Raw genomic sequence first — 236,104 nt, 5'->3', positions numbered from 1 at the left:
AAATGCAAACGATGAGCTAGCATCTCCATTGTTCTGGTTTTGCTTTGTTTTGCTTTCTGATGGCTTAGTAAAAGTTTATTTTGCAACATGTGAGGGACGTTGACTCCTAGCCATTCAACATGAATGGAAGGATTATAGAGTACCAAAATAAATAAAGTTGGAATAAAGTCTGAGCCTTTTAAGATGTTTGGAATATCCTTTTTACAATCAGCTAGTTGTTTTTATTCCTAACATGGATTTGAACAGTCAATTTTGGAAGGTTGTCTAGCCTTTTTATTGTTTTTTAATGATGAACCAACCACACTTTCATTTTGAGCTTATTGCTGTTTCTAGGTCATCTGCATCTAGGTGTCTCTAGTTTATCAACCATTTCAGCTTTCCAATAGTTCAAGTAGTCATTGAATTCATCACCAAGAAGATAAAACAGCCTGCACTGATTCATCATAGTAAACCAATGGCAATGCTTTAGATGGTGAGCTTGTTACAGCCAGCATTAGTTCCAACCACTATGATCTCTGAATAAGTGTTGCTTTGTATCCTGCTCAGAGGGTAGACCAGTTCTTCCTTTGCTATGGCTGATTTACAGTGTCAGACTAATAGTTTATTTTGCATGCGATGCAGCAGCAGCTGGAGTCTGTGTCTGTCTTGTTGCCACATTGAGCACAGCTGCTCAGATTATTACTGTCTGTCTGGGAATCAATTAAGGTTGTATTTAGCCATATTCAAACACTTGTTCTCTCATTTGAGCCTCTTTAGTGCTAGGTTGGCATAATATCTTTGTTATAATATACAGAAACACACTTTTTCGTAGCACAATAAGTCAACTTTTTCTTTATTTAATTAGGCTCCTGTTGTGGAACCTAATTTGTTCTAACAGCTTTTGAGGCTTAAACAGTGAAATGTTGAGCAGCTTAAGTCAGACATGATGAGTAAGTAGGATACAGCGCTTATATTCCTCAGGCAACATTTTGTCTCACATTGTATTGTAAGAAAATGGGGGTAAAAGGAGACGGAAAACACAATAGGACGGTTTCCAGGTCAGTAGATTTGTACTACTGAACCATACCGTATATGTTTAGTTGTACATACTTTGCAGCAACCAAGAGTTTTTTGAGCTAAGCAGAGCTCAACAGCTCATTAGACTGCTGAGACTTAAATGTAAAGTATATAAGCTGGCCTACAGTGGAGAAAAAACACATTTTTGTTGACAGAGAAAGTATTTTCTGACTGTCCCTTTTAAATCTGCATGGGTACAGTGAGCCAACCGACAGAGGAACAGATGGCCATTTCAGAAAGGATTCCTCAGAGTTAATCTGAGTCTAAGGCTAATCACTCATTTAGTTAAGACACACTACTTATGTTGAAGTTGATGCATCTTTTAGTAAGGGATTTGCCAGATCTACAAACTTCTTTAGGGAGTTTATAGTAGCAGATCTACTTAAACCAGTTCGATTGGCAGGAGGTGACATTGCAGAAGAAAGCTGAGAAGTGAATTACCACGTCCTAATTTTTATGTCCTGCCAAACTTAAAAACTCAAAAAAAAAACTTGACTTTAATTTTAGGGAGCAGAAACCTCCTCATCTTTGCCTCTTCAGGAAGATGGTATTTTTTTTTATCAGTTGGTGCAAAAGAAGATACTAGGACAAAGAAGTTCATCAGACATAATGTCACAGACATCTTGGAAAACATTCAACAATGAAATCCAGTTTAATTACAGCAACACCATCCTAGTCATTAACACTGACTCCTTTGAGTTCACTCTCCCCAGCCATCATTTTGTCACAGTGGTAAAATCTTTATCTTCCCAGATCTATGGGTGCAGTCTCCCACCTGCTGATTCTCTTGTTACCACAGCAACAGTTGAGTTTCCGCCTGGTGAATGTAGAAGAACGATGACTCATGTGAGGTGGGCGGGTAGAAGAGGAGGACAGCATCTAATTTGGGACACACTACCGTCACAGGAGTTTCCAGTTCTTCTGTCTGGTGTTTTTCTATATCTGGAAATTAAATAAAACTCTTTTAAACCCAAACATAGTTTTTGAATGTGTCTGATATTCAAAAACTATGATCTTAAACAGCAGTCTGATCTTAAACAGCAGTCTGATGTATGACCTTTTTTGACAGTTTTTAAAGCGTTCATGTTGTCCCATCATAACACTTAGCTTTTTTTCCATTTAGGACATATTCTGTCGCAGAGAACATTACTGCTCATTTTCAGTGATCCTGATCACCTTTTTCTGTCTCTGCAATTTTATTTAATTGATCTCTGTTGCTCCAACAGTAAGGCTGAAGCTCATAGAACCATTGGTAATGTGTATTATTACCACGCCATATTCAAAGTCTTTTCCTATTGATCTAAATTATATGTTTTTAAAGTTTTCAGCATTATTTGTAATAGGAAAATATCCCATATTTTGTACTTGAATTAAAGCTTCAGTTGATAATTTTTGTAAACATGTATTTACTACATTTTTGTTTAAACTGTTACTATATAATGACAGTGTAACATGTGACAGATAAACTGTGAAAAAAACAAACTCCTTTGCTTCCACCCTTCCCACTCCTCATTGATAGGCTAAAGCTAGTTTCCAATACCACAGTCATAAAAGCTTAACCTAGTCAGTATGGGTTTGAGTTTCAGATTTCTAAGTAGACTACAGTTTAGAAGTAAGTTGCATACAGGATTGGGGTTTTTATTAGTTCTGAGATTTTTTTTTTCTCTGCATTTGTTGTTACAAGATGAGAAAAGTACAGATAATGCACCTCAGCTATGATGCTTTCTTTACCACTAATACCACTATTTAGTCATCATTGATGTAAAATGATATTGTTATTGAGATGATACAGTAACGATGCTGTTATAATTTGTGAACAGATAAAATTGTAACATCTAATTCACACTGAGTTAACCACAGCTCTGTGTGAAGGACGTTTGTGCTCCCAGAATCTTTTACAAAAGGTTGTGTCCCTTTAAATGCATGCCACGAAGCACGGACAAAAGAAATCCCCACTCATTCATTTGAGTCATTGTGTGTGTGTGTATGTGTGTTCGTGCATGTAATGCTCTCACAAAAGTCGTTGACTATATACCGGCATCTCGAACTTTGGAACATAGTTCCTTTTCGTCGTCTCTCTAAGTTTACCTCTATATCCATCTTTTCCTCTCACCAATCCTTTTCCTTCCTCTTTTTTTCAGGACACATTAAACAACAACTCATTCGGAAAGAAGTACAGCTGGCAGGAAAAGGTTTCAGGCTCGTCCTCCCCTCTTAAAACAGGTGAGCTTTCATTTTACTGGTTCTTTAGACAAGAACGTTAAACTTTGTACATATATTTTTTACAAAACTTGCTTCTGAGTAAGGTTGTTTTAGTTGAAGTTTCTTTCAACTGTGGTGAGGATTGTGTTATTTTAATTTGGTTTGTCTTGCTGTATTTGTATCTTTAGTAGCTTGGATTTGTGCTATGGTGAGTGGAGTTAGCTGAAGGAAAGCAGTTGCAAAGTGTTTAGTTTTTTTTAAACAAAACTTAAAACTCAGTGGAAGCCGTCATATTGCATTATTACAAAAATGTTCAAAGCCCGTCAGGGAGATGAAAAAGTCACTGCAGTTAAATGTGCTATTTTGAAACTCAAAGAGAGAAAAAAAAATCTCTCTTTTCCTGTGGATATAGTCAGAGCTTCTCATTTTAGTTAGTTTAACGGTATTAGCAGTGCAGCCTGTTGTCTGGGGCGCCAGCTGCTGGAAAGAGCTGCTGCCCAAACTGCTAAAAAATTTAATAAAATACCAGTACATTATAATATTGATGTGAAGCCTTCTTTGATGCACTTTGATCATTCTCATTATTCAAAGCACTTCCCACTAGCAGTAATCAAGCATGCAAAAAACTGAACCTCCTGGATGATGTGTCACTATCAGGTGTTCCAAAGTAAAGAGCTAAAGTGTTTAAATACATGTTGTTTTATAAATACATGTTGGCGAGTGGCTGAATGATCTTGTGCCTTTAGAACTTTTCCTTAAGTTAGATTTTTGCTTAGTGGTGTTAGTTTGTGGGTTTTGTTATTAGAAGATGAAGCAATTTGTTACTTTTTCTCTATTTTTATCATATTTCCCACTTGAAACAGCCCTGAGCTGATGCTTAAACTGCCTTATAAAATTGGACAGTATTTCTTCTGAGTACACCAAGGAGAGATCATATAACATTAAATATAGATTAATATGTGTTTTTAAATGCTCATGAATAAATAATTTTTTTTCTACTGATTATACCCATTATTATTTATTATTTTTAGGAAGATGTACTTCCCAAGTGCTAGAGAAAAGCATCCTCTTAGCATAGTGTGACCAACACCATGTATTGGTTTTTGCCAAACATAGCATTTTGCATTTAGGCCAAAAAGTGGAATTTTTGTTTTGTCTGACCAGATCACCTTTATGCTCTCTGTGTGGATGCATTTCTATTTTATTTTAAGAAAAGACCAGAAGGAGCTGTCTCATCGCAGTTCAATACTGTATGAACGATAGGATGATAACATAATGCTTTGATTTACTGGCGATGGATTATGACGTAACATGTGACATAACACAGCAGGCACCTTATCCTAGCTCTGAATTTGAGGAGTAAGAGGGATTTATCTATGTAATCCTAACATTACCTAACAATTTCCACTTGTCTCTCTTTCTGCTTTGGTTTTTCTTTTGTCTTTGTGGATTGGCTGCCATGTCCATTTGTCTTCGTGGCTCTGCGTTCTGTTGTTTCTCCTGTCTACATGTCTGCATCATGTGTACTGACCATTTGTGTGCCTGGCCTTTATATGTGCCTGTGTGGCTGTGTGTTTGTCTGTGTGGCTGTCTGCATGGCCTTGTTTGCATCCTTTCTTTTTGTAGGTGACCTCACACCTCCACGAGAGCACAGCTGTCTGAGCGACGAGGACAAGGTGCAGGGTGGGACTGCGCAGACCAAAGACAGAGGAACCTCCACCGACGCCCCCTGCAGACACAGCCACACCTCGGGGCGCTCGCATAACTCAAGCTCAGGGGCTGCAACTCGCTCCAAGCTGCAGGAGAAACCACCCCAACCACCACCGCCGCAGAACTACACACCCGCTCCTCTGTACCCAGCGGGTAAGACGGACAGCTCGAGCCACCGAGAAAAGATTCGCCACCAGGCAGATGTTCATCTGGAACCCACAGAGGAGATTTATCTGACTCCAGTGCAACGATCAGCGGACCCATTGGAACCCCCCGATGTTCAGGAGCGACCTTTTCTCTCGCAACAGACTGAGCAAGGGCGCATGTCCATAAGCTCTGATACAGAGGGACCGCCTCCTTATCAGCCCCTCCCAGACCGGACCAACCCCTCCATTTTTGAGGAGGATGAGCTCTACGTCCCTCCACCTTCCTATGCTTCCTGTGTAGAGTCTCTCATCACACCACCCAACATGGCTGTTTCAGCACAAGGCTCTGCTGCACTAGACCTCAGCCTGAAGGGGACAGGAGCAGGGGCCATGCTGAGGGCTGGCTCATCGGTAGAATATGTGGATGCCACTGATGACAGCTACTGTGGTGAGGATGAGGATGTAGACAGAATAATGATGGACAGGAAGATGAAAAAGACAGCAGGAAATGGAGACGGTGGTGGCAGTAAATCTGCCATACTAAGGACTACCATGAGCTCCGAAGCCAGTAGCCTAACATATGACTCGGTGAAATACACACTAGTGGTGGACGAACACGCTCAGCTGGAGCTTGTCAGTCTCAGACAGTGTTACCAAGGCTACAGCGATGACAGTGACTCAGCCACAGTCTATGATAACTGCGTCTCCTCTCCATATGAGTCGGCCATCGGGGAGGAGTACGAGGAAGATGAAGATGAGGAACACAACCAACAGACCGGAGCAGCAAAGAGGGAAGCCACAGCTTGCCTCTCTGAAGACTCAACACCAGAGGAAGATCTGCATTTCTCCAAGAAGTTCCTTAATGTCTTCATGAATGGTCGCTCTCGCTCTTCTAGTAAGTTCCTCCTGTCATTAAGCTACCTTTGTACAGTTTATAAGCTGAAAGATAGTAAACAATTTGACTTTATTTTAATTTACTTACAATATACATGAGAAAAAAAAACATGTGCATAACCTCCATTAGAGATCTCACCCCCTAATATAAAGCTGTTTCCCAAATAATAATTTGACCATTTTGCCTAGTTAAGCTGGAAATAAAATATTCTATACTTATAGCAATAGTTTTATTATAGTTCAATTTCTCTTCAAAATTAATAAAGTATTTTTGAATTGAATAATGCCTTATGTAAATACTTAGAATTCAGAGTGTTCTCATACAGAATAGGTTTTCATAATCTTCACTGTTTTTAAGTTTTTAGTTTCGTCTTAAAGCTTGGAATGGATCTCTAGAGAGGAATAAAGATCCATTTTTTCCGTCTGGATTATTTATCGCATAACACATCTTCAGAAATAATTTGTGCTGATCCACATTTAAGGGGATCCATTTAAATTGAATTCCCTTGAATGCACTATTGAACACTTACATAAAATCTGTTATGGCTTAAATTTAAGCCATATGAATATTCTGGCTAATTGGTAAATCTTAGCAACCAAAGCTTAAGACTTTCTAGTCAACATAACACCATAAAAGCAAACATCATCTGGCAATGATTTGCTTCTTTCTGAAACAATTTCTTCAATGAGTGCATGGAAAACCTCTATTTCTCAGTTGGGCTTTGTTGTTTGTAATGTTTCATTGTCATCTGTATTGTACTCTGGTGTTGGTCTACTGTCCTTTTTAGTATGAGCATTTTTGAAACCTTTTAGAACCACCGCAATTAATCTACCCAGTTCAGAATAAAGCAAGTAATCTCAAGGGAATGTAGGTAGAAATACACATACTCATCAGTTTCACATCCAATTAAAATGTGATTTATGGACTCTTAAAGATCCTTCTGTGCTTATAAGTAACCTGATTGTAGTTTAATTGGATTTTTTTTTTTGTTGCACAATAGGCCTATTAAAATCTGTAAAGTCTTATTTTTCTGTCAGTTTTCCTCATATTTCTGATTTCTTGTTTGTTATTGAAGGCGCTGAGTCCTTTGGCTTATATTCTTGTATCATAAATGGGGAAGAGAAAGATCAGACCCACAGAGCAGTATACAGGTAAGGCAAAAACACACAGTTCCCATCAAACATTGTTTTGTGATACCTATGTCTGTGCTAAAAGGATTTCTGTCTTATCCATATAATTTCACATTCATCATATTTAACGGAAGTAACTTTGAGCTCAAGTGTTACTACTGAAACAACCATCGGTTTTATAAAGAGTTGCATGGATGAGGGATGAACTAGTCTGTATTAAATTCTCCATAATTTTTGGATTTGACCTCATACTTAAATTGCTGCCGTTGACATGACATTCTTTACATACTGCAAAGACCAATGGCACTGAATAGAAAAAGCAAGTGCATTTCCTCATTTAATTCATTCATACTAGATATCTATTATTGTACATTCATTGTTATTGAAAAATATGTCATCAGAAAGGTTTTAGACACTAAATTTTATAATATGATGTTTGCGTACCCCAAAATTTTGACTCTTTTTTTTCACTGTTCCAAGACACCAGAAACAAATATTAATCTATTTAAAATATAATCAAAGGCAGTCTGTCATGTGCTTTTTAGTAATAGAAATTCACCTTTTACTGATGTCCTGAAATTGCCTATAAAATAATCTGCATATTGTTTCTTGTTACATATTTTTGATTAGGTTTTTTAGAGTAGTTGGACTGCAGTGCATTGCAGCCCTAACCATATATCACTAAAAACAACAGTAAAGGGTTTTTAATTGCTTTTTATCATCATTTATATGTGTATTGCAATACTTCCCTGAGAATATGGATATAAATGTTTTAATCCATGTCACCAGTTTTTAATTATGGCACAAATTAATAACCTGATGGGGATGACTTTAAAGCTTTATCACACTATTACACTGTCATTGAGGATTGCCAAAAATATTTGTAATAAATCATCAGTCATGGAAAATTCAAATAAGACTTGTGTCTGTATTTTTATCTCAGAATGGCAATTATGTCGCCCTTTTCTCTGCATAAAGTACGGAGAAAAAAGCTTCAATTTCACTCCAGTTAGCACTGAGTGCTTCCAGCTGCTTCTGAAAACCTCAGGCTGTTCCAGGCAGTGGGAAGCAGGGACCAAAACAACAGCAACACAACCAACAGAACAAGAGCATCTTTATCTAGTAAGACATCATATGATGCAGGGGGGCATTGTCCTTACATAGCCCACTGTGCAGTCAATAACCTGGGAACTGATGTGCTTCAAAATAGCTTTTCCTTTGATATGCACATGTATGAAGCCAATTTACAACCTTTTAGGCATAAAGTTTATGATAAATTTACATGCCTTTTCAATCCAGCTCTAGAATGTGTGAGAAATAATGCAAAGAGTAAATGTATTAAACATTCTACATAATTAAAAACTTAAAGTGCAGGCGTAATTGCTGAAATGTAATTTAATAACCTATTGATTTGTTGAAATTAGGTTATTGTAAGTTTGTCAAAGTTTCTAAGTCAATTCATATGTATTTGTTTTTAGACTCATGCTAACATAAATATTAGATATGTAGGAAAAGTACATGTGAAATTTGTCTTGTAGAGTTGCTCTCTTTTAGTGAAACATTGCTGCACTACCTTGCAAAAATAAGTGGTCATTAGCATTAAAGATGAAAAGCATTCCTTCCTTCCTATATTGCTGGTGGCATCTTTAACAACTTTACCCAGTGTGAAAAACTGGGTAACAATCATCTAAAATGAATACAGAAATATTTTTGAAGCAATGTCAAAAAGGAGCTTACTTTACTGTCTTCCTGTAGAATCAAGCTGTGCTGCAGTTGTAAAGATAACTTGTAAAAAAATAAGTGGAGAGTTGTCTTTAGCTGTATTTGGTTTATTTCAATCTTTTAAAACAGTGCTATGAAGGATGACATCTTTGCTTTGACTTTCACTAAAAATGTATTCCTACTTCCTACCTGATTTTTTGTTAGGTTTCTGTATCTGTCCAGGGAGCCAAGAGGCCTGGCACCTCCCAACTCGCTGCACTGTCGTTGCTCTTCCGTTACCAATTTAAATGTCGAATTTTAACAAATCTCAACAGGTTTGTGCCTCGACATGATGATGAGCTGGAGTTGGAGGTGGATGACCCGTTGCTGGTGGAGGTCCAGGGAGAGGATTACTGGTACGAGGGCTACAACATGCGAACTGGTGCACATGGAATCTTCCCCGCTTACTACGCCATAGAGGTGAACAAGGACACTGACTGCTACAAAGGTACTTTCACAGCTGTTATGTCCAGATGTTAAAATTATCTTGACGTTAGCGGAAAAGTGACTTACAAACTGTGCACAAAATTACTACAGTGGGAGTCAAATTTCATTTAAACTTTATTGTCAACAAGAAATAGCTAAGAACATTATCCAACAACCTGCCACAATAAAGTTACAGCTAGTTATTTTTCAGATTACTTACTTATTGTTTTTTTTTTCACTAACCTATCTTCATAATTCTTTAATATATTTCTTTATTTGTTAAATTTCCTTACCTTATGAACAACTTTGAAACAGATGCGATATTAAATTTCCTTGCCATGGCTTTATTCTTGCTTTTGCTGTCATCTCACAGTTTCTGAAACAACAGTAATTTTGAAAGAGCAGCAACCAAGGCCTACTTTTACTTTTATTGTCTACAAAGTTTTTGGTTTTCAATTTTGAAGTTAGAAAATCATTCAAAAAATCTTTAACTTACATGTTTGGATGAAGATGGTTCATGTTTAGCTGCATGAAAAAAAAGTTCTATCAGATTTGGTGGAAATGCATTTAGGAAGCTCCTTCCCTTGTAGTTAATGAAATTGATTTTGTTGTACAGTACAATCGGAAACACTAAAGTAAAGAATGAATCCAACTAATCCTGCTTTTTGTCAGAGTCATATAAAAATGCTGAAGTGTTTTATTGGAAATCAGTAAAGTTTTCAATTGCTTTTATTTTCCTCCGGCCTTTAATTTCTGTTCATACATTTTTACTATTTTGTTTTCTCTTTGCAGTTAAGAGCAGTGAGTGGATGGACAGATACCGCTTGAAGTTCCTTGGATCAGTCCAAGTGCCGTATCACAAAGGAAATGATGTTCTGTGTGCAGCCATGCAGAAGGTAGGAAGCCCCTTGCTCTCCATGACTGTGTTTACCTGTGAGTGTACAAATACACTATTACCAAAAAAAGGTTATTTTATTTTTGTTTATCAGGTGTATTAACCTAAAAACTTATGTTTGATGAATGTTTAATTAATATTATTAAGTAAATCATAATCATGTCCGTCAGATTGCCAACAACAGACGAATGACAGTCAAGTTCAATCCACCTTCCTTCTGTGTCCTGGAGATCAGCGTCAAAGGAATTAAGCTTGCAGTTCAAGAGGATTATTATGCTTGTGACAGAGTAAGACTCTTTTTGGTACTTTTTCCATGTAAAATATAAACATGCAATCTAGCATATGAAATTTGGCTGATTTTCCCTGCAAAAAGTAACTTCTCTCAAGGATTTTTGAAACCATTAAAACTCTGTAGAGGTCAGGATTTTATCAAAGCATGTCCAGAACCAAACTTTGTCATGTTATGTAGTTATATGCTGCCTATGAATTAGATATTCCTTTGATTTCAAAGTATCAGATGCAAGAAAACATGATTTTGTTATCATTATAAAATAAGTGTATAGTTGATTTAATTGTCCAACCAGAAATCCGGAACTCAAATCCATTCCAAGCACAGTTAGAAACAAGTACATGTAGTGTAATGTTTTACTTTTTATTGTCCGGTGGGGGGAGTGTGTTTTTTATTTTAATCAGAAATGTTATTCTCCCTCTTGTCAACAGAGCAATGAGTGCAGTCACTTCTTCCAATTAAAGAATGTTTCTTTTTGTGGCTACCATCCTAAAAACAGCAAGTAAGTTTTTCCCTTTTCTTACTGTCCGTAAGTGGTGGCTTTAAATTGCCACTAGGTGTCAATGTATGAAAACAAATAAAAAATGTTAAATTATTAAGGTGAGTGGACAAGCTGTACTCAAACATCAGACAAGCATACAGAGCTAAACCCTTAGCACACCTTGGCCAGTCTGATCACGTGGCCCTGCTACTGATCCCTGCTTACACCCCCCTGCGGAAACGTGTCCCCATCACAACCCGGACTGTTGTCCACCAAACACGTCTTTCAACCATGTTTCAGACAGAAACATGGTTGAATGACAATAATGAACTGATCATACTAATTGAATCTGCGCCTCCTAACTACAATTTCTGAAGGGAGAATAGATAACATAAAAAAGGAGGAGGCGTGGCTTCAATATTTAAGAATACCGTAAATAGTAGAAAAATCTCCTTGGGTCTCTTCACCTCTTTTGAGTGTCTTGGAATTGAGATTAAAGGCCTCAAACGAACTTTAACACTAACTTTATACAAAACTCCAACATATGTGGAAAATTTCTTTACTGAGTTGAATGAACTTCTATCTCTCATATGTATTGTTTATGATTGTTAAATGATTGTCAGTGATTCCAACATTCATGTTGACAACCCACAAAACAGAGGGGCTAGAAAGCTTTCTAATATCCTAGAGACTTTTGGTCTAACACAACATGTCAAACAAGCAACACCCACTCAAGGACACACCCTGACCTGGTTATCAGTAAGGTTGTGAATATTTCCAATGTCTCTGTAAATGATGGCGCCCTGTCGGATCACTTCGCTGTTATCTTTGAAAGTTCTTTATCTTTTAACCCACTTGGACAAACAGAAACCATCATAAAACATTCTCTCACTGAAAGCACAGCAGAAACATTTAATCAAACCTACTCTTCTTCCTCACCCTTAAGCTGTAATGACATAGATAAGTTGGTAAATGATTTTCAATCTATCCATTTCCATCCATCCATTTTCTGTACGCCCTTTGTCCCTAATGGGGTCAGGAGGGTTGCTGGTGCCTATCTCCAGCTGCGTTCCGGGCGAGAGGCATGGTTCACCCTCGACAGGTCGCCAGTCTGTTGCAGGGCAACACAGAGACATACGGGACAAACAAACATTCACACACACACTCACACCTAGGGAGAATTTAGAGAAACCAATTAAACTGACAGTCATGTTTTTTTTCAGTCTAAAGTTTCAGATATCATTGATTTTATTGCCCCAATTAAAATTAAGGTTGTATCTGGTAAGAAGAAATCTCCATGGAGAAATGCACAAACAGTTAGATCTGCAAGACAACTCTGCCGAAGGGCAGAACGAAAATGGCGTAAAACTCAACTTCACGTTCATTATGACATCTATAAAGAAAAAGTAGGTTACTATCATTTAACACTCAAACATGCAAGACAGGCTTTCTTTGCAGATGTCATAAACAAAAACATTAACAATGCTCGAGCTTTATTTGCAACAGTTCACAGACTCACAAACCCTCTTATCACGTTACCACCGAATTTCAGTCTGTTGCCGCCTGCAACCAGTTTTCCAGTTTCTTTTCAAAGAAAATTCAAAAAATCAGTGGATTAATCTGCACATCCTTTGACCCCATCCAATCACTGAGCAAATCCTTAGAACAGATAAATGTGTGGATGTGCCAAAACTTTCTCCAGCTGAACAAAAACAAAACTGTAGTTATTATTTTTGGACCTAAAGAGGAACGATCTAGAGTCAGTGCACAGCTTCAGTTATCACAACTAAAAACCAGCGATCAGGCCCAAAACCTGGGAGTAGTGATGGACTCTGACCTGAACATTCAGAGCCACATAAAGACAGTTACAAAGTCGGCCTTCTATCACCTGAAGAACATTTCCAGGATATAAGGACTAATGTCTCAGCCAGATCTAGAGAAACTCATCCATGTGTTTATCTTCAATCGTATTGATTATTGCAACAGCGTTTTCACAGGTCTGTCCAACAAATCAATCAAACAGCTGCAGCTGATCCAGAATGCGGCTGCTCATGTTCTCACTAAAACCAGGAAGATAGAGCACATAACATCAGTTTTAAAGTCTCTCCACTGGCTCCCTGTCGCTCAAAGAATAGACTTTAAAATACTATTGTTAGTTTATAAATCACTGAATGATTTAGCACCACAATACATTAAAGATTTGCTGCTGTTGTATCAACCTTCCAGACCACTCAGGTCTTCTGGTTCTGGTCTGCTCTGCATCCCCAGAACCAGAACCAAACGAGGAGAAGCCGTATTTAGCATCTATCTGGAACAAACTTCCAGAAAACTGTAAAACAGCTGAAACACTGGCTTCCTTTAAATCTTAACTAAAAACCCACTTGTTTAGAGTTGTATTTGAAACGTAATCAATTGCAAATTTAATGACGGAATCTGACTTGTTCTGTTTTGATTGTTGATTCTATGTTGCATTGTGTTTTTGTGTTTGATTTGATGTAAAGCACTTTGAAATGCCTTGCTGCTGAAATGTCCTATACAAATAAAATTTGATTGATTGATCTGGCCTGAGGATGCTTCCCACCAACTACAAGACTGCTTCCAGAGAACTGACTGGGAGGTTTTTGCACATCAGGACCTGGAGAACCACACCTCAGCAGTCTTGGACTACATCAGGTTCTGCACAGACAATGTCACCAGGAACAGACTCATGAGGATCTACTCGAATAGAAAACCCTCGATGACTTAGGAGGTCTGGGGCCTCTTGAAAGCCAGGAATGCTGCATTCAGGTCAGGGGACAAAGCACTCTACAGTTCTGCCAGAGCCAACCTGAGAAGAGGCATCTGCCAAGCCAAGGCATCATACAGAGGGAGAATAGAGAAGCAGCTCAGGAGCAACAACACCAGGCAGGTGTGGCAGGGTCTCTAGCATATTACCAGCTACAGACCCAGCAACCAGCCATGCACGAAGGGAACCACTTCCCTGGCAGAGGAGATGAATATCTTCTTTGCCCGCTACCACAGCCCCATCACAGCTGCCTGTCCACAGCAGCTCTGCTCTCACAGTAGAGGAGTGTGAGGTGAGGCAGGTGATGAGGAAGGTGAACCCAAGGAAGGCTGTGGGACCTGACGGTGTGTTGGGACGGGTGCTTAAAGACTGTGCAGACCAACTGGCGGGAATCTTCACAAAGATTTTTAACCAGTCCCTTTCTCAAGCCACTGTCCCTCCCTGCCTAAAGTCCTCTACCATTGTCCCTCTCCAATTTGCCTACAAAGCAAAGAGGTCCACAGAGGACGCTGTATCCACAGCACTTCATGCCGCTCTGACCCACTTAGAGAAGCAGGGGAGCTATGTCAGAATGCTCAGCATTTAACACTATACTCCCCCAACGTCTGGTGTCCAAGCTAGTAAACCTTGGGCTCCCATCAGCCACCTGCAGTTGGATCCTGGACTTCCTAACAGGTCGCTCCCAGAGGGTCAGACTGGGCCCCACACCTCCACTGCTCTGAGCCTGAACACAGAATCGCCACAGGGTTGCGTGCTCAGCCCACTTCTCTACACCCTCTACACTCATGTGTCTCCAACCACCTCAGCAACAAGATCATAAAGTTTGCAGATGACATGACTGTTGTTGGTCTCATCTCAGACGGGAAGGGGGAGCTGGAGTACAGGGATGAGTTGAAGCGGCTGTCAGAGTGGTGCAAAGTCAATAACCTGCTCCTCAACATCTCCAAACCAAAGGAGCTGGTGATCGACTTCAGGAAGAACAAACGGACATCCGGCCTCTCACCATCAGTGGGACCTGTGTGGAGAGGGTCCAAGTGTTCAGGTTTCTGGGCATGGAGTTGGAGGACAAGCTAACCTGGAGCACCAACAACAAAGAGCTGCTGAAGAAGGCACAGCAGAGACTGTATTTTCTGAGAATCCTCAAGAAGAACTGTCTCCACTCAGACCTGCTGCAGGCCTTCTATCACTGCTCCATAGAGAGTGTGCTCACGTACAGTCTGTGCGTCTGGTACGGCAGCAGCACAGCCTCGGACAAGAAGGCGCTCCTGAGGGTTGTCAGGGCAGCAGAGAGAACCATAGGCTGCCCTCTCCCCACCATGGAACAGATTTACACTTCCAGGCTCCGCAAGAAAGTTCTGGACATTTTAAATGACTCTTCACACCCTGGCCATGGTCTCTTCCAGCTGCTGCCATCAGGCAAGAGATACAGAGCAATAAAAACCAGGACAAATCACCTAAAAAACTGTTTCTACTCGATGGCAATCATGGCACTAAATTTAAAGGCATAAGAACTTCTGCTCTTGACACCACTCTGTTAAAAATGTAAATTCTGTATACTCTCCAGGCACTGCAACCATCTTCTGATGTCTATTTATTTCTCGTTTTGTGCTGTTTGTTTCTTCATCTTTTTATGTATGTATATTTATATTGTGTGCTGTGTATGTGTATGTAACCTGCACTTTAACTCGAGTCAAGCACAGTCTCAATCTCGTTGTAATCTGTTGATGGCAATGACAAAGAAATATTATCTTATCTTCTCTTATCTTATTTCTCATATCCTGTTTGATGTTATTTTTTTCATCCTACAGGTATTTTGGTTTTATAACTAAGCACCCAGCAGATCAGAGATTTGCCTGCCACGTATTTGTGTCTGAAAACTCCACCAAACCTCTTGCTGAGTCAATTGGGTAAGTTGCTGCACATCCGATTACTTTAGATCAGTTATTTAAAAACACTCTTTGATGCACAGTACATGCAAAAGCATCCATATCACTTGGACCTTTTCGCATTTTGTCATATTACAATATAATGTAGTGAATAGTCGAAATGGAATAAGCATTATGCATGATTTTCAAGTAATTTTAATAAAGTAAAATCTGAAAAGTGTTACTTTTAGTTGCATTTACTCTGATACCCAAACAAAATCCAGTGTAACCAGTAAACTTGAAAATGAATGTCTTTAGGACATTGAGGGGCTGCTTGATTGTGCAAGTTGGCCCCAGGTTCAAATCCTGGCTTTGTCTTTCTGCATAAAGTATACATGTTCATGGATAAAGTTGTAAAAGTTTAATAATAGCACAATGTCAGAGGCTTCAAAGCTCTCACATACCATCACTCAAGCCATAATCTGCAAATCAAAGAGTGCGGTACCACTATGATCTTACCAAGAAATGTGTGCAGCCATGCAGAAGGTAGGAAGTCCCTTGTTCACCATGATTTTAAGTGTTCAAATACACTAGTACCAAAAACAAGGTTATTTTATTTTTGTTAATCTGAAAATAAAAGAGTACAGAACCACTATAATTTTACCAAGAAATGACCTAAACTCACAGGCCAGGCAAAAAGAAACATCAGTGAAAATGATAACAACAGAACAACCAAGTCATGCACTCTACAGATCTGACTTCGTGGAAGTAGGCCAAGAAGGAAGGTATTATTCAAAGACCGTTTAATGTGTAACAATGCACATGGGACTGTTCACTAGTTAGATGAAACACAGCTCATTGGCTTATATGCAAAACACTGTGTAGCTTGAGGCAATCTGAATGTGCCTTAAATAACCTATCCCCACAGTCATTTAGTTTGACCAGTTTATGCTTTAAAACGTAAAAGGAGATGGACATGGCTAAATCCTGGTGAACAACCTGAATCCCAAATATGCAGCTAGAGTTACAACGGACTGATTCAAATTAATGGTGTCCAAAGTCCATTCAAAACTAGCAGCATCTTGCTTTAGATATTTCCAACACAAGGAAGCGAAATACATGGTGTGATAACATGCCTCTGAAGAACGAACTAACATGAGGAGGTAATACTTTTTTTTGCATCAGCTTAATTGGAGTACAAACGTAATAAAACCTGAAGGGCACTGACGCTTGAGAACTAGAATTTGATGTCCCTGATTTAGATAAAACCATATTCATGACTTAGAATGGCCCAGTTACAGTCCAATTGAGAATACATGAAGAGATTTCAAAACTGATGTTCACAGACAACACACACTCACAAAAGACTTAGAGATATAACATCATTTTGTGAATACAAAAAGTTTTAAAGTAAATATTTTTATTATGTTTCATGAGGTACTACTTAATGAATTTGGCCCCTTTAGCAACTCTACTAGAAGCAATGCATCACTTCACATGATGCTTTGGTAAAATATTAACCTGTCACATTCTCCATTTTCTGATTAAATATTTACCCATTTCCTTCCAATTCATAGCCATCCTGAATTTTTATTTTACTTAACCACTTATTGGTATATGCCATTTCTGCAAGGAAGTAATGGTTTATCTATCAGTGTTGGTGAATAAACTACATTAGAGTTTATGGTTTTAATGTGGCAAAATATTTAATGTTATGTTAAATATTGTTATGTTGTGGGTCAAATTGACCCGTTTTAAAGTTAAATTATTTTTTTTAATTGTTGGAAGTAGTTTTTCTTTTTTTTTTTTGCATGAAACTTTTTCTATTTGTCTTAATAGATACACTCTACATATAAATTGAAAATGTATTCATTTTACACATTTGTAAACCCCCTGCATCTACTTTTTACATAGATACTGTTCGGGTCAATTTGACCCAGCAGTCAAGTTGAAGTGCAAAAAAATTTTTTTAAAAATTTCCAATTCTGTTTCCTTGCAGCTATGAACCATATTTCACCCCTTCCCACCCCCACACACACACCCAACCACACCTCTACATGCACACGCGGACACACACAATAGTGAGAAAGCCCACTTTCTCATTATTCTCTTTACTTCACTAGGAAACTGTGAGAAAGCAGATGTTAATACAACTTTTGATGGGAATCTTTTCTGTTTCTGTGGGTAAAGTCCACCCTCACTGAGTGGCACTCAGCAGAATTGGAGGAAAACATAAATACTTTCTGCATGACTCATTTATCTCGATTTTAATCAGTAGGTCACTTTGACCCTGAACAGTATGTGTCTCAAGTTTAGTTATAAAGATCACCCATTGAAAAAAAAAGTGTAATATAAAAAGAAGAACATTATTGCTGTACCTCAGAAACGAACATAACAGGAGGGTTAAGGGTTATAAGTACTTTAGCAAAGCGCTGTATTGTTTTGTGTATTGCTTTTCTGTAGTTGGTGATGTTTTGAGTCTCTTGATGGATTGTTTCAAATTAAAGGCATTTGTTTCACATGTCAACAGAGATATTAACAAAAAGCAGACGAGGCTGAGTAAGCGAAGTGATTTGTTGACAAAACCTGTGTAACTCAGTATAAATACAATCCACACATTTCTGTCACTTGCAATTTAAATTTAATGGTAAAAAGAAGCATCTCTCTGGTTTTAAATTGCATGCAGATTGGGGTGAAGTTGGGTTAAAGTTTATTTATATAGCACATTTACAACAACCTCAGCAGACCAAAGTGCTTCACAACATCACAGGTAGATAAATGATAAAACAGAAAATAACACTTAGTTTGGTTTAAAAAAAAAAAAAGAAAAAGAAAAAAGACAATTTTAAAACTTTATATAGAACATGACAGAAAATGTCAAAACTAGAACAATAAATAAAAACCAAACAATACTTAATTTCAGCAGTCCATCATATCCTTGAAGATTAGAATTAATTCTAATTTAAATCGTATGCTCCGATTCAAACATTTCAGTGTGCAAATTCAAATAAAGGTAAGAAATGACGGCTCTTCCTTTCTCTTCTACAGGAAAGCATTCCAGTTGTACTACAAAGAGTTTGTGGAGTTCTCTTGTCCAACAGAAGACATTTACCTGGAGTAACCCCGCCTTTGACCACAGCCTTGTACAGTACACTGTATCATAACATAAATGTGCATGAAGGACAAATATTTAAAAGGGAATAAGAACAACAATGACTCTAACATCTGTAACAAACACACAATGACTATATAAAACCTCTTAGCTGTCATAACCATTGGATAACATGCAAGCAGTTTCAGAGTGACAATTAAGGGGTTAACATTTGTGCAGGAGCAGGAAATGGAAATGAGTCGGAGAGAAAAATTATGCAAAGGTGAGAGTCCAAAGGTGGAGTCCATAAATGCAAAGCACAATTGACGTACTTCTTCAGCAGCGGGAACAATACTTAGCCTGTAGCAGCAGCTCTGTCATGAGAGCACTAGATTACTTCACATTTCAAATGCACCTACAGCTACAAATAGTATCTTACTTCCAAAAATAACTTAAACAAGTTTGTTTGTCTTTAAAAAATGAGGAAGCTGTACAGCTACAACAGTAAGATAACAAACATCCTTCAGAGTGTTTATCTGAAATAAACACTCAAAAAACATTGCAGATACTTTTTTTTTATTTTTTTAATTAGGAAACCTTGTATAAGATTATATCCACAAACCACTGTAAAATAAGGTTAAGGTTTTGAAAGCTAGCTAAAAGATTCCATCTGAATTCTGGGTCATATTGATGTTTGACAGAAATGAACTTGGTTCACATTTTATCAAACACACTGAACAGGTCGGATGTAAGTCAATCTGCGGGAAAATGCCTGAAATTATGTTTCAGAGTGAAATGAGCAGGCAAGTAGATGCCTATTTGTTTTTCTTGAATCATTCTGGCTGCTGTTTACCTGATTAAACGGGCTAGGATGCTAAAAGTGTACAGGTTTCTGGCTCTATGTCTGTATTCAACTTTTGAGTGCAGAGAAGACGAAATATACCGGCTGACCTGCATCCAAAACCAAGAAAATGGTCTTACAGATTCTGTCGTCACACTTTGTAGTCTGCAGTGTATTCACCATCTTCTGTAGATGTAGCTGAGTTGTACTTAAAAAAATATTCCAATGATCTAAATCAATCTAAAAAACCAATAACACTGTGCAATTACTGTGTAGGGTAAAGAACATCATTGGTTGACAATGCAGGGCAAAACTAAGCAGCTGTAATTTATGTTCCATAAAGATTAAGTTAATGTTTCATTTTTGCTTTTCCTGAATATCAAACACACTGTGCTCTTTGTTAAATGTGACCCAATCTGTTGCTTGAAGTGTCAGCAAAGGAACAAATTCTAAGCTCTGTTTGTCTTCTTATCTTCACTAGTAGTGCCTCTTTTATATCAATTAATTTTAAACTTTCTCAGTAAACATATTTTGCCACCAAGTGTGTTTAGTTTACGGGTTTGACTGAGGATTAAGAAGTTGAAGTGTTTCACTGTAACTGGCTCTTTATGCCACCGTATTACATTAGCTGTACAATATCCTGGTTCTTGAAGTTAAGCCTGATAAAATAACTTTTTTGACAAAACAATTTTTTCACCTATTGGGTAAATCAAACGAGATTACTTAGGAGGATTAAAACATTCTGACATCTGTTTCAACACCATGCAGGTGTGAATGTAAAATATAGTGTAAAATATTTGTTCTCTAAATAACCATCTGCTATGTCAGTGTAAACATGTCTGAGGTGGGCTGGACAACAAGTAAAAAGATGCTAAATTATATAAAACTTACAATAAATGTATACAACCAAGTTTTGTTTTTTTGTTGACATTTAGTTATTATATTACATTTTACAGATTAGATGAAATTAGTAAATTCTGTTGTCATATTCAGAGTTTCCAAAATGCCCCATCTGTGTTTTGATTTGGACGGATATGGTTGAAAATAACAACTGAACAAGAAAAAAAATATGTTAAAGGCACTAAGTCATTTTTGAAAAGGGCTGGGGCTACCTGGTTCCGCTCAAAAGTATAAATTACCCAAATCATATTTCTTGTTGTCCATTTAAGAATAAACAACTGTATTTAAAACATGAAGGCAACTTGTCCAAGAACAAAACAAAAATAAGCATCTTGAAACCACAATAAGGTGTCCATTTCACCTTGTCTAGTGTTAAAAGGGAAGTTGAAGTCTAACCAGCATGAACACGCATGAATTGCTTTGTTAAAAGACACACCCTAAAGGCCAGCTTCTCTGAAAACAGGGAACTGCTGTTTCAACTGTAGAATAGGTTGAACAAGAAACGGACATCATGTGACTTCTAATTATCCTGAAGAGGAATGGTGGAAAAGATAATGGAGATTTTGAGGACAAGTGAGGGTGTGGCCGTCTATACAGGGACACAAAACAAAGAAAAAATATTTAAATGAAGTGAAGATAATAGCAGTCATTTATGTAAAAGCATTTGATATGTTTTTTTCCATAGCTTCACAAAAACACAAGATGTTATGGAAAGTAAAGAGCCTTGGCAAAATACAAAATATCAAAATATTTTTGTATATGTTTTTGCACAATTTTTTTAATTTATTTTTTTGTCGCCTATTATCTGACACAAGTAATCTTTATGGAGGTGTATTCCTTGGTGATCATTACAGAAAACCAGTGGATTACTACTTTTAGCTTATGGTGTCTTGCTTTTAGCATACAGTAGTCAAAGCAAAGGGACATAATGACTTTTTTTTCTTCCACATCTTGTCTAATGTCTAATTAGATAATTTTAAAAATGGGTTTTTGCGTTGTATATTTTACAAAAGGAAAAATGTATGTAAGCTAAAGATAAATACTTGAAGATTACTGGACTTTTCTGTTCATCTCAACGGTTACATTTCTGTCACTTTCAACATAAAAGTCTAACTGACTTCCTTTTGTCCAAACGTCTTTTTCAAGAGCCAGTCTAGATAACAGAGAGTATACTGCTGTGGAAATAACAAAAAAGATGTACAAAAATGCCATATATAAATAGTAATGTAATATTTGTAATTATGAAGAATATATTGTACTGTTTCAGTGTGTTGTAAGTGAAATTTTTCTTTTGTTTTGGATCTTTTTCAGCCGTGAACTATTCTTGATTTAAAACTGTTAAAGCAGATTTGTGTCCTGTCGTATTATGCAGTCATCATTCAGCCACATATCAACACATTTACACATTATGTAACTCGACGAACAGGCAGGACAGAAAATATGTTGACACAGACTTTTAAAATATTTTAATACAAAATTGGATTGTATTAAAATTGGCTACATTCACACTGCAGACTGAAGTGACCCAAATCAGATTTTTTTTTTTTTGCTTATATGCAACTTGTATCTGATATTTTCACGACTGTCCTAACAACACAGATCCCATTTTTGCTTTGATATGTGGTCCTAAATCCAATTCATATCTGATTGTTTCAAGTGTGATCAGAGTCTTACAGCCAGGTGGCATTTATCCAACCTTTACTTGACAAACATCACTATCCTGCAGACGCAGGAAGAAAAACAACCATGGTGGATGAAATGCACATTAAGTAATTAATGTGTTAGCTTCTGTCGGGAAAACAACTTTGAAATTGCAAGACGTGCTCCACCATTACTATCCATGTTTACTTCAGCAAACACTTCAGAACACTTGAGTCGCATATATTTGGAAATGTGAACTACGCCTTACATATTAATCAATGTGGGCTGTGGGGTAATGCAAAATAATAAAATCTGATTACACAAAAACATCAGAATTGATCAATATGCACACATCAAGTGTAAGATATAGAGACGAAGCATCGTCTCTATATCTTACACTTGATGGTGACTTGTCCAATTGTCACTGTTTTGGCCAATAACATTGTCTTCTACATTCCCATTAAGTTCTAAAAACACCAAGTTCCATGTGTGTGGCATCAATACATAGTTTTGTTTTGGGTTTTTTTCAGTCTATCACCTCCATTGAATTGCAGCATTAACATGGTAGAGGGGTTTGTGTACCTCAATGATACTGAACAGAGGTGGGTAGAGAATCCAGTAAGACTAGAGATGCTTCAACATATTTCTACTCAAGTAAAAGTAAAAAGTAGCTGTAGGCTAGGCTGCGGCTAAAAAAGCAGCATCAGAAGTCATTTCAAGAAGCCTGAGGTGTGAATTAAAAATAGGAGGCAGTGCTTTTTGTTTTGGTGTTTAAGTGATTTGAATAAAAACAGACAATTACAGCAGCATGACGAGAGACAAGATAACGTTCCAGGTGACACCACCAACAATTCAGGCAATCAAAACAGTAGGTTGAAAGATTTAGATCAGTTTGTGTGGAAGACGCCAGCATCAAGCCACAATCAGCGTAAACAGGTGAGGATGTTCAAACTGCGCTTTAAAGAAGCTGGCAGAGTTTGGGACAACGCAGGAAGTGGACCCGCAAAAGTTCTTGATGAATTGCGGGTTACACGTTCAAGAAATTACTCAAGTAAAATAGTATTTGGTTAAAAAAAAAGTCTGCTCAAGTACTGAGTAACTGATCAAATTATCAATCATTTAACATTTAAAAATTACATCATCAGATGAATCAAAATATTAAGTTTAGTCTAAATGTTGGTATTTTAAGTATCAAAATTACAATGATACATATAGCTAAATAACAAAAAATAAAAATCATTTTCTTTTAAGATTATGAAACTCCAATAAAAACTGCAAGTCTGGTGAAATTTTGGTTAAAACATTTTTTTTCATTCAAATACCTGTTTTGTTTTTCATTCAGTGGGTAGAGAATCCAGAAATTCTATTCAAGTAACAATAGTAATACTTTATAATAAAATTACTAAAGTAAAAGTAAAAAATGCAGTGTAGTAAAAGTACTCCTAAAAGTTTTTTTGTTTGTTTTTTTTAAAGTTACTCAAGTAATTGTAATTGAGTAAATATAACTAGTTACTTTCCAACTGTGATCCTGAGATTTGGCTCTTGGTCGGGTCTCCTACGGCAAAATGTCCTCAAGGGTGGAGTTACTTAAAATGTATTTAGTCATCCCAAAGAAATGGCAGACCACAGGAAACTCCCCTGGAATAGGGAGACATGGGGCAACCTAATCCAGGTTACACCTTTTGTGTCGGTGAGTTTAAAGTCTTAATTTGAAGAGGTTACTTGAGCCTTAAATTCAAGAGAAGAGATTTGTTTTCTCAGAAATCCGATGACTTTATAATTCTTTTATTTTAAGCTGCAGGCACAAATGGGCCAAGTCCGTCTAAGGTGTGCTGGTTCATGATAAGGGTAAGGCTGAGTCCACTGTTTTCTCAGAACTCCCTACTGTGCCTTTAACCTACAAAACTCTTCACATGATTTAAAAGAAATCTACAAAAACATCTATATTGGTAATCCTGGTTGACTTACGGTAGTTGAGCATAATTTAATGACTTCAACAATAAATCCCATATTTATACATAACATATACAATTAAAAACCATTATAAGTCTGAGTCTAGAAACTGCTAGAAACTTTTACTGCTGAATGAGTGTCACATTCATTAATACATAGGCTGTTTCGTAGTTGGTTTGGCTAATGATAGGGTTGGACAAAAGAAATATGCTGTAGATGTGTTGAAAGAAGGGCTGTAGGGAGTGGTTTGTGCACACAACAAACCAGATCAACTGGATCATTCTTAAAGAGGGAAAACTTGTCATTGTGCTGGAGATCACTGTCTTTTCTGCAGTGTGACATTACAAAATGTATCGTCACACTAATTCAACAAGATAAGATTGTCTTGTTTAATTACTAAGAGACTTTTTTTGTGTGTGACATTATTTTTCCCTGAAGTGCCCACTTTGTAAGTACCAGAGGCATATTAGGTGCATCAGAGACAGATTTTAAAATCTTTAATTTAAAACACACAATGCAATTATACACACACTAAAATTACAACGTTCTTAGCTAAAAGGTTTCATGAATTACAATAAATGACTTATTAAAATCTAAAATGCATGCTACTTTTGATCAACAGTGGATTATATCTAACACAACTGTCATTAATTTAAACAAGCAGCATGTCACTAGTTGAGTACACATCATAATTCATAATGATTTAAGTAACAAAACAATTAGAACAAACCTAATGCCTTAGGTTTCAACCGACTAGCCTCTTTCAAAACACAAGAATGTTTTTATCATGCACAGCTGATGTCATAAGCCAGTTTGCAATATTATTCTATTATATGTGCTGACTAATAAGGAAATATGAAAATTGTAAACATTTTTTTTTTCAGTTTTTAAGGGTTTTTTTTATGTTATTTTAATTTTTCAACTTTTTCAAATGTATTTTGATTACCTTTATGCCCATGTATTAGAAATTTCCTAATTCTTTCCCATTGCTGTTATATATAAGCATTCGTTTATTGCTTTGATCAGTACCATTAGCAGACAAGGACATAAAAACAACACTGACTGTTTTAGACTCCAAAAACACCAAATGTTATCAAGTATTTTTGGTCTTTTTTTCTAGTGCAGATTTCAAATTACACTTGAAATAAGATAAAAAATAACTTACATGTATCTTTTTAGCAAGATATAGGAACATGCTCTAAGTAAATAATTCATTAATATTGATGAAAAAGTAAGAGTTCTACTGGCAGATAAATTTACTTATAACAAGACAATTCCCCCATGTTATAAGTGAAATAATCTGTCGTGGACCTAGTACTTTATCATCAATATTAAGGAATTAACTGCTAAAAACAAGATTTTATATCTTGCTAATAAGTTATTTTTGAGTCAGTCGTGTCTTAATTTAAGTGTACTAAGGCATTTGTGCTAGAAAGAAAAATACTTGGTACGTGTAGAGATGTAATGATTAAGGAGCCTCATTCACTTTCTGTTTCAATGTCTGCTTTATGGGCAATGATTTCATTTCTACAAATTCTGGAAAGTAACTAAATAAATTATGGTAAGTAAATTAAGTTGTTTCTAATGTGAATAATAACTGACTTCACTGACAAAAATAAGTAATTTTGCTCAAAATATGCATGACACAATAAGTTTAATTCTTATTGTATGTTTTACTTCAAGTGGTCTTCATCCTCTGGGTCAGACCAGAAGGAAGTTTCAAAGTCAGGTAGAACAGGCGGGACGGGTTTTTCACCGTAATCTGTTGGAACAGTCAGATCAAATTTAGCAAGCTTTTCTCTTTTGTCACTCCTTTTCTCTTATAGAATAAAGTACTATGCAATTTAAAATTAGGAAATAAAAAAACACACACGACATAACATTAAAATGTGACCTCCTACCATCTGTAAGGCTGATTTGCTTTTTGACCAAATCAGGATCAAAGAGTAGCTCCAGCTCTTGTGTACTTCTTTCAGACTTGCTATATGAGAATAAATGAAAGAGAAGAGCATGAATATTAGAATATTACATTAATTAGAATTAATTGGAATATTACAAAAAATGCAACCCGTTAAGTCTACAGTTTTATTTACTTTTAAGATACAATACACTGTTAGGGCTGTTACCACAAAACTATTGACTTAAATTCTAAGTAGAATGATCCGGTATCAGACAGTTAACAATGGAAAAATGGGTCCATGTTAATACATAGAAGTGAAACATTTGCTTGTTTTGTTTTAGTTGTTTTGTTTCTGAACTTGGAACATCAGAAGCGTAGTAACTATTTCAAAAATACCATATTTATCATCCAGAATGTTTTGTATACATTTAAATACTGGCATTTAATTTTTTTTAACTTTATTAATTCATTGAAAAAGTCATTAATGTGAATGAGTTAGATGGCTGGAAAGTGAGGGAGAAGCAATCTGAGTTCTGAAACAGAATGTACATCTTGATTAAGAGAAAAACATTTCTTTGAAGACAAAACAATTCATGTCTACAACTACCCTCTGACAGAAAGGAATGTATATGGCCATTTCTATCTTTGATAACCACATAAAAAAAAATCAAAACAGAAGAAGTAAAAACAAATACAAATGCCAAAAAAGAAAACACATTCACGCCTTTTGTTTTTGTTTCTGGTGTTGGGATGACACAAAAGAGACACTGAATACAAAAAAACTTGTCAGTAACTCGATACACATAAAACAAACACTTGAGTTAAAAAAGTAAGTAGCTTGATTTATGCCAGACGAAGTGCAATGCCCACATTTAAAAGATTTACTTCAAGAAAAGCAGATATCTTAACATGACCCAAACAAAGCAAAATGCTAGAATACAGCGTTTCAAATGTTGAAGCACAGAGACGCATCATATTTCAGAGAAGTAAACCAACCTGTTTACTGCAGGTGCAGACAAACAGCCAGCTATGAACAGGAAGTAGAAGAACCCAGAAGCCAATGTGACTTTTGTGAACTTGCATAACCACATTTTAAAACAGGTAAGTGAAAATCAAATTCTGAACAAACCCCTGGTATCCAGGACGACAAAGGGGTTCTGGAAGGAAATGTTATTCTTAATTCTTCCTCCTTTTCAAAATAGTTTCAAACAGATTAGCAAATAATCAATTTTACAAAACATAGCAGCTTCTCATTTGAGCAGATTACATATAAATAGTGACATACTTCACTATTTCAGTCAAGTATTTTATATATAAGTATTTACATACATCTTTAAGAAAAACAAGTGTAATTAATTAAAACATATATATATATAAATTCCCTTCTCACCCACCGCGGGTGGTGATTCTTCTTCCTCTTAGCTCGGGTCCTCTACCAGAGGCCTGGGAGCTTGAGGGTTCTGCGCAGTATCTTGGCTGTGCCTAGGACTGCACATTTCTGGACTGAGATGTCTGATGTTGTTCCTGGGATCTGTTGTAGCCACTGTTCCAGTTTGGGGGTGACTGCAACCCGATGACCACAGGCACCACTGTGGTCTTCACCTTCCAGGCCCTCTCCAGTTCCTCTCTTAGGCCCTGGTATTTCTCTAGTTTTTCATGCTCCTTTTTCCTGATGTTGCAGTCACTTGGTATTGCCACATCCACCACAACGGCTTTCCTCTGTTGTTTATCCACCACGACTATGTCTGGTTGGTTCGCCCTCACCATTTTGTCTGTCTGGATCTGGAAGTCCCACAGGATCTTAGCTCGGTCATTCTCCACTACCTTCGGGGGTGTTTCCCATTTTGATCTTGGGGGTTCCAGTCCATATTCTGCACAGATGTTTCTGTACACTATGCCTGCCACTTGGTTGTGTCGTTCCATGTATTCTTTCCCTGCCAGTATCTTGCACCCTGCTGTTATGTGTTGGACTGTCTCAGGGGCCTCCTTGCACAACCTACACCTTGGGTCTTGTCTGGTGTGGTAGATCTGGGCCTCAATTGCTCTGGTGTTTAGGGCCTGTTCCTGGGCGGCCATGATGAGGGCCTCTGTGCTGTCCTTCAGTCCAGCTTTTTCCAGCCATTGGTAGGACTTTCTGATGTCGGCCACTTCGGTTATTTGCCGGTGGTACATCCCATGCAGGGGCTTGTCCTCCCATGATGGTTCCTCCGGCACCTCAGGTTCTGTTCCCCATTGTTTGAGACATTCACTGAGCACATTGTCTGTTGAGGCTTTGTCCCTGATGTATCTATGGATCTTGGATGTCTTGGATAGTGGTTCTCACACTCACTAGTCCTCTGCCTCCTTCTTTGCGGTTCGTGTATAGTCTCAGTGTGCTGGATTTGGGGTGGAACCCTCCGTGCATTGTTAGTAGTTTCCGGGTCTTAACATCTGTGGCCTGTATCTCCTCCTTTGGCCAGCTAATTATTCCTGCAGGGTACCTGATTACTGGTAGGGCATAGCTGTTTATTGCACGGATCTTGTTCTTGCCATTGAGCTGGCTTCTCAGGACTTGTCTTATTCGTTGGAGGTATTTGGTTGTGGCTCTTTTTCTTGTGATCTCATCAAGGTTGCCATTTGCTTGTGATATTCCCAGGTATTTGTAACCTTCCTCTATGTCTGCTATTGTTCCTTCTGGGAGTGAGATCCCTTCTGTGCGGATGACCTTCCCTCTCTTTGTAACCATCCGACCACACTTCTCTAGTCCGAATGACATCCCAATGTCCGTGCTGTATATCCTGGTGGTGTGGATCAGTGAGTCTATGTCTTGCTCGCTCTTGGCATACAGCTTGATGTCATCCATGTAGAGGAGGTGGCTGATGTTGGCTCCATTCTTGAGTCGGTATCCGTAGCCAGTCTTGTCTCGGATATATATATATATATACATATATATATATATATATATATATATATATATATGTTTATCCTTTACTTGCTCCCATACAATTGTCCAATGTTTTATAACAGTGGTCACAGTAGTATGAATTCATCCTCCAATCGGTGGGTTTCTGGTTCAATTCCCACTCCATCAGCCTCTATCGTTGTCCTTGGGGAAGACACGTCATGTTAGCATGCCAGAAAGGCTGAGCAACAGAGGCAACCTTCCTTTTGTCAGACTGCTCCTGTAGCTTGCCTTGATGAGAAGGGGTGCATGAATAGGTCCTGAGTCATTTGCTTGAACCATTTGACTATTCATTAACAAAAATGTGGAATTAGTTCTGAAAATGTGACATTTCATACATTTCCTCATCGTTTCCAGAAAATGTTTCACAGATTGAACAATTTCCGTGAGGTGAACCTCAGCTTTCACTGTTGTCATTGATTTACAGTTGTGCACAACATTACTTTTTTTTCCTTTTGTTTGTTCTGAAAACGTTTGCATTTGCTTTTGTACAATCCTATGAAATAAATTTGAATGACAAAGAGCAAAAGTGTAAAGCATCTTATTCAGTGTCTGGTATATGTTTACCTCACTTGCACCAGCTGTAGATTTCAAACATGCAAATAGTTTGTTGTTGTATAGTCATATCAGAGTTTTTTGTGGTTCCTTTGACCTACTTTAAGAAACAGGAATCCACCCTATTTTGACCATCAATCTCTTTAAAGAGCAGAAGGAACCTTTTGCAAATATATTAACATTTCCCTCACCCTACTGTTAAAGATGTCATTCAGGCAGTTCATACTCCATTGTTTTAATAATGATAACCACATTTAAATAATCTGTTTCTAGCTCCTAGAAGCTTCCTGGAGCAGTAATAAACCACTGAGAGTTATCAGTTTGATACATGTGCTTGTTTCACACTGCTTCACACAACTCTTCAAATAGCAACCTGTCTGCAGTCCTTAAATACTGAAATGTCTGTGTTGAAAACTATGTAACGAACTACATGAGGTAGTTCAAAGGATGCGGTGTGAGACAGTGGTTCTCTGTTTTGGTAGTGAACCATTTCCTCCCACGCTTTGTCTTTCTACTCAATTTTCTGTTAATACACTTGGATACAGAACTCTGTGAACAACCAGGTTCTTCAACAATGACCTTCTTACCCTCCTTGTGAAGGGTGTCGATGACTGTCTTCTGGACATCTGTCAAGTCAGCAGTCTTCCCTGTGATTGTGGAGCCTACTGACCCAGACTTAGGCCATTTAAAGGCTCAGAAAACCTTTGCAAGTTTTAAAACACAGAGAAGGGTTTCCCGAGCCTTTAAATGGTCTCATTAATGTGTAGCACCGTTAATTATCTGTAAGCCATATTCACCAAAGTTACAAGAAACAAGGTCTTGGAATTGCATCCCTGCATGTGTGATGATTCTAGATAACATATAAACATCAGTTTCTGAGGTGGCTGGCAAGGGATATTGCACTTTACATAATATAAAAATGTTTGGAGAAATGCTAGTATATTGAAGAGGTCCAAGCTAGATGAGAATTAGAATCTATTTATTTTGTTGTAATACATTTTATTTATTTTTGCTATTTTTCATTCTCTTGTTGATTTTGTTTAAATTTAAAGTATTTTCTGTAATATTTACAGCGTTTAAATTTTCAGCCAAAGGTTTGAGACATATATAATGGAATCAATAAAATATGTTTCTAGATCCACTTTTTGGAAAGAGAAAAACTTGACTTTTATGAAGTAGCAAATACCAGGAACAAAGAACATATGTTTGCTGTGTTCTTTGCACAATAAACAGGAACCTATCTCAGGTTTCCATTTCAGGTTTGCAAACATTCTAGATTCACAAACTTTTCTTGTAGCATGTTGAGGCAAGTGCTTTTCCTCTCCCTTGCCCAGGAATGCTTATAAAAACAGATCATAGTTTTACTGTCAAGCCAGACAGAACTTGTTGTGGTGTTGCTATTTTGAATGGTAGGAAATAAGCAGCATCACTTCTGCCATGATGGTTTGGTTTGGATTTTCTTTCTCCTTTAATAATGAACACCTTCATTTACAAATTGCATTTTGTGTTTACTTGTGTTGTCCTTAACTATTTTTTAAATTGGTTTGATGTTCCGAAACACTTAAGTGTGACAGACATGCAAAAAAACAGGAAATGAGGAAGGGGGCAAACACTTTTTCACGCCACTGTACATATTCAGAGCTCACCCCCTCTGTCTTTTCAATAACAGAACATAACATTTTCTCTTTTCCTGTAGCAATTACATGTAACATTTGTACTGTATAACACACAGCAGAAAGCTAAGTTTGTAAAATTACCATTTCAATAAACCAACAGCAATCTGAAAATTTTACAAACTACATTAGCTAAAGCAGCAACAGTACATTAAATGAATGTCAGCATTAGAATAAAATCACCAGTTTTACTGTTAACCATAAGCATTATAGTATGAACATTTAAACCTCTTTATTTTTACTGTATTTTACTTTAGTAGAACAGTAGTGTATATCTTTACTTGTCTTATAGAACACTAATATCAGCCTGAACAGTAGTGACTTACATAAATTTTCACTTTATCTTACAAAGCCTGATAAAGCCTGGCGGTTTTCTAGATCTCTGACTTCTTCTAAGTGCAGCAGCAGATCCATTTCCTGGCAGTGCAAAGGTATCAAATACAGTATCACTGTTTTGTTCTGAACTAGCTAAGGTTTGTTTTAAGAAGTGTGCAAATTTTGAAGCATTCCACTTTTAAGAAAGTGTTTTGTCCAACTTTCTTCATGACAGTCCGTGGTTCTTAAATCTTGAAGATCCTTTGGAAATGTGCTCGGATCTGTGAACACGAGCAGTGTCACCCACTTTGACTGTTGGTACTTTAGCTCTCATTTTCTTGTCTGTGTATTCCTTCATTTTATATTGCTTTTGTTTCATCCCCTTTTGTATTTGGGCATGTGTTTTGCTTTTTAGTTCCACTGGAAGTATGTTTAACTTGGTGCGCATCTTTCCGTTTCTCAGTAGCTCAAATGGGGTTACTCCGGTGGTTGCGAGAGGAGTAGCTCGGTAGTTGTGCACGAATTCTGTTACAGCTTCTTTCCATGAACTGTGACTTCTTTCAGATGTCTGTATGAAGTCCTTAAATACTCTGTTGAATCTCTCCACAGCACCATTTGCTTTAGGGTAGTATATACTGGACTTTAAGTGCTGCATCTCTCTCTCTCTCAGAAAATTACTAAATGCATGAGAAGTAAACCGGCAATCGTTATCTGAGACAAGGTATATCGGATTACATTCCCTACTGAACACAATGGCTAAAAAACGGATGACGACATCTGTAGTAACAGTAGAAGTGAATGCAACCTCCGGCCATTTGCTATAGTAACCTGTAAGTACAATAGCATAATGGCAGTCCCATGTAGCATTTTCAAATGGATCTGTAATGTCTATTGCAACTTTTTCCCTTGGTTTACTAGGGAATTCGACTGGAGTATGTGGAGCAGGAGCAGTTATGGCTACCTTATCATTGTACTGGCAGTAAACACAAGAGGTAATGACAGAATGTACAAATTTGCCCAGTTGTGGCCACCATAAGTTGACGTAGTCTCTGCTTGGTACGAACAATGACTTGATGTCCTTCATGTCCTAAATCAACAACTCTGGCACGCAGTGAAGCAGGAACAACTAGTAACATAGCAACATATGTTGGTAACAAGACTGTTGACTATCAGTTCTTTAAGTGAAGTAAAGCTAGACTGTGCTTCTGTGTCCACAGCTTAAATCTGTGGAGTCTCTGAGCAGTGCACGTAGTGGCTCAATGACAGTCGCAAAATCTGGAATGAACTTACTATACCATGATGCAAGACCAAGGAAAGATCTCAGAGAAGATGTGTCGTGTGGAGCTGGAGCATGAATCACAGCAGTGACTCTATCTTGATCCGGTTGAAGACCTTCTTTTGAAGTGGTGTGACCCAGGTAGCGTAGTGAAGATTGATTGAATTTGCATTTGTGCATGTTTGAGTCCAGCACCAGTCAAGGCTTGAAGCACTCTGCGTAAATTTTCATCATGTTCTCTTTGTGTAGAGCCATAACAGATGATGTCATCCAGGTATGCTCGTACACATGGCAAACCTTTAAAGGATGATGGACATCATTTTTTGAAACGCTGATGGGGCAGAATCTAAGCCAAACGGAACTCTGCAGAAGCAAAACAGTCCATCATGAGTGATAAACGCTGTAATATCACGACTTCCAGGATGCAGAGGCATTTGGTGGTAGGCAGAGGCTAAATCAATCATGGAAAAAACAGTAGCCCCACGTAGATTTGAGAACAGTTTGTCCATGTGTGGTAATGAATGGCAATCAGCAACAATGACTTTATTTGGCTCCCTTGAATCAACACACATGCGTGGCTTTCACCCCTCCCATCTCTTCTTTCTGTCATGACTATGGGAGAAATCCAAGGAGAAGCATCAATACGTTCAATGATGCCCTTATCCTGGAGATCTTTGAGCTCCTCTGAAACAGCTTGTCTTACTGAAAATGGAAGTCTCCTGAGTTTTTGATGCACTGGAACAACATTTGGCAGTATGTGTACTTTGTGTATGAAGTTTTTAGCATAGCCAACTTCCTGAACTGACACTTCTGGAACATGTTCTGGTACAGTAGTTTGAACTGTAGGGGTAGGAGAAGTACTAGTAGTAACAACTTGTCGTCCTTCAAGTTTCATTTGTAATGCCTGAAACAAATCTAAGCCAAGAAGAGCAGCACCTGAGTCAACAACAGCAAGAGTACCTGCAGTAGAATGACTATCTTGAGAAATGGTACATTTTAAGCACTCTTTTACAGAAATTTTCTCTTTTGCATAGGTAACTAGAGCAAATGTAGGTTCAGTTAGCACACATTCTGAAAGGTGGGTGCGGTAAATGTTCTCTGGTATAATAGACATTATATGAGCCTGTATCCACAATCAGCTCAACATCTTTGCGTCCATTAACAGTCACTTGAACTGTGCATAGGATCTCGTCTTGCACTGTATTGTTCATTTAAAGAACTGTGGGCTCGTTAATAACGACTTCAGTACCTCCTTTTGAGTGGATCGGCACACTCGTGAAAAATGTCCCACTTTACCACACTTGTTGCATGTATTTTGGCAGCAGGGCATGAAGGTTTGTTAGCAAGGTGGTTGAAAGATCCACAGCGGAAGCAGGAATGGCTACCAGCAGCTTGAGCCGTGGCAGGAGCAGGATCCGGCGGCTTCTTCTTCGTGTCCCAGCAGCGGCTTGGCTTTGGTTGCTTTTGTACGGCCCTCACTGGAGCAGAAGCGCTAGCAGCAGTAGCATCAGAAAGGATGTAAGCATCTCTTAATCCACTTTCAATTTGCAACACCAATGTAGTAGCTTTAGCAAGCGTTAAGTCCGGTTCAATTAATAATCTGTCTTTTATGCGAGTATTAGCAACAAGCTCGATCAGTTGATCACTAGCATTTGTTCCTCCGTGTTCCCAAAATTACATGTAGCAGCTAACTCCCGTCTCATCCGGTCTCTGTGCTCGTTGTCTAAACTTGTGACGTTTAGCAATGACATTCACCTTCGGCACAAAATGTTTTTAGGACAGCAATAGGAACAGCAAACGTGTCTCCGGTATTTGGCAGGGTGCAGAAAAGCCTTTGGCCCTCTGTACCCAGGGCATGAAGTAGAACCGCGCGCATTCTGGCCTCAGGCCAGCCATCACCCCGATGCAGCTATTACCAACATGTAGTTGTCAAACATTTTTAGCCATCTTGGAAATGGTACCACTGGTTCCCCTGGGCATTGCATAAATGGAGCAGATAAAGGCACATAAATGGACATCCTCGTCGCCAATGTTGTGGTGTTGCTATACTGAAATGGTAGGAAATAAGCAGCATCAGACGTAGTTCAGCTTCAGTTCTTTCTTTACTCTCTCCCGTTCTCTTCTTCTCCACATACAACATATTTTGTCACATACATATTCAGAGCAAAAAAAAAAAAATTTCTTTACTCTCTCCCGTTCTCTTCTTCTCCACATACAACATATTTTGTCACATACATATTCAGAGCAAAAAAAAAAAAAAAAAAAAAAAAAGTATTTCAGAGAATTACAAATCTTTTCTCTAAAAGGCACTTAAGTCAAAAATAATAAACTGAGTGGTTTGTTATAAGAGAAGAAGGTGTAGGTTTTCCAGACTGGACAACCGCCACATAGGTCCCTCCCTGCAGCTTTCTAACTGCCACTGTTGTGCCGAAAAAATTAAACCAGATAGACCAGATAGTTTCATTGCCTTCTAAATTTACGCCTGCAGAAAGAGCACTAGTAGAATTTTTTAAAATAGCCTAACAAGCGTTAATTTTCCTTTAAACTAGTCATATATTAAAATTCAATTGATTTGACGTGTCGTGTTTTTGTTTTCCTACAATTCTGTCTATAATTTTGAAATATTACGCCTCCTTCTTTTCTTAAGTTTAATTCGAACTCTTTAAATGAATACTTTTGGAAATTCTTGAAAATCAGAAACCAGTTGAGAAAAAATAAACGTCTGAATTTGATCCCATTTTAACGTGTTTTATGAGCTTATAAAGCAGAACACGTTAAAAACGAAAGAGGTACTTTAAGATGGGAGGGAGGGAGCTGGGATGGCACGGGCAAAGTGTTTGCGTGTGAGCAAACTGAAATTCAGAGTATCAGAATAAGGAAGAGAAAGGCGGAGCAGCGGCATCAGTCAGGAATTAGAAACGTGTTCCACAAAGTGGTTTCCAACCGTTACCTGGAGTAGTTTTAAAACACTTGTTTGCCAGGTGAGTCGATAATTTGTCTCTTCTAAACAATCTATTTGGTTCATTTAAAATAATAATTTAAAAAAGAGCAAAAACTCATAATGTTCTTGTCAACTTCTACGAAACGAAACAATGGCGTTTTAAGACAATCAGGCTCGAAGAAGAGGCATTTTTAATTTACTGTGCTTGAGTAGATCGTTCTTGTGTACCCTGCTAAAAACCATATAGTTTTTGTTTTTTGTTGGGGGTTTTTTGACGAGAGAGAATGGTCCGAACACCTCTGCGGATTTTCTGTGATCAGTTCGCAGAGAGAGGATAACTACTGCGTTTTAAATCCCTTAATTAATTAACAATTTGTTGACTGCTACTAAATAAAGAGATCTACTTTACTCGTTGTAATATGATTATAAGGAATTGTGAATTTAAGTCTCTAAAAGTATTATTTCTCACTTCATTTCGTCTACATAGGTCCGAAAATATTTTATTAGCCAACGATTTTTACGTGTAATAACAATAAGAAATAGTTTTATTTAAGGTGTCAGAGATGTACCCCTATGATTTAGTTAAGAATGGGGCAGTTGCCATTCGAGGAAGCTCTCGGGCATCTGTACAAAAATTACAAACCAAAGTGTAATGGAAGTCATGACCGGCCTTTTAAATTATAGTAAATACACCATAACACGGTGTTGTTGTTGTTTTTTTACATTCACATTTGCACACCCTGATGCTTATTTTCGAGTGACTATTTCCAGCTAAATTTTTTAATTCATGTTAAGTTGGCCACATCATAAGTTTATGAACTGTAAAGTCACTTTGTGAATGTGAATAATATAATCCACAGAGTAGTACGTGTTTAAGCAACACGGATAAAGAGTTTTAGATTCCTGAAACTGAAAAGAAAAGAAAAACTTTAAGAGGTGTAAAACACAACATCTCTGCCATCAGGCAAGAGATACAAAGCAATAAAAACCAGGACAGATCGCCTGTCCTGGTTAATAATCAGTTTCTACCCGATGGCAATCATGCCACTAAATTTAAAGGCATAAGAACTTCTGCTCTTGACACCACTCTGTTAAAAATGTAGATTCTGTATATTCTGCTACACCTCCAGGCGCTGCAACCATATTCTGATGTCTATTTATTTCTCGTTTTGTGCTGTTTGTTTCTTCATCTTTTTATGTATGTATATTTATATTGTGTGCTGTGTATGTGTACATAACCTGCACTTTAACTTGAGTCAAGCACGGTCTCAATCTCGTTGTAATCTGTTGATGACAATGACAAAAAAATCGTATATCTTATCTTATTTAACTATGTAACAACCCCAACTGTGATGTATTTAGATCTTGATTTAATTTGATGGACCAGCATAAAGGATAATACAGATTATATAGCTTTATGTAGTGTTAAAGATAACACTACTTTAACTTTAAAAAATGTCTAACTTTGACATTTTTTTTCTCTGTCAAAGATGCATGTTTTAAACTTGTTCATTTGCTTTATTCTAGTATGTCCAATCACAGAGGAAGCATCCTTGGACTCTTTATCTTCATTATTTTACTTGCATTAGCCTTCCTTTCTTTGTATACCAGGTGTGTACCAAAAGTTAAAATCTCTTTGAGATTTTAGCACCACATTTGATGTTTGGTTTTTTGTTCAATTATGTTTTTCAATTAACTGTTTTTCTTTCTTGTGCTAATTATTCTTTTTGTAGGCATTTAAAAGCCCTTGCCTTTTTCAAAGAACTGCCTGTGCCAAAGGAATCAACACCAGCATCCATAATTGATTTGGATAGCAAACTTAAATTCAGGTAATAGAACTTTAAGAAGTTTGTTTTTGTTTTTTTCTTTTGCAAAACACTTTTATTACTCTGCTGTTCTCTGAGAAAGATAATCATAAGCTGGGTCATGGAGCAACTTCTTTATGGTACATCATATTCAGATAGTATTCAGTTTGGACTTTCAGTTTTGCAGTTGTTCATTTCACAATAGGTTTAGCTGAATCAGGTTGGATGGAAAACATTTGAGAACAGTCATTTTTCAATGCTGGTATTGATGTTGTTTTAATAAATCAGATATAGGTGTGAATGTTGACAGACTCGACGCATAATGCTTAGAACCAAACACTGTACGTCACACTGAACGCAGCGGGCTGGTTTAAGGTTACAGGCGGTTGAATGGAATGGAATGCACTGAGTAAAGAGCAATGTTAGAAGACACATTAACTTTCTCATAGACTATCTTTGTACACCAGCAAAAAAAATATTTTACAGTGACCTGAACAGATTGTCTTGTTCTACATGTTTGCTGTGTTTCCTGACAAACTGGAAATGAGAATTTTTTCTGGTTTTCTTTCATCAAGTAATTTCTTCCATAAAGCTTTGATCTATGAAGCATTGCTAACTTGTTTGCAGATTTTTTAGTACCAAGACAAAGTTAGAACAAGCTATTCATCTGATGTAAATTGATTGCTCAATATAGCTTGTTATCTCAGTTGATCATGAGCTGCCAACTTAGTTGCATGGTCAAGTCTTAGTCTGGTATTGTGGCATAATATTTTCGTCTTCAGCACAGTGCTCCAAAAAATGCCTTATTGGGAAATTGTGAAACTAGCTCATACTCCTCTCTTCGGACTGCTTCCTGTCTTATGGGTTCTTTTATCTTCTTGATTTTGTGGTTTTACTAATGTTGGCTAGCAAACACAATTACTAATGCTGAAAATACACTCAGGATGACATTATAAACTAACAAAATAAACTTGCAAGGTAATTATTGCACTCAGTTTAAGTAAGTTGGACCAGAACAAAGAGGTTGATGGGGAAAAAAAGTGCAAACTACAAGTTTTAGATTTTTGTCAACAAAACACTTTTTACAACATAAAAATGATATGGTCAACTCTGTTAGTGTGTTCTATAAAATCCCAAAACTGCAAACAAATTTCACAGTATTATAATTACGTTTGTTAGACCTTCAATGCTTCTGTATACATTTTATAGAGAAATATGACAGAGTACTATATCTATTAGAGCAGTGGTCCCCAACCATTTTAGTATAGCGGACCGGTCAACCCTTCGTAATTATTTCTTGCGTGACCCGGTACCAATTGGTCCACGGACCGGTACCGGTCCATGGCCCGGTGGTTGGGGACCACTGTATTAGAACATTGGATAGTTAGTTCAAATAAAAAAACAAATGACATCCGGTGTGAGAAATTTAAATGAAGCCTAAGATGCCTTCATTTAAATGAAGACATCTTGCATAGAACATGTCAATACTTGACATCTTAAACAGCACACTCATTCTATCATGCTACATAATTTTTTTCTCCTCTGTAGTTTTTGTGCATGAAGGTAGAGTATGCTATAAAAAATCTAATATTCAATCTTGGAACAGAGCACATACCAAATTTATGTCTCAGCATATTAACTTGTGTAGCAAAGCTGCAGAGAGTATCATCACGACCAGTGTTTGCTCCTTTCAAGACCTGTACAGATCTACGGCTAGGTAAAGGGTAAATAGCATTTTGACTACTCGTGCATATCCTTGACACTTCAGCATGCTGTAGCAAAAACCACTCACCACAGGGACAGTTTCTTGTTCTAGGCTGTTGCTGTAATGTACTTGGTTTCTCTATTGCGAAGTAAAAGGAGCATTTTGCAATGTCATGATTTTTTTGTACTTTATCAAACAATTGACTATCAATACATTAACATATTATTCCTTTATCTTTGTGTTTTGCACAAAGTTTGTATACTTATACTGAGGTTTATACACTGAAGCTTGAAAACCGAAGTCAGATTCCTTGTTTGTGTGAACAAACTTGGCCTATAAAACAATACAGATTCTAATTCGGACTGTGCATACACTGCATTGTATACAAATACATTATCAGGTGGATCTGTGCATGCTTTAAGTCAAATCAAGTCAAGGATATTTGTATAGCACATCTCAGAAACAAGGCAGTTCAAAGTGATTTTCATTTTTTAAGTCATTACATTTTTAGGACACAAAAATGAACATCAAAAGTCTTTCTTTTTAACAAACACTGTTATCAGATTGTGATTATTCAACATTGCATTTGGCTGACTTGTTGTGCAAAACCTCGCCCTCATTCTCTCGCTCTACTCTCTCACTCTCTACTTCCTCTTCTGAGAGGGGAGATGTGCTACCAGCTCTCCATCTAACAGGTTAATCGAGTTTCCTAAATATGCTGGGATTTACCCTGTGCAGAACTGAAGTAAACTCTGTTTAAGCTGGCATCGAGAAAAGTTTTGCATGGTTTCTGACGACATACATCCAGGTGTCCCACCCTTCTTCCCCCTGTGAATTAGCCAGACTGAGCAGCCTGCTGTCAGTTAGTTTCACAGAGCACACCTGTTAACGGTCGCTCCTTCTCTTTTATTACAACTTGCACTTGTTACTGAACCAGGTTGCTTTTAGTGACTCGGGCGAATCCCAAGGATGTTGTTTTACATCTTGGCTACCAGCAACCTATAACACATTTTCCACCTCTTCCTCTCCAGAATCAAACATCAGAGCTATTTTACAACCATCAAAGAACTTTGAGGTGACTCATTAATTGAATGTCCACAACATCTTTTAGATTTTCTTTATACTAAATATTTTATTAGTAATGTGTTTTTGCAAGGGTCAGTACAGCTTAATTCAGTAGCAGAAATAATCAAATAAGAAAATCAATCATCTAGTCTATCTTTCCCTAATGCTGACACTGAGAACTAAAAAAGAAACCTTTGAGACAGACGGACGGAGCATGGCGTTTCGAACCCCAGAACTGGCTTGATAATGAAGAAGGTGTTGCAGCAGGAGGAGGTTGATTAACGAAGGCAGGGGTCTCTGTAAGTCTGATGAACGTTCGTCTCTGCGTGGATGGTGATGTCACACAGAACTTGGGTTCTGGCAGGAGGGATGGCACCAGTTCTTATTCTTTGCCTTTGTTCTTTGTCTTGGCCTTTGTCTTGGTCTTGGTCTTCATCTTTGCCTTGGTCTTCATCTTTGCCTTTGGGGTCTGAACCCAGCTGATGAGAGAAGTGCGATTTGAAGCCACATGTTGCGGGGCAGACGGGTTGGTCCCCATGATCAGGACAGTCTTCGGCTCTGTGGCCCCGGCTCTTCTTCATCTGCAGAGTTCTTTGTCCATACCGATCTTGCCTTGAAGCTGCCTGGAGGATCCAACCAAAGGTTCCTCTTTTGCACCCACCTTTTATAGGGTTCATCCACCCTTTTGGTGCATTTACTTTGGCTAGCACTGTTGCTGTGCTTGTTTCATTGGCTGACTGCTTAGACAGATGATCCCATATCCATCACTGTCTTACAGACATTATGTCTTGATGTCTGTGCGAATGTCTCAGGGTTGCTCAGCAGCCCTCTTATGTCCATTGCCTAAAATACCTTTTCTCTGAAACCAATCTACCATGGACTGTTTTCCTCACACACATATGCAATCTGTAAATCTTATCTGCCATTATTTATCTTGTATTATAAACCTACTAATACATATAAAATCCATTTCCTAACATTCTTGTTTATTCTGTATAATCTGTATAATCTGTGCATATAACTCCCATATTTATATTTATATTTAGTCTTGTACACCTGTAAATAAATATTTATATCCTGTGTAGCACTTCTGGATAGATGCCAACTACATTTCGTTGCTTGTACTTGTGACAGTGCAATGACAATAAAGTTGAATTCTATTCTATTCTATTCCACTTCCAAATAAGGCATTGACAATCTCTGCTCTCCTGTTACTTCCCCTTTTTCCACTAACCTTTCACCTACCATCTACCTCCAACATATCAGTGATGTTTAATTGCAGTTACACCTTTTACACCATTCCATTTTTAAAGATAACTTTATTTACTTTTACTGTTAAACTTAAATCTCCAGCATGGGGAAGTTGGATGAGCTCGGGTTTTCTTGACAGACTGAATTCTTGAGCCAGAGAGAGGACCCTGAATAATGTGTGTTAATATTTATTGATTAATGTTATTATGCGGTGTTAGAGGATCTTGTAGTATTTTCTTCCTAGTCTTTCTGCTCTGGGTAGACTAACACGTTCTCTTTAAGGATGTGAATCTTGTTTAGTGGTCATATGCGTGACTATCAGCTGTTTGAGGTTGACATTTTGAAGCTGACAGTTTTATAAATTTAATTTAGTCTGTCATCTCTGGGTTGAATTTTAGAGAACTCGGTGGAATCTTTGACTGTAAGAGAAAGACATTTTTACAGTTTTCAGTTCACATACACGCGTGTCTTCAGACTAGATAAAGTTAGTAAAGTTAAACTGGTTTTAAGAACTACCTTTCTCGCGAACAAGCATAAAAAATAATATAATTAAAATATTATTTATTGTCAGACTGTGAAAAAATTTTAGGGACTAAGGTTGAACTTTTTTGACTTAATGCTTTAGATAACTATGTTAACTTCCTGGTGACATGCATAGTAAGCTAAACAGAGACTACGGCAAACACACTGGCTGTGTCAAAACAGTCACATATTGTTGTGAAATTTGTGAAATCTTTTTGGTAGCCTTCTGCAAAGTCAACACTTTTTTTCTTTTTGATTTTTTTTTGACAGATTTTGTATTTTTAGGTAGCACATTTCAGCAGCAAGGCATTTCAAAGTGCTTAATGTAATGTCTTACTTGTCTGATTCGCTTGTTATTTCTTCAGACAGGGATTTATAGTAGGTAGCAGCTGTAAACTTCTCTTTATTCTGTACACTTTGTTCAGTTACTGATAAGCATACAGTAATGCATTTTCTTCTGTGGTATTACTTTAGATGCCCTTCTAACAATCATGCATTGTCTGTCCCTATTGTTCCTGTGTTTATTTTTTTGTTGTAGTTTTTTTTACAAAGGAAAATGTGAAAACAGTAGTGTGCATTTGTATTCAACCTGACTAAATAATTTAAATATACATATATTTTTTTTTTAAAAATTGCAAAAGACTTGAATGGGTTAGCTATTATAACTTGTCATTTACTAAAAATTAAATGACAAGTTTGCACATGAGGAAAAAAATTCTGATTATGATTGAAGTATACTTCCATTTTATTCAATGAACCTGAAATTGAGTGCACAGACCCCTTCCTTCATAGACCTCCATTTACATATGGAAACAAATGGAAATAATTCCTGGAAGTTTGATTCTTCCAGGGGTGAGGTCAGAATTCATGTCTTCTCATGTGAGAGAAACGAAATGAGATTGCGTAATAAAGTCAAACATTACTTTACTTTGAAAACACTGTTTTGCAAAAGTAGACATCCGTTAGTGATGTAAGCAGTAGATAACTTTATTTTTCTAGCACCTTTCAGAGCTGGGAATGGTGCCACACCTAAGTTAACATTCCAGTTAACAAAGACAGAGAAGTCAGGATTCCTATGATGGCGCCCAGGTGGCCTCTTAAAAGCCATCGTTTTAAACTGGACTTTCCACATGCCAAAACCTTTTTTACAAGTGTCTCATGAAGTTAACATGTTCATCACACAATGAAACAGCTGATCCAACTTTAAAAAAATGAAGTTGTTCCAAGAAATCAAATTAAGTTTATCCAAGTAAAGTTTAAGATTTATGAAAAGTAATGTGATAATGATGAGTTGTTCTGTTTTTTGTTTTGTTTTGTTTTCTTGTTTCAGCGTCAGGCCACATGTTCAGACTCAGACTTCCTGGAACGCACCTATTATGTGGGAACTGATGTTTGATGATAAACTTTATGACAGAATGCACAAAGAAGCCAAAACAGCTGTGGCCCTCACAGTTTTTGCTGTTGGAAGGTTTGTTTCTTTATGCATTTTTAAAACATAAAATGCTATGTGGTAAATGGGAACTATTTTCCTGAGAGGAAACCCCAAAGGGATTAATAAACTTTCTGTCTGTCTGTCTTCTATTCAGAGTTTCTTGCAAAATATTTTTAGTTGCTCGTGAGGAGACATTGTGCATTGAAATTGGGGTAGAATTTTGGTTTCAGCAATAGACAAAGGCAAAAAATAAAATAGCATTTGATAAAATTAGGTAAACAAAACCAAGTTACTAGACTTTTTTTTTTAAATGCAAGGAATAAAACATTCATGTACACTTTATTTCTTGTGTTTGATGTTTGGGGTGTTAAATTACAAGATTAGTTTGTGAGCTGTTTCAGCATTGAAAACATACAGATTGTAAGAGCATGTAACTCTAGTTTAAGCATATTTCTAACACATTTCTTTGTCTTAAAATTAAAACTAATTTTAAAAATAACATTTGTAGAAGAATATTTAGCAAGTGTACACCAATTACTTCACTTAATGTCAGTGGTGTGCATCTTTTTAGCACATGCGAAACTTACTAACAGATAGAGCTGAGTATGTAAAATATAAAAATGTTTTGTAAAACAAACAAAGCTAATACTGACTTTTTATATTAGAAATAAAGGATTTGTGTGTGTTTTTTTTTTTTGTCCACACACAAACCTGCCCACTAAAAGTAATATTTTATCATTTGCAACTCTTCCTTTTTAACTTTGTTCTGGGGTCTTGGTCACGTATTTTATTGCCCAATCTCTTTCTTTTCATATAATCATTCACTCCAGACTGCTTTTGTGAGTGTGGAAAAATCTGGCTTCACTGTCTGTTTAGTTTGCAAACCAAATCAACTAAAAAATATTTAACATTTCACAGTTGTATAATCTCTGTTATAGTGGATTTGACTCAATTTTCTGATAACATTTTTTGTTATCAGAAAATTGCACTTCAAACCGCTGTCTACTTTGAAGGGTAGCAGTAAAGTAGACTATTAACACTTATTTATTTATTTTTACTTTAAACTATAATGAAATATCCATTTTAAATTTTAAAGATGATACATCCATTTGTGTATGTGAAACAGAAATCAACTGATCTTGGTTTTTGTCAGTAAAACATGTAACTATTATAGTTAAAGCCATAGAAAAAGAGCATTTATATTTTCTATCTATCATCAGCCTACTAACCTACAGTAACCTTTCACCTTTCTGTGTCTCTGCTGAAGGTATCTGGAAGCCTATCTCAAAACATTCCTGGTTTCAGCAGAAGAACATTTCATGCCGGGATTACCTGTGACATATTTTGTTTTTACGGATTTACCAGAGGAGGTGCCAGAAATTACCCTTGCTCCTCGACGAAACATCAGGATTGTCAAGGTAGAGAGGCACAACAGGTGGCAAGACATCTCTATGATGCGAATGAAGACAATATCAGAAGTAATCGACAAAGTTCTCCAGCACAACTTCTCTTATGTCTTCTGCTTTGATGTAGATCAGATATTTACAGGCAGATTTGGCTCTGAGGCTCTTGGGGAGTCAGTAGCTCTACTCCATGCTCACTATTACAAACTCCCAAAGCACAGGTTCACATATGACAGAAATCCAAAATCCAAAGCTTCCATGACTGCTGAAGGAGATTTCTACTACCATGCTGCAATTTTTGGAGGAACATGTGAAAAAGTGAAGGCTTTGGCAGATTTCTGTTATGTCAACATCATGGAAGACAAACTGAAAAATGTAGAGGCTTTATGGCACGATGAAAGTCACTTGAACAAGTACTTTTGGCTCTTCAAACCCACCAAGTTGCTCTCTCCTGAGTACTGCTGGGATAATACTATTAGCAATGCAGAAGACATACTCATCAAGCGCCTAGTATGGGCCCCAAAAAATTATGAGAAGCTTCGTACTCGGTAACATGCATAAAATATAAAAATTAAAAAAAATGTGATGCAATATTGGAAAGTGTTTACAAAACTTGGTTTTGGGTCATTAAAGAATTTGCAACTTCAAAGCTTCAACTCATGACAAGCTGGAAAAGTTTCTTTGGAGTTTGAGGTGTCGGTCACTGTTATGCTGATACAAACCTTTTTTCTTGTGCATGTTGTTCTTGTAAAGGCCTGGTGAAAGCAATCCGTTGATTACACGAGTTAACATCAATTAAACTAAGTTTATTTAGTTATTTATTTAGTGATAAACATATACACCTGGACTAAAGTACTTGGACTAAAGTGTGACAGGCTGTGATACTCACTCCAGCCTATCACAGGTTCACCTTTTTGCAGATATTTTTTTGCTGTTTTATAAGAAGTGACGTGTGGTGAAGCCCATCTGTCAATTTGCTTCTTTTTTTTCATAACGCATATTGGAAACATTTCAAAGAAGTGCTGTTTGTTTTACTTGACATTTTTTGGCTGTTTGTAAATTGGAGAAGATAAGAAAAACTGTATATTGAAGTTTCACTGGGCAGCACAATTTCAAAAAACAAATAGAACATTTACTGAAAAGTACAAGAAAAAAAATTACCGAAAAATAACAATTAACTATGAAATGAAGAAATGGCAATTATTGCCATCAGTTACATCACAGTAGAGAAATCAAGGTCTTCATAATATAAGCACTTTTCAGAGAGAAATGAATGTCCATAATGACTGTTAAATGCAAGGAAGCAAATTTATTGAATACAACTTTATTTTCTGTGGACATGATTTTCATTATCAGCACTGTTGTTAGCTAATAGATCAGCTGTAGATTAAAAAAGACTATCTAGAAATATGCTCCAGAATAGGGGAATTTTTTTTTAAAAGGTGAAACGTTTTTTGTTGTATTTTTCTTTAATGGAAAATAAATTTTCTTACAAGACATGATTTTATTTCTCAATGTAAATGAAAATGTGTTAAGCGACTATTCCCTGGATTATGTAATTAACTTTGGCCAAGAGTTCATATCAGTTTGAGAAACTGGAAACGTCCATCTGCTTCCGTCAGGGGACTTTAAACAAAGGAAGAGCCTATGAGCATGAAGAGCAACATGTTTGATCAAAGGGAAAAACAGCCAGACTCAGAAACAACAAACGGTGTTGTTGTCACAAAGCCTTGACTTTCTTTTAAAAAGAGATGATGAAATGAACATATCCCAACAGATGGATTAAAATCTTTAGATGACGAAGTCAGCAAAATGTAAAGGTAAAATATCTAACAGTTGAAGTTTAATTCCAATGGGAATTAACCCATGAATTAAATAAAACGTAGAAGTTACGTTCTTATTTATTTTTGAATAAGTTTAGATCTCTGGGTAAATAATAAAAATATATTTATGACATAATACAGGACTGCCATGGTGTCTTTAATACATTCCATATTTGTGCATATTTTATTGGTATGGTCTTTTTTTCATGTGGTTGTTTGAAATTGCGTTGCCTTTTCTGATTCCTTTGGTAATTTTTTTTTATTTGTTTTTATAAAGTTTTTACTTTTTGAATTTGCTTATTTGATTTTTCTTTTTTCTTTAATATTCTGAGTCCTGTCCAAGACCCGTAAGGCTCTAAATCCACTGTATAACCAAAGAATGTTTTCAAAAATTATTTTAGAACTGAAATAGATTGGTTTGTGGGTGTGAAATAAAGCTTAACATTTAAAATACAGTATGTCTTTCAAAGTACACCATGTAACAAAGTATCTTCTTATGTCTTAGCCAACATGAAATTTACTTTATTAATATTTCATTTTCACCATTGGTGAAAATTGAATCTGTTTTTCACGTGGACCTTGACAAATTTAACAGGACACCACTACATGCAATATCTTGGTCATCTTCTTTATTCTAAATGAGTCATCTGACTGATTTACAACAAATGTTCCAAGCAAATGTTTTATGAGCAAGTCTGACTGAAGACTTGATTTTTTATTTTTTTTTTGTTGATACACTGACACCACCTACAGGATTTTAGGAAAATATATGTAGTAATTAAACTTTAATAGATACTTTGATTTGTTTTAAATGTGAAGAGAAGTGACATTTATAAGCAACAAATTCATAGTGTAAAAATATTAAGAGTTTAAAAACTGGTGATTGACCTATTTTGAGGAGTAAATTCTGAGTGCAATCGGAGAAAACTGTTTTTCGGAGTCACCACATGATGGCACCAGAGTATTTGAGGTCCGTCTTTTATTTGACTGTTAGTGTCGTTATGAACAAAATGGGATGTTTACTACCAGTCACCTTTGAGCAGACGAGCATGCATTGCCGTTGATCACAGTTTCATTCAATTGGACACGAGGTCTGCAGGCCTTGATCCATTTCATGCATTATTCCAGATTCTGGGTCACAACTAGTCTACGTGTGTGGTTTGAAACCTGTACAGTTGAGAAGCTATTTACAGACACAGTATATGTTGAGCTACGAACTTATGCATTGTGTTATACATGTTTGTGAATTATGTTGTGCACCTGCAAATCTTCTTGTGTGCATAAAAATCTTATTTAATCTTTTTCAGGGATTAAAGTTGGCCAAAAAAGCCCTTTATTAAAGAAATAAAATCCACTTTCTGAGTGCCTTTTCTCAATTTCCACATGATGGCAGCAAAGTATTTAAAACAAAAATTAAAATTTCACCACTTATACCAAGAGCCATAAAAACATACCGGTACATTTCTCTTTCTTAATTAATGTAGCTGAAGAATGAAAGCTATCTCAACTGTCATACTTTAATATGTCATATGCAGACACACTGTACAGAAAGACACATAGCCAACTTTCACACTTCCTGAAATTGAAGTTGACTAATTATTTCCTTTTTTAGGCTATTTACCAAAACTCCTTCTATCTGGTGGCTACCATATTCATGAGAACATTTTGTTTTTGAGGATTGTTTGTCAGTTCAGAAGTTTATTTACCTTAACATTACTATCACGTTAAATCCAGAACATTAGTAAAGGCCATGATGATAAAATTGGCTTTGTGAACTTTTGATAGGCTCACAATGTTTTAGTTAACTGGAGGCAAACATGTGGATGCACTTTCGGGAAACGCATCAAACATGCGGTTTATTGTTTGACATCATGGAAACAAAGAGAATAAATTTGATTAAATATTATTAAAGGAATTGAGCAGATCCAGTTTGATTCATCCGTTAGTACAATTTCCAGATGCCAAACTGTCCAAACCATAATAAGCAAGTAGAAATGCCATTGCAACAGTCAAGAGGAGATGAGTTCTGTAGGCTATGGATACATGTGTTTTGGTGTGAAGTACACTTATCAACCACATGAAAAGGTCAAAAGGCCATTTAGAGATGTTGACTGAAGATAGTGAGAAGTGTCATCTATAGTGAAATGAGTCGTGTTCCAACATGGGTTGAAAAATCACTCAAAGAAGAAGAAGACATTATTTCAATAAGATCAGAGTCTTAACTTAACTTTTGGAAATATGTCCTGCGGTCTGATAAAAATGAAATTAAAGTATTTGATCCTGGTGATCGTGATTACATTTGAAGGGAAAATATGGAGAGCCTGCAAACCTGTGAAATGCAGAAGTGACAGGGTGAGGTGTCTGTTTTACTGCAACAGGAACTGTACACAGAACAGGTTAGACAGAACAATGTGAAGAAAGTTATGTGGAAATATTGTAGCAACATCCAAGTACAGCCTAGGAGTTAAAGTGTAGCCACACGCAGATTTTCCAAATGGTTGAGGACCCTAAACACACCACCCAATCCAAAAGGAGCTAAAGGACACCAAAGTGTAACTTCTGGAGTTCCCGTTCGGTTTAAAAATTAATAATCCATTTGATGTACTCTAGAAAACCCATCCTGTTGTCTTCAAATCATTTCTGTGTAGCTTTAGTTGTACGCTTCGGGTCATAGTCTTTCTGGAAAATAGATGATCTTTTGCAGATGGAAACAAATAGTCCTCCAGGATTCCCCAATATTTTGCTGCATTCATTTTACCTTCTACCTTTTCAAGCTTAAAACTCCTAAACCCTCACCTTCTGAAAATACAATGGAAAATCGTCACGTGGGCCTTCCTCTGCAGGTTAAGGGGTTTTAAACTTACCTATACTTTTCAATAGCATTTTATCTGATTTATTTAAAGTATCTTTTGCCTTCATGCTGTAATGATAGCCAGGAACACTAATGAATAAGTGAATGAACCTTCCAGGCACAGGTGTCTTTACACTACAATGACTTGAGACTTGAGAGACTGTTGCACTCAGGTGATCTTCATTTCACTCATTGTGAGTCTAGTACCAATTAGTCAGACATCTATTCCAATTGAATTAAACCAGCCATTTTTAAAAGGGGTGAGTATTAATACAATCGCTTTTTAATGTTTTATGTTTTTATTTAATTATTATTTTGTAGAAATCAGTTTTCACTTCCTCGTTAAGGAGCAATTTGTTTGTCAGACAAACCAAATGTTAAGTATGGTTGATTTGTAGGCTGCACAGTGGCGCAGTTGGTAGAGCTGTTGCCTTGCAGCAAGAAGGTCCTGGGTTCGATTCCCGGCCCGGGGTTTTTCTGCATGGAGTTTGCATGTTCTCCCTGTGCATGGTGGGTTCTCTCCGGGTTCTCCAGCTTCCTCCCACAGTCCAAAAACATGACTGTCAGGTTAATTGGTTTCTCTAAATTCTCCCTAGGTGTGAGTGTGTGTGTGTGCATGGTTGTTTGTCTTGTGTGTCTCTGTGTTGCCCTGCGACAGACTGGCGACCTGTCCAGGGTGACCCCGCCTCTCGCCCGGAACGCAGCTGGAAAGGCACCAGCAACCCTCCTGGCCCCATTAGGGACGAAGGGTGTTCAGAAAATGGATGGATGGGTTGATTTGTAAAAGGAATGAAAAAGATAAAACATCCAAGGGGTGAATATAATTTATTTAAATAATTAAGCAGCTTTTAATATGCACTTCAACATCATGTCTTTCAATTGGAAGACATGATGTGACTGAAAGATGTATAAAATAGAGTTTAAAGGATTTGTTTTTGAACCTTGTTCCATTAATGCAGAAATCTGTCTTTGAATCCAGTCCTTTGAATCTTTCCGTTAATTCTAGTTATTTGAACAGGTATGTATTACAGCTAAGACACTGAAAATTCATGAAAGTTCCATAGAACCGCACTTCACAAATCTGAACAATAAAAAAATAGTGAAAGCTGCAGTAATAAGAATAACAGGTAATCTCTAGCAAAACTTCCAGGTTGGGATTTGGTGACATCATTTGCTGTTTTATAAGAAGTGACTTGTGGTGAAGCCCAGCTGTAAAAATATTGAGTTTAAATGGAACTATACAGTCACTAGTACATAAACACAAAATGGTGGCCATTATGTCAGAGGTGTATTTACAGCTGCACATGTCCCTCATGGTTTGGCACACATTTTTTTGTTTTGGTCTGCCACGCCTGAGTTCCTGTGCTCCTTTAAGATGCTGCTGCAATACAATCAGGTTTTGTATCTTTTTCTTGCCAAAAAAACTTTGAGAAAATTGGTAAAAGAAATTGGTCTGCCACTTCGAGTTTTGTATTTTTCTGGAGCTGATGCAAAGCAAGTTCTCATTCTGAATTCAGTTCTGTTGAGTGAAACTGATGAAAAAAGGTTAACATCTACCTGTATTCTTTAAAAGCTTAAACTCACCTGTCAAAAGAAATAGATCATACAAAAAAAAGTACTTGAGTGTTCAAAAGTGCCATGTTAGTACAAATTATTGCAAAAAAAATTTCAAAGAATTTTTTTCAAAGATTATTTTCCACCTCCCTCCAAATAATACGTTTTTTCCCTCTTAAATTTTTATTATAGAAGAAATGCATCTTGAGTTAATTTTTTTCTCAAATGTTTTGCTGGTTTAGCCCAACAACTCAAACCAAGCTTTGAGTTTCAAAAATAGCTTCCACAGGGCTCTAAACATAATAGCTCCCTCCACCTTTATGTGCCCTTTTGGGGATATCTGTCAAAGCTGTAACATCATACTCCAATGTTGCTCTACAATTCTCCACAGGTCACATTCCTTCTCAATGGTGGAGGGCACATAAAGGGATAAAAAAGGAGAGACAGCGAATGAGAAAAGTTAACTTGAAAATAAAGAAGTGGTGGACGAAAGGCAGAGAAAATCCTGGAAGAAAAAGAGAGAAACAAAGAGAAAAACAGCACTATGAAAGCAAACTTCATCCCTGACTCAGAGCTGCTTCTGGCATGGTTTATCCATCTCATCATACACATTCCTGTCTGACACGCTCACAAAGCACCATTGTGCTGAAGTGTATCTAACTCATATCCTCGCTGCTACCTTACATATGAGCTCCAATCATGTACACACAAAGAGACCCACACATGTTTGGCCTTGGGCCAGCTTTATTGTGCAGAGATATGAGCTGACAGGTTTAATACCACCTGCAAATAATTCCTTACTGTATGGAAAGGAGGTGTAGACTTCAAACAATAAGGTAACAAGGAAGGAGCAGGAGGAGGAGGAATATACTGGTGCTCTCATGTTGTGTGACCTGGGGTTGATGAGGTCACTAGCTGTGTGTGAGTGCGTGTGTGTGTGCGTGTGCGGGCATGGGTGCATGTGTGTAGGTGTGGGTGCGTTAGTTGCTACTGAATCTGTAAAAAATTGGCTGGTGAATTTAGGCGATATACACCACATTTTGTTTTGAATTAAAACTAGAAAATGCAAAAATAAAACAAACCAAAAAAAAGACCTCCATGCCTGTACTTGCATTCCATTGAGCCGAAGTTCAAAACTAACATAAGTAAAAGCAGTGTTATCAACTTATTTCCTTCTCATTACATTTAAACTTAAACAACGTCTGTTTTCCTCGCAGTCATTGAAAAAGGAACCTGTGGATTTTTTGTGGGGGCTCTGCACACGTAGCGTTGAGCATCCCTGGGGCAGAGGTGCAATGTACTAAATGGAAAAAAGGAGAAAAATTCCCAAATTCTCCTGGTGAATGGCACGGAGTAATTAATCTCCAACAGGGGTTTGCCCTCCTCTCTGACATGACTGACACACTTTCAGTGTGTGTGTGTGTGCGACAGGGGGGGTGTTTAATTGCCTCTCCCCAAGGCTTGCTCCATCATGCTCACTTTTTCTTTTGATGTTCCCCCATTCTATTTTCTTTCATCTCCTCTTCTTTTTTTCCTCCGCCACCTGCTGTTTTTAGTGTCTTTGAATACTTTTGGACATTTTTGCAGTAAAAAGTTTGAAATAATATACAAGGTGAGTCCAAGCTGAAAGTAAGGTGACGTACATCTGGGACTCAGTCAGAGGCTCAAGGTCCTTGATGACTTATTTTATTTAATGATGTGTTTATTTATAGGATGAGATATAAATTCATAGCCAATTGAACTAATTAATTTTGTGCAGGTTGATTAAGTTTGTTGGAGCCTATGAGTACAAGTGTGCAAAAAAGCATGGTGCACCCTAAAAAAGCTGCCAGTCTGCCAGAGTTCAAACACATAAAATTTACAAACAGTTTATTTAGAATTACTAGTCAATCTCGCATGTTTATGGACTGCATGAGGTAGTGCACCTGTATAAAAAAACAGGAATACACAAAAATAATGGAGTAATAACAGGAAGTAATAAAAGAAACATAATAGGGGGACATTTAAACAAAAACACAACAAACTAAATTTTGCAGAAGTAGTAGTTAACTTGTTACTGAAGCTCTGCTGTCATGCTATGATCAACATTTGTGCAAATATTGAAGTTAAATATATTTCTCTACAGTTGTACAGAGAGGCTAAAACCTAGGAAAAGCTCAAAGACAGTCAAATAATAGCGTATTTTTGATTTGTATGTTTGAACATCACTTTAAGGTTAGAGATAGCTCCCCACAGAGTTGCTCCTGAAAAACAAACTGCTTTGTCACTGATTGGCATTGAATTGACCTCCAGTGAGAACACGAAGAACCTTGGAGTTGTCCTTGACGTCACATGTAAATATTCTCATAATAATCTGGTTTACATAACATTCTTTTTTCAGCTGCACAATTGACCAAAGTAAGAAATATTATATTTGAGTGACATAACAATAGCTACATGTGTCACTTTGTTCAGATAAAACCATTAAAATAAACACTGCTGATTAGCTATACTTGCCATTACTTTTAATAATAAATGCATGAGCTAATGCTCGTAGCTTGGATCAGATTGTGATAAATTGGTGTTTTGGATGCAGAAAGTTCCCTTCAATGAAGTTCTAATAAACTAAGAAATCGCAAGTTTTATGGCCCATGCTAAGAAAACTCCACCTCTGCTATGAATGCTATTTAACAGCTAAACAGGACAGGGAACGTTTTTTGTATATTTGTATTACCTGCAGACATGTTTTTTTTTTTTCATAACTTGAAAAGTAGCAGATTTTTAGATATGTAACCCCTTGAACTCTGCCGTATGTGACTGAATTCATCATTTGGAGTGCTGAAATGATTTATTTCTGTAATTATGCATCCTTAAATAAAAAAAATCAGCTTGTGAACAACTGCGCTGGCTGATGAGCTGTAACTTAAGACCAGGCTATTTGTGAGTTACACTAAATATGAGTTGGTGCTACAGGAAAGCTTTCCACATTAATGACGGCCACATTTATGTAAAGCTCTGTAAGGTATTTATAGAGGCAGCTGGGGTTCAGAGGCCTGCAGTCGGAAAGTCCTCCAACCACAAGCCATAACACATGTAGCCAGATGCAAGGCCGTTCATATAAATACATCTGCTTAATCACAATATATTTTTAGGTATGCAACAGTATGAAAGGATCCTCTGAATTTCCATTTTGTGATTTTTTATAAGAGGGAGATGCACATATAAAAACTGGGAACATTTTTACTTATTGTATTTTATTTATGTTTTGGTCAGTAATAGTCACAAGTTACAGAGCATCAAGTAAACAAAGAGAAAATACATGTAATTAAGTGGATTAAAACCCAAAAAGTAGAGGCAGATTTGTTAGCTTATACACATTTTACAACCACGATAATCCAGTTCTCTTTTAAACAATACTAAACAAGGAGAGAAAAACTAAACACAGAAATAGTTCCAAAAGAATGTAATGATTAAAGAAGATTACATTAAGAGGTTCAAACCTCAGCTTTTGTTGTTTTGTTTTTTATTTGACTTTTCTACAATTCCTTTAAATCTACATTGTGATTCTTTCTTTATTCCTTGTTGGTTATTCCACAAGTTTACTGCTCTTTAAGATGTACCTCTTTTGATATATGCTTTTTACCTTTTTAAATATGCATTCTCGGTGAAACCTATACTTTGTTTTCTTGTTTTTTTTCAATATCCAACAATTTCTGAATGTATTTAAATAGGAGGAAATTATTTGTCTGGTACATCACCAGTACAGTGTAAAGTTCTACCAAATCATAGAATTGTAAAGCTGCAACTTTGAAACATATGAATATATTTATATTTATAGCCTGAAACATTAATATATATTTTATTACTTTTCTTCTGTACCATATAAATAGGTTTACAATTGGTTTCATGTGTATATATATATATATATATATATATATATATATATATATATATATATATATATATATATATATATATATATATATATATATATTTCCATGCAGTGATGTCATGTATTAGACTACTGAGGAACAATAAAGTATATATGTCATACTCTTTGAGACTTTGGTATTGTGTATTTTTAGATTTTTCTCTCTTGGCTCTGTGTATTCAGTTTATTCCTTTTTTTGAAGACACCCTGTGCTTTTGAGTCTGTTTTAGTATTTTGGTTTTTCCATCATTTCTTTCCTTGATTCCTCCTGTGTGTCCTGGTAATGTCATGGGCAGTAGTATGTTGGATTTCTTTGTAGTCCTATATTTCCACTTCTTGAGATGGCTTTCTGTATTCTCTGATTTACTCTTTATGTTTCCTCTGTGTCTCATCTCACTGCACAGCCCCATGCACTGATTTCTTGCTTCATATTTTTCTCGACTGCTGCTATTTGTCAGTTTTTTTTATACTTTCTTTCATTTTTTCTTACCTTCTGCATATTTTTACTCTCTTTGCTTCTGGAACCTCCACTTTACCGATGCACGATACTGTAGAGTTTTAAGTTTTAACTATTTCATGTCATATTAAAATAGGCATTGATAACATGAGGCTTCTACAACAGTTTATGAACAGGTATTAATGTATAACTTGACACATTCTAGAAATCAGACATGAAAGTTACAGCCATGGATGCTGAACACACATCACCAGCACATCCACTAAAATGCTGCAACCACCACAAACCGGGGGACAAAAGGCCCAAACAAAGGTGGAATGATGGACGGAAATGTGTCTGACCTTATTGTGACTTTGTGAATTCAAACACTGTGCTATATTTACCAGAACCACATCTGTGTTTACAGAGCTTTCAGGGAAAATGTGCACACAAATATACACAACATCAGCATGGACACATCTGTATGTGTATACATTACATGTTCTCTGCTGTGAAGTTGGAAACATATGTTAGAAATACTCACTGTTTTTATTTAATTTAGAATGACATATGATCATGATCATCTTGTATGCTTCCAGTCACAGTTTACACATTTGATCTTTTGATGTCTAAAAGATTGTCAATTAAAATCTTTTGTAACTGACTTGATATTATTATATATGTAATTATTCTGTCCAGCCAAATGATTGGGATTCTTTGAGTGTTCAGTGAATATGAATAACTGTAGAGAGTACGAGGCTCTATAATAGTCAATGTGTATTTTGAATAGAAAGTCTCTGCACTTTCAAGGGAAAGTGAGAAACCACATGAATGAAAAAACATTTATTTTAAACTTTGCTGTCAAATTTAATTCAACCTCATGCTCTGTTCAGGTATAAATGAAGCCAAAAATCCTGCAGAAAGTAACAAGAATAGACAAAAATAAAAAAAGTATTACTTTTTTTTCCCAAGTTCGACAGCATAAAAAATTTTATTACAGAAAAAAACCATTAAACAATGTGAGCATAATAAAACTTGTTCCGCACAAGATATTTGGTAAAGGATGTACGTGTTAGTAAATAGTTAATGTTAGTTCTTTATTGAAGTACATGATGGGCCTGTTTTTTAAAGCAGCAAAGATGTCAATGTGCCACACCCAACATGAATTATAAGTTTTGCTTCTAAACTCTGTTGCACAGAGACTCTAAGAACAAATAAATCTGACTAAACGTGGTTTCTGGTGAGGAATTTGTATTTTAAAAAAGGATTTTATACAAAACCAGAATAAACATAAGTCTTCCTTTACCATCACTGAAGTGACAGTGTTGATTTTATTTTTCCAGTTTTGACATGCTATGAAATAAATGTGAAAAGGGAAACCCTAATTGGCAGTTCCTATATTGTCGTGAAACCAACAAATACGACTTGCAGAGAACTATGAAAGATTGAGTTTTTTGTTGTTTGTATTTTATTCATAAAGTGTTGATGCTGGACCTTCCATTTGATTTTCTGAAGCCTCACACTTTTGAATCCCACAATTGTTCACACATATTTAGTCTTCTCATATGCATTTCACCCTTGATATGGTTCTTGTCAAAACTAATTACTGCACTGCACTGGTCAGTTTTTCTAAAAGACAAGCGACGTGTTCAGTCATTAGCACAGAAATGTGAACATCATCAACTAAAATGCTGCAACAAACTAAATAGGTTTCACAGAACTTTGTTGACAACATAGAATGCATTAAAGCATTAAGCATTCAACATATTTCTCAGTTGTTTTTTTAAGATTCTCAAGTGACAGTGGGATGAACAGGCTGTAAAATAACTGGGAAAGCTTCCCGCTTGAGACTCATTTCTGTCCTCCAGAGAAACTATAACTCTTGCATAAGGCATCCATCCATTCATAGCGAAGTTTAGTAAGGTCAAAGACGTGTTCACAACAATATAAATCTGCTTTACAGCTAATTCATACTTGTATATATATTTTTATATTGCTTTTAATGTTGCACAAGCAAGGTGTTTTGAATACAAAGTTTCCATTGACTTTAGTCACATATTGATCTGGTTCTGTTGGTTCTTTTCCTGTTTAGGCACAGATCTCCTCTTCATCCATTTCACTGGCACCTGACACAACAATGATTAAAAACATATTTAGTTATGTAGCAATTTAACCTATTTGAGCTTTGACTGATTTTGGTTGAACTGAACAAAAACAAATCCTGTTCATAACATAATCAAATGAGGTTGTTGCACATTTTTATTTTTATTTAATTTTTTTTTATGCAATGTTATGCAATGTCTTTTTACAGCTTGGTGTGTAAGCTGTACAATACAACTTTACTTTAATTGCACAGCTTGCACATTTGTGAAAAACAGAGACAAAATTTTGAAAAACACATTTTTTTTTCTTTTGAGTCTGTCTCAAACTTGTTTTTCTTTCATGGCTTATTACTTATTTTCTTTAGTTTTTAACCTTGCGTAAACCCAGACAACTACATAAATTATGCAAAAACAAATCTTTTTTTTTTTTTCCAGAAAGTTTTCCGGCCAAATTCTCTGATTTTCCAACATGTCTCAATAGTCTTTTGATACTTTTCTGATTCCTCTTTTATGTTTCACAACAGTCTTGCATTTTGTTGGAAGACAAAAATCAATATTTTATTTATTGCACAATTCCTACCGTCAAGCAACATAATTTACAATAGAACCAACAGTTCACTAAAACGAATAAATAAAACAAAGATGGTAAAAATGTGGGAAGATTTTCATGTTCTTTATGGGACTGAGAATGTGGTGTGTTGCACAAAAATCTTTTGCATTGTAAGTGTTTTCAAATGTGATTACACACGCTGTGTTTTGTGCATTGTGGTCAAAAAAATCTGCTGAGTAATATTTTAGCTATCATCCTCAGTTATATTTCAACTGATTGTTACAATGAAGGATATATCTGTTTAAGTTTCAGTCATTCAGAAAACCAACATTGCAAATTTACCCACATGTTCAATATCCATGCAATATGTCCATGCAATCATTTCATGGACAATATGATGACAGTCATAATTCAGTTTCCAATTAATATTTTGTGTTACGGTATAAAATTAAATACTGTCTATTCCTATGTGGAGGCTAAACTGAATGGTAGTTATCATCACACACATATATATATATATATATATATATATATATATATATATATATATATATATATATATATATATATATATATATATATATAGGGTTATTTTTTAATAAGTGAAAATACAAAGTCAAGGAGGTCTTTTCAGTAACAATAAAACTTTGTGGCTCAGTGATAGAGCAAATGCACCATCTGTAGACACTACAGTCCTGTTGTGTAAAAGAAAACTTTTTTAAATAAGAGACACAAAAGAAATGTTTAAGACACCAAAGCTCTTTTTAACCTTGTTTCCTGATAAACATTTGATTTTTTTTTTTTTTTACAGCCGACTTCTATATTTTTGTCCATGTATAAAAAAGGTCTTAAGATGCACAAACAATTAGAAGACAAAAATGTTATCCATTTTAAGTGATCTGTCTTTAAATAGTCTAGCCATTCAGCTATGTCCAAGGCTGTGATCCAAATAACCAAGTAATTTATTGACAGTCACGACGTCAGATTGCTGATTAAATTGTGTGTGTGTGTGTTTTTGTGCGTTCATGCTTCAGTGTCCTAGTGACTACATCTCAGTGGGCTGCAGGCTGCCAGTTTACCCTTTGTGTCAGTGGAGACACAATCCTCCAAATGTCAGATGGATTGACTGGGTGTTAACTAGAGAAATAGATCAGCTGTCCAAATAGTTCTTCATTTCTGTATTGTTGCTTGGTAACAAGGTTTTCTTGGAAAAATCAATGACATGATCAGCAAATTTGTGTTTCTTCATCATTTGGTAGAACAGCTTTTAAATATAATTTATTGTTAACTTACTGTCAGTATTTGAGTTGCAAACAGACCAGCTGCCAGCTTTGCCTGGGCCCGGGGCAAGATAGTCTTGGGTGGACCCCACACCCACAGCATTATGCAGCTAGGCAAAAATTTATTAATGTTTTCCATTTAAAAATATGATTAATCCTGTCCCTCATTCTTTTCTTCATTTATTCGCCCTTCCTTCTGTTCCATACTTAAATTTTTCTCCATACCTCCAACTCACAGCCATTGGCAGCAGTCTTAAACTGCTGCTACGGTTCAATAAATAAACCCAAACATCTGACTGACTAACCCGCAGAGAACTTCATCTGCATAAATTTTCATTATATTACTGTTGGTACTTTTGGCTTTCCATATATGCTGCAGTCAAAATTGTACTCTTATTTATGATTTGAGCTCCAAATGCTGTGGACCAAATCTTCCTTTTAAAGTTAAGGTTCCACAGCCAGTGTTCACCTGTGGCTGCTCGCCTCCAGCGTTCATCCCTGTTATGGCTGGTGGGAACACACCTGGTGGTAAAGTTAAACCAGAGCAGGTTAAGAAACACTGAAGCCCTTACCATCACAAATGTTACCTATAGGACCTGTTCTTATCACTTCCACTAGCAAAGATACACAACAAGTCAAAGATGGAGGCAGCCTGACCCACGCAGAGGGACAAGTTGAGGGTGCATATTTTCCTCTGTAGCTCACTGATCACTGTAAGCTTTCATACAGTGGCTTATTGAACCCAAGTTAGAAATTGTGTTTACTGACAAATCATTTTATATTTGGGGTGGACATAATAATTACAACTGTGTCCTGGCAATGAATTTTGTCATAAAGAATGTAAGGAAACCTGTAAAAATGTTTCTGTTGTCAAAAAAACCCCCAAAAGTTTACACAGCCAGATTGCATTGTTGACATATGGAAAAAAATATTAAATGAGACTTTGAATGTTGTTGTTTTTTTCTATGTATTTTTAAGCCATCTTTACACATGTCAAATTGTGTTTTAGTAGAAGATTGGCATTTATTTAGATAATGCCTAAAGTTTTAAAAATGTGATGTTGCATTTTGTTGGATGCACTTGTAGAAATCATAGAAATCTACTTAAGCATTTGAGTTTCCTGAATTAAATGGCATAGTCATCATTGTACTTGTTTTACGTTTGTCCAGAAAAAAGTACGTAATTACCACTTGAAATTTGCAACCCTTCTAAAATAATTTGAAATAAAGCTAAAAGATTACAATAAATAGTTTTGTTTTCAATCAGAATTAAATTGTGGAAACATCACAGTTTGTTGGTAATAGACATGAGCCTCCATGTCCACCCTCAAGCACCGTTTGTCCTTAATAGCTTATTCCACTTTGATGCTTGTCCCCTGTCCCCTGTCTCCAACCGTCCAGTACTGCATTGTGATGTTGTCGCAGCAGATGGAAGCCCATTCAGCTTCATCAGCTGGAGTTTCAGCCCACTAAGACATTAGTCATGCCTCCAGGCAACCCATGGACACAAGAGGGCTAATTGGAAACAGATCACACACACTCACACTTGTGATCAAATTTACACATGAAATCACAAACACAGACGAATGAATCCACATGCAGGCCATTGCACATGCACATACACGCACAATATTGCACACTTAATTACTCTACCCCTCTCACAAATACACTCCCACACAAAGCATCACACACACTTGCATTCTGTCTTTCAGAGGCCCCTGCGTCTCCCCATAGGAAACACCTCAGGGTGAGAGGAAGAGGTCAGTTTATTGTTTCATATGAAGAGCATGGGAGACAAACGAGGGGCACAGATGAGTAATGAGAGTGGCGCAATTGCACTGATGGACAGAGAGAGAAAGAGGATCCTCCATCTCTATTAATGTGGCTTTTCCTCTTAGGAATAAAGGACATCTTTGTATCTTACACATTGTATGAGGTCAGCCCAGCATAATGGTTAATAGCAGTGAACGTGCACACTCCCCAATTCAGCCACACATCGACTCTGCTTCTACACTCAGCTAACTGCCTCTTAATTAGCTCATCAAGGCATGACAGGTGATTACATTTTAACTGTGTGAAATGACAGGATATGCTCAGACATGTTAACATTTATGACAAAACGAAAAAAGAAAAAACAGGGGAAACTTTCATTAGGCTAACCACTCTCTTTTATTTTATTATTTTCTTTTGTATTTTGAATGAGGGCATTTGAAAAGCATCTCCTGGGATCACTTTAATCTTGTGTGTGTTTGTGTATAAGGAGACTGCTATTCTATAAAGACATAATCCCCATCTCAGAAGTATTATTGCTTAGAAAATTGGTACCACATATAAGAACCGGATAAAACAATAAAAGTAGAGTTAGGCTCTGGGATTAATTTGGAAAGGTTTTTTTTTATTAAGCAGAAGAATCTATACTTTTGGAACTTAAATTTGATATTTGTACAAAACAGTTAGAAAATGCAATTTTTTTTAAATTTGCAATTCTGTTTTTAAAAGCAAGAAAGTAAAAACATTTTTATAGTTGGGGATAGTTAAAACAGTGTTTTTTGGGATTTGTGCTTTCTCTTCAAGCTGTGTTTCTGAAGAGACAATAAATATACTTAACCTCTTCTGCTGAATGTAGATTAGAAACCATACAAACCTTATTCACTCTGGTCAAATGGGTCTAAGGCCTCAACCTGCAGCTCCAGGTGGGTGTTTGAACCGTCCACAATAATTCTTTATAACATTTGCTAAAAATGAAAAAAAAAATCCTATTCATGTTTGTAAATATAAATGCAGGTTTTAGTAGTTTTCCTGATTTTTTTTCATTAAACAATTTCACTGACTTTTTGAATGACAGTTAAAGTACAAAAAAATTATCAAACCTCTTTTTTGCTAATATTTTCTTGTTTTTTCCTTTAAAAAAATAAATAAATAAATAAAAATAGTTATTAAAATTTCCCATAGAATGTAAAGCTATTTTTAAATTGTAAGTGACCATTTCTCAAAAGGTCATGTAACATCTGTGCTTGACTGAAGACAAAAATGGCTCTTCGGTTTGTAAAGGTTGCAGACTCCTGGTCTAAACCAACTTTACACCCCTCCAATGAAGTCACCGTATCATGGAAAACTACTTTTCTTTGTGGATTTTTGCAAGATAACATCATGTCTGACATTATCCCATAGCATATACAATCAAGTTAATCACTAGCAGCAGTGGAAATGTTATGAATGAGCAGCAGATGTCTAAAAACTGTTTCTTCAAGAATACATGTAATGTTTCTATTTTAAGGTTGTTTCAGGCAAAATCCTGAGCAGAACATCAATCAAGTGCAGCAGAAGAATTAAATAAATGAATATAATGTGCAGGATGTTGGTTGGAAATGACATGGCCTAATTATTCCTGTTTAAGCAAAGGTGTCTTTGTTTATTTCTATCTGACTGGCAGACAAGGAAAAGCAGAGAAAGTCATTCACTCGGTGCCAATTAAAAGATACCCTGGAGCATGCCATTCTAATGTGGGTAATTTGTATATATTTAAAGGAAGTATGGCAGCAGTAGTGCCAGCCCTGGTGATTTTGGGGAAGCAGCCAGTGCACTTTACCTGTTCGCTGAAACAACAAGCTCAGCAGCAGCAGAGTGGAGGCAGTAGTGATGGACAGCAGCTGATGATTAGGGGAAGTCCCGAGCTAGCAGGGTTGACTTTGTGATGCCTCAAGGCTTTGTCAAAAAAAAAAAAAAATTGATATTTCAGCCTACAGGGCAAACACACCCATTACTTATTTATTCCTCCTGTTGTGCTGATAAGTTGACAGCTGTGGGGGGTTGCACACAGCTCTGCAGAGCAGAATGTTGTTGTTTAAGGCTGATTTAGTGATGGACATGGGCCATCGGGTTTGTTTCTAACAGAAAAATTTCTATTTTAAAAAATAGAAAAGATTAACAGTGAACCAATCTAAGTTTCATAAGGTTCTGGGTTTTTCTCCACTAAACGTGATAAAAGAAGTGGCTTGTTGTTTTATGGCAACTTTGGTCACAATATTCCAACAAATAATCTCTCTAATCTGACTAAAATATATGCATCGTCATATTCACAAAAAGCTGATCCTTCAAAGTAATGTATTATTTAAGAATATACATTCTGCTGCGCTCTTCATGCTGATGGAATAATTTTAATTGAATTCAGCTGGGAAATGGCAGTTGTAGGTTTTTAATGTGAAACAGCTGCAAGAAGTGTTGAGCTGGCAGTGCTAGCAATATTCAAGTTTTCATCATTAATCATGGTATACTTGTTTGGCTACCATAACTGCACACAATTTGTTAACCGTTTATGTAGTACTTTAATCATTCCGGTGTTTTATTGTCACTTATGTTCTGTGTATTAAGAAACCTGGATTTCACACCTCTGCTGTAGAAATGTTGACATTTTACAGGTTTCTTTCTGCTGACAGCCAGAACAGCCACAACATTTTTTGGGAGTTGCACAAATAGAAGTATCATGGGACAATGCATGTGTAAGTTATGATGGCAAAGCATTTGAATTAAGCAGCTAGGGAAATGCATGTGGATCCAATCAACAATCTTATTATGCAATAATCCAGAAAACAAAGGCTGTAAAAAGAACGTCCCACTGCATGCAATAAAAGACGTAAATAGAAAAATTTAAGAATTCAGAAGAGAGAGAGAAAATATGTTTTGTAAATGCTTTGATGCATAAGTTGTTTATGTAAATTCATCACACAGGATTTTATTATTCAAAGTGGGCATTAGCTGGGCATCAGCCACCTAAAATACTCAGACCTAAATAAATACTTAAAAAAAACAACATTCACATGAATATTTCAAGTCATTTTGAAAGACGTGGCCTGACCAGACTGGATCATATCTGCAGTTCAATACATTGATGCACCACTGGATTAGTGTGCTAATTGTTCTGTGCTACTGGTGAGGCAATATGCTTGTTTGCTTCATGGAAGCAATATGTTTGCATCTGTTTCAGCAAGACATAGAAAGTTGCTGTTCTGTGTCTTGCACTGCTAAACAAAACTGTATTTAGAGCTGAATTAGTTTGAGCAAAGGAATATTCCTTCACCTCAAGTGATAGAAACTCTTATTAGGGTTTTATATGTGTCCACATGAATGTAGAAGGGATTCACCACAAAACAGTCCATATATTCATTAGCGGCTGGCTCACTGAAGCTCCCAGAAATAGTTATATTAAGCTTTTTCTTCCTCCACAGGGTCAGAGAAGATTGACTTCTCTCCCCCACGTCTGACTCTGAAGCAGATAAATTTCAATTTCCTCTCATTACCCTTTCAGATTGTAAAACCACCAAAGGAGGAGGTGTTTCTGACAACGGAAAGATAAAGATGGAAGGTCAGACTTAAAGCTGTGGCATTCTAGGATGGAAATTTAAGTAAGAGAGGACAGAATGCTAGTTGGACCATAATCTCTTGAAATTAAATGGTGAAAATCACCACAGATCTATGGAAACCACCTTCAAAACAGGAAATAAACTCTGTTATTGAAATAACTCCTGTGTTTAAGGAACAGAATGCTTGATGGATTGTTCTGAGTGGAGAAAAGTGGGTATGAAAAGGACAAAAGGAATGAGAAAGGAGGAAGAGAAGAATCAAAAGCCAGGGAAGGAGGTGATTGCAACTTAAATATTTGACCACAAACGGTTCACTCTGATGACAGCAGAGAAACAAAGCAGGATGATGGACATCAGAAACATTTCTCAAAGCCAAACCACTGTCTACTCACTCACTGTAGACACCAGTCTACAGACCCGTTTTCAGTGGAGACTGTGTATGAGGACAAGGAAAAGAAATCCATGTTTAGTTTGCAGGATATTGTAGCTGAAGGAGATCCGACTTCTACAGAAACTCTCAAGCTGAAAGATGAACTGTCTAAAATAATGTTTCATTGAAGTAATAATGCATTGCAGACTGAGCCGTTTCTGTTAAATCACGTCCAGAAATTTAGTTTTTGAGTGTTTGTTTGTTTACAAGAGTTGTTGTGGTGATACTCGTCTCTTTACAGTTTTTTCCCCTAGTCACACTTCTTAGTTGCAGGAATTTGCTTCAAGTTGATGTTGTTTTGTTGAAGCCTGATTTAAATTTTTTAGCTATGCATCTCTGAGATCAACAATATTTCCCCTATCAATAGTATTAAATGACTGCTGTCTTTGGGTTTCCATTGGCATAGATTTATTTGGGGGGGAAGCAAAAATGAAATGTTCTTGTCTGAAGAGATAAGTGGATATATTCAGCAGGATCTGGATTGTCCTGACAGGTGGATATCTGAAGACCAGATGCAATTACAGCCCCTTCTAACAGCAACCTGTCAGACTATGACAGAGGAATTTAGGATTTATGACAAAATTCTATAAGCTATAGTCATTTGTGAGAAAAATTAATTAGACTACATCTATTCATTTAAATGATCACCTTAGAGGTTTTTTTCTTTGCTCTTTGTGTAAAATAAGTTTGGAGAATCTGCAAAAATTGTTCTATAATCTTGATTTTGTGTTCAGTTGAACCATTTCTGTGTGACCTGGTCATATGTTTGAATCCCAGGAATACTGCTAGCAGAGCTCACCAGTGTTTTATTTGAAACAATCATTGTATTTTAAACAAGCCCACAGCATCACAGATCCTCTACATTTTTACATAATTTCATTCTTTAATCCACTCTGGACTCAAATGCGTGTTTTGAGTTGCATCAAACTGCTTGTATGAAGACTTGGTGGCCTTTGCACTTTTCAGCATTCATTGTAATGCACATAGCTAGTGCCATATCTGTTAGACTTCTCCTTGGTAAATATAAGTTTTTTATTATTATTATTATTCATAAATGTTGCATGTTAAAAAGATAGCTATTCAATAGGATCTCATTGTGTCAAAGCTTCTGTTGCTTCAGTCACTTTTACATAAAAAATTGCTTACAATGAATGATGAGTAAAGAAAAGGAAAAAAAGACAATAATTCAAATCCCTCTCTGAAATAATTCACAGATTTCAAATGTGGTCACTGAAAGTAACAATCTTAACATTTTTTTCCCTTTGATACATTAATTTTGATGGTAATTTCATAAGTGGATTAAGATGACTTCTATTTATATAAATATGTTCTATATAAATATTTGTACACGTATGTCACAATATTTTTTCGCTTATATGACCCAGTTTTGAGTTTCGCTGAAATGGATACGGCCGCAGAATGTCGATGACGCAGATTGTTAGTCAGGCTGTAAGAGAGACACTGACACACAGACATGACTGCACACATTTTAACTCACAGGCACAAAGTTAGACACAGCTAATAAGAGGACAAACCCAACTGTTGCTGACGTTGTTGCTGTCTGTTGCAGTCGCTATAGTAACTCCTACACAAATACACACGTCTTACCTTGTATTTTATCTTTAATGCATCTTTCTTCGCCCAGCTTTCTTTTCTCCCTTTCACCATCACAGGCACACACGCATAGAACGTTGTCCTTCCATACTCAGAGTGGTGTTGAATGACAGTGCTCCCCTGACCTTGGCGGCACTTGGAACCCGTTCAAGCGAAAGGCAGCTGGAGGTGTTGAAGCCTGAACATCAGCTACAGAGCTGTCAGTGTTGCAAGTCCTCTGCCTCATTGCTCGGCTCTTCATTCTTCTTCTCCTTACATCCCAGCTCCAGTAGAGGCACTTGGCCAATTATTTTGTTCAAGCACATCGTCACACACATCTCACCTGGCTACAGCTGCCACAGCCTCTGATTTATAGTGTCACTTTTGTTGACACTGTGATCGAAACACATGTTCAGAGTTTGAGAGAAACCACAATGGCCAGTACAGAATGTACTTTACAATGAACAAGTCGAATTACGCTACGTAATGAGTTGTGTTAATGATGTAGGATACTTTTCTTATTCAAATCGAAATGAAATTGAAATGCATCAGTATTTGTGACCATTCTACAGGCCACATGATGCTCATTTGGTAAACATATTTATTGAGATTAGTTCTCTGCCAACAGCCTCTGACAAATATACTGTAAGCAAACGAGTCTTATTTTGAGACTTTTCTAATCTATATATATTTGCTATTCAGGTTGTTGTCATAGTATTCCAACTTTATCACACAACTTTCCAGCTCCTCCCACAAATTCTTTTGTAAGACCTAAATTAGTTTTGTATGACAGCATATTAGGGCAAATTTTACCTTCCTGGCTGATGTCATGACATTTGGTGTTTTCAGATGTTCAAGTTACCCATCTTTTCTTTTCACTGAATGTCACAATAGTCAATAAGAACAAACTCTTTAATTTTAGGTTGATCAGATGACAGAACATTTCTCTTGTAATAAAGGTGTTTCTCTCTGTCCATTTGCAAACTTTAATCTGGCTTGTTATTCTGTTGTTAAAAGTAATTTTTTAACATATGATGTTGCACATCCACAGGTAGGTTTGTAAATGAAATCAACTATTCATTTGTAAATTTAATTAAAAAAAAAAAGTAAGTAGTAAAAAAATTAGATGTTTGTAGGTCTTCACTTCTATGTGTTTATAGGTATGACACAAAAGCATACTTTGTTTTTGCTCTAATTTTGAATGTCATTAAGTCTGTAGTGAACTTTTGCCAGGAGCTGACTTTCCTCTCTCCTTCTTGTTCTTTGCCTTGTTGTTCTCTGTCAGCATGTTGGGATAATGAGGGTAATAGAAATTCAGCATTTGGACTGGAGCAGGGACGGTGAGCTCCTTGACTGCATGAATATTCAGTTCCACATATGGCGCGGTGCATACGGATCTGCATCCACTTAAAGCACTAATTAGGATACTTGATTTGAAAAGAAGTGGCTGTGGTTGCTGTCAAAGGCAGTCTAGAGCTTAGTTACAAGGTTTTCTTTACTTGAGAGAAGTCAGAAAGGAAAGAAAAGAAGAAAAAAGATCAGAGGGATTATTTAAGAGTAGACTGGTCTGTAACAAGAAGCAGGAGTTCTTGTTTGGAATGAGAGAAAGAAGGTTATGTCCAATTATGGCATGATTCATTGGTCCATGGTATAATTTATTTTCTTTTTTTGCCTTACAATAGCAGCTCAAGTTCGAGTTCACCTTTCTAGAGTTGGTGTCATTCCAGGTAACAGGGCAGGCTTTTACTCTTCTGTTCTCAATCCAGATCAGGACTGGCAGGAAAATTAGAAACTAGTAGTTCTCTGCAGTATTCATACCAAAAGGTTTTGGTTTTAAAAAATATTCACAAGACATATTTGACATGAGTTTGTGAATAATGGATCAGGGAGATTTTAGGTTATTGTTAGAGTAATGGCTCTAATTTTAAAATGATTGCTTAAAATGTTTATTTCAAACTAACTCATCAGTGCTTCACTTTCTTCCTTGCCCTGATCCAACCCCTCACTCCATTATATTTTCTCTTGCTGTGTTGTTAAGTCTAGAAAGAAAGATTCAAAATATTTTCAACTCCACTAGTGCACCTATTGTAATAAAGCACGAATCCTGCTAGATTTAGGTCATTTATAAATTCCAAGATTTTTCTCAAAATTATCTGTCATTTAAATGAGTTACAAAGATTTTGTCTAAGATCTCTGAATATGTTCTTTTGGGGAGAAAATTTTTAAATACAATGGAAGTGTTTCTTAAAGCACACAAACATTTTGTTATATTGTCAAAGGACATGTGAGAGGTACAGCAAACTAAATAAGCTATTTTCTTTCATGGACAGAAACAGAAGAAGAACATTAAACTAGTGTGATTGGAAACAGACTACAGCTGGTGCAACATGGGACGGATGGCTTCTTGGTGAGTAAATTCATTTATTTGTCGGTGGTTTAAATGAGTGCCTTCCTGTTTTTTTCCTGGTTAAACAGTTTCCAGGTTTTCTACCAAACCTTGTAGTGCCCATGTGCGTACATTAGTTATGTCAGTAAAACATGAGTAAAGTTTGAAGTACTCCAGCAAAATCCTACTTCCGTATTCATGTACAATAATAATTTCGATTATTCCATTTAAGTGTTATGTTACATTAATGGACAAGAGTCTGATTCTGCACCAGTGATGCGCGGTGAGGTGCAAAGCTGGTGAGACACTGACTTAATCATAATCATATTTACAAATATAGTCCTGCTGCATGTTATTGTTTACATAAGGAAATTTCACGCATGCGGACAACGCTGGAGGGCAATACGACAATTCCTTTACATGTCATTCATAGCCGCGCTGCCGCGTTAGAATAATTCCATTACCTTAATCAAACTTGGACATTATTAATTTCGTGCTACGCTCCACAGCAAAGGAGAAAACCGTTAAAGTACAACTCGAAATCACTTCTTACTCGCCATCTGTGTAAGCAGAGCTATGCGCAGATTCGTTGCGCATAGCAACGAACACCGCAACCCCAAAACCACTCAAAAAGCAGAACTTTCAGTCTGTTTCAGTGGTGTGGTTTTAGGTTTAATGTTTATTTTAAGATTATTAATAAGTGATTGCTGTGGTAAGAGTAGAAAATTATACACATATCGCTGCACTGTATTGTATGGCTAGCTCGCTGTTACTGTGTCTTACTCTGCAGTTGTGGAGTCACAATGTCTGAGATCATGAGCGCCCCCTGCCATGAGGCAAGGGAACTGCCTGCCTCACCTCGAATCTGTTCTCTGCCGTTTATGATCGCTTCTCAGCACACGAAACACATTACACACACAGTTGGAGACAAAAAACACCGTACATTATATACATAAGCTAAATTCTGGAAAATCAGTTCATATATTAAATATTTTTAGCCATTTAATTGGTGACGTACAGACTGGAGCAATATGCTCTCATAAAATGGCAGCCAGTGCAGTTAGCGAAAAATAATCTGAATTGTTTAAGCTAAATGAAAAATAGGTACTTTATAGTACAAACCACAGGGTGAAAATAGCAATATAAATTATTTTATAATTACATACTTTGCCTCACCTGCCTCCCCAGACCACTGTTCTGCACATAAACTTTAACTAGGCTATATCCAGATTGTACATGTAACTCAACCTCATTTTGGAGCACCTCCAACTCAGATTCTGACATTTTTCTTCCTTCAGTGAGTCAACATTGTTTTTGATTGTTCAACGCAGAGGATCTCTATGGTTAGCCATTTTATTTCACACATATTTACAGTTGTTTTTTGAAGGAGTTTTGTACTGAATATTTAATGAGAGCTGTCACCACTGAAAACATGGTGCTTTGTTTTGTTTCACACAGATGTTTTCCCATTTTGCTTCAGCATATTTAGCTGTCCCACAAGCCCAGTAAAGCGTTCCTTTTGCCCACTGTAAATTCTTGCCCACATCCTTAACTCTCAGGTCACTTCCCCGGCAGTAGCCAACCTGTCAAGCAAAAGAGCACAGAATGAGTAAAAGTTTTGTACTGCTGTAAATATCAGGAAACCCAGCGAGCAGCTATTTGGTGGTTTGAGGCCAATTCTTCGTTCTTTGGACTGTCTTTCTTTTCCAAGTATCAGTTCATCAGAGGGATGCTGGAGCAGTCAGTTTGCCCTGATGTTTACTGCTTGGTAGGAAAGATATATATATATATATATGTTTTTTTCTCTTTTTTTCAATTAGTATACTACAATACCATTATAAAATTTGCTTTTATGTGTGTAAAATCTGAATCAGTCACATAATGGATATTTTTAAAGCTATTGTCGCCAACTTGACACAATTACTGTATTTGGTTCAAGATATTTCTTAACATTTGCTGTCAAGATGTCAGAGATAACTTTCAGACTGTCACACATTGGTGTCTTTTTCAGTAGATTTTACTGCCTGAGCTGAGAAAGATAGAATCCTTAATTATGAGGATCTTCTGCAATAATCCTGGTGAGGTACAATTTAAGGACTGTGACAGCATGGGAAATAAACTATCTCTATCTGCTATTGTATTCAGATTAAATGCTTTTGACTTCATGCTATTGACACAAAGCTTTCATCCAATCAGTATTTTCTTTCTCCATCCTGTCTGTGACTGACCAAGGAAATGGAAAGTTTCTAAACAGCAGACTGTAATGCAATTAATTAAGTCGGAGTTCTGTGTTCTCTGTGCTTGTATCAGTGAACATGCTACATTTTTAAAGTTGCATTTGATTACACATTAGTTTTCCATATAAAAAATACATTCATGTGAATGAAACAACTTCAAATTATATATAGCAGTATGTGCTTGCTAAAAATTATGTCACACAAAGAAAGGCTTTCTGTTTGAAGGCATGTAGTGTTACATTCTTTCAATTATATTGGGAGATGTAAAAAAAACCTGCAAACAAATGTAGAATGTAAGAAAAACAAAAAAACACGTTCAGTAATAATGTCCTCAAGTTCAAAATATTAAAGAAATGAGATCTTCTGTATTAGAGACTGCATACTATATATAAATTTTGTATATTACTGGAGTTGTGCTGCCAGCCACCATTTAAAAAATAAACCATTGGTTATGGTTAGATGTTAGGCCTGGACCTTTGTCTAAAAACAAGCAAATACATGAAAGTTTTATGTGACTGTAAAAGTAAAATATTGTCAAAATACAGTTATGTGGTTGGCAGCTACAGCTATCCCGTATAAAGAAAAGTCCAAATAGGAAGGTCTATTACCAGGATTTCACAGTAGAATCCAACAATCAATTCCACATATGTATTTTGTACAAAGTGTCTGTGCTTTAAAACACAAGCTAGTGTCAAAAAGACTAAATGCACTGAAGTCCATCATGTTGACACTTTGCTATTTGTCCTGAGGAGACAAATACTGTGATAGCAAGGCTGAAGTCCTTGGAGAAAATCTGCAGAAAAACAATGGCCTCATGTCCAAATGAAACATGATAATTTGAAGTGGTTCCCACTATGAACAGTTTATTTATATTAATAAATCCAGTTGTGAATGTGAGCATAAGGGAAAATATAGCGCCAAAAGAAACAATGGTGGTTAAATGTTGTACGCCAACCCCTGGTAGAAACTGGTGAGAAAGTACAGGACTTTTAAAATGACTTAAACAAACACATCTAGGACTTAGGTACATAAGAAAGGAGTAAATTGTTCTACTGACTGATTATTTTACTTTGGGGTTTCTGTAGAAAATGGCGTAGACACATTTCTGGACATGTTTGACAACCATACCTTGAAATATAAACAGTCACAGAAAGAAACAAAAAGACTTTGCATACTTTTTTTATTGGTTATGCACATGTTGAAGCAATAACATGATATTGTTTGTACTGCATTACTGAATGGCTAAAATCGACCACATTTAATCTGCATGTGAAGTGCCTCAGGACAGTTGAGTTGTGCTCTCATCCACCAAAGAAATTAAAGAGCAGGGCACATTTTAAGTCTGGAGTTGTGTGGAGCATAGGTTGTGATTTACAATGAAGTTGTGAGGATTTGGATTTTTCTCTGTGTTAATTTAGGTCTCTGTGTTGTTTACAGTAAATTTAGTCTCCTGTTGTCCTGTCTACCCCTTGATTGTTCCCAGTTGTGTCTTGTTTCCCTGATTACCCTTTGTGTATTTAATCCCACCTGTATTCCTTGTTCTTGGTTGGGTCCTTGTTGAATCTGCCTTGTCAAGCTGTCTAGTCTAGTCTGCTGTCAGTTATTCATTTGTGCCAGTTCCTAACAGTTGTGAGCATTAGCCTTCTGCTCATCTGTGCTGCCTGGATTTTTGGATTTTGGACTTTGTGCTTCTGGACTAACATGAAATCATAATTTTTCTTCATTCCAACCTGGTTCCACAGCTGTTCCATTTTTCTAGCTGATATAACACTGTAAAAAGGTAACTGAGATAGGAAAACTCATCCAGTTTAAATTTTGTTTTTATATTGTTTTTGGTAATGATGCTAAGCAGAAATGCCCAAGGGGTCATTTGCCAATTGAATGTATAAAAGGCCTGCAAACAGAGAACAATAAACTTTATACAGTTTGTTTAGTCCATCAAACAAGCTGTCAAACCTGTGGCACCAAAGCATGTTCATAGTTGTGTCAAAGAGTTGAAAGGTGATGAATCATTCTTCTTCATTCAGCACCTTAGAGAAATGTTAGAAACTTTTTATTTCTTTCGCTGGAAAAAAATAAGGATTTTTTTAAAAATCCTTTTCAGGATTGTACAACTCTTTATTTGAAACACAGGCAGAGAACTTAGTTATTGTTTTTGTTGCTGTTGTTGAAGTATAAAGCATTGAAAATAGAAGCAAAAAAAAAAAACCACAAATGAAGAGAGACACTGAGCTTACTATAAACGTTTTATTAAGTTTTAAAGATCAGGGAACAATACGTCTGGGTTAAGCCTATATAGAAATACATATAATAAGATATGTTTTGTATCTAGCTTTTGTGTGTTCTCAATTGAAATGTAACTAACAAGAGAAGATGAGGATGTGTCTAAACCATTAATGTCCTGCAAAACACAAAAAGACGATGAACAATTATGACAGTATAAGCACATATAGAAATGCATTAATCCAGGTAAACAAAGGCACAACTGTCCTTTTTACAGGAACGATGGGCCTGCTGAGAAACACTAAACCGTTTAATTGAGGCACTTGATTTAGGCTGTTGATCAATGTGTCCATATTGGGGCTTAATGGATTCACTCAATGTAAAAGAGCTTACATTGCAAAACAAAGAGGCTCTTAGTTGGGAAGCCTTCACTGTGATTATGTAACAGGAGTGCTGTTGATACAAAAAGCTTCTCAGTACTGGATACCAATGATATTGGAGCTTTGAGCTTAATCCAGTAAAACTAGTCCTGCATGTAAAGCTGGAATGATGATGAAATTTCTGCTCGCACAGAGAAACCTGTCTCCCAGTTAGATTTGAATAAATAATATATAATTTTTTATATGTTTTTCTTTGATGTTAAGTTTATACTTAATAGCACAGATCCCCTAAGGGGACATGGGTTATAAAACAAGTTGGTGTCTCATGCACAGGGGAAAGTAATGTGAAATTAGACAGGAAATATAATTTACCTTTTCTTCCTCAAGGTTCCGGATGACATCATCAGATATATTTCATGTTTTCAGCAAGTTAGACAAATATTCTTCTGCAGCAATTCATAGTCATATGAATTTGTGGACATTGTTAGGTTACCAAGAAAAATCATAAATATGATGATTTTCAAAGTGTCCCGGGCTTTGTGGATCTAATTAATTCTGTTGCAAAAAATAAACATTATTCATGTTATCAAGAGGACTAATCTCTTTATTTTGGCCTAATTAAAGTTGAGTTAATAATGCTCTTCACAGATTATCTCTACATATTCCTGCTGAACTTGAATGTTTTCAGATTTTAGTCTCTAACAGAAAGCTAAGTTAATTCACCCTCCCTGAAAAGATTTTTAATTCCAAAATATCCAGACAGATTTTTCCAAAATATTTAGAAAAATATATAGTCATTTCTGTCCAGTTATATGGACATTGAAATCCATTACAATTCAATCCTTATTACAAAATAATGCAGACATATTCAGTTTATTATGAAAACTGTCATTGTCTTACAACTGCAGCTTTCCAGCAGTGAACAGTATTTGGTGTAATAGTTGCAAAATGTATTTTTTATTTTTTTTTTCAAAGTGTTCTCTCAAGAAGTTTGATTACAAATACATGCCACACTTTTTTGTTTTCAATTTGTAAGACATTTTTAAAACCATGTATCATTTTTCTTCCCAGTCGTGCATAACTTTGTGTCCATTCATCACACCAAAACCCAATAAAAACAGAATGGGAAAACATTCATGACATATGAATACTTTGGCTGTATAATATTGGTTCGATGTTGGTGTGGGTGTGTAAAGCTCTTTTAAGATATTCTAGTGGATACTTCTACATTAAATTTCATTTCCACACGAGTTAGATTGATGGGTTTCATAAAATAAGCCTTTTCCCTTTTTCAAAGCTGGAAAGCTATTAGGTGAATTAAAGCTCCACCGTTCATCAACCCACAGACAAGACTGTATATTGTTATATTAAACCAAATGTTTACGACTTAAAAATGTCTCCCTGATATTTGTGCATTATAGGAGTGCTGCACTGACACTGTGCCATGAGAAAACAACACTTCTAAAGTGTTTGATTGCAGTAGAAATGAGAATATAAATAATATTTCCACCCAACAGTCAGAGCTTCTTTTTTTGACATTATTGATAAATTTCTTCAAATACTCTTTTCATATGTTTCTTCTTATGAGGGTCAGAGTTTTTGGTAGAGTTTCCCTGTGTTGGTGTTGTTGACAGAATTGGGATGCCTCTTCCCAGAGGGTTGTTACTGGCAGTGTCAAACTGAGAGACAGAGACTAAAGAGGGTTCCTGGTCTCGCAGTAGCAACCATATAAGATGCACTCACATACACTTTTGTTCCATATGCTCATCACTATTCATTACCAGCTATCTGCATGTCCTCAAAAGCTGTCAGGACAGTTGGAAAGAAAGAACGGGAAAAAGTTAGTTTGAGTTCTGAAGTTACACAGATTTCAATGGTTTCTTATGGTGATTTATGCCTTTACCAGAGCATCAAAGAGCAGAGTGGAAGATGATTTTCTTTGTCTCACTGTTAATGGAAGCCTTGAAGTCGGTGCCACACCCCACAAGGTGAAATATATGTGTAAATATATATGAGAAAAGCCGAGTTTTTATGGTTGTTTATAGGTAAGTGGTAAAGGTTGAGTATTTGTACTCCGGTTGCTGCAGTACTTGGACAGATTTCCTTCTTATATTTTGCCACGTTTAGTGGGATTCCCCTAAGGGGGATAAAAATGATCCAAAATTATTTCTATCTCTGTTTACATTAATCATTGTTGAGAATAAATAAATCCTGTGTTTTCCTTCGATCTCTTGTAGGTAGTTGCTAAGCTAAACCTACAGGAAATGACATGCAAAGGGGAGCTTTGCTCAGAGGAAATGAAACACTAGGAAACGCCCTCTTAGCTTAGCCAGAGGCTAACAAAAGAAGTTACCAACTGTTGCTTGTCGCCTTTTGACTGTTAGCTCTTAAAGGTAGCATGTCAGAATGGACCAGCTGTATTTTAGCATAATAAATGGAACTCATGAATTCAACTCACTGACTCTTCTGGAACCTCATACATCACAAACTTAGCATGGAGAACGGATAACTCTCCTCATCATCTAAAACAGGTTTCTCTTGTAAATGAGATTTTTGATCTCAGTGAGATTGAATAAAAATGAAAACAATATGTTCATTCATCATCAAAAGCTGATGAATGTTCATCAGCTGGTAAACATACTGTACTAATATAATTTAGTGCATTTAATTTAATTCACTATTATATGAGCAGTTTTATGATTCTTTGTTGTTCCCAATTATTTAAAAAAATCATTAATTTGAAACATTTAGCTTGAAGGAAGATAAAACATGTTTCTTTTGAGGCAGTTTCAGTCTGTCCTACAGTGGTGATGCATTTCAACACAACAAACCATAAAAGATAAAAAGCCTTTAGGCCTCTGTACACTTTGAACTTTAAGAACCAGGTAGGAAGAAAGGCTGTGGACAACAAACGCTATGAAAATATACATAATTAATTACCTCCATTAAATCAAATGTTGCGTTACTGTTTTATTGGATAGTCATGTGTAATGGCACAGATTAAATTCATTCATACAACATCAACCCACTTTTATTGGCTTAATAAATAAATACATTCAAAAGTGCTTCAAATGCAATATTGAAAAATATTACCATACTTCATGGCTCTAAAAAAAAAAATCACCTCAAACGCCTGCCAGATTCTCTGATGTCAGTGATGTATTGATTATCAGTGAACCAAAAACAAACCTCCACAGCTGTTCGGCGCTTTCCTTTGAAAGATGCTGAGTTTGTTACAAATATTGATCCCATTATTTAGATTTTCTTTATTGAAGACAAGAGGCCAAATAAAGGTTAAAGATCAGCCTTAACATTCAGACAAAATGCTGCACATATGTTTATCTGAGCTCCAATCACTAACTGGGCGCACTGAAACCTCAAGTCAGAAAAGACTTGCACTTCGTTCCTTCTTTTGCCTCCTTTGCTCAGATTTCATTTAAGTATTTTAAGTAAAACAGAGGAATCTTCCAAGAATCACAAAGTGAGGGCAGAAAATAGGAGCAGACTGAATTCTTTATTTTTCAGCACAGTTTCAATGAGAATGGGAACAACAGTTGTACATTCATGGATAAATGTTTTCTCAGCAAAATGAGCTGAAAAAAGAAAATAACCAGCAGCTTGAGTTTGTGTGAGACATTCAAAATGAAATGGTTTCCCGACACAACCTACCTCCACATTTATTCCTTCCTTCATGCTTCCTGTCTTTCTTCTTCTCCCTCTTTGTTTATTGCCTTTTTTTATTTTATCTATGTTAAGTTTCTCTTTAATGGTTCCAACATTCATCAGCTGGTAAGCATACTGTACATATGCACATGTGCATATGCGGAATATTACAGCTTTAGTTTTAATCAAGACACATCTGTAAGACATTAGAGACCATTAATTCCAACCAAACCTGCCAAAAACCGACACAGCAAAGCAAATCAGGCACAACAAGAGGGATATTACATCCATTCTGCATGTTAAATATTGCAAAATACAAACCACATGCTAAAGGCGTTGCTTGGGTTAATTGTTCCACACTAAAGGAGAAATATTTTCACACATTGTCACCACGTTCTTCACCTGGGGTCTCAGTGCTGTCTGGGATGATGGAAGGTAATGAAGCAAGGCTGTTCTGCAACAATGCAAATGCTGCAAAAAACCGTGGTAGCCATGGTGAGAGGGGGTGGGACTGGTGAACCAGTGGAAAAATGTACGATATGTGGGCAGAGAAAATTGACAGACTTCTACAGTGTTTATGCCAATAATGAGGCTGTCAATAAGAGGAAAAATATTTATATGATGGGATTCTGAAATATTCACAAATTCTGAACTACAATATTTGACGTTACCACTAATATTCATTAAAGAGTTTTCCAAGTCTAGCTACAAATTTTAACCCTTAATTAAAAAAGGAAGCATGGACCTATATTTTCATTGTTCAGGATCTTGAATCTTTGCTGTCACACCTGGTTTAATGCACCATTCAGTTCAATGTGAGTTAGGACACAGACTGCATTCTGACTCATCTAAAACAGTAATAGCCACATTATGGAAATAAACCTCAAGGCCAAGCTAAACTTAGCAAAGACGAGACACTTGCTACATTAAGACAGAGCCATAAAGCAAGACATGAATGTGTAGGAAGAGTTTGAATGACGGCATTTCTGAAAGTAAACTGGCTTGATGAACAATAATTAATGTTGAAGTGTCTTAGAAGTAAGTCTAAAAGTTGTTGAGGGATTTATTTTATTCAAGTATATAATAGCGTTTGTCCAAACAACCAACACTAACACATTATTTAGGAGGCACACCACGTGACATTTCTAAGCAAGTAAATTGTTAACGTTTAAGATTTTATGGTCATATCATATTGGTAGATATATTTAGCATTTTACATTATATATAAAAATATACATGGTAAAGACAGAAATTGGTAAGATATGAATGAATATCATGAGCAATTTGCATCAATTTCATTTTTTATTGCTGCATGTTTGCTAAGCAAGGAGCTATAATTTCAGATTTCTACTATTTTTCTAGCAAATGTTATTCTGATAACATTAACCAGCTTCTATTTGTTTATTTTATTATCATGTAGCAGCCACAAAACATTCTCAAGAATCAGCATAAAAGAGACAAAAATGCTGTATAAATTAAGCAATGAAAAGTTGACCTCTTGAATTCTTTCATCACTGATGATCAACACAGTTGATCCTGCTGAAGCTCACCACTGCACTCATGTCTTTAGTTTTATCTTTCCTCTGTGATCAACAGCAAACTGAGAGCAGTGGACTGTAAAATGAATAAAGCAACAGCCCAGTGAATTAAATACATTTTGTGGTGAGTAGAGATTTGTCTTTCACAGAGAAAAAGACAGAAAATTGTAGAATACTAAGCTAAGATTTGTTTTTGCTTGACCTGTGTTATACTTATGTTTTAGAGGCAAGGAGTTCTGTTATCTTGCCAGACCTTGATTAGGTAAATCAAACATGGTCCACCTTTAGGTCAGGTTCAAACTAGTGTTTATGCATCCATCTGCCTCACTCAAGATTGAAAAATCTCAGAAATATTGCTGTTTTATTGAAAAGAAGTCTAGACTAAAGTTGCTTGCTAATGCCACTTGGCAATGATAAATGTGGCCTGACAGAGGTTTGTTCTGAGAGCATCAATTTTTATATAGATTAATCTGTTTTTGCCAAAACCACCTGCAGTTTTTCTTAAAACCCAAAGTCATCAAGGACATCAAAGCGTTCTTGAATGAAAAAGAGGTCAAGTGATGTGAGAGCATGAAAAAGAAACGAGGAATGGCTGTCGCTTATTATCACGATAGGCATTTATAAGCTGTCTGAAAGAAATGTGCTATGACACCAGGGAGTTGGTCAGACATTAAAACTAATTTAAACTTGACTTAAAGGATGATGACATGCATTCAGTCAAATCCTCCATGCAATGGCTTACCTTAACTGTTCAATGATGCTGCCAAATGTAAGATTCAATAGTTTCAGTTTAGTTTTGCTTTTAGAAATGTCGAAATCATTACACTTAGTTAATTGGATCAAAAATTGCCAAGTTCCTGCACTACCCTGTTACCAGGAAATAAAAGTCAAACAGTTTTCAGTGGTAGTTATTGCTAATAAACACCTGCCTACGAAGGCAGGTGACTGATTTCAGTTCTGCACCTAAATAGCAAGCTCCACACATCCAAATCACAAGAGTTTATGAACAAAAATAATTCAACCCTCCAGATAAACACTTTAATCAGCAACCTTACGAAACTGGTAACTCTCCACGTAATCTCTCCAAATAAAACTAATAAACTACCAAAGAGTAAAACAGTAACAATGGAAAAACCAAATAATTTCCAATTGAATACAAAAGAGTTTGTTTATTAGTGATGAGAATCCACAAGCCTTGCGAACATTTTTCCATGTTGCTCTACAGCTCTTGTGAATTAAAAATGTCAAAACAAGAGTGGTCTTAAAGTCTATATTTTTGAAGAAAGGCAAAACATTTCAGGCCTGTGCAGTTGGATGATCAACACCGTTCAGTTGCTTTTGTTCAAATAGTGACTAAAGATAGTGTTTTGATGTAAAATCAATCACCACTTAATTTACTGCAGCTGGGCAAGACTAGCAGGAGCCTGACTGGAAAACTGCAGTCTGGTGTGTAACAGCTGACAGTTTCCCCACCACAGTCACCTTCCCCACGCCAGCCTCCCACATCGCTGCACTTATTATGACAAATTGCTGCATCGATGGGATTGAAATACATCAACACATTTCATAAAATGTCTCCCATGAGGACTTCTCCTCAGCTGCACTCCCTCATTCCTGACGTCAGCCACCAAACTTGGTCTTGACTCCGCCCCCCGCACACCCCACCTCCACCACTTCCATCCACCATCTGCAGTCACCCTTCTTCCTTTTCATCGTTCTGTCTGCAGACGGCAGTTTTCCTAAGCTAAAATCAATATTATATAGAGTGCAGCTCCATGTCCTCAACTCCAATCTCTTATGTTTGATTTAGCAACAAAAGCTATGGGTTATCAATGTGAGTGTGTGTGTGTGTGGTTTTTTTCTTTTGTTTTTTTTCTGCTTTGAGATAACATAAAAGAACCGTAATGACAGACAGAGAACTCAATGACAGATCTGCAGATGATTTGTGACATTAACAATAGCCTACACTTCTGCAGGAATCCAATTTACATGAGATGAGAGCGAGCGTCCAAGTACCAATCGTTCTTTGGTTTGTGTAGAGCAATACTGTACACAAAAGCTTTCATTTAAGACTCACAAATTTGCACAAAATAAGGAATTTACAGAGAGAGGTGTATCCAAGATATTATTATTGGCTAAACATTAAAAGTATTTACTACAGACAAATGGAAGTTGCTGGAACGGAACCATGAATGTCACAAATGTAACAATATAAGGTTTGCAGTTAAACAAACACTTTAAGGTCTAAAAGAAAAACATCCATCAGTTGACAGGATTTGAACCGAGGACCTTCCCTGTAGCTGTGCTACCCACCATAGGTGAAACTTTAAAAACTTTGTGTTCTAACTTGCATCAGGGTCTGTATTTATTTTTGCTTTAATCTGTTTCCAAGCACACAGAGTCTATGCCTGGGGTATGTATTGCATCACACAAATAAAATTTATTTTATTAGGACTGTGCTTCAGGTATGGTTTGGTTGATCACAAAGGCTTTACTGTAATCCTAGATGAATCATTACCTATTTGTGTGCTGCTAAGTTCTTCTGTTTCTTTTGTTGTGCCAATCTCTTGTTTTGCGACCATGTTCTCCATCATAATTTCCCGCTATGGTCTGTGTGTTGGCAATAACAAGCAGCGTGTTTTCATTGCCTTGTAGGCGTCTTTAGTCTTTATAATTTAAATGCTGCAGGACCTGATTCAGCAGCCCCAACTTTTTCCCAAAAGTGGCCGATTTGTCTGAGTGGAATGTGGAGTTTCCACATAAAATCCCAAACCAGTACGAGATTGTTTACAATGTTTACCAATGAGAAACTGAACATACAGGGGAAGCAGAAAATTCTCCCTGGAGCGAAAAGTCATCCAACTAAATTTAAATAATGTCCTCATTATCAAAATTTTGGGAATTTCTTTAATTTTTTTAATTTTTTTACATTTTTGACATGTTTTTAAAGAATAAATAAATAGTTCTTAAGAGTTTTGTTCATAAATTTGTTTGACTTTTGCAAATTCTTCTGCAAGATTTCCGCAATGCTAATTTCCAGTAGGGAAAACTGACACTTTAAAAGCACCATAAATGTTTCTTTTGAGCACATGGATGTAAAACTGTTGCTTTAACACAATATCAATTCCCTTGGATGGCTTCTGTAATCTTTAAAGCTGTCCTGTTTCTCCATCCCTCTGTCCCCACAAAGCTCAGGCTTTAATGAAACTTGATGGAATTACAGTGAAAATATTGATCTGTGGCCAGAAGAAACGTTGAGCCAGTCTCCACTTTGGCTGTCAGCTCTCCCATGGGTTTAAATGCCTGATTTTCAGGGAAATGGGGAAGACCACCTTTGAGTGGAAATACAATAAGACTATTCCAAACCATGGAGCACTCTGATAAATTGCAGAATAATTCCAATGATTTAAATATGAATATCTAAAAGGTTAGGTCGAAAGGTTAATTAATTGAGGGCTGCAACACAAATATAGTTAAAGACTTTAAGTGAACTGACACAACACTACCTAGAGCCCCATTCAGAGAGAAGGCAGCAATTTTAAACCCATCGCCTGAAAACTGAAAATGTTTGGCACACCTACAAACCTACCAAGACATGGCTTTTGTCTTAAATGTTCATGCAGGAAGAAAATAATTATTTGGCAAGCAGAGAACCATTTTTGAAAGAACCCAATTAGAATCCATATCTCCTAGTCATCATCATCTAGGAATCAATTTGAATAAAATGCTCTGTTTCAGATAAGATCAAAGTGGAATTGTTTGCCTAACATATAAAAGTCTTTGTGTGGCCAAATACACCAACACAACACATCTCCCTGGACACACCATCCCTACTGTGGGGGTGGAAGCATCATGCTGCGGAGATGCTTTTGTTCAGTCAGGAGATGGAAACTGGTCAGAGGTGGTGGAAACATGGAAGGAGCTAAAACCACTGCAGTCCTGCAACAAAACCCTAGGAAGCAGCAAAAAACAAGACTAAGATGGAGTATGACATCAACAATAAGCATTTATTCAAAGCTCCAACTTATTGATCAGTCCAAATCCAAATGAATTGAAAATCTCACAATTATTTTTTTTAATTTACAAAAACTGGCATTATTACTGCTTGGACTGGATTGTGGAACTGTAGAACGAGAAGTCAAACTCAAAGGCCCATCAGTTTACCATGTTCTTAAAATGCTATTAACATGGTGTGCATGTTGGCAAGGTTCCAATGACTGATGCATTAAACCGCACAGAGATCGCTCAAAAGCCTTAAGTTGCCATGGTGATGTTGAAAGTGAACAATTAAAATACATGTAGGAAGCGATTAATCTCCTTTCACAGCACAGCCTGTGTGACTGGCGATCAGAGCAGAATCAAAGTTCCTATTAGTCCTGGTTGTGAGGTGTCAAAGATGAGTGGACGCAGAATGAAAGCTGCTCTTGAACTTGTTGTTATGTTTGGGGTGATTCACTACAGCTGGCTGGCAAAAGAAGAAAGCACGATGGTTGAGTCATGAGTGCCGAGTGTTTACTGCTTTTCACCAGACCTCTGATTGTTGTACCTATAAAGTCATTTATAGCTTCTATAAAGAGAACACACACAGACACCATTTTGCCTGCATCAATATACTCTTGCTTTACCGTCTGATTGAATGAAAACTATCCCAGCACACTTTTCTTATCTTAGCTTTTTTTTTTCTTGTTTTTTTGTTTTTAGTTTAAACCTAAAGTAGAACTTTTACAGCTGTTCGGTCAAGTGGATTCACTTTTCCTTCCTTCCAAACTGAGATGATAGAATTTATTGAGGTTGAAAGAAGAGCTTGTTGCAGGATACTTTTCTAAGTCTGGGACAATTTCTCCCTCTGACTATATAATTTGATTTTGTTGCTTTTCAGTTGCTTTTTCAACTCTGTTTAGAGACTTCAAGGTGTCAAAAGGGGATGTTAAATTTCTTATATATATAAATTAAGGAAATCTGTGTCTATAAATTTGTGCACCCCTAATATATACATGTATATGTAAATAAATAATCCAGTTGAATAAGCATGCACGCCTTTAAAAATTCGTTATAGAACTGCCTTTTATTTAACTATTGGGATCGATAAAGAATTGAATTTGAATTTGAAATCAATTTCAAGGAGCTCTGAAAACTGTCTGCACTTTTTCCTGCTTTTTTTTTAGATGGCATTCTGAAATAATAGTGGTGGGTGTTGAATAATTTTAAATAACACATTTATCTATCAGCAAACAACATATATTTGTGTCACATAGTTGAGACTGTTGTATGTGAGCATATTGACATGAACGAATGTATCGACTGTGAGCTCCTAGCCTGCTTGGCAAACCACCTTTCAACAACACAGTTGCTGAGCGGATGGGGGTTGCATCGGGCACTGTTGACATTCACAATGTCTGAGGACCGGATGGGGAGCGCCACCGGGAACGCTGATGTCGCCCCCCACGACGGTTGCCCATGTTGCCCGTATCAGAAACCGCCACTGACTCCATGTGCTTTTTTTGATGCTACAATATAAATTGTGGCACAGTCTGTGCCTACCACTGCCTACTTGACTCCAGATGTCGCAGTATGTTACTGATTGCTCATCACATAATAGATCCACCTATTTTACAGGAAAACACATCAATGGTTTTAAAAACCTGAAAGGACTTCAGGAGAACTGAGTCAGACTTTCAACACCACATAATGGTATCATTATTCAAAGAGGAGCCAGATGAAGGAAATAATACTCTGGATAATGAGAAAAATAATAAAGTTAACTGAAACATACATTTTGTTTTTCCTTGTGGCACAAGGTAGAACACCAGGTCATCCTACACCATGTTTAAAAAAGAACAAGCAGCATTGTTTTTGGTACTGTTTGGACAGACAGTGAATTCAGTCTTTTTGCTCATATGATCTTTGTCAATACTGACCTTGAATTTGAGATTTTCTGGTTCAGTGCAAAGATTGAGATCATTAACTTGGCTGAACCAGGAACCAACAAGTTCCAGTATTGTTACATGTTCAATGGTGTCTTTTCTGTTGATGGCATTTCATTATTCAAGTCTTATCTAGAAAAATTTCCAGATGATTATTTTGATGAATAATCATCATGATTTGTCATTAGCTATGTTTCCAAATATAGGCATATATTTGCTAAACAAATATACACAAAACCCTGTTTATACTCCTTTTACATCACAAAAAAAAAATACAATTTTGTAATTGTGGTGTTTCCACTAAATATGAAATATAATTAACATCACACATGAACAGGTTTGTTCCCATGATAGGTCACAAAAAAAAACATGGCAGGCCACCATTCTCCTTCCACTTCCTGTCGTATTTTCTGCCTGTAGTAACATCTGGTTGTTGACCACATGTCTCACGCAATGTGAGCATTTTTCCCATTGCAGTTTTGTAAAACACACAAATTTCAATACAACCAAAAATGCACCTCATCCTAGCAAAAAATCTATCAAAAAATATGCTGTTTCCATGAAGCTAATTTGTTTTTGTAACTTCAATTTATGAAATTATATGAAACAGAGCTATAGTGTCTTGTGTTAGTTATTACAACAAAACCTGGCATTTTAACAGGGGTGTGTTCACCTTTAAAAGCCACTGGATGTTGAAATGATGTGTTTTTAAAAAGCAGAGGCTGCTCACGGTGGCTTTAAGACAAATTTCTATATAAAAACCAATTAAATTCTGCACTTTGCTTTTGCCAATATGAACAACTGTTGCTTATTTTTTACTATGTTTTGCTAACATTTACTTTCTCTCCTGTGAGAAGATGTGGTGGGTTTAATATGTTCAACTAACACCATAAACTAACGTCACTTGAACCAGTCACCGTGCCCTTATGTCACTCAGCGTTCTGTTCATGCTGCTTAAACTCTGCAGCAGGAGTTCCCAGTGTTTTTGACAGGGAAAAATGAAACGCTTCCTTCAAATGCCTCCTTTGAGCAATCTGACCTTCTGCAGGAAGATCAAAGAGGAAAAAACATGAGCTTGAAGCACAAGGAGAGAGAGAGAGACGAAGGACATGGAAATGATTCATTTCATTGAATTAATAAAAACACTGGGTTTTCATTACACTAACCAATGACTGAGTGAATCAGAAGAGCAGTGCCTGAGGCAAAAACAATGAGGTCATCCTGCACATGAACTGTAACAGCAACACTGGCTGGTTAGGCTCATGTTAACACATGTGGGACATAAATTCCTTATCTGCAGCCATATGAATTTCGCCCAAGGTTTTTTTTTTCTTGCTTCTGCCTTTTTTGGAGGACAACTCACGACCTTATTTATAATAAAGAGAGAAACTAGCAAAGCAACAGGTGTTTCTTCAGGCAAAATTTTTACTCAGTTTGGCCTCAACGCAACAGGCAAAAGCAAACAAAAAGAGGTTGACTAAAAAAATGAAAAATATATGTCCAAATTTTGAGAAAGAAAAGCCACTTGAAATTGAAATCAAACATCAGCGCCTTATGGGTGGATGGATGGATTTTTTAAAGAAGTGTGTAGGCAAACTGGACCTCTAATCTATGTGTAAATAAGAGGCCTGAAACTCGTTCTTGCCTGTATTTGTCAACTTTTCCAACAGATACAACATGTTGACTGGGCAATTAAGACATGCAGTGGTCGAGGGCAATGCAAATTTCTAAAGAGATTTAGAGTTTTGCAAAGGAATCCAACATAAAGCACAATCTATCACTTTACTCTCATCAGACTTCACAAGCTGTAATAATGTTTTTGCCAAGTTCCAGCCATAAGTTATACACAGGCAGTAAATCTCATTGTGTTCTTGGGTTCCTGAACATTCCTTCTCTTCTGCTAAGATGAAAAGTGGAAACTACTCATGATGCACCTCGCCTCTCTTGCACAGCCAGGTAAGTGGGGGAGTGGGGGAGAACATTTATCGTTTGTATTTCCACACTAAATCTTGCATGCATCTCAAAAAAATAATGCTCAGCACCTGGTTAAAATGTGACTGTAATGGGGAAAAAAATCATTTGAAATCTGCACTCTTTTGTTAGTCTGAAAACAAGGGTTTATGTAACATTTCTATTATTCGGTTTTTATATCTTTTTAATAAATGTCAGACCAAAAAAAAACTTTTATGAAGCACAGGCTTTTGGCTTTATCTTCTCAATGACTTACAATTTTCCACATTGTCTTTATTGACGCCTTTACAACAAATCCAATATGGCAGTTACAAATACACATTCCAGTATCTGGTATTCCCCCTGTTTGTGTGGGAAAAAAATTCCCTTCACCATTTTTCCCATAGAATAGTCACTTTGAACCTGAGGAGGATGTTTATTTTGGAAATAAGATGTTCAAATTTTACGTTTAATCATGTGTTCATTCAGTGATTTACAAGTTTGTGCTGTGCCTTGCAATCAGCTGAAAGTTCTGGTCATGGAATGGAGGGCGTGCGGTGAGGGGGGTTGGCAGACGGGCTGAACTTGACCCACCAAAGTTAATAAAATTGTAGATCTATGATCTGTTATTAAAGTCGCAAACTGCAGCCAAGTAAAAATAAAATCTTTGAAAGCTGAGTGTATAAGTTACTATTCTGGTCTGTTTTGGAAATTGATTTTCTGTTTACTTCAAACCAAAATTCTTAAAGACTCTTGGTTTAAATCCTGATCGTTTTTCATTTGAGTTGTGTCTCTGGTTTGCTATATTTCTGTTTACTTCTTTCCGATGTTCCCTGTGTATTCTGTCAGCCATTTCTCCTTTTTCCTCAGTTTAACTTCACCTCAAAGCAGCACCCAGTTTCTAATCAACCACCTGCTCCTTGTTCAGCAATCAACTCTCCTGCATAAATATCTCCCAGCTCTGTCAGATCCTCATGTTGTGTCACCAGTTTGATTCCTTATGATTTATTCATTTGGATTCATTCTTGGACTGTTTTAGGTTTCCTTATGTTTAAGTAAACCTTTGACTTTCAACTCTGTGAGAGACAATCATATTCTGTTTTTTTTTTTTTCCTTTTTTTGTAAATGAGTAAAATCAGAGAAAGGTTGGTCAGTCCTGCAGCACAAATGCTTCAGCTCTTGTGTGTAGCACAATATTTTTCACAGTTCACAGTTGGACTGGAGAGGATGGCAGCCGGGTAATTTGACATGGACCGATTTCTGATTTTCCCTCTGCATACAATAGCTAAGTCTGTGTGGCGTTTTTCCAGCTAAGAGAAGTTTTTATCTTTTATTTTGCTGTAGGCACTGCTACAGTACCTTTCTCTAGTGCTTGCCACAGTTACACACAAACAGACCTACAAGAGGAAATCAATACCTGCTTCACCATAGTGACTGGTAATGATCCTCACAGCTTTGCTTCTGTCTCTGCCAAACTGCTGACTCAGGAGAAAAAAATAGATAAGAAAAGCATCACACACCTGTCTTGGCCACCACACAATACATTGTATTGATTTTGGTATTGTGAAAGTAGTGTTTTACAGGTCTTGCAAGACTCTGTGCTATAGAACATATCCGATAGTCAACATGATTGTGTTGTTTACGACTCTGCCAAAAAAAGAACCCTTTGTTTTCTGCTAGCAATAAAAAACCCATGAAGGGGAACTTGTTTAGCTATTGACTTCTAAGGACGGGAGTCAGTGGTGCAATCCCTCCTGTTAAAGTCTGACTGGATCTTGAAGAGTCCCAGCCTGGCCAATGATGCTTTTATTATCTATAGAAAAGGAATTATAGAACAATTCCCTTAAAGCTTTTCCTAATATTCGTACCATACTTTTAACTAGTGGATACACACTCACAATCCAATGAAGTTACACTGTAAGTTCTGAATATCCTTGGACACATTCCTGTCCTGTGCTTTTGTCTGCTGTATCTTCCCGACTAGGAAAAATCCTGGCTCACCCACAGCAATAGTGATAATCACATCAGTTGCAGAAAGATGTACTTGTCTTCCAGCCATGTAACATTTCTTAGAATTCATCTCGACCACTTTCTGGTGATTCAGAATGGTTTCCACACAGTTGCGTGCTGAGGGAATACCATATGTGGATGCAATTTTTATACTCTGCTCAGCTTTTGGGATAGAGAAAACAGATAAATCTGTAGACCAAACAGAGTCACTGCAGATATTTTTAAAGAAAGTAGGTCGAGATGAGCTGCAACCTCGGTATGAATAGACTGGTGAATAAAAAATATAAAAAATACAGCTGCACAATGATTGAGGGGATAAACCAACTCAACACATAAGTGAGGATGTTTGTACTGTTGCACTTAAACACTCAACTGCCATCCTGGCTACCGTATGATGGTTTATTTTGGTACCAGGGCAAAGATGTTGTTTTGTGTATGAGTGTGCATTTTACACTACACACTGATCATTTTTCAGTTTTATTAAAGAATCCCTAATAATATATCTAAGATCTCCCTGAAGGTATCTTGCAGCTGTGAGTGTTAAAGTTATGTATAGAGGCAGTTTGGGTTTCTTAAATCTTTTTAATAAATTAGATCCTCTCAGTATGACTTTTAAATATACACGATGTCTTTGCCATAACCTGAGTATTTTGCTCCCTCCATTGATTCTCTTGGTTAATTTGGGACTAAACAAATCTGTATTATTATTTCTGCTCAGAAGAAACATGTTTGTAAAATTAAAAGCCTGCTTCAAACCTGAATCTGCTAAGTGTGTGAATACTTTTGGGTACAACTGTAGAGCTGTTTCATGTTGCAATGTGCAATTTATGCTGGGCAAATTTTAAAAGAAATATTTTAAAAAACTGAAACATCTAGCTGACAAGATTTCATGATTATTGTATGTCATATACTTTGGTTTTACTTCAGGTGGTAGTTACACAATGTGATTATTTTTCATATCTATTATTTCTGGAAAAAAAAGCCCAAAAATTGGATTCATGGTGACAACCTCAATTAGTATATAAATAACACAAATCTTGACAAGTCGATAAAAACCAACAGTATATACTAAAATCACTCTGTATCCTATGGATATGAACATTTTAAATTTGACTTTTAAATGTCTTAAATTAGCTAAAATGGATGCATTCTCTCTGATTAGCTGTTAGCACTCTAAAGAGTTTCATTCATTTTCCACAAACGTGATTCGTTTGGATGTTTTGAGCTTTTTAGAGACATAAAACATATTCAAGCACATGTTAGATGTGCATGAATATCTGTAGGAATTTTGGAGGATTAGAACCATGAAGTAGTTCTGCATAATGTACCCCTAAACTGAGATTCTGTCCAAACGCCTCTTGTACCAAACACACACCTGCTTCTTTTGGAAGCATGAGGATCAAAAGTGACAGGTTCCAAAAAATTGACAAGGGTGACAAGAGTGTTCAACCACAAGATGAAACTTCATCTGTTTATACAAGTAATGTTTTAAATTGAGCTGCAAGCCCCAACTTGTTTTTTTCTTCAAATCCTTTCAGCATGGAAAGACTTTTTTTTCTTTTCCTGCAGTAAAACCCGGGACCTTAAGACAACATTGACTTTGGCACAAGGGCAACAACTCTTGAAGTGACAGGACTCCTAAAGAAGTTTTCCTCTTCCATGACATGCAACTCTGATAAATGTTAGCTCACACTTGACATTCCCACCAAGCAGGCCCGCTGCCTTCTGTCCCCTGGCGTGTGTTCGTGTCTTACAGATGAGGTCACTGACTGCTGCAAAGGTCAGAGCTATAAAGCTGAAGTGATCGCCTTTACTGAAGAAATCAGACAAAGTCTAAGAATATCAAGCGTAAAGCTATAATTATAACTTTATTGTGTAATCATTTCCCATCCCGTTCGCTTTGCTAAGAGAAATTGTTGGTTTTGTTGCTACTTTTCCACTATAAGTTGATATTTTGTGACAATATCTATTAGCCCAACTTTTTAGACTTATTTCCCATTGCAGATTACTAAAGTAAGTCAGAGGAATAACTTTGCCCAACCTTCATACTTATGACTTAGAAAACCCTTCTCATTTTTGGCTCATTGGGAATTTTTGTGGTCGAATGGGAGTTCATTCATTTCTCTAGTGCCTCATTTGTTAAACTTTCACTCATTCTTGCTCTAAAAATACACTAATTCTATGAAATTATTGGGCTTTCCACTGCATTGCGGCTGGGAAGGTGCTTTTTTTATAAGTTCACTACTGCTGAATTCACCAGATCTTTGCTGATATTTTGCTCTCAGGCAAGGACTCTGGCATTTATTTTTCACTGGAAACTTTTTTGTCTTCTTGAAGTCTTTACCCTTATGTCTGCCCTTGCTGCCCTGTTTTAAAACATTGCAATGTTTATTTTCTTCAAGGACCATCTGTGTGCTTGATTAGAATACTGTTTGAAATGATATGCAGCTAGTTTGCATGTATTACATTCACAGCTCAGGTTTGTGAAAGCACTTGGATGCCATGTTGTCTTTGCAGGACAAAGAAATTGATTTCCATTATCTTTGGTTATCTAACAATCTTTTCCATCACATTTGGACCTTTAGACCTCTAATTGGCGTGTTATCTTGCTGACATTTTGTCCTAAGAGTGTCACTTAAGGAGATCTAATTTTTTTATTTGTCTCAGGATGAATAACATTATTTCTTGAGCAATCCAGCGTGGAATCGATTGATGTGATTACTCAGGGTAAGCAACAATTTCTGTTTATTCTTTCCAGTAGCTTGTATTTTTTTGAATTATCCATTATATGTGTTATATTTTTAGAGCGTATACTTGTGGTTGGGAAAAAAACAAAACATTTTCTATTGTTATTTAGCAAAGGGTTTGACTGTATTGAATTGCAATACATTTTAGTCCAGGTGGATTCTGCAACAAACTGTGAATTTATTCTTTTTACCAATTGCATTTTTCCAGAAACCTTAGTGGGGTGCATGATGTTACATTTGTACAGCAACAGTCTTTTTCTACTGTTTTGTTGCGTAAGTGAAGATCTATTATCACTCTGACATTGTCACCCAGGCCAAGCTAAAGCAAACCAGACTGATGAGTAACAGTGTGAGGAAGCTAGTCCCCCTGCAGTGCGCAGAGACTGAAGCTGAACCATGACCTTAACACAGACTAATCATCCTCTGTGTCTTTACGGCACCCAGGGGTGAGATTTAATGAGGCTAATGGTGGTATGACTAAACATCCTGCAGCCGTCATCCGTCAGGAGAGCATCAGGTCACAGGCTTTTGATGGCTGCCTGTGTGACTGAAGAAGTGGAAGTTGCTCCCATGTACTTTCACATGACTTTGCAGTCTCACTTCTGTATTAGGAATGAGAAATGCAACAAAGAGGAGTTTCTGGAGCTTGTTGTAGTAGAGATTAGTAGATTTTGTGAGAAAAATACAAAATATATTCCAAACGTATGTTAGGATTTTAGAAAATCCAGCAATCAACATGAGCAAAATGTGAAGTATGTTAAAAAAAAAAAAAAAAAAGCAAATATCAAAGCCAACAAATGTACAGCTTAAGGAGCCTTAGTTTGCCTGTTGAAACCAGAAGCCTTCTCATCAAAAACCAAGTCTATAAGCATAGCTGTGAAATGTGGAAAATCCAGTTCAGCATGAACAGGGTGATCACTTATACGGGTTGACTTTCAAACACAGACTATCTCCTCCTGTTACTGGATTTTCTTTTGTCCGGCAGTCAAGTCCAACAAGCTGATTTGTTGTTTTGCCAGAATTCCCAACACCAGCGTGAAATTCTCACAAGTTAAAGTTTTTATTTAATCTGTTTAGAAAGGGGTTGCTATAGCATCACATTGCTTCTTTCAGAAATAAAAGTAATAGCAGAAAATATGTTACTGCATTGGTTCCATGTTGATGGTTTTCCTGCAACATGTTGAATACATAGTAGACTTATAATTTCAGTTATTTACTAAAGTAGAACTGACATTAGATATAAAAAATAAAGATCTTTGCAGTTTACCGATTACACTGTTGAATGTGTTATGTGTGTGTCAGAGAAAACCAAGATTTATGCTGATCGTACCCATTTTCTCCCTTGGAAGAAGGCTTTCCGGCTTTCATAATCTTTATTGTGTTCTTTGGAGGAAAAACTGTCCCTTATAAGGATGGTTTTCTTTTCATGGAGTCAGCTAAGAGCACTCATATCTCATGGTTGCACCTGGTTTTCACGGATGAAGCATCAGAGACTAATTAAACACAACAAAATTGAGTCCCCATGCATGAGAGAGCTGCTAATCCTGATGTTTTGCCAGTTTACATTTTGATCAGCATTTTAAGGTGCCATGACTGTCCACAAAAAATAAAATAAAATAAAAATCTGATTGCTTCTGCGTACGTATTGAGATTCTGATCAGTTCTATGTATTTTCTTTGCTTTCAGTTTTCAAAATGTCACAGTGAAAACCTGAGAACATATACCTATGTTGGAGCTGTGTCCTTGCTGTCCTCCACTGTTTCAAGGTTGGTGTGCTGGATTCAAGGCTAATTCATGCCATGTTTTGGAGGGGGAGAGGCACTGAGGTGTGACAGACCTTTCCAAAGTAACCTCACCTTAGGGAAGAAGACAAAGATGGTGGACACATCACAGCACCAATGAATATGAATGTTCTGTGGCTGAAGGAGTTTATGTCCAGCAGCAACATAAAGCAATGATACTTGAAAGTCATTCAGTGTGAATAAATATATTCCAAATATTAATGTGATCAATTAAACTTCTGGCTTTTTCAACCCTCTTATAGAATGTTTTACACGCATGAATGTAATGAGAAAAAAAATCAATTAGTTAATTTATCTCTAAGTTAATGTGTGCTTGAATATTTAAATGAACTTAAAGATTCATCTATAATTTCCATTCGACATGCTCAGGTAAACACTGTCGCATTTACATAAAGAGCTTCTCTGGTGGAGGTTTGCTCTGAAAAACAATATGATTTAACATCATTTAAATTAGATTTAAATGATGTCAAATCATTTTAACATCATTTAAATTAAATTAGATTTAAATGATGTCAAATCATTTTAACATCATTTAAATTAAATTAGATTTAAATGATGTTAAATCATAGAGTTAGGGAACTTATCTCAGTTCTGTATCCCCGGGGACATTTTTCTTTTGGTGTGAAATGTGTGTATTAAGCCCAGAACTTAAGCCAAGGACCTTGTTAAAATGCTGGATGAAAACTGTTATCCGAATTGAAACAAATCCTGAAACATCCTTCAGGGAGGAAGAAGCCAATATTTCAAAAGCAACATAAGAAATGTCAAGTTATACTTTGCAAATGCAGAGTATTAGAACTTTGCATTACCCAAATCAATTTTCTAAATTTTAAGAAAAAATATATATGTCCAATAAGAGCTGTCCAATTATATATCTCTTATAATATTCAGGCATTTAGCAAAGAAATTTTAAATGGCATGAAACAGAGAAAGTGCATTCTGTTTTAGCATTATATTGCTGATGAAGGCTTTCTATGAATGCTTGGAAAAACTCCCACATTGAACCATTCAATTGAACAGGTGAAGTATTTTAATGAACATTATGATGATTTTATAGTAAAGACTGGGATGAAATGCATAATTTTTCAACCTGTCTAATTATACAGGAAAGACATAAAAGCTATGCAGTTGAACCTCAAGGTTTTCCAAATGTAAAGAAAACCTTTCTGAGATTTACCCTCTATCAAACTGAAATGTCCTTTTTCCCTATTTTGAAATCCTCAAAAGATAAGCCGCAATTTCTATCATTCCTGGATCTATTTTCCTGAACAAATCTCGTACTGAACTTAAAGACTGGCAGAGGTGTTGCAGAGAAATAAATCTTCATCAGTTTTTTCTTTGAAATGTCACAGTAACCACTGTTACTCAGTCTGCCTTTGTTCACTTGCATTTCGTTCAAGTGCCTGTTGCTGTTCGTCCTACCCTGACAAACCTGTCTCCTGTCTTGCTCATTTTTCTATGTCTGACAGCAGAAGACTCTATTAGCTGCAATTTGTTACAGTTTATGGCCATGAAAGGATGTCGAGGAAATGACAGACTAAAAAAATCTCAAAGCTGCTATAAATCTGGAAAGTAACAGAAAAGCCATCTGATGGTGTCACCATTGCTGTATGTGGCGTCTGGAACTAAGCTGTCCAATTACTTGTCTCTCTTTGTTCAGGTGGGGAAGAAATTAAAAGAAAATTGCCTTAACATAGTTTTATTAAATATATGGAAGACAGAATTTTTTTTTTTCTTGGAAGAACTGTTCCAGTTCAGACCTTCACATTGTCTAAAACCCTTAAAGTTTCAGACAATGTGAAAGTCTACAACAAAGTTAAAATTAACAGCAAAAAAAAAATATATATATATATATATATGTAAAATAAAGTATTTAAAATTTCTCAGAGGAAAATACACCTCTCTGTGAGCTACCTGTATAAGGAATATTCTTACTCTTTATTTAAAATTTGTGTACCCTGTACTCACTTATGTGTATAAATCACACATGTTGACGAGGAAAAGAGAGCATGCAATCACGGACCTCTGAGGGGGAAGCGACTGGGAGATTCAGAGATGATTTAGTGCGAGAGTCATGGTTGTTGAGGAGTGGAAATGTTTTCCTAGAGGCTCAAAGCTCTTAACAGAAGTGGGTTACAGTCCTGAACACACTCTCACACACCCAGAACTCACACAACCACAACTGAGTTTCTCAGCTGCTGGAGAACACCAATAATGAAGTGCAGACTGAAAAGCATTTGATGTGAGAACCTGGCAATTATGGCCGCTCGCACCTACTGTACATTCACAAGTCCATGTGCGGTGAATTTACTGTATGCAGAGTTTTCAGTTGTGAAATATCACAAGCAGATCACAGCATGCCCTGCACTAAACATGGCAGTGCTAACAGTGATGACAAATATACCGGAGTGAAAGGATGCTTAACTTTTCCACTGTAAGTATCTGTTAGCTTCCTCACATCCTCCCCCCTCGGGAGCTAATCTCCTGGCTGGTTCCATCTGTTATCACTGAAACAACACTGCAAACGTTCGTGTAGGCCTCTTAAGTGGAAAACCCATAAACACTAATGTCTACAATTGAGCTTCATAGAGGAAAATGCTCTTTGCTTTTAATTGTTTGCGGTGAATTTAATGTCAAGCTAGCTTTTAGCTGATCAGTGCATGTGTCACTTTTAATTTGAATGAGTTTTGTATCTCAGGTTCATGTTCTTGATTAAATTGTTCAAGCTTGCTTCTGTTGCATGCAAAGAACATTTTAAAATAGCACATTTAGAAATATTGACAACACTTTTGTTGTTTGCGTTGTCCAAAATATTCCATTTTTTTCCCCATAGAAATGAAAAAAACTTCAAGGGAAATGTTTACAATTAAATCATACAACTTCAATGAAAATGTTTTCTAACTTATGTTTAAAATAAAAAAAATCAAAAATCAAACTTTATTTGTATAGCACATTTCAGCAGCAAGGCATTTTAAAGTGCTTTACATCAAATCAAACACAGAAACACAATGCAACATAGAATCAACATCAAAAACACAACATAGTCAGATTCCGTCAATAAATTTGCAATTGTTTACGTTTCAAATACAACTCTAAACAAGTGGGTTTTTAGTTGAGATTTAAAGGAAGTCAGTGTTTCACCTGTTTTACAGTTTTCTGGAAGTTTGTCCCAGATTTTTGGTGCATAGATGCTAAATGCTGCTTCTCCTCATTTGGTTCTGGTTCTGGGAATGCAGAGCAGAACCAGAACCAGAAGACCTGAGAGTTCTGGAAGGTTGATACAACAGCAGCAGATCTTTAATGTATTGTGGTGCTAAACCATTCAGTGATTTATAAACTAACAACAGTATTTTAAAGTCTATTCTTTGAGCGACAGGGAGCCAGTGGAGAGACTTTAAAACTGCTGTTATGTGCTCTATCTTCCTGGTTTTAGTGAGAAATATTATCAAATATTATCAAATTTAAATATTTATCAGTTTGGAGATCCTAAAGTTTAAAACTAAATCCAAAGCAACCCCTCAGATGTGCAAGTCATTCAAAAATATATTTTTTGAACATCTGTTATTTGAGTGGCGTGACCTGAAGGATAAGACCATCTTCATGGCCAGTTTTTCTAAATCAAATACATATGTGTGTGTGTGCGTGTGCGTGTGTGTGTGTGTGTGTGTGATTAGTATTGTAAAACTCTACCTGATGTAGCTTGGCTTTCATGTGCATTAATGCTTAGTTGGGTCACATTAAATAAAGAATTTATCTCCAACAAAAGATAAAGCTTAATGGATCTATTGAAAAGGTATGCTGGTTCATTCCGATTAACTGACTCAGAGAGTACCTTCTGGGCCAATCAGCATCTTCTGTGTTGCTTTGTGATGCATGCATTCAAGTAGAACCTTGTCAGATAAAGTAGCTGGTGGAAAATTGCCTTCAGGTTAATTTCCTCAACTGAAGCCCAGATGTAAAGCAGAGAATGTTCATAATAGTTTATTTTTTCTCTTTTTGATAAATAAATTCTTTATGATTTGAACTAAAGGTTAAAAATATTTTTTGTGAATATTACACTGGTACAATAATTTCCCCATGAGGAACACGGGGCAGCTGATGTAATGTAATGGACTCTATTCGTAGAACGCTGTTCTAGTCTCTTTACCCCCTTTAAGCACAAAACACTACAAGCCAAAGTCATCCATTAACACCCATTCATTCAGGGCTTTTTAGTGTGTACATTAGGTACGTTCCTCAGTCACAGACACACTCACACACCACTGAGCATGGTGGGGTCATCTTCAGGGACAATATCAACATCCTTCCAATTAGTGGATGACCTGCTCTGCCCTCCATGCCACAGCCTTTCATATAGTCAAATCGTTCATCGCCACCACACTGGGCAAGAGTAAAGCAAATAAATCCACATAAAGCAGTAAAAAGCAGCTCTTGTTCAAATGTGGACTCCGGTCTGTTTTTAGCGCTGGATGTGGTTTCGTCTACTGTTATGAGAATAAACACATTTGTGAAATATTTCTGTTTAAGTAATGGCTGCCGTTCTCCTGGTAATTTAAAGTAATTTCCTGCTGACAACCCTCAAACAGAAACTAAATCTTGACCTGCTGGTGAATTTATATGTCATAGCAAGTGATTTACCCATAACTGGAGTGACTTGCATGAAAACATATTGTCTTGATAAAAATAATCCCAACTTATATGAAAGTATTTAAGTGAGTATGGTAAACAAGGTGACCTTGAACACATTACCCGAGCTTGTACAAGAACTCCTACTCATCTAAAGTTAAAACAACAGTTGAAATGATTTATGTAAGTTTTTCCCTGTACAGGGAAACATATTAATGCTTTGCTCTGATTTCCACTTGTAATATGAACATACATAAAACAAAAATTTATAATATGAAATCTATGTAAGTTATATGCCTTTGTCATTGTGATTAAAAGCACCTTGTTTTGTTTAATAAAATCCCACTTCATATAGAATGCTGACATCCAGTAAAATGTTCTGTCAAAGATAATGGCTGTAAATGAGATTAAAATTAATTCACTGTAATTTATGAAGCTTTAAAGTACATTAAAGAGTCCACAATGGATCAGATCAAGGGATGACCGCTTCTTGTTTCTTTGATGTTCCTCTTCAACTCTCCTCACAACATGGACTTATGAATTGTGAATACTGGGAGGGAGAGCTTAATTTCTCTTTATTGTCTCTCTGACGATCCATCTTTTACAACAAAACGCTCACTTTGAGGCAGGTTCAGACTCGGGTCTAGTGGAGCCTCCAGCAGAGCTGGCTGCTGTGTGTGTGGGACAATCAACTGACTATAATGAGGGTTGGATGGTATGAGAGTACTCAAAAATGTGTGCGTGTGGAGCGGTGGGATGAGAGGGATACTGGTTGTACTAGAAGCTGCAATGTGTAATGCATCAGTAGTGGGAGAAAATTTGCTTGAGGTGTTTGCAAGACATCTATGAATTTCTAAATTTCAACAACAGATTATAGCAGCAACTTCATGCTACACCTGGAGTGCAAAATGGGGAAAAAACAGCAACAAAAACAAACAGGGAACAAGTACTTGTTCACATTTAGCATCGACACCTGCTACCATACTGTTGATGAAACTGATTAGACATTAGGGTGCTTCAGGTTTGAGCAAGTCACATTTTTTATTATTTTGAAATGTTTTGATAAGGCCGGCCACAAAATACATATAATAACAGAAAAGGTGATTAGGAACAATGCTTTGTCAGTTGGTTGTGTTTTACAGAACTTTGCTGTGTGTACTAGTGCCATGCTAAAGAAAAATTGCAAAGATTTTCATAGTGCATTAATTTTGATAGGTATGCTTAATATCTGCAAGAATCAAAGCAAAACAAATCTGATTGACAGGCCTGTTTGTCATCTGCTTAACTTTCAGACGATTACGCTTTTTGTTTACATGCATGTCATGTTTTTAGCTCCATAGGAAAGTTAAATAGATTTCTATTTCTGTTTGTGCTTCTTTTTTTCCTTTACTTGTTGAATGTCCATTTTTACATGTACTTTTTTATGTGGTCTATGTTCAGTACTTCAGGATTGATAGCATACTGTACATAAAATTCCTTAGTTGTAGTAATACAAACTGTAGGTGTTTTTAATACTTATCAGATTTCTACGTGAGATTTACCTTCATAAAAGAGGAAATATCAGAACCCATTCACATGCGAGATTTAAACATGAGGCTAAATATGTAAAATTCAAATGCTAAGAATATTATATGATCTTGCTGTAGCGTCTGCTTGATGTATGTTCAACGTTTACCCCGATCTAACTAGTTTTGATTAATCTGTTTCCCCTTTGACAACTTTTGAAAACCTGAGAATTCTTCTTGTGTCTCCTAAGTTTTCATTTAAAACAAAAGTTTAATCAATTGTGAAACTTAAGCATAACAGATATGTCAGCAACAAAATGCAAATACTTTTTAAGCAAACATTATAAATGGAAAGTTACAAATCATATAAATCAAATGTGCATACATATCCAATTCTTTCAAATTCCTTTTGATCCCATCATCTCTAAAATAGCTTTCAAAAGAAAACCTTACTATTGTTTGCTAAATATACCAGCATTTAAAGTCTCCCCCCTGCTTCAAGCTTCACCAATTTAAATAAAACATGAGGTTTACATTCACAGGAGGTCCCTGAAACAAGACGTAGTTCATCCTCCAGCCTACATATTGCTCTATTATTTCTAACAAATAATGGCCACTCGTATGTGGTCCTTTAAAAACACAAAGCCTGAACATCCTAATGAGTGCTGGGTCCAAACAAGCTGCTCTCTGCAATTAATTCAACACTGAAGACAGTGAAGCTGGACAAGAGACCCCAAGTCAGCTGGTTGGAACACAGAGCCAGCAGGATCTCTGAGGCGCCTTCGCCTCACCAATCAGGCCAATTTGTAGGCATTCATTTCCTCCAATCTGTCAGGGTGTGGTGGAGGGAGGAAGGTGGAGCTGTTAGGAGAAATAAAGCCAAATGAGACTCTGGGGGATTGGAGACTACAGAGGAGTTGGCTGTGTCCCTGTCTCTTCCAACACTTGTCTCTACAGCATTCTCCCTTTCACTTCCCAATTTCTGGGACAAAATGACTCCTACAATCCTTTCTCTGCCTTCATCCTTACAGAGGAAAGATAAGCATTCAAGCACTAATAGCTGTGCCCTTGAGATCTGCAGGGCTAACCAACCTTCCTGTAAGCAAAGCTGAGCTTGTGCTTCTCTTCCCTTTTGTTTCAGAGGCCACATACTCTAGAGAGATTGTTAAGGGTATTGAGTGTTGCTGAACATGTTGCCGGCTTTGTTTCTGGTGAGTGTGCCCTCCAGCAGGAGTAGTAAAGCACAAGAAATGTCTTTTTTAAACTTTTAAAATGTTATAGTGGTGTGCAAACATTTAACGAAGCCCAAATCCTTATTATCTGAAATACTAATAATAATTCTTGTGCTTTCAGAGAGAGTCATGCAGAATTTATGACAGCTTAATCAAATTTATTTTTCTGCTGTGCTGGAAATTTTTCTCAAGCTACCAACTGTGCTACAAACTGAAAGCAAAATCAATCTTACATCTCTTTTTATTCCTGCTGTTGAGCAATAATTACAGTGTATTTTCCCATTTCTTTCACCTTTTCACATGTTGTGCAACCACAATTGTGTCATTGTATTTAATTTGGGGGTGGGGGATTTATGGTGCACTAATACAAAGTAGTGCAAAATGGTGAAGCAAAACTAAAATTTTATATTATTTTCCTATCTTTTTGCAAATAAAATCCTGACATTTGTCGCATGCAATTGCAATGCAGCTGAACAAAGGTCGCAAAAATATTTTAGATGGTGTTATCATGTGAAAGTATGAGGATGATCACGCTTTTGATCTTGCTGTGGGAATTGTCTTTTTTTTTCAGCTGAAACATGGAAGTTGATCAGAGTTGATGGGAAGATAAAAAGGACTTGAAACAGACAAATCCTGAAAAACAAAACAGTTATATGCACCAAAGGGCTCAAGACTGCAGCAGACGTTCACCTTCCACCTGTACAATGACCTCTAAAATACAACCAGAAGGAACACAATTCTATCAATGAGACAGAAACACAATAGGAACATGATTCTATCAATTAGATAGAAAGGAAGAGAGAAAACAATGAAATAAATTAAATCAATGCACATTTTTACACCTTTGTTTAACCAAATGTATTATTTACAATTGTCGCCTGTCAAAAGTCAAGATCTATTGAGGGGGGAATAAGAAGAGCTATAACATAAAAAATTAAGTGACACAATTTGGACAGTATAAACATAAAAAATAATCCATGTGTCAAAATGGTCAAGTCAAAGTCCAGACTTAAATCTAACTGAATATCTGTGATAAGTCTTGAAAGCTGTTGTGCACAGATGCTCTCTGTCCAATCTCAGTGACCTTGGATGATAAACAAAACTTCCAGTCTTTAGATGCTGAGACATGCCACACCAATGTGCAACATTCATGGCAGTTAAATGTGGATTGACTCTGGGGCTGAATACAATGCATCCCACATTTTTCAGATTTCTATTTGTAAAAAGCTTTCAAAAAAACTTGCAGAATTTTACTCCCACCTTAAAACAATTAATGTTTTGTGTTTTTGACATTAAAAACTTTGTGTCCATTTAGGTCCCAGCCAAGAGGCAGCAACAAATAAAATACAGAGAATTTAGTTAGTCAATCATATGAAAGTTTTACAAAATACATTTTATGAGAAAAATATTATTAGTAATTTCATATTTATTTAATTTGGAGATTAGTTTCTCTTTTACTGTATTCATATGTTCAGTGGTCTGCAAATAGACATTTAGAGGAACCTTCAGAGGACACAATAAGACATCTTTCCATTTGCCTATTTAAATGAATGTTCTGTTTTTTGGTCCATGTGACAGTCAGTTAACTTCCAACATTTTCCCTTGGTTGTTTGCAAAGTTTGAAATGTATCAACTTAATAAAACATGAAGCTCTGTCAGCTTCAGTTTTGCCTCTCTGCAGATTCTGAGCCCAGTTTAATTCTTCAGAGGAACATGTGAAGTAATTACACACTGTCTGAAATGCTCAATATTGCAAATTGTTCCCTGAAATTCCTAAACATTTCATCACCATGGACTCTAGCCCACAGCATTTGGTTGGCCTGTTGGAGTTAATGTGGAATTATTAAATCTGGTCTGTGTCGAGCCCTCTGGACTGACACAGTTATGTTCTCAAATTTTAAGTGTGGTAGGGGTCTGCTGAGCTGTCTGGCGCCATCGTCTTTCTAAGCGTGTCATTACTGTAACCACGAGAACAGCACAATGTAGCCCCACACACACACACATATCTCAGAGCTACCAGTCGATCCATGCCCTTTAGCTGAAACAATAAATACTTATCAAGCTTTGTGAAACATGCCACAAATAAACCACAACAATTATCAGATCTGGAAATTGCTGTCAGTTAAGCTATGAAACATTAGAAGATATGAAATGTTTTACATAGCTGAGATTTTTGTAAGAAACAGTTTTTGTCATACTAATCTGAGTCAGAAAGGATGCAAATTGCTATTCTACTCTACAAAGACACATGGCAAAGATTGTTGCTCTCTCTAACACATTAAAAATGTGTTTTATTTGCACTGGGTTTGACTGCAGATTTATCAGTGTGGAAGTAGTCCCAGAAATTTTTGAATACTTTTCCATGAATACATGGAGGGTTACTGCTATAACTACCATGGACAATGTTATGCATAGGTTGTTTGCAATTTTGTGAATTTGAAATATGTCTACAATAGTTTCCGTAGCTGAATAACAATTTTTTTAGTAAGAGGACAGATATAAATTCATGCTTCTTTCTGCTCCATTTCATTATTTTTTTTGTTGTTGTTGTAACATGAACTATTCATATTTATTATTGAGTGAATAAAATAAAAAAAACTAAAATTGAATGTTGATCATCTTATACTGTTATTTCTGACAAAGCATGATGAAGTCTTTAAGTAACATTGTAATGTTATGTTTACATGTATGATTATTATTCATTATTTCAAATTTTTTTCTTTTTCCCAGATATATTTTTATGTTTCAAAGAAATAAAGATTTAATTTAATAAAATTTCATGACTAATTAGAAAAAGCAATAAATCCTGAGAGCAGTTCAGTCTTGAAAACAATAAACAAACAGCTGCATAATATACATTAATACATATTTTTGCTTTTATAATAATGCAGCATCTGTTGGGAATGTCCTTTGACTTTATCCCTACCCAGGAATCAAATCAGGTTTCTTCACAATATTACAATAATATTACCAGAGGTCAGAGTTGCAGTTGTGTGTCAAAAGTGAAAAAGCTTGTCATTTCCAGATTCCTTCTTTCTCTAATGTTTTCATGTTATACATGTATAATATATTTGAAACTATGTGGTACATAGTTCCATTGCTGAAACTAAGTTACCTAATTTAGCTAAGTGCATCTTGTGTTTTGCTAATTTAGTGTACCAAGGTCCCTGTTATACTACAGTAAATAAAAAATGTGCAAACCTTTTTCTAAAAACCTTGAAACCTCTGTGGTTACTCATGTAGAGTTAATGATAGCGTTCTTGTTGGAAAGTTATAAAATTAACCTTTTCCACATCCGCATGGAATGTTAAAGATTCCTTTCCTTCCACTACCGTTCAAATCAATCCATTAGAGATAAGACTTGCCAAAAGTTCACAGGGTCCTTTCTTACCCAACAGGTGCTCCTCATCACTCAACATGTACGCATACACACCTTCACACAACCACTGTCCATGCCTCCCTCTCCAAGCACAGGTGTTGTACTTTATAGAAAGAGCAAAGTGTAAACAGGCCGGTCTTTTAAACAGAAGGGAAACATAAAGGGCAGTTTTGCAGGCTTTTGAGGCTGCTTTAGATTTGCTTGGTAGCCTATTGACACAGCTGCAGGCCCCACCCTCTGCCCATATCGCCTAAAGAAAAGAAGCTTGCATTGCAGCCTACATGCTTCGCAATCTGTTATTATGAAAGCTTAAAGAAAAACCCTGACACGCAGAAGATATTGTGAAGAAGCCAAACAAAAACCTGACGAGCCTTTATAAGCTCCAGAGGATTCGATGCTTTTGTTAGTTGAAAAATTGAGAATCTGTGTGTACACGTGCATACCCTGGCACATTCTTACATACATGCTGATGTATATGCTGTAGCTTTGTGGTTTTGATTATGTGCTTGTGATCTTTGTGTGGGCTGTCACTGCCCAGCTGTTGCATAAAATAAATGCCATTGCCTTAGAAAATAAGTGGCACACAATTACAAGTTCCAGTCGGGGGAGCACAAAGAGAAAGCAGCGGGGGGACTGGCCGATAAAAGGAGCCGTATTTATAGGGAACTTCTGGGCATTTCAGAGCTTTGTGTTTGTGATGGAACATGTACATGAAAGAAATTGTCACTTAATTACACCCTGTTAAGCATATGACCTATCATTTTGTTGAAAAGTGGAAGGCTTGATTTGGTGAGAGCTTGTAAAGATTACAAACTTTCAAAAAGAATGAAAAGAGGGTTGAATGAAGTGCACGTCAGTCACTGGGAGTTTTAAACAATGCAATAATGTTTTTCTGCCTGAAAAAGAGGAAATCTGAAACGCATAAACCTTTGAATCTCGGACTCACAAAGAGGTCATCCCAAAGCAAACAGTGCATTGCAAAAGTATTGATACCTTATGAACTTTTCTTCAGTCATAGCATACACATTCCTGCTTTTTTTAATTATGTGTTGAATAAATACATAATATTGTATAATTATGGAGTGGAATGAAAATTATACAACAATTTAAAAATATGGCATCTCTTTGTACTCTTCTTCTTTTATTCTGATTCTTATCATATTTATGATCAGAATCAGAATTATTATTATTATTATATAGTTCACTGCAAGTTTCCTAGTTGTTACCTAGGCAGTAAATGTAGTTTACATGTGTTATCTGACTTTATAATAAGCACTGCAATATTAAGTACCTACCTTTTTAGATATCAACCTGGTTGGATTAGCAACCAGGTTGGGAATGGATCATTGAAACATTTAACTGGGGGAAATTATGTCATTTTCTTTTTTGTGGAGATGAAATAGCTTCCAGAGGTGAAACCCAGAGGACAGAAAATCATCACAGTTCTGGTAAACATGAGAGTTTGTGAGCATTGGATGTTAATATTTGGTGCCATTCCTTGTGGTCAGAGCTACGATCCAGTCATACCGAGTTGGATTTGTGCTGCAGCTCCTCACAGGATCTCCAGTCAGCAGACAAACAAGCTGCTATGCCTCGATACACACATCAAGAGCAAACATGATGCACTACTGTCTTATTGCTCCAGACCAGCTATTGTGAAAACATTCATGACAGACTTATCTTTGTAATCTGTAGAAAACTGGCACACCATATTGTCTAAAGGAATATGCTTTCTAATGTCCATAATGCAGAATTGCATTTAGTTCCCCACAGACATAGTACATTGTAAAAACTGATTTCAGTACACTGGAGCTTTCTGACCCCTGCTTAAATTGCTTCTTTCAGTATAAACATTTTTCTTTTGCTGGACCCTCAACTAACATTTAAACAGGTGGAAATGTGAGGTTCCCTCAAGAAGGAGCGCAAACGTAGTTGTTAGCTTTAGATTTAATCGTTATATGAGCAGTTTAATTTAGAAAACACCAAGATAAATTGCAATTTCTGCATCTCACCATAATTATTGTTTTAAGAGAAAAGTTTGATGTGATTATGGCTTTGGGGGCGTGATAAACACTTCTGGATCCATGTTATGCATACATTAATTATGTTGCAGCACAGCCCAGATGTTGTTACGTTTCTGAAGGCCAGTGAGATGCATAAACTGAATCTGTTTGGGAAAAAAAGTCCAGTTTTAGAACCAGTCTGACCCAGCAGTCTACCTATCACAGTTTCACCTTTCACATAAAGATCATGTAGCACATCAACAGGGACATAATGTCCACTTGCTGATTAATATTAATTTTACCAGTCTTAATGTTGTGCAAAATGAATGCATGAGAAATTATTGTATTGTGAGTTGAACTGATATAACTCAATAACTCTATCCAGAAATTTCTGAGTTTCTTAAATTTTAGGAAGTTCATTAACATTTTAGTAATTTTCAACTGCTCTGTACAGTCTAAACTATTTGTCAAAGTCAAAGATCAAATCAATAAATCAAAATTATTATTAGAACAGAAATGTCAGTGGCGCAAAAAGTGGGTATGCACTGTTTACAACGCATAAGGGCACTGCACTAGAGGGGGCGCCAAAACGATGTGGGGAAATTTTTCCTAGTCGGGATTTTCTGTATTTAACAGCTGTTTGAGCATCCATGAAATGATCAGTAATGGAGGATGCCTCTATCCCCTGTTCTTTCACTACCCTTCTCGATGCCCCCGCCGTTTATGCAAGAACTTCTCTTCTTCCCTTTAGCAGCTTTGCTTCTAAGTGGTATCCAGAGGACGTCATGTGGTGAAACACCTTGAAAAGAGGCAGGATGATTAGCTCATTATTATCGACACCTTAGATTTTAAACTTCTTCCCAGAGATATTTCTTCATAAAGCGGCATCAAAGTTCCTGGATGCATTTTCTTATTGAGCTGCTTTTTTTTCTTTTAACAAAGCCTGAGTCCAAAGTCACAAAAGTTTGAGCCTCTCCCACTCCACCGTGTGCAGGCTCAGATGCGCATGGTGAAGCTAAAGGGCAGCTCTGAAGCTCTTTGGTGTCGCCGGTGCCTCCAGCTCTGAGTGACATAGAAGATTTGACGTCTTTTGTATGAGGATTTAAAACAGGCCAGGTGTGTTTGGCAAGGTACGGTAAACTGGAAGTGTGTGTGCATTTTGCAAGCATGTGCATGTGTTTACTTGAGCATCACTAGACAGATTTGCTCTCATGTACACCTGCAGGAACAAGTGTCTGCGTTTGCTCGAGCACTGGAGGTGATGAAAGTGAACCAACATGTCTAAATCTCTCAAGCACTGACTGCTAATATTAATGACACATAATTCATGTTGATTATTATTAAGAGTAATCCTGTTACTATGAGAAAAAGATCTATTATCTGTTTAAACCAAGCAAATGTTTCCAAGAGATGTTTTAGCAGGTGAAAGTAAATCCAGTCATTAGTGGGCGACTGATATGAGGTTTACTTTATAGTGCCGGGGGGGTAATCCAGCTTTTTCCTCAAGAGAATAACTTTCCACTTGGATTAGCTGGAGAATATCTTTGGAGATCAATTTTCAATTGTTCCCATAAATATTGAATTGGATTTACAGCTGAACCTTGAGTAGGTCATTGTAAAGTATGAGCACGCTTTCATCTAAGTAATTCCATTGTAGCTGTGGATGTTCATTTATCAACGGGTTCATACTGGAAAGGTCAACAGATTCTCCTTGCCGAGCTTGGATCTCTAAACGAAGCACTTCCTGTCAGGTGGATAGTCAAGTTTTTGTAGGTTTGTAGTTTTAGTGTAATGTTTCCATTTTTCTCTGACAGATTAAGTATTGCTCTGTGAGATGTTGGGTGACTGTTTTATAACTTTGTGCCGCTTTTCATTTTTCAACAAATATATCCTCGATGTGTCTGCTGTGTTTCCTGGCCTTCATGACTGATTTTTTCTGACAATCTTTTGATGCCTTTCATAAAGCAACAGTGTTATATATTAAAAACTACAATTAATTTACACAAATAATGGACTTCACTTGCTTAATAAGTAACAAAGTAAGCAGCTGAACATGATTTTATTTATTTTTAGATTTTTATTTGTAAAGGAATTACTTGAATAGTTTCTTTTTTTTTTTTTTACAAGCATAAAATAAAAGTCACCACAAATAAATCAACCTAATTACCAGCATGACTCTTTGAAACAAAGCAGACAGTTTGTGATTGGATCTAAAATCATGGTAGATTCACTTTTAGGAAAGAAGACCTTCCTCTTAGGAAATTGTGGTCAAAACCCAAGTCTCCACACTATGAAAGGTCAACAGCGAGGCAAAAGACTGCATGTGTGGAGCCCATTGTACAAGGAGAACAAGAAGAGAGCAGAGCATCCACAAAAATAAACCGTACACAGAAAAGCCCTGTAGTTATCCAGGCCACAGAACAGGCTGCTAGGCTCCGAACCACACCGCAGCAGGATGGAGAGGGTGTGTGTGTGCGTGTGTGTGTGTGGGTGTGTGTGTGGTATAGCAAGCCATGTGGACTGTGGTGTGGTCGGGTTCCCCAGCTAAATTTAATAAGGGTGCCTCTGGTTACATCATGGCCAGAAAAACCAAAAGACAGAGAAAGAAACGGGGGGAAAAAAGATCCCTGCATCAACGCTGACATTTTTGAAGAACCACTCAGTGTGCTTGAAAGTCCCAGCTGCAGATTAACCACTCTCGTTTGTAAAAAAAAAAAAAAAAAGAAAAAAACAACAACTTTGTGGCCCTATAGGCTATGAGATACTACCTCCTTTCCAAATAAAATATATTGATTTCTTGTTTGTCAGAGAAGATGTCTATTTGTTCTTCTGTCTTTCAAGAAACTCATTGAATTTTGTTGGAAATATTTTATCTTAGTGCCGTTTTCTTCCCAAGGTGGGATCATTTTAACATATAATTAGCAGGATGTGTTGAGAGAAAACAAGTTTTCAGGTCAGGATAATAAGGGAAGTAGTCCATGTAAATCATTTAAAAAAACAATGAAGAACACAGAGCTAAAACATATTTTCCAGGGATTTTATTTGCTTTTTTGCTTCAAAAAAAATACACTCAAAGTTAAGTATTGAGGAAAAATCATTGGTAGGTGCCATTTTAGATTAGCTTTATGCCTAGGCAAACCACTGTGAGGTGTTGAATGATCAGAGTTATCATGTCAAAGCCAACATTTGTTTTTTTAACTCTCGTACTTCTGCACTTTGAGATTAAAGTGTACTATCATCTTTAAAAATCAATAACATGGGAAACTATTAAGGTTTATAGGACAAGAAAATGCAAATGAGGTGATAATCAATAAAGGTATTTGGAAGAACATGTGCATGTTCACAAATAGTTGGGATTTTACAAACACTTAAAATTTATTTACAAATCATCCATCCATTTTCTTCTGCTTATCTGGGGTCTGGCTGCTGGGGTTAGCAGATTAAGAACGGAGGCCCAGACTTTCCTCTTCCCAGCCACTTGTTCCAGCTCTTCCCGCGGAAAAATAGTCCCTCCAGCGTATCCTGGGTCTTCCTCGGGGCCTCCTCCCGGTGGGATGTGCCTGTAACACCTCACCAGGGAGGTTTCCATGAGGCATCCTGACCAGATGACCGAGCCACCTCAAGTTTTGACTTTTAAACATTTTGTTTATTTTTTTTCTGCATATTCAAGAACAATTGAGGTAATTGTTTGCATCTTCTCCTTTCAAATTTAAATAGTCTTTGCCACACACTTCATGAACTATCTGAGGTAGGAAAAAAATGAGGGAAAAATAGTTCTGAAAACCAATAGACAGATTTATTGGAGACACATAAGGTTGCCGAAGTTGATATAAAAACCGCATCTGCCAGTGGCAAAGTAATTTTGAGCAAAACAGCTCAGCACTTTATAGCAGCAAATAGCACCTGGATGCATATGAGCGTCACACCCTCAGTAATCAGGAGAAAGTTTGATGAAATATTAACTAAAATAGCCTGAAGGTATCAAGAGTAACTTGGAAAAGCACCGTCAATCAACACGGCTTGATGACAAATCTCAAAATGCACCCAAAGCTATAATATGTAAAGTGGAAAGCATCAATTAACTTGTTCTTATAAAGTCTGCTGCTGGAACAAAGCTCATCCCAGATGTGGAGGAGAAAGAAGAGAAAACACACGTTGGACTAATGTGTGATTCGGAAGCTTTAAACTAAATGTTTTTCAGGAGGGACAATGAAAAAAAATGTTTCTCTCACAACTTGCAATTTTAAAATAAACCTTCCAACAATTACATGTTGAGTTTTTGTTCCCCAGCTTTTCTGGATGTGTGCTGTGCTGCGGGAAATCGGTTTCATTTTGTTGGTGAATTTTTAGCTTACAGGTTTTATTCGGGATGATAAAATTTAATAAATTAATCATAAAATAAAACAACTACAGATTTTTTCTTTCTTTGGATTCGCAGATTGAATTGTTTATGTTCTAAATTTAACTATATGGGAAAACGTTTTACAGTACTGTTGGTACACATAAGAAAATATATATTGTTAAACACTTTGACAGTTATTTTGAAGAGTTAAACTTGTAATTACCTACTAACTGTGGGATCTAAATAAAACAATGAACATTGCTTAACTCAGAGGAAGAGTTTTGTAGTTGAATGAGAGCACTCAGTTTGCAAAGAAATAGAAATACAATGCATAGACTTTATTAGTCAACCTCAAAAAACTGCTGGGATAAAAACCAGAATGAATGTTCTGCACATTTCCTGAGACATGTGATCCTTCTTTAATTCACCCATCCACACTCATTATCCTGAATGTCATTTGTGAAAGAGGGAACATTTGTGGGAGCAGGAACAAAAAAATCCTCAGAAAATAAATGAAACCATGTGTTAATCTCATCTGATATTTCGGTTAAGCGAGTGGTGAAGAGAAAAGGTCATGTCTCTGTTCTGTACCCCACAAATACACATGCAAATACACACAAACCACTGAATACGTCTAACATTCAGCTGACTCTCATTCTGTGGTGCCCCTCTGGTCTCCCTGCTCACCTTTTCATTTATCAGCTCAAGCTAAAGTGACTAAGCAGCAGCTGTTCTCTCAACACCTCTCTTGCTCTCTTTTTCTCACACGCACATTTAATTTACTCTAGCAGTCAAATTGTGCACTGTCCAGAAGGTGCCAGAAACCAAAAATGTCGCTTGTATAGCGTCTGTTACTGTTAAGTATTGTTCCAACTTTTTGCCACTTTTAATGAAAATGAATGATCAATTTATTTTTCCACCTCACAGGTGGATCTGTAATCTATGTCTTGCTAACTAAATTTAAACGTTAAATGCTTTCACCTATTTGGCTTGACTCCATTGTAATGAGAATATGTTTCAGACTTCACTACACAGTCCAGACAGAAGTGTGTGTGGAAAAGGACAACTGTTACATGACGGTTACATAAACCTCGAACCTTTTAGAACCAACCAAGAGGGTCGAGACTGGAAATGACCCAGACATGATCCACAAGAACATTATTTCAAAACCTTTCTACCCCCATTTAATTGTTTTTGTTACAATGATCAAAAGTAAATAGAGTGTAATGACATATGAGGCAACAATGTTGATTTATTTATACATCAAATGCTTCCTCTGTATTTTTATTTGGCTATGGAGGCTGAAATTTTTTTTAAAAAAGGGCCATTGCTCCACTTTGGGACAGTTCTTTATTAAAAATAGAAATTAATTGACTTTTAATTTAGATTACATGTAAAAGTGAATATGGGCCATACACCCAAAGGAGGGGTGATCAGATCTGTTGTCTCTGCAGCATTTTAAATTGAGCAATTATTGAGTGTTGAAAAGCAACATTCAAAGCAGTGCAGAAAACAAACATTCCTTTAAAAAATTATTTGATAGAGTAAAATATATAGTAAAAAACATACATAAAAAAATATTGAAGGTAAAACCAAAAATGTGACCTTGCTTATTCATTCATGTAAAATTCACTTTATTTTTATTTAGCACAATCAAAAAGCCACAGTACAGAACAAAAATTGAATAGAAATGTTGATTGCACTGAAAACGGTTTAGAGAAGCAGCTAATTAAAACGTTTTTTTTGCCAAGTTTATATTTTTACTCGAAGGAATAAGTTTAGCTTAAATTTTTACGATGTATTTTACTGTCCTGGTTTTATATTTGAGTTCAATGAAGAAAAGTTAAACACAAGAAAAGGAGATGAATAAAGAATGAACTCTTCACCGATCTTTTACTCCAACCACAGCAGGCCTCGTCTATTAATGAAGAAGAGGATGCCTTTGTCAGATAAATTTATGTATTTTATTGGTCTGTGGAGCGGTCTACAATTTGACTTCCATCTAATTATTTGAAGAACTTTTTTTTAAGTTCTAAAATTCTGTTGGAATTGGTTGTTGAAAATAACTAAGTCTGAAAAAAATCAAGAAAACTCTAATCAAACAGAGATATTTGCCTCTTTCCATATTATTATATATAACCACAAAAGCAAGATGAAAACGGTTGATAATTAAAAGGACCAGATCTAAATGGTCCTGATCCTTTAAGCAAAGCCTTTTTTAATTGATAATATTTTATCAATGAAGGAATATGCTATGCTTAAATGGAAACTTATCTACGTATAACATAGTTAGTTTCATTTTCTGCAAACAAATCTTCATTGTCATGTTGTTCCACAATAATCTCCCTGCAACAAATCATGCTGAGGTGTAAAAATGTGCATTTCTAACACATCATAGAGGGATATCTTGCTGGTCTGCAAGGGAAAAAATATTCTGATAATATTTACAAGGCAGTCAAATTTATACCAAAGAACAGAGAGAAAAACCTAAAATATTTCACACTCAAGAGTAAAAATATGAATTAAAAAAAAAAACTAGATTGAAACTACAATTTTCAGATGTGCATCAGTGAGTGAAGAATAAATTTAAAAAATTTTCTATGAAATGTTATATGAAAAAAAAAAAATAAAATAAAAATATATGGTGCTTAGGCAGTTTATGATTATTCCTTTATTGTTGCCAAACAAAGAAAAACAATCAATCTCAATCAATAATTGCTCTTTTTATTCACCTGAGGATAATTACACCCCTTTGGCCATGGCTTTGTTTGTCAGAATGCTCCCCATCAAATCTGGAGTAGATGATGGCACAAACCACTTCTGTTGGGATGAAATGTAATTCTCTGATGGATGTTCCACAGGAGAGTGGAGGAAAGGCGTGTGCGGAATGATGATGGCCTGTTTAGGAACGTAGAAGCTCCTGTCCCAACTAAAGCTGCCCTATAATTAGATAGTGGGTTCTGCAGCTCCATTTACACTGAAAAGAATAAGTAGGAATAAGTAGACTGTGGTGTGTGTATTATAAACAGTGCGGTTTTTTCTCATGGTTACCATGCTTTACATATTCACCATTAATTTGACATTTATTCAGAGATGTTTTTCTTTGGCAGTATATTGTTTTTACTTTTTGGGAAAAATGTGAAAAATAGGAAGAAAATAACGTAAAGAAAAATAAATAGAAATATACTCTAATGGTTTTGTTAACTTTCATTTTAACAATATGGAGGAAATATACAGTAATTTAATTCCACTTCATTTCCTGAAATTTTCACTTGTTAAAGTGGATAAAGAAAAAGCCTAATTTCAAAATCTGATAAAGGTTAGTGTAGCAACGCTGTAAATTAATAAAACGTGAATGTAATGTTGCAGTTATTGTCCTAGACCTTTTAACAGTAGCTTTAATTAAATTAACCGCTAGACCTTCTTGGAAAAACATCTTTTACTGAATGTGAACAAAAAAGAAAAAGATTGTTGTATAATTCAAGGGAAACAAGATTGGGTCAACACCATTTCCATCAACATGGGAGAAGAAGTGCAGGCAGTGGAGGATAAATACCTTAGTGTTCACCTGGACAACAGACTGGATGCAGATGCAACACTAAAGACTTCTTCAAGTAGGGACAGATCAGATTGTAACCTTAGGTTATTCAGTGATCGCAGAAAAATGCAGCAAAATCTTCTGTATGTCTGTTGTGGAGAGTGCAATCTCTGCTGCTCTTTTCTTCTGCTAGGGTAGCAGAATCAGAGCCAGGAATTTAAAAAGGTCAAACAACCTAACAAAGAGAGTTGGTTCTGTTCTGGGGATTATTCTGGAACATCTGGAGATGATTGTGCAAAGAAAAATTCTTTATAAATAAAGAACCTTACTTACAACTCTGAGCAAACTCTTCATGAGGATGTTATACAACAACAGAGTGTCTTCGGTCAGACGTTTGTTCGGATGTGCTGCAATACAGACCATTACAGGAGACCCTTCCTGCTCACAAACATCAACCAAATAACTCTTAGAAAACAGGGCTGGTTAAAAAATAAAAAAAGCTATTTGTAAGACAATTTTACATTTCACATGGATAGATATTTTGTTAATTGCTTCTGAGTAGATTCTTTTGTGGTAATATTTCTGCTAAAAGGCAAAAATAAATCAGTTAATTTCCAGACAACTATTTAATTGTGCTTCCTGAGCTAAATTTGTTGAATTCCACTTATTAAGATAATTGCTTTTTGTGTGACAATGCTAAAAAGAAATAAAACATAGCAATTAGTTTCTGATTAAGGTATAATAAATTAGAAATCTATTCTCAGAGTTGTCATTGACAACCAGAGCTAATTTGTGTCACACTTCATCATTATGATGCTCTGCTTGCTAATAAATTTATCTTTACCTTTAACACTGATGGTAAATCAATTAATGATGAACATCCGTTCTCCAACACAGAAATGGTCTTAATTACAGCTCTTAACTTTTACTGTGAACGCACAACAGGAGTGGGGAGAGAATTTGTTCTGTTTTTGCTTGTTTTTGTCACTTACATGTTTCAGACAATCAAACAAATGCTGATTGGACAAAAAATATATGAGTAAACATAAGATGGTTTAGTTTATTAACGGTGAAAAGTAAAGTAAAGGTCCAGATCAGTACACAACCACCACCATGTCTGACAGCTGATGTCTACCTTTTTGTCTTTTAGTGCCTGATGGATTTACCAGGCTGCTATAAAGCAGGATCTTATGGGCCTTCACTGCCAGGCATAAACTTATGATACAGTTATATCATTCTCATTCAAGGGGAAGTGGTGCAATTCTAGGAAAGCAAGCCATGCATCTACAGCAACATTGTTGAAATTAATTAGATTTTAATATTACCACCAGATCCCGTTGGTAGTTTTGTGTAAATTTGCGGGATGAATGACTGTGTAATGACCTCATCTTTTAGTCATCATTCTCCACTATAAAAACCGCCACTCTGTCATTTGCCTCCATTTAGTTACGTGAGAACAGAAAAGCTTTTTATGCTCCACTTCTTCTCCTTTTCAACCTTCATTGTGCGGAAAAAAAGAGAAAGAAAGTAAGAGAAGAAGTTTGCAGAGCAGACAAGGACAGGCTGTTTATTTATGCCTCTGATGCTCTGCTGTGTTTTCTGCGAACCACCAGCGTTTTAAAAGACGTAATTTAACAAATGACACAAGAGCAGAGATTTTGGACGAGCCCATTTTGTAAGGGACAGGGGAACACAGACAGGCATGAAATGAGACATGACTTAGAAAAACATCACACTAAACCACTTTCATATATATTCCCCTATTTTATATCTTTCTAAAGTTAACCACTCCCTACCGTTGTTGATGTATTATAATGTTAGCTCTCATTTACTTCATTAGCTAGTTCAACTACCCTGCCGGCTCCATGGTGGTACAGCCCTCGGCTCCTATTGGTATCCACACCGTCGGGAACGACTGCACAACATGCTGGAGACTGTGGCCGTGCCGCTCTTCTCAGAGTTAACTTTTTAATCCCGGTTTTGTTGCTTTATCACTAGAGAGGAGGAGGCGGAGGAGGTCGAGGAAACAGACGGGGAGAAAAAGTCAGTCATGCCAAGAGGTTAGGGTGAGAGCCGGGGGAGCGTCTTCTTGTGAAAGAAGCCCGTCGGTATTTGTTTGTGTTGAAGGGGGACAGAATAAAGAGAGACGAGGGGGAAGCAGGGGGTCGAGAAGCCCGGAGAAGAGCCAGAGAAAAGTGGGGTGCAAGATGCAGCTGGCCGCGGTGCTGTGGGGCGTCCTGGCAACTTTGTTCCTCAGCCAGAGTCCAGGTAAGAGAGTCCGAGAGGCGACGCGGGTTTCAAACTGCATGTGAGCGAGTTTTGGAAGAGGTGCACAGAAATGAATATTTTTAAAACTGTGAATTGGACTGTTTGTGGCACTTTCAGGTAATTAGATCCAATAACACTTAACTTCTCCGCGTACTGGGGACACTGGGTTGGTGAAATGCATTTGATTTCCCTCTACAAGGTATTTTCATAACCAAAAATGGTCCGATCATATTATAGTCTTTCAGTTTTGTGTATGAATGTTAGTATAACTTGCAAAGTGCATAATTTAAAAAAAAAAAATTTTTTTTAGCATCATCACTTTGATTTATTGTAACCTTTTTGCATTTGATTGTGCCAGCGCAGTTGTCCAATTCTAGACTACAACAGTACATCCTAAGTTTTGCGCAGAATTTTCCGCATTTCAGTGCATTATATTTTGATAAAACGTGTTTCTGGTGTGTGGAATCTGCATTCAGTCTACTCCAGCATAGGAGGTGTGTGCGTATGCCAGTGTGCTGTCAGATCTTCGCCTTGAGGCTGATTTTTACCAGCACAAGCTGATGTAGGAATAAATTATCCGTTCCTAAATCGGGCAGAAAGCCTTTGCTTGACTTACTTTCGTAGATGCTGGAAATGAGGCGTCAGATGAAGGAAGTCCAAGATTTTCACATTGTTTTTGTGTGTTTTCTATGAGCTAGAAAGTTCTGAGCACTTCTTTAAGTACCCTATCCTAGGGAAAAGGGGGGGACTCATGGGATTAATCTCTCATAAACCTTTTGTGCTTTCATTGCAGGTGGAGAGATGTTTATCTCTGATAAGCTTAGATCTTGTGCTCCAACCCCGATCCCCTTTAGCAGTACTTGTCATAAGTATAAGGGTTTTCCACCACCCCCTGTCCAATGTTTCTCCAACACCTTGTGTTTACAACATGTTAGAACAGCCGCTGGAATGCGAGGACTCGCTGCTTTTCCCAAACACACACACACACACACACGCACAAACATAGAGACAGAGCTTAGCATTATTATATACATGGATGCCCAGTGCCGTGCTCTCTGACACATCATGAAGATTTACCTGACAGCCAAGCCAAAATTACACCTGTAATTATCTGGTTAGATCTCAAAAGGACGTTGGAGCAAATGTGACATCTCCTAAATGTCACCAGAAAACCGTCTTCAAAATGTCACCCAGATAGGAGTCAATATCTCAACTGAAAACAAAAGGTACAATGGATGATCCACATCCTTTTAATAGTTGGGCTTTTAATCTTTTTTTCAAATGTAGTTATTTATGTCCCGCTCCCCCAAACACACATGCACTCATACCAACCCCTCGTTATCTGGGGCTGGGAGCCGTGCTGGTTTGATTATAGTCTTGTTCTGTCATAAAGCAATTAAGTCTGCCGGGCGTGTGTCATGTATCAAACACGTCTTTGTCTGTTGTCCCTGATTGCGATAGGCCACCGCTGGCATTTTAAGTGGAGGATGGATTGTATAGCTCCAGTCTCTGTTTATGTGATGACTGCTGATAGATGGTGTTCACCTTTAATTTTAAAATTATGATTTTGAAGTTTGCCATGTTTCTGGACAAGTTATTCACATTGATCATCTGTTTTCTACAGCATGAGGTACTTTCTAAGTATTTAACTTAATAAAAAGAAAAAAAATGTTGTTTGGCTCAAAGGATGAAAAACAAGGGTAATACCATAATTTTAGGGTTGCCTTTTCTAAATGGCAACATTGAAGTCAGCTGCTGGTTACATTTGACTGGACATAGCCTGAAGCTATAATTTATTAAACTGTGTTTGTTGGTGTGTGTGTGCGCGTGTTTGTGTGTGTTTGTGTGGTGTTCATGTCTAATATGTGTGTGAGGTCAAAATGCCTTCTCAGCCAAGTCCACTGGCCTTGCAGTAATAGGCTGAGTTGGACTAATGGTATGTTGGCAAGTGTGTTACAGAGTTTAATGGTGTGCTCTGGGACGGTGCTTCTCCTTACCCACTCCTGGGATTCCCACTGGGGCCCCTTTTCATTAAGTGATCGGCTATTGATTGGAGTCGCAGGTTGCCTTAGAACCTATGTTTATGTCCTAAAGAAGTCATTTCATGCTTAGCATTTTCAAGAAAGCATATCAGAAATGAGATCTGATATCTTGTGAAAGGTGTAATTTATACAGTAATGCTTGAACTGTAGAATAACATGTAACACAATAAAAAACAGAAATGTTATTTTAAATGCAAACAGCTCCTTTCTGTCATCCTGATCTAAGAGTCTTGGAATTTGATATTTGGTCTAAACTCAGTGTCCTAAACAAAGATATTAGTGAAATAAGACCATTTTTGCATAACATGGTCTTTGATGTCTTTTTGCTGCTTTGTTCTGTAAAAGATTTGTCGTAATTGTTGGTAAACGGCAAGAAACCAATCAAAAACATTTTGGTAAGGTCGTAAATGGAAGAACAAGGTACCAACTCATTCTAAGAAACTTAACGTGCATTTGATGATGTAAATTGAATGAGCAATAAAAGATTTGATTTGTAGTCTTTGCACCTATAACTACACTAGATGTTGATTGACTGTTGGAGTGAACAAGATGCAACATCTTGTCCTTGTGGAATTAGGTTTCAGGCTAAGTGGCTTGGAGAGGGCAGAGTGAAGGTTTGATCTTTGGTTCAGGTTTCTTCCACCTGCTGTGCCCTTTCCTGCTTGTTATACCATCTCTTTGGATTGATTAATCCCCTGACAATAGACGGTCTAAAACAGCCTCACACCAGTGTTTTTTTATTCTGAATGTCCAAGCATGGTTGTGCATACCCAGCAAGCTTTAGAATGTAAATTTATGACTTTGTCTTGCAGAAATGCTATAAGTCACATTTAATTAAGTGTCCTCAGAGTAATTGTTTTGATATTAATAGTGTTGCAAGGTTGACATTTATGACTAACTCAGTCCACAGAGAGATTTGTTACACTCTTTGTATTGTTTTTGGTGCAAATTCATCTCTATAGGGCAGAGTATTTCTCTCTCATGGGGAAATGTTGACCTTTTTTTTTTTTTTGAATCTGATTGTTTTGGCACATGTGCACATTCACCTTTCATTCTGGCTTCATAGCCTATGTTAAAGGCTTTTAGGGGACTTGGGAGGTGGAAAAAGCCCAGATTTATTGGGATGTGTAAGACTTAAGCTCCTGTGTTGGGAGGAGTAAATGTTCTGTACCCTCTTCAAGTCTAGATGGTTAGGTTGGCATTGGCCAGGCTGTTGCTTACGCCAGAGGAAGGGGGAACCGACCAACTGATATCCCCGCTGTGCTTTGTGTGTCTCTTCAGAAGAGATGGAATTGCACCTCCAAGGTAGCAGTGGAGGTAACTATGATTACTTGATTTCCACCCCCGCTCTCCCTCTAACATTCTCTGATGGATAAATGTCAGACCTCAGACCTCTACCCTCCTCGTGTTCCTCTAAATCACCTGGCCCTCACTCTGCAAGTTGAGCTTTCTCTGTAAGAGACCCCTGGGCGTGATTTCATCTTCTGGCTTGTTTCTGGTTTCAGAACATGAATCTGCGGCCCCAGGGCGTATTTCAATTATGCTCACTGCTCTAATATCTGTCACAGATGTCAGCTTTCAGTGCACACAGCAAACAGACAAACAAAGTTAACCAACATCAGCTTGTACTTTGAAGAACAATTGTTCTCATTGTAACAACAGATACGAGCCACCAGTAGAAATGCTCGCCAAAGTTTAATTTTATCATCCTCCTCAGGCTAGTTACAAACAAGATCAAAATACATATTTGTCATTATTTCTTGTGCCTTCCAAGGTAATTATATTGGAAAGGAAATTTAAAATGTTAAGACCCTTAATTCTTGTCAAAAGTAAGTCACTGCGTATTTTTAAAAGTCTCTCCAGGGACAACAAATGAAAGTGACTCCTCTGGGCAATCACAGGATTAGTTTGTTTCTGGATCACTTGAAATTGAGTTCATTGGTTGTTCTGGCGAAGGTTATGTGGTAGGTTGCTGATGCTCCCAGAGGTTGAGGCCAGAAGTGTGCATAACGGTCAAAATGTTGTGCATGAATGTCTTTGAACTTAAAAACCCGACAACACAATTCACTTTAGAGTCTTTCTTTTAAAATTTAGTTTCGGTTGAATAATAAAAAAAATACAGAGATTTGCCATTATTCTTGTAGTTTGCTAGTGGTCATGCATCAAATTGGTGGTCCATCGGAGGATTGGTAGTGAAATAGAGTCCTGTCCCTTTTCCACACCAAGTACTGTCATTCTGAGCTCCTTGGGGGTTGCAGATTATTGGAAACTGTAATAAACTCTGGTTCTCCGTCTCAGCGGGGGCCTGCTGTGGAGGACAGAAAGATAAGCAGGCCTGGAGACTTGCTGTCTGAGCACACCAGTGGAGGGGGGAGCAGGGACACAAAGGCATTTTGAAGGACACACTCAGGTAAAGATCCATAGTAACTTAATTGTTCATTAGGGCCTCTCCTCACTTTGTGACTAAAGAGGAAAGCTTCACCTGGGACATTCCATGAAAGGGGGGCATATCTGGAAGAGGTCATTTGTGGGGAACAATCAGGGGATTGTTGAGATAAAGGGTCTCTTTCTGTCCCCAGTGTGGTTTTAGTCATAAAACATAAGCCACTTATTGTCTTTGTCTTAGTTTGAAGTAAAGACATCATAGGATTGTATTTGAGGACAAATATAATGTATTTATGACAGAAGTGTTTGAAATGCTGTACTTTTAACTGAGAAATGGGGGCAATTTGCAGCATTCTTAACTTTTTTGTTGTTTTGGGGAATAACTGTCTACTATCAGTTTTTGTAAATGAATGTCCATCTGACTTTTTTGTAGCAGTGCAATCTAATTTTATTATGTAGCCCTGACGTAAAATTACATAATCGAATGTCCATTCAGTGTGATTATATTCATAGAGACAAAACTTCATAATTTAAAAGAGAGGCAATTTGTTTTCTTAATCAAATGAAACATGAATATGAATATTCTCACAGATAACCTGTTTAAAAAAAACACTCAGAGCAAGAGGAACATGTGCTGGCAGCATCATGCTTTTTCTTAGTTGTGTCAGGGAAGTGGGCCAAAGTTCATTATAGAGATGTAAACAGCAGCGTCAGAGAGGGTATCATGTTTTTTTGTTTGTTTCTTTTTTTGCTAATTCAAGTCAGTTTTTGTTTGAGACTAAGTTTATTAATTAAACTTACTCTTCCAGCTATACCAGTGGCTTTGGATCATCTGTTGAGAACTTTAACTAACATGCTTATGTTGCTAAAATTGCTTTAATAATTAAGAAGAGAGGACTTTATAAGACTTCTCTGTTTTAGGTATTTGCTGATACTCTGTATTTTTAACAAACAGGGTTATGTGGGCTGCTATAAAACATCTGTGGTGTTTTCTAACCTGACCACAACCTGAATTGTTATCGAGGAAATGATCCAATGAAATAGACAGCTAGGATCACACTTTACCTTGTTTTTTCTTAATTAAAGTTCGTCATAGAGCCTGTTTTCTACGTTTTGGATCGTTTTGGAACGATTAATAACATTTTCTCTGATCTGCCTTTCTTTCTCCATAATCACAGTAGAGCATCTTAAAACTGTAATGTTGTAAAAGTTACCAGATTGTCTGGGGAGCCAAACTCTGTGCTCTCCATCCTGTTTTTCTTTGGCAGTCCTTCATGCTACCTTTCATAAGTAGTAAGGTGGAATATGAATTTTCTCTCTCTAACCCAGGATTTATGAGTCTAAAATAATGCTCCTAAGAGGACAGTCCATACCTCACATCTTTAGTAAATAATTCCTCACTGTTTTTTTTCTACACTAATTCACTGCAGCACATTTATTGCTTACAGAAAGATATAAATAAACTCTTGTTTTGGAAATGCGTTCTCAGCACCACTTACTCTTTTCCTGAGTTATAAATTGCTTCTCTGCTAAATCTTACAAACGTCATTTTTCTGACATTAAATAAAAAAAACTTCACCACTTCTAATGTGCTTCTGCAAATAGGCACGAGTAGATTAAAGCTGCTTAAAATGTTTAGTGGTTTTGGTCCATTCATGGAGGATGCAGAGAGACTTACTCTTCCTATTAAAGGCAACGGAGAAGCAACATTTGCTAAATCTGCTTGCACTGTTTTCCATTAGAGAAAACAGTGCAGATGAGAATAGTTTTCTCATCCCAGATTGTCGAGTGTTGACAGAAGCAGGTTTGCTGAAAGTTCAAGATTCAAATAACTGCTGCCAGAGAAAGATATGTTTCTTAATTAATTGGATAAAGCTTAATTCAGCACACTCTGGGGAGGTTATGGACAAAATGGGTTTGTGTGGATATATGGTTTTTGCTCGATTGGATGGCAGCTTGCAAACAGACGGTTGTTAACGGCGCCTCGTTGAAGGCAGGGAATGAGGCTTTTTTTGCTAATTGATGTCAGAGCTGTTACTGTCTTTTTGTCTACAGAAGAGTCATCCTAAGCCCACCAAGGCTGAATTAATATGGCACATGCATAAAGATGTCCTCTTATTTCTCTAAGTAAATGATAATCTTGATTTAAGTAGCCCACAACTGCTGCTAAGCATTAAACAATTGTGAACTTGCCAAAAAAGGCATCAAAAGAATGAGTGAGACCAATTTTAGAGCCTGTCCCAATGAAAATATTTAACAATGTGTGAGGCTAACTCTCATTTGATAAACCTTAAGATGTGGTATGGGCTGTGTTTGGTTCAGAACAGCTGATATGGGTCAACTGAGTTTTAAATTTAAAGAAAAAAATTGTCTTTTGAATTGGGAGTGTTGTGACTCGTAGAAACCATCCTCAATGGAGCTCTGATGCTACACACAATTCACCATGGCAACAGGCGAGGAAATGAAGGTTGTCCTACTTCAGCCTGCTGGTGTTAGAAGTTGTGATACATTCTTATGGTGAGTATGAGCACAGGGGGAGTAAAAAAGGGAGAAATGAAGCAAGCAGACTGACGTGACAAATGAAAACTATTGATGTGGAAAAGGGCTCTATCCAAAGTTTGAAGTCAGTAGTCTATTTATGTAACATTTACCCAACTGGCCTTTGCTCAGGATTTCACCACATTCTGGTTTTAAACACAGTTGATGACTTTCACTAAGGAACTACTTGAATCTGCTAATCATAGGTCATGGTTTTAGTATGCTTTCACATGTTCAAATGGTGCAGTAAGAAATTTAAAACATCTTATTAACTTGTGATCAACATCAGATGTTTGAACATTACAAAGGCCAGTTTAACAAATATGTGTTAGACTGGCCTGGTAAAGATCGAACCGTAAATCCAGTTCATAATTAAAAAAAAATAAAAAATCATTTAATTCTCTCCTAATGGGTTCTGTCTTTTTTTAAAAAAAACCTTTTTAAATTACTTTCCATTTTTTGTTAATTTTAACCCAGTCATGATGACTCTGGAAAATCAATGCCAAATTTCTGAATATATTTGTTACACAGCCATTCCTACTTTCTTTGGTGGTTTTTGTTTTTTATTCAAAGGTTTATCTTCTTTTTCTCTTTCTTTTATATTAGTCCAGAAAACCTTCTCAAACCAGCCTGGCCACCTTCTCTGTTCATCAGTGGGGGTTTTCACATGGGGGCTTGCAGCTGTCTCCCAGATTACCTCCAAAAGGTGGCTTTCAACATACCAGCATGCACAAACAGCCTGCACAGCCACAGGCCAGGGTTAGGCTCACTCACAGCTTCCATCTCCAGCTCCAGATAAGATTAGAATGTGATATGATTTGAAAGAGACCCCACACACTCTTAGATTTCTGCACTTGCTTACCAGCACTCTTGTGAGCCTCGAGCAGTAAATTAAATAACCGTCTGTGTGCGCAGTAGCATGAAATGAATTGTCCTTGTTGTGTTCATGCAAACTATAGAAACAAATCTGTTTTAGAAAAAAAAAGACAAGCTACAATTTAGTCTGAATCCATTGCTAATAATTTTTTTTTTGGTGCATTGCACTCTTTGATACAATAGCTGAAAGAAGTGTGTTAGATCAGTGTCACGTTTTCCTCCCACACCTCACTGGGGTTCTACAACTGCAGGGAAGCACCTGCTGAAGATCTGATGTCCCCCTGGCTGTTGAAACCAGTAGGAGGTATGCTGCTGCACTGTGGAGTTGAATTCACATCACCGAAATATAATCTCATGCCCACAGAACGGATTCCTGAATGTGACTCTGACGTCCAAAGGTTACAGTGCATCTCACATGTTTAGCAATGCTGGTGACAACGTTGAGGAGGATAACTGAAAACCTTTGGCTATAATTGGACCCATGTGTAGTTCAGCATTCCTATGTACAACAACGTATCAATTAAATGTAATGCATTCATGATGTTGCCGCAAAAATGCACACGGTTTTAAAGCCTGTTGTTGGCATTGGATCTTCTTTATTATTTTGCTAACAAAATCAAGATTTTTGTCATTCAAATAAATATCGGTTCCAATCTACAAAAGTTTTAGTAAATTGTCTCTCCATCACAATAAATGATACTGTTTGCAAAGAACTCCCAAAAACCAATGACTACTTTAGAGAAAACCAGACGTGTCACCATGGCGAGATTTGAAAAAGTCAACATTAAAGAAAGTACAGGATGGTTTTTAAATAAAATGTGAAATTTTATCAAAGGACTACACGCATAGGCCTATCAGGTAACAAAGAGGATATGTACCAGGCTGCCAAACATTTAAGCTATAGATCTACTTGATTATGTGGTAACGTCCAAAAAATTTAATAAACTACAATTCTTTCAAGAAATATGACAGTAACAATCACCAAGATGATGAAAGCAGAGGGTGTTTTGTGATAAATTATATAAATCCTCTGATTCCTCTTGTGCTAATTTATGACAGACTGATGGTCTTCATAATTCCTCCATTTTAGTTTGTGATTGGTACATGATGTTTATTAGAACAAATTTTCTAATAAAGAGACAATTTTTAGCTTCTCTCTTTGTCTCTGCCATTGTTTGCAGGAGTTTGGAAACTTTATTTTTCTTAAAAAAAACACATTTACCATTGCTAAGCTAACTGGTTATCGCTATGTTTTGCTAGTCCTCTGTTTTCTGACGTACTGTTGGATACTGATCTTCACAAACTATGCCAAAGCAATGGCTAATATTACATTTTGCTATATTGCATTATGCTTAGACGATGCGTCGAACTTCTGACATCTCTAACATTAACTAAAAAAATTAGCTAATTTTTTAATTTTTTGTCACGGTTTATTTTCACTTCATAATATAAGTGCTTTCATGCGAGTAGTTTCCGGTCTTCTTGTGCTTGACACATTTTGTCAATCAGCTCACTGAAATCTACTTATTAATTACTCAAAATGTGTTTGACATTTTAAAATATTGGTTTTCTGTTAAATTCTGCGTTAAACTCGGGTTTTTAGAGTAGCATGGAAAGGATTCCCTCAACAGCCTCTGGATAAACTCTCAAAAATTCATTTAGCAACTTGGTTTGTATTTTAAACTGATTATATGATGCATTTCTAATTGACAATGTAACAAACTACAGCTGTATAAAGTCTTGCTTCGTTTTCCTCACAGTAGTGATTTCCATTTAGATTGGGACACACAGTGGGGCAGCTGAGCCTTCCTTGGGGCTTTTTTTTATCTTTTGCCCTTCTAGACTGTCATCTCCTACTGACGTGCAAAGATGTAACCTGAAAGTGTGAGGGCGGAAACCTGACTCTCCACATACACACTCCAGATTCAGAGTTTCACTGTTATGTTGCAGGTGAAGTACTTTACTGTGCCATTTCTTCTATTATATCTATTTATGCTTGAAAACAGCATAAAAACCTACAAATCTTTCATACTTTGATACGTACAGTTTACACTTCCCTGTTAAATTTTCAAGTTTTTGTGAAGTTTTCTATATTTAATTGTGCATAGTTGATTAAGACACTGTTTTATCCCAGTGCTTAGCTTTCGTATTTCCTGTGTCGTTGTCGCTTTTTGACGACTTTTGGCTGGGTGCTAAAATGCTTTTGCCTTTGATTTGTTTTTATTACACTTTTTACATACTTCTTAACTTTCTTGGAATAATAATTGCTGTTATGAGCAGTAAGCACAAACTGAAAGGGAAATGGTCATGAATATCATAAAATGGGCCATTTAAGATAATTTTTTCCTCCTGTTATTTTCTCTACATTATCCTCGATCAGGAGGACCAGGAGGTTGTAACTCAGCTACTTCTGCAATGAGGGAAATGAAGGTGGTGGTTGTGGTGGTGGTGGTGGGGGTCTTTATTAAACAAACAGCGAGGAGCTTTGGAGGCCCCATTGAGGCCTGGAGCTGGAATGGGGAAGCAGCTGAAAGCGCTGTACTTTCTAATGAACTTGAGTGCCCCATAGAAGCGGGGCCTTTTCACAGAAGCCAAGGAGGACAAAGTGTCAAAACAAGCCCAGCTCCTCTTCGCTCAGAGGGGCTAAACACCGCCTTTTGACTCTGTGGAGTGTGGGCATCTGAAGGGGAGGCCATGAGGAGAAAGGAGAGGGAGGCAGAATGTACTTGTTGAAACAATGGCCTCTTAAATCAAGCACCCCTCCTTGCCTCTCTTCTTCTCCTTAGCTCCTCTGCTCCCACATCCCTAAGCCCTCCTTGTATTGCCTCGGCTCCCAATTAGACCAACTCTGGAACAAGCGGTTGAAAGCCTCATATATTGCGGCGCCTCAAAGGAGATGTTTTGGAGTTGTGTCTGTGTTGTAGTGTTGCCTCCATGAAAGGTTTTAGTATTCAGAAGAGACTCCTGTTTGGCCTTCTCAGAGCTCTCAATCTGCCACTGGGGGACTTGTGTACCATCATGTCCTCTCCGTTCGGCGCCTTTTTTTCCTCGCTTTTTAAAATCTTTTTCCTTTCTGTTTTTCTCCACCCCCTCCATTCCACATCTCTAGCTTTTCGTCCCATTCTCAGCCAAAACTCTTTCTTCTGTTTGTGACCCCTCTATTCCTCCTCCATGCTTGGCTGCTCGCAGAGACCGGGACTGGAGCCGTGCATGGCCGGGCCCAGGCGCTTGCTGCTGCCTCCCTCCCTTTCGTTGTTTAGCCATGGATGAAAAGCGGAGACAAATATGTCTGTGGTTCAAAGTCCATCCCAGCAATTACAGTCACTGATTAAAGAGCTGGCCTACACACAGGCAGCTATGTATAATACTACAGCTCCCACTCAGTGTTTCATAATGGCACCTTCAGAATAGATTTGAGCTCTGAGCCTGATAGTGACCCATGTTTGGTTTGAATACACTATTTACAGTGCAGTTATCAGGAGTCAATACCATAAAACACACATTTATGGTTTTAAATTTATTATAAGTAGCAGATCAGAAAATTGATAAACTGATATTAGACCTGAACTCAAAAGTGATTTTTAAACTAAACATGAAATGGAGCCATAAATTTAAAACAAATGATCTTTTATGTCCATGCTGTTGAATTTGAATGCCAGGCTACATCCCCATCTGGATTTGTTGCTCCAAGTGTGAAGGGTACATCCAAAATAGTCAACTAAGTCTTATAGCACTGTCATATTGCAACAGAAGCTGCATTATGCATGTTTTTTAATTTGCAGGTTCTTGCTGTGCTTTATCTTGAACTTTGTCTTCAGTCACATGCATAAATGGCTAATAACGCAGAAATCCTGAAATTGAGATGGCTTGATAATTAGCCAGGTTTAGGAATCTCAAGGCTGAAGCTATTATTTTCAAACTGTTTTAACCTAGTAATGGTAATTTTTTTGGTGTTAATGTAAAATCTTATGACTATTTTGCTATGTTTTCATTTGGCATTCAAATTTCAGATGTTAATACAGGATTTGTCCCATGAATGTTGCTCTAATTAGTTCTCTAATTTGAAATGTGCATTTCACGTCTGCTAATTAGCAACGTTATATCATTACGCTTTCTAGTAATTAAAATACAAATAATGTATTGGGAACTGAAAAAAAGTGATTATAATTAAATACGGCTTCCTCTTAAAACCATCTTCTTACAGACACATCTGGATTCATGTTGTTTTTATCTCGCTTTAATCCAAAATGTTACATGCAGAGATGTATAGTTGTCACTACAACTGCATAAGGGGTGATAAAGTGGTGAATTGTATGCCTTCTGCTCAAAAGACAGGAGGAGGAAAGAATTCACACCGGGATGCCATCGCAGTTTTTGTGTCCTGTTCATTCTTGGGAGAAAAATTATCCAGTTTAAGAAAACAATAACTCTTGCCAGATTCAGATTTTTGAAAATAAACTTTGGTTTTGTTTTTATTGTGTATATAATATGACTAATTTGTTTTTCTCTGTATCTCTGGCGTCAACCTTTGAATGGAAGTCTTGTCATTGTTTGAGCGTGGCCACAGAAAACCTGGATGATCCTCCATCAGATGATCCTCTGATGACTGTATGCTGCAACACATACAGTCATCACACAATCAGTGTGTGCAATATTTATTTCGCTAAGCATTGTATGGACTGCAATAATTGTTGTCTAATATATTATAAACTAGCATTTTACATGCTAATGTCATGTAATAGCCTGTTGGACCATCTCAAGGCAGCAAATTCTCAAACTGGACACATTTGACCTTTAACACTTTTCTAAAAGTGTTAAAGGTCTACAAGTGTAGAAAGCACAGATGAGATGGAGAAGAAATAGGAAAATTAGAACTTATTGCAATTTTACATGATCAGATATAAGAGTGGACCGGGAGGCATGACTCAGGCTGTATAGTAAATAGAAATCTTTTTACTTTTTGGCGCTAGAATTTCAAGTCACTCATAGTCAGTGGTAGGAAGATCTTTCTTGTTTGGTCATGTGAGAGTGCTGGTGATGCAGTGCAGCACTATGGGGAGTTTAACTGAAGCACGACAAGGTTTTGTTTATTATATATAAAATATTGAATATCGATATCTGCTAAAATGTTAATAGTTTTGTGTATATAATTTTATCCTTAATCAGACCTAATTTTTAAAAGAATGGTTTGTTGGAATTCGCCAACTTGATGATGATGAGAAAATTCTGATGTGATTCAATTGTGGTGCACATGGAACACAACTAAAAGACTTTTGGAAACCTGCCACTGAAATACCCATCTGAACTCTAAATGTTTGCATACAAACTATTGTTTAAGAGAAGGATGAGTTTGCTAGTAGACCCAATGAATAATCACAATGTGTGTGTTGCCAGTACTCAACTTTTAAACATTTTTAAAGTTTCAATATGCAAAGCCAATACTAAAGTTCAGGGATTCAAAAATACATCACATATATATAAGCTGATGTACAGATGATTTCCTCTGGATTGCAACAACCTCTCACCCAAACAACTTTGGCACAGCCTTTTCTTTGGGTCTTTTGTTATAAACCTGTCGAGCTAGATGTGAATTGGATCAAATGGGTCTTAAAAAAAGCAAAAAAGGTGCACACTTATTAAAGAAACATTTTAGCATTGAAGAGACAAAGTTTAATCATTTTTTAAATGGTAAGAAAACAGGAGGGTCACTGAAAGAACGTAGAGAATAATGAGGTAAAGAGGATAGATAATGAGAGCCTCAGTGACTTTGCCTCAGGACTGTTGCAGCCACTCCCAGAGGCCAGATTTATTCTTCAGCCCCAGAGGCAAAACTGAAGACAATGATATCGACAACATAACTCCACAGAAGGAACCAGGAGACTCATCTCCATGGTCAGACGTGAATCGAAGCTGGCAACAAAAATATTCCACTAAGAGGTCAGCAACATTAATTAGGTCAGCATGATTTTCCTCTTTTGTTGCTTGGTGCTTGATCCATGAGGTTTCTATTCTAAGAAGCACCTACTTAAGTTATTGCATTGGCCAACTGGAGATTAATCCAACTATGCTGTGCAATGTCCGCTGCTTCACATCGTCCTAATTCTAATTTATTTTAGAGAACTTGATTTAGATCAGCCCTGGCCCACAGAGGTTACTCTGAAAGTTGCTCACCTCTTTTTTATTTTTATGTATTGGGGACAGTATAATTTCATTTGGACACAACTATTGTAATTGATGGGGGAGGGTGTTGTGGTTTTCTTAAGCAGATTACTAAACTACTTCTACATTAAAGGCATTATTTTGTTGCTGACTCTTGGATAAACTTCATCAATAATTGTAAATCATGCCCCGGTTCAATGTTGCTCAGATGCAACAAAGGAATAAATCCCTACTGCATTTGAAGCAGCCTGTTGGCTGAGTTTGAAAGTGATTGGGAGGGAACATGCATTAATGTTTTTGTCCAGACATGGATGGCTGGTGCCGCTTGTAGATCTTATCCAGGTGTTGGCCTGGGAGGGAGAGGAAATCTGGAGAGAGGTTTAATCCGACCCAGGTCTGAAAGCCAGGATGTGGGTTGGAGCACCAGGTTAGGTTGTTAAAAGGCCCTGACCCGATTCTTTAAAAGGCCCTTTTCATTCTTATTTCCTTGCCATGTACAATCATTTATTGGGTTCAGTTTCATTTAAGTGCATCCTCGCAATATAATCACTTTCCAGGAACCGCGCTATTAAAGAGTTATAAAACTTTATTAAGAATTGGACTTTTCAAATCATTATTCTGAAACCTCAAAGTTTTATTACTTATATTTGTGAAGTCAGAAGGAACTGATAAATGGCTTTAAAATCATTCACTGACAGACATCCATGTTGCTGCAATTATAACAAGTTTCCTTTGCACATCTAGAAACCAGAATATTGATAATTTCTCTTCTGTAAAATAGCTTATTCAATTTGATTGGAGGATCACGGCATGTTTTTTTAATGACATTGCTTGAAGAATTCACGTGTGATTTTAATTTCATTCGTATTGAATGAAAAGACTGCAATGCCAAAATAGTTTTTTCAACATTAGTAGAAATAGTTTGTTTTGTTTTTGTTTTTTGAACAAAGATTTTTTCACATTTAGAATGGAAATGCATTTTTTTGTTTCGTTTACACCACATTGATTCAGTGATTATGGCTCTTTTTCTGTATAATTTAACGGCCTTTCTGACTACCCATCTTTCTGCATTGCCGTCTCAGATTGATTGCTCTAACCTTGGCAGTCAGAGACAAGGTAGGGACACAGTCTTATTAAGTGTAGTTGCTTCAGATGTTACTTATTCATCCAGAAAGCTGTATGGGCTCATTTAAGAGAGCAGTTAAAGAGGCTCAAGGCTCTTCCTCCTCCTCATGTCCTTCCATTATTCACATTAACAATATACCTACCTCTAGGGTCATAGTTAGGCATGAATAGATTTTTCTAACTCCTCCCTGCCTCTCTTCTTGCTATGCATCCAGTTGAGGGTCATCTGTCAGGAGCAATGCTGTAATTCACTACTTATTTAGTAGATGGGCAGAATGAGAGATGAGTTTTCATTTGAGAGCAGGAAAGGAGAGGTCATGACTCACGACTTCCTGATATCAGAGGTGTCTCCCTCTTGTACTTTCATAGTCAGTCATTGTAAATCCCTGACAGGTGTTGGAGCTTAAATGTGTCTCTTTCATGCTCCATGCATTTGGTTTCCTTCTGTTGTGTGTGTGCCTTTATGTCATGGGTGTGTGTATCTATGTCAGACAGTTGCCAGGATGCTGTCAAGTTGCCCGGCAGTTGCGGCAGAAGTCAGAAATAAAAAAAGGGTTCAGCTGGCGCCTGTAACAGCCTATCATGCTGTACTCTGATATGAGCCTCTGGCAGCGTGCCACTAACCCAACACACACACACTGAGCATGGGTAGCGACTCAACTGACCCTGTTGATTGTAACAAATGCACACATGCACTTCAAAGGAAGTACAAAGGCATCTTCCTCTGCTGATCCTCTTCCTCTTTTTCTGACACTCTTGAAGCTGGCACCACTGGCACTGATGTCTTTCCCTGAGGGTTAAGTTAGACGCTGTCATCAAAGTGATTGGTGCCAGCCGGTGTCTAATTGGATTTAATGTTGGCACTTTGGCTGAGCAAAATTGATTCATGAGTAGGACCTGGCAGTCCAGCCGGCTCTACTCTGCGCTGCGCAGCCCCGCTTTGTTCTGCTGTTTGCTTCCCCTCACTTCTTAACTGTGCTGTAAGTATCTGTAAATACACTTAGAATTATGTGTGCGTTTAAGATTTTATGGCCCCTCTAAGTCTAATAAGCATATTAAGTCAGTCTTTTAAGTATTTTATTGACTTAACTTTCTTTTTTTTATATTGGACATTTTGTTTATTCTATGTTGTCTTTTAAAGAGAAATTCAAACCAACTCAAAGCTACATCTATTGTAAATAAATCTTAAGCACCATTCGAGAGTTTTCTATGAAAACTGAAAGTCAGATAGGGCAACCAACTTGGAAACTACCCCAACCTTTCTCTCAGTGATGGGTGTAGAGTGTCAGCACCCTGTCCCACCTCCTCCTCTCATCAGCAGGGCTTTTTATGAAGACTATTCTTAGCTGAGGAGTGTGTGTGTGTGTGTTCATCACTACACTCCTTCACTGCTCTTTTTGAAGCGCTCACCCCCCTCCTTGCATCAGGTGACTTGTTGCCCCTCGGAGGAGGGCACAGAGGTCATGTGCATTCAGGATACACAAACACCTGTCTGGCTATTTAGGCAGCATGGAAGCAGCTTTGGAATGCAAACATATCTACCCCCTTACCCTTGAACTGCTTCTGAACTCTTATTCAGGAAAGGAGTTATAGCTGGAGTAATGGGGGGATGGATGCGACCATCGTCATTTACCTTTGGATGCCTTCAGCGTGAAACACCTGGAGTGTTTTTCAATATGGACTGCGTGTCTCAGAAGTATTCATGTTCTGTCAACCTTTTAGTGAAAAAACTGAAATGATAGATGGCTTTTAATTTCACTTTTTACATGAAAAAAGCTGCGATCAGACATTCATAGAGCTAAATTCAGCCAACTGCAGAAATTGACCTCAGAGGTTTGCTAGAGAATATTAAATGGACTAAAAATATAGTAAGGAGAAACGCACCAGACAAAAAAATAAGCTTAATGTTTAATGACCAATATTTTATTGGCCATAAAATGTTACAAACACGTGAAAAACAATTTCCTAAGAGAAATGGGCAGAGAAGTAAATTATGATTGGAAAAACCCGTTGACAAGAAAACAATTTGTCCTCCACTCCACAAATCTGGCCTTTATTTAAGAACAAGACTACAATTAAGTTTTTATCCCTACTTGAATAGTGCAGTAAGGATAATATCTTGAGCACACAATCCCCACATTAAGGTGGAAGCATGGAGCAAGGAGAGGTGGATTTTCTTCAGCAGATACAAGAAAGCTTGTCAGAGTGGATGGAGAGATGAATGCAGCTAAATACAAGGCAAGACCAGAAGAAAAAAATGAGTTGAAACTGTGACAGAGGTTGTCCTCAGCCGCAAAAACACCTGAAACGTGAAGCTGTTGCAGCTTCACTGGAGAGGTTCAGATCAAGAATGTGTTAGTCAAAGTCTAGACATAAATCTAACTGTAAGTCTATGACTTAAACATCGATTTTTATAAACCTTATCTCTAGTCTGACCAAGATTCAGCAGTCAGCTAATTGAAGCCATCTATATGTGGAAGGTCAATGGAAACACCTCTGAAGACTTATAAACTGTAAGACTTGCTTCTCTAAAGCAATATTAACCCAGGGAGGCTGAGTACAAACACTACACTTTCTGAATATTCGGTTGTAAAACACTTAAATCAAGGAACAAATCTTGGTCGGTTTTGTTTGTGCCCCGATATGCTTTGGAAACTTATCTTGAGCCAACCAGGAACCAAATGACGAAAAGCCCCTGTTAAATTTTATGAGAACAATATCCAGGCAAAAGGGTGAGCTGATCTTGTGCTCCTCTGTATCAGTCAGACATCACTTGAAACTGTTTTGCAACAGAGCCACCATTCAGTATAGCGGCAGGCTGCCGAGCAGAGGCTTAACACATGATGCACTTTTGAACTATCATAATTTGTAAAACTATACTTCAAACATGGCTAATTATGCAAGGGTCATAAACCCAGCATGAACAGCAGCACGTAAAAAAATAGTTTTTACATGGTTATGCAAATTTTAAAGTGGAGAAATATAAAATCTAAAGTATGGTAGTAGTTGAAAATGTATCTAAAGTCTATATTGTCATGTATTGACTTGGTTTAGTCTTTCATGTTGTGTGTTTTTTCCATTCATTGTATTTTTAAAAGAACCATCAGTCAGGTGGTTTTAAAAAAGATGACAGAAAACATTTCAGTTATCTATAATTTGCTTTGTTGTTCTAGAAAAACGATCACCACTATTTACCACTGTTGCATGTTTACTTCTACTGTGGATTATTTCTCTCTTGCTGTGGATGACTGGTGTCCCAAAGCCTTCGAAGTGGCTTTTTTTGGATGGATGTTCCTGTCTTTCCATAATTATGTTCTGTTGTCTGATGGGTTCCATTTAAGTGATTTATTTTTTTTTAGTTCTATTTCTCCATATGTTGCTTGGGGAAGCATTTTTTGCTTTAATCAATAAAATTATCCTTTGAAAACCGAAGGACAAAAGGCCATGTGACTTATGTTTCAAATGTTATTGAATTGCATGTGTGGAGATATTTTATTGCAGCTTAAAAGAAAGCCAGCTGGATAAAGGAATGATTTTTCAGCTCCATAGTACACCATCAGTTCTTTATTTGTCTCATTGCTTTTGTGTTTTCAATGACTCAGTTTGACCTTTGGAGATTTTTATTTAACCAATGATGTGCTGAAGTCTTGTCATATTCCAGATAGTTCTCACAAGTCAGCGTGAACAAAGTGTAGCAACCAATGTTTTCTGCAGAAATTCTTGGTGGACTTAATTTCACATGAAAGCAGAAACACCTCTGAATAGGCTTCAAGTTCTTGATTGAATTTCCTTTCTTTTTTTTTTCTCTCAAGTTCGCAGCTCTCGTTAAAAGCAGCATCCTGTGGATTTCTGTGCCACTCATGAGTCATGTGCGACTTAATGGTGTTGTGCCCTGTTTACTGTGTTTACAATGCCCTTGCAGATATTTCCACTCCTATGGGAGAGCGAAGCACTTTCTTATCTGCAGAGCAGTGCCACTGGAAAGGAGTGGATTGAGAACGAGAGATGGAGGCAGAGGGGAGGAGTAGGGGAGAACATCAAAAGGGGGAGATGCTAAATATACTCATCCCTTTTTTGGCTCTTCATGTGCATCTGTATCTCACAGTGTGGGCTTGATGAGAGGAGGTTGAGCGAAGAATGTGTAACTGATTCATTCTGCTGAGAGGGTGCTTGACATAGAAATGCACTTTCTATCTGATGCCTTTTTATGTGGAAATTGATTTCTTATTCAGATATATAACACCGCAGCAACTTCATCGTCAGCCACTGTGATGTTTTATTTCCATATGCAAATGGCTAAGTGAAAACCTAAAATGCTAAGTTAAAGATGGGAAAAGCAATCTTGCTTTACCCCCAAATGTAAACAAGCATTTCATTACTTATGTACTTCCGAACCACACCTAATTTTTTTTTTTATCACACTATTGACTTTTCCAAAGGCTAACCTTAACCATTGGCAAGCACCAATCTTTAGAGTCTACAGACTTTGAGGCAACGTTGTTGATTGAGCTGCATGAATGTTATCTAGCAAACTGGACTTTGGATCGAGTATTCTGCAGATTTGGGTTGCAGTTTACATTGTGATGAAAAACCAACTAGAGGTTTTCCAGACTCGCTCTTTCTCACTGAAGTTTGGTTGTTTGGCCTTTAATGTGACGTTTGCTGAACAGATGAACGTCAAGTTCTTCATCTGTTCTTTGTCAGAACCAACAAGGCCAGACTGTCACACTCTGATCAGAGCCTCTGCCTCTAAAATGTCTTGATCTCATGGGGGAACTGATGGTGAGGTATGCAACTGTAGCTGACGTCAGTGGTTGGAAGGCAAAGATATGGATGAGAGGGTGATGACTGGGAAACAATTGATAGTTACTGAAAGTTTTTCGCTTAGTCTGTCATGACCTATGTTTTTTTTTTTTTTGTCTTTACTTGGATTATTCTCCCTTACCTGCCAATATCATCATGCACACTTTTCACGGCGCTGCAGGCTGTTACAGCTTTACTCTGCTTTTAACTTGCTGGAAAACCAAAAAGAACCCATGGCACTTTCTTCTCTTTGTTGTTTGTGAGCAGCCAGCTGTTTATAGACTTTCTCTGCCTCGGTCTGTAGGCTTGTCAACGGGTTGTGTTTTTTTTTGTTTTTTTTTTCGTCCTCTGTGCCAATTCAATTTCAGCTCTCAGATCTGCTGAGTTTGACCTCTCCAAAACACGGGGCTGGACCCGAACACAGCTCTGGCCATTGTACTAGCAGTAAATGTTTCTGCCCCTCCATTTTCGCACTCCGTCTCTTTCAGTTCCGCTGCCTCTTTTTATAGAGTCAGGAAACGGCTTCCCCAAATGGACGTAGCTTCCAGGTCATTGGACTTGGGGTGAAGGGTCATTGTTGGGTTGTGGCAGCCATAAGTGGAACAACTTGGCAAATTTTGTCTGATATTTTTAAAACCTTATAAAATGTCACTGAAATATGCATGCACATACGTGCTTAGCACATGCTTTTTTACATACAGAAAACATACAGCATGGGTTTTATGGTTTTCATCTGTCTCACTTTAACTCCTTTGCCATTTTTCACTTAATCTTGTTTTGCCCCCACATTGTTTTATCCACTTCATTGCTAAAGAACGACAACCATGATAGATCTGCAGTTCTGCTCATGGTGACAATTCTGACTTTCGCCATCCCCCTACACATACATGGCACACACATAGACACATACACACATGCTATCCAGCCAAGTGCCTGCTGGTTTGTAGTTTATGATGCTGAACTCCCTACCCTGCCTTGCAGAGCACTCCGTAGTCAGCACCCCCCTCTGAGATGACAGGAGGGAAGCGTCCAGCTGGATGGAGCTGTTGTGTTCCTCTCCTGAGGGCTTTGATCTTTTGCCCTTCATCCCCCCAAAATCAGTGGCCGTCTTGCCAGCCTTGAAAGGGGCTGGATTGCAGTTTGATTTAACACTTTTCTTTTATCCAGTGGAACACAGATCCACGAAGGCCTTAGCGTTGGACTGATAGCTGGGCGACAGCTGGGCAAAGCCAGAGCCTTTCCCTATCAGTCGTCCCCCTGTGCATCAACTGCCTGCCTCCCTGGCTTAACTTCCCCTGAGCCCCGGCTCTCACTCTTGGCTCCTCTTAGCTCCACGGCACAGACTTATTGTCTCTAGGGCTGCTTTGGTCTCTTGGGAGCAGAGGGAGAAGGCTGAAGCTCCATCGTGCGCCCCTCCTTTGGTTTCCCTGATCCGGGCCCCATTTTTTTAAAAGGCTTTAAGACTGACCTGTCAGCCGCTCTCCCTTCCCCAGAGTCAATGCGGGCGGGCCGGCCCCCTTAAAGACCCATCCACATCGGCCTTCTGTTTGAACAGGACCCACCAAAAGAACCCTTGTGCTTTCTTTTGTGTGCGCATAAATAAGATCAGAGTTAAAGTCCCTGTGCTCTTGTGTCCAGAGACGGGCCCTGTGGGCTTGGAGGACGAATGCTTCTTGGCAGGCCTATTGATCCCAAAGCTCCTCGGAGAACGTTCACCAGCTCTGTAGCTGCCCTGATGCTCTTGCCAGATACAAAGAGCTTACAGTTTCACACATCTATAGCCAGTAGATACATATTTATTAAGAATTGATGTTGTGACTCCATATTTAGTCCAAAACAATCAAATTCAGTCAGTGTAGCTTTTCCTTTTTTAAAATTATCTAAGATGTGTCAACTCATTCAAGCAGTTTACTTATAGCTGTCTTATTTTTTCCTCTTTACCATTTGAAATGGAGGTGAGTCAGTTAGTCCCACTTGCAGAAATTTTCTTTTGACCCATGGAAAGATAGTTCCAGTTAAGACTGAACAATAAATCAATAACAATATATACCACGATAGATGTGTGAACATCAATAGATAATATGTCTCTTATATTCAATATACAGCATATTCTCTGAATTCAACCCTTCATGATGAGTGAGAAAAGGTGGGTGGGAGCAACTAACTCTGCCACTCTTTGGTTACCTAGCAACAACCTGTTGAGTAACTTGCCCAGCAGCAGTTTAAAATTTCGCCACCATGTCTCATAACTGCTTACAAATAAACGGAGTGGAGTGAAAACTGGATAAAACAGGAAAGGTCATGTAACTAGTTTGAAAGTGCTTCATATGTTTAAAACAAAAAACTAATCAATAATTATCAATATTGACTGAAAATTATACGTTTCAGCCATAACGTCCAGCTCTAGTTCTAGTGAAGTCTGCCTTGAAATAATTCTGGAAGGTGACTGTAATTCAATTTGCTGATGTCTCATCTGTGCTGCAGGTGGTAAAAATATGTGTTCCACATAAACTCACTGTTACTATTTATGATACAATAACCCCTAAAATTGTCTTGTGCTTGGATTGTTGTGTGAAATATGTCTTGACTGTTATCCATAAGGCAGACTGTTTAGTGGCAACATACTGTGGAAAGTTCTTTTCTAAATTTTCCCCCAAAATGGGAATGATTATTAAAAAAATGGTAAACAAGTAAGTCAAGATCAGTTCCAGCCCCTTGAGTCAGTGGGTTCAGCTTTGGCTCCATGGTGATCCTGTTGTTTATCGCCTTGACTTGGACGAGATCCAAAACACTGAGTTTTATTAGGTCATTCTATATTTAGAATGTTTTAAACTGCATAGATAGCAGAAGTGGGAAGTTTAACAGCTGTATCTGGAATTATGTTTCATAACATGTGAGCGCTGGTGAATAAGGGAAAAAATGATCTCAATTAAGAGTAATGAGCGTCATATTTTTACTGGCTAACTCTACTGTGGATTCATTTTAAAATGTACATGAATAAAGATGATAACTAAACTACCCAAACAAAAAGTAGTATCATATTTTTTCCAAAATTAACCAAAAAAAGGACTACATTTTGGTATCTTAACTGCATTTAATACTCTGTTAAATGAGGTTTCCTCTTAAACGCACAGTAGACATTGGGTTTCTTGCTAACTGCCTTTCACTTCCCATCTTCTTGAGGCTAAACTCTGGTCATACCGCCAGACCCCATCAAATCGCATTGAATCCCTGTAGCCTTGGCCTCATCCAGGAAAATGTCTTTAAAGTCTAAATCAGCCCAGATTTATAGCCGGGGCTGGTTGGAGTGGAGCTCTGCTTAAACAATCGTCTGTCTTGTAACTTAAGAAGCAAATAGTCTCAAGTCCCAGCGTCAGGATGGGTTTTCTTTGAGCTGGAGGCCACCATATGTCTGTATATTAAAGGGGGGGGGGCAGTACATGTTGTGATACTTTAGTCTTTCTTTTGAGATGACAGATGAGGAGTAGTGAAATGCCATGTTGAAAAGAAACACAAAAGATAATTGGGAGTTGCGAAAATGTTTACCATATTAAAAATGAAAACTTTTTTTATATTCCATTGTTTGTAATATTTTGAATTTCAGAATACTTTGAATATCTGAGATATTTTTTCCAATTTCTAGGATTTAAGATTGGACACAAATTGTAATTTGTCCTTCTTTACTTTTTTTACTATAAAGACGTTCCTCTGGAACTTGTTTATTTCTATTCATAACAATTACAGAAACCACTGTTTAAAAGTTTGTACACAAAAGACATCAAAACACCAAGTTTTTCAAGTTTTTATCTGTATCATGCTAAAAATGTAAATCTCTGCAGAAAACAGACAGTTGGAGAAATGTATACGCATGGCCATGATTCTGGTAAAGGAAATGAGATGCTACTTTTGGTACAGTTTGTACTGCACGCCATAATCCCTCGGTGTCGATGGTAACATGCATTCCCATGCGTCTGGAGCCACTGTACCACCTGTTTTCATTCCATCATGAATGGACAGGGCACACTGACATTGGGTAGTTCAGACTAGTAGTTGCCATGTATTGAAGATGGGAACACAATGTTTCCCAGAAACGGTGCATCTTTAGCCTTTTCTTCAATAGGGTTTATAAACCTTAGAATAGCCTTCAAAGGTAAGAATTGGCATATAAATGTCGTTTTGCAAGTGATCAACAGTAGGCCATTAACACCAGTTTGGATTTTGCCTTCAGAGGTTGTTTTTATGCCTGATGTCCCTTTAGTGTTTTAAAAAAATCTCAATTTATATTCTCCAGGTTCTTTCAAGTCATTAGGAGTCAAGTGAAAGGCATTTATATGATGGCAGCATCAAAAGTGTTTTGTGGTGATCCAGGAGATGAAATGCTTCAAAACAAAACGGCTCTCTATTTAAAAGTTCCTCTAATTAGGGTCACTCTTTTGTCTTTAAGTATTTGTGAAGGATGCCTAGAAAAAGTGTCTTTTAATCAGTGTGAATAGTCATCTTTAGCTGCCTCTGTAATTCATTTGAAACTCCTCTATTTTTCTTCTGCCTCTAATCAATCATCAGCCCCCCTTTCCCCACCACCTTCTGTGTTCCCTCATCTCATTTCTGCTGGTAGTGGACTTTTTTTCCACTCCCTCCTGAACATCCAAAGAAGTGAATAGGCGAAGCTGCTGGTGTTTGTGGGGGATTCAGATAAAAAGGAGGAAAAGTGAGTAAAATGCAGAAAGAAATGAGAACACAAAAGGGAGAAAGAGTTCTGCCAGTGTTTCTCAAACATGTCGAACGGTGATCCAGGCTTCCTGGGGGCTTTTGTTTAGAACCTGAGGATCCCCACTGGGCTTTGTGGTAGCTGCATAAAAGCAGTAAGGAGTTTGTTGCAAATTTATGTAACCATTTTCCAAAACTGGAAAACATAAGACTCAACCAACATTTTTTTTAATTTTTCAACAAATGTAATAAAACCCTAAATCTTAACAATCTTAAATCAGTAGTGTCTACAATTTTCTGCCTTGAAGGCCAAAATCATAAATGGGCACCTGTGGGCCACTTTTTTATTTTATTTTTTATGAAAAATAAAGTACTTGCGTCTTCTACTTGTGTAATTGCAATTGAAAGAAGCATATTTATTGTAGAAAAGGAATCTCTAACTCAATGTTTATTCAAAACATAAAAAGGGTTTTGTGTGATCTCCATGTCAAAATGCTGGGATGCCATTTCTACATTTTCATATTAATTATTGTTGTTTCCAGGCTAAAATAAGCTTTTCATATAGCCTTAGCAACAACATTGGGTTGAGGTAAACGTTTGCTTTAATCAAGGAGAGGGATTTGATTTCGGACCGAGAATACTGTCACTTTTTGGTTGTCAAGGTGATGAGCGATCACTGGAGCAAGCCGTACTTTGCACTCAACTCATAAAAAATAAGAACTAAGTTAGAAAAGCTCTATGCTTGCATCTTTAAGTCGCCTGAGTCTCGATGGAGGAGAAAAAACTGAATTGATGAATGAAGTTGCTCCACTTTGTTGCATAGATTTAGCTTGGAAGAACCTTACTTAAACAAAAACAATGCTCTCATAAAATTAATGAAGAGATATTGCTGTCTTGGCACAGGTGCAGGTGATGTTTTGTTGCAGTAAGAATGAAATGGATGATGGTTGTGTTGTCCCAGTTCAGACCTGCAGGGATTTAATGGCTTGATGGAAGCAGAAGGGAGAAAGTATCACCCTGCAAGGGAACTGGGCTATTGATCTCTCCCCTCTTCTTTCAGTCTGTATTCTTCTCACACAGACTTCTGCGGATCCTGAAAGTGGCCATGCAGTTAACTTAAGTTCATAGTGGTTGTGACATTGCCGGTTGAGGATATGTGGTGGGACTGGGGTGGGTGTAGAGGGCGCTAAGGAGGAGCAGTAATTAAAGAGCTTTTGGAGACGGGCCCCTGTTCTCTCTTAGATGCGTTTCACCCCCTCCCTCTCCCGTCCCCATAATCCCCACAGGAATAAACAAATTGGTCTTTTCAGCCAGCAAACTGGGCATGGGGGCTCTTGTAATGGGATAGACTTAAACTGCATAAGTGTGTCCTGCAAAAGATGATTTTGTGAGTGCAAGATATGCGAGTGAGAACATGTGTTACAGGGCCTCTTGTGTGTAAGAGGTGTGTGCGTGTGCGTCTGTGTGTGTTTCACCACAAACTCTGTAATTGGCTAATTGCTCTCAGCTCAGTGGTGAAGTGTGTGGACAGCCAAAGAGGCCTCAGCCTAATTTGCTTAATCCACATGTTAAGTATCTGAGCCAGATTACAGTGTGAGACCCTTTAACCAGCTGAGCACCCCGCAGCCTTTCCTCCCACTGAAACTTCTGATGCCACATTGTTCCCTGCATTTACCCGTATTTTCACGTAGCTAAGATGTAATGATACATTTTAAGGTCAAGTTGTCCCTTCAAAATATCTGCAAAGCTTCCAAGGGTTGAATCTGAAACTAATTTAAGGTGGATATGATTTACTGGTCTGCGAAGCAGCTGCTATTCTCATTCCTGCTGCATGAAGTTGATGTGACAAAATAACAGGACTCCAAAAACAAGCTTACACAATTGTGTGCATTAATTGTTAAATAGACGCAGTAAATTAGGTTGTTTTCACTCTGAAGAGATGCACTTGTGTTTGAGTTTTTAGTCCAGTTTCCAGTTGGCAGTTTTTGGAAAGCTTTGACTAGCCGATACCGATTTAAGTTGATTAGTTTCTGTTTTAGAAGTTCAATATACTTTAAGAAGATGTAGAAATTGTGAGAATTTTCCACACAGTTTGTGTGAGAGAGCAGTCTCTGTAAACATGAATTTACTTCTATTTGCACAGGAAGACAAATGTAAACTCAGGAGTTTAAATTTTCAAATTGTCTTTAGCATTTCTTATTAGCAGTTACACTAGCCAATAATCATTATTTAAAGAGTTGTCTGTGTGTTTTCCTTAAAGAATACGGTAACAAGGCATATTTCACTAAGTGAAACAATAGGTTTTACTGAATCAGTTCAACACTGACCACCAAATCCAGCTGGTTTCTTTAATTAAAAAAACTTCAGAAACATATTTTATTTTACAAAACATATATTTGTTTAAACACCTCTTTTTCTGCTTTATGTATTCAGTTGTTATTCATGTTTGAGGTTACTGTTGTTTAGATTCAAGTTAAATGTAATATTTCTTTTTTATATATTTACAATTTTACCTTTACATCGTTGCTCACACCGTATGTGGATCCTCAGCTGCTTCTGTTCCAAATCTCTTAGCGGCCGTGCCTTACGTTTTCAAACGTCTTAATTGGATCAGAATCCCAGTTAATGCAATAAAAGGCAAAAAGGGAGGGCATCTGACTTTTCATCTTGGAGCCTTAATGTTTTTACTGTCCATGCATGTCTTTAGCTTTAATGAGAACAAACTATTTTTGTGTTTGCGTTTTGGTAAGGGGTGGGGCATCAGTTGAATAAGACTCCTCCTAATGAACCTCAAAGTCATTTCATTTTATTAGCAGGAACTTTTATAAGAAGATAACAGAAAAAGACTCTTCTCTTTTTTTTCCATCGCCTCAGATACAGATTTATTTATATTCCAAATGAGCAATTAATGTTACAGCAAGTACAGAAAAATAAAAGAGATAGTATCAAAGATGAAAAAATTAAAAACAACAAAACATGTCAAAAGGACATGAAATACAAATCAATACACAAAACACTGTTAGTGTTTTCTTCAGTTTGAGTGTGTTTGGTCATTTAAAGCAGTGAATGATTTACTCTGTTTTGTAATCATTAAATGTTTTTTTTCCCCATCTGGAGGTCAGCCTCACTGTATTTTAGAAATGTTTGAGTTTTTCCCTCTGCAGGTCTGATTAGGGTTGTTCATAAAGACGCATGTTCTTCAACAGACTGCAGAGACATGGATGGTTTTCGTCTACTTTGACACTAATGAAGATTACATATCTTTGTATCAAAGCCGCCTTTACAGGCAAAATAAAGAAAATCTCAGGAAAACCTCGTCAGAGAGGAAATGGCATAATCTCAGAGAGAAAGCAAGTTTGCTCGCGTCACCATCCTCCTCCGTTCAGCTCCTCCAGATGCTGCGACATTGAATAAATCAGATCTCCCAGCTCATTGTTGAATTATCAAAAGATTTCTTTTGCAAAATGTGCGTGCCTCCTCTTCATTCGCTTCATATGTTACATAAAAATGACGAGGATGGGAGCTGGTAGCATAAAAGCAGAAGAATAAAAAGCAAGACACTGGATTTGCTCTGATCCTTTAATCAAAGTCGAGAATATTCTATCAGTGGCAACGTTTTTCTCTTGCTGTTACTCTTTCTGCTCCACATTCCACTTTAAAAAAAAAAAAAAGCAAAGGGGGTTTGCAACTCTTTCAGCCCTTATCTTGTGCTTTCCCCCCTTTCATTTTATCTCTTAAATGGGCTGCATCTCAGATTCTGAGAGGATATGCTTGGAAAGAAAACTTTGTGCCTTTCGTTTTCCAAATGATGAACTGATTGTGAAGATTTTGTCTTTAAAGAATAGTTTGATGGCTTCACACACCTGCTTAAAATTAAATTATAGTACATTTAAGCAATCGCTGTTGTCCCAGTGCTACAGATGTAAGTGGATTCACTAAAGCTGTGCTGTAAAGCATTCAGGCACCTTCAAAGAGTACCGCCATACAAAGCTGCCAATGATTTACCCAAAAGTCCTTTAATCATTAAATGTTTTATTCCTCTGACATTTCTGAAGGTCATTTTGCTTTTTTTCTAAGCAGTAAAGCTCTGGTATTGTTAGATAGCTGACAGCTTGAAGATGAATTGAGAAGAGAAATTTTTCTTGTCTTTTATGGAACCATAAGTGGATTGTAACAGTTTGACTCATCAAATTAATTTAGGCATGTTCACCTCACTGATGGCAGCACAGAAGCTCTGTGGGCTACGTTTCTGTGCTTTCTTTTGTCTTTTTTTTATTTTATTTTGCCAGCAGGCAGGTCTTAGCTGGCCCGACATTATGATCTGACCTCAGGCAGCCTGTCGTCTGTGCTTTTTACAGTCTGAGCTCTTATCACCCTTCCCGCATGGCGTTTTAGCATGTGTGTTTTGTCAAAGTGGCCCAGGAAGGTTGGGTCTTTTAATCAAACTGGGCTTAAATCAGAACGGTGGAATTTGTTGCAGTTGAGGAACATGGCTTAATGAAACAGAACAACTAGAGGGAGGGAATAAAGGATCACTGGGACAAAGAGCTGGACAACGAGATGAATGTTCGGTAAAAAGTATAACAGATGGCTTAGGGAAAATGATTGGATTCAAATTGACTCTTTGAGTCAGTTTGTTTAATGAGAACAACGTTGATACAAAGTTATCCAAATCAAGGATGTGCTGACTGAAAAGTTGACATGCATTGAAACAGTAAGTTACTAAGATCTTAACCACCCAGAGTAAATATAACAAAATTTAAATGTATTTTTTTCAAACAGAAATGCAAAAGCAAATTGCTCCAGGTGCTAAAATGCATAATAATTACAATTATAGAAACATTTAAAACATTTCTTATGCATTTTAATCTTGATTCAATGACCCAAGCACAAATATAGAATTAAATCACTCTACTTTTCAAGTGGTCATTTGACCATTAGTTTTTTTCAAATGGTCTGCTTTTTAAAGAGTAAGAAATAAAGAGAAAACTGTTAAAAAAGGAGAAAGATTGATCCTTGTCTTTAAAAGTTTTATTTCGAAAGCCTGAAGCTTTTGAGGTTGTGTTGCTGCAAAACAGACAAGCAGAGCCCCCACCCGCAGCTGTGCACAGTTCTTTTTACACTTCAGGTAAAACCACATTTTGTTTTTACACCCACACACATATATTGGAAAGAAAGAACACAGGGGAAAGCTTCAGTCAGTAACAGAAAAGGGAAAAAAACAAAATGATGCTTAGACTCCTAATTTGAACTTTTCTTGCTTTTCGTCTACGTCATCTGGCCTTTTAAATTCACCAATTTCTTGCACAGTGTGCCTAAACACTGCTTACATGCATACTTGCACAAATACATAAAACAGACATGTGTATGAAATAAGAATGCAGACATATGTATCAAATTTTGCCACTTCAGTGTCTTCCTCCTAGATGAGAGAAAAGTGAATCTCTCTTTCATCCAGCTGGTTGGTGGTGCGCAGTAAAAGGTTTGGGTTGATATGTGTTTCAGAATTTTAGCTTTGTACATTAAGCTCAGAGGGAAATACTTTGTGTTGCATTAAAATAGAGAAAATCATGGTGCAGTGTCTTGCTCAACTTGCATTACAAAACATACAATAGTTTGCCTATGTTCTTATTATTAGCCATTTAAAAAAAGGAGGTTGCTTAATATGCCCTTCGATTTAGTTTCATAACAAATGAAGAATAAGTTTTATGTGATGCTGTGTATGTGATAATAAACAGAAGAACCAACTACTGAATCCTTATCAAACAGATAGTTAATTATACTCGGAAGGAGCAATAAATGTGTTTTGTCATTTGATTGCATCATTTGGGTGCAACTCTAATGTTTTACTGTTACAGATAAATACCACATTGGAATTTTTTAAAAATTTATGATTGTGTTATTATTCCCTCTTCCATCCGATTGGATTTATTTTTAACAGCCAGGTTCGTGGCACAAATTATAACTCCTTTTGTAAAATGGCTTCATTTTTTTAATGCTGATAAAACTAATGACTCTGTCACACTCTGCTGTCTCACATGGGTTATTTGGTGTGTGTGGGAGTGGGTGTGTTGGGTTGTGGCTACATTAGGTTTGATGTCTTTATTCTTTGAAATGCCTTGGGCCAAATTAACATTCATTCGGTTACATCCGGATTTTCGCTTTATGAGAGTCTAAAATGGGATGTTATTGCAGAGAGAATTGAAACAGATAATGGATTGGGACTGAAAAGCTGACAAACATAAGTGAAAACCTAATTGTTCTTTGGCTTTCAAGTTGATCAAGGTGGGCAGCTTAACTACGAAATGGTTTTTTAATTCAGTGATTGCAGCATCTACAAATTAGACTTTGCTGAGTGTCATGTTTCCACCTCCTGGCATTTGATGATCCATTAAGAGTTATTATCCTTCAGGATAATTGTTCCTTACCCAGAGGGAATGCGTAACTCTATCTTTGGTGCAGCTTATCTTATTTTGTATTTCTGTTATGTCTGTAGATGGTTATGGAAAGCAAAGTCAGCAAGTAGAGAGATTAAAAAAAGCACCTCATGTTTAATCTTACTTGTGTTTCAATGTAGCCAAACACACATCAGTAACCACATTAGGGTACAGAAGCTCATAAGTGCCTCATTTGCAGACATTTAACAATATTAGCTTCAAATCTTGCACAGTCGCCTCCACAGTTATTGACACCCATGGGAAAGCTTTTCTTATGCAGTAGCATAATATCACTGAAAAACTTTTTATTTATTTTGATCTACTTATTTAAACAAGTTTACGTCTCCTAGTCGCTATTATAAATGGGAAAATAAGGAAAATTTGGATAGATATTTTTGCATACATCTTCATATGTCAGGAAATGTAAATGCTTTCTTTGGCTTGCCCTCACTTGTAAACGTAACAATAAAAAAACCGTAAAAACATGTATTTGTAAACTTCATCTTATGGAGGATTTTTAAGCCAGATACAAATAAACTTTCCTCTAGAAAACAGTAGCCAACACTGGTCACCAAGTTTCCATAACAACCATTTCTTTAAGGCTATTGTACAGATCTTTTCTATGGGGTGCCAACTTTTGTGAAGCATGCTATATGTATCCTATTTTATTTTTTTTAATATCAAGAGTCACCAGCCACAGACGATAAATCTTGTGCACCATAGCAACCAAACTAGAGACTTTGGAGATGGTCTATAATTAGCTTAAGTGAAGTTGTACCTCTCCAACCTACACACACACACAGGGGAAAATTGGAGAAAAAGTATGTTTAGTGTGAGTTTTGATTTGGTTCCTGCTTATAAAACTGTTAAATTGCTGAGCATTTATCTATAATTTCTTACAGAAGGGAGATAAATGGCTACTGCTATCCAAGTTAGAAGTTGGTCCTATTTTTACACCTTAATTCAAACAATATTGTATGTAAAACAGACAAGTATTGGATATAATATTTTGGGTATGGCTATGAATTTTTGGAAACTGCTGTTGTGCATGAGATGCCTAAGATGCAAGCTAGTAAAAAACATAAAATTTTCAAGACACAAGAATTTTTTGCACCATTCTTGTTCCTATATTTAAACTAGCTGTAGAGGGTTTTATACAACATGTCACATCTTGGCTCTAACTTCTCCTTGCATTTTTTCTTATCTGCTACCTCAAACAGACATTTAGTCTCTGTTGACTTCCCCTGCATAATTCCCAAGATGACTCATCCTCCTGCTCTTAGAATCCTTCTCCAAGAGAAAATGCTTTCTTCATGTTTTTTGCCTTTCTTTTTGTCTTTTGGTAATGCTTGTGATGGTGAAAATACTCTCTGGAGCTTGATGCACAGATTGGTTCCTCACGATGGTAAGATTTATTGTGTATTCATTCTTTAAGAGGAGTAACAACATCTTTAGTGGGGCTAAGGCTGGCAAGAGGTGTGCTGTAGCACCTCTGAGGAGAATTGGGCCCTTCTTGACTGTTTTGTAAGTGTTTGACAGGTGAAATAGTGTGGGAACTGCAGGGAGTGTTGCTTTAAAACACTTTTTGTTGCGCTTGTCGAGGAAGTGGAGGTGCCGCGTGAATGCTCAATAGCTCTGTAGGAGTCGCTGGTGAATGGCTGAGGGGAAAAATGGCTTCTTGAGATTGTTTCTTAAGTTCCTCCGACATGGAATCTGTCCACATCTCTTTTCCCTCCGGTGATGACTCCCACAGAGGATAGCAGAGCCATTTTGTTTTGTTTTTTGTCTGACCGGGCTGAGTCATATTTTTCCTGTTTCTCAGTTAAAGCCAATTGGTCGCCGTATGAACCTGCCATATGAACAGATTGCTCTGAAGCACTCTCTCTGGTGAACTTTATAGAAATGACATAAAGCTGTCTCATTGTCAAACATAAGAATATTTATTATTTGATTTTATTTATTATTTATACTACATCAAAGTAATTTGCAATTTCGACCCTGACTAAAATGCTATCATTCAAATCAGTAACAGTTCGTCTAGTGTCTGTTTGGCCCCTTTTAGGCAAGGAACGGTTAGGCTGATATGTTGATCTTTTGATTAAAGGGGCATTTGGATGGTTAAATGAGGTCCTGAGAATCTTGAAAACCTTTATTCCCTTCTTGTTTTCTATTTTGTACCAGAATGTTCATCTTGCTGTCTCAAGGAAACTTGAGGAATGTTGAAGCCAACAAGCACTGATGGAAAGTCTTGTAGAGATTTATGGAAAGGGGGAGAAAAGGGATTAAACAGAAACTGTTGAATATGGTGGGAAGCATTGGATGGGTGAGCGAATGTCGGTTTTACAGGAATGGCTTGTGGTTGGTTCTCGGGATAAGGAAAGTAAGGCAGAGTGAAGCAGGGAAAGGGATTGTTCAGAGCCACTGCCTGGCGAGGGCCATTGTTCATCTTCTCCTTTAGAGTTGAAGGAGACGGGAGAGTTTCACACGCCACTCGCAGACATCCCGCTGGGCGGCCCCGGAAGGGGGCTATTGCAGCCGGTAAAGAAGGCCTGGCCGTAGGGATAAATTACTCTGAATGGAAGGGTCTGTGTTTGCAGTTTTCTCCTCTCTTTCTAAAAGGAGCCGGAGAGAGAAGGAATTCAACCCCAGCCACAGGTTGTCCGCTTCGTTTCTGGAAAGCTGTGTCTTCCAAGTCACCAATTTAACATCTCTCCACCCCAACACCCTGAAAACCTCTCCCCTCCCACTATCACTGGAATGCTCCAGGATTTTGTTATGTAGGGGACCAGCATGGCTGTTTCAGATTTTTCTAATGTTACAATGCAAAATGTTTTCCTTTTATTTGCTGATGTGTTCTAAGAAAACGTCTATGGCAAGAGTTCTTCCGGTATCTTTAATTTGTCATAAAAAAAAAATTGCAATTGTTCATTTTGAATTAGGATAGCATTTTTTACACATTTATCCAGAGAACCACTGATCAGATTTTAATGACTGGTTTTGTTTGTGGTCTGACATACTGATTCCGATTTTTCCCTATTCTAATATTAAAAGAAAGAAACGCTAACAATTAAAGAACAACATTTTGTAGGTTAACTGCTAGATGTAGAAATATTGAGTCAAACAGAAAATAACGTAGTTACAAGATTGTGTATGTGTCAAAGCTGTACCCCGATCAATCACAAAACTTTGATCAAAAAATTTGAGAATTTGATCTTTTCCATGTGGGATGGTCTGGTATGTGTGACTAATTTTCAGATGTGCACCAATCTGGCTTTTTCTTGGGGGAGCTCTGCTTTCTGGTGGTAGAATAAAAACAACTTTTCCTTTCCTTTTCTTTTCCATTTTCTGTCTCCCATGACATTGTGGTTTTTACATTTCTAAAAGAAATCACATTTTTGCTCATTTCTTTCAGGATTTTAAAATCACAGGTTGTCCATGTTTGAGCTACAATGGAGAATTTGGGCCGTACTGAGAAAAACAATAAAATAAAAAATGAAGTTACAAGAATAAGCAGTTCAGATATTCATTAGTAGTAGTAGTATTTTCATAATTTCTTTTCTTTTTATTCCACCCCAAGGAGTGCATGTTTTTTCCGAATTTGCTATGATTACGATGGTTGTAAAAATCTAACTGCCTTTAAATTTTGTTGGATGGCCACATCTTGTTCTTTACTTGTAAGACTTTTACTTCTAAAAGCTTTTCAACACTAATTAGAAATTGGCAGATATGCGTATGTTTTTACATGTATCTGCTAGTGCCCCCTTTTACACAGTTGGGTCATTTTAACTGTTGGCAGCAAGACTGATGTAAAGCAAAACAAAACAAAAAAAATAGGGGTCAATGTTGTGGAACTGGCATTCTTTCTATTAGACATCTGAAAGTTATAAGCTCAGTTTTTACCCTAAATTCCACATGTTAACAGCAATGGGAGTGCTGTGCTGAACCAGAGTGGGCTAAAACTGTGGAGCATGCTGTGTCAGTTAATAACTGGATATTACAGAGCTGGACCCCAGTGCCTGCTCTCCTCATCCAGTCAAAACCCATAAAGTGAGTTACTGCTTGCCCGCATGGAATAATCTCCTCTTATTACACTTATCCCTTCACTGTGGGTTCACCCTCACAGACATGGACTAAATTACACTACTGATACTCCTCTGGCATATGAGACCTGTTCAGGACCACTGTTCCTGTTTTTCTTGAGAATTATGGTATTAGGGAATTATATTATTAGGCTTTGGTTGAGCATTTTTGGAAAATGGTTAGACGCACTAGCCATTTTGTTAGGTACACCTTGCTAGTAGAACTGTACTGTATATCAAATCACAATTAACACATCAAATTAAATGTGTAGTGTTTCAATCACAAAGCACAGTGCTGCTTTTGAATAAAGAATGTGGAAAAGCTACTTGAAGGCAGGATTAAGGCAACCTTTTGCCTTCTCCTTGTGTTATGCGAAAGGACCTAAGTGGCAAACAGTGTAGAAGTCAGCCTGACTCATCAGACGAGGAAGTAAAACACCCGCATCAACTGACTTGCATAGGGGCAAGCCCGTTTTGCAGGCCAGAGGAAGGGTATAGTTACAACAAACATCCAGCAACAAGATTTAAAAGCTGTAAACAAGACTCTTATGACTCTTATAGATTATGTCTTATGAGAAGAGTGAGAAGGCGAGATACTATTATAGTTTTGAAGTCAGTGATATGGGGAAACGTGTGCTAGGTTTTCTGACATTGATACTACATGGCACCTCCTGCCGTCCTGCACCGCTTGCTTTAATTTGAAAACTCAGCTGTGGGGGATATCTCTGTCTCCACGTGGGATTTATGAATGGCCAGAAGGACGTCAAAAGGGTCTTGGGATTTTAAATAGAAATACAATACAATACCAGTAGAAATACAACATCTTCCACTCATGTTGTTGCTACTATTGGAGCTCATTCCAGTTATCACATTGATTATATTCTTTATCTACCTACATTTACAAAACAATCAAATAGATTAGGGACATATTCAGTTATTTGATAGAATAGTGATAATATTGTAATCCCTTGATTTTCAGTTGCATTCAAAAGTACTACCTAGGGTGGTTATGACAACAAACTTTGTTTGATGATAAATTGTCCCAGAAGTTATTGCAATAAACAATAATATTGTTGACCATTTTCAGGTCATATGATGGTAAATTAATAATGCCAAAACACATTATCAAGGATCAATAAACTACATTTTAATGAACATTTAAAACTGGAAATGGGAGTCATTTTAAATATCCAAAATAAAAAAAACAGAACAACAGAAACGACAAATAACATTAATTGTGAACCCTCTGTTCACAAAATTGTCCTTCAAAAAAAGGGGCTGATTGAGACCAATGCATCAGATTGAAGACCAGTTTTGGTAGAAAAACAGAAAAAAAGAGTAAAATGATAAATCATGGGAATAGAAATTGAGCTTGTTTTAATTTATTTTGTGATTAATTGATTTATTGCAACAGTTCAAATCCTACCAGTGTCAAGAATCCTTCACCACATTTATTGTATTATCAACTGTTAAATAACAACAAAGTTAAAATAAAAGAATTTGAATTATTTTAATCTTAGGAAATTAACTCAATCAGCCCAAAAATGACACGAGCAACCTGAAAGGTGCGTCTGATCTGGATGTGAGCTGTTCTGTGAATGAAAACACTAAGCTGTGGAAGCTTTGGCCCTGAACAGAGGTCTCGGATGGTGGAATTTGGGGTTTAAATCCAGGATGGTGGAAAGTTGTATGCGCATGTCTTTGCTTGTGTATGTGTGTTGGGTAGTCGATTGGCCAAAGAGTCAATCTGTGGATTAGAAAGAGCTCGGATACCAAGTGCTCACTCAGCACATTGTGCAGCAAGTCTAATGTTCACAGCCAGAGGCAGAGCTCAGAGCTCTGCTGTGTTTACATTGTGGAGTTTGACGCATGCATGCATGCACCCTATTGCACACAGACACCCACACACACACACACACACACACATAAACAAACCCATACATACCAAAACCAATACATGGATTTATGCTCCAAATGTCTCAGGTTTCTCACAAATCTGCAGTGACACTTCATCAATAAAAATGTGTAAATTTGGAGGACATGTAAAGAGTTCTGTGTTAAAATTTCAATGCTTAGCTATTGTCTGTTAGTGTTCCAATACTCTGCCATCCCCCCAGAAGCAGCCTCTTCATCATAGTGGTTCATATAAAGGGTCACTTGGCCCACCCAACACAACTCTGATTCCTTTCTGAACATTTCCTTTCTCACCCACTCTCCATAGAACCACTCTCCCACCCTGGCTTATGACTCTTCATCTTTCTTGCCTGTGTTCAACCGTCATTATCTGCATCACAACTGGCCAGCCAGCCTTTCCTTTGATCAACTCCCAGCTTTGCACTGGGAGCACAAATGGAAGCAGTTATGATGCATCTATTTTGTGCATTTTTGCCCTTTAGATTATAAACGCATAGTATTTATTGTGTCATTCAAGTTGGGCACATTACATAGAGACACACATGGAAGTCCCAAAGCCACAAAAGTACAGTGGGCAGCTGCCAGAGTCATCACAAAAGGCTGACAGCAGAGGAAAATAAAACGTTTTAGTAGTGCATGTTTGCACCTCTCCTGCCTTCACCCCCTCTTGTATAAACATTTCTGAAAGCTGCAAGTTTGAGAGTTGTAATTTTTTTTCCTCCCTCTTATGTATTTCTGTTCTGGTTGTCCACATGCTTGTCCAGTAGCCATTCAATCAACTCGGGCCAACAAAGTGCTATCTTTGAAGTGACTTCAGAGGGATAGCGGCTGTGGCCATGGACAACAAAGTGTGTGTGTGTGTGTGTGTGTGAATGTTAACTTGTATACAACTCCTGTTTATTGGTCTTTAATTTATAACCCTCAGCAGCAAGATAATGATACATCACCATGTGTGTAATTATGTTCTTTTGGTTTATTTCAAGTGAATAAAAAAGCATCTGGTCTCAGGCCTCTGACTTGCACTTGGGTTAATAGGCACTGATCTGTTTAAAGGCGTTTGTCATTACTTGAGTTAATCAAGCAATGTGAATCGGTTTTCATTGTGGTTAAAGAAGTGTTGCCGTGCTCTGGCCTTAAAAGGCAAGCCAGCAACACACACACGCACACCCACATGCACACGGTCGTGTTCTCTTGCTGAGTTATGTTGTAAGGAAGTGATTGAGTCCTGCAGTGTGATAAGGCCGAAGTTTTAATGAAAGTCTGAGATGAGCAGGCGTGAAAAGAATCCTGCTGCTGGATCGACTCCTTCAAATATCGGACGCTGGTGTGTTTGTGTGTGTGTGTACACAACTGAGCACACCAGGAGGGAGGAGGTTGTCATGGCAAGGCAGCAATGGAATTTTTTTACAGTCCTTTGAAGATTTGGTATCAGCTCTAAACTCGTTTCACTGGTTCTTTGTTTATGTCCTCTTTAAAATTTTAAGTTGTTTTTTTTTCTATTCAAAGTCATGTCTTCTTTTTTTTTTCCCTCAGTGGACCTCAACATGTGTCACTGTGGTTTCTGGCTCATCACATGAGGGTGGCTTAACCTTCACTGGCTAAATTAATAGGTGGAGATGAGCTGGCACAGAGGAGGGGGGACTAGGAGGAAGGATGAGCTGTTTAGCTCCTCAGTGTGTTAGGCCCACCGAACACACTTTGTTGTTAGGACAGCCTAGCCTGCAGACATCTCAACCACAAGGAATTTAGTTACTGGAAAATGTGGGTGTCGGAATCAGCTTGCAGTTGTTGTAATGAACAATACCTTGGGTCTACATAATATCTAAAAAACCAAAAGAAATTGTCTATTCTGCCACTTTTATTTAAAACGTAATGGTTACAAGTACTTTAAGGACTGCTGCAATGTTCTTGTAAAACATGTCCATGTACTTTTACTCATTTGTATAGATGAATAAATGTTTAAGAGCTGTTTTACACTCCTGACTTGGCTTGGGCCAAAATTATATGATCATGCTGTTAATTTTGAGTTTCACAGCAAGTTTAAGCCAAAAATGTGTAACTTGATTTAATTTGTTTTAATTTAAAACAGAAAAGAAAAAGGAGTGTCTTCAGGTTTCACAGCATGACCATCCATGTTGGTGTGAATGTACGACTAATATTTCTAAGCTGTGAAATTTGACTCTGTTAGCTTGGAAAAAGTGTTGTAGGATTATCTCAGCCAACTAACCAGCAGTATGCAGCAGCAGGTGGGGGAGGGGCATCACTGTGATGCTTTATGGCAGCAGGAGAATGATGGGATGGAATCCTTTTACTGATCTTGGAGCATACACTTTTTAATATCTTAGTTGATACAAATATCTAGGTTGTGCATACTTTGAACAACTGTTTCCAAAAAAACCCCACAAAATTGGTTTCTGGAAAGCCCCTCAAAGAGCAAAGCAGATCTGAACAGATGAATAAACATCAAGTTTATTTGCTTTTGGTGGAAGGAGTAGAGCTCAAAACAATCAATTCCTCATCTACATGTTCATTTATTCCACATTACCACTGTCTCAGAACATCTTTTCCTTTTTTTTTCAAAAATAATTTTAGACAACCAGTTGTACAATTCTAAATTAGATGTTTCTCCCAAAGTAAACATTCTACATAACACTGAGCAAACTTCAACATCTGTAAGAGGCATATGGTTTGTATCAGGTCATTCCCAGTGCTGTTTCATCTCTTTTGCTTTGCCGGGATTTCCGTTGCTTCATTATTATGATACCCTCAAAAGAAATGCTTTATTTCTTTGAGGGTCTTGTGATGTCTTGCAAAATCTATTAAAAATGACAATGCAAATCTTGTGTGAATTCTGTCATTGGTATTGGTATGGTATCTGGCTCAGAATTCTGAAACACAGAATTTCACTGGCTCATTATAGTTTGTGAGTGACGGTTACTGCAGGTGAGCAGCCTTCCTGTAAACGTGCTCGGCCATCCGTCGCACTGTGCCAGCACACTCACGCTGCGATAAGTGACAAATGTTGAACACTGTCGGCCGACAGAGACGCGGGATGCCAGTTGTGTCCATTCTCGGTGTGCAGTGCTGCACAACGCTGTGCAGTGAGGCTGAATGCAGCAGGTTGGGGACTGTGAGGGCCAAGCAGTTGCTGACATGCTGAGATGCAGCTGTCTCTCTCTGAAGCTACGCCTTTACAGCTCAATACCAGCAGAGGATGGAGGACAGACAAAAGGGTTGACTCATTCCTTCCGTGCTCCTGTCATTGCTTTCTCATTATCCCCAATGCTGAAATTTCCCTCTTATCACCTTTTTACAGCAGTCTTCTGACACGCTGTCAGGGAGACGCTGCGCTGACCCTCCAGGTAGTCTCACGGGAGGTCCATGCCTAATTAACAGGCAGCCTTTTGACATCATTTAAACCGTGTGGCCACCCGCTCTCTGGGCTGGGTTACCATTGTGTTTTTTGGCCTCCTTGCTTCCTCCTCAACTCTTAACACTTATTATTTAACCATTTAGCCAGAGCAAATAAAGAAATGCTGGAACAGACCTTGAATAGCATTTGGTTAGCTCTCCTACGTCGTGGCAGCTCCAGGCTGGTCTCCGTCAAAGAGCTCTGGCTCTTCCTGTTGGTGGGTCAGGTTTAAGTGTGATGTCAGTTTGGGTTTGTGGGTTCATCTTTTGCATTAACCTTTGGGAGACCACCTGTCTTGTTTCACACCAGGCCTGGTCAGACAGTTGAGGGTGTTGAGAAGGAGAAGCGAGTGATCATTGGTGGTCTGTGCTTTCTTTTTCACCTCTGGATGAAAAAGAAAGCACAGAAGCGGGACTCTGCCCACAGCAGATGAAGACACACCACGTCTCAAACATGCAAGCTCACTCTTATGTCTTTCAGTGAGCATTAGCAAATTACTGGAAGTGAGCATTGGGCCTTAATGTCCAGCTGTTGGGTTCAGCAGAGGAGGGATTTGGAGAAATTTGTGTAATATATCACTGGGGTTGCTGTCAGCTCACCTCCTTGGTGGTTATTTCTTTTTGACACCAAATGTTCTCAGTCAGCATTTTTCTAAATTTGCTTGGCATTCAGGTGGCACAATGTTACTCACTAGTAAAAAAAACAACAAAAAAAAAACTCTTTGGTGATTCAAATCACCAAAATCTATTTAATTCCTGAAATCAAATGAATTTTAGTATGGAACAAAAATAACCAGTCAATACAGAAGGCATTTTTTCAAAGATTTTTTTTTTTGCTTAAAGGATAGTAGCCATTCAAACCAGCTTGGCACTACTGGAAACAGATTTGCCACACTTGTTCCATAAATCATCAATTGCCATGATTCATGTAACCTTTCAAAAAAATCTTCAGCCACAGCTATGCTTGATTATAGTCAGATGTGTAGAATAAAGAACTCCCTTAAATAGAGCCTGTCTGACGTGATAACACGATAAAACATTAATGTAGAACAACAAAGCAAATCCAAGTTAAAGAAAATCAGAAAAGAATGAAGAACAAATTCATTCATTATTATTAAGAAATCATGATTTTCTGCCAAACATCCCGATGAACACTATCTGGTTATTACTTTACAAGGATTATTAATGTCCATAGAACACCAGCAAGTCCACCTCTTAATTGTTCAAGCAACCCTCAAAAACAATGTGCAGGTTTGGAGAGGACCAGGATCAATCTGAACCTAACCTGATTGAGATGCTATGACTTGCCCTTAGTCAGATAATTTATGCTCCATAACCCTCCAAAATGGCTGACTTGAGGAATTCTGCAAGGTGGAACAGCATACCTTCACAAATAGGCAAAATATTTGTTGGTTATTGTCACAATTGCTTAATGGCAGTTAGAGCTGACACGCTTTGCACAACCACTTACAGAATTAGATTTAGGGAGCAAGTTTTTTATTGTGCCAGGTTGGTTTAATTAGTCTGTTACCCTTTCTAAAGACGTAACTTGAAAGATGCATTTGTATTGACTCAGACTGTCTGATATTGAAACTTGTTCAATGTTGTGGACCATGTAGGTAGAACAAAAAGTTAAAAATAAAATAAATTCTGAAGAGGAATTGTTTTCTAAGCACCATTTTGAAACTGGACAAGAAAAAAAACACAACTTCAAAAAGATACAATGTTGATGTTGGCCTTTTGTCTCTGATCCTTACTTTCAGTTCTCCCAGCTCACCTTCTTTTGTTAAAAAAAATCCAAACATCGCATCAGTGAACAGCTAAGGCAATTCTTCTGTTCATGCTTCAAGTGAACAGTCTTTTGATATTTCGATAGTTTGTTGCTAGACCTGTATTTACAGTACAAAGTGACCTACTGTCTCTATGAAAAAAGTCCCGCTTGTGATCTTTTATCTTTGTGATGCATCAGACGCTTGTCACGCTGGCGCTCTCCAAAGGCGCTGGGCTGCTGGATCTGGCTGCTGCACAGTCTGTCTGTCTGCAGCCTTGCGTAACAATCTGTTGCATGCTGATGATCTCCCTTTGCTTTCTCGGTAATTGTTTTATTTATTTATTTATTTATTTTTTATCATTCATAAAGATAAAAGTATGTCTGTCTGGTTTGGGCATACGTTTGTACTTTCCTAAACTAATGTCTGTGTTTGATTGCTGTGTTAGTTTTCTTCTCCCATTATTGGTCGTGGCAGATAATATTCTGGTCCTTTTGGAATTTTTTGATTTCTGTTTGTATTACTTGTGATTATTTCTAATAAAGTGTCCAGACTGAAGCATGGTGTCACAGTCTCCATCATTTTGCCACTTGTCTTTTCTTTTGCAACTTTAATTTTTTCTATTTTTCACAAAACAATGAGAATGTGAACAGAACGTTCTTGATCAACTGCAGCTGTCTGATTGACCTTTTCGACAGACACTGTTGCAGTAATCAGTTTGACTAAAGATAAACGCATGGATGAGTTCCTCAAGACCTTTTTGGGCCATTAAACCTGGAAATGTTGGTCAGGTGATAGTAGCCCGACTTTGAAGTTGTATTAATGTGTTTCTGAAGCACTGTGGTTCACCCACAGCCTGCTTTTATGCAGAGGTCATTGAACATTTGATTAACAAATGATTTCATTTAGAAGTTTTGGTATCGGCTGTCCTTTAAATTCTGACATTGTGATCAGAGCCTAAAAAAATTGGATTGATCCACCTCTGATTTTCTCTGATGCTTTTGTGCTTGTGACTTATCCGTTTGTTTTTTGTTGTTGTTTGTTTTTAAAAAAATCATTAACACTAACTTCCTCTATAGCTGTGGGGAAAAACAGTTCTTCATCCTTCCATTTTCTCTGTTGAAAATCTTTAGTTTTCCCTCTGGCAGGTGGCATCCTGTAATATCACCACAATGATCCCATCTGCCTGTGCAGATTGAGGGAACAAGTTTTCATCTATTCTGCTTTAGAATAATTAATGTACGTATTTTGCATGGTGTGGTTGGTGGCTTCCTGCTGGGCTCCGTAGGTTTCTTTGGCTCTGGTCAGACCTAGTGACCTATGCTTTTTAAAGCATGTCTGACAAATGCAAGTCCTGTGATGTGGCTTCATGTTGACAAGACTTCTGCTCCATCTCACAGACTCTAATTTAGTGCTGTGAAACCCACACTCATCTGACTGAAATGCACATTAGCTCAACGTTACAAATTGAGCAGAGCTTACTACTCTACGGTCTAAGCTAAACAGGCTGTGGTGACAAATGCCAAAAACTTGTTGGAGACTTTAGTACTGTCTCTTTGTCCTCTGTTGTCTCTCACAAGGTAAACGCCATGGCTCAAGGGTCCGAGACTTGAGGAATTACAGACTGTGCTAGAAAATTAGAAAGACAAGTTTAAAGACAGGAAGACTCGGATGACGCCATCCCCGTTTCACTCCCATTAGTGGGGAGCTCTGGAAACAAGGGGAAGGGAAGAGGGGGAAATGGAGAAAAGAAGGGAGGCAACTTAGGAGGTGGGGGGCAAATGTGAAGAAAGGATGGTGGAAAGAGGAGAAAGAGATGGAGAGAGGGAAATGAATAGAAAGAGGCCATTAATTTAGTGCTGTGGGAGGGATCTGAAGCTTACTGAGCTCTCCCTGCCAGGCCCTCCTGGGTTGACTGATGCCTTTGTGAAGAGGCCAGGAACCACACATGCACACACACGCCGACACACGCACACACACACACACACACACACACCCACACACACATGCTCCAAGAACTTTGGGTTGTGGCCGGCCAGTTTCAGCTAAAATGACACTCAAACACACACAGATGGTCATTAATAGACTTCAAAGTTAGAGCAAAACTGGGAAACTTTTATTTGTTCCATCTCATGGTCTAGCATCGCTGTGATGTGTGTGATCATGTGGTGTTTTTTTTTTTGTTTTTGTTGTTGCTGTGGCTAAGTGTTGGAGAACCATTGGTGTGCATTTGGCTTTTTTATCATTTCGGGGGAAGCTTTTCAATTTCTGCACATGCAAAACTGGTATACCATAGAATGTTTATTGCTTATTACACAATTGTTGTTTTTTTATAGATTTGCTGCACATGGAAATGGAGCATACACTGAATTTGACAAATTTTTCAGGATTTTTCACTGTTTTACAATGCAGTCCAATTGATAAACTAAACATAAAATCTCAAGCATTAAAAATGGAAATATATCTAAAACTAGATTACCTAGAAACAAAATCCTCCTGATGTTGCACACTAGAAAGAACTTTTAGGTTTTATGCTTTGTTTTACTCATTGATAACTTACATTGGTAATGTCAGTGATTTGTAGTCTGATTTAGTTTATAAATTTGCAACACTCAAAGCTCATTAATGATTGTCACTTATGTCACTGTAAGCCATCCATGCTGTCCTATATTTCTTTTTTTGTTTTGCAATGATTAAGCTTAAGATGAAAAAAAGTCTGTAAATCACCCAGTGCTGCTTTTCATCTTGTCTCAGAAGGCACATCATCTGGAAAAGCATCTGTAGCATCCATATGTATTGTCACACTTTTTATGTCACAATGCTGACAGTTAATTCATATGGTGTCTGTCAGGTTTTTTTTTTTCTGCTGTGTTGCATAGCAGATTAGTGGAAGCTTCCTTATGCCTTAGTGTTGTTGGTCAATGCTTCTAAAAGTTTGTACCTCAACTGTCAGTATCGACAAGGCAACTCAAGAACATCCTTACCTTCAAAATAAGAGTTTCAACAGACGGTCAAATGTGAATAATAAAACCAAACTCTTTGCTGTGACTGGATTCAGATTCAAGTGTTAACATTTAATACTTACAGTGCAGCTCCCTGAAAACCAGCACACTCTAAAGACACTTCTTTACCAATATAAATCTAATTTTATACTAGAAAAGAAAAAAAACAAACATTTTAATTTCTATATTTGATTTATTTATTTCCTTGATTAAAGCAAGGAATTGTTGCTCATTTGTCCATTTTCCAGATAAGGTCTTGCACCTTTGGAGAAATATCTGCAAGAGAAGTGTTTTTTGCTGGAAAGCATCGATTCATAAAAGCACCTGGGATTTTCTTCAGAAATTTCTAAATGCCGACGTCATAAATCAGGATGTTATGAACCTCTGCAGAGTTATTAAATTGTTTACTGCTTCAGATATAAACATGTTGTATGGGGAGAGAAGGGTAAAAATAAATTTTTTACAATCTGTTTTATTGAGATTTACTGTCGTCTTGTAACTTTAAACATCTTTGACGTCTGATGCTTTCTGCAACTCCTTTGTTTCATGCATTATAGAGCAGTGTCAAACTGTTTACAAATGATGACTAAAGAAACGATTCGATCCAGTTTATGTCACATGAACTATAACCTTTATTTCTGGTGTTTTGCAGGTGTTCAGGGCAGTGCTGACTGTTCGTGCGGGAGGAACCACTTCACATGTGCGGTCAGTGCCTTTGGGGAGTGTACCTGCATTCCGGCCCAGTGGCAGTGTGACGGAGACAATGATTGTGGGGACCACAGCGATGAGGACGGATGCAGTGAGTTTTTGCTTGTGGTTGAACATTCTCTTCTTAATGGGTTCAACTTAAGTCTTGGTGTATGCCTAATTTCCTCTTTCCTCTCTTTCTCATGTCTGTTTTTTCGCTCTGTGAGCTTTATTTTGGGGAGTGCCATTTACGTCCTGTATGAACACCTGCTGCTGCGAGACTCTGTCCAACTGGCTAAATGTCACATTACCGTGTAAAATACATGTTCATAACACTTGGAATGTCTTGACCAGCAATTATTGCTCTCCAAACAGTCCTTTATGATGTGAATATTGCACACAATAACCTTACAATGATGATGTATTTGCACTATTCTGGTCTCTCTCTCCTGCAGCCCTTGCTGTTCAGCATAAAATATCAAAGTAGGATGAGGTGATTATATATTGGACTGAAATGCAACAAAAATCAGATTAAGTGGTGTTGGCTAGCTTTATTCTGTTAAAATAAATTCTGTGTTTATTTTGATCATCTTTAGAACAGAACGTACAGGACGTTTTGACAAATATTGGAACAGATACTTCATAGATGGATCAGTTTGTCCTGTTTATTTTTTGGCAGACTGGTTGATTGGTGGCACATTCCCAGTGTAATTTTCTCAGAAATAAAAAGATAAAACTAATATTTCCACAAAATTTTACTGGTAGAGATGTTGTACACCACAAATCTGGAAATATCTGCCACAGTTGTGGTTTCTAGGTGCAGAATTGAAGCTTCCTTCCTTGTATTGCTTCTGCTTTTTTTCCGCACCCTAAACCCAGTTCTCCCTAGACGCTTTCATGGGTTTAGTCCAGCTGTTATAATGCAAAAACTCCAGTTCTTCTTTTTATTTTTATTTTTTTGCAACAAATGATCTGAATATCTGCATATTAAAGTGCATGTGGAAGATTTTGTCTAAATAAATCAGAAATGTGAGGAAGTAAACATGATCAAAGCTTTTTAGATTAACGTTTAGTACCAGGCAAATTTTGATCTGTATGCAAATAAACAATAAAATGGAAATGATAGGAATCCAATACTGTTTTTAATAATATATTCACTTAAAATATTTGGCATAATTTGAAATTAATTTTGAAATGTTTACGACGCGACCTGGGGTTTTCTTTGGAACATCATGTACTGGGCCTTTGAGCAAGGCATTACACTACCTCCAGACTGCCTAGACTTGGCTATTCTTTGCAACTGCCTGACTTTAAATTTGCTGTGGACATGAAAGTGTGCTCTGTTGTTTTTCTTACATAGTGTAAAGAAAAAAAAACATTAACAAAAATATGGAAATTGACTTGATATTGATCCAATCTTTCCCCAGTAAAACATTGAATGGCCGACTGGTTTGGAAGGTACAATTTGTAAGGGAGATTGTGTATGCACAAAATGCACACAAAAACAAATGCTTGAGTAACTTCTGGCACCAGATACATTTTGGCTGGAAAGGAGTCTTGGCAGCGGAGGCAGACAAGAGTATTTTCTTGCAGAGCATGTCAGTTTGTCAAGTGGAGGAGATCTTCGGTGCTCTTCTGTGTATCGATGGGAAACGTCGATGCGAGGGCCTTTTTTGTTCCCCTCGCTGCTTGCTCTTTGAGCAGACGGGTTGATGCTGCCCTTTTTTGTTGGGCACTTCCTCAACCTCTTTCAGAGGTTTGCGGATCAGTATTCAATCTCCATCACTCTTCCTCTGTCATATTAAGCTTGTTAGGATTAAGCAGAGGGAATGCTAAGTGTTATTGATCTCTGGCCAGTTGAATGTTTAGTGAGTCCGATTGCCACGTATTGATTTGCAGTACGTTACTTATTTAAAGAGACACATGGAAGCAGCTGACAGATATCGGAGCATCTACCTAGACCTTCCTAATCCATTAGAACTGTAAGATCGATTCCCTGCTTTATCGCTCTGTGGTTGGACGATCACTCGCTTGGACGACTCCAGTCAATCTTGTAACAGCAGTCCTCATGTCGAAGGCATTCATTCTGTTTCTCAGTAATGCTGTTTGGTCACAGAAGGGTACCCATCACAATTTATTATATTCATTGTTACAGTTGTAAAACTGAAAATAAAAAAAGTTTCTGTAAGTCTTGCCAACACTGAAAAACAATTGAAGAAATTAGTGATGACTACAGTATTTTGCCTACACTAGATTGTGAGTATTGGAGGGTTCTTGGCTTTGAACGCAACATTTGTTAAGGATTAATTTGAAGTGAATGAGATTTATTAATTGCAATTGTTTGAGATAGTCAGTCATGTTTTTTATCTGGTGGTTTTAGTATTTTAGGCTTGGATTCTTGTAAAACTAAACAAATATTTATCACTGCAGGATAAATATTTGTTCAGTTTAGGATCCTGGCTGTTATCTTGCCAGGATCCCCTAGAAAAAGTGGTTGTGGCTCTCAGTGAGGTTCTTATCTGGTTAGATAATGGTTATTTTTATTGTAAAAACCATTAGATGCGTAAAACTGGGTAAAAAAATCTGATGCATTTCAGGTCTTTCAAATAAGAAGCATTTAGTCTGTTTTTATTCAGTTGATATCTCTGTTTATCTTAATGTTATCAGGCATTTCATCCAAATCTTTTCCACATTTGCTCCAAACTTAGGGAACTTGCGATAGGAAAAGAAATGAGATAGGATCTTCAAAAGACCAAAACTTTGACATGCCAACAAACAACAGAGACAAAAGTGGAAACATAATAATTTTATGCATTTTCTATGAAACAGAATAATGCTCCAGGATAAAAATATTTCAAATAAATACGGTACATGTAAACAAACACACCTAAGCATGTTTTAGGTATGGAATTTTATTTTTTCTGGACAGTACAAACAAGAAATTACAGTTTCTTACTAAAATCTTTAAATTCATGAATTTTAACTGAGCTTCTGTATATTTGCAGGTGATTTTTTTTTTTTTTTTTTTTTTTAAGTTAAATTTAATTCCCTGCTAACTGACAGATCAGGTAGACACTAAAATTATTTTTGCGTTCTGAAAATGAAAGAAATTGCTTGCGCAATTCAATACAAAAACATTGCAGAGCCCAGAAAAGTGAGTATTTGAGGAAACCACTTATATCACACTGATTGAATTAATTGAGTCCAATAATAAAAGTGAAGAGTTAAATTTCATGGTTTTCAGGAAGGTTTTGTAAAAACATTGAATTATTGAATTTTCGGAGGTGCAGCTTCAGTTCAGAGAATAGAGAGTGATTTTCTTCAAGGTTGATCAGCAAAGTTGTGTGACCGTGAGAATATCCAATCACAATGGACACACACAGGGAAGCACAGAGGGTCGTGTCTTTTCTGCTGAATCGAAGCAGTGTAGTGTGTGGCATCCAGACTTTTTTTGAACTTTAATGTGTTTATCATTTATACCAATTTACCAATTTCCAGACAGAGTACAACTGTCTTGAAACAGAGAGCAGGAATGTGTGTGTTTGTGTGTGTGGAAGTGGGGAGGATGGGAGCAAAGGCTGACCGTCTGTATGAAGCGATCTAATTACAATGTGGAAATCATGTGGAAACAGTGCAGTTTAAAGATGTGATTTGTGTGTGTGTGTGTTTGTATGCGTGTTCTACCAGATAAAATTTCATAGCTGTAGATCCTGAAGATGGATTGGAAAAAAAGGGTGATGAGGGTCTACAAGGACTATTTAAAAATGTTCAGCATGTTATTGATGTGTTTGTGTGCGCGCGCGTGTGTGCGCAAATGTACTTTAAGTATAGTGATCTGGAACAGTGATCATTAGCATACTCCATCTCACTCAGAGCTCCTGGTGGGTAAGGAGGAAATGGACTTTACAGCCATATGTTCTCCTGTTAAACCTCCTGTAACATCGGCCCTATTTGTACTGGACCACACTGGCTGCAGAGAGCTTTGCTTGATGGCCATAAATTTACCCTTTCAGGCAGACTATTTAAAGTTAAGGGTCCATACCAATGTGTTTCCAATGTGTGTATCTTGGCTGCAATCATTTTATTGTTGTAAAAAGAAGGAAAATAAAACAACATTTTTATCTTTAAATTCTTGCTGACCTTCAGTATTCAGGAAATGTGTCGGTGCTGGGGATACTGTTTGCAAGACAGTATTGACAGTATTGCAGTTGAAAGAAGTTTGCAGTTAACTTAAACTAAATACAAAAATATATTTTTTCTATTTTAACTTCAGCTAAATACAAATAAACATGAAGTATGTTAGTTGGTAAATCAGTGGTGTTTGAATGAAGCGATAAGTTAACCAAAGATGGCCGAATATGTTGCTTCTGAAGCTGGTTTGTTGAAGTTAGAGAATTAAAATCAAAACATCTAGGTTGACCTTTCTTCTATTCTCCATTGTGGGAAGATGTGTTGTTTCCAGACTTCATTTCTTATTCATCTCAAACACAAAGACAGTCACAATGTTTAAACAGTAACTTTATTCTTTCTGTTTTATATTTAATTTGCATAATTTCATCTTTGAATTACCACATCTCAACTAGATTTTTATTTTATTTTTTTTAACAAAGAACATATATATAAACATGTTAAGATATATGTAGTCCACCTTGCTGCTTTTTGTCACCTAGACGTTCTTAGATCAGGGTTTCAAACTGGATCTTTGTGAAGTTTTAAACTGCAATTTATGGCTTTTTTAAGTCTTGAAAATTTGTAGATATTAAAATGACCTGTGCTTGACAATACTTCAGTCCAGAATTGAATAATCCAAGTGTTACAGATTTTAAGATGGAGAAGATTGAAGTTTGCTTTCTAAATATGGAGACATACTGTGTATAAAAGTGTGAGGTCTTTCTTTATTTCAGAGTGAAACTAGTCATCTAATTTTGCAAAATGTATAGTACCCACCATAGTGCCATTAAAAATAAGTTTGATCTGAAAGATGTAATAATTATATTGGTTTTCTGAAAGAAAAAGCACACAGGTTGTAATCTGATGCTGACTCCTCTGTATCTGTTCCCTCTGCATTCCTGTGACATCATCAGACTCCTCATTCAAGCAAAAAGTTTTTTTTTCCTCTCCCTGATGAGCCAGTGTGTGTCTGAACACTGTAGGCAGCCTGAAACCCTTTCAGACTTTTTGTATGTACTTTCTTACCTTGTTTCAACAGTCCAGAGTTCACTTTGGTATTTAAGGATGTAAAGACCAACCAAGATAAATAAATTGAAAAACTGTATGAAATGTGAGCACCTCATTAAACATTCAGGTTTCTGAAAGGATACACATATTTATAACAACACAAAGTTAATCGAAGTGTTTGGATTTCTTCGCCTCACTCACCGAAACTCTCGTAACTGGGCTGCACACCTGAAGGACAGGAGACTAATTAGCTTTGACGGAATTTATTGAAGTCATAACTCATGCAGTTCATCAAATATTTAAGGCCTTGCCATCTTTACATTATTTTTTTTCTACAAATACAGCTGGATGGCATACAGGAGTGCCTTTTTATATTTGATGGCTGGCCAACCGCACGAGCTGTAAGAGACTTTGCTTTGAAGCTTTTCTTAATTAGAGGCGGACATGTTTATGTTCTTGGCAGTATGCACCACATCCATAAACCTCCATAAGGAGAATGAAGACTACGTGCTGCTTGCGTGTGTCTGGTTATCTTATGAAATCACAGTGAGGGCTCTGGAGGCACAGGGAAATGGAATGAGAGTGATGAAGGACAGAACGTTGTCTGGTTCATGTAATGGTTAGTGTTCTCAGCTAAATGTTTCACCACTGTCCTTATTCTGTTCTTGCTCAAACTGCTGTTTTGGGTTGAAAGAGGACTTATGGAAACATGGGCTTGGATAAGATCAGATGAATTCTTCATCCTTTTATCTCACTGTCCCGTATTCAGAAGAGGAATACCGATGGAATCTTGGTTTGAATCACCATTTATTTGAATTTAGACTGTCAGCTCTTTGGCCTGTACATCTGCATGGACGGGAGACAGGATTGCAGACGTGTAACCAGTTGCTTACCTCACACCAGAAAGCCATAAATATTGTCTCTCTTGCTGGAAGTGTGAAGTTTGTTGCTTTAACCTCCCCAAGGATTGATTAGTATTGGTTGGTAATGTTCCTTTTACTTAACCAAGACTGGTGCTAAAGACAGATCTGTGACAGAACTGGAATGATTTTCTACAGCCATAGCAGCTAGTGCAGTATGCCACGTCAAACACCTCATCCAGTGTTGTATTCTGAGTATGTGGAAGGTAACTCCATAAATCACAAATGTCTTTCTCACTATCTCTGCAAACACATTTCTCTTATTATCATCTTATGTTTTGCTGATTTAAACAACATTTTGTGTTTGTGAAAGCTTCACTATTTTGTCCAGCAAATCTCTGATTACCATAAGCAGTGCAAATGAGGGAGAACCGAGCATTTACAGCAGGATAAGTCAGAAATACTTGATGATATTGAATATATAAACAGTGGTTTGGAACAAAGTTGAAAATGATTTCAGTAGAAAACACTGTAAGCGACGATTATTTCTTCACATTGACCTAATCAAACTCCATCCTGTTAAGTGAATGTCAGTTTATGTCACTTCAATAATAATCTGGCTTTTTTTTTTACATTTCAAGGTATGTATCTCTTTCTCAGAGACACACACTTCTACATCTGCTGTCTTGCTTTTATTTAACTTTCACTTTGTTGGAGGGAGCCATTGACTGATACAGTGCTGCAAATAATTTTAATAAGGTGAGACACTTTGTCTAACCTTGTCTCTACTTAACAAGGCCATTTAAGAACCTATTGCAATATCTCAGTTATGATCTGATCCATCTTCTCATACACCCAGTCCAGTAGGTGGTGATTCAATCTGGGTTCAGTTCTCAGTCATTCCCATTGTCACCAGATACTTGCTCAAATTGAGCGGTTACTGTGACATCAGCATCTAAATTTAACTTTTTATCCACTTGCATTATAAACAAATTTTGCGTTTTTGCACTTTATAACAATGAGGATCAAATTTGAATATTTATAATTAATTAGTATTTCTGAACTGACCTCAATATACTGTATAAATTGGATGTTTTTTTTCTAGAAAGTTTCTTGAGGTGACATTTGTTTTGAATTGGCTCTATTCAAATAAACTGAATCGAATAAACTTGAGCAGATCTAAAATAAAAATTCCAGGATTTTGTAAACATGAAATTCTTGTCATTTTGGTAAAATGTTGTTTTTAAATTCTCAACATCTTCACATTAAGAGTATTTCTTTTTCTCGGGTCTTTATAAGAGTTGGTGCTGCAGTAGAGCTAACTCTTAAACTACAGAGTTTTTCTGGGGTTCTGGTGTTTGTGAAGAAGGAAATGGAGTATGGATCAAACAACCACTGGCAGCAGTTTATTGCTTAAACTTTTTTTTTGGTAGGAAAAAGTCCCATGGTCTCATGCTCTGCACCAGAGGGGCTTAGCAACATCCTGGGCCCAGTTCATAAGTTTTTCATGTCAGGATCTTCAGGTCAGATTTTGCAGCACCGACTCTGTTGGATATAATTTTGGTTGCATCTGCTTCCAGTGCAGTCAGAAATAGCTTCTGGGGCAAAATGGGTGTACTCATATCCCCATAGTGATGCATTTTAAGTTGGTGCAATTAATCTATCAAGACAGATAAAAAAAATAAAATAAAGTGGTGAGAGCAACAGATACAGATAAGGCTCTTTATTTGCTGATGTTTCACCTTCTCTTTCCTTCCAGCACATCCATCAGTTCATTTTTTAATTTATTTCTCTGTGCTTTTCACTTTCTGTGACATAAGCATATGGATTTCTTTTTTTACAGTTATTTTAATAATCACGAATTTGATTATTCTCATGATTAATAGATTAATTGGTTAAAAAATGTGAATAGGATGAAGATAAAACTATGTTACTTTAGGAGTTTTGGCTAAAACATATTTACAGACAAAAGGTTTGTTTCTTTTTTTTTAATCTTAAATGTAATATTTTTGTACAGCAATACTGCTATGAATGTTTTTTTTTCTCTCACCAAATAACCTTTTTTGAGTTTGTATACTCCAATTAATAGTTAATCATTTACTTACTTAGTTGATGATGATTTTAATAATATATTAATCACGATTAATCCGATTAATTATTTCAACTTGTATACTTTAGTGTGTGTGCCTCCATTTCTACACTGGGTAGGATAATTTAATCAGTGATGACCTCAGATGCTTTCTGCCCAGCAGGACTTTAACTGGGAGCCAGGGTGGAAATGAGATGAAACGGAAGAGGAAATTCTCTGTCTTCTGTGATTTTTAAAAGCACCCTGTGAGGTTTGGTTTTCTGTCGGCTCACAGACGTCCGTGAGCTTTGGGAAATGAGTGTGTACCGAAGTCACATAAACAGCTCTCAGGTAAAGTGGGACATTTTGTACTCTGCTTTAGATGTACCTCTGGACGTCTGTGAGGTGAAAGCAGGACTTGTTGGGTGCAATATAGGAATGATAGAAACCTGTTTGAAATGCCAAATTACTTTGGTTTGGACATGGCAACTGCAAATGTTCTGAAAGCTCACAATTTTTCACCTCTTAGCTGTGAAATCTGAATTAGAATTGTAACTGAAGATTTTCTTAGATGCAGCTTTGAACTTTATACACTTAGTATGCAGAAACAGACACATGGCAAGGACTTGGCAAGTGATATTTGTTTTTTCAAATCATCCGAACATTGGCACCTGACTATGTCTTGTATTCATGGGAGAAACCAAACAAGAACCTAAATAAAAGCATTCAGACATTTAGATACATTAGGAGAGAATGATCAGAGTTTAAATGGATTCTCACAGGTTCACACTCCAATGTGAACCACCAGAAAAGGAGCATACCCCCTCTGTCCTTTAATCCGCCATCCTGCACTGTAGCAGCCAATCAGGAAGCAGCTGGGACCACAGGAGCTCAGCTGATCCAAAAGCAGGAGCGGAGAAGATTAGGACCCCATTCGCTCCTCTCCATGTGTTGCTTCATTTTTTCCTCCCTCTGCCCTTGCATCCCTCTTTTCTTTGCCCTCGGACCACAGGAAACCTGAACAACCAACTCACTTTTCTTCTTCCCCAAGACTTTCTCATTTATTTCACACTGTGTGCTTGAATTTCTTCCGTCTTTTCATCTGTCCTTTCTCTTGCCTCTTTCTCCTTTTTGGTTGTTTCTCTTTTTGTTGCAACCTTCAAAGTAGTTGTTTGGACACATTAGCATAATCCTCCCCCGTCTGTTTCCCCTTCTAAAGGTTGCTCAGTGCTTTCCTCTCCTTCCTTCCTAAATATTTACTTCCTCCAGACTAAATTAGCTTGGGCACGCTTGGTCACATAGAACAGGACATACGGGGTTGATGGAGGACAAAGTGACGAACACAAAAGCAGGACCAAGAGTTTTTTGTCTTGACCAGGCCTTTTTGTCTTAACCAGTGCAGTATGTGCTTAAGTAGGTTTCAAATGTGATCTAAGTAAATAAAACTGAAACTGTGCCATACAGTGAATACAATCTTTTTATATCCCACTGAGAAATAAACATGTACTGTATGTTTTTTTTACCTACCTTGAGTAAAAAAAGAGTGCTTCCACAGTACCAGGACAATTAGACAAAATGTAAATCATAATCTAATTGCTTTTCTTCAAATCTTAAAGCCAACAATTGTTCTTATTGCTTCTAAATTAGGATATTTTGGTTATTAAAATTAGGAGTGTTCTGGACACCATATGTGCATTACTTTGAGACAGACTTCAGCAAAGATATTTTAATAAATATTTGTTAGATCTATTAAAGCAATATTAAGCAAAGCTTTCCAGATAAACTCTGTTGTGAACTTTGAGTAATGCAAGATGAACAAGCTTGTATTGATTGCTTATTTCATTGGGTTGTCTACCCAGGTAGAGAGCCCACACTCAGCTGTTTTACAGACATGTCTTCTGGAGCTTACAGACTTTAAAAGCATTGGCTTAACACCATGGACGCTGTTATTGAAGTTTTCACACCATGACTGCTCATGTTTTTTATGACCAGAAATATTTCTAAGCAAATAAATTAGCATTTCTTGTAAGCAAGAAAAACGTCTGGCTCTCTAACCAACTGGACAATAGTGCGCTACTTTAAGAGTAAAAGTGACTTCTTTTGGCATCATCCCATATTATAATGTTATTCCTATTCTAAGCCACCTAAATGCTTACAGCAAAGTTTCTGCCTCATAGAGTACCACTCACTTACACCTTATCAACTCCTTCAGACTAGCGGCAGCAGGAATTGACAAACACCTGGTGGAACTGCATATCTGCCAAACTTATCATTCAAACTATCTCTCTGTCTAATTCATCTAAGAACAGTTGTAAACGGGGAAACGGTTGTGACAACCTACTTAAGGCGAAGTATCGGAAAGATTGTGAGCTTCTTAAAGAGACGGAGGCTAATTTCATGGCATCAAATTGCAAAGTCAAATTTCTTCTAAGTTACATTTGATATAAACTGCATATTTATGACCATTTAAGGCAAGATAATTACTTGATTGTGCTATAAAATGGCAATATGTGATTGGAAAACACATTCCACCTCTTTCAGTTCATGCTTCATAAGTTCCTATTGGTTACTTAAGCAGATTTAGAGATGGAGATTTCATCCAAATCTTATTGAGTATAGTGGAATCAAAACCATGTCAACATTGTCAGTTATATTTCTAAATGTACGTCTTTGTTTCCAAATATGCCCTGAAAAGAAATGCAGGCTTCCTGTGAGGGGTAGAAAGTGTTGCCCGTTTATTCTGCCTTTGACAACGTTGATATAATTGAAGAGCCAGACGACTTGCTCTAAACACACAGAATGTGGGGTTGTGGCTAGATTTTAGGGAGAACACGCAACATTGGTGGGGGTTACCAGTTATGTGCTGCTAATTGGCCACATTTAATAAAATAAACAAACCCCCCAAAAAGATTACTGAATTTCTAAAAATAGAAGTTTTGTTTTGGTGAAGAAATAAAAAGTGAGTTTTAAAACGGCCAATCCACCCATAATTTGCCTCAACCGTAGAACGATGCGTCTGCATCCTTCCTCCACTGACAGGTTAGTTGATTTTCTGTTTTAGCAGCAGTGGAGCTCTGTTTTGTTGTGACTAAATGAACCTGTATATTGCCATGACAGATTAATATGTTGGCTTTGCTGAACTCTGAAGAAGGCCAGCTCATTCATCTGATGTCTCGCAACAAGACAGATAACCACAGCTGTGTTTGCTTTAGTTGAATCGGTTTTAGTTTTGCCACAGTTGACGTTTGTTTGCCTGTTTTATTATTTGCTCTTCTTGACTTGTCCTTTTGTGTGAAATCAAAGCTTAAACTGAACACAGATTCGGTATTTTCAGCTCCTGTTGGCTGAGGGATAGTTATGCTCACACAAAAGGACATCTTCTGCATTCTCGAATAGATGAGCAAACATTTGAAACAAAAACAGATAATCGCCTAAGATTGGTTTTTTTTTTTGGGAGGTTTAGAGTTTGATCCTGTTTGGTCATAATTTACTAAGAACCTTAAAAGAATCTTAAAAAGAAAGAAAAGAAAATAGTTGAAAAGGACTGAGAAGATAATTACCAGTAATTCAACTTTTAAAATTAAGATATAACTTTTATGTCTAGCTAAAGTCAGGATGAGATTAGATAAATTTATACATAAAACTGAATTGTTCCTGCCCAATAATGGGACAATACTATAAATGTTATGTCTCGATTACTGTCTGTAGGTGGGTTTGCACCATCATGGGAAGTTATTGTTGAACAAATGACTTAATTTCAACTTTGACACATAATTCTAATAGTCTAATAATGTCATTATCAGAGTATTTACTGTCATTTAGGGTGAGTGGGCTCTGTAGATGAAAGCACTTAAGTTGTTAAAGTCCCTCAGCAGAAATTTGTCATGGCAACAAGCAAATCCTATAACCTTAATCCGTCACCACGGACAGAGGGCTTCTTGGGAAGATGATTCTGTTGCTAATATTTCCGATTGAGGGGTCTTGGAAAAAAATTACATTTCAAAATTCATTAAAATTTTAATAAGGTGTAACAAGCAGATTGTTGTGAACTTTTTCTTGTTTTCCTTTTAGTGTCTGCATAGCTCGCATATTAATAAGTTATATTAGTCAGCAACACAAAACATCAGGTTTGTGCTTGTAATTATTTAGAAGCACAAATAATTACAAGCACAAATGTGTCACATTAAACAGATTTATGCCATGTCACTTTAAAGCTGCCCAGCACATCTTACAGTGATACATGATGGAATTCAGATTTGGACAGGAATGACAGACAAGTCCATCCAAATGACCAAACATGTTATCAAATTACAGCTGGTGTTACACTTGAAATATAGTATCCTACCAAATATTTCTTCCAGAAGGGCTTTGCGGTCACATTGTTGCACTGTACAATTGAACATTTGAGAGAATGGAAGACAAAAATATCAGTTTATTCCAGGTGTTTGTTTTTTCTTTGTTGTTGTTTTTTTGTTAAATAAGTTCTCATCCACTCACAGTATGTCTCTAAAGTACACACAACTTCCTGAAGAGAGAGCTTTGATTATAAGTACATATGTTTTTATACAATTAATGATGTGAAATTTTACAAGGATCGATTTGGAGAAACATGAAGTAACCTCATGCTCTCCCTTTGACGCTGATATTTTGTGCAACTCCAGCTACACCCTTTTCTAACTCCACTAAATTAGAAATGAAACGATTATATAAAAAAATAAAGGAGTTTGAGTTGCATTTACTTGTTTTTGGTCTTCTTTGACTTGAGTTCTCATGTGCATAAAAAAGCAAGAAACACCCTAACAAGATCCAACAACTACACTTTCTTTGTTTTCAAACAAACACGCTAATTTTCCATTTTCTAAACAGCAGTGACAATATTTTTCTGAATCTGATTGTGAACCCATTTAAAAGCTTCATTTTGCTATAGAGGGCTGTGACCTTTTAACAGCTGTTCATAATAAATATAACCATCCATCTCATTCTATGTCACTTTCTCTCTCTGAATCTAAAACATGCTCAACTTTGGTGTGACATCCTTTTCAGATCCGAGGTTCCTTAGATCTTATAAAAGGATGTAAGAAAATTAGTTTTTGAGGTCGGCCAGGCTGTTTCTATTAACTGTACCAGGAACTGACTGATAAAATGTATTATTTTTATAATGTTGGTAATGGTGGGGCTTTATATGAGCTGTTGGTTTCACTTTATGGAGTCATGATAGATTCAAAGAGCATCTAAATGGTTAGCTTTAACTATTTTATTGTTGTAGTTCTAAAGAAAAATATACAAAATGCTTTATTTGTTTTAGACCAAAGGATAAAATATTAAACAAATGTGAATGTTTGCCTTCCAAAAGCTGCCTAATATAATTACACTGGTATTATTAAACATCAATTGCGGTGGAGTAATTGCTGAAGCAGAGAAAATGCTCTGCCTATCGGTGATGTGAAAGACGATGAAGAGAGCCTGTCGCAAATCTGCTGCTGGACACAGCGCCAAGAAAAACTCTGCAGGCTCAACCCCTTCACTCTGACGGAGCGAAATATGTGCTGGCTACTGACCAGAGCTGCACAGGATCAGATAAGCCACCTCTGTGCGGATCAGCTATGAGAGGGAGGGAAATAAAAAGGGAGTGGAAGAAAAGAGACTGAAAGGGAATGGAGGGATTGAGAGGATTACTTCGAGTTTGAGGTGAAACGAGGGAAATACTTTAAAAAGAAAAAATAGAATCAAACTCTTGCAGTCTCAATCTGTAAATATTTAAGCATTTATTGTGTTTTTAGTTTCCCAATTAGAAATTAACTACATAAAATTTCCTAGTTTTTATTAAAAATGCCTTTACTTGCATTTTTGCATCTGTATAATGGAAAGCTTCCTTTTTTATTTAATTCTCCAACATTGGGAACACATTACTACTTTTTATATTCAAAGATCTCTTTCCGTCCCCTGAAGTCACATCTGTTATTTTTATCTACTTCTCACCATCTCTGATCTGTCCGTCTTCCCATCCTCCTAGCCAGGGCGCTAAACGACGCCTAAGCAGATATATCGGTCCCATTAGAGCCACTTGATTCAGCTGCTCTGTAGTAAAGGCGAGCCCATTAACTCTGCTGTTTGAGGCCACTTAGAGATGAGCACATTCATCTTCCTAAAGACCGACAGGCTCAAGCGTCGAACATGTGCTTCCTTATCCAGACTGAAATGCACATAACAGGAAACTTGCAGAAAACTGAATTAGTTGATTTTAAAAGTGACTAATGAAGAAGTTAAAGCCCATTGCAATGTACTTGTACCAAAAGCACAGCAAAATCTGAATCTATATTAAAAAAAACTAGAAGAGTTGATAAACTTAAAAAAAAAAAAGTTTATTTCTGGTTGCGGAGTCTATTGATTTTTGATTTTTTTTTTTCAAACATATTTCAAAGACAATAAATTGGGTCTATAAAATTGAAGCTGTTGCGATATAACATGGAATCTTGAAATTAAATTGTACCCAAAAAGTTGCAGAAACCACTAAATGTTCAGCAGAGGTTGTTTATCCTATTCACTCTTTGTTCAGAAATGTTTCTAACCATGCTTTATGGAAATATTAGATTTTACAAAACCATAAATCCTTATATTCCTTCACTGATGTGCTATCAGCTTTGAAAAATATGTAAAAAAAGAATGTAGTGGCTCCCAGTAGTTGCAGGTTTTAAAGGATCACAAAATCAGCCAATAAATGAGAGTCCTGTTTCCAGGTAACCAGTGAGTTTATTAGTTGATGCCCCGAACCTGGGGGTTGATACCCAGGTTGATGCTTTAGGAGGAAAGGCCTTTCCTCTGCCTACATCCCACCGAATCCTGTGCAATTCTTGATCAGATTTCAGTGAAATTATTGAATATTCTATCAGATGTAACATCTGTTTATTGTTGATGTTTCTATCACGATATATTGTTATCGATTTATTTTCCAGCTCTTTTTGGGTGGATTCTTGTTGAAGTTTTGGATATTCTTTATTTTTTCATACCAGCTAGTTGTATATTTTTTAAAAACTGCTGATCTGATGAAGCTTTCACTCACAATTGTCTCCTGAGTTTCCAAAGAAATTCTCAAAGGATAAAATCCTCTGAGCCATAATAGCGTAGTGAAAAGGGTTAAGATGACTTGAGGACAGTAGCTCAAGTAACGACTTACTACAACCAAGTTACTAGAACACAGTGACAGAAGGCCACACATGGTGCCATTCTTCTCACTTAAAAGAAAACTGAAACAGTAATTTGCACAGGCTTTATGCATTTATTTCTGCATGATGACTTGATTGTAAATTTGCAGTCATGGTTAATTATTTCTGCCTGCACAATTGGCATTAACAACCAAGTAAATCCCAGCTTCTCCAGGGACCTGTCCGGTTTTCCTCGCTGGGTGTACCATGTGTGTATCAGATAAAAGAGCCTTGTGATGATGGGACTTGCAGGTGTCTGCGCCTGTTTCTGTGGGAAATGCCATGGAATGCATGTGGGAATTCTGGAGCTCGGATGAGAAAAACCCACCGGTGAAGGTCAGTGTGTTTTTAGGATGTCGGTGTGTGTGTTCTGACACATGTAAACCAAGCAGCTCTCGGGGGATAATTGTTCACAGGAAGTGTTTGGGAAAGGCCAGGGAGTGTGACAAGAAAAAACAACAACATTTTGTATGTTTGTGTTACCGCGTCACTTCAGAGTGTCATTCTGAACCGTAAAGTAGGCTTGTCATGATAGGTTTTGCTGGACGGTCAGTTGTCCTAGAAGTTATTATGATAAATGATAACATTGTTATTTTGAGACCATTTTAAGTAACATGAAAGTAATGGGAAAAATAAGGCAAGGACACATTCTCAAAGATCAACAAGTTTAAAATTCTAGTGAACATTTAACACTGAAACTGGAAGACATTTTAAATATCCAAGATGGATAGAAAAAAATAAAACAAATAAAATGGACACTAAATTAAGTCTCTGTAAGCAAAAAGCTACTTGGAACCAAAGCACCAGTCTGGAGACTTCTATCATCCAGTTTTTAGAGAAAAAAGAAAAACGGTAAATCATGCAAACGGAAATTATTGAGCTTGTTTTAATTTATCATACGATTTATTGATTAATGCGAATGAACTGAAACAACTGCTTTTGATTTTGGCATAACCTTACAAGAACCTGGATGATACCGCTGTCTGGCTAACTGAGAATCGCAAGCAGGAAATGGAGCAGAGCTCTATGTTTGTACACCTGCTGTGAAAATTTGCTGAGACACCATTAATGTTGATGTTAATTCTTTACCTGAGGCTGTAAAGATTGTTCCTTAATATTAGTCAGCAGGTTTTGTTAAATATGTGGGTACATTTGGTAAATAAACAAGGCAGTTGGAGTGTGTAGGAGTGTAAAGGCATTGCTGGATCTACTGGACAGCTAACAGAGGATAATTTTAGTGTTTGGATGGCTCTTGAGAGTGAGATTTATGTGTGTGCCTCAGAAGTAAAGGAATGCAGCGGTAGTGAGAAGAGCAGCGCTGAGCTGACCAGAATCTGTGCGATAAAGGAGATCAAAGCACCCAGAGACCTCACTGGCCTTCCAGTTTGCTTCTCACTGATCCACCTGATACCCGGAACAACCCAAACACTTCCTGGATCTGTATTAGTGAAATATTTATTTCCTTTGCATCTCCTTATCACTCGGTTTGTGCTTAAGCAGTTTTGCTCTGAATGATTCTGAGCCTGCAGCAACATTCTTGTATGTATATTTGTAGAAGTAGCTTTGTCCGTGCTTATTACCTCAGCACTCTCTTCTGCAGATAAGCTGAATTATTTATTGGAGTACTGAGTTGCAGCATTTCTCAGGTTTTGTTGGCTAAGGGCATCACATTGCTGACGTCGAGTCCGACGTACATCCAAAATGTCGTGAGCGCCTTCAGTTTATCCAGAGTTGAGCGTAAGTGTTGTGACTTCACTCCCAGGCTTAGAGAATGCTCTCAGCATCTCAGCAGAAATTCTGCAGAGGATAATAAATCAGCAAATTTTACGTGTTTTGGAGTTCTACTAGCATCTCTGGGAAGCACTCCCAGCAACTATGAAATTTATTACTTTGAGCTTTTCAGAAGGATTTTTTTTTATATACCTGGGAAGAACCTTTTACTGTAAGGCATTAAGTAAAACCCACAAAATAATTTTGACATTTAATTCTGAAAATGTACATGTATTGTGAGTTATATGCTGAAAATATTTGTTGCTTTACACATTTTCACCATTTTATGAAAGAAGGTTAATCCAGTTGATCAAACATTTAAGCTTTAGTATCTAAATTTCTGGCACATCTTAAACACAGACGCACACACACCCACACGCACGCCAACACACACCTAAATTGGACTATTTGCCTGTAGGTTAAGGTGAAAATCTTAAAATTGTAGTAAATTGCTCAACTAACTGGTAAAAATAATTAATTTTTATTTTGCAGTCAAATATTATGATTGAAATGAAATATTATAGCTAGGTAGTTTTCAACTGTAGTGATTTTATTTGCTTTTGATGGATTTCTTATACCTCTGTACTATCTTTAATTTGAAACAAACTAGACCGAGTATCACTGCCCCCCCAAAAAGAACTAGAGATGCACTGATCGAACATTTCTTGGTAAATTAAGTTTTAATTAAGGTGTAACCAGCTAATTCCGTTTTTCGACTATTTCTCTTCTTTTTCTACTTCTGTAAAATAAAAAGCAAGAGACAAACGCTCCTTTGAAAGCGATGGTTTTTATTTAACTCCGAGTTTAAATGAGATGGAGAAACAATGTCTTCATATAATGCTGGCACTGATGGTTTGTGTTATGAATATTGTGGTCTGTGTTGGCTAGCAAAACGTTTAATACTCAGAGGCAGTTTAGATTAGGATTTTGCTAAGATGTTATGAGCAATCGATGTTTTACTTCAGATAACTGACTAATCTTGTTCATGTTGATGAAACAGAGATTAATTTGACAGCCAAAGACTAACCCTAAAGGACAGACAGCAAACGGGTTTCCATCGTCCTAGAACAACCCCTGTCTGAAAAATCAAAGTCTCTCTGATCAAAGTGAATGTAACAAATTAAATTCAGATAACACCTTAATCTAATCAGCTTTTTTGCTAAACTACTTGGGACATTTTGACACAATTTTAAGTCATAAACTCTTAAAAGTGAGATACAATTTTCAAAGGTCTTTACCTGAGAGGAGCCACCCACTAACTCTTATAGCTGAATAAATCTTGGAGTTCAGATCTCTAATAGTTAACCATTAGTAATGAAATTAATCCTCAAGCTGCTGGGAAGTAAAGAAAGGCTGCAGAAATATAATTTCATGCGCGCTTAGCCACAGAGTCAGTGTGGCTATTAGACAGGCAGTTTTAACAAAATATTTCTGTAGGTGACTCAGATCTTTGTTGTAAATAAAAGAGAAGCTTTCAGACGGAAGTTCTTTGGTTACATCTGATACATTTATTTCTCTTATACTGATGTCATATCCCTTCAGGGTTATGTGGGTCAGTGGGGCTTTATTGTTCCCAAAAAGCAGAGCTTCAACCTAACCTACACACACACAACCCCACACACGCCTACACTCACATACAGTTAATTCAGCCCCACCCGTCTGCCTCGCTTGTTAACTGTCTGCATGACATCATACATTTTTCATATAGTCTGTGTCGCTTGGTCAATATTTCATATCGGTAATCGACAGGAAAGTGAGAGTCTACTGTAAAAGGGGGAGGGGGGTTTGTTGCTCCTCTCCTCCTCCCTTCCTTGTTTCTCTGTCCCTCTCTGGCCTGTAATTTAATTAGCTCTGTCTGCAAATGACAAAGGGCCAGTCATTCAGGGTCAGCTTAGATGGCGAGTAGCTGCACTTCGAGCGGATACGAAGTTAGGGAGGAATGCGCTGCGCTAAGCTGAGTGCGCTGCGTTTAAAAAAAGGTGAAGATTGCATGGGTCCAGTTCAGATTTTGGTTCTGAAAGAGCTGAGGTCAGGCAGAATGATCCTGACTGCATTTAGACTGTTGGTGTCAAAGTTTGACACCAACCAAGGCGGCCAGGGGCCAAATAAGGCTGCTGACTGAGTGGTTGTCACCATTGACTTTTTTCTTCTAAAAATGGGTTTGTTTCAGTCAGTAAAGAAGAATATAATCTTAAGCAGTAATTATGTTGCTTACAATGACAAATCTCAAATTCAGACTATTCTATTGAGATTATAAGTGATAGAGCAACAAAATGTGGCTCATATTTGTGAACTAAAAATATAACCATGCGTAGTTTTCAGGTTTCTTTTGTCAGATATTAAATTGTATGCATGTGTTTTCTCTGTGTTCGGTTTTCTGGAGTCAGTACTTTGTAGATGCAACTTGTGTTGTGATTTCAGTCCTTTTGGTTATGATTTACTAGTTTTGTACATTAACCAACCAGAGAGTAGTTGCCAATTTGTCTTTGCAAAGTTTCACAAACCTATTCAGGTCAGATGAAGAGATTCTGTGATCAGCAAGTGTCAAAGTACCACCACAGACTCTCAGTTGGGAATACGTTTAGACTTTGAAAGAGCGATGCTAACACACGAATAAGCTTTGATCTAAAGTACTCTGTTTCGTCTCTTTAGCTGCTTATCCTGCTGGAAGGTGAACTTGAGTTAAAGTCTCTAGGTTTTCTCCCATAATCTTACTGCATTTAGCTCCATCTGTGTTCTCACAAAAATATCACCAGATATTGTGCTTAAACTTTAACTCCATTTCACCAATCCCTACTAAAGAGTGCTTTGTGAGACATCCTAAGCTTTAAATATTGTTGTATATCCTAACAATGCTTTAAACGAGCAGCTTTATTCTTGGTTTTTAGGATTTTTGTCCAACAGATGAGCTGGATTTATGCTGAGATAAACTACTGTATGCATTAGTGGAGGGTAGTTGTATCTCCTGGGCTAAATTTAGGATCATCACCATTAAGTAAAAAGTAAGCAAAAAAATACAAATACAACACTGTTCAGATTTATTATAATAAAATAATTCAACAGAATATCATTTTGCTTCCACTTCACTGTTGTATTTTTTGGCTAAAATGGCAGAGCACAAAGAAGTTTTTTGGGGGGTATGAATACATAACGATTGTTTAGTGAATGAGTGAGTTTAGTTTATTCCTTTTTTCTGGATATGGTTTACATTTTTAACTTTCAGTGTGCTGTGATGTTGGGTCTTGTCTACAGAAGACTGCAGCTCCTCTGTGCCTTCTCTCCTGGACTGTTTGTTCGCACGTTGCTAACAGTCTCGTCGTCTGTACTTGTGTGTTTGCAGTGCTCCCTACCTGCTCACCGCTGGACTTCCACTGTGACAACGGGAAATGTATCCGTCGCTCCTGGGTTTGCGATGGAGACAACGACTGCGAAGACGACTCAGACGAACAAGACTGCCGTGAGTACAGATCGTCTTCAGTGACGACACCCGAAACGTGTTGCTTTTGCATACTATGGACTCCATGTTTTGTCACAGATTCATACAAACCTTTTTAACACTCTTGAGTGCAAAAGAGGGATTTATGGAAGAGGGAAATGTTTAGGACAACCATGCATACTAAATTGTAGGTTTTATTACTTATTGGTGCAAATCCAGCAGTTTATCACACTGGACAGACAATGCTTTTAAATTCTTATTCTGTTTCCATTTTGACATGGTGTGTGTTTTGTGTAAATATGCATGTGGGCGTGTGTGTGTCTGTGTGCAAAATATCCCCCAGCTGTCAGCCAAGCAAAAGTGGACCCAATGGGTGAAGTCAGCACCGTCTATTTCTGAGACGGGTATTTATGTATCAGTGCATTGCTGCCTGGTGAATGTGTGCTGCTACATTTCCATCTTTGTTAGGATTCTTTTGAGGAGGTAGACATTTTCCAAACTATTTCAAGAAAATTTCTAAAAATGATGAAACATTAATAAAAATATTTGCAGCCAAATCCTACCAAGAAACATCTGAACTATTAACTCCAGCTATGGGATCATAAATAAAGTATAAGACTGGATTCAATGTTGTTGAACATTTTCTGTAAATTGAGACAAAATATAAATTTTTTGGCCACATAAAAAGATATATAGAGAACTGAAGTTGTTACTTTCAGACCTTAAAGCACAGAACCTATTGTACCAAAGTGGTGGCATTTTAACATTTTTGGTTTTTTGGGGTTTTTTTTGCTTACTTTTTTTTTCCCTTGGGGTGAAGGAAGTGATTTACTCTTTATTTTTTTTCTATTTACACTGACCCAAATCATGAACTTTATTCATGCCAAAATGAATAAGGAACAGCTAATGTACAAAACTAGAGAGTAGAATCAATTTTTGCTCAAGTGTCTGTGGACATTTAATTTTGAGTTTGTACTTTAAAATGTTCAAATCTCAATAGTTTCAGTTGCTCATGTTTCTCCCTATTAGATCAGTTTTTATTGAATAGCTTTTAGCCTGTCTTTGCTTTTCTTTGAGCTAATGCTGAATTCAGGACTTTGTGCAGTGGGAGTTAATTGGCAGCGCCTGCCTGAGGCTCCTGTCTACAAGCTCAGAACAATTTGTCTTACTTACTTACGACAACGTGGAATTTGAGAAGATCACAAAATCTTAAATGAGGAGGTGGCTTTTCAGAGCTGAAGCCATTAGGTCAGTTGTGACTGCTGTGGCTGTAACCCAAGAGCCTGCTGGTGGGTGCCGCTGGAAGAAGCCATTAAGCAAAATAATGAAGCGTTTTGTGTTTGATTTACTCCGGAGTGACATGGTGACATTTTGACCTGATAAAGAGCACTTAACAAACACTCAGAGATCATCAGTGTCATTAGGATTTATTCTCTGGTTACCAAAAACACCTGAAATGAGCTCCAAAGCAGCACAATGTTTGCATTTGTTTTAGATTGACCTTTGTTTGATCTGATTCAGAGCCCATCATTTATGTTTAACCTGAGAATTTCACAAATTGATTTACTTTGTCATCTTTTGTCAGAATGGAAGTGGGGATTAACTTGTCTCTAATTAAAAAGCAGCTTCGGCCATTAAGAGTAAAAATGAAACCTCTTAGAAAATCCAGCAGACACAGCTGTCACTCTGAGTGTTTTCTGTAATACTTCTTGTTTTTCTACGGCAGGTACAGGCTACCTCTTTGTCCTCTGAAAGCTGTTTCTTATCCATCATCCAGCGATATCTCCTCCTCTCCTGACCCACATACTGTATCTGCTGCCAGACACTGAATCACTTCCTGATGGGGGGTCTGTCTGCTCCTGGCAAAGCTGGCTATGAATTTTTCATCCTCATGCCCAGTAAATTCCCCCCTTATTTTTTGCTCTCCCCTCTCCACAAAGAATCGGCTTTATTTCATTATTTAGAGACGGGGAGACGATCCTCCACGCTTGGCTGGAGATAAAGCAATTTTCAAGATTCCAGACAAAAACCTGTTTCTGAGGTGTGTTGTTTCTGTGTTGAGGTGTGTGTTCCTATGCGAGATATTCTGGATTCATGAAGTTTGAAAAGACAATCCACAAAGGAAAAAAAAAAACACAATTTTATGACAGACACACACACACACATGTTGGGGGGCCTTGTAATGACTCCCAGTGGCCTTTGCCCTTTGACGTTTGGCTGCTGTGTGAGTGATGAGCGTCTCCAGGGTTTGTTGACCTTTGACCTCTCTCTGTTTACCTCATGGACGGAGGAGAGGGATAATGGAAAAGACAGAAGAAGGGGCAAATCAATTGTTGTCTTGCATCCTGAATAATAGATCAAATGAGAGCATTTGTCAATTGTGTTGAGGAAATGAAATTTTAATTTGGACCCACCCAAGAACTTCTGTGCTTTGAGATGCATTTATTTTTAATAAAGGACAGGGGTTGGTGTTGGACAGGTTTAAAGTAAAGCACAAATCAAGAAAGAGCAATTTCTTGCAGAATGTTTGCTTGACATTCATGATTATTAGCTGGAGTGCTGAGAAGAATTCCTGAAAATGTTTGAACCCACAGTGGCTTTGATCCTTAATATTGATATTACTACCTTTTTTTTATTATGTGCAAATGGCTCAAAATATATGTAGCATTTGAATTTTAATAAAAGTGTCAGAGTAGCTAAAGGATTTTAATAGAGAGCAAAAAAAATAATTTTTAAGTCATACTTTGTAAGAACCATAAGGCATATAACTGCACCAGCCTTTTCTTTTTTTTCTTCTGCCTTGAACGTGAATTTCTCTCTATCAACTTGCTGAACCTTTACTTAAAATAACTGAAAGGGATTTACAAAAATAGTCTATCATGTTAAACAAAAACAGAATCTCCAATGTTGTGTACAACATCTGTCACAAGTAATTAATAATGCAAGTTATTTCAAACATCTTTTGCACACTGAGATCCTGAAACAATTGTATTTATCTATGGGAATGTTTCACTGCTTCTCTTCTTCTCTTTATGCCATTTTAACCTGCTTTGATTTTTAAGGCAAGACATTACACACCAGCTGCAAAGTTGAATTTTTGAACAATTAATTTGTTTGATAATTTGGAACCAGAATTCAACAATAAGTCCCAGGAATTACATAGCTAAAAATAAATACCTTAAGTTGCATTAAGTGATCACACAATAATCAAAAGCTGCAATATTACAGTAACCTGATAGTGAAGTATATAAGTTTAGTTGCCATGTTAGCCTGACTTTGACAAAATATGTTTAAGTTAAAGTTTATTACACATTTACAACAACAGCTGACCAAAGTCCCACAAAAATTATACAAATGAAGTGTAACTTAAACAAATGAAACTCAAATAAAGAAAGACAAAATAAATGCCTAAAATTTCTATACTTAACTAAAACTAAAAGCTTTTTTCACCTTCCTCTACACTCTAACTATATATGATTTTTTCTTTTTGTAAAGAAAAATTTAAGATGATAAAAATATTGCACATTATCATATTTGTTACTTATGTTGCTTAGTTGTGATTAAACTATTTTACAAACATGCAGTAATAATCCACTATATATTATGCGTAGGGACACATAAATAAAATATTAGCATGTGTTTTAGTTGTCTGCCCTCCTGTTATGTCTTTGATCTCAAAGGTCCGGTGCATCAGTGCTTCTCAGGTATGCTAGCAGAATGTTGTGTTATGCCAGAGGATAAAATGAAACATGGAACAGGATTACAGTAGAACTTTCTCCTCCCAGTTTGTTCCTCCAATCTTTTGGCATCCTGCTGGTTTTGCCTCTTCGACTCTACGTCAGTCTGCCTCTTATGCACACGCAGTAGTTTTATAAATACAAGATTACTTTCTTTGCCATCTATTACTGGTTTTCCTTGACGAACCTGTTAACTTGGCCCCCGTCGTGCCCACAGCTGGGGGTCGCATTGACTGTGGCAGCAGTGATTTTAGAAACTTAATCAGTGGCAAGAAGATAACCAATGGAAATCACTAATATGATCATTTCTTCCTAAATGCTTCATGGTGGATTGAATTTAACCTATTAACTGAAAAATGTCTTTGCACATATTCTCACATTTAGTGGGATTGATCAAGAGAAGAAAACAAACAGAGTTTCTGTTATTTGGTTGTTCATTCCAAAAGGCTTGAAATTGACGCAAGCTCAGAAATTCATAATTGAGTACAGGACGTTTGATAATTAATGTACTGCCATACTGAGCTCATGACCCCTTTTTCAAACACCCCTGAACACAACATGATGAATCATAAAACATACATTCATCGGTATTCTCTCACCAGAAAACTGTATGCACTCCACTGATTAATGAATGCCTTGCAGTTATTGCTTAATAAGCTCCTCAGGGTTTTTGGCAGTAATGTGATGCCATAGGTTAGACTATGTAATGTATAGAGCATGTAGGCATTGTGCTTTGTTGCATTCCCATTTTGTTCCATTGTTGGATCTTTAATCATCATCTATAGGTTATCCAAGAGAAGAGCAATTCATATTGTAAATGATCAGGTTTTAAAATTAGATGCATTTACCTTGTGCACAAAAACACACATCACAGATTCCTCACTGTTTGATATAGGGAGAAAATAAGTCAGAATGGAAAAAGTCAGACCAAATGAAAAGGATAAAACAGAGCAACTTTCTTAGAATATCTTAAACCTTCCTGCTCTCTGCTAAAGTCGTAATGTTTGAGTTGGAGCTTAAATGAATATCATAAATGTCTCAACTATTGTAGAAATTACTGCCACTTCTGTGCTTCCTCCAACTCTTTTTTTTTTTTTTTTCTCAGAAGAGTTTTTGCAGCGCTAGTGGCTCGTATTTTTGTGACAGTAGGCAGACAGGAAAGTGGGTGAGGAGAGAGGGGATGACATGCGGCAAAGGTCATCAGGACCTGGAGTCGAACCCACGACGTCCGCATCGAGGACTACGGCCTCCAAACGTGGGGCGTGCTAACCCCCTGCGCCACCACAGCACGCCCCACTTCCTCCAACTCTTGAAAGCATTACTGATACCAAAGACAGCTAAAGCTTGAAATATTGATATAGCTTGATTGGTGACGACTTCCACCCTGAAGAGAGTTGTGATTTGCTGACTCATCTGTTCCTTTTTAGAGCAAGTAGCACTGTTCATCTGACACTATAATTTAATTATCCTTATGAAAACTTTTTCCTTTTAAAGAACACTCTTGACATCCCATTATCACCATTTTTTTTTTTTTTTTGGTTGGTGTGCAATTGGGTTAGTCTGTTCAAAATGACCTATACCTATTTTCTGCATTTGTCAAGATGAGTTTTCATTTAAAGTCTTTCTAGGTGAGCTCAAACCACAGTGTACTCTGTTTTGGGGGACAAAATGTATATTTTTGCTTTCCTCTGGATCGTACAAAAGAGGCAGGGGTTTTAGCCATTTGTCAGCAGAACACTGACAAATAGTGTTCTGCTGACAAACACTATACAAACAATAAAAATATCTGCATTTTTATTATTTTTAAAGCATTTCTTTCCTTTATGCAGCTCCCAGAGAATGCGAAGAGGATGAGTTCCAGTGCCAAAATGGCTACTGCATCCGCAGCCTGTGGCACTGTGACGGCGACAATGATTGTGGTGACAACAGTGACGAGCAGTGCGGTAAGCCCTCCGTGTTGGTGTGTTGTAAAACAGGCAGAAATTAATTTGTGCAGCCTTCATCTGTAACACGTGTTGTTTTTCATGTCAGATATGCGCAAATGTTCAGACAAAGAGTTCCGGTGCACAGATGGAAGTTGTATCGCTGAACACTGGTACTGTGATGGAGACACGGACTGTAAGGACGGATCAGATGAGGAAAATTGCCGTAAGTAATGAAATTAATGAATAAATAATTTTGTAGATTTAACAGTGAGGAATAAACTTTCAACTAGAGACTGACTTAGTGGAAGGAAAACATAGAAAATGATGTAAGCATGGGATGTTTTCATATACGAGGTTCTGCACTAATTTTATTTAGATAATGTCTCGTGTTTTATTTTGATGGATAAAGTCATCAAAATAACAGTATTTACTCACACATTGATGAGAACCAGATTTATTTACTGATGTAATAAAAAAATCAGTTGTTCAGCTTTTAGTTTTTTTAACTGGAAACAGGAAGACAACTAACAACTTTTTATTTTGGTATTCTTATTGTGATAAAAAACAAATAATCCCTTTTAGCAGCCTCACCATAGCATTGTGTGTCCCTGTCAGAAATTATATCGTCAATTTTGACCAAACCCTTTGCTTTTAACTAAGGATTTATTCCTGTGAAAATTTCTACTGATCTTGTTCATTCCTACTTTCAACTGACTTATCAAACTAGTCTTTTAAATTGTCTTCTTCCTTCTCCAAACTCTGAAAACTTGGGCAAATCTTGATCTGAACCTATGCAGAGAAACTAGAGCATGCATTTGTACCCTGCAGGCTCAACTACTGTGATTCACTTTTAGCTCTATTTGATGCTAGTTCCCGTAAAGCTCTCCAGTTGATCACCAAACATGCAGAGATATACTGGCTCCCTCTTGATTCAGGATTCATAATAACATATTTCTTAGGACATGAAAATACTGCAAAAATGCTATAAATTTTCGCAGTTGGAAACCTTCAACGGGGATTGATGTAATTTACAAATTTTGGGAGAATAAACTGGAATGTTTGGGAGTACTCTCAGAACTCAAATCTAAGACTCCTGAGGAAGGGGATTTGAAGGATGCTGACAAGGTCCTGGAAGAGGCTTTAGCTTGAGAAGCTTGGGCTAAAATACAGACGTTTGGCTTTAGAAGTTTGAATTTTTTTTGTTTATATGTTGACTGGATTGGGTCTTGACAGCAATATTTTACGCAACAATGTTGTTGAATGAAAAGCTGAATTGAAAAAGCACATGAAAAGGCAGTTTAAAAGATGAGCTGTGATTAATTAATTACGAAGCTTCTAATTAATCGGATTAAATTGTTTCATTCCATCACTTAATTACTTCAAGTCTTCAGTCAATTATCCAGGAAATCCCATTATTCAATTGTACAGTTGCCAGTTTCAAAAATCTAACTTTTGAGGGAAATGTTCTGGGAAACGGCTGATCCTTTGTAAACCTACATACCAAGACCGGGAGGCAGAGATTTTAGTTTTGTGGCCGTCTGTGATCCAATACTAAAAAACTTTATGCAATGCATAACAAGAAGTTTAACAGGCCAATAGAGATGTGTGATTCTCCTACATTTCATCTCCAGCTGCTAGCAGAATAGAGTTAGAGCATCAAAGAGTTGTAGACAGCCAGCTGCTGCAGCGCCTTTCCCAGCATGTGTTTAACGTGCCGTTTTGTGCCACTGCAGCCTCAGATGTGTTGACGGCCACCTGCAGCGTGGAGGAGTTCCAGTGTGCATATGGCCGCTGTATCCTGGATATCTACCACTGCGACGGAGATGACGACTGTGGAGACTGGTCAGACGAGTCGGACTGCTGTGAGTTCACCGTCACTGAGATTCATGAACACGTCCAGTAATAGATGCTTGGATTTTACTAATTTATAACGACATACCATTTGGGGCACATTTGATTTACTTTAGACTAATATGTAAGGCTGACTCTAGTTTTTTTCTTAATCTTAACTTTGGTGAGGGACAGATTGTAAGCAGACCGGTAAAACAAGAAATTTGCTTTTGGACTCAGCAAACGTTTTTAAAGAGACATAATTTAACACCAATCTCAAGATATTAAATTATGAAGACAGGTTTCTTTTAAGACATTTTATATATATATATATATATAGCATTTTCATAACAATAGAAGTTAACATAGTTACTTGTGACAAAATGACACTATGTGCCCAAAAAATACACAATACTGCCATAATTGAGTTGGGTGTCTGAAATAATTCAACAAAATGTAACATTTGTGAATCTCACTAATGCTCATATCTACAGAAATATTTACTGAAGTTGACTCAATGTGTCTGTGATTAAACAACAACTTACCAGACTTGCTGATGGTCGTTTTGAACACTGAGTGGTCTGCACACTTAGGGTAGATTTGCATACCATGTGTGAATTAAATCAACTTAATTCAAATTATCCTGGACACTAAGTATCATCAGATGTCAAGAGGGCCTTTGACTACTTTGGAGAAAATAGGGAGGATTTCACACTTCTTTTGATAGCTGCATAAGCGTTGTTCTGCCACAGGGGGTGAACAAGTGGATTCAAGGGCCAATAACAGCTACTTCAAAACTTCTAGGTCCTCCTCAGGGTTTTATTGGGGTTTATTCAGGGCCCTCTTGGGGCCAGAACCAGCTTGACATGCACTATTGTAATGTGCAGTGTGCGGTGGCCTTCTGCAAAATATCAGAGCAGGTTGAGAGATCAACAGTGCGTGTCCTGATGTGGTATTTTCCACAAACCTGGCCCTTGAGGCGCACCATCGTGCTTTTTGATGTTTCTTTGCTCCAAAACACGTGATTTAAAGGAACAGAATTCCCTCAGCAGCTTCTTCTGTGGTTATGTTGAGCCCTGTCATTTAAAAATCCTCTGAAATCAGATTTCTTAGAAGAAACTTCATAATAAACGTGTATTGAAACAGCTAAATGTTGATCTCTAGTTTTCTGATCTATAAGTAAATAGTGATTTTGTTGGGTTTTCTATAGTTAGACAGTCGTGTTATTCTCTTTAAGCTTCTGTTATCTCCTGTAGGTTGTTTATCTGATGTGATTATTTCCTGCTGCAGTGCGCCAGTTGCTCATAGTCCCACTCTCAAATTAAAAAACAGCTGCTGCCTCCGGGTGCTGTATCTCTTTAATAAAGACAAAATGCAACATTCCATGTTATTTATTTATTTATGCACTGTTATTTCAACGTTCCAAATGCAGCGATGGGACAAGAACAAGTTCCAAGGGACTGTTAGAAACCCCAAACTAATAACATCCCAATAACTCACAAAGGACCATATTAAGTCTTGTGCGTAAAGTGGTTCAGTGGCACTTATTTGGTTGCAATAATTATTAGCCTGCATTTGCATGAAGAGACTCCTCTTAAGGGAAGGATTCTGAAGGTTGAGCTAAAGCAGAGAGACAAAAAGACGACCAGCTGCATTTGTTCAAAGTCCGTTCTTTAGTTGAGATTTCCAAGATCTGCTTTAAAACATCTGCCAGCTGCTACCGCTTTTTTGCATGTTGACACATACTGAAGCATATCAATTCTTGTGACTTAAAAGTAAGAGCACATGGTTGCAATGCAGCTTGTGTTGTCAGCTAATAAAACTTCTAAATTGTCAGTCATAGTCAGTTTATTCTTCTTCCTACAGAGAGAAAAAAAATCCTCCTGTAGAAATGTCTGGTGCTCGCTGTCCTTGATCTTCCATGTGTGATATTCTATGCTCCTCTTATTCACTTTGTTTCATGTTGCTCCACCTTATCTCATGCATACACACACTCAAACACAGGCGGGTCCATGCCTTTGATGAGTTTATCATCAGCATGATAACCACAGGTTCAAGGTTTCTCACTGCTATTTGATCACTCATCACTAGATATACCTAAATCAGCCAGAAGTCCCTGGATCAGCTCAGGCTGTTGATTGGAAGGGCAAGCATGTGAAAATCTCCACATGTGAATGGCCTAACCAAAGCCCAGAGTTCAATACAACTAAAAATGTCAGCTTTCAAATGCTGCCAATCCAAACGGAGGGGGGTGGAGAGGGTCTGCAGAGACAAATGAGAGCTGATATCCCAAAATAAATTGTAGAAACAAATTTTAAAAAATCAGTGAAAAGTTATTCAACAAACAGAAAGCCATGGGTGTGGATACTTATGAAATGCTGGATTAGCAATGTTTGACAGTAAAAAAAAAAAAAAAAAAAAAATTTCTTAGAAAAGATGTCCATTTGGCATATTGCATCTTTTAAAGACACAGTTATGGAGCGTTGTGTGTAGATTTTTGAGGAAATTGTTTATAGAAAAGGTCTGTAATGAAACATAATCCAGAAGAAAATTCTGAGGCTTACAGAAATGTAAAAGAAAAACAAACATTTCAAATTTTCGAATAACATTTCAGCATCCTGCTCACAGATTGTAGGTCTTGACAATCGCTCTGACCTCTCTCTGCTAATTTGCTGCTGTCCTTCACTCTCAATCTGCCCACTTTATTTTTGTTACATTTATTTCTGGCCCATATTCATCCATATGAGGAGGATATGGGGTGGGGGGGCTTCCAGTGAATTCTGTTTCATATTTTGTGGACACACTCCCCCTCTTTCACACACTGACACCCTCAGAGGAGGCATTCCTCAGAGGCATAAGACTGCCCATCCTCAGACAGCATTCCTTGGCATCCACTCTCCAGACACATGAAGGGTGCTTTGTTACAGGAGAAGTCTCTCTCTCTCTCTCCCTCTTGCTCTCCCTCTCTCCCTCTCCTCTTCTTTTGGCTCAAGTGAATCTTCACTCACACCACACGCACACACACACACACACACACATCAATAATCTCAAAAATACCCCAACTTGCATGCATCATTACCACATGGGGACAGCTTTTGGCTTCATCGCTGAGCACATGAACTTGGGATTGTTTGTGAGTTTTGTGTGTTTGTCGGTGAGGGAGAAAGTTGCGGATGAATCTTTGGGCGTGCGTGTTTCTCCTCGGCATCCCACACTGATTCACTCACTTTTCCATCTCTGTCTCTGTCTGCTGGTTTCTCTGCGGGGAAAACCACCTGCTGTTTTGATCATCCTTCTCTTCTCCTGCCCAGCTGATAGGCGTGCACATGGAAGCTTCAAGCTCCACATCAGTTTTTTTCCCCTCCCTCTCCTCTACACTTTCTTGCTTGTCATTTCGTTCCTCTTCCATCGCGCTCTCGCTGACGCTTCGATGGGAGCTCACTCCTGCTGTCAGGAGGAAACATGTCAAAGGCGTACTCACACACACAAGCTCAGGATGAGGATGTAAGATGCTTATGTTTGATTCAGCTTTAATCTTTTCATCCACCTACATCCTTTTTTTGCTGCCATTTTGGGCTTCACTTTGATCTCATTGCATGTAGTTTAATGGAGAGAGATTTAAAGTTTGAACAGCCAGTATCAGCTTTCAGATAATCACACAAACAGACAGATTAAACAGGAATAATTAATGACGGCAAGGAGGAAGTATTGCTGGTGTTAGAAGCTACTTTTATCTATGAAACTGAAGGATTAAATTTAGAGGCTGCATGAGGATAAGATGTCTCTACAAGTCCATTTTTAACAACCTGATAAAAGGCATCCTCATGGGAAGCCTTTCTGAATCACATGTACATAAATTATTTTAAGTTATGTACATATTAACTTGAATGAACCCCGTGACGTTTGGACCCTTTTAGATTTATTCATCCTAACAAGCCCAACCATAATATAAACCTCCTGAATTAGTAAAAAGTTATACAAAGTAAAATTAGTATTTTCATTATTTTTTTTTTTATGTTTGATTAAGCCTCTGATTACTAATAACCTTGGCAGTTTTACATTTGAAATACTTTAATTCAGCCATTCAACCAAGAAGTTTTTCTTATTGGAAATGAGATGAGCAAATATAGTGAAATATGCAGTTATTTCTGATCAGATTGCATTTCCACTGGTAGTTTGATGCATTTCTTTCTGGCTGGGCTTCATGTCTTTGACCATAATCTTTAGCTACCTTCACAGATCATTTATTAAATTACAGTCTGAACTTTGACTGGGCCACTTCAATATAACCGTCACTTACAGTGGAAAGAAACCGTCATTACACATGCTTTTAAATTAACTTGATGAAACAAGCAAGGAATTGATTGTGTAGACAAAATCATTTTCAAAAATCACTTTCTATTGTACACTGTTTAAGTTTGTCAAACTATTAGAGTAGAAAGTCTTGAAACTTGTCTCATCTCTAATTCTTAAGCCCATTATTTTCTTTGTACACCCTCCTTTAAGCAGCACAACAGCACTTTATTTTCTTGAATCTGTTACGAGATTGAAACACATGGTTAGCGAGATCTTTTGGAATTGCTCTATTTAGCTCTGGGTCCATTTTTTTCTCTCACCTAACTTCTTTTATTACGTGGAGGGCCTGAGATGGTCATGGAAGGTCAACTTTGGATCTTTTATTTTGGATCATCATTGTACAGAAAAAGTAAATGATCGTCCATTTTCAGTTTTCTGTTGGACGTTATTAGATTTTTAGACAATTCATGATGTCATGTTCTCTAATAAGGTTCCAATGATGCTAAATGTTCAGAATATTGAACATTTAGCATTGTAGAAATCTCTGAGAATAACAAGAGTCTAAAAAAACATTGTAATATTTAATCTTAACCTATATAACCTCAATATATTTCTTTTTGGGACTTACTCTTAGAGCTAAAATCCTCAAATGTTTGTATTTGCACAGCTTCCCATCAACCCTGCAGATCAGTTGAATTCATGTGCAGTAGCGGCATGTGCATCAACTCTGGCTGGAGATGTGATGGCGAATATGACTGTGATGACCAGTCGGATGAAAAGAACTGCAGTAAGTATCCGCTGATCCTAAAAATCATCGATAAGTTCTGTTAGAAATGCTCTACAAATATTTTGTTTAATTTTTTTTTTTTTTTTTTCCCGTAGCTTCATCAATGTGTACAACTGACCAGTTCCGGTGTGGAACTGGACGTTGTGTGCGGTTGTCATGGAGATGTGATGGTGAGGATGACTGCCCGGATCGGAGTGATGAAGAGGGGTGTGAGAAAACTGGTAAGACTTGTAGATATTCTGTTTTTAGAGGCTAAATATAACCTTCACTTTAAAATGTAGTCATGACAACGGCTGTGAAGTTATTCTGTACTGAGAAAATCCCTGGTTTTTTTTTTTTTCTTTTGAATGAGAAATTCAGTTGTTTCTAGAAAACAGTCTTATTGTTTTGACTTCATGTTGATGTGAGATGAACACTATGTTCCTTGAGACACTCTGAACAATTTACAAGTATTGTTAAAAAAACACAAAATAACTTTCTCACTCTTAAAAACTGTCTTTATTAAAAGAAAAAATAAATTTTAGGAGAAAATTGTAAACCAGGACACCAGATCTGGTTTACTATCCTGCAGCTTTTACATGCATACCCAACACACCTGAAAGAAGTGAATGGCTTCTGTTGGGCTAAATGACATCCTATTGGGGGGATTGGGCAATTTGATTATGGGATATTGAAGAACAGAGGCATTTGAAAAGTTCTTTTTCACACTGTAGTTGTGCCACCCTCTTTGAAACATTTACACTATAGAGCAAAAAACAAAATTAACTAAGATCCCCGTATTTTAAATAAACTATAAACAATAGATGTCTAATAAAAACAGACAGTGACTCGTGTCTTATGGTCTGTATTTTCACACATCCGTGCAGACAGTCCTCCATGTGCTCCTGATCAGTTCCAGTGTGGGAATGGCCGTTGCATCGGACAGAGAAAAGTGTGTAACGAGGTTAACGACTGCGGTGATGGGACAGATGAACAACCACACCATGACTGCAGTAAGTGTTTCAAGAAAATAAGCACCTTTTATTGCAATTAGTCATGAATTCACCACATTATATTTAGTGCTTACTCCGTAATTGCTTGGTCACTTCAGTTTACATAATAGATGTTTTCTGATGATCAGAGTTTCCTATGAAAATGTTTTTTCATAGTCAGCTGGTATTTTTGCAAATATTTTTGCCACTGAAAAAACTCAGATCTTAAGAGGCTCAAACAAATGTTACAATGTTCTCCAAAACTCCCAAAAAGTCAAGCAAAGGTGAGATTTGGACTCTCGTAATGAAAGAAAGGTCATGTTGTCAGCAGAGTGGTTCATGGAACAACTATATGTGGCTTCAGTAACGTTCAAATACATTTCTGAAGGAGCATGTCCTGTTTGTGTTGATAAAGTTCAGTAACCTCAACCCTCACTCCTAAAAGTATTTCCAGGTCCAACATCAAATGTGCCAGATGCTTTTCACATTTTTACTGAATCAGCAAGCTGTGTTCATGTCCTTGTAATCTTTCTGCACTTCCTGTAGGGCCACGCTCCAGTGAGGGCAACTGTAACCAGAATAATGGAGGCTGCTTACAGAAGTGTCAGATGGTCAGAGGACTGGTCCAGTGCACCTGTCACAACGGATACCGACTGACCGACGACAACAAATCCTGCCAGGGTAATGCTGTCTTTATGTGTGTGTGTGTGTGTGTGTGTGTGTGTGTGATGTGTGTGTGGGGCACCAGGGGCGTGGATTACAATGTGACAGAGTTTGCTGGTGAAAGTGAGTGAGCAAGGGTGTTAATATTTATGATAACTTGCCAAGTGCTGTGTGTTGTCTTCACTGACTTCCTGGGAGTGACATCAATCCAACATTATTCTGCATGAGGTGCCGCTCTTACATCCCACTTATGAAATCTTCATTTATATCCTCAAGGGAGTCTTGGGAAAGTCCAGAAGCGTAACTGATAAGTAAATGGTTGAAAATTTCATTTTTCTTTTCCCAGAAACCAAATCAGAAGGCATATATACAATACCATGCTGACTGGGCTATGTTAGCTGTTTGTAACATTGTAACTGAATCTGGTCTGGTTGAAAAAAACAGTAGTTGTATATTTAGATCCAATTACTAAAATGAAAGTTATTGTGACTGAACTCAAAACCTTTTGCCAGTGTTGTCAAAATGCAGAGTACGGCATATTTTAGATGTTTCGGTAGCTGCGTTTCCATTGACTGTATAATAGAGCAATTTGACTTTTCAAAAATAAATTCCCTTAATTGGAACATGAACTTTTAGGAAATCTGTTGTTTTTCGATATAATGTTTTTAGAGCCAAGATGATTTGTGTTTTTTTTTTGGCTTTATAGAAATTGGTCTAGTTCACAAAACTGCAATGGAAGCACTTTTTGTGCATCGCACAAGTCACATGTTCAACAACCAGATGTTACTATTGGCGGAAAAGACGCAGAAGACAACAACAGGAAGTAGTTGGAGGATGACGACACGGCATGTTTTTTAATGACTTATCATGTGAACAAACTCATTCATATGTGACTTTAATTACGTTTCTCTTTTAATGGAAACACTGCAATTGCAAAATAGTGTTTTTTCATCATTAGCAGAATGTTAGTTTTGTCACATATTTGGAATGGAAACGCAGCTACTGCTTCAAAAAAACCTGAGTGAAATTAAGCCATTAGCAGCAGCATGTCATGCAATGGGACATTCGCATCATGTAAGCGCAGTCCATTAAATGCCCAGCAATTGTAAGATGTGGTTATATTAATCTGTCATATTCTTATCATGGAGTTCACTGGGGCCTTTTAGGTAACTAAAAGTAGGAAGTTCCAAAAGTAGGAACTTTTCCTTAAGTCAAAAGATTAGAGGCTCAAAATAAATTAATTCATCTCTCCAGCTCAATTGTTCTAAAACTGTTTTTGTTCCTTGAACTCTTTTCTAGCAACTTGTCTCTTCCATTTATTTTTAACCCTAAAGGAAATTATTGCCACAGTCAATATTTCTTTCTGTGTTTTTTTTCCAGATGTGGATGAGTGTGCGGAAGAGGGTTACTGTAGCCAGGGCTGTACCAACACAGAGGGGAGTTTCCTGTGCCGTTGTGTCCACGGCTACGAGCTTCGGCCTGATAAGCGCAGCTGCAAAGCTCTGGGTAAAAATCACTACTCTGCTTTTCTTCTCTGACATATCGCCGGAGACTCCTCAAGGCTTGACCTCCAATAAAAGTTTGGTTGCACAGTGGTTCCACTTTTCTTAAGTTGTAACTTTATCCACTCAGCTGTTCCGGGGTCTCTGTTTCATTCCGAGGCTTCTGAGGTAGATTTAGCCGTGCTCTGGAGGTAGAGTGCAGGTCTGGTGCAGCAATCCATCAATCTGCTGCAGATCAGAGTTAAACCTGGGTCAGGAGCGCCTGCCAGGCAGCTGCCACAACTCATACCCTCAGCTCAGCTGAAATTATTGCCTGCTGTTATTAAAAGCATCCTTTGGTCCTGCCTAAGTGTTTTATTCTCTTTTGACTACAAACTTTTCTTTAGGTCCAGAGCCGGTGCTGTTGTTTGCAAACCGCATCGACATCCGTCAAGTTTTGCCACACCGCTCAGAATACACCCTCCTGCTCAACAACCTGGAAAACGCCATCGCGCTGGACTTCCATCACAGCCGAGAGCTCGTCTTCTGGTCGGACGTGACGCTTGACCGCATCATGAAGGCCAACCTCAACGGCTCCAACGTGGAGGAGGTCATCTCCACTGGTCTGGAGAGCCCAGGTGGGTGTGGTAGCTAATGGGTTCAGCTTAGGGGCAGCGGCATCATTCATCATTTATTCAATTTATTCAACTCTGCTTCTCTCTGTCTGACGATACTCAGCCCTGCATCTTTCCTTCCATCCATCACCTGATTAATTTTGGAGCTGAGCCAAATAAACTTGAGCTGTTTCCTTTATTCCACATCAGGCCTCTTTATGATTCTTTAGTACAGTCACATTTCTTTGTATCAATCTCTGATGCCCTCTTCACGACCATCTCAGCTTTTTAAGAAAAAATTTTATCATATGTGATTGCAGTTTAATATTATGTTACAATCACTCCCTGGGAATGAGATAGTCGGTTTCAACAAAGTCATAATTGGGGCTGGGCAATAAATCAGCAATAATATATATCACAATAGACACGTGATCAATATCAATAAATGATACGCCTGATAGTAGTCAATAATCAATAGACTATTCAATAAACTCCGATACAGAACCACACAGCATTCTGGGAGATGTACACAGAGAAAAGGCTTTTGCTGCTCACCCTCTCATGGTGGGCTAAGCACGCACTCTATGGTTACCTAGCAACTCACTCACTCTTTGGTTACCTAGCAACAACCTGTTGAATTACTTGCACAACAGCAGTTTTAGGTTTTCACCATTGTGCCTCATAACTGCTTACAAATAAAAAACAGGGTGGAGTGAAAACTGTCGATAAGACAGGAAAGATCACACGACCAGTTTGGCAGACTTCAGATATTTAAAACAAGAAAATTAACAACAAAGATAGACAGTTATCGATACCTACTGAAATGTAGAGCTCATATCATAAGTTTTTATACCATATTGTCCAGTCCTCATCACACTGATGCAGTTGGTAAAAATACTTATTCTATTTGTTCAGCTACCAATAACATAACCTACATGTTCAATAAAAAAGAGGCCTGTAATTTTAATCTACAGTTTAGGTTTTTATTTAATTCAAAGGATATGTGATAGCCAACATATGTCCACAGAATCCAACTGAATCATTTTAATTGGGTAAAAAAAACTTGTTTTCCTCTGCTTTAGGGGGATTAGCTATTGACTGGATCCACGACAAGCTTTACTGGACAGACTCCGGGACGTCCCGCATTGAAGTGGCCAATTTGGATGGGACGCACCGAAAAGTGTTGCTGTGGCAGAATATGGAGAAGCCCAGAGCCATTGCATTGCACCCCATCGAGGGGTACGAGTCGACATCCACACACACTTCATAATTCACCCCAGATGCTTTCAAATCCACACACATTCATATATGCATATCCCCTCTGGACATGTCCCAGTTGTAGCGCAGCAGCAGCAGAGCAGCGATTAAAGTCTGGCAGTACGGCATTACCCACAGGCGAGCATCTGTGTGGAACAAGTATTTCACAAAAGGAGCAGCAACTAACTGCGTCCTCCTGCCTGGTTTCATGTTGTTCGGTGGCAGGAGAAAGTTTCCTAAAAGGCCCCATTGAAATTTAAAAGTGGAAAACTCGTGCGGCATATTAGAGAGCTCATTAGCATGGGGTAATTAACAAATGAGGGAAGGAAAAGTTTCTGAGGTTACACATAACAGATGAGTGACGATGAGGAGGACGTAAATGTTGGAGGCAAAGAAAACTTGTTTTGGTAAATCAAGACATCTGCTGCGTCTGAAATCCTGACAACAATCTGTTGTATGCCAGCTTCAGCTGTACAAGCACGAAACTCACCACGAATGTCCCATTTTCCCCTTCAGTAAGATTTACTGGACCGACTGGGGGAACACGCCACGCATCGAATACGCCAACATGGACGGCTCGAACCGCCGGGTCATCGCAGACACACACCTGTTCTGGCCCAACGGCCTCACCATTGACTACGCCAGCCGCCGCATATACTGGGTGGACGCCAAGCATCACGTCATCGAGAGAGCGGACCTGGATGGACGCAACCGCAAGGCCGTCATCAGCCAAGGTAAACCGAGCCGCCTTTTGTTTTTTCAGGCTTCGGATGATGTAAGGACGAGTTCAGATCCAGAGAGAAAAGTAGAATACTGGCATTTATTTGGGAGACTGAAGGAGACGTTGAATGTTTTTTTTTCTTCCACCTTCTTGATGACAACATATTTTTATGGCTGACTAAACCTGATTCATAAAACCTTCTGAAATTTTACAGCACAGGTTGTGTGCAGTTTCTATGATTTGAAGATGATGACACACTTGCTAAAGATATATAAAATAAATTCTTGTTTTATTTCAGTAGTAAAGTAGAAAAAACGTGAATAAACATTTAGTTTTTGTACATTTTACAGTGTGGGAAGAAATCCCCAATTAACAAAAAGGTCTTACAAAATCACCAGTACCACAATTATTGGCACATTTAGCATTTTTAAAAATTAATCTGAGTTTCTAGAACTTTCTAAATTATAATTCTTTTCTTTCTTTCTGCTTCCTTGAGGTATAAATATGATATGACTGATTCTCCTAGCCACTCTTCAAAATGGAAAGGAAAAGAGAACCTCTCATTCATAAAGGCAGACACATATTTTTTTTCATGAGTTGAGAATAGTTACTCATCAAAAAACATACCCTTATATTAAGTTTTGAACTACTAAGAAGTTTAAAAACAAATAAGAATACAGTTTAAAAACTAAAACTACTTCCTTTATAACCCCGTCTGTTGTTCTTCAGTAGAAAACGAGGATATTATTTTTCTCATTTCTCCATTTCACACATAAAGAATGATTCTGTTGTTTTATTATAAAGGCCTAATGGATGTTAAGTGGAAACACACTCTTTGAGCTGAAGGTGTTGTTACATAAAGTAATGTTAGGGTTGTGGTCATAAGCACAAGCCAGACTTCAGTTCATAACTTGATTCTGGATTCATGGTTCAGCATGGTTGATGAACAGCATGGTTGAAGGAAAAAAAACAATATGCAAAAGAAAGCTTGTTAATTTACAGCAACATGCAATTTGTGCGGTTATAAAAGTGTTTCTAAATTGCATCTGTTTCAGTCAATTTGTGCTTAAATTCATTCAAAATAAAAGCAATACAGGGAAACATTCTACAGAGATCATGTTACTGTCTTTGTGGAAACCGTTCCCTGTTTTTGGGAAAGATTTAGCTTTATACTCCACATTCTTTCAGTTTTTTCTCCAAGAATCTAAAAGAGATATATTTATTTAATTTAAATCTGATTACAAGGTAGAAGAGAGGTCAGGCCAGAGTTCAGTTTCTCCCTCAATTCTCATAAATTATCTCACTTGAATGCAAAGAAGCACACATACACACGTTCACAGATAATGTAGCACTGCTGCACTTCTCCATGTGGAGTTAATTAGTGCCGTATTTCCCTTAAAGAGCATGCATGTGTCCACCAGTGATATGCACAGGCACAAAAAGCATAAATAAGAACAAAGAGCAAAGTGCATGCCTCTGTTCATGTTCCCTGCTGAGAAATGTGCTGATGTACATCAAAGTACAGATCGGGTTTTTAAAAAGCCACTCACTCTCACACACGCACACACACGCAAACCCACACTTGAGCCAGAGTTGAAGAAAACAGACATGTTTGTTTCTCAGGTTTTTATGATAGTAATAGTGGTTCCCCGGTGTGATTGTGTTCAGTGTTTCTCGGTTGGCAGAGAGGCAGCCAGGCAGAACACTCTGATCACAGTAGGTTGTTAGTGAAACCATTGAATTCAACAGTGATGCTGGAACTGGGAGTAATGGCACCGAACTGGATGGCCTCTCTTCTTTTCAAGAGAAAAGCACAAAAAGAACTTTTAGGTGGAGATCAGATTGGCTTTGTCACTTTCTGATGCCATGAAATAATCAGAGATTAATGCAGTTTTAATCAGATTCGGATCACATTCTGGACTGTGCTGTTGCGGTGGTTGGACATTGTGTCCCCAGAACACAGTGGCAGTCCAGCGGTGAGAGCTGTTCAAATTAGGGGAGGTAATCTATGTAAGCAGCTCAATTTTTGGACTTCACAGTGGAAACACACAAAATAAAATGCAGTGTAGGTAGAAGAGATGGTTCCAGGAAATCATGTTCCAGTGAAAAGACAGTTAGGAATCCACAGTTGACACACATTATATTGCAATATTTATATAAGAACATAAATGAGTAAAAAGCTGTTTATTACTTCTTTTTCAGACCTGTAGGTGCAGCATTCATAGAACCACAAACACAAAAATTGTCCTTGAAAAACATTCCCACATGAAATAAGATCCTTCTGGTTGCCTTTTACTTTCAGAAGTGTGATTTATATTACTAACCTGCACACAGTTCAAAAATGTAAACATATTTTTGAACTGAATGACATTTATTGTGGCTCTTTTGGAACAAATAGTGGAGAAAATAACAAAAATAATATTTCTGAATTCTGTCATTTTTGCTTTTTATTTAACATCATTAAATAACATATCAAGACAACATTAAATACAAATTCTTATAAGAATTTTTTTGTGATAACTGATATAATACATATACCAAACACACAACTTTATATCTGTTCTGCATTGGGGAGCTTAAATAACTCAAATATTTAAAATGACCAATCAAGTGGTCAGAACTCAATTTAGGTATCTGTACTTTAAGGACTGTGAGTGGAGAAATTTCACAGTTGTCTTTCCAATTTCTGTTTGTAAACTCTTATTGCCAAAAAGTGACTAATTTTAAGTCCAACTTGTATTAGTTAAAGTTTGTTCTCTCTGAAACAAAATCCATTAGTCAAGCTCCAGAAGGGTTTTTGGGAAACTCGCATGTTGGAACAAGAAAATAACTATCTTCGGTCTTATCAGGAGGAACTCATCCAACAAACAAATTTGTTTTTAATAGTGATACAGCCTTGTACAGACACATTGTACAAATCTGTCATGACATCCATCCATGCAACATGCAAATAGATCATAAGGTGAGTTGTACTCCTCAAAGAAATTTGAAGTGTGGGCATTAACTTGTATCTGCCAGAATGGCCTCTAAGCTTTGGAGTGTTTTTTTGATGAAGTGGAAAGATGGTGGAAGCCCATCAGTGATGATCAGGGTGTTAAACAGTGGGAAGAAAGAGGACAGGGGAAATGTTTGATGTGGGTGTGTGTGCAGGGCATCATTCCTATGAGCTCTTCTTAATGATGTGTGCTCTGAGGATAAAAGGCTGTAATTGGCCCTGTCCTTCCTCCACAGCTTGTGTTTGCTCAGACAACACACAAGACAAATGGGACGTTTTCCTTTTTGTGTGTGTGCGCGCAAGAAAGTGTGTTACACTCTGAGCTGCTGTGCCCAGGAATGTTAACGAGTACTCATCCCCCTGCACCTATAGATCTGCATGTGTGTGGGTGCGTGTGGGTGTGTGTGTGTGCGTGTGTGTGTGTGTGTGAGGGAGCTGGCTGGATATGGGCCAGCCCCCTGTGGTGTGTGTCACAGATGGCGACGCTATCCGGCCTGCACACCTGTTCAGCTGGAGGTGGTGGGACAGGAAGGACAGTCTGGTTGTCTCTGCAAGTTTGTGGGAGTGTTTATTAATTAATTTAGTTGCTTTTGTGCATTGTCATGATCATACAGTAGCTCTGCCAGAGACCAAATACGTCCAGCTGTGGTTTCACAAAACTGTCTCCTCCACAATAACCGGCTGACTGATGTATATTATAATATTCATTACTTCTAAATGTTTTCCCTTAAATGTATACTTTTATGTCATTTATGTATTCACTTTGTGAATGCACAATTATAGTTGACCTGAACAGTTTTTATTATTTAATTCAGGATTAATGCATGCACATAGCATAAGCTTAAGATGTAATCTAAGGCTGTCAGTTTCTAAAACTTAATTAGAAAAACCTAAAGGAACTATGGCAGAACAGAAGAATAACTCATTCCTTACTTATTTCCCAGCTTTTCTTTTCTCAAAATCTCTAGGAGATAAGATCATTTTTTTATATAAGTACCCTAGTTTCTCTGTAATATTTTAGAAAATCCATTCCTTGAGTGTACTTGTTTCAAAAACATTGCATGCACGCTGTTAATAATTTGTAGACCCCCCTTTGTGCCAATAAGAACACACTTTGTCTTTTCACAAGATTTCACTACGTTTAAGCACGAGAGGAATATTTCACCACTGCTTGTGTTGCAATCAGTTGTCCAGAGTTCTAGGTCCTTAATGCAGTATTGCTCACCTCATGTTTTTATAAGATTCATACATAAAGACTTGGAGGGCTGAGCTACAACATTTGTTGGTAAGAATGATCATTATCCTGTTTACACACTTATTGAAGACGGATTTTCACTTTTCTGGTGCAAATCTCCAGATTGTAATTTACAATACTTTGGTATTACAAAATGCTTGTTATGCGAAACATTATGTCAAGGTTTCTTGGGGCTTTGAATGAATCACAGGCCTACAGCATCATAGGTCTACCACCTTATTTAATGTGAGGTTCCAGTGGTAGTTAAGGAATTGCTCACATTTTTGTTTGTGAAGTTTGGACAGATAAAGTTCCTAACATGACTGGTCTGACTCCCACTGGTCAGCTGGCAGACATCAGATGGTTTTGGACATGTGGTCACCCAACATGCCTTGTATACCACAGTTCCATTCCAGGGACACAAAACATGTTGTCTTATATTGTCATTTTGAAGAGGGACTCAAGATTATTGTCACATTTATACCATAGAGAAACATGCCATGGATTACCAAGTTTTGCAACACTCAAAAATGTATATGAATTAAAAAATACTATTCACACGTTTTCCAGTAATGTGTAAAAACCTATTGCAGATGTCACTGCTCTGCTTCTGTTACATTTTCGGTGCCATTTTTGCTTCTTCATCTCCCATTTTGTAAGTAAAATGAGGCTAAAACCAAGACATAATTTGTTATGATACATTGGGGAATACGAGCAGAGCAGCAGGCTGTGGATCTCTCTAATATCAAAATTCCTTTTCATTAAGCTACTTCACATCAGAGAAAATTAATCTCAAAGCGAAATGAAATCCACAAATAAAAAATTCAACAAAGATGACTCCAGCCTTTTTCTATCATCTTTCTGTCCAGCTGGAGGCGACGCTGTGTTGCTGATGAGCTCTTGAAGCAAAGTGCGACAGATTTTGTTAAGGCGTTTGAGGACAGGAATGTGCCACATGTAGGTTAAAGGTGACATATCTGTGAAGACTTGCTGGAGCGTTTGATGCCCCTGTCCGCCTGCAGCTGCTCCTCCAGCTGTCCCGGAAAAGCAGGGTGTGAAGAGGATAAGAAAGAAGGTGACCGTGTCAAAACCAGGTGCCATCATTGATGTCGATGACTTAGGAGGAGGAAAGAGGGTTCAAATGTTGTCTCCTTTACGCTGCGATAAGATCAGAAAATACACACGTTTTTATCAGGATCGTGCACCTGGATCTGTTTGAGGAGGCTGGGGGGCATTTTTAATTATAAAAACTGTAAAAGGTTTGACACCTCAGAAAGAAAAGTAATTTGTATTAATTTGTAGCTAAATTACGTACATTCATCTGTATTGTTGGGTAAATAAGTTTGTGCCTTGCAAAGCATGCCGACTGAAACAATGAGACTGTTGTTTTGCTGAGTTTACACTCGAGTACACACAGTCACTCTGGTTCTTGTTGCTCATTATCATTCCAGTCTTCCTCCCACTTTGGCCATTTAGCAATTGACATTTATGTTGTGTCGTAAAACACTGTCATTAAACTAGCCGTGGTGTTTTGAAAAGCTAAGCACCAGCATGCCCGCCTCAATCACCGCAGCCACTCTGTGTTGCAGAAATCACTTTTTCCATCCATTCAGCAATCCCATCCAACTGCTTGTTCAGCTACAGTTCTGCAGAAGGATTAGGATGGAGGAGAAAAAATACATTTAAACTGAACCAGCATGGCACAAGAGTCCTCCTCAGTAGTTGACACGTCCCTCCTCTGGTCCATTTTCAGGTGAAGGTCTAGCTCAGACATTTGTGTAATTAGAAAAAAGTGACTGCATACTGCAAGGATCTTCAATTTTGAATTTTTCAAGAGTTCTGAGAAAAATATTGCAGCCTGCAAAAAGATTTATTTAGCTGATTCCCAGACAAGTTTATCAGCGTTAACTAAAACTAACAAAATAACAAAGTGAAATTGAGAAAATGTTTTTTAACTGAAATAAATAAAAAATGGTAATTAATCTGGACTAACTGGAACAATATGGAACTAGATTGTATGTTTATAAACCTAAAACATACTGAAGTTATATATCCTTTGCTTTTGTGTTTATGTACTTACTCTAGTCTGCAAAATGACGACAGCAAAAATTGGGAGAAAATACTAGTCAGTTAATTGTTCAACAATAGTTGAATACATTGATGTCGATGACATAGGAGGAAAAAACACACTCTAAGAACTGTTTAAAAATAACTGAATTAGACAAACAAAAAGTCACAACAAAATAAAACTAAATCAAGAAACTAGAATAATTATAACCCTGTTCCAAACTTATGGACTTTGACTAAGCCATTTTTGTGTCTCTGGCTGTACATTTGGAGCTGCTTACTTGTAGAATGGAAACCTCTGGTTTAATCTGAATAAATTGCAGCTAAATAGAGGATTTCCATTTTTAACTCCATTTACCTTTCCTTCAACTCTGACCATCTTTTCTCCCCTTGCTGAGGAAAAAAAGCATCTCATAGCATGACTCTTTTTTCATAGTGAGAATTGTGTTTTCAGGGTGATGTGGAGTGTTACTATTCCTCCACACATGCTGTGTGTTTACCAAAATGTTACATTTTGCCTTATCTGGCTGAAGCAACCTTTTCCACATTTTCAGGATTTCTTTCAGCAATAGCTAGTACTCTTCCAAGCAACTGTATGTTAAACCAAAATGGAGTTGAAAAACTGGTGGTTTACAGGCCTTAACTAGCATTCCAGTCCTCATGGGCCGGTGTCCCTCAACTTTTAGATGTGCCTCTGCTGCACCACACCTGAATAGAATAATTAGGTCATTAGCAAGTTTCTGGAGAACTGATCTACACAAGGAGGAGGTAATTAAGCCATTTCATTACAGTGTTTTGTACCTGTGGCACATCTAAAAACTGCAGGACAGCGGCCCTCAAGGACTGGAGTTTGACACCTGTGGTATAGACCATCATCTGACCTAAATAACCCAACTTATTGGCCCACATGAGTAACTGTTTCATGATGGAAACCCAAATAAAATATATGCATGTCTTGAAGGCTGTGGTGAAAATCTGGAATTTATTACTGTTGAGATTAAGATCTTCCATCAACATTTGCACTGGGGATAATATGGAACTAGATTGGAGTTCATAAACCCCATACTGACGTTTGCCGCATGTCTCCCCCCCTCTCCTTCCCCCTTTCCTGTCAGCCTACTTTCGAATAAGGGACACTAGAGCCCATAAAAGACCCCCTGGCGGGGAAAAAAAAAATCTTAGAAACGAACTGGCCATTATTTGTCTTATTGTGTTCATTTTAAGGATTTCCTTTGATCTTGCAATCATATTTTGGGCAGAGAAGTCAGATTATCCAATGCCCTTGGTTTTTGGATTGATTGGCCACAACAAAACCAGCTATTGGCTAGATGAGAGGCTAAATAATTCATAGCAGTTTTATATACAGACAGCATGACATCAGTCAAAACCACGGCACTGAATAGGGAAATATTAAGTATTTTCATAGAAAGAGCCAATTGTAACATCATTCAGTTTGTTTGTTGTGTTCTCATCCAATATAAGTCATTATTTTTGCTCATTAAAAAGCTGTGAAATTTGACATTGATCTTTTTGCACATTTATGAGTAACTTTTCACAAAAAAATTATCTTTTATTAGAAAATGAGCTTTGATGGTTGTTGCTTTGTTTACTTGCATTTTTTCACCCAGTCTTTCTCTGGTTAGGCCTTCCGCATCCATTTGCCATCACGGTTTTTGAGGACAGCTTGTACTGGACTGACTGGCACACCAAGAGCATCAACAGTGCCAACAAATTCACAGGCAAAAACCAGGAGGTTATCCGCAATAAGCTCCACTTTCCCATGGACATCCATACCCTTCACCCTCAAAGGCAGCCTGCAGGTCAGTACACAACTTGAGCACAAGAATATTTGTATACTTTCTTGGTAACAGGTGGCATAGTGAAATAAATGGAGGTGAAACCAGTTAATGAAGGTAATGTCAGCATTGATGTAACCTGTTCAACTTAAAGATGATGGACAGTTTGTGATTTGCACTAGTTGCAATCTGAAATGGCGGTTCTGAAATGGAAAACAATAAGAAATTGCCAAAACATCCAAATTAATTTTTTTTTAAATTTATCTTCAGGCTGTCTGTCATGTTCTTCAATTCATTGAGGTCAAGTGTTATATATTTGTTAGTTTACAAATTGACAATATGAACAATCTGTAGCTTTCTAACAGCTTACAGCTTGAAGAGATGTTGGATTTATTAATGAGACTAGGCCTCCCTCACTGCTGGTTTTAAGGTACAGATTGACATATTGAAAACCTGCCAATGGCTAGTTAAATTAGTTTCCATAGTAACAATTGAGAAATATGTTAAATAGCTTAGAAATCAAAGAGGGGCACAAAGAAGCCAAGAGCATAAGCAGAAGAAAACTCTACACTGAATTTAAATTCCTGAAAATGTATAATTGTTTATCTGCTGAGAAGCAACAACACAACAATGGTGTCATGTGAGAGCACTAGGTTAGAGACCTCACAAATTTCCTCCAATTCTGACCAGCATTTACTCTATTTGTTTTCTCTATGCAGTGAATTTGCAAGTCTGACTTTACTGCACATATCTGTGTTTTAATAGTAAAGGTTACACTACATCAAGGTAGCTGTCACAACAATATGCTTAAGATACCATCAAGTCTGTTTAGTTTCCCTTGGCAACATGGCTCTGAAAGACACTTACAGGTTAAGACACTATTTACCCAGATTAAAGTTTATTCCATTTCCAAAACCCAAATGGAGTTGAATTTATAGGCTCATGTGAAACATTCACTTTTTGCAAAAGCAATTTAGCGCTCCTTGTGTGAGATTTTTAAGATCAAACCTTTGGGCTTTGACGTCAATTTCTTTGTGGTTCCCCATAAATAACTTCACGATCCAGATGTCTGACTCTTTTTTTTCTTTTTTGCTTGTCTTCTTTTCCTTAATGTTGTCTGGGGAAAAAAACTCTCGCCAAAAAAATGCCTGACCAAATGCCTCAGGTAACACAGTGAGCTTTACTACCTTTGCCTTTTAACTGTGTTTTAGTCAGATGTTTGCTCTACCTGCATTACACTTCTGTGTGGGCGGAGCAATCTTGCCTTGGCGTCATGTTATTTATCAAAGCTAAATGTTCAGGAATAATGTTTGGAGAAAGCAATTAGTCATTTATTCAATTAGCAAATCTGCTTATGCCGACGAAGGAAACATAAAAATTAAACATCCCTGTAAAAGAAAACATTTTATTACATGACAATTATATGCTTGCGAACCACACCCGCGATTGCGTCAGTGAACTGATTGTTGACTCAGTCACAAGACTTTCTGTCGTAGCCTTTGCATAAAGTGTTTTGTCCTTCCATCAAATCCAACATTCTAGTTGTTGAATAATCCTGGGTAAAACGTGTTTCGAACAGAGAGATTGGGAGGAATCTGTTCTCTTTCCTTGTTCCATGGATCTTCCTCTCATAGATGATCTTTGTTGCAAATGTGTCCAACGTAGCCTTTTTCTGTGTTAGCAACAAATGGACAAACCTCCTTTTGATATATTCTTACTAAGAAGTTATTTATTTGGTCAAGAAAACAGTCCTTTCGGTTTGCAGTCAGGGAGTGTTAGCCTCCCAGATGGCGCAGAGACATTACATCGTCATCAGCATATGGTTGTGCCTTTCTATTTTAGACAACGTGACTAAGAAAAGTTAGAAAAAAATGCTCTCCTCCCCCCGCCCCCATTACATTTTCTCTCCATAAAGCAATGGAAAGACTGTGATTTATGCATCTTTCATACTTTAAAGATTTAAAAGTTTTAATGAAAATGATAATTGGTCTTTTATATCCCATAGCAGTATTTTTTCTTTATTTAAAAACATAATAAGTTATGATGGGAAATGTTTTTTCGACATCAATATTGGTAAGTCACTTGTGGCTTTCAGAAAATGACAATATTAAAATAATACACAGATACAACTCTTGAGGTATTATAGTGCAGATGAGAAAGCTTGCCTTACTGAGACAACAGAATAATCTGCTGCAGTAGTATTAGATTATGTTGTGAACTGGTGAGCTGCGAAGGTTTTATTAAAATGACAGTAAAATCTTGTATTCTTTGATAGCAAACCATGTTGCTCTTGACATGCAGCCAAGAGAAAGTTTTTATGTTTGTACTGTTAACAGGACTGTTACCGTCTGACTCTAAAATGAACTGTGTGCTGCCTCCGCAATGCCAGAGGGAGGTCAGGCACTGGTGTTTTTGTTTTAGATGATGTTCTGTCAGTCATCTGAGCTCATGTTGGTGTAGAGCTTAAAGACCAAATAAAGGGCAGACAGTGTGGCGTTCCAGTAAAATCCAGACATACACCTTCATTCTAAAAGGACCTGACATTCTAAGTTCTTTGGTTATGGTACTTTAGGTGCATCACAAGGGAAGCGTTGCAGAGTATGCTATTTGATTTTTGACTACAAGTTCATTTGTATCAATTAGAATACTATGGAAAACTGTGAGGACAGAGTGAAAGGTTTGCAAATATGGCCTCTGTCAAATTTCACAAAACAACTGTAACATGAGCTCTGTGTGACTTCTTGTCCTGAAGGTGGCAGAAACCGCTGTGGATCCAACAATGGAGGCTGCAGCCACCTGTGTCTCCCCAGCAACAAGACCTACACGTGCGCCTGTCCCACTGGCTTCAAAAAGGTGGACAGCAACAACTGTGCTGACAGTGAGTCAATTTCCCTCTGCTTCCTATTTTTTATTACAGCGGCATAATCTTACACTAAAAATGCTGAAGAAGCTACACTTTAAGTGAAGTACAGTTAAATATTAGGAAAACCTGTCCCATATTAAAAATAAATGATATGTACAAAAGCAAATTACCACAATTACTGGGATCCTGATGGCATCAATAAATACCAGTAAGATTGAAAATGCATTTACTGTGAGCAGTTCAATGGTTTAAGTCACACTTCTTTATGTGAGTGGTGTCTTAAAGAAGCACATTACAAGTGGAAATGTTTTTCAAGAGCAGTATTTGTATTTATGGGCTATAATTACTGTGACTCACAGTCACACAGTTGCCTAAAAAAGATGTAATAAATGGCTATCGTCAATTTAATAGTCATCACAACAGTACAACAAAATATGATAATTTCAAGTCATATCGCCAAATTTTACCAGTAGCTGTTTTGGTCACCAAAACCTACATTTATCAAACAGAAAATTTATTTGTGTTATTGACAGATTTATTAGCCAGAAAAATTATAATCCTTAAGAAGGTGACAAATGATGTAAAATATTTGATTACGTCTTTTGCAGCCTCTGCTTCTTGACAGTTTTATAATAAAATAGTCCATGCTGGGCAGCTGAATTAGAAGAGGTAATCCTGTAACAGTCACATAATTGGATCAACATGAGAGCTGAGGTGTGAGCTGCTTCAAGAAATGAAATTTTAGAGGACAAATGAGCATGCAAATTATAAGATATCTACCTTATTCAATATGTGATAAGCATTTTACATTTCAATGTAGTCTAATAACTGCTGAAATAAATCTTACTTTTATAAGCTTTTAATTCAACTATTTTTTTTCTATTAGCTAATTTCACAAGTTGTATGAGAAACATCTTATGTCATATTCTTACATGGCCCCTAGCTTTTCATGTAGATCATGCCTCTGTAATTATGTTGTGATTTATGATGCTAATCAGTTTATTTAATTAAATGTTTCTTTTAAGAGCTGCTAGATGTTTCTGTGGTAATGCTGTTGTTGTTGTTTTATTGTTGACCTCATTGTTAAACCTAGAGGACTGACAGAAGACCTTTGGTCTTTAATCAGGTCTTGACAAGTTCCTGCTTTTTGCCCGAAGGACGGACATCCGACGAATCAGCTTTGATACCGAGGACATGTCCGATGATGTCATTCCCCTGGCCGACGTGCGCAACGCCGTGGCGGTGGACTGGGATGACAAAGATGGCTACATTTACTGGACGGACGTCACCACAGACTCCATTAACAGAGCGCTGTGGAATGGTACCAACCAGGAGGTCAGTGACATTTCCAGTCTGACTGAACTCTAAATGTGACTTGTCCTTTTAACAATGCAGTCAGTGAGAGCAGCTGCAGAAGATGATTCTATTAAATTTATGCAATACTTCCATCTGCTGGAGGTGTTATGAAATTACAGCATCAAGTGGTTTCATTTCTTAGACGATTAGCCCAATATATTCACAAGATTTTATTTTACCCGAAGGAAAACATATATTTAAAGCTGTTGGATTTTAAATCTGTGGGACAAGAAGAGGGAGGATCTGTGGATCTGTTTGGTCAGCCATTTTTTTTATTCGTTCATTTGTTCATACAACCTCCCACTCATCTATTTGGACATCTGTATAATCTGTATACATGATTATATGTTCATCATCTACTTACATGTCAGTCTGTTTGTCTTTCAGCAAAAGTTATTAATGAGCACTACAAAAATTGGCTATAAAAGTGAATGTGAATTCTAAAAAGTGTGTCTGGGAAAGAATATAGTTTTGATATAAAAATGTGTAGCAACACCCCAAGAAGAACAACAAAAATCAAACTCTATTTTTCCCTTTTTTCAGGTGGTGGTAGATACCAGCCTGGAAAGCCCTGCAGGCTTGGCAATTGACTGGGTGACCAACAAACTTTATTGGACCGATGCTGGTAAAATGCCTCAAGTAGCAGAATATTTCTCACGTAATAATGTAGAATAGGTAGTATATGGGTGCATTGCATGAGAATATAACTGTTCTACTTTTGATGCCAGGTACGGATCGCATCGAGGTTTCCAATGCAGATGGCAGCATGCGGACAGTGTTGATCTGGGAGAACTTGGACCGACCCAGAGACATTGTGGTCGACCCAACGGGAGGGTAAAAACATTAATCATGTTATAAAATGTTTTATTTTAGCTCGGCTACTACATGTGCATACTAAATGTTTTGTTGTCTGGTTAGTTTCATGTACTGGACCGACTGGGGAGCCAACCCAAAGATTGAGCGTGCAGGAATGGATGCCTCCAATCGGATTGTCATAATCTCGTCCAATCTGACGTGGCCCAATGGACTCGCCATCGACTACGAGACCAAACGCTTGTACTGGGCCGACGCAGGCATGAAAACTATTGAATATGGAAACTTTGATGGTTCTGACAGACAGGTAACATATTCTTACTTTTCTAGGAAATAGCATTATTGCAAATTTATTTTGCCGGTTTTGGGAAATTAAATCTCAGTATTATGTTTTTAGGTTTTGATAGGCAGTCAGCTGCCTCACCCTTTCGGGCTCACTGTACACAAAGACAAGCTGTACTGGACTGACTGGCTGTCCAAGAGCATCCAGAGTGCTGATAAACTCACTGGCCTGGAGCGCCACACGCTGGCTGAAAATCTGGAAAATCTTATGGATATTCACATGTTCCATCCGCACCGGGAAACGGGTCAGTCTGTGTATCTGGACATGTAGACAAATCTTTATGTGATGCCATTAAGTGATTTTATTATTTTACCTCTGTAATAGCTATTGCTGGAAAAGAGTCTAAATTGAAGCTGTATTACAGGATTTGTTAGGCATCTGAGCTACAGCTAATGATTAATACTTTTTTTATGGAATCTGTTAGAATTAGATTTAGAGAGTATATGTGAGATATTTTAAAAAATGTTCCAAGTTTCAATCCCAGTGCAAAATTTCCCATGTGAGTTCTTAAATTTATTTAAATTGCTTGTATTCCCCACTAAATTAAGGATTTTTTTATTTATTTATTTTTTGCATATTGGCACTTAGTTTATTTCCTGGGGCAAAAATTAAATTTTTTTAAGAAAAAGTTTTGTGGCGAATTATTTGGAGGTTCTCAATTCTTTTGTTTTAATAAGCTCTCTTAACATTATAGCAAATTCTATTTTCTTTTTTCGCCTCACTTTGATTTGGTTAAAGTTACTCTGGGGTTATCGCCACAGTTTAATTCTTTTTCTGTTGAGCATACATTACAAGTAGGTCTTTGGGTGATCAGAGCCTGTCTGTGTGTCTTTGTGTAGAGAATAATCCGTGTGCAGTGAATAACGGAGGATGCAGCCACCTCTGTCTCCTAGCGCCTGCTCCCAAAGCTTCCAGCTGCTCCTGTCCCACAGGGATCAATCTACAGAGCGACGGGAAGACCTGCACACCTGGTACAGAAAACCTCCTGGTTACATTCTGAAAATATTTAAACAGGTGATATAACAAGAGGAGCTTCAGTTGGCATATTCACGGAGAAATAATAGATCTACAAAAATAGGTTCAGTATTGCATTAAAATATGTATGTTCATTACCTTTTTTTATACGTTTACACCAAAAAAGGAGCTAGATGAGACCAATGCAATTTATCATGTGATTAATTGATTGATTGCAACAGGCCAACACTGTTTCATAAATTTATAAACTATTGTATGCAATAATATATATATATATATATTTACATAAGACAATATATTTGTAAAAAGAAAGCAAATAAAAACAACAAAATGTCTAATAAATGTAAATTTTTTTCAGAATTTATGACTTTAAAAAACTGTGTCACCTGTTTTTATAACAAAACTGTAATGCATGTGTGTACAGGAATGAGTAGCTTCCTTATCTTTGCTCGGCGGACGGACATCAGGATGGTTTCTCTTGACATTCCATATTTTGCTGATGTAGTTCTGGCTGTCAATAGCTCAATGAAAAACACTATTGCTATTGGTGTTGACCCCAAAGAAGGTTTGTATGCCCTCCGATGTTTTCTAAAAACTTAATTATCAGACTAAGTGGTGCAGAATGTGAGTTTTTTATGTGTTGTCTGTTGCAGGTAAAGTCTACTGGTCTGATAGCACATTAAAGAAAATCAGCAGAGCCAACATTAATGGAACAGCCCATGAAGACATCATATCTACAGGTATACAGAAAGCACACATTACAGTGTAACTCCACTCCATTTCGTTGTGGTTACTGCACCTTTGTCTCTCCACAGGCTTGATGACGACAGATGGACTGGCGTTGGACGCTGTTGGCAGGAAGATTTACTGGACCGACACTGGAATCAACCGTATTGAAGTAGCCAACCTGGATGGCTCAATGAGAAAAGTTCTTGTGTGGCAGAACCTTGACAGTCCCCGAGCCATAGCTCTTTACCACGAGATGGGGTGAGACAGCTAGATTGTTCTGCACTTGCTGTTGGAATCTGATTGTGATTTCAATGTTCACTTTCTGTTTTTTCTTTGCCACTTGCTTTCCAGTTACATGTACTGGACAGACTGGGGAGAGCATGCCAAGCTAGAGCGCTCAGCTATGGATGGGTCGGACCGTGTGGTCCTCATAAGTAACAACCTGGGCTGGCCTAACGGGCTGGCTGTGGACACGGCTGGATCCCAGTTACTGTGGGCCGACGCTCACACTGAGGTCAGTGTTAACTGCATTGATCTCTTCTGTACAAATCATATATTTTAATGGTTATGCCACACAGGTCACATTTCTGATGTCTTGATGAAAATAATTATATCATAATGGTAATCCGTCATCTCACTGCAGCGCATTGAGGCAGCTGACCTGAATGGGCAAAATCGACGCACCCTTGTGACTCCCGTCCAACACCCCTATGGTTTGACCCTTCTGGGCTCTCATATATACTGGACGGACTGGCAGAGCCGCAGCATCCAGCGAGCCGACAAGAACACCGGGGCCAACACCATTACTGTGAGAGCTAATCTGCCTGGCCTGATGGACATCCAAGCTGTGGACAGAGACAGACCACTTGGTAAGACTGAGGATGAGATGTGGATTCATTTCCTATTTTTAGAAGGGTTTGTGTATTTTTGCTCAGAGGAAGGATTTCCGTCTCCATCTGTTTTACCTATCCATCTGAACAACAATTACTTATTTATCTATTTATCGATCATCCAACTAAAGCTGCAACTCACTATTATTTAAGTAATCAACTATTTTGACAAGTAATCAGATAAAAATGTTGCAGATTTTTTATTTAATCACTTAAAACCTTTTATACAATATTAGAAATACATTAAAAATATGCAAATAAAGGCATGCTGTGGTGGCGTAGGGGATAGCGCAACCCACGTTTGGAGGCCTTGAGTCCTCGATGCGGCCGTTGCGGGTTCGGTTCCTGGACCCGGCCGGCGTTTGCTACATGTCTTCTCCTCTCTCCTTCCCCCTTTCCTGTCAGTCTACTGTCATATAAGGGACACTACAGCCCACAAAAGACCCCTGGTGGGAAAAAAAAATTAAAATATGCAAATAAATCTATATGTTTTTAGATAAGACAATAAACACTTTATTGACTAAACTGCAACAATATAGATTTTCTTATGTTTTTGTTATTATAAATGCAAAATCTTTCAGCAAATTTTGTACCTAAACTTTCACAATGGTCTAAAAGATTTACATATTTCTGTCTGGAAAAGTTTGTAATTTGCATAAGTAGATTAGTAGGAAACTGAAATAAGAAGATGCAGGCATGCATGTTATGTTGTACATCTGATTCATTATACATTTGTTTGTTTCTCTATCCTTCTGTCTTTCGCTGTTTTTTTTTTTAGGTTTTAATAAATGCGCATTAAGGAATGGAGGGTGTACACACCTCTGCCTCCCTCGTCCTAACGGCACTTCCTGTGCGTGCCCTACTGGCATCCAGCTTAAGGGAGACGGCAGGTCTTGTGAGGACTCCCCAGAGACATATCTGCTCTTCTCCAACCGCGTCAGCGTGCGCAGAATCTCCCTGGACACCAGCGACCACACCGATGTGCACGTGCCAGTTCCTGAGCTGCACAATGTCATCTCACTGGACTACGACAGCGTTGATGGAAAGCTTTACTACACAGATGTTACTCTAGATGTTATCAGGTGAAAAATGCACTTAATTCTGTTTGGAAAAATGATTATATCTCACTTTAAATTTTGATTTATATGACTTTTCTGCTCATTTAACAACAAACTGATAAGTGAGCCATGTTGCTGTAGCTTAACGAGAAGAGATTTATTTACTCATTACTGTTCCCGGGCAATAACTTTGTTTTTTTCTGTAGGAGGGCTAATCTGGATGGCAGTGGCATGGAAACGGTTATCAGCCAGGGCCTGAAAACCACAGATGGACTGGCTGTGGACTGGGTGGCCAGGAACATGTATTGGACTGATACCGGGCGGAACACCATTGAGGTAGCCCGCCTGGATGGGACTTGCCGCAAAGTCCTGGTGAACAACAGTTTGGATGAACCACGAGCCATTGCAGTGTTCCCAAGCAAAGGGTGAGAGTGGAGACTTTTCAGATTAAAAGCTTAGGTTTCACCTGGTCACCTGTTAGCCATAACTATGCTTTTGATATTAAACTGCTTTTGTTCATTTATAACAATGCCATAATGCACTTCTTGCCTGTCCCCAACGTTGCTATGTTGTCATGTGATCCCATCACATGTTTTGATGGCATACGACGATACCAGTTGTCAGAAAAATTATGCTTAAGCATTGCTTTTTTTATACATCTTATACTGTCATATATGTAAACTAAGAGTTTTCTTTCAAAATTTATAACAACATGAAAGTCGCAACTTAGAGACATATTTAGTCAGATAAAATGCTATAAAAATGTCACAACAATAACGTAGTAATAACTTTATTTTTTATTTTATACTGTACTATCCTGACATACTTCCTTGACTGATGAAAGTTCACTCACCTCAATGGGCCAAATGTCTGACATGGCAGCTGAGTTGGACTATTTTTAGATTCATTTGTAGCAAATAATTTGGCCAGAAGGGGGCAGTCACTGACTATTTAAGAGCATTGAATTTGCATTCCAAGATGGTCAGGTGATGATTGTGAGTAAGCAAACAAAATGGTCACACCCCAGGAAATATAACTTACTTTGACCTCGTGCAGTAGCACACTGTCAAATTTTCTGTCCTTCATCTCAACTTTAAACTGCTGGAGATCATTGTAGTCTACAAAGTGGAAATAAACAGCTGCCTTATTGTTGATGCTGAGCTACAGAAGACAGAAAATACAAACAAATGACAATAATAACAGTTTACTGCATAATATTTCTACTGGTTTTTTTTTTGTTAATGTAACTTTATGTCAATATAAAGTTTCTACCTTGTGTCTGCAGGTTTCTCTTCTGGACGGATTGGGGGCACATTGCGAAGATTGAGCGATCCCATCTTGATGGCTCTGACCGAAAAGTTCTAATCAACACGGACCTGGGATGGCCCAACGGTCTTACTCTAGACTACGACACAAGAAGGTTTGAAACAAACAGCTGGAATACTTTCATTTCATTGATGTCGTGATTCAATAAGCTTTTAGGTTATATGATTTGATTGGAGACTAAATCTCACCCAGCTGGAAGGAACATTTATTAGTGTGCAAATGAAACTGAAGACACACACATTACTGATTCACCTATTAACTTATTGTGCTGCTGCAAATAGTTTTGTCAATTGAACAGACACATTGCATTGATCAGCATAACATTTGAGCACTGACAGGCTAGTTAAATAATACTAATTACCTCTTCATCATTGCTCCTTTTAGACAATGAAATATGCAGTGTTGGGTAGTAACGGATTACATGTAACGACGTTACGTAATTTAATTACAAAAAAAGAGTAACTGTAATTCGTTACAGTTACATTGAGAAAATATGTAATCCAGTTACAGTTACTTCCGAAAATATTAAAAATTACAAATTTAGTTACATTTTAAAAAAAAATATAAACAAAAACCTTTGCGAAATATGTAATGATATTTTTATTGCTTTGCGCCCTTTATCGCCGTTTCCCGCTACGGCTCCTTGTCTCTATCATAGCCGCAATGCCACTCTGATGTTCCATCCTGTGCTGGCGGACCCTCCTGGAGGAACAGCAAGCGAGCGGACGGTTCCATTTCAGCTCAAGAAGCGCTTCAAAAATGACAACCTTCCAGCACTGGAAATATAAGGAGCATTTTATTTATGTAACCCAGGCTCTCCCTCTTCAGACCTGCAGCTGGTGGAAGACACCTTATGGGCTCTGCGTTGTGTTTCTTTTCGTGAAAGTGGGGTGTGTTCGGTGCAAAACAAGATGCAATCTGCAGCCAACTGGCACACTGAACAAACAGAAAAAAAGATCGGCATACCAACGCAATGTATATTTTACATCGGTTAGCGGAGTTGCTGCTTACCTTACAGGCAGTAAACACACTGTAAGAAATACAGCAGCTCATACAAAAACCCCTGCACCTACGGTGTCCCCGGCAGGACAAACATCTCGGAATTGTGGTAATACCAGCAATTACAGAAAACAATAGTACCCTCTTCTGTAACATTTATGCACTGCTTTACATTTACATCTGTGAAAATGGTTCAAATTTAACCGTGCAGTGCAATAAGTGTTTGCCAGCTATCAAGAACTTGTCCACGTCAAAGCAATCTATGTCAAACCTGAGGAAACATTTAGAGGTAATTGCAGCTCACTGATAAACGAAGCGTTTGATGCTAAAAATTAGCATCAATGCTAAGCTTAGCTGAATAGTAGTCATTAGCTTGTGGAAAGTCACAAGTATGTTAAGTAAGCTGGACGTGCACCATTCAGTCTGTTAAAATGAGTCTATAAACTGAAATTAGCCAAAATGCTAATGTAAGCCTAAATACTTTCAGCAGCATGTGGGGTATCATCAGAATGTTCTCTATAATTTACTTAGTCCATTCAGTATACTAAACATGGCTATTAAGTCAGAAAAATAGGTAATATCTTATTTAAGCTAAAAGGCTAATGCTAATAAACTGCCTTGCTATGCAGTTCCCTAACCTGAGAGAACCAGATAATGCAGAATCATATTATTGCACTGCCTGTGGCGGTGCACTAACCTGCAGTGCACTAAGAAAAATAAAATGTTGAACATGGGTCAATACTCATTAAAATCTTAAAGTAATCAAAAAGTAATCAAAAGTAATTAGTTACATTACTTTTTAAAAGTAATCGAAAAAGTTACACTACAATTACATTTTAAACAAGGTAACTTGTAACTGTAACGGATTACATTTTTAAAGTAACTTACCCAACACTGGAAATATGGTAGGGAGAAAGTGAACATTGTGCATTGCGCTGGTGTTTGAGCTTTGTATGTAGCCTATTTTATAAATCTGTAAAAAGATGATTCTGAAGCCTGCTAATGATATCAGATTAATGATTAGACCTAATAAATAAAGTCAGAAAAAAACTGTTTGGTTTAGATAGTGTTCATAACATTTATAGTGTATGAACACGTTTGGTCATGCAGTGTAACTGGGTTTTAGTTTGTTTTTGTACCAGGTATTTGCTTACATGGCAGAAGTGAACCATGTTGTTCCTAATGACTCTTTGATTTTCTTCCCAGGATCTACTGGGTGGACGCCCACTTGGACAGGATCGAGAGTTCGGACTTGAACGGAAAGCTGCGTCAGGTCCTCGTTAGTCCCGTGTCGCACCCTTTTGCCCTTACACAGGTAGATGCCTTAACCCTCAGCCTGGCTGTGAATCACAGGGCTGACCCTCCCTCGTGGCTGCCTCCTCCACTCACCTGCTCTCTTTGACTCATTGGCTCACCGTGTGATTCTCATTGTTGCCTCTCCGTCCTCATATCGAACTCATTCAACTTAACCATTTCGTCTACTTTCCTTCCACTCATTTTTCTTCCTCCTCTCTCTCCCCCCCCCTTTTACCTTCCCTTTCTTCCTCTCACCCCCCTTGCTCCTTGTCTGTGTTTTTCCTCCTCTTTTCTTCTCCCCCGTTTCCCCAGTCGAAGCCGGTGTCCTCCCCTCTAACTCCTTTCTCCCGACTCTCGCAGCAAGACCGCTGGATCTACTGGACGGACTGGCAGACTAAGTCCATCCAGCGAGTGGATAAACACACTGGCCGCAATAAGGAAACTGTGCTGGCCAATGTGGAGGGCCTGATGGACATTATAGTGGTATCGCCACACAGACAGACAGGTAAGGCATTTCTCCTGATTCGGAGGGATACACCAAAGCCCGCTTTCCACTCAATTGGTTTGTTTAAAGTAGTGAAGCAGCAGAAACTATAATAGGAATGGAGTGCCATCTACTGGTCAAAAACAACACTTCTTTGTTTTTTAATAAAGTCAAATTCTTTCATGCCTCTTCATCATTGCTCCTTTAAGACAGTGGGACATGGTAGGGAGAAAGTGAACGTTATGCATTGCGCTGGTGTTTGAGCTTTGTTTGTAGCCTATTTTATAAATCTGTAAAAAGATTACGCTGAAGCCTGCTAATGATATCAGATTAATTATTAGACCTATTAAATAAAGTCAGAAAAAAACTGTTTGGTTTAGATAGTGTTCATAAAATCTTGTTTTCCTTCCTGACCATTAGGTACTAACCTGTGTGGAATAAATAATGGAGGCTGCTCTCACCTCTGCTTCGCTAAGACCAGCAGTTTTGTTTGCGTTTGCCCAGATGAACCAGATGGGCGACCCTGTTCTACTGGTTAGTGTTCACTGTTACCATTTTATAGAGACCTCAGCTAAACAGTCACCAGTTCATAATACTGTTTTTTTGGATTTTCTTATCCATAATTTTGGACAGCAAAAACACAAGACAGCTATTAATTATTAATTACAACTATTTTCAGTGCTTCTTTAAAACTTCAGCACTGATTTTAAGTATTCACTGTTCTTTTATTCAATTTAAAAAATAAGTATTTTCCAAAGATCCAGCTGTAGGAATGGAACAACCAGGCAAAGTCCAAGACATTATAGTAAATTGATTAATTTAGCCATCGTCATAGCAACATGGAAAGTATATATTCAGAAAGAAGAATGAAGAGAATAGACTCTCAGCCTTTATTCTGTGTCTCACTATTTAAAAGTCTCCTTCCATCTTATAGTCTTGATTCCTAATGTTTTGCATTGTTACTTTAAAAATGTCAAGAAAAGGGAAGAGCTGACTTTAAACCTGAGTCATAAAAAACATGGAATGTTTTGATATGAACATGTTAAGATCCTGGAAAATAGCAGTAGAAAGACTACCTCAACATTTGACAGACCTTTTTTGAAGCAAATTGTATTGACTGTAGACAAAGAAGCAACAATAGGAATTAATATTTAGAATTTGATGGACAAGTTCCTCATACTGCTGTTTGAAACATTGTTTGGATTACACCAAACAATATGACGTAGTGCTTCAAGTCCTCACCATAAATAAACAAATGTATTATGTTATAACTTAATTTTCTTTAGGTAAAAGGCCTTAGCCATGTTCATAACGTTTTGACAGAAAGGTATTTTTGGCCAATCCTCATAAAAAGGTGCAAACGGTTCAAAATGCAGGTTTTGTGTATTAAATAGACATGACAAGAAGTCTAAATAGACATGCAGACAGTGTGTTTCTGCATACTCACATTCTTATGTGGATTTGTTGCTTCAGTTGCAGGTTACATCCCCACTTCTCCCTCCAAAGATGCCAGCAGCACTCCTGTTCCCAAAAAGATTCCCAACAGACCGACAGACCCGCCACACAGGGGACCCTCGCTTGCCAAGTACGTCTGTTTGTTTGAAAATGATGACTTTCTACAGAATGCTCTGAAAGATAGAACAGTAAGGATGCCATCATAGCATATATAATTGTAAAAACCAAATCATATTAGCTCTGGATTCAGTTGCATCAATTTGACTGTATTGCATATTGATGCTAATTGAACCAGTTTCTCCTTTAAAGAGCTTTGAAATTACATTAGTTGGCCATGGGAGCTATATAATTAAGTTTAGGAGAAATGAATTGATAAGAGCAGCGTCTGGTCCACACGGCTTTCACTGAATGTTCTGATGTATAGAAAAGAGCTATCACTGGTCTGAGTCTAAAAGAGCTGCTTAGTGGTTTCAAGCTGCTTCTTTTTTTTTTTAAGTGCTTGGGGAATTGTCACTATCCCATTAAGGATGTAATAAAAGTTACAAAGCTGAAACACAGTTGTGAAAGGTTTCCAAAGAAAAACCACCACAGATGTCTTCATTACCCTTTTTTGTGACGAGACAAGATTATGACAAGCTGGGCTTTCTTCTTATTCTCCTCAGCTGCACTGACAAGGATTTAAACGCTGGAGGCTGCTTGAACACAGTGGTGACAGCTCCTCATGGTGAGAACACAACAAAACATACTTTTGATCTTTGCAGACTGGCTATAAACTAAAAATCATATTTGTGTTTTTCTGTCAGTGATACTAAATATATATTTTTAAAAAGTTCAAACAGTTTTTTATATTTCCTACACAGAAACACAGTGCTGGTTATAGCATTATGATAATTGTTTCTTTCTAATCTAATTTATTTGCTTGTCTTTTTAATGTTTTCCAAAAATCCCTTAGAATTTTCTTTGACACAAATGTTGCAAGCTGCAAAGAAAAACAAATATTTAACTGAGAAAATCTGCTAATTTGTGGTGTAGAAAATGTATTCTGTCATTCTTATTTCATTATAAATTACAAAAAGGGCAAATCACTTAATTTGTAGCTAAACAATAAAATGCCTCAGTGCTAATGTGAAATGTTTGCATTTTCTATTTGCTGACATGTAGGAGAAGGACTTCATATCAGCTATGTGATTGGTGGGGTTCTCACCATCCTGGCGATTCTGATCCTGATTGGTGCTTTTATCATTTACAGGTCAGTATCTAACTTATTGCTCAACCCAGGCATACACTTACGTAAACTAAATATAATTTTGACTCTTGACAATTATTTTTCTTGACTAACAGACACAAAAAGTCTAAATTTGCTGAACCCGGTGTGAGCAATCTGACCTACAGTAACCCCTCCTACCGAACATCCACACAAGAGGTCAAGATCGAAACATCGCAGAAGCCTCCGATATACAACCAGCTTCGATATAAGAAAGAGGTAAAGGGCATGCTAACAGCAGAGTCATTGTAAGGATGACTAATACATTTTTGGGGATAGCGTTAATGTTCCTGTTCAGATTCTTCTCTCTGAATGTTGCAGCTTGTTGTTTTTTTACAGCCCACAGACACTAGTGCTCATCTTCTCCCCATTTTTTCTTCATCGCTGCAGCTCTCTCATCCCTACAACTCTCTCTCCCCCTTTATCTTTTGACCCACTTGTCCCAAGGAGAGGTAGCTGCACAGCATGAAGGAGTGGTGTCCCAGTGGTTTTAGATTGTTTTTCTTTACCTTAGTTTATTACTGCATGAAAACCACTATCCAAAGATTGCTAACACCTATTTTGTGCAGTTTTCTAAGCTTAAAAGTGTATAAATGAATAGTGAATTTAATTCACTATTAAATTCACTTAATAGTGAATTTTGACAATTCAGTCAAAGCATGACTATCTGAAGCATGCAAAACAATCTCCTCAAGATCTCCTTGCTAAGTTTCGATTGTCCAGTTCCAAAATCCACAGATTAAACATAGCATCTTACTCTGAAAGGTAAAAACTAACAGAAGGGCAAGCATCATTACCACGAAAATAGCCTCCTTCAAGCTGCAGTATATAATTTTTATAAAAGATATATTTTGTCATTTGTTGAAACTGTCACTATGTCATGACAGTATGGTATGAGACAAAATCATGCTTCTGTGGTTTCTCCCAGTACTAACTATAAACAACCAATCAGAGCCAGGAGAAAGGTATTAGCGCTGCTAATGCTAGTACGCATGACCATTGATGTTGGCAGATAAAAAAAAAAAATTCCTGCAGCAGTGGTTTCTCTGCCATTAGCACTTCTAGCAAATAATTCACAGGTCTGACTGAGAGCACTCAGACCTTCCTCCTGGTTCTGATTGTTTTGACCAGAAGCAGCATATTTCTTCAGACTGGAATAGTGGCACATTGAGGAGGTGGAGGCGCTTCTATCTGTCTAATATTATACTGTCATGACATGATGAAAGTTGTAACAAATATGTTTAACAAAAAAAAAAAAACCTTTTTTATAAAGGTTACATACTGCAGCTTTAAGCAATTAGTTCTGACTTAGATTTTGTATTAGAGTGATAAACTGCATGCGTTTTGATTAATCCTACTAGTAAAATTAGTAGTATTGCTACGCATTTCATAATGTTGCACATTTAAATAACAGAAAAACTGAAAAAAATATATGTATATCAAAATGAAAACCCATCATTTCTTTTTTACTTCTTGACTATGTGCCTATCATCCTGAAATATCCTGCATAAATATAAGGGCATGATGCTTCTTTGAAGGCACTATGGCAACCAGTTTGATCAACAGTTTGTCTCCTCATCCAGGGTGGAGTGGATGGAGGCTACACGAAGGAGAAGATCCGCATAGTGGAGGGTGTGTGCCTCCTGTCCAGTGAGGAGCTTTACTGGGACGACCTGAAACAGATCAAGCCGTCCCGAGGCGGCCTGCACACCTGCATGCGCACGGACACAGTGTCCCTGCAGACCAGCAGCGCTTCACTCGACGATGGCGAGACAGAGCAGCTCCTCCAGGAGGAGGCGTCTGAGTGCTCCTCCATAACCACACTGACCCCCTCAGCCATCACCCCGCAGCGCCACGCCCAGCACAGCCTGCCCGACACCGGCTGGGCCTCCATACGCAAACCCTCCACCGAGAGCGAAGTGTGAGAGAAATTCCCTCCGCGCTTCATCTCAACTATTCATCACATAACACACACACACACACATATGCAGACACCTGTGTTCAAAGCTGATACAGATTCAAAGATTAACTGAAGCAAATGTAAAGTAGTAGTTCACATGAACCCAGTTAGACACAACAAACAACTTTTGTCTTTGAAACTGGAGCTCCGTCCTGGTTAAACACGTACACACCGCACAGCAGAACTCCCAGTGCCACTTCCACCAGGCAGAGTGATAAACTAAAGGAGCATGCCGGTGTAAGAAAGCAAAAGACTCCTGGGAGGATGTAAACAGAGACACTAAAACTACCTGGAGCCGATTTAAAGGACGGAATGTCGACAAGACAAACTCTGTGTACCTCACGTCTACTTTTTGGAACTATTTTTAGGACAAAGCTAAAGCTACATATTTCATTCAACAACAGTTCTCACTCGGATGCCAGTCATGTCTATATGAACTCTATTTATAAACCTTTTCTTTTTTTACTTGAGTGGGTTTTTGATGAGTGTTGTGTGAGCAGTTTGTGCAGCAGGACTTTTGTTTTATGACGGTGCCAAAGGGTGAGACTTCACACGGTCTCCGCGCTTCCCTCTCCGCCTTCACTTGCATTTGAGATTCATGAAAACTCTTGGGCAGTTTTTCTTTTTTTTTTTTTTGCGCTTACTTTACAAACTCGCTGTTGCAGGTTAGAAACCTCACTCCAGATGTTTTCTCCTGATTCTCATAAAGCCTTCAAACAGGAAAAACGTGATCTACTCTCAGACGGTCTTTGCATTTTCTGCTAACGTCGCTGAAAGTCTTTTAGTTTATATTTCAGAGCATGTTTTTTTTTTTTCCTTGAACATAGAAAAACAAGCTTCTGGGATGCAAAATCCTGAGTGTGAAACACTTTAATCTTTCTCCTTCAGTTTTATATTTAATATCGTATTAATTAGAATGTTGATGACGTTCACATAGCCTTTCACATAGACGCAAACATCTGAATACAGCTTCGTCATTCTCATTCAGCACATCATTATTTGCTCTTCCCCCAAAAAAGAGCAATATTTTTTGCTGAGGTTTTCAATACGGTTAAATATTACCTTTTAGTAGCACTTACTTTTAGAATGTAAAGTTCTTTAATATTAACTAATTCAGTATGGATAAAACAAAACTCCTCAGAATTCTGTTTATTTATGTTCCCATTTTTAAATGTATTATACATTGGTTTTTACACAGTATTCCCATGTCTGTATGGAAATGATCATATTAAAGCTCTTTCTAGCAACTCGATCACAGTTCGATTTGGCTTTCTGCATTCTTGCCTTACATTTTAGATGCAAGTGGATCAGAAATCTGGCACAAAAGTATTTTCTTGGTGAAATGCTGCTTTGTTAAAAGACAACCTGAGTTTATCAGTTTGCATTCTTAAAGCAGCCATCAACAAACGGTACAGCGTGAAAGTCCCACCACCTCAGTGAGGATTCTCATTTCTCTACCAAGCAGTTTTTGGGTATTGCTTTAACGTTAGACTGCAGTCCTTGCTGTTTAAATGCAGTACATAATCCTATATCACTATACAGACAAATATATCTTTTAGACATAATAGAGACGTGTATTTTGAAGTATCTGCTACTAGCTCAGCAACTTGCTGATTCGCTGCTAGACTTAGCACTGAGGCCAATGGAAGAGGGTCTTGGCAGCTACAAAACTACAGTCTCTGAGGATTAGTTGACAGTAGGAGCCTTTGGCGCATCGTGACGACCCAGTATTAAGTTATCCCGGCTCACAGTCTCTCCAACTCTGCTGCAGGAAATGCTAGAAACTGTACAGATTTTACCATGTGGATTGAAGCAAATGTTTCTGTTTATATTGTGTTAATGGATTTGTAAAGTCTTTTGTACAAAGGGATTTCATGACCGTTTTTAGACTTGTATTAATTTTACTCACTGGAGAGAAAACTTTTTTTTTTTGTTGTTGTTGCTGTTTTTGCTGGATTATTTTAACCACTGTGTTTTTAAGCTTTGTAAATGATAGGGAAGGTGCCAGTTATTTAATAGTGCTCTTTTATCTTATGAAATACTGGTCACATATAGTTGTTGTAAAGTTAACAGAGGTATTTATGATTTTTTTTTTTGTTTTGGGTTGTCATTTATGTGTAAATATGAAAAGACTGTATATGTATTTCCCTGGCAGTACTAACAAGCTGTGTTGTGTGATATAGTGAATTATTCCTTTGCTATCTTTTAATATAAAATGGCATTTGCATTTCAGTGAAACATTTGACTCACTCATCTTTTCAGTTTTTCTACTACTTTTTTTTTTACATTAGGTTTATTTCTTCAGAAATGAAGAGAGAACATGATCAGCTATAATTTCAAAGTATGGCATTTTAACAAGGGCAAATATTAACTTTTTTTTTCAATTTGCATTCAACTCAACAAATTGTCATTTTTCCACAAGTCAGGTAGATTTTTCTGGTTTATAAAATGTATATCTAGTAAACCAGTGTAAAAGGGAAAAAAACAAACTAGTTACATTATATGGATTGTTGATCTCTGATATAATGTAAAACAAAGTATAAAAAGCAGAAGTAAAGTTACACTGAATTTAGCAGAATAATTTTGCGTTGCCTCAAACTGCATTAGGTTCAAATTCAGCCCTCCAGCAAATTGAACTGATGCAAATGAAAACGTTTTCTATTTTTTAGGGTGAAATTTTCAGACATATTTCTTCATTTGAGAAGTACGTAATGTTTCCATTCTTGCTTAGTAAGAGAGAGAATAAAAGCGGCAAATATTTTAAAAGTTCTTGGATTATTTATTTATTTATTTATTTATTTATTTAGCTGGAAATAGATATCATTCGACCCAGTAAAATTCTATACATATTTAAAGAAGATTAACATATTCATATGTTGGTTCCAAGAAGATTTAAATAGATTATAATTTGATGCAGTTTCAAATGGTAGAATATATTGATATTGAATTGGAGAAAATATAATGTTGCACAAAATGTTGCATATTGTAAGACAATATGTATAATAAGATAATTGTGGGTAAAGTCCGTTTATTGAAAAGTTTCACGAAATTTTATGTAGTTGCAATATAAAAAGTTAGGTGATCAAAGAAACCGAAAAATTGCGTAGTCTCGCGAGCAAAACCGCCAACCAGCGGGATTTTAGTGAGACTTTGATAAAAGAACAAAACACAACATGGTGAGCGGTTTGTAGTTGGATGATTTAAGGCAATCCGTCTTCAAATATGTGCCTGGTTTTTTGAGAAAGCGAACATTATTAATGTTAATGCAATGGGTGCATGGTTAAAACTCCTTTTGATTCAGGCTTATTTCCGCTAGGTGGCGGTAATTCATCTAAAAGTTGTTTGCCAGCCGCTTTGTAGAGAAAGGCGAAGAAAGCTCGAGCTGGTTTGAACCGATTAGCCATGTGGTTTAAAATGAAAGAGGCACGCTGTACTGACAAAGCAGGTAAACTTCCCGTTTTTTAAGCTTCGAAGTTGCAGTATCACGTTAATAAACTTGTCGATTCAACATAATGCATATATCTTAAGTTAAACCTTCGTAGGTTTTGGGAAAGAACTGTTTGATGCTGCCTTCATTAGATTGATAGCACTTAAGCTAATTCGGCTACCTAGTGTTTTATGATCTTTAGTAACTTTATGGCTTATTAATTCAGCGGATATTTTACCTCCCTAATTAGACTTCGTTGTGGGATATTAATTATTGAACCCTTCGACTCTGTTCATTGTCATTAGCTGACCATCTTGTTTTCTTTGTTCACAGATGCTACTGATTACAAGAAACGTGCCTCGGGATTAAGAAAAGTGTTACGTACCATTCACGGCGGTTTGCGCTGAATGGAGGAGGCGTCCCGTCGGTTTAAATTGGAGTTCAAGGTACAAACAAAATGATTTCAAATTGTCCTTAGTACAAGATCAAATCAACGCGATGGTGGGTGTGAGAGTGATGAGTTGCACTAATCAGTTGGGGTGTTTGCTGCAGTGGCATCAGCATCCCAATCCGATCCGATATGAGGAGACAAAATGTGCGCTGGGGCCATCTGACTACACCCACATCCATAAAAAAACCCCAAAGGATATATAAATAATTAGTTTAAACATGTTTCTTTGATAAGGTTTGTCATAATTTATTCACGTGATTGATTAATCTGCAGAATTTCAAAACTTTAGTACTTACAAAGAATGGTTGCTCAGTTGTGCTTTGTTAGCATCTCTTGCTTCTGTCTTGTCTAATCCAAGCCTGATTTATTATTGTCGAGATCAGGGCTCTCTGTGGGCCTAAGCATCCATTACAGAAAGCCTTTTTTCCCTTCACTTGCTAGTGTTTTATGGTAAGCTGTTTTTGTCAGACTGAAGCTTCAAAGTGCTGCTGTGCGCTTCCCCCAGAGGTTTAAGGAAAGGGATTTTTCTTTTCCCCTCTCAGGAGAAACTCTTAAGTGTTTTTACTCTTCGGTATCTTCAAATGTTTAACTTGAAACAATTTGCACAATTTATTTTCTTCTTTTGCTGTAAAGCACTTAGAATAATGGGTTTCTCACTCTGTAGCCTCAGGCACTTTTTTTCTCATTTCACATAGAATTAATGTAAACTATGCAAAAGAAAAGCATATAAATATAATGATCCTCTTTATATACATTTTGAACAGGGATCTTATTTACAAATGTATTTGAAATCTGTTTTGACATTTCTTTTAAAAATAATTTTAATATGTTACACCGAGCTAAACTAATTTTATTTATTTATTTTTTTTTATTAACTTTACAATTTTCTTGGAACACCTTTTAATCTATTCAGCCTGATTTCTTCCTGTTTTTATGGTGTCTGGAGTCAGGAAGCGAAAGGAAAAATCCTGTGAAGATTCAAAGGCTCGGCTCTGCAGAATTGAACTGGAACGTCTTCGTCTCTAAAGGTCTGTAGGAGTTAAATATTCTCTTTTTACCAGAGAAGTAAAACTGAAGGATGAATTGTGTAACATCCTCAAGACTCTGAAGTGAGCCAGTGTGCCTCCAGTTCCTTTTGTTTTCTTTAGAACTTCGAGGTGCCATTCCCAAAACTTTATGGGAATATTCAGCTATTTTACTTTATAGTAGGATCCTTAATCTCCACATTTTCTCAAATTTATAGGAGCTGAAAATTCTTTTTAAATGGATGTACTATCTGTGGTTTACCGTTTCTGTTTATTTTACAGCCAATTGTTTTTTGTAAATCCTCATCTTCCTAAAATAATGACCAGACAGTCAAAAAAAAAATCACTTTTGGCTAAAAATGACTTGGACTATTATTTTAGGAAGGTAATAAAGTCCTTAACAATGTAGAAGTGTTTGTCAAAGGAGCTGCTTCAACAGTTTTTTTTTTGTTTTTCAATTTAGAAATGTTATAATTGCAATTCATGATGCAAATTAAATCAACTTATAAGTGGGTACTTTTTTGTGGCTTAGAAAAAACTTTCCAATTTACTTCAACTTCTTAATGAGAACACTATTTAGAAATGTGCAGCTTTAAATTCTGGAAAGCATCAAATCCCTCTCCAGTTAAAAATTGGTATAGTTGGTTGTGTTTGTTTTTTTTTGCTGCTGTTGTAATCTTTGGATGAATTAAAATGTTCTGATATCCAAAGTGTCTCTGTTTCTTGAGGATCCTTGCGGAGGTGGCAGTGATGAGTTGCACTATTACCCAGGTTGCTGTTGCAGTGGCACAGCAGGCCTGTCCTGACACAATGTGTTGACACCTATTGTGCACAGGGGCCATCTGAGTCGCCTCTCCGTGGGAGAAAAATAGAAAATAGAAGCTTTTAGGTTGTGGTGGCATAATTCATTTCTTTTTATCTGATTTCATTGTTGTTTTTTTCCTAGGCAGAAGATGGAAGAAGTAACTGTGGGATGGGACGTTTTTAGCTCAACAAGTGTCCTTTTATAACCTGGGTTAAAGAGTTTCAATGCTGGTAAGCATGAAGAGACTTTACTCCTGTTTTAAAAAGACAGAATCAGAAGTTAATATTTTTAAAATAGCTCATACTATTTAAAATACCACATCTTACAAGTTACGACATTGGAATTCTACTGAATTATTGGGATGCTATGGCAAAAATAGCATTTGAAAAGTAAGTTTTATTACATTTTGTTGCTCAGATTTTATTAAGATGCTTTTTTTTTTGACTGAACATAACAATGTTGTTTTCTTTAAATTTCTCAAAAATTGATGACTCTTTCAGCCAAACTCAAACCAAACCCTCAATCATGTCGGTATCTTGTCGTAAGTAGTTTTTAGTAGTAGTATTTTGAGTTGAAACTATTGGACAAAGTAATTATTTCCCTTTTAATAGTATTGATAAAGGATGTTTTTTATTGTTGTAACTCTAAATCTTGTTGGAAATTAACTTTTTCAGACTTCATCAATATTTTCTTTCTTTTTGGTTTAGAGACTCCCTTTATCTAAAAATAAATGAAATAAGCTGTTACCGACTTGATGTTCTCAACATGCCTTTGTTTGTTTAATTATAACTGAAATAAAACGAAATAACTTCATAAATACAAATTTGGTGGATGTAATTATTTAAACTGTTAACTGTCTTAACTGCTGTAAGACATTTTGTTGAGGTAAAAAACAGTGAAGCCTTTGCTGAATGTCATATTGTAACAGGTCTTAATGTGACATTGTAATCCAGCCAGTCGCATCTTGGTGTTCTTGTGGAGGGACAGAGTTTGTCAGAGGAGGATTGCAGGTTGAGGGATTCTGTTGCATCAGCGGCCACACACACTTAAACGTTTGCGTTTTGCTTTTGTCAGCCAGACAAGTTTCATAATGCAGGAACGCTTCCGGTTGGGTGGTATATTGGAATTTTGATTAATACATTTCACAAGAAATACTGCAAGCAAAAAGGTATTGAGCTTGTTGCTGGGTAATAAACTGAATTCAAATTTATTATTGAGAAACAGAGAATAATCTCAATAGAGGGAGGCTTTAAAACCCAACAAGATAGACTATATGTGTGCTTTATAAGATGATATGTAGGGCCAGTATTGTTTACTATATTTATGAGAATGTATTTGCAATAACAGAACAATGGCTCTTGTATATCAGTGTATTGCTAGTTAAGAAAATGTCATTTCACCACTTTACATATAATCCATAATAACCTACAATGCATAAAGGAATTATGTGTTTAGGGTCAGTTTTAGAGTTAAATGTGTTTTAACTTTGTTCAATAAATAAGTAAACATTGTGATTATTTTGTTCATATCACTGTTCTCATTTCACTGCTCATCTGCAAGAACTTTGGCTGGATGTTTGTTTTTTGTTCTTTTTTTCCTCCTAAGAACACCTGAAGAAAGCAGTAAAAGCTCCAAATAAAGTCTGCAGCTTCATTTCATTTTAGGCATTGATGCTAGATGTCTAATCTAAAATTGGCCTTTGCTTGATGTGACAACATGGCTACAAATTTCCAGGCTTAAACTTGATCTTCTGTGTGAAATGTTTTGTTTTCTTTTTTTCAGATCCACAGTTTTAATACAAGATCTAAATCTATATCCAGTGAAATGAAGTTTGTGGAAATCTCAACACACTGGCTTTTGATTTCTGTTGTACTCATTTTAACCACTAGGTGGCAGGTGTACATCATGGTTTTCCTACTGTCCTCTGGACAAATGTGCAGAGACTGAAATAAGGGACATATTGGATAAGATGCCTGAAAGTTTCAATCACAAATTGTTTATTGCTAAAGGTAAAAGCGTTTAATGACAACCCTTTTCTGCAGGTTCTAAAACTGGTTCACAGTTGTACAAGTTTTCCAGGCTTATGAAAATAAACTGCATAACATTACAAGCTTGTTTCTCTCCCGACAGTTGAGTAATATATACAGTTTATCACTCGAAGGTTTTACTTCACTTTGTTTTCCTTCCAATCACAACACTCGGGGTGGTAGATGATTCACACCTACTGAGTGGAGAGTAGAGCACATTAAGCTTTGACTTTAAGTCATTGCCGTTTTCACCTGCAGTCATTGCCTCTCCTGAATCAGGTATCTTCTCCCCCTTAGTACGAGCTCTCTTGGAATACCAAGAATTCAAACTAGTCATCTGCAGGCCCTGGCTCCACCGGTGAAGGGTACATTAAGAACATTCAGTTTGAGTCAAAGGAAATGTCAGCAGTGAAAGGAACTCAACTTGGAGGTACAAGACACAGGTTAATTATTCATCTTGTTAATAGTGAGTTGACACTGAGTTTCTTTAAAGAGCAGTCTCACATTAGCTGTGTTCGTTTTCTACAGCACCTAGTTGTCATTTCTCGCCTGAACTTCTCAACATCACCTGCCAGTCTGAACTGTTGCTGAACAGAACCATGCTGTCCCTCTGAGCCCTTTTTTCTGTCCAACTGAAAATGATTGCACTGGACTCAAGGCTGACACGTTGGCTGTTGAAGAGATGTTGTACAGTGCAGTTTGGAAGAAGAAAAATATGTTTTGTTCAGATGTTTTCAACACTGTTTTTAGCTATTATAAATGTGATGTGGAATTATGTGTGGTCTCCAGACTGCCTGTCCAAGCAGCAGTTATGGATTACACACTGAATAACATGAGAACTACCTTTTAAACAGTGTATTGCTTCACCTTTTCACCCCATATCATCCCTATGTCATCAAGGAATGGACTGCACTTAGACTCCTAATGGTCTGCTGCAGTATATGTGGTACTAGGATCCAGTAAATTTTCTAAGGGAATGATGTTAAGAGATTTTTTTTGCACATGTTTAGCTGTAGCACATGCTGGAGTTTCAAGTGATTCTCTTTGATTTAGATCTGTAAAATTTGGCTCCCAGGTCTACACCTCAAAGTTGTTCTCAAGCCATTTTCCTTTAGCAGGACACTTCCTACTGAAAGAACAACTATCAGGAAATACTGTCTTCATCACAGCTGATGTTCTGCTGTGCAGCAACAGACAGTTACCGTACTAAAGACTGTTTTAGGGCATGTTGCCATCAGACTCGG

General features: G+C 37.4%; 3 protein-coding genes, 2 long non-coding RNA genes and 2 other non-coding genes across 13 annotated transcripts in view; 6 read left to right on the top strand and 1 right to left on the bottom strand.

Moving 5' to 3' along the window:
* The window catches only part of LOC122819202 (C-Jun-amino-terminal kinase-interacting protein 1-like), a 45,477-nt gene extending 23,656 nt beyond the window's left edge, over positions 1-21,821 (top strand). For all 3 annotated transcript variants that reach the window (XM_044095736.1, XM_044095753.1, XM_044095744.1), the window contains exons 4-12: positions 3,198-3,279; positions 4,885-6,009; positions 7,085-7,160; positions 9,176-9,348; positions 10,119-10,222; positions 10,392-10,508; positions 10,942-11,012; positions 15,585-15,683; positions 18,690-21,821. In XM_044095736.1, the coding sequence (XP_043951671.1) occupies positions 3,198-3,279; positions 4,885-6,009; positions 7,085-7,160; positions 9,176-9,348; positions 10,119-10,222; positions 10,392-10,508; positions 10,942-11,012; positions 15,585-15,683; positions 18,690-18,762 (1,920 nt within the window). In that variant the 3' untranslated portion in view covers positions 18,763-21,821. The remainder of the gene's footprint in view (positions 1-3,197; positions 3,280-4,884; positions 6,010-7,084; positions 7,161-9,175; positions 9,349-10,118; positions 10,223-10,391; positions 10,509-10,941; positions 11,013-15,584; positions 15,684-18,689) is intronic.
* A 12,166-nt stretch (positions 21,822-33,987) lies between these two features.
* Positions 33,988-48,028, top strand: LOC122844420 (alpha-1,3-galactosyltransferase 2-like). 2 transcript variants are annotated; one of them, XM_044139829.1, is made up of 5 exons: positions 33,988-34,245; positions 37,196-37,279; positions 37,402-37,497; positions 43,347-43,484; positions 44,716-48,028. In XM_044139829.1, exons 2-5 carry the CDS (start codon positions 37,197-37,199, stop codon positions 45,401-45,403), a joined length of 1,005 nt encoding a protein of 334 aa, XP_043995764.1. In that variant the 5' UTR covers positions 33,988-34,245; position 37,196; the 3' UTR covers positions 45,404-48,028. The 2 variants fall into 2 exon arrangements, with proteins under 2 accessions (XP_043995764.1, XP_043995755.1); XM_044139820.1 differs by lacking the exon at positions 33,988-34,245 and adding an exon at positions 35,148-35,708.
* Positions 48,029-56,728: 8,700 nt separating this feature from the next.
* LOC122846767 lies at positions 56,729-63,019 on the bottom strand. The gene is made up of 3 exons (XR_006373282.1): positions 62,946-63,019; positions 62,001-62,091; positions 56,729-57,551 (listed from the first exon to the last, which is right to left on the bottom strand). It is a non-coding gene; the product is annotated as an uncharacterized LOC122846767 (long non-coding RNA).
* Positions 63,020-116,133: 53,114 nt separating this feature from the next.
* Positions 116,134-229,363, top strand: lrp4 (low density lipoprotein receptor-related protein 4). 3 transcript variants are annotated; one of them, XM_044143326.1, is made up of 39 exons: positions 116,134-116,492; positions 162,392-162,538; positions 182,845-182,961; positions 188,507-188,620; positions 188,709-188,825; positions 190,336-190,464; positions 195,396-195,515; positions 195,611-195,736; positions 196,382-196,507; positions 197,033-197,167; positions 198,530-198,655; positions 199,038-199,268; positions 200,327-200,483; positions 201,018-201,235; positions 209,162-209,338; positions 212,067-212,192; positions 213,304-213,512; positions 214,077-214,158; positions 214,262-214,367; positions 214,452-214,653; positions 214,744-214,933; positions 215,529-215,660; positions 216,089-216,229; positions 216,318-216,404; positions 216,480-216,651; positions 216,745-216,907; positions 217,037-217,262; positions 218,062-218,365; positions 218,548-218,766; positions 219,627-219,761; positions 221,873-221,981; positions 222,275-222,467; positions 222,867-222,980; positions 223,920-224,031; positions 224,564-224,625; positions 225,063-225,150; positions 225,243-225,384; positions 225,556-225,617; positions 226,749-226,878. In XM_044143326.1, the coding sequence occupies exons 1-38, from the start codon at positions 116,432-116,434 to the stop codon at positions 225,595-225,597; spliced, it is 5,457 nt and encodes a 1,818-aa protein (XP_043999261.1). In that variant the 5' UTR covers positions 116,134-116,431; the 3' UTR covers positions 225,598-225,617; positions 226,749-226,878. The 3 variants fall into 3 exon arrangements, with proteins under 3 accessions (XP_043999261.1, XP_043999252.1, XP_043999244.1); XM_044143317.1 differs by lacking the exon at positions 225,556-225,617 and having other exon boundaries at positions 222,323-222,467; positions 226,749-229,363; XM_044143309.1 differs by lacking the exon at positions 225,556-225,617 and having other exon boundaries at positions 226,749-229,363.
* Positions 229,364-230,282: 919 nt separating this feature from the next.
* Positions 230,283-233,656, top strand: LOC122820563. Of its 2 annotated transcripts, XR_006368823.1 has the most exons (5): positions 230,283-230,301; positions 230,442-230,570; positions 230,886-230,998; positions 231,954-232,031; positions 232,975-233,656. It is a non-coding gene; the product is annotated as an uncharacterized LOC122820563 (long non-coding RNA). The 2 variants fall into 2 exon arrangements; XR_006368821.1 differs by having other exon boundaries at positions 230,292-230,570.
* Positions 231,059-231,173, top strand: LOC122825342. The gene has a single exon (XR_006369629.1). It is a non-coding gene; the product is annotated as a small nucleolar RNA SNORD67 (small nucleolar RNA).
* Positions 232,769-232,880, top strand: LOC122825349. The gene has a single exon (XR_006369630.1). It is a non-coding gene; the product is annotated as a small nucleolar RNA SNORD67 (small nucleolar RNA).
* Positions 233,657-236,104: the final 2,448 nt, after the last annotated feature.

Source organism: Gambusia affinis, linkage group LG02 (assembly GCF_019740435.1).
Source record: "Gambusia affinis linkage group LG02, SWU_Gaff_1.0, whole genome shotgun sequence".
Taxonomy (NCBI): Eukaryota; Metazoa; Chordata; class Actinopteri; order Cyprinodontiformes; family Poeciliidae; genus Gambusia; species Gambusia affinis.
The sequence above is the reverse complement of the archived record's forward strand: the minus strand, read 5'-3'. Positions and strand labels throughout refer to the sequence as shown.

Excerpts from the sequence above, each read along its gene's own strand:
- LOC122844420 (XM_044139829.1), top strand. The coding sequence starts at position 37,197 with ATGTCCAATCACAGAGGAAGCATCCTTGGACTCTTTATCTTCATTATT. Across the intron at positions 37,280-37,401 it reads TTCCTTTCTTTGTATACCAG|GCATTTAAAAGCCCTTGCCT; the intron begins GTGTGTACCAAA and ends TTCTTTTTGTAG. Across the intron at positions 37,498-43,346 it reads GATAGCAAACTTAAATTCAG|CGTCAGGCCACATGTTCAGA; the intron begins GTAATAGAACTT and ends TTCTTGTTTCAG.
- lrp4 (XM_044143309.1), top strand. The coding sequence starts at position 116,432 with ATGCAGCTGGCCGCGGTGCTGTGGGGCGTCCTGGCAACTTTGTTCCTC. Across the intron at positions 197,168-198,529 it reads CGACAACAAATCCTGCCAGG|ATGTGGATGAGTGTGCGGAA; the intron begins GTAATGCTGTCT and ends TTTTTTTTCCAG. Across the intron at positions 213,513-214,076 it reads GGAATGGTACCAACCAGGAG|GTGGTGGTAGATACCAGCCT; the intron begins GTCAGTGACATT and ends CCCTTTTTTCAG.